This window comes from Paramormyrops kingsleyae, chromosome 6 (assembly GCF_048594095.1).
Source record: "Paramormyrops kingsleyae isolate MSU_618 chromosome 6, PKINGS_0.4, whole genome shotgun sequence".
Taxonomy (NCBI): domain Eukaryota; kingdom Metazoa; phylum Chordata; class Actinopteri; order Osteoglossiformes; family Mormyridae; genus Paramormyrops; species Paramormyrops kingsleyae.
The window spans coordinates 4,041,798-4,287,847 of NC_132802.1; the positions used below are offsets into that span (position 1 = coordinate 4,041,798).

The 246,050-nt window shown below is 43.5% G+C and overlaps 6 protein-coding genes and 1 long non-coding RNA gene across 36 annotated transcripts in view; 2 read left to right on the top strand and 5 right to left on the bottom strand.

Annotated features, from left to right (window-relative positions):
* Positions 1-24,662, top strand: part of camta1a (calmodulin binding transcription activator 1a) — a 296,208-nt gene extending 271,546 nt beyond the window's left edge. For 4 of the 16 annotated variants that reach the window (XM_072713394.1, XM_072713389.1, XM_072713393.1 and 1 more), the window contains 12 exons: positions 5,817-5,992; positions 6,365-6,552; positions 7,248-7,326; positions 7,644-7,980; positions 8,082-8,581; positions 9,720-9,898; positions 10,879-11,122; positions 11,783-11,854; positions 12,714-12,734; positions 12,848-13,044; positions 13,816-13,890; positions 15,544-17,397. In XM_072713394.1, the coding sequence (XP_072569495.1) occupies positions 5,817-5,992; positions 6,365-6,552; positions 7,248-7,326; positions 7,644-7,980; positions 8,082-8,581; positions 9,720-9,898; positions 10,879-11,122; positions 11,783-11,854; positions 12,714-12,734; positions 12,848-13,044; positions 13,816-13,890; positions 15,544-15,790 (2,315 nt within the window). In that variant the 3' untranslated portion in view covers positions 15,791-17,397. Of the gene's footprint in view, positions 1-5,816; positions 5,993-6,364; positions 6,553-7,247; positions 7,327-7,643; positions 7,981-8,081; positions 8,582-9,719; positions 9,899-10,878; positions 11,123-11,782; positions 11,855-12,713; positions 12,735-12,847; positions 13,045-13,815; positions 13,891-15,543; positions 17,398-17,506 lie in introns of those variants that run through there. The other 12 variants (XM_072713403.1, XM_072713399.1, XM_072713404.1 and 9 more) reach the window with 10 other exon arrangements.
* Positions 24,663-37,157: 12,495 nt separating this feature from the next.
* Positions 37,158-53,439, top strand: LOC111859147 (uncharacterized). Its single transcript, XR_011992143.1, has 7 exons — positions 37,158-37,406; positions 37,888-38,012; positions 41,447-41,543; positions 41,716-41,842; positions 45,102-46,426; positions 46,627-47,688; positions 49,724-53,439. It is a non-coding gene; the product is annotated as an uncharacterized lncRNA (long non-coding RNA).
* A 5,138-nt stretch (positions 53,440-58,577) lies between these two features.
* tnfrsf9a (tumor necrosis factor receptor superfamily, member 9a) lies at positions 58,578-72,545 on the bottom strand. 4 transcript variants are annotated; one of them, XM_023841490.2, is made up of 8 exons: positions 72,464-72,545; positions 65,954-66,193; positions 65,177-65,293; positions 64,914-65,051; positions 64,325-64,397; positions 63,532-63,626; positions 63,287-63,409; positions 58,578-63,174 (listed from the first exon to the last, which is right to left on the bottom strand). In XM_023841490.2, the coding sequence occupies exons 1-8, from the start codon at positions 72,468-72,470 to the stop codon at positions 63,056-63,058; spliced, it is 912 nt and encodes a 303-aa protein (XP_023697258.1). In that variant the 5' UTR covers positions 72,471-72,545; the 3' UTR covers positions 58,578-63,055. The 4 variants fall into 4 exon arrangements, with proteins under 4 accessions (XP_023697258.1, XP_023697259.1, XP_023697261.1 ...); XM_023841491.2 differs by having other exon boundaries at positions 65,954-66,136; positions 72,464-72,541; XM_023841493.2 differs by lacking the exon at positions 72,464-72,545 and adding an exon at positions 67,095-67,301 and having other exon boundaries at positions 65,954-66,136.
* Positions 71,344-109,391, bottom strand: dvl1a (dishevelled segment polarity protein 1a). 2 transcript variants are annotated; one of them, XM_072713418.1, is made up of 16 exons: positions 108,947-109,391; positions 98,261-98,330; positions 96,869-96,990; positions 94,703-94,821; positions 89,389-89,527; positions 88,529-88,622; positions 88,252-88,321; positions 88,021-88,160; positions 86,767-86,843; positions 86,177-86,244; positions 85,987-86,064; positions 84,459-84,515; positions 82,904-83,038; positions 82,320-82,487; positions 82,011-82,229; positions 71,344-73,925 (listed from the first exon to the last, which is right to left on the bottom strand). In XM_072713418.1, exons 1-16 carry the CDS (start codon positions 109,114-109,116, stop codon positions 73,429-73,431), a joined length of 2,223 nt encoding a protein of 740 aa, XP_072569519.1. In that variant the 5' UTR covers positions 109,117-109,391; the 3' UTR covers positions 71,344-73,428. The 2 variants fall into 2 exon arrangements, with proteins under 2 accessions (XP_072569519.1, XP_023697255.1); XM_023841487.2 differs by lacking the exon at positions 84,459-84,515 and having other exon boundaries at positions 108,947-109,390.
* A 1,964-nt stretch (positions 109,392-111,355) lies between these two features.
* Positions 111,356-121,003, bottom strand: LOC111859144 (matrix remodeling-associated protein 8-like). The gene is made up of 10 exons (XM_023841603.2): positions 120,216-121,003; positions 117,541-117,567; positions 116,978-117,283; positions 116,793-116,894; positions 115,641-116,081; positions 112,888-113,031; positions 112,777-112,807; positions 112,501-112,577; positions 112,191-112,268; positions 111,356-112,091 (listed from the first exon to the last, which is right to left on the bottom strand). The coding sequence occupies exons 1-10, from the start codon at positions 120,250-120,252 to the stop codon at positions 112,066-112,068; spliced, it is 1,269 nt and encodes a 422-aa protein (XP_023697371.2). The 5' UTR covers positions 120,253-121,003; the 3' UTR covers positions 111,356-112,065.
* A 1,298-nt stretch (positions 121,004-122,301) lies between these two features.
* On the bottom strand, positions 122,302-124,470 carry aurkaip1 (aurora kinase A interacting protein 1). The gene is made up of 3 exons (XM_023841604.2): positions 124,336-124,470; positions 123,092-123,663; positions 122,302-122,668 (listed from the first exon to the last, which is right to left on the bottom strand). The coding sequence occupies exons 2-3, from the start codon at positions 123,620-123,622 to the stop codon at positions 122,534-122,536; spliced, it is 666 nt and encodes a 221-aa protein (XP_023697372.1). The 5' UTR covers positions 123,623-123,663; positions 124,336-124,470; the 3' UTR covers positions 122,302-122,533.
* Positions 124,471-126,989: 2,519 nt separating this feature from the next.
* Positions 126,990-234,035, bottom strand: LOC111859112 (rap1 GTPase-activating protein 1-like). 11 transcript variants are annotated; one of them, XM_023841512.2, is made up of 25 exons: positions 233,835-234,035; positions 179,048-179,083; positions 161,025-161,115; positions 154,772-154,807; positions 152,891-152,938; positions 152,139-152,177; positions 151,085-151,270; positions 150,076-150,179; positions 147,962-148,040; positions 147,665-147,718; positions 146,422-146,505; positions 143,701-143,801; positions 142,911-143,040; positions 141,856-142,011; positions 141,155-141,226; positions 140,682-140,768; positions 139,676-139,816; positions 138,707-138,850; positions 133,845-133,954; positions 133,091-133,207; positions 132,115-132,232; positions 131,909-132,020; positions 130,984-131,063; positions 130,651-130,697; positions 126,990-130,432 (listed from the first exon to the last, which is right to left on the bottom strand). In XM_023841512.2, the coding sequence occupies exons 4-24, from the start codon at positions 154,787-154,789 to the stop codon at positions 130,689-130,691; spliced, it is 1,989 nt and encodes a 662-aa protein (XP_023697280.1). In that variant the 5' UTR covers positions 154,790-154,807; positions 161,025-161,115; positions 179,048-179,083; positions 233,835-234,035; the 3' UTR covers positions 126,990-130,432; positions 130,651-130,688. The 11 variants fall into 11 exon arrangements, with proteins under 11 accessions (XP_023697280.1, XP_023697272.1, XP_023697273.1 ...); XM_023841504.2 differs by lacking the exon at positions 233,835-234,035 and adding an exon at positions 201,400-201,583; XM_023841505.2 differs by lacking the exon at positions 233,835-234,035 and adding an exon at positions 201,400-201,583 and having other exon boundaries at positions 126,990-130,541.
* Positions 234,036-246,050: the final 12,015 nt, after the last annotated feature.

Sequence of the window (246,050 nt, forward strand, 5' to 3'; positions counted from 1 at the left end):
TAGCGCAGCGCGTCGCGTTTGAACATACGCCTGTTGCGTCGTGGTCTTCCCAGGAGGGGAAACAGATGGAAGTGACAAGGACTCGGCTGTCTCTCTGGACGGCGCAGTATCTCTGTTTAGGCAGACAGATGCAGGCTCTCACAAAGGCAGTGCTTCTCATAAAGTGATTCTTATACGTAATTGTCTTGTGGTTTATATACTGTTTGTTTTACACTCAGTCGTACAGCAACTGGTGAGTCGTAAGCCACAAACGGGTTTCGATACCATTTTCTGTACGTGATGTGATGTGTAAAAAAATACACCGGTTAACAACTGGCTGACTACTATAACTGTCCCCAACCCCCCCTTCTTCACACGCTTAATTACCTCTTAATGACCAAGGTTCCTGAGGCTAAATCCGCACTAATGCCTTAAAACTTACGGGAGTTTCCAAAGGAAAAGATCACAAACATTATCACAAATGTCAAATAAAACGTCAAAAAAAACATCTGCATTCACAAAAAAACTTTTTATAATAGATTTTTAGAAGTGGCGCAATTTCTGTTTTATTTGTTGTAGCTCAAGCACATGTCATTTGCACATTTTTGTCCAACCAAAATCTTTTATAATTCTAAAAGTGGCGAAGTATATATTTTGAATAATTTTCTTTTGACTTTGATTAGTAATAAAGTTCAGTTTTTATAAACACTTGACTGTTGATTAATCTCGCACACAACCATGAGTTTAAAGTAAAGGCACGTACATTATTTAACAAACGCGAAATATCACAGTACTGTAGCGTCGTGAGCACAAAGATGCACATAAAAGGAACTATCACTGTGCACTTTTTCCTAACAACTTTTTTTATACAACGTTCTTAGCAGTAATCTGATCTTGATGACAGCTGTTGATCTTAGATCTAGCTTATAAATTGAAGAACAGTCATAGACTACTAAGCACTGGTTGTAAGTCGCTCTGGAAAAGAACGTCTGCTAAATGTAAATCACAGCAACAACACAGGGAACCAAAAATGTAGTCACTACACGTCTCTCTCTTCTCCTCAGTTTCAGTGAACTCTAATGTTTGATGGCTGAATGTCTTTATCGTAAGATAGAGTTGCACTTATATTTGGCTCAGGTACAGCCTCGTTTTGAGCTTTACAATACTTATAAACAGCGTACAATGTACACAAAACACGATTTAGCTGCATACAAGTAAGCAAAACAGCAGCCAGGTAGTGAAAGTCCTGTACGTTCTCTACGTTCACACGTGGCTCTTTACGTGAAAACAAAGGAAAAGCATTCTTCGTTGAAGAGTAACCAATCAGGAAAAGAGACATCAAAAGAAAGAGAGCGAATCAGGAAAGGGTCACGAGCTAAGTACGAACCAATAGGCACTCAGTGATGAAGTTTTACAAAACTTTTACGTTTACGAGCATCTGCACTAATGCGTTTACAGACCACTGGGGGCCCGCCATTGTACTGTCGTAGAGGACATTGTTGTATTTCAGTTGCACTCCAGTCATTTCTTTTATGACTAGTCAAGTGGTGTCTTGATTAATTTAATTTCAGTGTCAGTCTATTTCGATTTAAACGGTGTTATTATTTGTTTGTCTTTTGACTCATCATGCCAGGGAGCGCACATGAATTGTTACACTTCTTTCTACGGTAAATTGCTTTGGATATAAGTGTCAGATAAATGAGTAAATGAAAACGGTTGAAGCAGGACAGGGTCACGATGAGCGTGGAGACTGACCCAGGCCATGCAGGTGTGCCAATCCATCACAGGGCACATACACAGCAGCTCTCTTAATACCATGATTGTGGGACAGCAGGAAGTAACTGGGGTACCCGCAGGATCACAGGTTGAGTGCAAGTATTCAGCCTGCAACCCTGATAGCGTGTAGCCACCAAGTTCACTTCATTTTTAGTCTAGTATCTGAGTTATTTACAATAGAAATGTGGCTGAAACTTTTTGTTTAGAGGGATTAATGTGTTGAGTAAATTAAATTATCCCTGCAGATCATCATTGATTATAAGGGGACAAAGTGATATTTTCTGAGATACATTTACTTTCATTTTGTTTCACTGGTCCAGATTTTTATGTATTAACAGAAAATCAGTTTAACGTAATAATCACACCCTTCATTCAGCAGGCTAAGTTAACTAATGAAGTGAAATTGCCAATTAATTAAGGGCTTAATGGTAATAAAACCTAGCACACCAGGTTAATAAAAAATTACAAATCCCTCACTTTTTTATTATGTGTGTTTCACTGTTCATGATTCGAATGATGTCGAAAAACTTACGCCTGACTCTGAAAACTGACTCCAAGGGAGAAACTGAGATCAGCACTTACAATGGGACTGAATAGGACCCTAAATAAGGCTTATTAGGACTCGCAAAGGGACAGCTGAGGTATGACTGGAATTAAACAGGACTCTGAATGAGACTTTAAGTGGTACGTGACAGTATTGAATGGACCTGAATAGGGCTGGATGGAGCTCAGAACGAGGCTGAACAGGAGTGCAAATTGGGCTCGGGTTGGAAATTGGGATTTTGAATGGGACAGACAAGGGTGCTGCTAGAGATTTTGGGCCCCCAACCCAGACCAATCCAGTTATGTTCAAAATATTTTAGGGCCCTTGGAATTATCCTAACCCCCCCTCCCCCCCTTTATGGCGCCCTTGGGGACAAAACAGATCTCTGAACAGTCAGAATTGGGCCCAGAATGAGGCTCTAAACGGGACAGAACAGCGACCTTACTGGCATCGGACCAGGCTAGACAGAGCTCTGAATATGACATAACTGTAGAGTGAATAGATGTGTGAATGGTAGCAGCCGGAACTCTGAAAGCGGCTGCTGTAATTGGCTGTTGGGGTGAAGCATGTGAAAGGGGCGGGTGCTGGCTTGCAGGTACACCGGGGCATGACAGCAGGGCCGGTCACTTGAGGCTTCCCTCTCCACTTCGCTCGCCCGCCCTCCTCCCTTCCCTCAGTCGCACTCTCTCTCCGCAGCGCTCGTAGGAGCGAGCTGAGTGAGAGGCAGCAGGTGGCGATGACATCACCAGCACCGCAGCGCACTGCAGTGCTGTGGCTTACAGTGACACCGCTGCCCTGCAGCCCGGGTCTGCCTCCACCATGGATGCTCTTATAAATTTATCCAGAACTCACAGGCATCACCTTCGCCGTCAGCTGGCTGCATGTAGCATAGGCGCATTAAAGCAATGTCCGCCTCAGCACTTGAACCGGTTTAACTTTTAACCAGGAGTCAGGTTCCTTGGACACTACAGCACATGCCTCCCGGTCCTGCATGGAGCGGTTGCCCGGAGAGGCGGGGCCACTCTCCAGCCAATCACCAGCCGCCTGGCACGCCCCACTGAGCTCAGACAGATAAGGGCCATTAAAAATCCACCATCCCAGCCAATTTTGTATTCTCCCTGTTGGTAATTAAAAATACAAGCGTCGCCAGAGGCCACCTGGACGTGAGATATTTCCTGGCAGGCAGACAAACTCGCGGGCTGATCGTGCCCCTGTGGCCTCCGAGCGGGTCAGCACCAGAGCTCCGTTTTAAAGGGTAGTTAATCTGAGCAGACAGGAAGCCGCAGTCTCTCACAACCCCAGTGTTGTTGTTTTTTTTCTTTTGCTTCAGATCCCTTCAAAAATATGAGGCCCTGTCTAATAAATGCCATACAGGATTAAAGTAGAATTTAGGGCCTTGACCTTCTCCCCGTTTCCTTTCTGGCTTTATGTTCGTCCTTCCGCCTGCCATTTTACATTCACCAAGGTGGTGCTCAGAGACGCACACGACTGAGTGCGTGCGCGCATGCATGCATGTGTACGCCTGTTGCTTGGTTACCGCCACGGAGAGCACGTCAGCAGTCACGGCAGTGTGACGACTCGCTCTTGCGTGTCACTGCGGCGGCCCCGGTATACAGTGAGGCAGTAGGGGGAGGAATATCTGAGCCGGTTCACCCTCCACATAGCTGCTGAGGCACTGCGTGCATGTGGGACATGGGGTCAGAGATACGCCCTCCCCGATCCTGCCCCCCTCTCCTGGCCACCAATCCCGCTGCCCGTCACAGCAGTTTGCTTAACCCACTCCTCAGGAGATGAGCCAAGAGAGGAAGTGGGTCTGCACTTGGCACGCCTGTGTCTAGTTATAGATACCATCAGGTCAAAGTAGGTCAGGTGGGAAGTTCTTCTGTGCCTGGACGGCAGCGCTGGGAGACCTCCGGGGCTCAGGATCGCGTGAGCGGCACTGAGTGACAGATAATGAGCTGATGAACTGTTACATGGGGGACCGTGTGTCACACACAGCTGCTAAGCTGTAATGACACATCGTATGTGCAGTGACAGCTACCAGCTTTATGCACTTTGATTTGAGGAAGTCATCAATCCCGAAGCCTGCAGCAAAGTTCCATAACCCTTCACATTGTGCCAGTGTCTTACAAAAGCCGTAATATCATAGGTAGCCAGAGCAGGTAATGGCAGATTTGGTAACTGTGCGCACGCATATGGATACATTGTGTACACTTTATATTCTCAATCACTGAAAAAAAATGATGTACTTTATTAATTCATTAAGGATAGGAATTAAACCATTTAAATTACTGAACTACTAAACTATTAAGACTGATTTAGGCTGATTAGTTAAAAATTAATAAGAGGATTATATAATAATAACCAAATATTCTTTCAGTTTGACGCTTCAAATTCCATCTATAACACACCTACCAACACATTCCTGTACTGTAGGAAAATGCTGTAGTAATTTCTGTGTCAGAATTCATATGAGTTTGTATTGGTTCTGCCTAAGCATGTGTTCATGTGTAGATGTGTGTGTGCTTTTGTAATTATTACATTATGGGGACCAGATGTCCCCACAATGTCATTAAAAACCTGTATCTTACTACCTTGTGGGCACATTTTTTCAGTCTCCACATGAATAACCTTAACTTCATAAACATTTGTGAATGCGGTCAAAAAAGTACATTTTTGTTTTGTTACTTATCATAATGAATGGACTGTCCCCACAAAGATATGAATATGTCAACTGTCTCTATGTGTCTCTGTCTATCTGTGTGTGTCTCTGTGTGTCTGTGTATGTCTGTCTGTCTGTGTCTGAGTGTGTATGTGTGTGTGTGTGTGTGTCTGTGTGTGTGTGTGTGTCTGTGTGTCTGTGTGTATCCGCATGGCTGGTAGATGTTTCTCTCGCATTTAGTAACCCCCTAATAATTTAAAAGCATAAGTAATTCATAGACACCTATTTGTCTCTGATACCCCTGGACACCGATAAGTAAACACAAATGGTGTCATATTCACCCCTGCTCCCAGTAGGAGTCCATTCACAGTTATTAACAAACATTAATGTGTCGTCGCCATGACAATACTGCTGTTGCTATGTCACATCCTGTTCCTGCTTACACAAATTATCATGTGTCTCATAACATTTATTGTAGTGTTACTAAAATGTGATGATCAGTGGGTCAAGTTTCAAGTTTTATTGTCTGGGGACCGGTGCATGGGGAGGACAATAGGACCAACAACAGACAATACAATGCAAGACAAAAGACATGTATGTGTGACATGCAATATAAGGAGAGACAATAAATAAGCAATAAATCGGTGGTGCATCAGGGAAGAATATGCAAAGAGCCACAGAGGGAGCATAGTACTGTTAAAAAGTGCAGAAAAAGTGGAATATTAACAACAGTGTGTAATAGAATGCAGGGGGTGGCCAGGTATGGGGTACTAGTCCTGAGTTTTAGGGTAGGTCACTTGCTCCAAGATGGGTGAAGGGTTCAGTGACACAGGCCATCGTCTCCCTGCCTTTTAGACAACCAATTCAGGATGTCCATTCTGGAGCGGCTGGAGCAGATGGAGCGGAGGATGGCTGAGATGGCCGGCCACCACCAGCAGGGCGGCGGTGGAGCCTCCGGGCCTGGTGGAGGGGCAGGTGACGGCGGAGGCGGTAACGGAAGCAGCGGAGGCGGCAGCAGCAGCCAGTCGCAGGTAATGCGCGGGTGCCAGACATGGTGCAAAGCCTGTGCCTGGTGTAGTTTCCCTCTGCTTGGCACTGTCGCTTATGCTTTAGGGGGCCATTGACATTTGGGCCAGTTGTGATGTCATCACAAGAAATGTTATGACATCACATGGGTCACAAGGCAAGAAGTGAGGTTCTCCCACTTTGGCGGAAATGTCCTCTGCTGCTCAGTATGGGATTGTTTTGACTTTGCGCTTCTGTGTATCTCTCTCTTTACGCGCGTGTACATGCGCGTGACTCTGTGTACATGCGCGTGACTCTGTGTACATGCGCATGACTCTGTGTACATGCGCGTGACTCTGTGTGCATGCGTTTCTCTGCACGTGTGTGCATGCGTACAGGCTCAGGGCCCCGCCGGCAGCTCCTTTGAGAGCCGGGTGGTAGTGGTGTGCGAGAAGATGATGAACCGGACCTGCTGGGCGAAGTCCAAGCACCTGATCCACTCCAAGACGTTCCGCGGCATGACGCTGCTGCACCTGGCAGCCGGGCAGGGCTACGCCACCCTCATTCAGACTCTTATCAAGTGGAGGTGAGCCAAGAGCCCACGGGCCCTGCAGCAAGCAGCTCGCATTCATTCAGCATTATGCCGTAACGTGCAGAGGCACCTGAGAATCAGCCCCACAAACTGATCCCACCTGGGATCTGCTGTTATCCCCTGAGTAAGGTATTTTACTGGGTTGCTCCAGGAAAATACCAGGATATATTCATTTGTAACTGTCAATCAAGCAGCTAAATGTAAATATTAGGGAGCAGCTACAGATTTACTTGGCATATGGTGCCGGATATGCGTGGATGGCACCTCGAAAATATTCTTCATTCATCCGTCAATCTTACAGCTGCTTTTTTCTTGACACGATTGCAGGGTGATTTTATTTCATATTAATGCAATCATTCCTTGCTCCTGTACCATGATTAATTATTCCAGCATCCAACCCTAAGTAAGGAGAGATGTTTAGAAACACATTGCCCGTCTGGTGAATGTAACGCAGAAATTAATGTGTGCATTACACTTAGCAACTTAGCAAATAAGTTAGAAAGGAAATAAATTACAAAAAAAAAACTCCCTCACTGTTCTTCCAGTCCTTGGGAAGTTGAGTATTTCAGTTAGATATCTGAGGACTTTATTCGGTGTACAGCATTTGATGCCTTTGGATTCTCAGGATGGTAGGTCTAGGCTCTCTCTTACTAAAAGCCAGTCTGAGAGTGTCATCCCTGCTCTGTCAGGACCAAGCATGCAGACAGCATTGATCTGGAGCTGGAGGTGGACCCTCTCAATGTGGATCACTTCTCCTGCACCCCCCTGGTAAGAAAAACTGGCTAAGGGGACAAGTACTTCTTGGGTCCTTCAAGATTTTATACAGCAAAGGAACTGAGATGATGAGATTACATCTGTCATGGCCTACTGTAAGAATTCTTGTATCAACAAAGTGTAATTTTAAAGAATTGTGCAATGAAGGTAGCTCTGCTTCCTGTCTTTAATTTATCAATTAAATTAATGAAAAATTGTTATGAGAAGTATAGAAAATATTTGTAATTTGTAAGTTTTTGGATAGCTGTGATGTCATATGGTGATTTTGTCCATCTGCCCATTTTCCATTTCATTCCCTGGACCCCACGCAGATGTGGGCCTGTGCTCTGGGCCACCTGGAAGCAGCAGTGGTGCTGTACAAGTGGGACCGACGGGCACTTGCCATCCCGGACTCGCTGGGCCGCCTGCCCCTGGCTATCGCTCGATCCCGCGGCCACACCAAGCTGGCTGACCGGCTGGAGCAGCTGCAGAGGGAAGAGCAGCCTCCACCCACGTCCCCACCCTCCACCCCTCGCGTCTCCTTCTCTCCCACCCCGGACCCTTCTGCCCATGATGGGTGGATGGTTGCCTGGAACAGTGAACCAGGGGTGGCGCCGACGGGGCATAAAGGCGGAGTCTCCACAGCTCAGGCCACGCCCCTCAACCCAGGTGAGGGCACCTATTCGGTAGCCATTGACTTGTTTGAATGTGTCACCTTCTGGCCAAAGTAACCAAAGCTGTTATGTATTGACTTTCGACTCCTCTGCCAGACTTGAGAAGACCCAGGTCAGAGTCATCCAGCTACCACGGCGGCGAGTGTCCGCGAGACGTTCCCCTCGCCAAGAAACACAAGCCCAACCCCGAGCCCTCCCAGGCACGCTCCGACAAGGGCCAGCCCACGGCTCTGGGCCTGGAGCAGCAGCGGCTCCATAAGCTGCCCAGCAGCTTGAAGAGCGCGATCCCTCAGAGCCTGGGCCCAGATGGCGGTCTGGAGGGCAGCGGAGGGGCATCCCAGGCCAAGCAAGGGGTCTTCCAGGGCCTGGGCAACAGGTGGAGCTCCAGGGAGGTGTACCTTGGTGTGGCACCGGGGAGGAAGGGTGGAGGAGGTGGAGGAGGTCCGGGAAAGGACAAGCTGGCCAGCAGGCTGCGTCAGCGGGAGGCCGCCAGCGCCCTGGTGATGTCAGAGCGGGAGATGGCTGAACCAGAACTGCTCTCCTACCGAGATGACTTGGAGAACCAGAGCTGCATGACGCACATGGATGACCTACAGGTGGGCGAGAGGGCGGGGCAGTGGAATGGCAACCAATCAGATCTTGTGGTTCTTTAGTTTGTCTTTGACTTTGGTCATCCTGCGGCAAGAGGCGTGTCACTGCTTAACAGGAAAGGACAGCTGGGATATGACCAAAATACCCTTTCTTTACACGATGTGTAGGGAGAATATTCACAAGCCTCTTTTTAGTAAAACTTAGTTGTAGTTCATATACTCAGTCAGGTTAGCACTGTATAACATTATACCACATTAAAGAATAAATATCCAACGCACGGATGTGTGCTAATTGACTTTCTCTCTTCCGTTGATTGCAGTTTTGTTTATAAACACCCCAAAAAGAACCATCAAATTTCCAAAACCCACACAGTGCTTTTTTCTTGTTTCTGAGATGAGACCGCAGATGACCTAACGTCGGGCTTCCTCGTCGTATGTTATAGCATTGGGAACAAAAAATGTCTCAGTTCTCATGTAATGCGATAAAGAACTTTGGTTATATTTTCAAAACTAATTCAAGTCCACAGAAATTTTCTCAGAAACCCACCTCCTGAGCAAGTTTCTGAAATTTGCTCTCCGATTGTCTTGTTCAGTCAGACCTCGGTTTGGGTGTAAATTACGCTCCTTCATGTAAAAATTACAAGCATTTGAAACATGGTCCGACCTTCAGAAGCCTTCAGAGTGGGTGGTAGTACACCCCCAGTCATCAGGATTCCCATCACTGGGGGCATTGCTAAAGATTTTGGGCCCATGAAAGCATATTATATTGCCCCCCCCCAGTCCAGACCAGTCCAGTTATTTTCCAAATTTTTTAGGGCCTCTGTCACTCTGGGGCCCTTGGAATCGTCCTGACTCCCCCCCCCCCCTGCCCATCACTGCAGACTCTGACCATGGAGATAAACAGACCACAGGGCGAAATGCACCAGGATGTGGGGGTGGTATAATGATTAAGGGCACAGACCTGTAATCTGAAGGTCACTGCTGTTGCACTGTTGAGTCAGGTATTTATCTGCTTGGCTGCAGTGAAAAGGGGGGAAGTGACTTTGGATAAAAATGTCAGCTAAATAATTCAATGAAGAATATACAGGGAGAGTGCGAGCTTTGTCTACATAACCACGTTCCTTTGTGTGTGCCGACCCCTCAGGTGAACATGATGACCCTGGCGGAACACATCATCGAGGCCACACCTGAACGCATCAAGCGGGAGAATTTTGTCGCCATGGAGACTGTGCCCATGGATAGTACGGGCATCAGCACCACCATGAGCTGGCTGGCCAGTTACCTGGGCGACATGGAGCACCTGTCCAGCATCATACACCTGCGGTAAGTGGCCCCCAAGCGACCAGAACCCTGACAACTACAGATGACCTTATTGCACATATTATTAACGAAGCTTTTTGCAGTAATTAGTGTACATAGACAGCGGCATCAGTATTTCCTCTGAGTGCTTAATCAGCCGTTGAGTTTTACCAAAAACAGAGTCAGACTCATTGACTGCAGTTTGTGAATTTCTTAACGTCATCAATAAGCTGGACTTCAGCGACTGCTCTGAGATGTGCACAGTCAATTGCAAAGGCAGTCTATACTTGTCTATTTCTATTTAGTTCAATTACGTACTATTGGTCACTGTACTCTGTACCGTATGAGTGGGTGTGAAGCTCTCCTGGTTGAGATTTGAAGGGTAAAGGAGAACTCAAGATGAGATTACCAGGGCTACTGGCGGGTTTCACAACTTGTTTCATGCTTCTGGGATCAAAGTCGGGGGCACTTAGTACCATGTTGGAACAGATAGTCGTACTTAGTATCAGGTCATAATAGTTGGGGACACTTAGAACCCCGTCAGAACAGACTGTGGCACTTAGAACCCCGTCATATCAGTCGGTGGCACTTAGAACCCTGTCGGAACAGTCGGTGGTACTTAGAACCCTGTCGGAACAGTCGGTGGTACTTAGAACCCTGTCGGAACAGTCGGTGGCACTTAGAACCCTGTCGGAACAGTCGGTGGTACTTAGAACCCCGTTGTAACAGTTGGGGGCACATAGTTCCAGGTCAGAACAGAGATTTATACTCAGAATGTCATATATATTCCTGAGCAGCTTCATTCTCCTTGTGCTTGCTGGGGACTACATACACAGCTTCAGCACATCCCAGGAGGGTCCTGCTCTAGTACCTTAGAGTATTTACCCTGGATCACTATAGCAATATATCCAGTTGTTTGAATATTAGAAGTTGCTTTAGATGAAGTGTCAGCTGTGAGGTGGAGATTATTAAAACTGACAGCGCCCCCGCCTTCCCCGTATCAGGTCCTTGTACAGTGAGCCCCTGACTCCCTCTTCCAACCCCAGCCTCAGCCCAGGCAGCTCCCCCCTCGGGGAGGGGCCCTTCGACAGCCCCAGTCTGCTCTCCCCGGCTGACTGGGGTGACTTCTTGGGCGCCTCCAATAGCAAGGCAGAACGGGACCTGGCGCAGCTGACCCTGTCCGACCCCGAGCAGCGGGAGCTGTACGAAGCCGCCCGTCTGGTGCAGACCGCCTTCCGCAAGTACAAGGTATGTGCGGACCGGCTAGCAGGCTGTGAGGTCACACCTGAGGTGGGAAGTTCAGGTCCAGAAAGTAAAAATCCAGACCATGATTTTGTTTCAACCAACCAGCTGAGTCCTCTGTGAATGTGACTCTTTCTACTCAACTGGTTGGTTGAAACAAAATCTTGGTCTGGATTTTTACTTTCTGGACCTGAACTTTCCACCTATGGATTGCACAGTGTGTTGGGAAAAGCTGCTTTCAGTATTGGGGTGAAGTCAGATTTAACCTTGGATCAGTCTCACTAGTTTAATTATGCAATTGACGAAGTTCCACTGCGGGCTCATTCTTAGAAAACACTAACTGGAGAAGAAGTCAAATAACAGTAAATGCCCCGTGGTGTCATGTGACCTTTACATGTAGTCAGCATTCTACATATTCTCCCTGAATACAGGCACAAACGCAATCCCTTCAGCTTCGCTGAGCATTAGCTGCGCAGCTCCCTCTGCTGCCAGATCTCTGCTATTGCATTATATCAACAAAATATCTTTCTATTCTTACAATTGAGTTTTTGGAGGGAAAGAACACTCCCTCTTCAGTGTGGAATAATACACTGGCCCCAGCTCTTGCCCACTCACTGTTCCTTCTTCATTTGACTGACAAACTGACCTCAGGTGTCCCCATGGCAGGGACGCCCACTACGGGAACAGCAGGAAGTAGCCGCTGCAGTGATTCAGCGCTGCTACAAGAAGTACAAGCAGGTAAGGCCACCTGGGCAGCCCTGACCTGCTGCTGTAGCTCAAAGTGGTCAAAGTGCGAGTCCGTGACTCGAGTCCCCACCCCTGCTTTTTATCTTAACCAAATTGATTAATAAGGTGCATCGTCGACTTGCAGTCCAGACCTTGAGAAGCCCTAGATGGTCATTCTGCATAGAGATGAATAGGCTACATGCGTTGGTGGGCTGTCCCCAATCCAAGTTCTAGTCGCTGTACTGGAGAAACATGCGTAGGGTATGCTAGAGGCCCCCGCCCTGGTCATGGAGGGGTGCTGTGTGTTCAGCAGGTTAGGCTTCTGTGCTTGTGATTGGACGTCTGACAACTCAACCTCTCGCCTTGGCAGAATAGTTATATCTTCTTTGGGGCCGTGAACTAGGCCTTTAACCATCTGGAAGGCCTCTAACCCTAACCCTAACCCTAACCCTAACCCCCAGGATTCCAGGCGTACCGAATAAATGGCCTGAGCCTGTGCTTGGACCCAAAGTCTTTCTGTAAGCTGTACAAAATGTGCAGCGCTGGGCATTTCAGGTCCAGTAGCTACAAATCCAGACCAGGATTTTGTTTCTACGAACCAGCTGAGCATAAAGAGTGACAGTCACAGAATACTCAGCTGGTTGGTTGAAACAAAATCTTGGTCTGGATTTGTAGCTTCTGAACCTGAAATGATACTATATTTGTGTGCGTGTCTCTCTTTGGAGAGCAAGATGGGGTATGTGAGAAGGAGCCTTGAAATGTATTTCTGGAAATGGCAAATGAAGCATTGCTTCATACCCAGTGTACTTCTGTGTTTCTCTCCACCTACTCATTCACCTCCACCTACTCATCGTTATCTTTCCTTTACAAGCTAACATGGATAGCCTTGAAGGTAATGTTACTTATCTCCTTTTCTGTATCACAATCTTACGCCACCTGTGACAGGGCTGACTTTCTGATATCTCTCTCTGCCCCCCCCCACCCCACCCCCCACCACAATTACAGTATGCACTTTATAAGAAGATGACGCAGGCCGCCATCCTTATCCAGAGTAAGTTCCGCAGCTACCACGAGCAGAAGAAGTTCCAGCAGAGTCGGCGAGCTGCCCTGCTGATCCAGCAGTGTTACCGCAGCTACAGGGAGTTTGGTCGGCTGAAGCCTCGTCGCCATGGCACCACCACCATGGTGCAGCACAAGCTCAGGTACCTCAGTCGGAGGGTGCTGGCTGAAGGCCCAGGCGTGGTCTGCACTATCACTGAGTTCCTCTAAAACGTCGAGCTGTAGAAAAGTATATAAAAGGTTTTATTGCTGTTTGGCGAGCCACTGAAAGGGAACACGGAGTATTTAATAATTCAAAATGTTAGGGAACTTGAGTTCATTTCACACTTCCAGCTCCATGAATGAACTCAGCAGAATTCTCTAGACTACAAACCCCAGTTTTGTGGTACTACAGTTAAGTTGCCTCTGCTGCCGAATTAATGGTTGCGATGCTGTTTACACAAGTGCTTAAGGAATAAGCAACAAGATCTGCAACCAAAAAGTTCTCTTGAGTAGTGGGGGGTGGGGTTGTTCTTGCACTGTGCTGTAGTTTGCATTCAATTATAAAAAAAAACAATTTCCTACACAATGTAGGTTTACCAGCAGCTGGTACAATAATCTGTCATTTTCTATGAAATATTTTCTCCACGTTCAAGGCATTCTTTTTCACAGACTGTCTGTCACCAATGAAAGTTTCATGACCACAGAAACGCAAGGATGTAAGCGATACAGGGTCGATACTTATTGAGTTCTTCAGCTGTGATTACCTCAGTAAGGATTAAATTAAGTACACAATTGGCTCAGAATGATTAACTCATCATCTGAATGTGGATACAAACCTCATCCCTTAAGGGTCGTCATGGTGTGATGGTGTAATCACTTGATTTAAGTCACACCTGAGGCTAACCCAAAGCCCAATTGCCTGTGTGTTTCAGAAGCAGTCTGTTAACCAAGAAGCAGGACCAGGCTGCCCGCAAGATCATGAGGTTCCTTCGCCGTTGCCGCCACAGGTGAGCTCACTGGAGCTCCACCCCTCGGTCCCACAGTCCGGTTCTGTCCCCATGGATGGTTCCCGGATGATGTCACATGATGGGAGAGTATTTGATGTCACTGGCTCCCCGTAGGAGAGTGACCTGTGGCACTAATTCAGTCACATAACTAATTGTTTTCATGTACAATTAAATTATATTCAAAAATGAGCATTTGTCATCGTAAATGAGCAGTTGTATTTGTGAATCAATAAATAATTTTACATTTTTACTTTATTATTATTATTATTATTATTATTATTATTATTATTATTATATAGTGCATAACATAAACCGTTATGTAAGTGAGATTTTACGTTCCCATACCATTCAAGACACCTTATAGCAAAAAGCATATAGTATATGCCAAAAATAGACTAGTAATATGTATTAAGGAATGCATATTAAATAAATGATAAGATAAAATGTAGTTTACTTAAAGGTGCTACCGTAATCAATATGTGTGTAGGATATTTTACGTAAGTTGAAAGTTGCCTGTTGTGGGTTTTGCGAGTTGACATAGGTAGGTATAGCAGGCAATGCTAGCTAATGCTATCAGCGATAAGTGACCTTGTGTAACCATTTTTCATAATCACTGAGAATGAGAAGACATTTTCTTTAAGGTTTAGCAGGAAGTCCATATGTTACATTAGTCCAGCATTAATCCACTTGGACACGGGCTTCATGTCACCTGGGGAACAGCTAGCTGACAGTCTGACATGTTTACTTGAGAACAGTTACGTAAATTATGCAACAGCACATTGTTCCAGGTTGTTAAGGTTAAATGTGCACACCTTGCATACGTGCAAATGTCTGTAAAGAAAGAAAAGTATTTCAGCATGGAAGAGGCATGGAAGTTTCTAGCACTGACAGGCTATAATGGAATTGGATATTAATACAGGTGGATACATCCCTTGTTTCAGGCACAAACTCGTGCTCATTTACATAGAGTAGAATTTATGAAACACTTCTCTAAAAAGAACTGCAAACATTACTAACGATTACAGCTACTCAGTTATGTTGATACACTTTTGAGTATGAGTTCATTGTACAGAAAAAGGAATTGTTTGAGACTGAATTAGTATCACGTAGATCCCAGAAGAATCCATAATCATTTTTGTAATATTTACCCTGTGTCATGTTATACATACACCGAGTCGATCAGCATGACTTTGACTGACATGTTTGAGTACTGTGACGGCAGCATGGTGCATTAGGACGGATAAGTCAGCCTGGCAGTATGACATAATCTGCAGCATTTACTAATCAGGTCTTAAACCCAAACAGCAGGCAAGGGTTCTCTAAATTCATTAGTGCCTAGTGCAAGCCTTCAAGATTGGATAATCTGCTGGCTTCTCAGCCCTGTCACAGGCGAGCCTGAGAGCCGTGGTGGCAGGACAGCCATCCACGCAGGCCGAGGACAAGCAGGCTTTGAATAGCACCCAAAATCTCAATCAAGTGGGCGAATCCACCTATTCGGTTTTTGAAGAAATGGGAGGAGGGTGTGTAGAGAAATTTCAAGGACACGGCAGTCTGCTTAGGCGCCCTCCTGCTGACTTCCTCTCCCTCCCAGTGCCTACTCAGTGAGTGCTAACGCTAATAGCTGTCTGCTGTTGTTTTGCTGTTTATTCAAAGCCCCTTGATGGACCATAGGCTGTTCAAGCGGGTGAGTGCAGCCTCAGCACCCCGGTTTTGGCCTTTCTCCCTCTTCCTCTTCCTCTTCCTCTCTCTCTCTCTCTCTCTCTCTCTTTCCGGCCATCCCCTTTTCCTCTCCTCTCCCCTCCTTTGCTGTTGCTTGATGCCTGCTTGCATGACAGCTGCCGGCTGTGATTACAGAAGGGCACAGAGCATCTGGGTGGAATTAGGCGCTGTGGTGAACTAACCAAGGGCCACACATGATGCATCAGCACTAAAACAAACTCCTGTCCTTCCTTCTGTCTCTCTCTCTCTCTTTCGGGTCTTTGTTTCTGTTGTCATGAAAGATGCATTTTTGAAAGCCAAGGGGTTGTTGCATGTGGTAAACACAGTTTGGCCCCTGCTTCCCCGTTTCCAGGCATGCTCAGAATTAATTCACTTCTTGTGTGGATGGAATGATCGTGTAGATACCTTGCTGCCTTGTTTTTTTTCTTATGGTGCCCTGCAAGGTAGAATAAGGGATCCCCACACGCTCTTGCCACCTCCTGTACCCTTGTCTAGTTCAGGGTAAACTATAATTTCAGAGGGTACAGGTCACAACACTGACCGGGACTTGATACGTCCTAATGGAACCAGTGTGCATGCATGGTCCATCAATACTTCGCCATCGTCCAAACAAATGCCAGCCTTGATCCAAACCGCTTTTTGTGTCACTAAACCAATAAGAACCTCACCGGGATCTCAAAGCAGCTATAGCAACATGTTCTGGAAACAAGAAAAAGGCTTTTGGTTACCTTTCTGTAGTATATGTATAAAAAGTTGTACTTCTCTCATTTGAGTTTTTTAATGTTTTTAATTTTTCATATTTATCTCCTCAGCAAAACAACAAAATTGCTCCGCGTGCAAAGCCTCAGCACCAGGCAGAACAGTCATTGTTAAAACTTTAAACAAGTAATGGGATGAAAAGACTTTTGGAAATCGTACTGGGTGAAGCTATGATGTAGAGTCACTTTCACTGGTTTAGTCCGCCTCCTGATGGATTCTATTGGTTCACTGAAAATCCCCATAGCATCCTCTTAAAGGTTATTGGTTGGATGAGTTGACAGTAAAATGTGAGCTCTCTGTTAGCTTTTTCTGTAAGTTTGTATTCTTAAGTTGCTGGCTTTTAATCACTCTGCATCCAAAGACCTTCAACTTTTCAAGTAAAATATTGAGTATGCATTATAAATGATTTCACCTGCTAATCATAACATTTTGTACTGATGTAAATGTCCATACCTAATTGGATTTGCTACTTTATAATCAAACAGCCTACTGGTTTAGTTTATGCATGATCGCAAATTAACAGTGATTTGAGAGCATTTAAATTTACTTAAAAGAATGAATACAGAACATCTGTGAAATGCTTCTGCTGGTTAAACAACCCCCCCTCCCGCACACACATGTGCGCACAATCACATGCGCACACACACGCACACGCACACACACACACGCACGCACACACACACGCACGCACACACACATGCACGCACACACACACAGGTTTGTAATTATATCTTTGTGGGGACTCTCCATTTGTTTCTATGGGGAAAACTGTAATCACAACATGACGACCTTAACCCCTACCCAGCCCAAACCCTAACCATAAGTAACCAAACAAAATATGATACTTCTGGCATTTTTTGTTTTTTGACTGAATTCACAAACATTGATTTTTTTTATTATAAAATTGAGTTACCTATTGCGGGGACCGAAAAAAACGTCCCTTCAAGGTCAGATGTTACAGGTTTTTTTTATCACATTGTGGGGATATCTACTGCCCACAATGTAATAATTACAAACACCACACACACACACACACACACACACACCTGCTGGCCAATCCCCAACCCCCCCCCCCCCCCCCCCCCCACCACCCCTGCTCTAGATCTATGTTTCAGATCTGCTGTCTTCTGTTTTTCAGAGCGAAAGAATTGAGAAAGGCCAGGGAACATGAAAGTGTCCAGAGGAGTCCCTTGAAGATGTGACATCACTCTCCAGACTCTTTTTTTCTGTTTGTACCAAACATTTTACAAGTGGACAAAAAAAAATTCAAAAATACAGTGAAAGCACTGCAGTTATTACTACTACAGCAGGCGTCCTACAGTGGATTCTACTCCTGCTACTACACACGCTACAGCCGTCTCTTTCTTTTTTGTATTCAGTTTTTCCGTTTGTCTTTCTGTAAGGGGGAAGCTGCGAGTCCTGAAGGATTAAAAACTACAGGGGCAAACGGAGGGAGGACATTCGCTTTGTGGCATTTTTTGCACTTTTTCATGGATTGATTTTTCATTTTGGCATGAGGGTGGGGGGAACGGAACAAAAACAACGGGACAAGACTGTCATCTTTGTCCTTCAGCGGATAACGAAACGGAAATTCAAAATGGAAACGCGTCATACACATGTGGGGACCTTCTTTTAAATATCTCATTATTTATTTTTTTAAAAAAGAGACTAACCCATTTGGAGACAAAAAAAACACATGAACCAAAAATTGTTGATAACACGTTGACCCTTTTGCACGCAAACTCCTATTCACAGCCTGATAAATCCATTATGGTCAGAAATGCTTTTTTTCCTCCGTCATTTATTTTGCTCTGTCTGCCTTGTCAACCAATCAAATGTGATGGAACCACACATGAATGTAAGAAAGGTGTGGCCAGAAAATTAGCAGAGTTAAAGCATATCCTTTATTTTGTTATCTTAGTTGAGGGCTAATGTATGTTAGTGGTGGAATCAAATCCAAGGAACAAGTTTGTCTGTTTTTGCTTTCGATTTTGTGTTGTTTTTTTTCAGTTTGCTTGTCTCCTGCAAGTCCCGTGGCTGTTTTATTTAAAAAATGAAACGAAATGCATGCATCCTGGCAAAAGAAATGCCTACTTAGATAATTCCCTGGCTTCATGCTTGAATTCTGAACAAAAAAAAATGTACCATTTTATTTATATATGTTATTTATTTATGTATTTATTTTTCCTCCACCCAATGTAGTGATGATGTCAGCACTTCCCCCAACCCCAACTCATTTCCTCTGTTTAATGTAACATGTCACCCACTGCTTCATTCACTTTTAGTTGTTTTTTAATTATTTATTATGCCTTTCGTCCTCATTACATTTTGACTCCGTTACAGTTGTGAAGGTTATTGTGTTGTTCTGTTTTAAACGAACTTCAGAAGCTGTAAAAGGCTTTTGAGGTGAAGATCACATACATTGCCTTGACTTCTTAGGGATCCTTTGAAGTCCCTTTACTGGGGGTAGAAAAATCCGTATTTTTGACTATTGAGCAGTTTCTGTATATAATGAAGGTTGAAGGTACATGGAGAAAAAAAAAAATGTTTATCTGAAGGGGATTGTATTTAAAAAAAATATATATTATTTTATTCATAAAAGGTGACAATAACACGGTAAAGGGACAAAAACATAATATTTGTATAGTTTTGTTTGAATGCTCAAGAAGTATGGTTGTATGGTTGTATTGTTTGTATATAGTGTACATATGGGATAAAACGAGCTATGTGCATGAAAATTTAAGACATGAACAGACAAACAAAAAAAAAGATAAAAAGCATTAGTGGCTATGGTCTGTAAAATGATTCAAACTATTTCACTATAAGAGTATTTTATTTTATTTTAAATGTTCTTAAAAAGAACATTTTGCTAAAGCATGACCTTACTGCAAAAGTTTAAAAAAGTATTTAGAGTTAGGGAAAAGGCAAAATTAACTTAAGACAAAAAAAAAGAGGTTATGTTTTTTTTTTTCCTTTTTTCCTTTTTTGTTCTGGGCTACCAAGAATTTTATCTTTTTTGCCAATGGTGCCAAGTAATGTGAATGCTATATTGCTTAACAAGAGAATTAAGTTATAATCTTTGCAGAGCAGATAATCATATGACAAAATAGCTTAGCATTAAATACCATAAAATTCACTTGACCAGTGAGTACAGCAGGATCTACACACAGTGGAAAAGGAGAGAAAAAATCTCATCAATAACAGTTTTTTCTATGTTGTGTTGCTCATTTCGTGTCACTGGTGTCCAGAAACTGGTTAGATTTTTCATCATACAGCACGTGGAACCGTTTTCAGAGTACACAACAAGGCATACATTTAAAAAGATGAATCAAAACAAGAGTGTATGTCTTGAAAACAGCGTTGTCTGTTGTCATACGGGCAAAAAAAAAAATGGAAATGAGGAGGAGTTGTATCTGCTTGTGTTTCTGGGCGGCAGGAATTGTAAATAGCGGGTGAGGTCCGTGAAACCTCCAGCACTTCTCACTAGTAGCGTTTAATTCAGGCACAGGCTGGCAAGAGCGTTACGCTTTACCGTGCAGCCAGAATGAGAGAAGACGCACATCGTGCCAAGCATTAGCAGTATTATAGGAGGCGATTGGCTGTTCTTGCAGGATTTTCCTTGGGGAAGACTAGTGATCTTTGCTGGCTGGAGCTTTCATCTGACTGAGGCTGCTACCGATCTGTGGGTCCCAAACCTCGTGGAAAACAAAAGCAACCCGAGCGACATGCGTGCTCTCTAACAGGTGCCCCAGTGAGCGGACTCCTGTACTGTACTGTACGAAAGAGGGACGTCTCAATACTCCGCGGTGCTACACAAGGACGTCCAGGACAGAGATCGGTGTGCTTCAAGTTTGCAGAAAGGTGATTCAAATTGGCTTCTGGTTGGGCAGTCCATTTGAGAAACTGTGATTAAATAACTACGTAAATCGAGAAGCACTGTCGCGAAGCGTTGCCCACGTTTTTGGGGAGGAATGTTAATCTGCTGAATTTGTGAAAAAGGGCAAACAGTGAGCAGACTTCAGGCAGCGTCGGTATACCATTTAAACCAGTTTTATCAGTTGACAATGCATGGCAAAAAACTCTCCAGTTTGTTGCTGTTGTTTTCGACTCTGCTTCCAGATATGTCTGTGCACTGTTGTTCTTATGTTGTGATTATGTGCATAACTATGATGTTTTCTTTTTTTTTGTTTGTTTTTTTTTGTTTGTTTGTCTGTTTCAGTGGCACAGACTTGTAAACCAGATGTAAACCGGAGTTTTCTCTAGAGTGTTAACATAGAAAGTGCCTATCCACATCCTGTCAGCGGCAGACAAAATTTCAGAAAGCATGCAAAGTGGTAAAATAAGGACAACCTGGCCTATTTTTTAAAAAGTGTTGTTGTAGTTTGAAAATTAAGACGTTTGACAATTGTCATATTATTATAGCAAGACGGGGAAAATGACAATTCAAAATTCTTTTCCACGGGCCTTTTTAAAGGTTTTGGTTGTGTGTCTCAGCTTTCCAGCGTTGATTTCATTTTCCCCTTTTGTAAGCCCACATTATGAACTTTTCCAGGGTGCCGTCAGATTGTCACATTCTGGAGACCTAATTTTCCTGTTGAAATTGCCTGCTAATTCAACTGATATTTGCCTTGCATTCATCAATCCGGTAGGGGTATAGGATGTGAACTATTGCACCGCTGTGGTAAATTGAGAACGTCTTATTACACTTGCATGGGTTACATAGATAACTTGGTGAATGTACATCACCTGAAGCATGCTATTTTTTCTAATACTGGTAGTCAGGTAGACTTGTATAAAGACTTACTGTTCTGTTTAACAGTGAATGTTGGTTTAACGTGTCGCAGAACTTGAGAAAGACACAGGGCTTTTCAATGCAAGGCAAAAAAAAAAAAAAAAAAACGTTATCAAAAAGAACAAATAAGATGTTATAGCCAGTATTCTTTGACCAAGTTTCCTGGAGCAACGTAAATTTTGTACGAACGCGGTTTATTTAAAAGTTATTTGATATATAGGCTATTTATCTTTTTTTATTATTAATTTGGTCAGGATAGTGTTCTTCCAACTTCCATAACATATACAGATGTTACCTCGGGATCATGACTAAGTACTTTTGCCACCTACCAAACACACACTCTCACGCGTACTGTACACATATTTGGATGTGAGGATGTTTCAGCTTCACTATATGCATATATGACATAGAGCAACTTCATGTACGGTTCTAATAGCTTAGAGATGCGTTTGCCTCCCTTTTGTATTTTTGACTCAGGGTGCCAAAGCGGGGAGGGGGAAATGAAGCAGGACACCTGGGGCTCAGACCAGGGAAGTGTAGGGGGCATCTAGGAACTCATGCAGAAGAGAGGGCTGCACCTCTCTCGCACAGGGTTTCCCCAGCGGCAAAGTAAACACGGGTGTCCATCGCAGATTACGGTTATACTGAACCCATCGTATGTCGTTTATTTTGTTTCAGAGAGCGAAGTCGACTGGGCTGTTTTTTTCCCACCTGTTTACGGTTGTCCCTAGAGAGATCGCAGGGAAAAGGGGAAAGGTCTTAACGTCAGCTTTATCATGTACTGTTACGCTCTTCTTAACGGATTGTTCAGTCAGTCGTTTTCTAAGTCTCGGTCTCTGCTATTCGTTGGTATATGTTGATGTTTAGGTATTTCAATTTCGAATGAAGCTGTCTTACGTTAACAGTACTGAGGTCCAATTAGCACTGGTAAGGTGGTAGTGGCCTTAAACTTTTTGGGGGCAGCAAATTCCCGATACCCATTCAATTTATGAAGAAAAACAAAAGGTTTAAAAAGAAAACATCCAAACTTCCCAAATAAGCAGTGTCAGCTAAAATTGTGGCAAAACCGTGCTCAATTTCCCCAGTCTATGGAACATTAGCTGCAATATCGATATATGTTAAAACTTTCACATGTACCCTCCGTGTACCAACTAAAATATAAAAGGCAGGTTGAAAAAGGTTAAAACTGCACTGTGTAGTATTAGCTATGCATGTGCAGTTAACAGATTTGTTTCTTGTTTTTTTTTGTTTTTTTTTGGTGGCCGTTAAATTCACCCTGAGGCGTGGAAAATCGTACTGCTGTTAGCTCAAGGAGAAAACTGACCACTGGAAAAAAAAACAATGACTATTCATGTGTTGTGCTGTTTTGTTTTTAGACATAACCTAACTCAGGGTCTAGTGATGCTTAATAGGTAAGAGTCTCACTGAAATGTTACTCTGACAATGCTTGTCTGGTGTCATCTCCTTGCCCGACCCTTTTTCTAAGGTGATCCACACAGATTGCTGTTATCCACCGTTATAATGTCAAAAGAGGGTCCAGAGTCCAATGTAAATATTTAGTTCTAATTCCAATAACCACCGTCCTTTATGAAAGAACATTCTTAATGGTTTCAGGCATCTTTGGCAACAGTTCAGGGTGAGTTGTCACTGAACACCAATATTTTTATCAATGACGCAAACATTGCATTTTTTTAAATGTAGTGTTTATTGGAAATAAGTACCTGTTGTAGCCTATAGGTTCATAGAGTTTAATTGAAGTATACATTTCAAATATACATATAATTTAAGACATAAAAATACGGTACAATATATTGATGATTTTCTGGTTAAATAATCTTTATCATTATGTTCCCTTTATAGAGTTTCATTACAAATATATATTACGGAACCCTTTTAGTGTTTAAATTTGCAGCCTGCAGACTAGGCTGCACCTTATAAGCACCATGAGCTTAAACCACGAAAAGCTTGAGAGATTCCTTGTTGACAATATCCTTGTGAGGCATCTTGCTGTTCAGAATGGCAGCTTGTGAAAATATCCACTGTAAGCTAAACTGAATATAGAATATATTTTAATATGTCAAAATATACTTTAGTGTAATAAAAGTATGTATAACAAATATTGTATAGCAAAATATCAAATGTAATATCTAGATATTCCAAAATAATATTTTACAATATATTGTATGATATATACATTGAGCTGTATGCGAGAGGCAATAATGTATATATTCTCAAACAGGGGCGCCATAAAGGGGGGGAACTTAGGATGATTCCAAGGGCCCCTGACTGACAGGGGCCCTAAAACTTTTTAAACGTAATTAGATTGGTCTGGATTGGGGGCCCAAATTGATATGCCTTCATGGGGCCCAAAATCTCTGTCAGCACCCCTGTTCTCAAATATGACCAATATATATTTTGACATATTGGAAATATATTTTGAATAATGATTTTTTTTTTTTTTTTGCTAAAATTTATTCATTTTAGTTGACAAATCCGCTGCATAATTGTATTGAGTTATCAGTATTGATTTAAAAAAATATGTATACAAGCCTTGTTATTTAGCACAAGCTGTTAAATAGTATGCCTAAATTAGTTGAAGTTCCTTATGTTTGTAAAGTAGGCAGCACGGATGGATATTGAGATTCAGCCCTAATTGATTTAGTGGAATCAGTAGGGCCAGGCGTGTTCAGCCTCCGTGTGTCGTTTTGGAGCCTGTCCATCGGCGCCTCACCTCCGCCTTTACGATCATTCTCTCTGCCCGTCGAGCAGTGACATTTCCTCCTCTTCCTCTCACGCACCTGAACACGAGAAAATAGGCAGGCGTAGCGGGACAACCGGGTAGAAATGCACCGTGTTTCGGCTTTCCACTTGTGAACACAGAGCAATAAACACTTCTTTCTCTTTTTCTTTTTATGCGAGGATTTATAGATCTAACGATGACAAAAACAATTGGACACACATCGTCGACCTACGATTATGCAATTGCTAGTATTGCGAGACAGGCGTTCCGTAGCTAATGTGCCGCGATAATATGACACCCTTGACCTAACTGCACGTTTTCATCATTAAAATAAAAAAAGGAAAACAAAAAAAGCTGGCCCTGCTTTTTTATCAAGGTAGTGGGCTCCAACACTTTGCATGTAAATCTAGTGTTAGTTCTCTCTTCTTCAGCGCTCTCTCTCCCTCTGTCTCTCTCTGTCTCTTTCCCTCTCTGTCTTCCCCTCCCTCCTTTTCTCACCCCTTATAGGTTCTATAGTTCTCGTTTTCTGTTCTCCTAATCTCTTTTGCTCTCTCTTTTTCTACCCCTTTTAATTTTTATTTTTGTAATAGTGCATGTAAAAGCGTCACTGAATCGATGGATATGTTAAAAAAAAAAATACAATTCAGCTGCTGAAGCCATGCAAAATATTTTGAATTGCCCTTAAAAATATGGAAGATGTTTTCTGAATGCTTTATATTCTTTCTGCTGTAAAATAATAAAAAGGAAAAAAATTATGAAAAATCTAAAGAAATATCATGTTGTTTTATTCTCTCCATCAGCCACATTGATTTCTTTATCATTTACAGATATGCATAAATATGTACAAGCCACATAATTTGCTTAATTAATAAGGAAATGATCTGTTCAGTAGAACACCCCTGCATTAGTTTGACGTAGTAGTGAACATAAAATATACATTTATTCTGCACTTACCTGAACCAGGTAAGAAGCCCATTGTTTCGTCTTCCTTACCGCTTTTCTATTACAGTGGCATAGTGAGTCTGGAACCTATCCCAGCATACGTTGGCCCAAGGCAGAATGCCTGCCCATCCCAGAGCACACACTATGGGCAATTTACAGGCAAAAAAAAACTCACTCACTCAGAGCCAGGCACAACTCATCAACTAGCCGAAAAGAAACTGATCCAAGACAAAATTGCAGCCACTCTTCACGTACCAGTGAATGCACACACATATGCGGGGAAAGTAATCAGGAATAGCTCAGCATGTGACGTAATCAAACTCTTGACAACTAGCAATTACAACTATATGACAACTAGCAATTACAGCCGAATGAGTTACGTCTGGGCAGGTGTGAACACAGTAATCCCACTCAGGTGTGGACCCAGAGGACCGTACCTAAACAGTTGAGAGGAGGTGATCTCTGTCCAGTCAAAAAAAAAAACTATAGCAGCTTGTTTGATGAATGAGATCCAACCTCAGTCTGACCCAGCTTCCCGGTGTACTCTGCGACTTTTAGCTAAACAGGTCCCATTGCAAGGTGCAATTTGCTTTCTGGGATGCGGCGGAGTAGCAGCAGCCAGGGGGAGAAGGAGAAACAAACTAAGGTCTTACTTAGTTAGCAGCAAGGTGCTGTGTGAGCTCATAAAAACTCTTAAGTTTTCAAAATGTTCAGTCAATGGCTGAAGGAGAGGGGATTTGCCAGTGGACAGAACAGTGCCGTGGGGGGGGGGGGGAACTGAGGCGACAAACTGAGGACCTTCTTCTTGTATTTACTTTCTTGCTCCCCCCACAGACACATCTGACCAATAAGCAGAAAGAACGTTCCCATGTGGTTTGTAGTGGTGTGTTGCTGCTTTGCTCAGATTGTTTTGTGCTTGTGAGCAGGAGGTCCCTGGTTTGAGCCCCTGCCCCAGTGGAATGGTCACATATCTGTGGGCCCTTGAGCAAGGCCTTTAACTCACAGCTCTGGGGCTGCTACCTGTTGGCTACTCCTGTGCTCTGACCTCCAAACTATGGGGTAGATGTGTTCCAGAGTAGCTGTCCTTATGTAAGTAAAAGTGTTTATTAAGGTGTGCTCCAAAAGCCCAAGGTAGGACTCTGGGGCAGAATTTAAGCTGCATATTTGCACAGCTCCACTGTCTTTCTGTCTTGGAGGTCAGACAACATGCAGCACTACCAGAGCTGGGGGTTAAAGGCCTTGCTCAAGAGCCCACAACATGTGACCATTCTGCTAGGGCTGGGGTTCAAACCAGTGACCTTCTGCTCACAAGCATGGAGACTTAGCCTACAGAGCCGCTCACCACTGACATACATCAAGGTAGGATCTTGGGGCAGAACTGGGCAGCAGTCAGTCTGGAAAAAAAAAAGAGTCTGAACCACACTTAACAAACAAATATGTTTTTTTTTTTATATATATATATACAGGAAGAGGAACATGGGAACATTTGCCTTCACTGACTCCATCTTATCCTTCATAGCTTGAGTCACACTGCAGGGGCAGCTAATGTGCAGTGCAGTGCCCTCTGCCAAAGCCAGGGCTTGAACCAGCATCCTCCTGATCTCAGGCACAGACACTTAGCTCACTGTGCCACTCACGGCTCCTTTGGACTTAGGTCTGAATTTAACTTTTGACTCTGGTGCAAATATGGGCCAAATTTGGCAACATTCAACATAAATCTGTCCTATATAGGGTCCTTATCTGTTTCAGATCCAGAAAGCGGATTTGGACCAGTATTGGTCTGTTGTGCAAAAAGACACCAGGTCACATTCGGGTTTATGGATCTGCAGCAATTTCTGAACAACATTTGGCCCAGATTCAGTTCAGACTCATTTTTACTTTGTCGGCAGTTATAATTTAACAGTTGTACCATTTTTATGCACTTTATTTGCACTGTGTTGCAAATCCCTGGTCTTTTTCCAGTATAGTTTACTGTTCCTTCTTTATTACATATTTATTATCTGGTTACTTTTAACATCTTAATTGCATCACTGTTTTTATTAAGGCAGATTCATCACCTTTCATTTCCCTGAATGATATAGCCTCACAGTAAAAAAAAAAAAATTCTTGATTCCTTCAAAAAAAGCTTACTAGGACTTTGCACTTTGCACACAAGTAAATTGTATAACACAAGAGGCTCTTTAACTCACACCAGTCCTTGCCTATGGAATGGATACTTTGTAAAAGACATACATTCCTGTGGCAGAAGCTTCAGCAAATTCCTTTCTTTAAAGCAAATATGAATCATGGTTACATGCTTTTCAAAGCTCCTCTCTGTGGGCTTTAGACAAAGCAGCCAGCCACGAGTCGGGGGGTTATGACAGCCAGCCACGAGTCGGGGGGGTTATGACAGCCAGCCACGAGTCGGGGGGGTATGACAGCCAGCCACGAGTCGGGGGGGTATGACAGCCAGCCACGAGTCGGGGGGGTTATGACATCCAGCCACGAGTCGGGGGGGGGGGGGGGTGGGGAGAGGGGTTATGACAGCCAGACAAATCGTTAAACTACCAGGGGAAGCTGTGTGAATGCTGAAGGGGAGAAATGGGAACACTTTACAATAAGGCTGCCCATATAAAGCGTTTATGAATGGTTTATAATCTGGTTATTAATTAGTTTGTAACACTTTGTAAATTATTAATAGACAATTTTAAACAAGTTTTTATTAATGAGTTACTGCTAATTACAAGTGGCAAAAGGGAACCTTATAGTAAAGTTTACCGGGAACACAAATACTTAAGAGCAACTCACTTACTGTTCATTCATTTTCTGTAATTACTTGTCCTCTTCAGGGTTGTGGGGGTCCGGAGCCTATGAGGGCAAGGCAGGGAACAAGGCAGGATGGGGCACCAACCCATTGCAGGGCACACTCACATGCCATTCTCACATATGTGCACACCTGTGGGCAATTCGGTGATGCCAATTAACCTCAGAATGTTTCTGGACTGTGGGGGGGAAACAAAGCACCCATAGGAATCCCCTAACAACACAGTGAGCCATGGCAGAGATGCGAACCCTGATCCCAGGGGTGTGAGGCAACAGTACTAACCACATTAGCACCATGCTGCCCCCTAACTCAGTTACTACTGAAGTACAAATCATGAACAAATATAGTTGTTACTTGCGATAAAAGATTTATCATGATTAACTAATGATGAAATCAGTATTTCACTTGTGTTATTCATGACTTGTTCCTTCAGTAGTTCCTTAGTAGTTCACAATGATTTATTGAATTCCCAGATATAGCAACAAATACAGTAACTGTTGGGGGATAACAGATGTGTCACAACTCATTAATGATCAATTAACATGACATCAGTATTTCACTTGTTATTCAGGACTTGTTCCTTCAGTAGTTCACAGAACAGAAATAGTAAGAAATATAGTAGCGATATCGCAACTCATTAATGATGAACGAACACAAGTTCACCAAGTAACCAAGCTGGTGATTAATTCATGCATAAGTAATAGCATAAAACTACATTATTTGTGCCCCGTCAGATAAAGTGTTACCCCAAAGGAACAACAGAACCCTTTTTTACATGGAAGAGGAACATCTTAATGAATGTGGCTGAAATTCTTCTAACAAGTGCTAAAGTCTCAGATAAATATTTGAGGAGTAATCTATAGTCGTGAATAAGTTGGATAAAATCACATGATAAATTTATTTGAAAATACATACATTATGTATTTTAACACCTGTGTGCAGGCATGCCATTGATCACTGGTAGTGTAGCGCCATCTGCTGTAGTAATTTGTAATAATTCAAGATCGCAAAACACACACCCCATCATACAGGCACAGGAAAAGGGCCTTTGTCACCATTCATTAATGAAGCCATGAAGGAGAATTAGTTTGATGTATTTTATGCAAATACCTTCTACCTCCGACTGCTCCCTGAGGGATACTCTCACACGCTTCTCCCCACATTCTGCATGCTCATATTGACAGTAAATATCACCACTAGAGAGAGAGGTTTCAACTGTTTAACCTGTTAACCTCAGGCAGGTTGGTTACTCAGTTCAGTTCTTCCACAACCAGTCATTTCACCTTGAAGGTAATGCAAAGGCTTGTGGGACATTCTGCATTTTTACTCACACGTTCCTACTAAAACGTTGTTACACTCCTTTCCCAGATTATGCACTTTGCCTTTCTCCCTTACTCATGTTCAATGTCCTTCACACTTTGTGACCTTCGACATGGACTGACTGCTTGCTTTCCGTATGACGCCATCAGGTTGCTTAGACCCAACAAAAGTCTTATGGAAAACCACCGAGAGATGTCCTTGGCTTTAGAAGCCACATTAGCAAATATCTTTCCTTATCTTTCGGGAAGGGCATACAGGGGTTGAAACACTGAAACAAACCTAAACACTTTTCATGGATCCACGAGTGCTCATCTTTTCATTATGTTGTTTCATACTTCCATTGATTTATCAACTGCACATTAAAATTAATCACCATGGGACTCAACCATCTGCAGAGTCGGTCATTTCCAGCAATATCCAACTGGTTTAAAGACAAACATGTTAATTACAGTTACATTTTATTCTCCAGAGATTTTTACAGTTCATCACAGACAATCTGAAATGTCACATACAGCTAATGACTACAAAATAAAAAAAAAAAACCCCAGCAAGTTCATGGGTTAAAAAAGGAGAAAAATAGCACCAACACTTCTACCTTTGAGGGAGGTTAGGGTGGCTAATCTGCACTCAGGTGATAAATTATCGAGTTGACAGAAATATCTGACTTTGACATGTTAAAAAAATCTGGAGAGGGCTACGCACAGCACATACAAATATAACCTGCTCTTCTTTAAAATTTAAATCTCATAAAAAGTCGTACATCTGCTACACTTGACTGAAATGACCTAATATCAACTGCACTAACAACAACAGCAAGAATAATAACGAAAACTAGCATCGCTTTCCCTTGTGAGGTCTTAAAGCTAACGGCACATTTATAAAGCATGAACACTGTTCAGAAAGACAACAGCCAGACAGGGCTGTGGCCAAGTTCCTTTTTTAAAGAACTGTAACATCACGCCCAGATAACTATGTTATCTGGAGTGACCAGAATGTACCCCAAAGCCCCTAGTTCAGCTGCAATGCCTGTACTCATTTGTTGAGAATGCTTATCCAGAGGATCCAGAAAAAGGTTGGAATCCTTGATTTAAAATAATAATAAAACACAACGTTAAATAACCAAAAATGACACACACAAATGCAATCAGAAAGATATTAATTGGTAAAAAGTAGCAATTTCAACCACAACTGCTCTCGGAAAAGAAAAACCTACCTTCAGTCATACTCCATTATCAGCTACTAAATATTAGTCTACTTGCAAAAAAAACAGGTCACTGTCACAAGAAGAGTTTGCACTTAAACACATGGGCAGGGTAGCTAAAAACATTTTGGTCCCCTTTTTACAGTTTTGCTACCGTAGTTCCTTTTCAAGTCTGTCATCTGCAAGTTTCAGCAATAATGGCAGATGTGCATCCTGGTTCCAAGATTGTTCTTCCCAGGGCTGAAGAACGGACAGACAGGGTCATCAAAGTATGCATCAAAGGTGTAAACGCGCTTCATGGTGACGGCGTCATAGAAGGACACGCGACCTCCGTCGTAATCCAGGTACACGCCCACTCAGGAAGTGTTCCAGTATTCGGCGATGGGTAAGCGGGCATCTTCCTCGTTGGCATACAACCTGTCCTGAAAGGCACAGGCTCCAGTCGCCAGCTGAGGGGGACAGCTTCACGAAACCCTTGCGGTTGCTGTACTTGGTGGTGACCCCCAGGTACCACACACCATTGTCACGGACGTCCACCTCCCAGTAGTGGTGACCGAAAGAGAACTTGGCCGTGGACAGAACGCCGAAGAAGCGGGTGAACGTCTGTGGCAGGTCTGGCTCCTGGCACCGGCTCCGTGCCTCTCCCACTACGGTACCTTGGCCGCTGATCACAAGGTTGGGCAGTGTCCAGGGTGAGGTTGGAAGGACCTGTGGAGAGCAGAGAAACAAGGTGGCACACTCCAGAAGGCCGCGTCGTGCTCTTTCTGTAATTATTTGCATGGTTTTCATTATCGCATCTTGGCAACACCATCGTGCCCTCAGAGATTCTACAAGATTGTGTCTGCAGAATTGGTTCAAACATACACCCACGACTCTTAAGAGACCCTTATGTGAAAAACCTCCTCATATTTTTCTTGTATCCACATTACAGGCCTAATACCAGAGGCTGCCGTTACAATCCTAAACAAAAATAAAAATGGAAGCTGCACTTACCTGTTTTTAGCATGTGAATCATCTTCTTCCGCAGGATGAGCTGAAGGGGACCTTTGAACTCCTCCCAGTTCGGCAAGAAGTCGGTAGATTGTACCGCAATCGCCTGATGAGGCCTTAAGGCAATCACTACAGGTATATTTACCACAAACATACACCGTTAATTCCTATTATTAAGAAATGACACCAATGAAAGGATAAATCCAATGAGAAAAAAAAAATATCTTGACGTAGTCTGGGAAATGCCCTATAGAAAGGGAGTTAAGATAATTAGCATTCTGAAATTTCCAAGATATAAGCAAAACTGAAAGACGACCTGGAGAAATTAGAGATGCATCCAAATGTAATCTTGAAAAGCAAACCTCAAAGCTGCTGATGTCTGAGAGGCTGCGCTGGACGTCTGAGATGACCACATCCACAGCCGCCATCTCGTGCTCCACCTCCTTCAGGTTCTCGTCGATCACGGAGACATATGTGTACTCCTCCGTATCCAGGCTGGCCAGAAGCTCATCCTTCTCATCCAACAGGAACTGAACCAGCTCCCCCACCTCGTTCTCAATCTTCTCCTTCAGCTCCTGTTTCTCAAGCTGCTTTCCACACACAAAAATCTGTTAGATTGGATGGATTTCCAAAACCATACTGGCCAGTATATTACCAAATGAATATTAAATTTATTAAAAGCTGGTTCATATTTAGAAAACAGGAAAACAAAGATTTTTTAAGCAGATCTGGGAGGTGTTTCATAAAGCAGGATTTTTCAGTAAACTGGGTTAATTTAAGCTAGAAGTCATGACTGTCCAATAGGAATGCTCCTTACCTACTCTTATTAGACAATCATGACTTCTAGCTTAAGTTCACCCAAGTAAATGGAGAAGTCGCACTTTGCGGAACACGCCCTGCCTTATATTACCACAGTACTTAGGTTCAAATGCGCAACCACAGTTTAAGCTTCACAATACTGTCTCAATGTCAGGTAGCTTTTGGTCACTGACCAACCTGGCCAGCAGGGGGCGAACAAGCCCAGCAATTCACCACCAACCTTGATATTGGTCTTCGATCGCTCATCTGCCTGGGCGCACAGCGTCCTGTGAAAATTCAGCTTGATGAGCCTCATCCTCAGGCCTGTCTAGGAAATGCAATTAAGATATAAAAATAATGTATTAAAATACTGAGGCAGGGGGGACATGTTTTTACATGTTCTGTACTGTCTGATAACAAAAACCTCAACTCCAACAGGCAAGGCAAAGAACTGCTTCATTCAAAGTTATGGCCTTCAGATCCTGACTCTTCTTACCTTCATGTCCTCGATCACCTCAGAGATGGGAGACACGTCGTGGTGCCTACAGAAGGCACAAACAAAAACGGCTGTCAAAACGTCAGTATAGCATTTACATATTGCATGGGGAAGGATATCTTTAGCACAATGAAGAAGCACAATGGGGGGCGATTATACATGAATTGCACACGTGAAACAGAGATAATAGTTTTACTAATAGGAATAAATGTATTTTAATATTGAGCAATCAAAACAGCACTATCTGACTTTCAAACCTGTTACGCGAAAGTAATTAACTTTTTTTTTTTACAGTGAAACAAGTGAGTTTGTCAGTCATCTCTTTTACTGTTTGGTGCCTTGGCTGAACATAATGGTGGCGTGACCATTCGGTTTTTTAAAATACCCCGCCGTAAACCTTTGGTGAACTCAGGCGAATCCCTTCCTTCAGTAGCAAACCTTGGCAGCTTCTGCTTGTTGCAAATTGTCTGGCTAGAGGGTTAATAATATATTTGTCCTTCAACATAGTGATAAGCTGCAGCACTAATAAAGTATACATATTCATACATCTAACAAAATAGCTAACAGATACAGAAACTTCTAAGCCAACACAAGGTGCTAATTCATACTTGTTTTTCGTCACATTATGCACAGCAGTAACTGGTCTGAATTCTTTAAAGATTACAGTCACTCTCTAGACGGTTCACATCAGCTTCTTAAAAGAGTCCTAATGATTACATTCTCTATGCGTTATGAAGTGCATGCTAAATAATACTCCATAGTAGAAATAGAAGCAGTTTGCGTGTAGATAATATTAAGGTTGCGGCTTTCCATCTTCGGACAAAACGATAAGTATATGTAGATATATGGCCCACGATTATGGCAAGCCGAATTGTCTATTATTAGCATAAGTCTTACTCGTCATAATTCAATTGATTTTAATAAAAATAAAAAAATTTACTAGTAAAAATATGAATTCCATATATCTACAATGCAATTCTTACTAGTAAGAATGATCATTTTTACTAGTAAGAACTGCATTTCTTTAATATGAAATGCAGAATTCATATTAAAGAGCTCTGTAATTCAAGTTTTACTAATCATATATTTCCATTGACTTCCTTGTATTTTTGCCTTACATATCCTAAATTCAATTTTCACTAGTAAAAATTCGTATCGTAGAGCTCTATAATTCAATTCTTACTAATAAGAATTCCTATCGTAGATATCTATAGCTGCAAATACATTTTTACTAGTAAAAACTCAATTACAGACCTCTACAGTGTAATTTTAGTAATCTGTAATTGCACATATCCAAAATGTGAATTGTCAAATTGGCTTATCGTTATGACCCTATAGTTTGATACTTCTGACTGAGGAGCTCTGCAGTTATGAACAGTGTGCATGATATTACAGCATATGCTTTATAAAACTGCATCATCAACATGACAATGGAAACTAACACCATGATCTCTAATAATGTTACTAAGCAGTGGCATATATAAAGTGAACAGTAGCGAACCCAGCACTGGTCCCTGTGGAACACCATATTTAACTTTTGTGGGCTCAGAAGATATGCTATTCACATTAACAAACTAATAAAGATCCATTAAATAGGAGCAAAACCAAAACAGGGCTATGCCCTTAATGCCAAACATAGATTCTGGCTGGTATTGACATTAGGATGCATTATTACAGTTATTGCACATTGCACAATACATCGCTCTAAGATGTGTCATGTATTGTTTGGAGACGCTCTGTGTCATGCGCACTCCCCAAACCACCGAATTTGCATAAATCCGACGACTGAAGCATGTTTAATCCCTGACTAAGCGTAACGTAATATTTCCAACGTTGTAGCTTTGCTGAAAGTGCTCACATCCTCGACTTTTAGCTGCTCACACCTTGCGCTCTTTTAGCTTCGTTATTTTTTTTTTGCGTGTAGTTTGTGCACTTTATTTGGTTATTGAAGCGATATTAAAAGATGCTTCATTTTAACAGGAATTCAGATATGTTCCTTTGTTTTCATATTTGGCATGTGTTGTGCAAAACTTTTAATGCAAAACTACTGCACAATACTGTATATGTATCCAGTGACGGACTGGGGTCCTGCCTATAGAATATCAGCCTTATCAGTGGTCAAAGAAAATAATCTGTGCTTTGTAACAGCCAGAGTATAGCAGAGCATTACCAGTTGACGCCACACGGTGGCGCCCCCTTTTTATTTTGTCACTGCGTATCACTTTTAACCCCAAGTCGACTTCCTTGACTCCAGTAATGTGGACGCTGGTGAACGCTACAGACCACGAACGTTTTGTATTATTCTGCATTCTTCTTATTTCGCTGAAAGTAATAGTTTATATGCTGTGAGACCTGGCTTATATGGTCTGTATCTGAGAATAAACGTGCGATGTGGAAATCCCTCCACTTTGTCTCCTGCCTCGCTGTTTTATTCCATTACCGAAGTTGTACTACTAGCTTCGTGGCTTGGCTTCCCTTCATCAAAATGTTACAGCTTGTATAAAAATATGATAATATTGTAAAAATGTAACAGCTTACCCTATGCCAACGGCACCCCTGTATTTTAAGTAACCATCCAATATATCCATGTATTGTTTGACTGGACCACCAGCACACCATCTTTGGCTAATCAATATAGTGAATTCAGGTAAAGTGGGACATTTTTTTGCCATTTTGACTTGTAGTGCCCATTGAAACATTAACCTAATTTACTTAACCTACATATGCAATCCTTAAGATGTCTACTTATCACATCAAAAGAAAAAAATGAAATTTCTTGCTTATAGGGGCCATGATACAGGTCTATACAATCTCTGCACCCGTAAGGTAATGTGGGACAGGCGGTTTGATAATGTGGGACGCATTGCAGGTAATGTGGGACAGGCGGTTTGGTAATGTGGGACGCATTTCAGGTAATGTGGGACAGGCGGTTTGATAATGTGGGACGCATTTCAGGTAATGTGGGACAGGCGGTTTGGTAATGTGGGACGCATTTCAGGTAATGTGGGACAGGCGGTTTGATAATGTGGGACGCATTTCAGGTAATGTGGGACAGGCGGTTTGGTAATGTGGGACGCATTTCAGGTAATGTGGGACAGGCGGTTTGGTAATGTGGGACGCATTTCAGGTAATGTGGGACAGGCGGTTTGGTAATGTGGGACGCATTTCAGGTAATGTGGGACAGGCGGTTTGATAATGTGGGACGCATTTCAGGTAATGTGGGACAGGCGGTTTGGTAATGTGGGACGCATTTCAGGTAATGTGGGACAGGCGGTTTGGTAATGTGGGACGCATTTCAGGTAATGTGGGACAGGCGGTTTGGTAATGTGGGACGCATTTCAGGTAATGTGGGACAGGCGGTTTGGTAATGTGGGACGCATTTCAGGTAATGTGGGACAGGCGGTTTGATAATGTGGGACGCATTTCAGGTAATGTGGGACAGGCGGTTTGGTAATGTGGGACGCATTTCAGGTAATGTGGGACAGGCGGTTTGGTAATGTGGGACGCATTTCAGGTAATGTGGGACAGGCGGTTTGGTAATGTGGGACGCATTTCAGGTAATGTGGGACAGGCGGTTTGGTAATGTGGGACGCATTTCAGGTAATGTGGGACAGGCGGTTTGGTAATGTGGGACAGGCGGTTTGGTAATGTGGGACAGGCGGTTTGGTAATGTGGGACAGAGGGTTTGGTAATGTGGGACAGATGGTTTGGTAATGTGGGACAGAGGGTTTAATTAATACAACCATCCATCCATTCATTGTCTGAAACCGCTTAATCCCAACTGGGGTCGCCGGGGGGACTGGAGCCTATCCTGGTAACAACAGGTGCAGGCAGGAACCAACCCTGGGCAGTCGCCAACACACCAGAAGGGTGCACACACTCACACTATTTATTACATCAATATTGAATATAGGTGCAATACATCAATACTGAATAATTTGTAAAGGGTTTTGCAAGTTTAATAGACAAAACAGCTCAAGGAACAGTTTAACATTAATTGTTGATTAATTTTTTTATCAAAAATAGTCATTGAAAAAAGTCAAAATCCATTAGATTTAATTTCATTTTGGATTTTGTTTTGTAGAAAATACCTAAACCAATACATGTAAAGCTTATACTAACAATAAACACAACAGTTGCTTGTAACCATTTAGTCCTCCTGCCCCTTCACCTCTCTAACCTTCTTTTCAGCCTCTCTGCCTTGGTGCCATCATACAATAAAACAATTTAACAAATTCAAGTTGGCAATTTTTTTCCCATTTCATAAATAAATAAATATTATTATTTATATATTATGTATAGTTACTGAATATATTTAGGAGTTGTTACTCCATCCTGTCAAATATGTACTTACTCTCTTCTTGGGAGAGCCTATACAATTGTCCCACATTACTTGAAACATACTGTCCCACTTTCCCTAATTAGTTTGGTAAAGTGGGACAGCTGAAAAATAACTCTATAGAACTTTGTCAATTTAAAGTATTTAATTTACTGCAGTAGTATATCATAGACATAATTACATAAAAATTAGGTGTAATGCATTTTATATAACAGATTTACAACCTTAATATCAATACAATCAAAAGCACATGTCGTTCAGACTGTGATTTCTGAGGGACATTCCCCCAAAATGCTTGCCTCGTCCTCAACTGTGACCTCAGACCAATAAAATCGTGTTTTTCGGATCATGTGCTTTCTATACCAGCTCCCGATAACAACTATTCTGGTTGGATCTACTTTAGCCGGGAAATAAACTTGTCATAGCTTAACTGTTCCACATTACGTGATGTCCCACAATACCTGAATTCACCCCCTACCTCATCGAATAATTTAGCCAATTTAGTTAATTAATTAATTTAGCTGGTGGTGAACTTTAACGAATATATGGAATGGCTGGGATGGCCCTGGAGGAGAGATTTGGGAACCAGAGCGGTGTTCATTTAATCAGCTGACAAGGTAGGCTACCGGGAACTTTTCATGTTCTAATTTTACATTGCTATTTTCTTAACTAATATACTGTATCGCAGGCGGGACTTGAATATGTTTGTAAATATCCCCAGGGGTAAGTAACTGTTGTTAGTGTTAATACTTGTATTATAGTTCCTTAATGTTGCGTGTTCCCTTACCAGCGTTGTACGTGTGATCCTGACGTGTGATCCTGACGTGTCCATATACCCTTTGTACAATTATCCTATACCATATGTGAGCCTTCTTGCATGAGCCTTCTTGCTGTATTATTACTTGAGTACGATCCTTACAATAGCTACACTACAAATTAATTTCGTGGAATTCCGCGCCTCCTCGTTTGTTTACCGTAGTCATGACGACGTCTCGGTCCGCCCGGCGCCGCAGTACATTTACTACCCAGATAAATAGCTTAAAACATTTTCTTTGACTGTCTGAGAATTTTTACTGCATTGAATTGCTGTCAATTTAGAGATGTCAGTGACCGTAACTGCATGGCTGGAGTGCAGGAATCAACACAGGGAGAAATTCCAGACACACAGAGAACAGCCAAGATTTACACTATCAGCCCTGGAGATTTGAGGCAGTATGTCACCAGTAAGTATCGACATTTACAATACCAGTATCTCCCTATAGGGGTTGCCTATCTGTATCCGAGTATTATCTGAGCACAGGTATTGAGTGAGCCAGGGCAGAACTGGAGATGCACCTGTCACACCTACCACAAGTACAGGAAGGTGTGATTTCACAAGGTCCCCTACCCTGCAGGCAGGAGCCTTTGTGGAATGTACAGCTCTGGGGGAAAAAAAGAAACCGCTATATATTATTTTAATCTGGGGCCGGTTGCACAAAGCACCTGAGGATTTTCTTTAAAGTCGGAGATAAGGCTTCCTTAAAATAAAGTCGGTTGCATAAAACACCCTTAAGTATTTTCTCCCTATCTTGGTCTCATGCTTAAGGAATTTCTTAAAGTTCCCTTAACGGTTGCACAAAAGACCTTAACTGCCAAAGAAAGGGGAAAAAAGCCTAAGGAACCTACGACTATAGCTTAACCGCAATTAGGCTTAATTTATGGTGATCAATGAAGAAAATGGACGCATCCCGAGAAGAGTGCCCAGTGACTGGGCGTACCCAATAAATACAATTAATAATGATGATCAATTGATTTTACCTGACCGACAATCAATTTATGATTTTATTTATATATTTATATATTTATATTTATATTTATTTATATAATTCATTATTAAATTTGGCTACCGGATCGATCTTTCGGTTTCGCAGAATAAAAAACGACGTAATGTTATCACAATAAGTATTCTTTTAGTTTAGTTTTAGTAACGTGTTTTACAAACACTGTCTTTCAGATTGAAGCAGGGGAAACGGATTTTCCCGGTCACTGCATGAGGAAATCCGTTCCCCCCAGCTTACTGATTATGAAAGAATGAAGGGCGACCGAAGGTTATTCTTAGCTACGATTACATGTATTTTGCCTATTGTTATCAATACTGGGGTCCAGAGTTGGTGCATGTCTGTTTTAGCGGGGGAACTAAATATCCTGGATTTCAGGAAATAATGTTTCCACTTATATTTGGGCACGTGAGATGGCTGAAAGTCATTCAGGTACATAACATGTGCCTAAACTATTATTAACAGTATTGAGGTCCAGACTTGTTGTGTGTCTGTTTTAGCGGGGGAACCATATTTTCTAGCTTAAAGGTAACGTTCCCCCTTCGTACCTAGTATACACAAACGTATTGTGGCGTCATGGCATAATTTGTGGCGTCGGTGAGCCAAGCGCCGTCTGGTCGATTTACACACGTCCCAGCATGCCCCGCGTGCAAGTTTTAAATAGCCTTTGTATTGTTGTTGTTGTTGTTGTTGTTAATATATGTTGTTATATTCCTTATTGTTACGCGTGTGTTTGCCTGTGTCTTGCGTGTACCCTGTCCGATCCTCATCTGTAATTAACGTCCGTAAATCTCCCACCGTGTGTGTATCTTAGAGTTCAGCGTCTGACAACCCTGCGTTTCTTCCGCGTAATCACTTCAGTGCTCGTTGGGTGCATGATGTAGTTGTTTTCAGGATTGTTAATAAAAGCGCTTTTACTTAAACTGCATTTTCGCATTGGCATCATAGCTGGAGTTAACAGATACTACAGTATGATTGCTGGTTGAGAAAATGATTCAGATACTTGTTTGCATGCGAAGAGATTTGTATCACAAATTTGGTGTTCTGCAGGTTCAGTATCTGTGGTAGCACAGGAAGCCATGCATCAGTGTTTTAATAGAACTAGATTATCTTTCAAAGGGGACAAAATTCGTCGTTTTAAATTTTATTTATTTTCGTCAAACGAATAATACTTTGCATTTAATCATTATCATTAAACGCATATTTAAGTCACGTTTTAGTTTAGTTGTCACGCAAAAAACCTTCGTCAGACTGCATTCAAGTTAATTTCGTTGACAAAAATGTTAACACTGGAGGCGATAACGGGTATCAGAAGGACAGGAGTCCGGGGAGCCGGATGAACGTAGGGTTTATTCAAGGTAAGACACACTCAAGCACGGAACAACAGGAAGGAATCACTCACAGAAACTTACTGAAATGCACAACGGCAATGAACATAACTAGAAACAGCTGATAAGACGGGGGTTCCACACGAGGTAGAGGAGGGGGCGTGGCACACAGTAGGATCGGAACAGCCGGTGTTCTGTCGAGGTAGGCTACCTTAGTGCTAATCGATAGCATCAGGGGCGCTGTAAAGGGGGGGTATACGATAACGATTCTCGGGGCCCATGACTGAGAGGGGGCCCAGAGAAAAAATTCTCAGCTGTGTTGGGGGCCCTGTCAAGATTCTTTTCATGGGGCCCAAAATCCTTAGCAGCGCCCCTGGATAGCATTAACCCTAACACCCAAAAAGCCCCTAAAACCCTTACCCCAGGGGTACCCAATTTTATCCGCAAAGGGCCGGTGTGTATGCAGGTTTTTGGGATAACTTGTAGGTCAGCTGTTCAAACCCAGGTGTGAGGACTCTTTCAGCCAATCAGTCCTCTAATTAGTAATCCAATTAGGGAGTTGCAGTGAAAACCCGCATACACACCGGCCCTTTGCGGATAAGATTGGGTACCCCTGCCTTACCCTAACCCAAACCCTTAAAACCTAACCCTAACCCCAAAACGGTGGAGCTGCACATGCGCAGAAAGGCTCGATAGTACATCTCCATAGGTAGCTCAACTCGTCAGAATTCCGGGACATTACTTGTTATCTTGTTTGATAGTTACATTTTATGTAGCACCACTTTTTATGAGAATTAAATTGTATGTTTCATTGTACAGGTGTAGAAATGCAGCTGGCACGGTGCACAGTCTTCTTTCTCTCCTCTCAGATTCCCTCTATCATGCCTTTTCTCTACTCTCTCTGTCTGCTCTGGTTTCCTTTTCCCGTTGGCTGTGATCCCAGGCCCTCTCACACTCTGCTTCTCTCTCTATCTGTGTTGTGATGTGGGAGACTGTTTATCCTAAACTAGCAGACTACAGTACTTTTTTTCTGTTTTTGACAGTTGCATTTTATCTTCTAAAATGTGTAGCAACACAACAGTGCTTGCAAGTCTTGCATCGTTCTTTGTAGTGTGTGTTCTCTTTGCAGTGACCTTTATAGTCAGAGATGTCCATTAAATAAATATGCAATATATTGTGTATCTGTTTTGTCTCACAGTCATTATTCTTTTTCAGTGTCAGCCTTTTTCAGCTCTTGAGGACAGAGCATTGTCTGACAGCCTCAAACTGAAGGATCTTGGTCCTGTATTGCATAGAATATGTTTCCTAGCATCACAGTAATAATTAAATGCCTAGAATATCACCAGTCCTTTGACAAGTTAATGAATTTAAACCTAATGAATGCATTAATTTGTAGAACATTGTCACAGCGGTAAAACTATTTATCTCTGCAACTTAGTCACCTTGAAAACTGCATGGTGTTTTTCGATTCATTTGTTTGCCTTCTGGTGCATCACCTGGTTCGTCTGGTAGGTCGGGCACCTCCAGTGTGGAGAGGAACCTGCCAGTCCTGGGCGACATGCAGTTTGCCGTGCGGCTGCAGATCGAGGAGGAGCAGTGGATCCACTAGGTGTGCCAGTAGGCTGAAACTGGGCTTACTGTCATAAAATAATGCTGAGTTCCCAAAAATCAGCGACTGGGGTTAATAAAGGCAGAATGTAACAACTAGATCTTGCATGTGAAAGCTCTACTGCAAACACCAAAGGCTTAGTTATGTTTTGTTACTCCATCGTTACTCATAGGAAAATCTTGCCTGGGTGTCTAGGAAGTTTGGAATATGCACAGCAGAATTTCCAGACATTGGAAAAAGATGCACAGAAAATGGAGGAGAATGAAGTAAGCTGACCTCGTTTTCCGCCAGCAGCTCTGGTGAGAATGATCCCACGCTATACCTCCTGGAAACACCTTATCATTGCCGAATCTGAATCCTTTTATTCACCATGTACAAAAAATAGAGTGAATTCATTTTGGTGGTGGCGTGAGTTTAAAAATGATACCATCCAAGACAAAAGTACATAAAACAACACATGAAATAAGGATAAATAAGATGTAGAATAAGAAAATGTGCTATTAATTAATGAACAAATAGACATAGGCATATAAATAAGGGCTCGGTTCTTGGTGGTGGTGGAAAAGTGACTAAATTTGCCCCAGTGGTGAGCAGGAGGATGTATATTGTGACATCATAATGAGTACACATACAATAGTCACATTGTGTGTTTTTGATATCCATCCACCCATTATTGTAACACTTATGTTCTTGGCCACACAGAGGGGACGTTTCTCTTCTTAATGGGAGATCTGTCTATGATTTAATGTGTGTGGAATTTCGGGAGATGTGAGGGATGCAGGGATTCTGCAGGAAGGAAGCTCCTCGCATGAAGGTTTGACATAAAATCTAATCATAATTAGAATTTTTTGACAACAACAAGAAATTAATTTTTTATAGTGCATTATCACAACATTACATTGTCCCAAAGCGCTTTACAGCATCCCCACCCAAAGCCCCCAGTGAGTAAGCCATAGGCGACAGTGGCAAGGAAAAACTCCCCAGAAGGAAGAAACCTTGGGAGGGACCAGACTCAAAGGGGGAGCCCATCCTCCAGGGGCCGGCAGGGAGAGTCAAATTATGCCATGATGACAAATGGCTAAGTGCCGAGTCATACTGTCCAAATCATAAAATTTGAGACACAGCCGGGGAGCAGGGGGGAGATGACAAGAAGACAAAGCGTCATAGTTGCAGGATTTTATTACTTGCATAAATCAAGAAAAATGTGTAATAAGATATACTTAATTTTGTTTGTTCATTTGAAAGGAAGGGGGCATCTACTGGTATGGGGGGGCGTCTCCCCTGTCCCCCCTATCTCCAATGCTTCTGAGCTTATCTGGTGCAGGACCATAATGAACTTGGACCCTTTTGTGTGAAGCACAGGATACATGATAGAAGGACTCTGGCAGTCTGTGGCAAGGCGCATAAACACACTCTGTAGGTCATGGAGCCAGTGGGCTAGTTTGACCAAAATGATGCATGTGAACTAAGGCAAAAAGCTGGTGCATCTGGCATATATATATATATATATATATATATATACACACACACAGCCTGCTTGCACACAGAGCCAGGGTCAGAAACGGTGACGGTGTGGACCATACTGCAGACCACTGAGGCAGTTTATTTGACGTAAGTGCATCCTAAGCTTTGTGCAGCCAAGTCCATCTTGGACACAGTCTGTTTTCTTCCTCGTTAGACCCCAGTATCAGTTGGATGGCTTGCTGCACACAGACGTGTAGAAAGATGTCTCACATTCTGAAGGCACAACCACAGCCTTCTGTGACAGCCGCCCAGGCCAGGGGCCGGGGTCAGTCAGCGGCTAATGCTGCTTTAGGCGGAGTGTGAAACCCAGCCCCCCCAGGCAAGCTAACATTATAGAAAAAAGAAAGAGTGGGCTTGCTTGCTAAAAGCAAGGTGTAAACTGTGGCCAAGATCAAAGCCAAAGTCCATCAGTGAGTCAGTTCTCCATGCCGGCCTGTGCAAGGTGGCAGATTGAAGGCTGTACCTACGGTGTTACAGTAAAATGTAAATGTTTGAATGCATCTGGGGATCTCTGAACTTTGACTTCTGGTTTGTGATGATCCCTGAATGCTTCCTGGATTCCTTCTACAGTCGAAATGCAGGCATGTTGGGTGACATCCTCTTTCAGATGCCTTCAGTCTGAGGCTCCATCATTCCTGGGATTAACCAATTTGCTGTGAACCCCTCCCCCCGCCACCCACACATACACACACACACACACACACACACACACATCTCTTGGCACATCGAATCAATGGGAATTTCAGTGTCACGATGAGTCACTTGAATTTCCTGTTTGTGAGAAATATATTTATCTGGGAAGTCTTTCAGAGTGGGCAGAAGAGCCTTCTAAATTAACTTCATGCACTTAAGATTAATCGAATATATGAACACTTGCTTTAAGTCCCTAGTTGCAGGCTGTTTTGGCCTATCCTGTGCTTAATTTGTCTCTAACTTGGTGAGAACTTCATGGTTGATATGGAAATTTGAGAATCCAGCAGTCAACGCAGGCTGCCACAAATAGAGGTTTTTTCTTTGGATAAGGTGGGACACCCCCAACTAAAATGCCTTTGTATAGAAAATGGTAAGAACACCACAACAAATGCCTAGACTGGCATGTCTCTTCCCTTCTCCTCCTTGGCCACAATCCTTTAATTTCTTTCCCACTATCCTGTCTCCCCTCTAGTCATGTTGTCCTCTACTCAGTCAGACTCTAATTATTAACTACTACCTTCTGGATATTCTCCATCTCTGAGCCTCGTTGACCTCTCAGTCCATTGACTGTTTTGACTGTTTCTATGGTAATGACTTGTTAGAGTGTGGGGGTGTCAGATTAATCTGTTATTGGTCCCATCCCATGGGATGGAGAAATGAGCACTGCATGTTCCAGGGATAGCCTGTTCAGAGGTTCCAGAATAATCCGTGGGAAAGATTTTAATTTTGTGTGCAGTCCTCGCTGAAATGAACAGACGTGCTAGCTTTCTCCTCATTCAACCTCTGGATATTGAGTATTATGTGGGCTTCCAGCCAAAACCACACGTGGGCAGGAAGGAGCGCACTGCAGTCCGCAGTGTTTTTGTTGTGACAAAGGAGGCTTTCTGGTAATATTACACATTGTGTGCGTAAGATCTTAATTTAATGTGTGGTTTACTAGATGACTGTTGTTATGGGAGTGGCATCCTCAAAGTCTAATCCTTTTAGTTGTGCAGTGGAAATGCTTTGATCTTTTCAGGCGCTTAACATAAACTTTAAGACAGGAGGCATATACTGTACTCTATTAACCCCTAATAAAATATGTTTGGAAAAAAAATAACCATACTACAGTTGAATGCAAAAGTTTGCATCCCCTTGTTTTAAAATGACAAAAGGAGTAAAACAAAAAAGAATTTTCATCGACACATTATTTGATGCACGGTCAGTTTTTACAAATGTTCCTTCAACATCAACAGTCACAAAAATGGTGAAAGAGTATACAGTGCTGCTTGAAAGTTTGTGAACCCTCCAAGCATGGTCATTGTTTTCTAAAAATAAATTAACATTTATTTATTTATGGAGTTGTACAGGTCCGAAGGCAGAACAGCAAGCCCAGACCTTCACATTTCCACCACCATGCTTCACTGTTGGAAGGAGGTTCTTTTCTTGATATGCAGTGTTGACTTTTCTCCAAACATGGCGCCTGTGATTGTGGCCAAATCATGGCATGGTTTAAATGGGCAACTTTAGCTCTTTCTTGAGAGCAGTGGCTTCATCCTAGCAACTCTCCCATGAATGACAAGTCTATTTATTTTTCGCCTGATTATAGACGCATGTACATTTATCCCAGATGCTGCCAGAGAGGTCTGCAACTTTCTGGAGATGATGTTTGGGTTGACCTTTAGCTGAATTATTATTTTTTTGGTGCTTCTTGGTGAAGGTTTTGATGGCAGTCCACTTCTGGGCAGAGTTGTGGTGACGCTGAGTGTGACGCTGAGTGTGACACTGGATGCCCTCCATTTGTAAATGATTTGTCTTACAGTGGATGGATGGAGCTGGAACCTGAAGTCTTGTAGCTTTCCCCGGACTGATTGGCTGTCACCACCTTCTTCCTGATGTCCTCAGATATCTCCTTTCCTCTCGGCGTTGTTGATCTGTGTGCTTTATGCCTTTTGGCACGACAGTGGTTTGGTTTCCTCTCTCTTTTAATCAGTGCTGCTCCAAATCTTTCCTAACAATGTCTCATTTGATTGGTCTGCTTAATTGATTACTTGAGCACCCACATGTGTTTCACCTGAGTCTATTACTGCAATTACTGACCTTTATGATATCTGATTAACTTTACTTAACTTCACTTACTTTTGCACATACTCTGATTCCATGTTGCACTTAGTCTGCTGGCTACTTACACAGTTCCCTCAAAACAGGTACATGGATTTGATGAGCATAAGCCCTCCCTTTGCCTTTATAACCTCCTCCAACCTATTTTGGTAACCTCTGATGTGCTCTTGTATCTCCTCAGGTGTAATTTTAACCCTTTCTTCCTGGCATATTTGTTCCAAGTGCACCAGATTGCTTGGCTGTCTTCCACGTACGGCCTTCTTCAAATCTATCCACGTTTTCTATTATATTCTAGTCTGGAGACTGGGAAGGCCATGGTCAAAGTTTCACCTTCCTCTTTTTAAACCATTCCTGAGTTGCTTTTGCTTTGTGGTTTGGGTCATTGTATTGTTGTAGGATCCACTGCCTCTTTATTTTTAGCTTTTTGACTGATGGTTGGAGGCTTTGCCTTAAAATCCTGTTGATTTTGGCCTGCATTAATTTTTGCTTCCGCTTTATGCATAGCTGCAGTGCCTGATGCAGAGACACACCCCCAAAACATCAGCGAGCCTCCACCACGTTTGACCGTGAGAATGGTGTTCCTCTCCTCATAGAGATTTTTCTCTACCACTCGTACCTGTGTGCATTATGACCAAATAATTCTTTGGTCACATCAGACCACATAACCTTGTTCCAGACTTCATCTGGTTTGTTCACGCTCTCTTTAGCATACTCCAAGCTTTGTATCTAGAAGTGAGCAAAAACCTTCTGCGTATTTTTCTTCCAGATATTTATGGGGCAGCAGGTGGCTGTAATCAGAAGATCGCCGGTTCAAACCCAGCCTCAGCACATCTGTGGGTCCTTGAGCAAGGCCCTTAACCACCAGCTCCCTGGGCGCTGCTAAGGGCGCATTCAAGACACATCGAGCGTCAGAGAAACACAAATGCTATGAATCCTCAAAGAAGACTTCATTACCCATCCAGAAGTACGTTCTGTGGTGTGCATTTATTGGATTACAAATGGTCATCTATACTCTTGTTTTTAGGAGAGTACGAAAGAACTCAACTTGAGAAATATGTTGTTCTTGTCAATGGATGGCCCAAATGTAAATTGGAAATTTGGTGCACTCCTCCATCTAGAGCATGGAGAACAGTTTGATGGAGCAATAGTTGGAAGCTGTGATTTGCAGCCTGGGAGGTGGACAAGGTGCTGGGAGCCTTGCATTTTCTTTTTCATTATGCACCCACCAGAAGGGAGGACTTCAGCAAGGTGACGAAGTGTACAAAATTTCCATTGCTGTTTTGTGGACATATGTGGCTTGAAAATTTGCCTGCAATTGAAAGAGCAATTGAACTTTGGTGAGCTGTCATGATGTATGTGGATGAGGTGAAAAAGAAGAGACTCCCAAACCCAAGATCATCCTTATTTGACACAATGGCAGAAGCCCAACGTGATCCACTCATTCTGGCAAAGTTCAGGGTTTTTTTCGGCTATTGCAACAAATTTCCAGCCATTTTTGGTGAAGTACCAGACGGATGTCCACATGATCCCTTTCCTCTGCAAGGATCTGGAGAATCTGATCAGGGTATGTACATCATCACCCGCCTTCACACTCGGACGTGCCATCATCACCCGCCTTCACACTCGGACGTGCCATCATCACCCGCCTTCACACTCGGACGTGCCATCATCACCCGCCTTCACACTCGGACGTGTCATCATCACCCGCCTTCACACTCGGACGTGCCATCATCACCCGCCTTCACACTCGGACGTGTCATCATCACCCAACACGTGAGTTCCGAGAAAGTGCCGGGCAATGCACACTCTATCCCACGGCTGAGCTCCGGTAAGTGCTGAGATTTCCCTCCCCCCCCCCTCCTTCTTTTATACCAAATTGGGAGTGGTACACATGACCAGGCTCACCCCCCCCCCCCCCCCCCTCAGACAATGCGCTCTTTGTTCTTTGTTCGTGTCCTAACTCTTTTTGCGAGAAACAAGCTATATAAGTAATCAGTGAAAAACATGTTTCTGCAGTTCGACCTTGGCACAATAATATTATGGGTGAATCATGGATGACATGTTTGAATCTCTGGTTATTTTACCACACAATCAGAAATCCATACCTCAATCCCCTCATATGTATGTCTGCTAGGTCGGGTTGGGGGTGCTCCACCACACCGTGAGGAATGGAACCAAACAATAACAGCTTCCCCAATCATTACAGTAACAGGAGGACAATGAACATTTTTTTCTAATTCTATGCTACGTGGGCGACGTGGCCAATTACGTGGTCACCTGCGAGTTCGTCTTAATACACACATATAAAGTGTAATTGCTACTAGGCCATCATGCTGACAGTAAATCTTTCAGTTTTGACATATTTTGTTTTTCCAGGATCTTCTGAGACGTTTCATTAAGCGGAATGCAATGGATGTTTCTTTGGTTAAACTTGTGAGGCTTGATGTCAAAGACCAAAAGCTGTGGGTCGATTTCCACCAGGTGGGAGTTGGCCTTGGGGCTACTATAGTCCTAAAGGTAGGGGCAGTAACTGTCAATAACACCAGTTCTTAAAAACAAAACAAAAAAAGGTACTTGGACTGTTAATTGATAATTTATGGAGTTAAAACTATGAACACCAAGTCCAGAGTTGATATGTTTCTTCATGAGCACATGTCCACCTCCTACATGGAGCTCTAGCACTTTGTTCGGAATGGTTAGGGTTAGGGTTAGGGTTAGGGTTAGGGTTGAATGTGGCTCTTCCATCAATAAACAAGTTGAGACATGCAACATGGAGGAAAACCCTGTAATTGATTATGTATGAGTTTGTGGGTCAGTGACCAAAATGCTTCTCACCAAAGATGTGAAATGTGCTTATGTTTGTGTTTCGCCTCATACCAGCGCACAAAATTTTAGCCTACATATATAAATGTAAATAATAATAATAATAATAATACACTCATTTCAGATCCAAGTACCATACATATTTAGGGGGGCTGAGGGGCGGGCATGCATGTTGTCATGGGGGGCCCCCTCCAGAACCACCCCTCAAAACACTCTTAAATGCTGGGGGATCTTGAAAAATGTGTGGTGTCAGGCCTTAAAGTGGCCTTCAATCAGACTTTCCTTGAAGGTGCATAAAAATATAGTTCCATAGTACTTTAGATTCATACTGTAGCTTTCTTTGCAGTAAGCAACGGTCGGTAGTTTTTCATTTTCTTTGCTTATAAGCAGCATAATGTAAGCGAAAGAACATAAGCCAGTTGGCAAAAGTCCTGTACATCCTCCATGTTCACAACTGGCTTGCTTCCATGAAAACAGGAGAAACATTCTTTAGTCCCATGAAGAATAGCTAATTGGAGCTCACCGATGTAGGCGTAACAAAATTTTTACATTTACGCGTGTCTGCGGTAGTGCGTTCACAGAAAGATTAGTTGTCACAGAGTGGTGAAATTTTTGTCTGTTTCTGGGGAAAAAAAAGATCTTTAGGAGAATTTTTGCATTATTAAACAAAAAAGTATTAGTGCAGGCAGGTGCTCAGTCTCAGTGTATGTAGTACGTGTGTTTTGCCGAGTTCTGTTTGTGCTGCCAGGTGTAGATGCCATCCCACTGTTTGCGGCATGAACATCCATCTGCAAAGTTCGGTTTGGCTGTGTGTCAAGCTTTTTTTGAGCATGGGACAATACGGTCAGATGCTGTTTGAGTAGCTTAAATTAACCTAGTGAAATATCCTCATTTCATAGGATGACAGCTGATCAATTGGAATGTGTGCATGTATTAAAATAAACTGTGCAAATTGTATTAAATACTAATAAGACCAGCCTCAGTGGTGCATTTCTGTTGATCGCAAGAGCAGAAGGTAACTGGCTGTGACCTTCTCACAGGAAGCTGCAGAACGGCTGCCTGATGGAGAGATGGATCATGCAGAAGATAGGCGAGAAAAGCCCGTCTAAGAATATCGACACTTCTTCTTTCTGTGGAGAGAGTGAAGCTTGCATGACTCAGACTCGAAAAGGTTACTGTGGCCTTTGTTTTACTTAACTCAAATTTCATGGATTACAACCATGGGCTGTGTGGCCAAGTAAGCTGACACAGTTGACCAGTAAAGAAGCCACTGTGTGTCATCAGATGCACCCGGAAATTGACTTATCAGGGTGGCACCACACCACAGTATTTCCACGCATTTTTCTGTTAGAAACTCAGATATGATCTTTTCTCTGAATGCTGACGCCGTGTTGGTGCCCAGTACCATGTTATTTGTAAGTGTCTGAATTCCTCGAAAGTGAAATAAATTCTGCTGACAGACTTCAAGCTTGTGAAACATGATTCAAAAGGCAGGACTTTGTTTTCGGAAACCAGCTTGTTCTATGGAAGAGAACCCCCCCCCCCAGCCATCCAATCACCCAGGCTTCAAAGGATATGGAGTGAAGCTATTCAGCAAAACTCCCAGAGGTGCGATGGAACAGGGAGAATCAATTGAGCCCAGACATAAACACAGGATGTTTTCCTCTACGCATATTTTAAAAATTCTAATGTTATTCTTGCCATATTTTTACATTTCAATTCTGTCAAGTTTGGTTCCTGGCCATGGTGACCACACAATAGCACATTTTCATCCGGGGTAGATCTTCCCTGCCTGTTTTCTGTGGCTAAACGACCGGTTTAATCTCCACAGTCAAGTTAGTTTTTGTTCTCACTTTTCCAGCTTCATATTGAATCTCGTAAAGGACAGTGAGCGATTTTATACTTTTCAAACTTTTTTGCAAACCTTTTTAAAGACACATTCATCAAAATACATTTTGCACCGTGGTGAACTTTGATGCAAAATAGAAAACACAGGTCACAAAAATTCAGTCATAGTCAGCACACAGTAGTCTTCATTTAAACACGATCACTCAAAACTCACTCAAAACTCTTCACACATGTTTCTAGACATGAAAAGAAACCAAAGAGTGGCTAGAACATAAAATATGTGCCGGATGAGTGTGCAAGTGCCACTGGTGATTTTCACATCAGTGTACAAATGGATCACACAGGATTCTTGCCGCAACATATTTATGGGGTCTTTAACATATTTATGCGCTTTAAGCATAATTGTATACACACATTTTTGCTAAGCAACAATTTTTTTTACTCTAGTCATTTGGTTTCCAATTTTTCAACTCGAGGTGCAAAAGATCATATTCACAGTTAACATGTTTCTCCTTAGTTTTGGTTGGTATTGTTTTAAAATTTTTGCTGTGATGTATAATGACTTAGTAGTTTTTATGTACTGACTGGCTTGATGTGTAATCTTGTTATGAGCGTGCGGGCGAGCGGGGAAGCAGGCGAGATGAGCCGTGAATATGGGTAGCAAAGGGGTGTATTCGTCGGGACACGAACGGCACGGCAGACAACATCAATGACTAATCTGGGAAGACTAACTCAGACACGGACTAAATACACAGGACAAGCCAAGAGGAACAGGAAACAAGTGATGACAAATGGGAATAAACACGAGGTAACGAGGTGGGCGTGGCACACACGAGGATCGGACGGAGCTGGGCATGACAAATCTGAAATCAATGTTTAGTTTTGAGCAAAAATAAAATAGTTTTGAGTAGATTGATTTTGCAAGACGGGTCAAAGAATTTGTGAATGTAGCTTGAAAACTGGGTTTTGTGTTTCCTGTTTTGAGAAAAGAATGAGTGGTTTCAGGAAATGTATTTTAGCAATTTAGGAAAACTGTAAAAGGACCTGGATTTAACTTAGTTTTCCTCAGGCGCTTAACTACGTTAACCAAATCATTAGTGCATGTTGTTAATTCCAAATACATATAAGCAAAACAACAATCATTCTTGCCCAACAGCAAACACCTTAAATTTCTTACACATCTTTTTTCATTTTTGAAGGACTTCTCGCAAAACTCTAGTCACAGTGATCATCTGGTAACAACAAAATCATATTGGAGTGTCTCATCAAGTCCCTGAATTGGGCCAAACCTGCGATGGTTTAACCACATCCAGCAAATCAAACTCTAAAACTGTAAAAAGGTGAAAACAGTACAAAAGGTCACGGAGTTAAATTGTAAACACAAAATGGAACTAGATCGTATGGAACAATGCCAAAGAGGATGTGGGAGAGGAAGAGGCAGACGAGGACAGTCATGAAATGAGAGCCACGTGCTTAATCGTGGACTCTATGCGTGAGACTGGCCTAAGGGTGCAGCCACACATTTCAAGATCATGTGTGGCATCGAATATCCGAATATTCTGGCAGGAAAATCGATATGTACAAAAATATTCACTTGCTGTATTTGCATATGAAGGCTACAGTGCACACAGCAGTCATGTTGATATCTTCAGTAGCAGAGTAAAAATACTGTAAATCCTACATTATGTATTTGCCTTCATGGAACTGAAAGAAGATCTGTACCTGGTGGGCGAGGTAAAATCTTCACAGCAGAGCAGGAAGCAGAGATTGTTCAGATTGTGCAGAGGAACAATACAATTGGATTACGGGAAATACAGTCTGCTGTAATTACAGACCACACAAAATTCAACGGCATCCATTCAGTCAGTTTATCAGCTGTTGATAGGATCTTGAAATGTAACCGCTTAAGCATGAAACAAATGTATAGAATGCCATTGGAGAGGAACAGAGACCACATAAAGGAGCTGAGATATCAAGATGTACAAGTAATGAGCCAGAATTGTGCATTCACTATATGATTACTGTAAGTCTATGCAGGACCTGTACCATTTCACATGCTTTCATGTGTTACCCTTTTGGATGGCTGTTGTGATCTTAGAGGATCATGTAACTGGAGTCCAGTGCTGAACCACCTACATTTTTTTTTGTGGATGAAGTTGGCTTCAGTCTGGCCAAGACCAGGAGGCGTGGAAGGAATATCATTGGGCACAGACCAGGACAGGGAGGTGCACATATAACTATGTGTGCTGCTATATCAGAAAATGGTCCTGTATCATACATCCCATACAGTTAGGCCATATAATGCTGCAAGACTGTATTTCTGGATGAGCTTCACAGATTACTGCTGATGTCTGAAGGGAGAGAGCTTGCTAGGGTCCCTGTCCAACATTATGTAGTGATATGGAACAATGTTCCATGCCGTCACACAGCCATAGTGAGGGACTGGATTAGGGCTCATCCAAATACGCCAATAGAATTTCTACCTCCATATTCCCCATTCCACAATCCAATTGGGGAATTCCTTTGGCCTGGCGACAGAAGGTGTATGATCACCATCTGTATGAGGAAATGTCACTTTTACATGCCATGATGGAGGCACGTAGGGCAATCTGAGCATCAGACTGCCAGGGCTGGATCAGACATGCTCAGAGATTTTTCCCCTACTGCATTGCCGGGGAGATATACTTTGTGATGTCAATGAACAGTAAAGTGAACCCAACAGTGAACAGTGAACATGGCCCAGAGAGCTCAGGAATCAGGCAGATTAACGCAAATTACATGCTTTTTTTTGTTTTGTTTGTTTTTTACATTACAGTATTTTTGGTTTTTCAATATTTGTATTTGCATGCACACAGTAGTATTTCACTGTACTGTATAAGGCCAATAAAACTACTGGACCTATAGTGAAGATGTGTTTTCTCATTCTTGTGTCACTTTACTGGTTCCTCTGTGTGTACAGATTTTACTGCAGTTATTGAGTCTTTTGCCTGAGAATGTTCCCCCGATTGCTTGTACAGTATGTGTTTACTGTTGACTGAGGTGTGTTACTCTTTTGAGTGAGTTATAGAATTTCATAGTATGTATTTATTGTTTTGATTCAGCTAGGGAGTTTTGCAGAGAGGATTGGGTTTTGCCAGATTTTTTAGTGTTACGAAGGCTGTATTGGCTGGTTAAAGAAAATGTCGTTATTGTTTTGATGAATGTAGCTAAGTGCCGGGTGCTGGTTGGTCAGTCTCCTAAAATCATGCTAATAATCACCAATGTTAATGTGAAACAGCTGGATGAGTCTTTCAATCAAGGAAACAAACCAGTCAATGCACAAGAAGAACTGAACTAATTAGCTAAGCACAGGAGCCTTTCAGTTTTAAAGTAGTTTGTAAAACCCAAAGTAGCTCAAAGATTCCTCCCTGACATGGATTATCTGGTCACCCCAATAATAACATGTATTATGGTATATACGTAGTATATTTTCTGTATACTTGTGTCGAGTGTCTGTTAAAGGTAGGCTCTGTGTTGGAGCCCCTGTGATCATATCGCTGCTGTGACATCAAAACGATGTCACGGAGGACTGAAGGCGGCCCTGTCCTGCAGGGGGAGCCGTCGTCTTCCTGCCCCAAGCCGGGGCTGCCATGCTGCGGCTCCTCCGGCCTCCTCGTAGACCCTGATTTCCTGTCAGGTGGTAGCAGACGTGACCTTTAGCATTCGGTGTTCCCCTCCGCCCTCCGCCCCCTGCCGAGCCAGCAGTACTGACCTTAAAGACTTAAAGGAAGGTGTGTGGTTTTTCTTTGTATTAATCGCACTATATGTTTTTCAAAAACTCAACTATTTTTTCCAGCTTAAAATTAGACAAGAGTAAAAGTTCCCTCTGTGAGTGTATGTGTGTGTGTGGGGGGATCATGTATAAATTACAAATGTCCCCACAATGTAATAAAAACCTGTTATTTTGACATTATGGGGACCATTTTTTTCAGTCCCCACAAGGGGAAACTCAATTTTGTAAAAATCTGTGACTGTAATTGAAAAACTAAAATTGTTTGGTTACTTATGGTTAAGGTTAGTGCTGGGTAGGGGTTACGGCTGTCATTGTTGGGATTAGGGTTTTGCCCATACAAATGAATGGACAGTCCCCACAAAGATATGGATACAAACGTGTGTGTGTGTGTCTACTACCCAGCAGGAAAATGCGAGCCTACAGGAACGTCACGGAGGAGCTAGACCCCACGTTCATGTCAGGGAGAGCCTATCGCCTGGTGCTGACCACTTCAGGTGGACCCCGTCCACCCTTTGACACCGAGTCAGTCATAGAGTTGGTTGGAGATGCTGCACTCTTTCAGTGAGAGGCATTCAAAGCCAAATCCCATCTCCCTAGGTGACGGCAGCACTCTGTGTTTCCTTCCGCAGAAGAAGGAGGCCTGTAAACAGCTGGAGCACAGCTGCTGAGTCTCCCTGTGGGCCTCCGTACTGGGCTGAAGCCACTGCTCCCCTCTCCTTGCTCTCACTTCTCAGACTGGGCTGCTATCATCTATAGATGCTGATCTAGGAAGGTTTGAATTTTTGTTTTTGTCCTGCAAGATTAATCTCTCCGATTTTCATTAGACTTTCGTTAGATTCATACGTCATACGTCCACAATATTATTCGGGAAATTAAATAGTACTCTATGTAGAATGTGGAACATTTAATTATTACATTTTAATAACCAGAATTTGGGTTGAAGGTAATTTGAACTTTTTTTTCTAGCATTAAGAATAAAATACTGATGGACTCGTATACAGAGAGATTCTGGGTTGTTCTTGCCCATGCAGCCCCTGTTTGCTGTGGTCTGATGATCCCTCCCAGGTCTGGAGGGCTGCAGTACGTTCTTGTTGGGTTTGGGATTTGAGTTTGAGTCACCATCACCTGGGCACTATGTGTCATTCACATCTGGATCTGAATGGTGACTCAGTTGGCCGTCATTCCTGTCTACGCGACACCACTTTGTCTGCAGGGCTTAGAGACACTGCAAATCACAAAGGACTCCTGTGCCTCCTTAATCCTATGGTACTGTTGTTCATGGATATGGAATGTCGATGACTGGAGTAAATCTGAATGGAATGCAGATGAAGTATTTTGCTTTGCATTTAAGTTCCCAAAATGCAAGAACAACAATGACTCAGGCATTAGTATGAAGATGGCGAAGTGTGACGTTTGCACAAACGTCAGTTGAAAACAATACGGTTGCATAACTTGGCTGGAATATGTATTTTTTTTCACTGACAGTTTTTACAGTTGACTGTTTTACTTTCACAGTGGCCAGGCTTATGTCATACATCAAACATCCAGGTCAAGTAATATGTAAGATGGTGAGTGTTATATGTCCACATGCATGCATACATACATTAAGTAAAACATTAATGGTTGACTAGTAGATTAACAAAATTCAGTATATACTGTGTAATTATGGAATTTCGTGTGCACCCACTGTTTTTTGGTTGTAGACGTGCAGATTTATCCCTTATGCCTATTACAGTATGTTTCAGTCTTATGCCTAAAATTTCACATGTAAACGGAGTATCCTGTTTATAAATATAGGGCTGTATCTTAGCAACCACTTGATCTGTAATGAAAATGAATTGACGTAAAGATACTTTATTGATTCCCAAGGGGAATTCTATTTTTTTCATCTTGCTCCCCCTAATGCACTAACATTACTCGATGGCCTGGGGTATTTCTCAGTGCTTAGCAATGTACTGTTTATGTTATGCACTGTTGAGTTCTGTGGGATAGTAATCGGGCTTATGTTTTCTTTTTTATATACAGAGCATGTTTTCAAGCCACATTATTTTGGTTGTAATTTGCGGTTCCTTTCTGAAGCATGCCAAATCTGCTTTTGAGGGTTAAAATGCATTCCTTGCTGACAGTGTGGTTTCTGAAACTATTTAATGAAGGGTACCACACCGCCGCCAGGCATCCTGGTAACTTGGTGGGAACAGCAGTTTAAACGCATACTTAGTTTGGTATGTGAACTGTTTCCTTAATTATGCTCTGAGCCTTATTTATAACTTTAAGCCACTTAATTCAATGGTGTTAGTCTCAAAAGTCGCGCACATAAAAACCACCGGCACGTACGCATTCGCGAGCAGAAAAGCCTCTGCATGCTCGCGCCTGCACAGCTCTCGCTCCCTCGACGGGTTGAATCTTGTGACTTGGGTTCAGGTCAGTTTGATTGGTCACTTTGAATCCTATGATTGGCTGTTTGCTTTGGAAGAAGATTAAGAAGATGATAACTGATCAGTCGATATGGAAACAACTAGCATCTCTGTCATGATGTCGGAGCAAGAATGTCTTACACTGAGTTAACATCTGTCAGAGATCCTGATGTAATATTGCACGCTAGTTGTAGTAATCAGAAACATTGTGCGTGTGTACTGTAGGTAATTAAAGGAGCGCTCGAAATTCAGCGCAGGATTGCTGGAATTCCCCGCTTCATCTTAATATATATAAAACTGCAGAATGGACCACTGTAGAGTAAATTGTTGTAACATGCAAAGTATTCATAGATGTGTGATAGTTTTCCAGCGTTTTTATCGCCCCTTGTACAGTTCTCTATTGCAGGCCTGATGACGTCTATTACTCTAACAACTGAAATTAAGTTCTTGATTGTGTATGCAGGGAAAACAATGACATCCTTAGCTTGTTTACATCTGAATGCTGCAGACATACTTAAAAAGACAGTATAGATTATTAATTATTGATTATTAAAGCATATGATTATTATATATTATAAATGAATATTTTGGCAATTATTTGTCCCCTTGAGTCAATACATTTATGCTGTAAACATCAGCAATATCTCCTAATGTTTTTGTTTTGTGAGGTGCCTGTTTTGAAAGGCTATTTAGTGATTAAAATATGTATGTATATATACAATGTTTGAAGTGAGAAAAATAGTGCGATACTCCCCTTATTCGCGTTGGATTGCGTTTATCGGCCGGTATCAATAAATCAGTAACTATTACATTCTGAATCATACTTGTATGATTCCTATTACTACCTCGAATGTGCAATATTGAAATAGATAAGACTTCCCTGCTCCTACATCACAACAGAGCGTGAAAGTGATTGTTCCCCAATCGACTGGTCAGTGACCATCCTTTTTTTTTATCTTCTTGCAAAGCAAACAGCCAATCACAGGTTTCAAAGTGACCAATCAACGAGGTGGAGAAATCAGCCACTGTTCACGCCCCTAAAGTCTGAACATTCAACCCGTCGAATGAGCAAGAAGTGTGCAGGCGCGAGCGCATAGAGAGGCTTTTCTGTTTTGTATGCGCACGCGGTTTTTATGTGCGCGAGTTTTGAGACTAATTAAACACCATAAATTCCCAATGGGGAATTTACGTATTTACAGTGCTGGATTTTTTGACATTGCTAGGTTGGTTGATTGGGGATTTTGGTCGTCTCTGTGATGTTTACGTCTGAGTCAGTCATTTTGATGTCAGTTTGCCCCACACTAGCATTTCCCTGTCAGTCTTTCCTGTAAGTTTTCACGCTCTTGATCGTGCCCGTCTCTGGGCTATGTCAGTAGTAATAAGCAGCTTTTTTTTTCTGCCAAGTGAGCAAGTAAAAAAAAATGCAAAAATGTCATTCAAGTGATACACATACAGGAAACACTTAGTCAGCGGTCACAATGCACCCAGCCCACTTCCCTGGGGGAGGGTCGATTGTGATCAGTCATTTTGAAAATGCATTTATTCCTCAGTGAGTTGAAAAGGTGACCCAAGTTTGACTCCAGATAAACTACCACCTTCACCAGAAGAACAGACCAGACAAAACTATTAGGTCAAAATACAATGTGATTAACGGTCTCTCTTTAAATTGCCGTCTTCATTTGATACCCAAACCCTCCAGCAGCCATCAGTCAGTCTCCAACCCTCATGGAATCCCAACCCCAACGATAAGCCATTAATTGAAACCATCTTTACTGGCGTCAGATTTTATCAACCAATCGCAACACGTCTTCCAAGTGCAGGTTTTGGCTCATGTGATGACTACATACACGTATACAGAACTTTCAGCCATGACAGTTGTTTAATTTTTCTCTAACATCACACATACAGATTTCATGGAAAAGAAAATCATAATCAAATAATTTTAAGTTACAAAACTATACAATGGCTAGAGAACATTCAGCATAAAAAATCAACTAAAATATACACATATATATATATCTACATATATATATATACATACACATACATATATATATATATATATCTACATATATATACATATATATACACATACATACATATATATATATACAATATACATATATATATATACATACACACACTGTATATACACTCACACACAGACAGACATATATATTTATATATATATAAAACTCTAAAAAGCAATTACTTTTTTTCATGTGACTAAAGAAAATATAAAGAATTTCAAAGGAATTAACATTTGCCTATACAAGTAAAAAAAGTAGACAAAAGTGCTTGCCAAAGTGAGCTCTGTGCGGCGTGGAAGTGGCCTAACTTCTGAAGTCAGACATCAGTCATTTTAGTAGTTAACTTGGTTTGCTGATAATAATGCTACTTCCTGTCTCAGTGTATGTTGTTACATTTGAGTATAAGACTCAAATGGCAGAAAAAAAGAGCACAAGAAGATTATCTACAACAATAAGGTTTTAAAGATACACAATTAACCAGTCTGCATGCAAACAAAAATTGATACGATGTTTTTGAGAATTGATACAGTATCAGGAAATATATTGAGCAAGATAAGTGTGATGTGTTGAATTATTTAATAATAATGACACTTTATTTATCCCTAAGGGGAAATGATCTGTTTGCCTACCCCATGACCCATAGACACATATAAAGGTGGGAATAAGCTTGGGAGTGAAGGGCAGCCACCTGCAGCGGCATCACGGAGCTGGGGGGTTAAGGACCTTGCTTAATGGCCCACAGATGTGACTATTCTGCGGAAGCTGGGCTTGAGCTGCCAATCTGCTGATGACAGGCACAGAGGCTCAGCCCACTGAACCGCATGCTGCCCCCCGTTTAGTATGGCAAAGATGTTATAACAATTGAAATGACCCTTGATAGGAAAAAGGTTCCCCACCTTTGCTGTACAAAGCTCAGCTCCAACAATGGAATTTCCCGCAAAGTACACTTACCCCCTCCTCCCCCGACTATAAACTCATATGGATGCTTTATTACTGTTTGCTGATCCATAAAATATAGCTTCTACTCCTTCGTGGAGAGAGCGCTCTTATCTCCACGCAGCCTCCAGCATGTTACCAACCTGCACGTGTGTTTTTAGGTTTTTTTTTTAGCAGAAGAGGCTTATTTTTAAGTCCTTTGTAAATGATAGTGCTGCCAACTGCAATAAAGCTTATTATTATATGATTAGTTCATGGTCTGTGATCAGCGATGGATGGTAAGGCTGCCACAGAGAACAGAAACACTCTCGGAGTGAACGCCATCTTCCCACTTCTCCTTACACCATGTGTTCCTCAATTGCGCTTCCTGTATTTCACCTGTACTGATGTGCCTTTATCTTTTATCACTGGAGTCAGATACTAGTGACTAACGATCAACCATTTTCACTAAAATCAATAAGGCCAAGAAACTAAACATGTTCACATGCAAATCGATAGAGGTCCAGAAAGTACAAATCCAGACCATGATTTTGTTTCAACCAACCGGTCGAGCATCGTTTCAGCAGGTAATAAAAGACGTACATCTAAACTTGAGGTAGGATAGACTGGACTCCATGAACGCATTACAAATAAAAAAAAAACAACCCTCCCATTTGTGGCTAATTACATTCATTCATGCAGGCAGCCTGCCCTACTGACATTGCAGCGGCAAACGGTTTGTTCTTGCTACCTTTCTACAGTAGTTTGAGGAAGGAAATCCCTTAACCCCACACACGGCTCCGCCCACGGGTGTCAGTCAACCACAGCGCAGTTACATATGTATAACTGCCATTACAGGAATGCCTGGGCGTATGCTTAATTGACGCGGCCTTTAGTGGGTGTGTTTAGTCTGGGGGCAGACATACGTAAGTTGCAGTGTGGTTTTTTTCACGCTCGTTAGCCCACTGCTGTCGTTTTCAACTTGGCTGGTGTACGCTCACATGCAGACGAATGTGGCACTCGGCTATTTTCCCCCCACCCCCAGTAAAACCAGCAGTACTTGCCCAAGACCACTGCTCACCACCCACCTTCTTGACTTTGACGGTAAATTCTTACAAAATAAACTATATGTCTAAATTTCTAAGACAAATATGTCATTGTAAATTCATTTTTAAAAATTCCCAGAAATGTTACATAAGAACATAAAAAATTTACCAACGAGAGGCAGCCATTCGGCCCATCAATCTCATTTGGGGAGAACTTAACTAATAGCTCAGAGTTGTTAAAATCTTACCAAGCTCTGATTTAAAGGAACCCAGGGTTTTAGCTTGCGCTACACTAACTGGAAGACTATTCCATACTCTAACTACACGCTGTGTAAAGAAGTGCTTTCTGATATCGATTTTAAAATGCTCTCCTGCTAATTTCCACCTATGACCACAAGTTCTAGTATTTAAACTAATATTAAAGTAGTCATTTGGCTGAACAGCATCCAGACCTGTTAAAATCTTATATACCTGGATCATGTCCCCCCTTAGTCTCCTTTGCTCGAGGCTAAACAGATTCAGTTCAGCTAACCTCATAACACAAGACATTCCTCTAAGACCAGGAATCATTCTTGTAGCCCTACGTTGAACCTTTTCCAAGGCAGCAATGTCCTCTTTAAGGTATGGTGACCAAACCTGCACACAATATTCTAGGTGGGGTCTTACCAAGGAATCGTATAATCGTAGCATCACCTCCCTTGACTAAACTCCACACACCCAGACATGTAACCCAACATCCTATTGGCCTTTTTTATTGCTTCCCCACACTGGTGAGAGTGGGACATGGAAACATCAACATACACAACGAGGTCTTTCTCATAATCAGCTACCTTTATTTCAGTGGAACCCATAAAATATCTGTACTTTATATTTCTGCTCCCTGCATGAATTACCTTACATTTATCTACGTTAAATTTCATCTGCCAGGTATCAGTCCAGTCGCTAATTAAATAAAGATCCCGTTGTAGCCTCTGTGCTGCTAGATCAGTATCTGCTACACCACCCACCTTGGTGTCATCTGCAAATTTAACCAGTTTACTGTATGTATTGCTGTCAATATCATTAATGTAAATTAGGAACAATAGTGGTCCTAAAATTGAACCCTGCGGTGCCCCACTATGAACGCAGGCCACTGTGACATTGTGCCTCTAATAACTATTCGCTTCTTCCTGTCTGTTAACCAGCTTTCCATCCAAGGTACTACAGATTCTAAAATCCCTGCAGCTTTGAGCTTAAACAAGAGCTGTTTGTGGGGAAAAAGGCCTTCTAGAAATCTAAGTAGATCACATTGTAGGTCTTTTTCTGATCAATTTCTCTTGTAGCTTCCTCAAAGAACTCAAGTAGATTAGTCAAACAGGATCTACCTCTCCTAAATCCATGTTGGCTATCCCTCAGAATGTTATTTGAATCCAGGTAATCTACCATTTTCACTTGGATTATAGCTTCCATTACTTTTCCCAGTTATGCAAGTTAAACTGATTGGCCTATAGTTTGCTGGATTACTTCTATCCCCTTTTTTGAATATGGGCATTATATTAGCATGCTTCCAATCAATTGATGGGCCGAATGGCCTCCTCTCGTTTGTAAATTTCTTATGTTTTTATGTTCAGAAGGTACCACACCAGCAGAAAACAATTTCTGAAATAGTAAAGGTTGGCTAATAATATCCCTCATCTCTTTTAAAACTATAGGTAAGATGCCATCAGGACCCTGCGATTTATTTATTTTGAGCTTAGCTAGGCTTTGTACCACATCAGTCTCAGTTATACATATATTGGTCATAGATGACACTGTATTTGTACTAAATGGTGGCAGGTTACTTGTGTTCTCTACTGTGAACACCCATATAAAATAATCATTAAACTCATTTATTATATCAATTTCATTTTCAATTATAAGGCCCTTTCTATCCTGCAAATTAATGAATTCAGCTTTTAGAGCTCTTTTGCAGTTAAAGTATTGAAAGAAACTTTTAATGTCATCCTTAGCCTCCAATGCAATCTTCCTTTCTACATTCCTCTTAGCGAGTCTAATATTATTTTTTAACTCAACCTGTAGACTTAAATACTCCTGCTTTATTTTGAAATCATTAGTTATTTTCCATTTGTGAAACAGAGCCCTTTTCCTCCTGACTTTATTCTTAATTTCCATAGTAAACCACCTTGTTTGCAGTTCCACAGATTTAGTTTTGGTGGAAACAGGTATGAAGTCCTCTTGCACTTGCAACAATGTGTTTTTAAAATATTCCCATGCCTCTTCAATAGTTTTCTTATTTAACTCCATCCAGTTTACAGTTTCTAATTTCAGTCTCATACCAGTCTCATATGTTGAAGACAGAAGCTTCTTCTCACACAGACAGAAGACTCTTCTCTGAGTCGTCAGAGCTGACGGAGCCCATGCTTCCTCCTTGCTCCTGTTCTGGCTGGCCAAGCCGAAATATGAGGGTCTGTGGTTCGTTCTCTGAGCCTTTGGGGAAGGGGGGTAGTTCAATTCAGTATGTTTGTATGATGCCCTTCAATTAGAGAAGTCTAGCCTAAACATGTAGTGACACAGACTGCATAGCTCAAATGAAGATTACCTGGTGGTTTCTCTTCCTGCTTGTACATGTGTAACTTCCCAATGAGAAAGCAGGAAGGCAGTAGGCCCAGACCGAAAAAAACAACCGCCACTATAATGATGATCATCATACTCTTTGGTGGTACTGAAAAAGAGAGACAAACCAGAGGGCTCAGCAGCGGTCCACACTCAAACACATGTACACGTAACACACATGTACACGTGCAAATGCACAAACACGTGTAAACGTAAAAGTAAACATCTCACCAGGGTGACACTGTATCCCTTTGGGGCAGGCGAGACAAATGCTGTCACTGACTGCAGTGCCATTGACCATGATCCAGCATCCCTGCTGAGGACAGCTGAGGAAATAAAGGGATTGGCTGGTGTCAAGAAAGGCAGCCTTAAAAGGTGAAGTTCAGTTGTGCAGTGGCTGTGCAGTGGCAGAGGGCAGACAGTGTAAGGTAGCTGGCAACGGAGCTCTGGGAGACTCCCAGTACAGTTGCTATGGTATTTAAATGATTAGTTTCTAGGAAACAATGAACCTCTGTCACTAGTTGTTTTACTTCAGAGGGTAAAGGCAATGGCAGTGTAATGACATCACCTGGGTTAGCAGCCTCTATCTATAGCAATGTTTCAAAATAAGGAGCAGATGGAAAGCACACACACACACACACACACACACACACGTGTAGGGTAAACATATCCTTATGGGGACTGCTCATTCATTTCAATGGGAAAAATGCTAATGCTAACTATGACAACCTTAACCCCTACCCTGCCCTAACCATAACCATAATTAACCTAACAAAATACATTTTGCATTTTTAGTTTTTTCATAGCAGTCACCGATTTTTATAGAATAGAGTTTTCCCTTATGGGGACCAGGAAACCGGTCCCCATAAGGGAAAAAAAAACGGATATTTATCACGTTATGGGGACATTGTGTCCCCATAAGGATAGGTAAACCCGCTGACACACACATACACACACACACACAACTGTAGAAGATCGAATTGGAGAGAAGTGCTTTGGGGTTGGTGTCTAGAGGCAACCTCACCTATTACTCCAAGGACGACAGCTTGAAAGTGACTCATTTTTGAATTTCCCATACGGGCATTTGTGACAACTTCCTGTAGAGAAGACAGACATCTAGTCAGCATGATCTGTTATCAGCTTTGGAAAGTGAATGGAGGGAACTTTAAACTATTGCTAATGAATACTCCATTGTATGATGCTGTCTCCCCTTAATCAAAAACTACAAACCTTAAACAGTCCCCCAATGTAATATTTTTACTGTGAATGACATAACACCCAAATAATGTAAAGAACACCTTCACCTTCCATTCACAGTCTCACAAGATGTTAATAACAGTTTAATTAAGTTGCAACTGCTATGTTTCCAATTACAGGATTTATTCTAATAGGATTTATGCAACGCATTAAACATTTCACTGCCCTTCATCAGCAGAATGCTGCTAAGAGGGTTACCCACAAGGGTGGGACAGCAAGACAAGAAAGATGCAGAATATGTGACAAAAATTTTGGGTCATTCTAGTGCAGAGTGTACCAAAAGTGTACCAAATACTTATTATGTAGCTATCTATGATAGCTCTTAAGATGAAAATGAAGCAATCAGAACTGCATACCATCCTGGAGGAGTTCCTCCCCCTCCCCGCAGGGGGCGCACTTGGAGCACTCAGAATTGGCACAGTGGTGTCCTTTCTCGCAGCCGCACACTGTGTCGCTGCTGGTTGTGCACCGATGCATTACCACCTGCTGCGGATCTGAACACATGCAGAGGAGGGCAGGCGGGCAGAGAATTAGTGAGGGGGCAGTGCCAGAGGGCCCGTGGTGGGGGGGGCACAGCAAGCAAGGCAGCATGTGAGACGGCATGAGAGATGGGGCACACCTGAGCATGTTCTGCATGGGACACAGGAGGAGTTGGTTTTGTTGAGATATTTTCTAGTTGGACAAGGATCGCAAAGCTTTTGTGGATCCGGACCACACTGTTTCACCAGGTAATGTCCTGCAAAAAAACACGTACATGGGTGTTCCCCAGTGCCAAGGACCCAGTAGAGAGTTGCACTATAGTCATAGCAGTACCCAGCTGTAGAACAGCAGGGCAAATATATCACCTGCCCAAATATCTATGAAATAACCTAATAACGCCCCTTTAATGATGTATTAAAAAAAATGAGTATCACATGTTTAGTGACTAGAGGTATGTTTTACAATGACAACTTTCGATAACACTTCACTTGAGGGGACACTGATAAGGTATTAGTACACTCTTCATGTATTAATTAACCAGAAATTAACTGTTAGTTAGGTACTGATCCCATGTTCGTTCATCATTAATCAAACATAACAGTTCATGCATTTCATACGGTTGTTATATTCCTTCATGATTTGCACCGAAGTAGTAACTGAATTATTAATGTACTTGTGTCCTCACAAGTAAAGTATCCAACTTTATCCCAACACATTAGCATCTTCTGATTATATTAAGGGAAATTCTGAAACATCTAAAAGTCACTCACTAGTGTGTGAGATCAGCATGTGTGAATCATTAGAATCTGCTGACTTGAGAATGGTGAAGCCAACAGGGTGCATAAAAGTCACTGGACACGTTCAGCTTACATTTTTCATGGATCATAAGAATAGGATGTCTCATATAGATGCCTACCTTCTGAGCATATCTCACAGCAAACATCACTGCTGTTTTCAGCAAATGTCCAGCGATCACAACTGCTGTTGCTTAAAGTGCACACAGCGGCAAGGACGAGGGTGATGGTGACCGTGTGCAGCATGACTGCTCCAACAGCCTTGGCCACAAAGCGAATGACGTCTTCAATGGCAACACCTCCACCTAAGAAAAGATGCTCTGTGGTCTGTGTTGCTATTACACTCTGTTCAGTACCACAGGCTGCAGAGAAACAGGATGGTTTGAGCATGACCCTGAAATAACACTCCCCAACTAAATATATCGTTTCAGTTTCCTGTATTGTCACCCATGTTTTATAGAGACATCAGGGTGGATCAATGCTTTACCATAAATAGTTAAGTTACCAAGTTAATTTACATTTCTAATACTTTCTTAGATATTTCTAATACACATGCTATAAAACAAACATTAATTTAGATATTTAGACATACATAACTTTGCATTAACTCCAAGGTTTGAAACATTGAATCCCAATTTAATTTGTTGTTGTGTATAAAAACTATTACACTACTACATACACATTATATAATTTCGTTGATACATATTAGTCTGTTCAAATATCAGTAATTTATGGACCAATGTACACCTACAGGCCTATTTAAAAACCTAATACCCTTGAATGTAAAATGTCATTTTACAAGGCTTTGAAGCTGCATTCTTATAGCAAACCAAAGTGCATATGTACAGCCATGGAAAAAAAATGAGAGATCACTTTATACTTTTACTTTTTATTCGATAGTACCTCATGAATCGTAGGATGACACCAAGAGACCTCCAAAAGAAATGGGAAACATTAAGTACAGGTGTGAGGTGCACTGCTAGGACAGTTCGTATCAGACTCCTAGAAGCAGGACTTAAGACTCATAAAGCAAGGATAGAATCAGATAGAATCAATGAGAAACAGGGAAGAACTAGGTTCACACACGCATACTCATAAATTGAGAAATGAGTAAATTGAAAAACTGTAAATTGTGCTGTCTCAACTTTTTCCACGGCTGTATTAAAACATAAACACATAATTTCGGAGACAAATGAACGATATCTGCAATACACAACAATCGCATACTAAGCGTTTGAGCCGGCAACCGTAGAGATTAAATACCAGTCAGTGGGTCTTCTCCTCTTTTAGTAATCCGCTAACGTACTTCATATTCCAGCAGATCAATTCAGTGCCAAACTACGTCGCGCGTTCCATTTTCGCTTCATTATAAACTATTACGTACGTAATAGGGGGCGGTACCATGACCATATGCTTTGGTTTAACAACCACGCTCTCGATTTTTTTTTTTTTAACCCTTTGGGCTCCGGATTCCCTAAGATTCTGGCCATACCCCATAACAGAGCACAAACCCTACAAATGAGTCCGATAATACCAATACGGTTAGACAGTTTCCCATTGAAACTATAGAGCATGTATTCGGTGTTTGATGGACGAACCGCGTCACCAGCAGAACGCTGACTGCGCACTCGCTCTCAAGACTTGATGACAAATCGTTGAGGGTAGATGGAAATTTAAAATTGCTCTGATGTATTTTAAAAGACTGATGACCTTTGATTTAAGCAGCGATGGTTAAGATATCTAGTTTCCTTTAAATTATAAAACAATAACAACTACACTCTGAGTATAATGGATTTAAACAGTAAACAACCCAATCTGCAGGTCAGTTTGGCCATACCATGGTGTCATATAGTTACGGTTTAAACCCGAAGCCAATTTCGGGTTTAGCTCCCTGGTATTCTCTCTTGATGATGTATGTGGTAAATTTAGTACGGTAAAGTTAGTTTTATATTCAGTTTTCCGCCTGTAATATCTAACAGCAAAAGCAAGAAACACCCATTGGTTTTTCAGATTTCTTTAAGGGTGAATTTTAATTTCAATGTCTGTGTGCGCACTTGCCAGCTGTCTTGCTTACAGTCACTGGTGGTGAATGGACACAGCGCTATTATCGATAAATATGCATAATAGTCCCACACTTTATTGGATATGTCTATATCGTTTAGGTTTATACTTATTAGTTCATTAATTTTATCTTTTGTACTTTAAGCAGTACAGTTATTAATACTAATGGAAAAACATTGTGAGATCTCGCGAAAGTCCATCTTTTTTTCCAATCCATTGATTTTTTTCCCTTCTTGTCCTTTCCAGGGCTCCGTAGGATGCAGGTGCGTTTCCCAAAACGCAAAGTCACTAATAACGTTAGCAACCGTGCCGATCGAGTTGGAACCACGTGATCGAACAGTTCCAACTACGTGAGTTGCTAACGGGAGGTCTTGGGATCCGTAACCCTGGGTTAGCATTTAGGTACGTTGGGTGGGCACCAGTGTTCCCTGGTAGGCAGCTTTCGACCGTGGGTGGCATAAAGGTGGGGGGAGGGTCTATGACGACATTTGGGCTCCTACCCCTTGCGATGCCACAGCCAGATATTTATCGTAACTTTTGTAATATCTTCTTGCTCATTTTGAAAGCCCCTGATAAACCCTCGAAGAAAGTTTCTGTTAATGGACATTGCGCAAACTGCGTAATTCTGTCCCTTAACTTACTTTCATTCATTTTACTGGACGCCTACAGCAGGGGGAAGAGTTACAGTTTACGTGCTCATTGTCCAGTTACCCCGTCTTAGAAAGATTACGGAATAATGACACACTCGACGATAACTGAATGCTGAGTGCATATAAAATGTTAATTAGGCTTGCTAGCGTTGGTTTAAGGGACTTTCCTACAAGCTTCCTGACATTTAATGAGTGTGTATCGTCGGCTGTTGTTTCTAATGAGAGAGAGGATTTTTTGTTTAAGTAGTGTGAAGAGAAAGTGTTAAAATAACAACGTACGTGCAGGCTTGTTAGTGCAGTCAGACTTGTAGTGGGTGGTCTAGATGCAGTTCCAGTTAACTTTTGTTATTGTTTAAGTCGGGGTCCCTTACTGGAATCTACTTTATGTAATGAAATAACTGTTTCATAAATAGTAGTATAATTAATTTAAATATATTTATATATTAACCTACTGTATCACACAACTGTTTTCATTATTATTATTATTATTATTAATTTTGCGTCTATAAATATCCTGTCTTTTAAAGGTACCGTGACTGTGTGTCAGAAGAGACAATAAGGTCATTGTGATCTCACGTGCTCTCGATGACAATGCGTTTATAATGTCTGGCTTTCAGTCTTAAAGCTAAATTTACCTTTTCTCAGCTGGAACGGAAACTTATGTTATTTCTTTTTTTTTGTCCTGTTTGACCTTAATGCTCAGCTGTTAATCACACTGCAACGTGACTCAAGACCATATGGTTTAAAAAATGGGGCACAGAGCACAAGAATGCATCACACGGTGGACGGGATGCCAGTCAAATGAAATAAGCAATATGGAAACGAAAACAAATGATACAACATTTGTCTTCACGTAGGGCCCATTAATTCCCCAAGTTCACATAGCCTACTGTTATTCAACGAGGATGTAAGGCCTTTTTGAAAACACTGATACCGATTTTGAAATGCTGCTACTCGTCATAATTAAAGTCATAATTAAAGTTAGAGTTTTGCCGGATAAAATTAAAATCGCCAATACTACAATGTTACAAATCATAAATATTACAATGCAATGTACGTAGTGCAGAGTCATCGCGGGAAATTTTGTGTTCTCCTTTTTAACTTTTATATATTGTCATTCATTGTGCTGTTCTCCGGTAGTTACGTTTCTGCATACGTTCAGGTGAATGTCATGCGCTGAGGCTGAGGCATTTCGATATTACTGACTATAAAAAGCCACAAGTAGGGAAATATATCAACCGCAAATACACACATAGCTAAACGAAAAAAGGATGTGTAAGATGTCGATGCCACCTTCAGGCTGCGCGAGTGAGTACCTTCATCCTCTCACCTAAGATACGCATATGATACGTATTCTGAACCTCTTGTCGGAAGTTGAAAAGACGTCTCCTGAGGAGTCAGAATGAAGGTTTTTATGACGTCTTTTTATGACGTCATTGTTCGACGTCTTCACTACGTTCAGTATCGGGTCCTGTACCTGTCTCGCATGTCTATAGACGTCCGATAAATCTGTTATCCAGACGTTCAGATATGTAACTGCACACTTTCGTCCAAGAGGGGTCGTAGTCAGACGTGCAAATACCGAATCAGATTTGCACGTCATGCAGACATACCAGATATGGTTCTGGACCAATCGACGCGGTATCGACATACGCCCCTTTACTCGTCTAGCGGCCGTCTCATGTTTGCTGGGTTTATCCGGATTAAGCCCACAGTCATGCTGAAACCTGGTTTTTACCTGAACACAATTTCTTGTAAAGTTTGTAAAGCCACCTTCCTCGGTGTACATTCCTGCGTATGTTCGCTCTATGATGAGTCAGATGAGTGGGGCATGTTTCAGCTAAATGCAAATCTTTCTATGCCGCAAAAAATACATCTGGCTGAGTTTTTTCCTTGTCTGAGATGTTTTTTTTTATTTTATTCTCACTCTTAATCATTGATTTAATTAATTTCTCTAATACAAAATCTCCGAAAAGGTAAAAAAAAAAAAAAAAAAAAAAAAAAGATAAAATAAGATACTAATATATTCGATAGCGATATTTAGATTACACTCTATATAAATAAAGTTATTGTTTAAACAGCGTGTATGGTATGCAAACGCTTTGGGGAAGCAGTAATCAATTTCATTCTCTTAAAGCAGTGCAGTGCATTCTGGTGGACAGTCTTTTTATGTACGATGGACGCTTAACTGGCTGCCGCAATGGCTTCGACGAGCCCGGAACCCCCTAGATCCATCGCTGTTTCACCGACGCCGCCGCAATCGGTGGATATTGGACCCCAACAAGTGTTGCCAAAACGAGCTATCTATAGATGCACTATTAAAGACTATTAAAAATGTTTACTTATCAGTGTTATTTGTTTTATGATTAGCACACATTCGGACCTTCTCGCCCTGTAAGTAATTTTATTATTTCACTGGATTTGTGAACTGACACTGTGGATAAGCTTTTCGAAAAATATGAAAAGTATTTTTATAAATCCACTTTAAACATTGCCTTTGTTTTTGAAATATATGAACATATATAGACTACTACAAAAATTCTATTTTATGTAAATAGTGGTCAAGTTAGTGGAAACTGAATGTCGTTTTTAAGTCATACAGTTAAATATCAAAGACAAGGTAGGCCTATTGCGTGTCATTTCACACCGTTTCTATAATAACTTTTTCCATTGTGGCTTCTGATGGAAAGACCAAGAAATAAATGACTAATTTATGAAGAGTGCCGTGTACGTGAATGTTTATCACTAGGCGGCGACATTTCTCACAATATTTAAATAGTACTTCAAGAGCCTTCACCATATATATTTCATGTCCTTTATTCTTTGAATAAAGAATAATTAGAAATGAGAGAATGCAGAACAAATTAGTTTTTTTAAACAAAATTTTAAGTGACAAAATTATTTCAAAACCACAATCATAATTCACCTATATTCAAACACCATTTCCATTGCATTAATTTACAATGCATCAGTTTAAAAAACTGCAAGACCATATCTTTAAACATATATATATATCAATTTGTCATATATATAATATATATTCATATATACATTTTGTTATTTATTTTCAGTTTTTAAGAAACAAAAGCAAGTGAAATTTCAGACTGCAAACAGTGTTTCATACTAAAGGGCCAGAAAATCACATTTAAAAAGTGCTCATATAATTTATATATAATTTAGAGTGCCACGTTGCTTTTCCATAGGGTCTGGGAAGGAGAAATGATCAATTTACTTTAAGAATATTTAAGTTTGTGCTGCATGCAGTGTTGCTTAATATCACCGTTTCAGCTGAATGTGTTTATTGTGGGTCTCGTGGCTGAAGGCTCAAATGGCCACAATTTAGATTCACACAGCTTTCAGACGTGCCACTCAGGGGTTGTGGAAGGGTGTCCATCAGCAGAGACATCCAACCTGGCCTGCTACAGCCTACAGCTGCTGACATGTAGCACACGTGCATCACATCAGCTCCGCATGCAGGATTGTGACCTGCCTGAGTCGCCTGACATCTGGCCGAGAACAAAATTAATGTCGGCAAGGATGCATCGGAGTAACAGACAAATTTGAGGCAGCGCTTTTTGTGCTACAAAGTGATCCAAAATGGCGTGTTTTATTTGAATTTCTTCGATACATTCTATTAAGGGAGGTAGGGGTTGAGGGGGGTGGTAGCCTGGCATCGGTGTGCGCCTTTGATGGGTGCGGCTGTGCTCCGATCACTGCTGACCCCCCCCCACCCCCGGAAATTGATTGTCTGTCTGAGTTATAATGCTGGACACGTAAATTATAACTCTCAAACGCAACAGGACAAGAACAGAAAGTGTGAAGTTCAGTTAGTGTTGTTAGGAGGAAGCTTGGCTGCTGTCTACAGACTGGCAGGCGCACGGTTAGTCCTCTATGAATGCAAAGTAGAAGCTTTAGACTTACTGCCCATTCATCAAAAGGCCCCCGGCTCATCCTGCAGGCCGAGCACTTTGAGGTCACCATCACGCTCCAAAGAGAGTCCACATGGCACTAACCCAGGGCGGGGGGGGGGGGGGGCTCACACAGAGTCCGCGTTCCAGCCCTCCGGCTCGGGGCAATGAGCTCCAGACCGAGAGAATGCAGGGGTCATCAGAGCGAGGATTTACATTTAATGTGAGTTAGCCACATCAGCTAAGTCGGTGGATGGCCACTGTGAACTTTTCATATAGAAAAACCTTCATTGTTGCGCTATCATGCAATAGTTGTCCTTCGTTAAAGCATACACTTAAAGTAAAATCAGGATGACCGAGGGGTAACAGTGTCTGTCTAACGTCTCATCGCTCATACATGTAGTGGGGTACTGTCACTAGGGCTCGACCGATATATCAGGTGGCCAATAAAATCAGCCGATATTTAGGTTCTGAAAATGCATCAGGATTCCTAATGTCTCTTTAAACATTTGTTATGAGAAAATGGGCTGTCACTCTGTACTTTCTGCATTTTAACTAAACCTGTATTATTAGTTAGTTTGGCCAAAGTGTTGTTGGCGATCAAATGACACGGGAAAAATTGCTGTGACATATCACACAAAGACTCTAGGGCAAGAAGTCATTTTTGTGTGTGAACATATATATATATCGTGTTAGGTGCTAATATAAAATGTTTCTTATAAAGGGCTTATTTTATATTTATATTGACTGTGACTATATGCTGTTTATTTGAGTTTGAGAATTTAACATCCATATCAGTGAGAAAAATAACTGTTCAGGACTATTGGTGTCTGTTTAAATTTTTTAATTACAAAATTATATCGGCCAATTAATTTGTATCAGTATTTTCATATCAGTCGGGCCCTAGCGACCAAAGGGATGGCAACCCTACCAAATTGTGCTGTAGTGGGGTGGGGGGTTTGAAAAGGCACTGTCCTGTCACATGATGTCAACAAAGAACTCGCAAGGGTTGCCCATGGCATGCTGGAAGGACTGACGACTGGCGGTGAGTTCAGGGGGAACAGCCCCAAGCTCGCGCACGGGTGGGGCCCCTGGGGGACTACTGCCTGCTGAGGAGCCAGGGGCCAGCCGGGCCAAGCTGTAAGGGGGTGGCAGCCCAGGAGGGCCATAGGAGGAGGCGTGGCTCCGCTCGCTATGGGTGCAGGAGAGCTGGCTATATTGGACGAATGGAGCGTGGGTATATGAGAACGGGGTGTGGGTGTTTGATGGGTGGGCGTGGCTCCGGTGTGAGTGGGCGTGGCTGTACCCAGAGTGGGCGTGGCTAAGCTGGCTGGCTGAGCGTTCACCCTGCCAGCCCCCCCGGGTGACTCGCTCCGACTCGCTGCCCCCGCTGCCCGTCGACTTGCGGTCCTTCTCCCGGGGTGAGGCACGCCGGCCTTTGCCCGTGGTGGGGTTGGAGCCGCTGCTTCTGCTGCCTGCAAGGCGAGAGAGAAACAGGGGCTTGAAGAACAGTGTGCAGGGCCTGGGCTTTGGTGCCGACATACCAAACACACCTATGGGTACAGAAGCATGAAAACGTTACATTTCAGGTGCCTCTATCCCCAAGACCCATTCAGCCATAACAAAATACATCAGCACCTCTGCTGAAGTTTCCCCTATTTCTGACATGCCACGAGAACGGGAACAAAACTGACTTATAACATTATATAATTCCTATTCGTACAATATGAGGATGAACTGAACAGGAATCATCACAATCGAGTCTTAGCCGCCCAGTTCACACAGAATAAATAGCCACTAGCACACATGCTGCTCACAGCTGGAGCTGCCCATCACACAAAGCCACTGCTTCACATCCATATAACGCAGCACCCAGTGAGAGCCCTCCCTCATGTATGCCGCTCAGCTCGGAGGTGAGCCGGTATGTAGAAGGTTACTGTCAGCACAGGAGCACGCCACCGAATGCTTGGAGACACACAGAGAGGGGACAGATGCACAGCCAGTAGTTAGGGGGCCTGGGGGATGGGGAGGGGTGACAAGAGAGAGTGTTGGTTAAAGTAGAAAGCAATGGAGATTAAGGGATGAAGTGTGGGGGGAGGACAGAAAAAGAGAGAAAAAAATGAGAGAATGTAAGGTGGTGGGTGGGGTGTTGACTGGCTTACCGAATCCCGAGTCCTGGGATTACCATCTCCTTCAGTCTATCGATGCCCAGCAAAAACAGAGGGAACAACAGGGTTACAAACGAAGTGGGCCCCCTCTGTACCTCCCCGCCAGCCTCGTGGCAAAGGAGAGGAAGTGTGGGGGTGTCAGCCGGGGGCGGATGTGTGTGGGGAGGCAGTCTTGTGGTTGCTGTGGGGAGGAGAAACCGTAGCGAGGGCGGAGGAACGACGTCTTTGGTGCGCTTTGTCACCCACTCCGGCGTTCCCCCGTCACACACAGACACGCATGCAACGCGACACCGCCGGTGACACATGACATTCACGGTGGCCAGCACTGATGGCGGTTGCTCATCGGCGGATTCCACAGTGCTGATGATGCGGTGTTTCCCCCACGTGCAGAGGAGTGTGCATGAGGGGGTGAGAGAGAGAGACAGAGAGTGAGAGGACACGGGTGAAAATGTGCTGCTGCGCGGAAGCGAATCAGATGAAAGCATGGAGGTGCAGGCATTGCAAGCAGAAGCTTCGGGGCGCTAGATCAGTTAAGTACGGCAGCCCTGAAAGTCCAGATCACGTCAACATCAACACAACGGAAAAACATTACGAAGGCACAAAACATAAGGATAAAAAATTAAGCAAATAAAATTTTTAAATGTGCTTTCTTAATGCATTGCAGTTTTCAAAACAGAAGTGCGCCATGCCACAGCGGGCAGTATTCAGCTCTCTCTGACACCGATATCTATGGTAGCTGATTAGTGTCCACAGGTAACAAATTCAGAAAACACTTACTCATGTTAAATGGGATTTAGAATTAGATTGAGAGCAGTGTCATAAACAGACAAAAATGAGTCTGTTGGTGGACATAGTTGACTGAATCACTTTTCTGTCATGGCTACTTTTTTTAAACCCATTAAACAGATATTAGCATACACTGATTCTTGAATTTATTTTGAGAGTTGTGTTCGGAGTAAAGAAAATGTCTATAGTGAATAGCTGTATATTTGCAAACAAGGACGGAAGCCCACACATTACTTTAATAAGGCTGGTACCTCACATGTGTTCTCCTAATGTGTCGCGCTAACATGAAGGAACATGCTAACTACGTTAGCGACATGCTAATTACGTTAGCAACTTACATAGTTGGAACCATGCAACTGAATTAGTCCAGCTATGTAAGTTGCTAATGGGAACTCTTGTGAAACGCATCCTGGTTTGATTGTAGCTGTGATTCTGAAATTCAGTGGAACATCATGACCAAAGCTTTCGCGTTGCTTTGAACCAGGAAGGGGTAATTTAGGTCTCTATTTAAAAACTTTAATAGAACCCTAATTTTAATGCCTGACAAGTTGATATAAACAGTATTGTTTCGTCCTATATCTCATTCTGAAAATATATCAACATGCCACCCAGGTACCACCCAGCCCTAATAGTCCGTCTCGTATTCTCTAGCTGAATACTGCACAACCTTGATCAGTGCGTTGAATACTGCCCCCTGTGGCATGGAGTGCTTCCATTTCGAAAACCACAACACATTAAGAAAACAACACATTAGGAGAACAAAACACATTAAGAGAACATTAAAATTAGATTTGTTTAATGTTTTGTCTTGATGTTTTTGCGTCGTCTTAATGTCTTTGCGTTGCGTTAATGTTTTTGCATTGTGTTAATGTTGAGGTACTCTGGCCCTTCAGGGACACTGTAGATAAGAGGCATCAGATCAGATGATCGTCAGTTACCGGTCAGGCACCCAGAATCACCCAAAGGCACGCTGTGCTAACGATCGCCAGCAAGGCACATCCGTGTGGCAGCACGACTGAATCCAACAAGCCACAAGGAAGCCCCCATATGGATGAGACAGACGAAGAAGAGAGCCTTGGGCAATCAGTGCATGTGCAATGGGCTCTGTGCACGTGGGACATAGCTGACAGGAAAGTCCAGAAAAAAAATGCCGTTCACACACGATACCTTGTACTTTCCCAGTTATCTCAAAAATTTACGTTCTCCATTTAACAAAGATAGTGTTTGTTATTTGCATATGTTTGTCATTATTTCTTCAGATTTCCAGCTAATGAATCATAACCCCCCCCCCCCACAATATACAGTCAAGGTTGTCTTGCTCCTGGGGAATGCCAGACTTCCCCCCGCCCCAAGTTGATCAGCTAAATGAAAAGAAGCAGCTAGGCTTCCAGGAAAGACAATACATCAGAGATGAGGCCACCTTCCAACAGTGGGGTCTATTGTAACTTGCAGTCTGACACATTTGCGATTCCCCACAGGTTTGCACTTTAGACCTGCGCTCTTCAGGCACATACAGGTGTGCCCAGCCATAGCGTACAATTGCCTGGGACTGATGCTTCAATCTGCACACGCAAGACCCATTTCAGAAATACAACTAAAATTGTTTATAACTTTAGTTGCATACGGTATGATTAAAATAATTATTTAATAGTTAAGACTATGACATAATTAATTACAAAATTGGACACTTGTTTTATTTCTCCCATTTATAAATGTTCTTTAATGGATAACACATTTTTCATTTAATTTTATTTCATATTATGCTGAATTTAAATACTACTGTTTGACTAACAGCTGTGACAAGAAATGGCTGACAAATGACATAGCTAACATGTATTTTAAAATGGACATTTGAAGACCCTGTCCTGCAGGTCAGAAAGGTTAACCAGCTTTACCGGAGGGACTGGAAGATTCTAACCCTAACCCTAACCCTAACCCTAATCACAGTGATGCTTGATGCTGCTCAGATCAGGTCCCCTGTTACTGAAATGCCACTGCAGGGACAACTCTGACTGGAAAACAGGTTTAAAAGCAGCCACATGACCCCAGCTACATTAATCCTAAGTGACATTCAGGCTTGAACTCATTTATAGAGCAGAATATAGGAGCAGCACTGGTTAAACTCCCTATGGTGAAATCCGTCACAGGATCTGAATCCTGCCAACTAAATGTAACTGGTTTAAAAACTGTGCTTGTAAAGTTAACTGATAATAATTAGGTAGTTAAGAACTGTTTCAACATAACATATCATTATAAATTATTATGTAAATTATTACGTATACCATTAAATATTATTCAGCTTTTTATACAATTTACACTTTTTAACATAGACTTTTGCAGTAATATGTATATTAGTGTTAAAATGCACAGTGATATCTTAATACTGTGCAAAGGGTGGCATCCAATGACCAGCTGTGAATCACGGTAGGGTTGCGTGATATCGCATTAAGATTGTATGGTGCATGCTCAATAATCATCGGGGCTTTAGATCACGGCTGTAAATATTTGATCGGAAGTCGGCTTTTCAGTACTATACGGACATTTACTTACATCCACAATTTGGTAAGAAGATTTGTAGTACGGCTGAAATATTAATGAGAGGTGTATTGTGACGCCCTAAAGTATTCTGTATAAATTTGGTGTATACTTATGTTCAATAAATGTGTCGGACTTCAAACTGCAAAATGTACCACCACAACGCTGTTGTCCTTTACCTTGTTTACCCCCTTGTTTACTTGTCTCCTCTTTTAAAAAAATGTTGTGATTGTGGAGCTGTCCCTTTCTTCAACACGACTACAGTGCTTATCGCTTCCAAAACAGTAGTATTTGGCGTGCTCCGCTAACCAAATTTAATAAACATAATGATATAACAAATCAGTTTTACAGAATACTAACTTTTGGGTGTCACAGTACATCTCTCATTAATATTTCAGGTGTACAGCACTGAAAAGACAAATGTTCACACCCGCCATCGAAAACCCTGAGGGTTATTGCGCACGTGCCATATAATTGCAGTTATACCATGATGTGACATCACGCAGCTCTAAATCATGGTCTGCCCTGCTTGCTTCATTTCCCGGCACCACCTCTGGACATGATGTGGGCCGTAACAAAGGTGATATCAGGCTGAATGTACACAAGTTTGCTGTTGTGTACTTGATGAAAGGAAATGACATCAGTATATTATAACATAACTCACTGGTTGTACTCATATTCTTTTGGAAGGTACTCCTTGTGGAATCCAGTAACTGACATGGTGGTCTGAAGAGGCCCCTAGCTTCTCTGTGCTCCCGTGACTTAGCTACTTGGCTCACTTTTCCATTTAAACAAATCTGTGAGCCGTCACCTTCGTGCACAACACTTGCATGCCGCCACTGCATAAACTCGGAAACACTGAAATCACAGTTATGGAATGTCATGATCCAACAGGAGTGCTGGACAGGGATGGGATAGCTTTCCCAAAACATGCAGGTCAAGTCAGCATACATCACTGAACAGACTGGACTGGAGTAAGCATTACGGCCAAAGGCTGGATTTAGATTGGTGGAGACGAAAAAAAACAAAAACAATTATTAAACAGGAAGAAAGATCTGGGTGTTGCATGGTAGGGACGAATGTTAACACAGAGCGGGATACCAATATCCCAAGCTTTCTGAAATGTATGGAGTGTAATGTAGACACACAGGCACTTTTTTACCATGAAGAACTGTGGCATTGTGACCACACCAACCCCACACCAGCACAGCCGCCTTTTGTTGCCAAACCACCACAGAGTGAGAACTCAGGGACTGCACACCTGCCAATCCATTCACAAAAGCATCGGGGATATACTACGACCTGGCAGCTTTAAAAGACCCTTTAAATGGGCAAAAATCCTGTAACGCTACGTTTAATAATTAATATAACAGAAGTGCAGCATTCAAACGTTTGACCTTTGCTGCTGTGATTTTTCTGATGCCCATATTATATTGTTGCATGTCAGTAGTAATTTAGGCCAGTTTTCAAAAAAAAAAACAAAAAAAAACAACCCTGTGTGTTTCAGTACATTTTATACTGCAAACTACACAACGCCGCCATGTTTGAACTGCTGAAGACATCGCTAGTAAATTCACAGCTAAAGGGGAGCAACAGAGGAAAAAGCAGCTGGTGTTAGCAATAAGTTTCTAATGGTGATCGTTACAAAGAAATAAACTATACTTAAAAACGGCAAGTTAAAGGATGAATAACTAAATAATCTAGTTACAAAAATGACAACTCAGTTTAAGGACAAATGTATTACGAACTAAGAAACTAACCGGGCAACATTTTAACTTACTTTCAGTTTTCGTTTTGTTTAAACAAATATTAGAGGTGGCATCAATCCGATACCCACTACCTATATCGGACCGATACCTGCAAAAAATATGCTGAATCGGATATGGGGGGGGGGGGGGGGGGAGTAAGAAACAGATACAATTTTTCATCAGAAATACAACGACCCTCAAAACACGTGCAAATGCTTGTAAACAGAAGTGAGGGTCACATGATGGCTAGTTGTTCAGCAACACATGCGTGTCAGGGCTGTCATGGCAACTGTGTGGAAATACCCTAACTCCTTCACCTTGATGCATCTGCTTTTCACCTTCACGGTTTTGGTTATTCGCGAATTGACCGTGAACAATAAAACGGGAATATTTTTGGAGCTTGTCGAAAGACTGCAATGCATAAGCTAAAATCAAACCGAAAATGATCTGGATCAGATAAAACTGAATAAAATGCTAGTATCAAGTGATGGCTTGGGTCCACCGTGCATCTTCGTCTCTGCAGCCAGCCTCACTTGCCTCTTAGCTGTCATTGTGACATTGGAATCTTGGAATCATAGTAACTTTTTAAATTTTCAGTTTTGCCGTTAATTTTGCATTTTTAAAAGAATCCAAAAAAATAGTGCTCCCATTGTGTGCATTAGTTGCTTTGTATATATAGGGGCAAAATTGTTTTGTATATAATATAAAATGGTCTTGATAGGAGTAGATCATTTGACATGCAGTGTCAGTGTACAGTACAGTTCTGTTTATTTATAAATTGCTAATACATAGAGTTTATGTAATTGTTCAGTCTAGCAGACCGTTACAGGTTGATGTTGGTGGGGGGGGGGGGGGGGGGTCGGGGCAAATCAACTACCATTTTCACATTTGTGGGGGTCTTCCTTCCCTAACCTTCTCAAATGTCAAGAGGGTCTGTACGCTGAAGGAAGAAAAAAGTAAAACTGCAGAACACGGTAACATTTATACAAACTAGACATCATCAGACTTGTATTCTTTCTATAGTTTGGTCAATTACTACTTAAAAGTTTTATCTGTGCTCCATCGTATAGTTTGTACTGGAAAGTAATGTGTACCTTTGGAATAGAATTATTTTTTTGGGTTATACAGCCCCAGGTTACAATGGTGTTATGTTCTGGTAAACTTATCGTGAGCCAAAAATATCGTAAGGTAAAAATGCATTTTAAGACAGTACACCTAACCTAACAAACATCATAGCCTGGCCTAGCCTACATTTAGCAAAATCATTAACACGAAGCCTATTTTATAAAAAAAAGTGTTGAATATCTCATGTTATTTACTGAAAAATGTACTGAATGTGAAAAACATTTACCCATCGTGAAGCCAAAATATCGTAACATTAATTAATATCGTAACCCAGGGAGTGATATTTTTATGATTGGTTTCTTTATTATATTTAATTTGCACAAGTCCACTTTAAGAAATATTTCTGTTCATTTATGTGAAAGGTGTTACTGAATAAAACAAAGAACCAGATTTGTGTAAATCATGTTGGTCATGGAATTCTTCCTGTAGTGTAGCGGCGAAGGTCTTGTTAGAGTGACCTCAACCTTTGAGACCTTAATCCTTAGCTTAGGCAAACATTAAATGCAGATCATTTGCCATGTTAACTGAAATGTACTGAGACAAATATCTCATGTAATGCTTAGTAGTTGATGGGGGGATATCAGATTTGTATTGGTACCAGCAGATACTCAAACTTTTTATATTGGGATCAGACCAGAAAAATTGTATCTTGTCATCTGTAATAGATATGTATGTCACTGTGCATCCATCTTGCCTTGGCTATTTAGTTACATACAGAGGAATTTTACATTTCGAAGTGCATATTTAAAATATCCTTTTCAAGACCTAAGAAGCAACATGATAATCTCAATGGGTAACAATGAAATTTCAATGTACTACACACACCCCAAGATCCTGATCATGATACGTAACTAGAAGATAGATGTACTATACACACAGTTTCATTTCTGTGCTGTCCAAAACTGGAAAAAAGCCCAACTTGTCTCTATTTGCCCACCAAATCTACTGCCATTTTTTTTTAGCAAATCTGCCAGGTGGTGACGAAGACATTTTGCAGCCCCAAGACCCTCTCAACATTGAGACTTGGCAGGAATGCAGTTCTGAGTCAGAAACACCTAAAAAGGTGCCAGCGACAAACCATTTTTAAAATTAAAGCTGAGATAGAAACTTGTTTTTCCATTTCATACAATCCACACATCTCAGAACTGACTACTGAAATCTTACTCGGCCAGTTCCACTCAACATACCCATTACTCACCCTCACTGTGTTGACTTCCGGCGCTGCCACTGTGGAAACTGTGGCAGGGGTCAGAGTACCCCGGGGGAAAGGTAGGGGGCGCTGCGGGGAACGGTGGGTATGGGAACGGCTGCCCTCCCATTGGCCACGGATTGGCGGCTGGCGGGGGAAGCGGCGCTAGGGTGTCCTGCTCAGAGCCCCCTCCACTGGAGCTCTCGTTCAGATTGAGGGCCGCCATGTCTGAGGGAAGCACAGAGAGTCAGTCATTCTTCTGCCACGTCTGATCATTGCCCAGGATTAGGCCTCGTACAGACGTAACAGCGGCAGTACTTTGGCAAAGGTCCCCGAAGGTATAGTAGCACTGCTCGGAGAAGGTGATCTTGTTGACGGTGTGCCTCAGGTAGCCGTGTTTCAGCAGGCTGCTAGCGTACTTCCTGGCGTCTCTGCGGTCTTTGAAGCCCTCCACTCTTGAGTATAGCCAGTCCACAACATCAGCACCTGACAGAGATACTGGAGCTCAGGCCTCGTCATTTTTCATTGTGCTACGGATGCTACCATTGTAATAACCTACCAAGAACTATACAATTAATACAGAAATACTGTAATGATGCAGTACTACAATTGCCCTATTAATACTACAGTAGTACACCCTACTACCATACTATTCAATTCAATTCATTTTTACATAGCAAAAGAAGGAGCTTTACGTGAGTGTGCCTTTCCATCAAGATTTATACAGAATAATTGAAGAACAGGGAAAAAGATTGACAAATAAAAGAAAATTTAAACAAATAATACTAATATTCAAATAGTTACTACATCCCTATGAACACCACTGATATTCTTAAGGTAACCCCTGCTTTACTTTCTGATCTTAAATCTGTGTCAGTTTCTGGACTTTTCCGCATCCTTACCAATGACAGCATTGGCTATGGTGATTTTCAGCCACATTCTGTCTCGGATCTCCAGCCCCGAGTCGGGAAGCTGCATCACCTTCACAATCGTGGCCATGTCGGTTTTGCTCACTGACAGTGGCAGGTCATCGCACTCTGCAGGGACAAGGCGACAACCCGTGCAAGTTAGGCTCATTGCAATGCCCTCAAGAAGCAGTTTAGACCCGTGTTTCTAGACCACTGGTCTGCAGTCCAGTAGCGGGATGGGGGCGGCCTGTAGAGGGCCGTGGAACCCTGACAAGAAAACACGGTTCAGTCCATAATGGGTCACTACATGGATGCAAACTGATCTCTTGTCTGGGAAAATTCCCCAGTTGGTGAAATTTACTGAGGGTATAGGGCTGTAAACGATATTCCGACTTATAGTCATCTAAAATTTAAACGGTAAGAAAATGAGAAACTTCTATAAATTGTCCATAAAGGGCACTGCTTGATAGCATGCATCAGCCTATCACATTACAGAAATGAATGCAACCAATCATAAAGTAATCTTTTATGAACAGACAACCTATGCCAAAGAAATGGACAGCAAGGTTTACTGAGTTAGCGGCGCACGGCACATGCACTTGCTTTGGTAATATCGTGGAAGAGATAAGCGTAGAGATAAGAGCACAGTGCTCTCAGAGGAAGTTCCAAGTGTTTGTGACGAAAGTGACGGCTTGGGTGATAACTCTACCAGTGATGTCAAACCCATGCCCTGGAGTCAGAGAAAAACAACCCGCGACAAACCGTGCTGTCAGCGTTTTATAGTGTCATGCGACTCAATAAACAAGTTTATTTTTATATTATTTATTTATTATTATTTATTATTTATTTCAGTTTGCAGTCTGTTCAATTTGTTGCCTTCATTCGTGTTCTGAACCAGTTTAAGGGGCATTCTAAGAGAAGTGCAAGCAAAAGTGAAGTCTTGGAAAAAAAGAAATAATGACCTGTAATATATATATAATTATACACTCACCTAAAGGATTATTAGGAACACCTGTTCAATTTCTCATTAATGCAATTATCTAATCAACCAATCACATGGCAGTTGCTTCAATGCATTTAGGGGTGTGGTCCTGGTCAAGACAATCTCCTGAACTCCAAACTGAATGTCAGAATGGGAAAGAAAGGTGATTTAAGCAATTTTGAGCGTGGCATGGTTGTTGGTGCCAGATGGGCCGGTCTGAGTATTTCACAATCTGCTCAGTTACTGGGATTTTCACGCACAACCATTTCTAGGGTTTACAAAGAATGGTGTGCAAAGGGAAAAACATCCAGTATGCGGCAGTCCTGTGGGCGAAAATGCCTTGTTGATGCTAGAGGTCAGAGGAGAATGGGCTGACTGATTCAAGCTGATAGAAGAGCAACTTTGACTGAAATAACCACTTGTTACAACCGAGGTATGCAGCAAAGCATTTGTGAAGCCACAACACGCACAACCTTGCGGATGGGCTACAACAGCAGAAGACCCCACCGGGTACCTCTCATCTCCATTACAAATAGGAAAAAGAGGCTACAATTTGCACAAGCTCACCAAAATTGGACAGTTGAAGACTGGAAAAATGTTGCCTGGTCTGATGAGTCTCGATTTCTGTTGAGACATTCAAATGGTAGAGTCAGAATTTGGCATAAACAGAATGAGAACATGGATCCATCATGCCTTGTTACCACTGTGCAGGCTGGTGGTGGTGGTGTTATGGTGTGGGGGATGTTTTCTTGGCACACTTTAGGAACCTTAGTGCCAATTGGGCATCGTTTAAATGCCACGGCCTACCTGAGCATTGTTTCTGACCATGTCCATCCCTTTATGACCACCATGTACCCATCCTCTGATGGCTACTTCCAGCAGGATAATGCACCATGTCACAAAGCTCGAATCATTTCAAATTGGTTTCTTGAACATGACAATGAGTTCACTGTACTACAATGGCCCCCACAGTCACCAGATCTCAACCCAATAGAGCATCTTTGGGATGTGGTGGAACGGGAGCTTCGTGCCATGGATGTGCATCCCACAAATCTCCATCAACTGCAAGATGCTATCCTATCAATATGGGCCAACATTTCTAAAGAATGCTTTCAGCACCTTGTTGAATCAATGCCACGTAGAATTAAGGCAGTTCTGAAGGCGAAAGGGGGTCAAACACCGTATTAGTATGGTGTTCCTAATAATCCTTTAGGTGAGTGTATATAAAGAAAATTTACAATACCGACTGATTTGAAGAAAAAAATGTAATAAAACATTTTGCCATATTACCCGGTAATACGAGGCCAACCCTGTTTAGTGCAATTTATCCAGGGGGCAGAGTCGGCACACGGCCTGGGCAGACCTGGCATTTTCCTGCTTTCCCCAGCTTTACTTTAATTTCTGCATGTTTTTAGCAAGCACCAACATCAAACGAAACACCAAACACTGGAAATAACAAATACGGCTCTGTTGAAGCTTAAAGCACATTGTGGCCTCTTGTCACATGCAATCGGCACGCTGCCAGTGTCAGACCGGTAATTCTGTGGAGACACAAGCACGGCACCAGGTAATCGGCACTGGCAAAGCATAGTCCCAAATTAAGTACCGGTTTGGCACCAGCACCGCTAGGGCAGACACGGTGAAGGATTTTCCCCTGCTTTTTTAAACGAGGTAAAAGAGGATCTTGCACCAGATGGTACTCTATCCACCTACATGGCAGATGACGGTCTTTGCTTAGTATGAATTCTACCGTATGATGTCACCCGCAACCCTCTTATTCTTGGTCGGGAAGAGGCGTTTTTTGCTAGTTTTACCAGGGGCACTTGACTGACACCCCCAGGTCAATGAAATTTGGCAAGGGGGAAGCCCCGACCCGTGGTCAGTAAAATTTACCAAGGGAGAACCCCGGGGCTGCTGACAGGTTGAGAAACCCTGGTTTAGGCAACAACAGCACCACCTAGTGGGCAAATCTTTATGCAAAAACCTCCTAACCCTGAGATAATAATTAATAATGAAACCACTGATAAAGTCAGTAGTTTTTAGGATCAAAGTCTCCAGCACAAGAAGCGCCTCTGGCATGCGGAGTTGACCGTACCGTAGTGTGGGTATGGCCCCGTCAAGGCGGTGGTGTGGGAGATCCAGGCTGCTGGGTCTATGGGCCTCACCGGCTCAGCTGCAGGGGCAAACGGATACAAGGAGGAAGGGGAACCCATGAGAACCGCGACTGGGGGCCATTTGGTACATGGGCGGCAGGGGTGACGGCACCAGCGGCCAAACTCCCTCACCCCTGGGGATGGTGAAGTAGCTGCGGGGTGACGGATCCCAGCACTTGGCCACCGTCAGGCTGATGGGCCTGCAAGACAGGAGGGACCGGTCAGGGGGCGGAGGCGGTGACGTGGCCCAGTTTACCCCAGGGAGCGCCAGGGACTCTCCATCCCCGGTCAGCCTGATTTCACTTTCGGTTCCTGGTTTCTGTTCTCAGAACAGTTACTCATATTGTGGGATGTTAGATAAGATTGTGGCTTAATATTAGAAAGCCCAAACACAGATTACAAACCATAAAGTCATACAGACACATGAACTTTGGTTGCGGGGGTCCAACAGGAATGAATAAACAAAGGTATCCTGCTGTCTACTGAAAGCAACAGCATTAGTGCAGTGACCACAGATATGAGGTGGTAATCCCAGTTATAGTCCCTTTAATCCCATCCATCTGAACAACTGGATTAAAATGATATGCCCGTTTTACTAAAAAATTAGAAGTCACTGTCAAATAAACAGCTAAATTTCATTTCTGTTAGGAGAGCTATATTTAAAGAGCAACAGTCCATAGCAGAACTAAGCTGTCCAGTCACCACCTCTGCACTGGTCATACCCGGTCTTGGAGACGATCTCTCGTAGGATCCTCACCGCGTCATCATTACTCATGTTCTCGAAGTTCACGTCGTTGACCTATGAGGATGCAGTACCAGAGTCAGCCACTAGTGGCAGGATACAGGCGTATGCAATAAACAACATGAAAGGCTCGAGTGACTTCGGTGTCAATGGTGTAAAAACGGATGTGTGATGAGAAATTTCATATCAAACATTTAAATTATAATGAATAAAAACATGACATAAATAACAGTAACTTTGACCTTTTTCTTTTCACAGTTTTCATCTGTGAAAAAATAAAGGCAACTGCAAGATTTTTTTTCTTTGTCACAGCTCGGTGACACTGCGGCAGTGAGAAACATGGCTGTTTAACAGCAGTAAAAGTGCACCTCAGAAAAAAAGAATAACCCTCACGTCAATGAATTCCAATACTAGCCAGCAGGTGGCGATCACAGAAAACATTGGTTTTGGGTAGCTGGCCTGCATGGGAATAATGAGGTGTCTGGATATTCATAAGTGATTCTTTACTGTCTTCTGATTACTGCGGGGCCCATGAGACGCCATGCTGGCACGGTCTCATACATGATCTGGCTACTGGAGGTTTCACAGTTACCATAGCCTTGCTGGTTGTGGTGTGTAGCCAAATTTTGAGCTATTCTGCTGTTGAAATAGAAGGACAGAACGCGGTAGAAAGTTCCGAATTTTTTTCTGACTGTCAGGAAGTAGTGGGCATGAATCATGGATAGCGGACAGATGTTCTTCTCGCTCACTCCCAGCCGAAGGAAATGATATTCAAGAATCCAAATTTGGCAAGTATTTTTATCCGAGTGGAACAGGATCACTTAGAACAGGCTCTGCCAGTATCCCCTTCCTGCATCCATCAGTAACTTCAGCCACTGTCAGACTGCGTCAGGTATGTGTATCTGTTCAGCTGCCTGACCGCCACATACTTTGACAAAGGCCCCCTAATCCGTCATAGACCAACTAACTGGCTTTATGAGTGGCTGACCGCAGGGGATAGATATTGGGAAAAAGAGAAAAAGGCACCAAACGTCATCATTGTTTGGCTGCCAGGAAAGATGCCACCGGGGAGACCCTTTTAAAAGACGTTTATTTCAAGCACAGGATGCAACCTTATAGCAGAGCCCACCGGGATGGGATGCTGTCGTCCAGGCGACTGGGAGTCTCTCAGCAGGGAGAGCGTCATCCTGCCAAATGGCCCCGGCTGAAAGTGGCACCAACATGATCCGCTTACCTGTAACAGCATGTCTCCTGGCTCGATCCTGCCATCTGCTGCCACGGCACCCCCCTTCATGATGGAGCCAATGTAGATGCCCCCATCCCCGCGGTCGTTGCTCTGTCCGACTATACTGATACCCAGGAAGTTGTACTTTTCTGTCAGGGGACAGGGGGGGATATACTCAAACCACACAGCACCCCTCTAAACAGGCCAGCAACAGCAGGAAGGACAAAAAGGATTCCTTACCCATATTTAGGGTGACAGTGATGATATTAAGGCTCATTGTAGAGTCGGTGATACTGCTGAACGAGGATGACTGTGGTAAGAGGAATGAGACGCGGACAGTGAACATCACACGCAGTCACACACCTATCAAACCTTCAGCTCCACACCCATCCAAGTGTGGGACGCAGCCATTAGCATGTTGCTAAATGTAAAATGCTCTATGCGCATGTGCTAAGTGTCCCAGAAGTACATCTCAGAAGAACTGGATCCTCGTGGAGCACGTCAGTGCCATGCTCACCCGATCCATCTTGGCTACTTTGTGTCTCCTTCGCCGGCGCTTGTGTCTCCGCATCAGACGGGAGGAGGAGCTCTGTTCTGTAGAGCTGCTGAGTCTGTGGGGGGGGGGGGGGGGGGCGGGGGGTGCGAGATGAAGGAGACGCAAATGAAGAGGGGAATGGAGGCGGAGGCGCCGGTGAATGAGGAGAGCGAGAAGGAGAGTGACGAAGGGGGAGAGAGGGGGAATGAAGAGAATGAGGGGCAGGCAGAATGAAAGAGAGGAAGATGGCGATGAATATGGGGTGAGAGGGTATCCGAAAAAAGACAATGACAGGTGAAGAGAAAGAGAGGAAGTGTTATTGTGCAGAGGGAAGGCTGCAACAGCAAAGGTAAGCAGCAATTTTCAACATGAAAACTGCTCTCTTTTCAATATTCAGTCATCAAGGGTTGCAGGGTTAATAGTTTTTTGTAGTGACAGATGTGACATCACTGGGAATGACTTCACTTGGGAGCATTGCTAGGGCTGTGTTAGGGGGGCTTTAGCCCCGCCCCCAAATAAACAAACAAATAAATGTACACTAATTAGTTTAAATTATGCGATCTCATTCATTATCATTAAAATCAGACCCCCCAAATAAAGGCTTAGTCTCAACCTTTTATAAATCGCCTGGTTTAACTCATGCATTAGACTAGATTAATATGCTAAGCAACTGTAATAATAATAAAAATATAAGAAATAACAATAATTTGTGCATGGTCTAGTTTGGACTGATACTCAGTGGATGTCCTCTGTGGTCCTGCCTGAGTGTCATGGAATCAATGAGCCCAATAATCTACCAAACTTCATGCTGCTGCAAGCGTGTGGATATAGGTTCTGGGCACCTGCTGGCATCCTCATCCTCCTCGCTATCGATGAAGGAGCTGGACTCCAGCTCGCTGCTCATCATGGACGTGCTGTCGTAGCCCATGGCCGAGTCGCGTGCCGCTCGCTCGACTTTGGAGTGGCCGTTCACACGGGAGACTAGGGGAGACAGCACAGAGACAGAGCACCTTAGGGCCACGCAGAGGTCTTCACTCCATTAAAACAGAAACAAAACACTCAAGGAAAACTATGGTTACATCCCAAAACTGTTTTCGATGGCTCCCTCGCTCCCTCCCTCGATGACTCGCTATCGAAAGTTCACAAATTTGACGAGGGAAGGAACGGGTGAGTGAGTGAGGCAGGGAGGGAGGGAGGGAGGGAGGGAGGATGGTAGCATGGACAAAAAGTGGTATTGGGACACACTTGCAGCCTCGATGACTTACCATGGTCCGCCTATATGTATGAAGTCATCACTGAAGTAGAAGGTTTAACGCCATGTTAAATACGAGTGTCCCACATTTACAGAGTTATGCACCTTCCTGAACACCATCTCTGAATCACCTCCCACTTGGATAGATACAGCAATGTCGGGGGCGGAGCCAAGTGTCAGGACAATTGGCTGGAAGGACCTCACATGCTGATAAAGTGTCGGGGTACCTTTCTACAGCCCTCTTCAGCTGCAGGTAAGCATTGCTAATGTCACTCAAATACACGTCTCATCCCACAAATTTCTCTACACTGCTGGGTTTGGGCAGCACAGGATGACGCGTTAACACAAACACCCGAGGAGCTCTGTGGCTGTCAGCACACACACTTAACTGACTGCTGACAGGGAGGAACAGCAACAGTTGTTTTAGCATCACCACTACTAATGCAGAAGAATCCTAGTGTTGATGGAATTTGGTCCTTGGGGAAAAATTGTTTGAGACCCCTGCCTTGAGAGCATCCCCAACCAGCCATACTGAAATGACACTGCAAGACAGGGATTTTAATACTATGCATTAATGTAAATTATATCAAAGGTTATTCATTATGAAGCCCACTGCACACCAGCTAATCTAATGAGCATCAGAAGCTCTACTTTCAGTCAGAACTTTTTCAATCTTGAATCTTTACTTTTAAGGCAACACACATTCATACAAACATAATGTATGAATTTACTGCATGGCCTTGTTGCACTATGCATATTGTCACACACTTTATCACATCTTAGTCTGTCAATAATGTAAAATATGCAAAGAATGCCCAACAACAGCAGCTCACAGACCCTCTATCAGAAGTGACTACACCTTGATGCAGCACTGACAGTTTCTGTCGTGACCGGGGACAGCTGCAGTCCTGGTTTCTACTGCAGAACCTTCAGGCTAAATGTGCAGCTTTAGCCGACTAGGTGCACATGTGGCTAGAGAGCCAAATGCGAAGATGCACGCTAAGCTAAATGTTAGAGGATGACACCACCTGCTCCGGAACATGCTTACAGTGGGGGCTACTAAAATAAGACAAGGGTCCTACATACAGGATGTGCAATCAGGCTACTTCAAAAAATGACATGGAGGCATTTCCCCTTCAGCATGGGAAATGCACTCCATCACCACACACATTCAGCATGTGAGCTGTGGACTTCAAGATGGCCGCCATAATGAAGATGCATGGCAGTGTTTGCAGTGGAAGTCACAGCCGTGGACAAGGACCGCTGGTGTGAAGTCCTGTGTGAGGCGAGTGTTTTAACACAGTGGGGTGTCAGGTGGAGGTGGAGGTGAAGAATGGGGGTCCTTTCAAAACCTTCTCTGCCATCTACAGTGCTCACAGAAAGTCTTGGGACGCTTGCTTCATTTAGTAAAGAATATTGCAGATTTGTTGGTTTTATAACAAAAACCAACTTCATTCGTTTTACTGAAAATATACATCACATCCAAGTACTAATAAACTAGGACGCAAATTATAACTCTAAAAGTTAATTGATAAGCATCATTGGGTGCTTTTAATCAGTAGCACCTTCACAATAACATAAAACACCAAACATTTATGTTTAGTGTCCCTGTGAGACAGGGGTGTCAGAAGCATTTTGAATGTGGGGGGGGGGCACACTGGCATAAAACTAATATTTTATGTTAAATGTGGGGGGGTCCAAACAAATAATTATGAAATGTGAGGGGGACACGTCCCCCTAAGATTTAAAGGTGGCGACGCCCATGCTTGAGAGCCAGTCACTACAACTGCAATTTAACAACAAAATTGCAAGAACAAAACTAATGGGAAAAAAATGATAACACTTAATAACAAGAAAATGTCTGTGAAGAAGATATGCTAAACATTGCTGGTCAATGTACTTTTATTGTAACATTCTGAGTCCCCACCCATTCATTTATGTCCATTGTAGTGGACATGTTGTTTCTGCATCTATCTTTTCACTGATGTAAGGAAACATATTTATTTCTGTTGTACACTAAAGAGGACATGCTGTGAAATTAAAAATAAAAATACATTTGAAAAAATCTAAATTGTAAGATGTCTTGTTTCCTCCAAAGACAAATAACCTATAATTGAAGGACACTTTTTTCCTTGGGTCTCAGGAGGATATAACCAGTAAATCCGCAACACTGTTACAGAATTTAGCAAGCATCCCAAGACTTTCTGTGAGCCCTGTACATCTCACCAGCTGCACCCTACATCCACCTCCTCATCTTCGGCTGTAATTAATCCACATTAATTAATGTCATTTCTGCTAATGAGGCGGCCGTAGAGGCGAGGAGGTTTGGGGCTGGTGGGTGAGAGCTGCTGTTTCTGTGATAATCAGTGCGGCTTCGACTGGAGTGAGTGTGCCAGGGATGGCTCTCCTCCCCTCTCCTCTCCTCTCCTCTATTCCCTTCCCCTGTGTTCCCCTCTGCTCCGCTACCCTCCCCTCTGCTCCTCTCCCCTCTGCTCCCCTCTCCTCCGCTCCCTTCCCCTCTACTCCGCTCCCCTCTGCTCCCTTCCCCTCTCCTCTCCTCCCTTCCCCTCTGCTCCCCTCTGCTCCCTTCCCCTCTCCTCCCCTCTCCTCCCCTCCCTAGCGGAGGGACAGCATCACATACACGTCCAAGTGCAAAACACCACATGCTCTTATGAAAGCAGCCCATCTGCTGTCAGCATTACGACAGAGGGGGCCTGTGTTAAGGCAGGAAGCTGTGCATGTTAAAGCAGGAAGCTGTGCATGTTAAAGCAGGAAGCTGTGCAAGTTAAAGCAGGAAGCTGTGCATGTTAAAGCAGGCAGCTGTGCAGCTGTGCATGTTAAAGCAGGAAGTTGTGCATGTTAAAGCAGGCAGCTGTGCATGTTACAGCAGGCAGCTGTGCAGCTGTGCATGTTAAAGCAGAAAGTTGTGCATGTTAAAGCAGGCAGCTGTGCATGTTAAAGCAGGAAGCTGTGCATGTTAAAGCAGGAAGCTGTGCATGTTAAAGCAGGAAGCTGTGCATGTTAAAGCAGGCAGCTGTGCATGTTAAAGCAGGAAGCTGTGCATGTTAAAGCAGAAAGCTGTGCATGTTAAAGCAGGAAGCTGTGCAAGTTAAAGCAGGAAGCTGTGCATGTTAAAGCAGGCAGCTGTGCAGCTGTGCATGTTAAAGCAGGAAGCTGTGCATGTTAAAGCAGGAAGCTGTGCATGTTAAAGCAGGCAGCTGTGCATGTTAAAGCAGGCAGCTGTGCATGTTAAAGCAGGAAGTTGTGCATGTTAAAGCAGGAAGCTGTGCATGTTAAAGCAGGCAGCTGTGCATGTTAAAGCAGGAAGTTGTGCATGTTAAAGCAGGAAGCTGTGCATGTTAAAGCAGGCAGCTGTGCATGTTAAAGCAGGAAGTTGTGCATGTTAAAGCAGGCAGCTGTGCATGTTAAAGCAGGAAGCTGTGCATGTTAAAGCAGGAAGCTGTGCATGTTAAAGCAGGCAGCTGTGCATGTTAAAGCAGGAAGTTGTGCATGTTAAAGCAGGAAGCTGTGCATGTTAAAGCAGGAAGCTGTGCACGTTAAAGCAGAAAGCTGTGCATGTTAAAGCAGGCAGCTGTGCATGTTAAAGCAGAGAGCTGTGCATGTTAAAGCAGGAAGCTGTGCATGTTAGAGCAGAAAGCTGTGCATGTTAAAGCAGGCAGCTGTGCATGTTGAAGCAGGAAGCTGTGCATGTTAAAGCAGGCAGCTGTGCATGATAATCCTTGATTTAGCTGAAGTTATATACTAAACCCCAACAATTTTTCCCAGAAGGTCAAATTGCATCAACACTCCATCTGATGGGGGGATTTTATTTTAGATTTGTATGGATACAGACCAGAGTCCACCAGTTGGTGAACATGGCACTAATAGGAGAGTTGATGTCCCTGTCCAGCCTGTTCCTCCACACCGAGGACACACCAGCAACGTGAACAGAGACATCACGTTTTCATAAGAAATGAAGAGAGACACCACATTTTCATTAGACCAGTATTCCCTGCAAAGCACTGTAGTATTCAACAGGGACTGACCACGACCCAACTGGACAACTGCACACACACACACACACACACACACACACATTCTACAGCTGAAATGAATCCCAAACTGAAACCAGAATCTGTCTGGATATAGAATAACCCAAATGACCTTTGAAAAAACAGAAATGCACAATTTGTCTGTATTTCCAGCAGGACACCTTCAGATGAATCTTTAGATCTCTGCCTTATATTAGTGATCATATTCGACGTTGAATCAAACAAAGTCATATTAGATAATTTATCCATCCATCCATACATCCATCAACCACTTATCCAGCCTGGAGCCGGTTCCAGAGCCCAGAGTTATACCAAAGAAAAGCATAAGCCATCTGGGTCATTTAAAAAAATATGTTTTCCCTGGCATTACAGCCCCTGCTTTCTTGGAAATGCATCACGGCTCCGGGGCTGACCGCCCCTCAGAAAAGACAGCCCTTCCCCGCATCCACCAGAGAGGGCGCTCTCACGGCAACAGTAATGCAGGGCAAGTCTAAAGTAAAATGTAACCTGAAATTATTGGTAGCCGTTCGTAATAATCCCAGGAACACGTTCTTAACATTTTTGATGGTTTTCCGGCAAACAAAGTGCTGTTAAAAGGTGAGTACTCTACATCCCTGTCACTCACCAACTCAAAGCATATCATTGGCTAATAATAAGGTGGCCCCCTCTCTATGAATTATGACCCCTCTTAAGCCCCCCACCACAAAAATCCTAGAATTGCCTCTGAATACAGGACGTCCCGCTCGTCCTGTAGAGTTATTAACATGGCATAATTTGGAAGTACGGGATGAGTGACACTCGTGGAGCGGCGGCTGTTCAGGCTGCAGTCGCCGCGGCGGTGGCAGTACTCACATTCGCCTTCCCTGGCCTTCCGCCGGGCGCGTTCCCGCTCTCTCTCTCTACGGTGGCTGAGGAGGGACTCGCTGCCCGTCTCCGTGTCCAGGCCGTCACGGCTGCTCACGGCATTAGCGCTGTAAGTCACACACACACGGCAGCGTCACACCACAGCTGCACGACAGCTATACCCATATTACAATGATAAAGCTCTCCACTCAATGAAAGCTGGATTAAAACTGAAGGCAGTTTTTAACATGCCAAAAGCCTCATTATGTCATTCGTTTTGATTTACAAGCAGTCTGACCAAATATTGTATCTATGGTTTACAAAAATGGTACTATCAGAATATACAATAAAATTTACTTTAAAACACATTCAAATTTGCAATGGTACGATGAAATAGTATACAGGTTCTCTGAGAAAGTGATTATATTCATTTTATTATGCAATTCATATTACATTTTACTTTACTGAATATTAAAAACTAAAGACTATTTAATTTACATTAAAAACTGCAATGTAGCTATCAGTGAAACAAAGGAACTGCAAGTCTGTACTGAGAGCTTGAACACACTACATTTCAGCTGAGAGACTCCCTGTATAGGTCTCCCCCAGGTGGCAAACTGCTGTAATTACACCGTATCTTTAAACTGAGTGCGTGTGAAAAATACCAATTTAACGCAATTCATGTGACAACTGTCAGTTTTTTTTCTTCAACTAACCAAACTGAATTGTTCTATTTCCGTGTTTTAACAACTGTCCACAGCGCCCATCAAGAATAACTAAAATGCAACCCAGTATATCTTGCGCCTGTCCATATGTGACACAGCGCTGTTCAAACAGCGATCCTGTCATGACACAGCGGATGTCACAGTGCTTTGGCATGTGACGACCGAGACCCAGGTAGACAGCAAACAGTCGCACTGGGTCAGACAAATCGAGAGACTGTCGCTGAGTAACCCCACCGGGTCCCCTGGGAAATGCGAACTGGTGTTTTATCGGTATTCTTTATCCTTTAAAGTAATTTTTGCCCATTCAGTATGATGTCAGCATTTGTAATAAAAAAGAAGAGATTTTTAGAGAAAAAAAATCGGTGAAATCGACGGAACGCCCATTATGGGGTGTTCCCCATTCTCGCCACAAGATGGAGCTAGAAACACGCCGACACGCCTACAAGTCATGAGATGGAGGTAAGAGACCAAAGTAGTCAGCAGAGGGCAGAAGGGAGTCAGAATGTGAAACGCTCAATAAAAACAGATACCGTGACTTGACAGATTGCTTGTTCTCAATATAGACCCAGCAATGGTGGCCGCGACGGCAACAAGCTAGCAGCAGTTTCTTTTCTAAATTTAGCCTGCTCCTAAGTTGCTCGGAAAGCATCTTTAATATTGTGCTAGAGTTCAAATCTAGTTTTTAGAGCCAATCCAGTGTACATTAAAAGTAAAAACACCAGCCGTTTTCGTTTCATTCCATTTTTAAAACAAGTAATTTTGCTGGGATAAGCAAATTTTGTGGCTGAGCACATTATGCGGCTTCCCTGGGGAGAAGCTCCCTCAAGATGTTTAGATTATTGCTGCTGTGTTTGGAGCGCGTCCATTATTAAGGGCATCGTAACGGCCAGACGACCAGCAGGCTACAGCCTTGCAGAGATGGCTGAGTCTGTGCCAGGCACATTTAGCCAGAGGTCTGGCACACGCAAGGTCCTTCTCAAAACGTTGTGGTGGGGTGGGGTGGGGGGGTGGTGTTGGTGTAGGCCGTCTCTGTTACTGGTGCTGGTCTCCTGAAAGACATGCATGGTTGCCTTCTGTCCACCAGATGGCATACTCCATATCTCGAACTATGACTAAGGTCAAGAGGGCTAGGTTTGCACATGCGGTAGTGAGCATTCAGCACTGACAGGCAGCCCCGCCCCCTAGTGTGAAACCCACGCCATGCTGAACATACTATTAAGCTTGAATGATTGCTGCTAACCTTGCACTTAAGATACTACAAATCCTTTTAGTTAGACTGAAAAATCTGCAAATATGTTGGTGGTCCAGAGATACTGCTGGTTAAAATCAAAGGTTTGGAAGTGCATATGTATGGTCGTGTGTAAGTTGGCATTTTAGTATAAATGTACATGCATGTACATGCGTGTTGTGAGTGTGTATTATGAAAGTGTGGCGAAGTGCAGGTGCTCACTGGAAGGAAGGTGGTCTGGAGTCCCCGATGCCCCCAGTCCTCTCTAGGGGAGGCGGGAGCTCAGGATGGGTTTCGGTACACTGGGATCCCCCGTCGGAGTGGGCGCTCTCAGCCAGCACGAGCTGACAGCAGACAGAATGCCACAGACAGTCCATCAGATACACTGCAGTTTGCCCCAAGGCAGCCCCCTATCCTAATGGTAGTGATGGACAAAATTACACTTCATGAACCATTTGCTGTATTTTTTCAGCCCACTAGATGGTGCTCTTAGTTAAAAAAAAAAGGGCACAAAGCATGCCCGAAAGCAAACCAAGAGCACCATCTATGGGGTAAAAAAAATACAGCAGACGGTTCATGAAGCATCATTTTGTCGATCACTACCTAACAGCCTCACACCTGGTACCAGGACAGCATCTGGACATTAGCAGATTATATTAATATCCCTCTGACAGTGGTGTAAAACAGCTTATGGAAAGCAGTGCAGGCTGGGTACCAAGCCTATTCTTAAAGGAACAAATAAGAACCTTACAGCGGTCTGCCATGCGGGATCCGTACAGAAGTGGGCAGAGATTAAGGTCCCGGAGCACCCCAGCACCAGCTACAAAGGACTCAGTAATCCATATTTTAATTTCCGTTTATGAATACAAATGGCATCATACAGCTAGAAGTTTCCAGGTTGAAAAACTGTTAGGAGGTGAATTGTTCCACATGGAAATGCTGCATACGTTTCATGATGAAAAAAAATAATAGTTTATCTTGACATTGCACAAAATGTGTAAACAGGATTACGATCTTTGAACTGCTCACACATTACAGTGTTTCTCTGCAGTGCTTTAGAGTCCTTTTTCTAGTCGTTTTTCTAGAAGCTCCCCCAACATTGACTTGAGACAACGTTACTGTCAAAACGTATAGCACCGAGTTCCTCCGAGCTTCCGATTTAGAGCATTAATCTGTATTCAAGTCAGCTTGTACCTCTGCTTTAAAGTGATACCTTCTGCTCTGTGAAACTTTGCTGCTACGGTTTCTGATGTATCATTACGTGATACCGATAATAGTTATAATCTCTGGATTCTCTAAAAGATTCCCATTTAGTGCTGTGCACTGTATTATTAACGACCACAGCAAACAAGATCTTTGAGTTCTGGTATCATGTTATACACATGCTTTAAAATATTAATGTTATTCTCTGTAAAAAATTACCATCCGAAGATCTGAACCTTTAAAGTAAAATACATCACATCAAGGTGCAGCTTATTAGGCGGTGACCGCGTTCTGGTGACTTCATGAAGGGGGGGTGGGGGCACTGCAGAGGCAGTGATGTAACCCGCTCCGTGGCGAGCCTCACAGCCGCATGCGAAGCCACGCCTGCAGGACACCGTCCATCAGCCTTACCCAGGACACCACCCTCCCATTGAAGCAGGGCAGCTTGGCATTGTCGTCAGAAATCTCCTCCTTCACGACCCTGTGGGGTAGAGAGAGAGAGAGAGAGAGAGAGAGGCACATGAGATCAGGTCAGAGCAGCAAGCGATAGGCCCGTAATCCTCTCTCTGCCTTCAGACTCATCCACAAATTCAAGAGGGGCTAGATATCAGCAACTCACATAATTCTGCAAATGAAAGTGAAACTGCATGCACCATAACCTGGAAATCCCGAGGACCCGTCACAACGGACCGCTAAAAAACCACAAATCTCATGTACGCCATCAGTCAAGCTCATCTCAACAGGTTCCGTAATGACTCACACAAAGGAACCCCTACTTTTATACCAAGCAAACAGAATTGATCCACCTGTCACTTTAAATAAACAGACCAGTGAAGTTGACAAATTCACATGGGAACTCTACAAGCGATCAACTCATTAACACGGATTTATTGAGCTGCGGCAGCCTTGGCCACAGTGGTGAAAATCACGTGTATGGAAGCAAACACCAAAAGGGGCGGCAGACCAGAGGAAGAGTCATCCGCCGTGAGAAGTGTCTGTCCGGGGCTGTAAATTCCTGCAGGGGAAACGTCACGCTTGCCCCCTGACCTCACCCAGGGCACACCTGCTGCCCTGGTGTCACATTCTACAGGACTGGCCTGAAGCGGGATGGGGCAGCTACCCACAAGGGACTGGAAGGGGTGACATGTCGGGGGTTGGGACGAGTGACGCAAAGCAGACAGACTGGTTGAGAGTCAAAGCTGAAAGATACGTCCTGTCACCTATGAGGGCCCCGCGTTCACCAGATTTCACATTTCATTCCGAGGCACCGGAGCCTCGGAATGAAACTACTTTAAATGAGAATTCTGCTGAAGTCCCATCAATCTGCACAACACTGCTCAATTTTTTTACTCTGTAAGGGATGAAAGTATTTATATGATAAAAGAGGGTGAAATCTAAACGCTGGGCTCCGTCTCAGCTCACGGTTAGTGCGACATGGCTCGTTCTGGCCACGCAGGTGGTTGTACGGGTGCTGGCGAAGACAACCAGCTTTCGGGGAAAATAAAAAAGAGGTTGATGACTTTTCAAGATTTCTCGCCGCGTTTCTCCAACGGCAAACTTGGAGGAACAGTGACAGAACAGACGGGCTGATGGAATACGAGTGGATTACATGGCAATTCCTTCATATTCCGGAATGAAAAGTAAATATAAGAAAAACATTACATTAACTTCTTTAGCAGATACTTTCAGCCAGTGCAACATACAGTTGACATAGCAGGATCAGCCATTCACTGGAGCAATTGCAGTTTAGGGAATAGCTCAAGGGACCAACAGTGACATCACTATGCTGACCATGGAACTCGAACCAGCAACCTTCCATTGACAGGCACAGCATCCTAGTCCACTTTGTCACACAAGACCAACCAGCGGATAAATGCAATTACAAAAACAATGAACACCCACAAAGCACTTCTATCTTTGTGTTTGCCTTTAACTTGTAGCACAGTGACAATTATCTGTGTTTATTATTAATATGGTCACTAAGTTATTCCTTCTCAGCTTAAAGGATTCCTCCCTGTCTGCTGGTAGATCTGAAGGGTCTCTGTGCTCTGCTTCTCTCTCAAGACTCTCACTAGATGTTTCTCACATGTGGACATGGAGAAAATCGAGTGTATGGGTTACTTTCACATAGTGAAAAAAAAGATTCATGGTCAGAAAGGTTGGATTTACAATTTTTGCTGCCAAACTACAGATTGAAAAAAAAATCAGTTCTAACAACACATGTACAAAGTGGAAAAAAATCAGAGGACTTTTCCAGCAATGCATATTAGTAAATTAATAGACTGGAAAATCATGAATTCACCATGTTGTATATTCAGCAAGAGAAAATGCTAATTTATGCTTGAGAGCAGCTTGAAATGAACTGCTGAAGATATTTAGCTGTAACTTTGGATAAAGTGCCGCATCATGAGATTAGAAGGCACCATTTACAAGGCAATAAACATGGACAGACTGTCACTGTTCCCATGTTTTGTCCATACTGCAATAAATCTTGCAAGTTTATGCACAACTTCAATTAAAATAAAGTCACTTGGGCATTCTGGAAAATTAAAGGTTTCTCTAGCCAAGCACTTCTGCAAAAAGAAATAAAATGAAAAAATGAAATGATGCTTTATTTACTAACTGCACACGTACAGGCAGACTGTAAGGCTCCTTTTCACATATCCCATCTTGCACTTGAGCTTTCCTGTCATTGTGGGAACTCTCCACTGAATTCTGTGGGCAGGACCCTAATCCTAGCTATAATAACATAACCTAACCCTTACCTAGCCCTGACATTCACCATAAGTAACCAAACAAATACAAGATTCGGCCCAACTGTAGTTCCTTGGAGGCAGTTCCGCAACCTTTTCTTATTCTCCACAAAGGACCAGGTACTTTTCGTTCGAACACAAACTATCGGGGTGGGTCTTATACCAATGAACTTGCTGATTGGTTGACCACAAGCACCACTGCTAACTTGGAAGTTACGCAGAAACGCAGGGGAAAGAGACAGAAGTAGCGGAACAAAAATTGAGCAGATGGAATTATTTTTTATCTGTTACATTTAATGCATTAATGAACACCTTTTTCCTTGTACTTCCATACTTCTGCATCAGAAAATTTGATCGATAACCAATATACTTCTGTCTAATTTTGCTGGTGCAGCCAGTGACCCTTGTCAGAGCTTATTAGCAGGGTAACTTTACACCTTTTTTATTATGTGGAAAAATAAGGTGGTGTCCTGCTTTCATCACAAGTGACCCCCCCCCCCCCCCCCGGGGGTTAAGAGTCTTACTCAAGGGCCCAAAAGAAAGGTAACTTCTGCCAAGGCCCAGGCTTGAAGTTAGGACCTTCTGATCATAGCCACAGAGGTGCATCCCATTGAGCCACAGGCCGCCAATCTGCCCACGATTTTAACACTGACATAACCATTTATGCATGAACCAAAAAAAAAAACAAAAAAAAAAGCGTGTGCTTTAGAGTGAGTGTAAGTACTCACTGACCTTCTGTCGATGTCATCAGCTTCCCTCCCCCACCCCATGGTCTGCCACCCAACTACTGCAGAAGACTGTTTAACATTAAAAAGAAAGTCTGAAATGCTAAAATATGTCTTCACAGTAGTATCATCAACAGATCTAACAAGGCTTAAAAACCAAGCTATGTGACTTAACCTGTTGATATGGCTTGGATTTCAGCACCTCCTGATGTCTACGTTCCCTTCCGAATAATACCTGCCCCCTCTGTTATGCCAGCTATCCGAGTAGCCTGGCAGCAAGAAACCTCATCCCCGCCTGCAATGCAGAAGTCTTCCGCGATCTGATTACGAAATGCACGGAGGCAACAATCAATTCCATCTCGCTGCTACTCCTCTCATGAGTCTGTGTGTGAGATTCTTGGAGCCCATCGGGAAGATAAACAGAATGAGGGCGTCCTGTATACGGCAAAAACAGAGAGCCGGAGAAGAGCTGAATAATCACTAGAGTAAGAAATCCATCCATCTTTAACCGCTTATCCTGATCAAGGTTGTGGGGACAATAAGAAATCAAAATATTCCAAAACGGAATAAAGGAACGACTGTTTGCAAGGGCTGTTTGGAAATTCGGCTAAAAACAGAAGTAAAATCTAGTATACCTTTCGATTCACAAATCTATATATATATATATATATATATATATACACACAATCACCTAAAGGATTATTAGGAACACCATACTAATACGGTGTTTGACCCCCTTTCGCCTTCAGAACTGCTTTAATTCTACGTGGCATTGATTCAACAAGGTGCTGAAAGCATTCTTTAGAAATGTTGGCCCATATTGATAGGATAGCGTCTTGCAGTTGATGGAGATTTGGGGGATGCACATCCAGGGCACGAAGCTCCCGTTCCACCACATCCCAAAGATGCTCTATTGGGTTGAGATCTGGTGACTGTGGGGGCCATTGTAGTACAGTGAACTCATTGTCATGTTCAAGAAACCAATTTGAAATGATTCGAGCTTTGTGACATGGTGCATTATCCTGCTGGAAGTAGCCATCAGAGGATGGGTACATGGTGGTCATAAAGGGATGGGTACATGGTCAGAAACAATGCTCAGGTAGGCCGTGGCATTTAAACGATGCCCAATTGGCACTAAGGGGCCTAAAGTGTGCCAAGAAAACATCCCCCACACCATTACACCACCACCACCAGCCTGCACAGTGGTAACAAGGCATGATGGATCCATGTTCTCATTCTGTTTACGCCAAATTCTGACTCTACCATTTGAATGTCTCAACAGAAATCGAGACTCATCAGACCAGGCAACATTTTTCCAGTCTTCAACTGTCCAATTTTGGTGAGCTCGTGCAAATTGTAGCCTCTTTTTTTGAGTGGTACCCGGTGGGGTCTTCTGCTGTTGTAGCCCATCCGCAAGGTTGTGCGTGTTGTGGCTTCACAAATGCTTTGCTGCATACCTCGGTTGTAACAAGTGGTTATTTCAGTCAAAGTTGCTCTTCTATCAGCTTGAATCAGTCAGCCCATTCTCCTCTGACCTCTAGCATCAACAAGGCATTTTCGCCCACAGGACTGCCGCATACTGGATGTTTTTCCCTTTGCACACCATTCTTTGTAAACCCTAGAAATGGTTGTGCGTGAAAATCCCAGTAACTGAGCAGATTGTGAAATACTCAGACCGGCCCGTCTGGCACCAACAACCATGCCACGCTCAAAATTGCTTAAATCACCTTTCTTTCCCATTCTGACATTCAGTTTGGAGTTCAGGAGATTGTCTTGACCAGGCCACACCCCTAAATGCATTGAAGCAACTGCCATGTTATTGGTTGATTAGATAATTGCATTAATGAGAAATTGAACAGGTGTTCCTAATAATTTAGGTGAGTGTATATATATTATTAAATTAAAATTAGATCTATATATAATACATTGACAAAGTGCTAAATTCCCAGCTATTACAGGTTGTTTTAAGGGCCTGCAGAGTGAATAGCCTAAGGCAGTGTTTCCCAGTCCGGCCCTCAGGGACCCATGTTTTGCTCCCTCCCAGCTACCTACTGGGGAGCTGGAAGGGAGCAAAAATGTGGACTGTCTGGCAGAGAGCTGGGACAGAGCAAAAATGTGGGCTGTCTGGCAGGGAGCAAAAATGTGGGCTGTCTGGCAGGGAGCTGGGAGGGAGCAAAAATGTGGGCTGTCTGGCACTGTCCGACTTTGGGTCCCCGAGGACTAGATTGGGAGACACCGGTCTAAGGGTGGCGAAACTCTTCCTCAAGCTGATGAAGACAATGAAGAAGAACACAATGGAAAAGCCATACATCTGTCACACAGCATTTTTGTTTTATATTTTAAACAAAAGTATGTGTGCTGAATTTCTGTTTGGGATGTGACTGATTCAGGGTACAGGAACACCCAAGCGTGCATGTTTAACTAGGGTTGCGTGTGGATTTTCCCCAGGTGCGGCAAAACTCTCGTTTCCTTTGACTGACGCCGTCATAGGTGTCATGCAAATACTGGTGCAGCAAGAATCCACTTTAAAATCCTCTCATTATTAATGTGAAAATAACCTCTGCTGGCTTCAGTGGTAATCAAACGGATGATCGATGGCCACTTGGGCTATATTTAAGAGGCTCAACACGGAACAAAAACCAATAGATATTCATTATACCAACCTGAAATTAAACAGTAAAAAGTCTATGTCTTTATGTGGAGGCTGGCGCAACAGGAATTCATACTTCTTCCCCAGAATGTGAAATAACAGCTTAAAGAAGCAATAAACCTTCAGAGTTAGAAGAAAAATCAAGCAAAAAAAAAAAAGTAAAATGTAAAGTATTCTTTTCACGTTGTCCACAAGACATCCGGTAATTACAGTTATTGTTGGTTGCCATGACATGATGATCGAGTCTGTCGATATGATCTGCAGGAGGAACGCCACAGTGTTGAAAAGCCACTAAAACTTTCTGGTGAATTGAGCATGGCTTTTATTGGGCGTCTCCATAGAGCCCCTACGGCAACATGGCCTCCCGCTTGAGTACGTCCTTAGGCAGTGCAATTAGCAAGCGTCTCTGCTAAGTGCTGGTTTGTACCCAGCTATAGGACAGGGCGAGGAAACAGCCTCCCCTCCCAGCTGAACTGGGTGCACATATTAAAGGCAAGCTGAGACGGAGGGGTGGAGCCGAGACCTGTCACCTTCCACCTCTCCCATCACAGTGAAACACAAATGAAAAGCTGCGATTCCAGCCTTCTAACATCACACAGCTACTGCAGGGTTCAGCTGCACCAACAGCACTGCCATCATCTGTGTTTGCAAGGGATGTTTTTAATCTGAAGTCAGCTGAAAAGTATAAAACACACCTGTATCACACCTCAGTTTCCCCATTCCACGCCCTAAATTGGAGATCAGTAATCTCACCCTAACAGTCAGGTGAAAATCTCTTCAGGAGACCCCAAATGAAGGAATCCTACAGTTACATGTCAGACAAGCATGTCTGTACTGCAGCAAGCAAAATCTCTGAAAACTAGACACTGCCAAATTATTGTTCACACGTTAATTTCACTATTCTTTTATTGTATTTCACATTAAACTGTGTTCTGGCCAAAACTAGAGCTCACATTTTGTCCACCTTGGAATGGCCTATCAGTATTTCCCCCCAAAACTCCCACTAAACACCATACTATGGCGACATGCTAAATTATGTTAATTTTCGGGATGCCATCAGCTGTGTTTTGCTGTAGAAGGGGAAAAACAAACACTGTTGTTGCAAACATGTTTACATCGACTTTCAGTGGTTAAATTCAGTGCAAGATACAAGAGAGGCTGCAGCTTGTTTAATATTTTTCCATCCATCCATTTTCAGCAACTGGTTACCCAGTTATATAGTTCTGGTACTCTGGAGTCTATCTCAGGACGGGCACTGGGCAAGGTACATCCTGGGCACATCAGGCTGCAGGGCACCTTACAATTTTACACTAAATATTTAATTGAAGCAACTTTGGAAGGACCAACAACGTAACAGTTACAATTCCAAACACTTAACTATGTTGTGTTTTAGTACATGTCAACAGCCATCTTTAACCATTGTTGGGTTGATGCACCTGGCCACTTGGGAAATACCACTCAAATGACACTGGGGCGGCATGCAGGGCCTCATCCGCCAAATTTCCATCTGGGCCGTCAAAGTCACAACACAGCTTATGCAGGGAACGTTATAGGTTCTCGGAACAAATGGGCCCAGGCGAATTCTCAGCCTAGCTGCCCACAGCTGTGACACAAGTTATCCGGCTCCCAAAATTTCAGACACCCAGAAATGTCCCCTCATAAGGCCTAACTACCAGTTTACAGGTATTCCTTATGTTACATGCAGAGATGTGGTGGAAAACAATGTCATGCAAGTGAAAAATGCAGCAAAATCAAATGCCAAATGCACCAGTTTTCCCCTTTCTAACATGGAAAAACTCAAGCCAATAAATAAAAATAGATGTGGAAGCCTAGCCATGGTTGGCCGGGGGCTCCACCGTCCAGAGCTGTAGTCCCAGTTCAACATGGTGCTGCCAAAGATTCATGGACCCATTAAGTACAGTGGTTTGTGTCTTAACCTGCATGCTAACAGTGTAGATTCAGCCAGTGCAAAAAAATAAAACAATTCTTTGTATTTCAAAACACGTTTTGAGTCAGCTTTGACTTCCTCTGCTGCATATGGAGGTAAAGACCATATTTCTGTCTTTCTTGAGGAAATTTATGCTCCTTTAGTAACAGCGAAGAGACGATACATCTTCTTCTCCCACCTGCAGCCTTAAGCACTAAAAAGCCCCAGTCTGCAGCGGTAGAATATTTCTTATCACCATCATGCTCGTAAACAGCCTGTGAGGGTCACAGAGTCGAGCTGAAGCTTCTTTTGTGAGGGTGGAAGCAAGTCCCCTGGGAATCAGCCTGATCTTGGGGCAGCTGAAACAGCGGCACCTGACTCCCACCCCGCCGGTCTGAGTGCGGCGCGTCACGTGATCGCCCTGCCACAGACGGCTTTAAGCGGATCTCACGAGACCAGGCGATCAGAGTCACCTACACCGCGGCACAAACAGATTGGCCAATTATCACCCCCTAACCCTTTCAATCCGCAAGACTGGAAATGCAAATCAGGCTCCGAATGGCTCATTGCTTCAAGCCAGCTGGATTTGACTGCCGAAGGTGAAATGTGAAACGTCTTCATTGACCGCCAACGGTTCACACGTGTGCACAATACTGCTGAACCAAGGCCGAGCCGATACGAGCCAGAGGTGAACGACAAGACAGACATGCAGTTTGGGTCACTTCCAGTGAACAATAAATTAAGAGAGCTTTGCCGAATGCAGCCAGCCTCATAAACTCATGTAATAGGAAACCAGTTAGATAACCAGTCTGACCTCTAAACTCCAGTCAAAGCCAGCACCCCCTCACTGGAAGGCGAGAAAGAGGAAGTCGAACATTTTTACCTTCACAGCACAGGTGCCCAAAAGCCCCCATCTAAGGACAGTTCTCATAATTTGAAAAACAGAGACAAATTACATATTACATTTCTCTATGAATAACACTACTTTTACCACTGGTTATTTAACATTCCTAACCTTTTTTGTGGCTAAATTCATATTTCACAGTATAACCTCTCTCCATGTGCAACATGTCACCTTTGTCACCCCTTGGGTCACTCAAAGAGGGAATTAATTATATCATTCTTTGGGAGGATTCTGATGAGACTTATCAAAGTCTAAGAAAAAAAATAACTATTTGTTAAAGTCCACATGGCCAAACAAAGACACGATTAAATTACATTACTGAGTAATTTTCACGCCTATATATGCCTTCCTGTACCACTAGATTTGTGAGATGCCCAATACGGTTCTCGAACAAGTTCAACCATGTAACACTTTCCGACTATATCGATGACCATTATTAAAACTGGTCACGTCTAACATTTCACACTGACGCCTGCCGACAGATTATATAAAATATAAAAACTTTAGCACATCACAATTAAATATTATAAAATGAATCAGTAACCCACGAGACAGCGCGACCGAAGCACCTACTCTCGCTTACATCATATACATATATTTATACAATTAATAGTTTCCTTTATCTGTAAATCGCACCAGATTAACAAATAAATATATACAACTGAAATCATAGTAACATTGTTCATAATAAAACACAGAGCCATTTATTATTATAATTAACAAATTAAAAATAGCTCGCGTTCATGGAAATAAATCTCGGGATGCCGCCATTGGAAATAAGGTATAGATTAATGATGACAGGTGACTTAATGTTATTATTTTTTTCTCATTTTCGTTTATGGGCTACAGAGGTGCTCGGTGATCCGCACAGGCCCCGTCGCTCCTCAGCCCTGCGCTCCGGGGCAGCCATGTTTGCACTCCGGGCATTCCAGCAGTTCTGCGGCCTAGTCCGCGCCGACAGCAGCGCTCCGCTCCCGGGTGGGTGGATGAGGGATTAAGGCCCGGGGTGGAGGCGGGAGCGCGGCGTGCGACTCGCGATGTAGCGTAACGTTACGAGGGTGAAGGCGACACGGGCGGCGCGCGGTTCACGCGGGTGGGGAGCGCGCGGGGCGAAGCTGCACCCGCCGCCCGACGCCGCAACGCCGGGCTTTAAAATCAGAAAGGATTAGTCGCGTTCACCTAGTCACCACTCCCACAGCCGGGCAACAAGCGAACAAAACACGCGAACAAGACGAAAGATTTTGGCTAACAGGCGTGTAGTCAAAAATAAAGCCTCCACACACGCCTGCTCATCAACCACCATGCAAATAAAGCAGTGATACAGGCGCATATTTCTTAATGGGGCTATAAAATGCATTTCTGACATGGCATACATGTGTACCGACGTTTCCGGGGAAAGAGTGTTAGTATCCAAGCAATTGTGTCATTTGCAAAATGTTTTATTCGGCCGAGAATATGTATGCCTTTCCACTCGCCTTTTCACGTTAACTTTATTTACATTTGCAATTGCTTTAAAATACTTGGTTACAAATCACGGGTAATAACCCTGTATTCTAATAGCTATATGCTCTCTTCTGCAAGCCAGCATTTCCGCTGGCGTGTTAATTTGTCAATTTATCAGTCAAGGATTATAACGAAAATACTATTACATAAATATGTATTTGTCGTGATTCGCTTTTCAAACTTGAGTGCCCAAGCGAACAAGTGGCAAAGCTGCTACCAGGATACACAACATACACACATCAATACAAGAACATGGAAATACGTAAAAATCATTACGTATAGCTAAACAATTCGTATCATATTTTGCATTAATACTCAAAAACAGCAATCAGTTGCTTTTGTGCATACTGATTCGCCGAATCGCAACGACAATCATTTCATCTGTCACAGGCTTATAGTGAAATTGTGAATGCACAGACAGGTGCCAATCAGGCTTTTTACACAATTAGTTTCGGCTAATTAAAGCAGGACGATGTGACCTCAACGCAGTCCTTGTTTAAAATGCCACGGGGCTTATTTAGTAATCATCGTAAATGAAAGGAAAATATTGTTAGCGCAGACGATCGAGAGGCTGCCAGCAGTACAAGCGCTGAACAACAAAAAAACAGGAGAAAGAATCCAGTTCAGGGACTTACCCGAAATCCTGATCCATAGATTTAAAGAAAAATTTATAGCTGTTGACCGGGCGATTGTTGAGGACATTTTTGAAATCCGCTAAAGTCACTTTCTCCGGAGGAACTGTCAGTTTCACTAAATAAGGAGTCTCCTCCTCGTCGATATGATAAATTATTTTAGTCTCCGCCATGAGATTGTGGCTAGGACAATCATTGAAATAGGAAAAGGAAAAAGGGCTGTGGCGATTCAATACAAATTTAAGCTAGTTTACCAACTAGTCAAATATAAATTACAACGGCAGCGATATATAGCGTTAATAAATAAACATTACGATGTATTTCACGCCAAAAATGTCCTTGTCTTTGACGGCATAGGCAGAAAAGCAGACATAATCGAGACCTGGGTGTCTTATGCGGCTCCAATGTGTCTCAGTACGGTAGCACAGTGTAGTAAAACAGGAAGGGACGATTCACATCCTTACAAGACCGATCTTGGAATATTATTCGTTTTCCAGTTATTTTCCTACCCAACACTGCCATCTAGTGGTCAGAATAGACTTATGCCCGTTGCCTTACATTTCAACAATGTGATATTAGATATTTTTGCAGTCCCAATAACTAGAAAAAAACAGGTCGTTCATTTTTTTTCTAAACCTTTTAACATCTATAATCAGTTTGGATGCATTTTCGTATGTTTCTGTATAATTTAAAAAAATGTAAAATTCAATTGCGTCATCCCGACAGCAGAGGGCAGTCTGTTAATGCAAATAATTTTTTATTAAACTATTTTCTCAGAATGAAGCAGTATCATTGTCGACGGCATTTCACAGATTTTGCTGTTAATTTCTGGAAATGTTTGTAAAATTGAGTATATAAGCATCAAGTCCCTTATCCCTATATGTGTAAATACCAGTCATTAATTTTATTTGATTTATGTAGCCTGTTTTGTAATATATATATATATATATATATATATATATATATATATATATATATATAATTTATTTGTGTTGTTGTTCTTGAAAGGGGACAAAGTGATTTCTGCAACTTAGCCCTCTCCCTGGTGCCATTAAGTGGATGCTGGACCGTCTCGCCGGTGACGCACTCCTTCACTTCCTGTCAGCTCAGCTCTGGTTGCGACTGAAATATTTTTTCCTTTCTTTCGGCATATTATATTGGCACGGTCACATATTGGACGGTTCAGTTCAAACGATGCATTTTTAGCCTGTCTGTTTAAAACACAGCACACAGAACCGAAAATCCGTGTTCTTTGTTTTCTCTCTTCCTCTCCTCGTCCGCTTCCAGCCGACATTTCGCTCGCACATTCTGCCACCGCTCCGCCAGACTTGGCAGCTTTAGACGCTACTTATAACATTAAAGAAATATGCGTCTGGTATTGTGATTTGAAATACAACACCAAGACAGGCGCTCTGGAATCTCTAAGAAATGGGGTGTATTTATGTGAGATTACAAATGCTTTTATAGACCATTTTAGATGAACATGACATTTTCATTACTTTAAAAACATTACATCCCGCTTCAGGCTAATAACGTATGTTAAATTAATTCCAGGGTAAATAAGGCGCAGAGCTTAGATTTTTAAAAATAATTTTGCCAGTATTCGTCCAGTCTTCCAATTTCAGACTACATCTACTTTACATTATACAGCTCATATTCACATCCGAACCTACAAAAAACAGACAAACCCAGCGGACTAATCCTCAAGCCGTGCAGCTGTCTGTATTTTGCAGTTCGCACCCTGAAAAATGTCCACGCACAATAACATTCAGTGCTCTACAGTCACTGGTCTTATCGGTTGCGAAGTCGTTACTTTGTGTTAAAGTGAGACTATGAGGCTGATCTCGATTTGCAGAACCAGATAACATTTCTTCTGGAATTTACGTTGGGGCATAGATGTTATAAATACCCTCAATAACCGAGTATTAAAGTACAAATAAATAATTATCAGCAATACGTGAGGATACTAAGATTGGATTCGCAGCGTAATCTGCATGTTGTGAAGTTGTGGCGGCACCATCCTGATTTAATAACCTTTGTCTTATCTGTCTCTGAACATTTATTGACTAACCGTTTTCTAATTTGCTAATTTGAGTTTATGTATGTTGTTCGCCTGTTGAAAAAAAAAATCCAGCCTGATCACCTTAAGCTGTTTAAACTGATTGACCAATTTATGGTAGTTGACCAGCTTAAGGTATGTTTTTGCGTGATGGTTTGATAGTTTAGCTGGTCATACCAGCTTACTGTGGTCATTCTTGCTGGTTTAGCTGGCCACACCAGCATGGCCAATTGGTGCCCGACCCAGCTAAACCATCAAACCACCATAACATGGATTATTATATCTGTTTTTTCAGAAGGGTCCGGTCTCTGCTTTTGTTTATTACAGCAATTTTAAATGTACTGACTGCAAGATAAAGGTGTGGCAGTTTCTCTATTTATTTAATTATAATGATTATTCCACAGAGTGATTACAAGCAAGTGCAGTACAATTCAATTGTCTTAAGTCCAAGAAGTTAAGTTGTATGCCTAAACTATGCTGTTTCTGCTGTTGGTTCAGCTTCTTAGGTAAACAAGAAGTTCAAAAAAAGTCATGCACATTTTTATAACAGCAATAAAATACTTCAAAGGCAATGTGGGATTTAATACTGTACTACAGTGTTAAGTCTCAGACACAAATATTAAGCAAATATATTTATTTAATTTACATACATTTGGCCAGTAAAAAAAAAATCAGTGAAAAGCTCCAAGCCAGCATGTTATATGCATAAACTGGCCTTCTATTACTCTAAAATTGTGCATAGATTCTTCAAGAGTATCCTACAAAGACCTAAAGCGTACATTACCAAACAATCAACTTATTTAACTACGTAGCGATGGTCGAACTATTGAGTCAAAAGAAAAGCAGTTCGGAATAGACCTGTTAAGTCTGTGAAATAGTAGCGGGAAACAGCTGGTCCAATGGGCTTAAACACTGGAAGCAGCAGATTGACACGAGGCCCGTGTTCTCTGTGCCTCACTCCAGCTCTGTCTTCTCACTGGTGTCAATTTATTTACTTTTTTTTTTTTGAAAAACAGCTCAGTCTGCATCTATCCTGGGCCCGCCAGCAATAGAGTGATGCATGTTAATTCCACATCCTTCGTTCCATCTCTGTGGAGCAGAAGGACACAGAAAGAGGGACACACGTTTATTTCTCTAACACTGATATATCCTCCCCATAGCCTCCTACACGACACTGGCTTTTGTTACCTGTGTCCAAGTCGATAACTTTTGGAGAAGGGAGTTTCGAGACGTCCACCCTTTCCTTCCAGATGTTGTTTTTGTAGTCTAGGACACGGAGGAAATACATAGTTGTGTTCTCCCCTGAATGACCACGGCCACAGTGAATATACAAACAATGTTCTTTCTCCTGGTGAGATTTCATCCAAGGTAAATCACACTTCACCTAAGTGACTTACAGTTCCCCTGCTACATTTTTTTCATCAATGGAACAATTTCAAGTAAGAACCTTAAGAACGTTACCTGGCAACATTAGCCCCCCCCCCCCGCAACTTCTTACCTGGCCTGTCGAGTGCCTGGTTGCACATCTTCAACTCCACGCTGCCCATCCCTGCATCACCAGTGGGTGTGTTGCCCCTGCGTGACCGAGCAGAAGATAACGTCTGAAACACATTGATTTCATAACACCACACAAACAATCTGACTATGAATCATGCCCATTAATAATGTTATGTTTCGGCTGTCATGTGATGATGCAGAGGACTCTAAAAACAGGAAAAAATGTTTGTAGGCACTTTTATATGGTCTTGTGCTGCATAAAGGGACACATCCTCACCGTTCAGTCCTGCGTAGGTGATAATCCAACCCTGGAACAACAAAGACACTTAACATTATAGGTAAAAACAGAGGTCACATGACACTGGAATGGCAGGAGGACTTTCTGTACCTCGCTTTCTGAACTGACAAGTCAGCAACACAATGAAGATCACGACGATGACGATGACGATGAGGAGGATGGTCAGGATGTAGAGGTAACTTCCGTGCTTGGATATGATGACATTCACCACGGGCGCGTCCACAGCACTGGTGCCTGTTTGAAACAAAGATAACTTTGGGAAACGCTCCTAATTATTCAGAAGGAAAGCCTTCAAGATGAGCTCTTCACCCTAAGTCAACCTGTTAGAACTTTTCGGTGCTAGACAATAACGTGATAGATCTCGCAAATGATTGAGCGATTCATAAAATTAAGTGGAACGTCAAAACAACTAAGGGAAGTTTATAAGCACCACAATGCTGCTCAAGATGGATCAACGTGTCACGTCTCTGGACCATAACGCTGGACCTTCACAGAAAGCAGCGAGGGAGCCAGCTGCATGGAAAAACAGCAGCCGCTGTGTTCTGCTGACTCCGAGAAGATCTGCTCTTTACGGTTTCCTGTATTTTGGTTTAAAGTCCAAACCCAAGCAAGAGTTGGGGGGGGGGGGGGGAGTAGTGGTGAGGGGGTGTTTTTCAGCTGAATCGACTTTGTCATGTATAATTCTTTCTTCATTGCCAAATGAGCACAGAGGGAAAAAAGAAGAGCGAGAGCCGAGACCAGTGCTGAGATGAAAATGGGACGGACAGATGCAGTATGATTTGCACTGACTCCATGCAGGACTGACTGGTGCAGTGGGTGGGTTCACTGCATGAAACACTGCATCGGGCTGCATTCGCTTTACCATGCCAGCCCTTGAAAAGGTCAAGTCCCCTGGCTACACTCATTATGAATGATTGAATTAAACAGTTCAATGATAGCAGGAATCCGAAATTGTTCCTTTGGATTGTTTTTCATTATGAGAAAGTAAGGCAGGCTTAAAAAAAATCTTATTACATTTATTACAAACTGATAGATTATTATTACATTAATTATTTTGCATTAGTCATTGATTATTTTATTAAAAATTACCGTCCATGTAGCTAATTCTTTCCCTTCATTCACCCAAGACATGCTGCATAATCACAGAAAATGGATGGAGGGCAAATTGTTTGCTTTTCAATTTTTAAATTACTTTTTAAAGACTTTCAATCGACATTCAGTGTTGAACATTCTGTGGTATTCAGGGGAAAATGTGTTCTTGCTGCATGCAGGCAGTCATGCTTCTAAATGAAGCTGTTTATTGTATTGTTGAACCCAAGTGTCATGACACCGTGAGACTGTGTAGTTTGGCATTAAATCAAAAAACAAAAATCCCAACCATTCTCAGAGATAAAGAGGCAGTTGACTCATATAAAGTAGTTAGGAAACTGGCAGTAAAAGACATAAAGACTTTAAGAAATCAGCCTTTGAATCACATATTTGCTTCAGTGTGACAAAAACACTGGGCAAAGTAATTCCTCAAACTGTTTACCACAATACCACATTGTACTAAATGAGACTTCACTACTGGTGAAAAAGTGAGTCTTCAAGTTTGCACTTGGAGAGTACAGCCCCCCGTGAGCAATCTGTTTTTATGCCCCCCCCCCCAAGCTGGCCAGTCCTTTACAGGGAAAGGGGGGCTGTCCAGATGCTCTACAGATGTAGATGTGACTTCCTTATTTTGCTAGCAAACACCACAAAGTTTTACAGAGGTGAAGTGGGGGGGGGGGGGGGGGCACGGCCAGCAAAGAGGCCTGGCCTGAACAGAAAGTTTATTCAAATTTCCCCGAAATGGCCAACGTGGAAGGTGTTTATTACAGCCCCGTTCCCCTTCCAGCAGGATTTTGTCTTCGCCGATCGAAGGAGAAGACGACGAGCAGACTGAATGTGAATGTGAAAATGAGGAGGGATCGGGCTGCCGTGCTGTTTATCACTGATTCGCTGGCGTCTCTGCGCCCCCCCACCCCGCCCTCACAGCTTTTGTGGGCTGTGTGCATAAACTCAGCCATTGCTCAACTGAAGAAAAATGAAAAACTTCTCCAGGAATAAGGCCACTTCCTGACTTCACCGAAAAGTGTTTCTCCAGTAAAAACACTCACCCACCCCATCTCTGGCCTCCATATTTCTTCTTCCTCAAACAACATTCTCCCCTTTTTAAAAAGAGCCTGTTCCTTTTTCCTGTGTGAACTCAGACACCAGCTGGCAATATCTGGTCAGGAGACCTTCTCCGGAGGGGAAAGCATGAACGGCGAGCTGGACAGAGCAGAGCCCCCAAATCAGGGGTGTGGTTTAAGATCCCCGGTAAAGCCATTTGAAACTAGGTCAGATGACGAAAACAGATCAAACTCCGAATGTCAGTCTTCCCGCTATACATGTGGATTCACTGTCAGCACTGAAAACAGGGGACTGAGCTTGGCAGGGAGATAAGTCAGCGTTAGACAGAGAGCCACAAGGAAAAAACTAGACTATGTTCAGCCACTGTCTCCCTACAGATGTGTCTCAGACGACTGGGGGAAATATAATGGCCGCCCTAATAAGGAATCTGCAGAGGTTGTACCAAAAAAAAAAACCACCACAGGAAAAATGCATCAGGAAAAAAGTACCACAGAAAGTACCAAGACAAGAGGGAGCACAAAGAGACGCAGAGAGCTCAGTTAATGCATCACTGTGCAAAGCTGTTTTTTGTGCCAGAAATATAGCGATAGCAACACTATCAGGACTTACCAAGTAAACACTAATATGTGCATCGTGTTTAATAGCACCTAGGCTGCGCCCCTGAGCAGAGGAGATGAGAGATGTCTTACTTGGGCTTTTGTCTGGGACGTCTACAGGCTGGAGGGGCGGTCCCACTGTGACGTAGTAGGTGATGCTCTTGCGCAGGCCGCAGTACTGGTGGTTCATGTGGCAGATATATACGGCCTCGTCAGGAGGCTGCACCTCTGAGATGGTGAGGGAGAAGTCACCCAGGGTGAAGGCCTCAGTGGGGACCGACATCCTGTGAGGCTGGAAGAGCGAGCCGTGCTGCCACAGCGGCTCGCCGGCGGAGTAGAGGTCGACGAGCCGCTCGGCGCTGCTCGGAAGGGCCCACGGGGCCCGCACGTCCCAGTGGACCACCTGCCGCTCGGATTCCCGCTGCCTCCTCGTCCACAGGGGGCGCTGGACTATGCAGGGCAGGGTCATCGTGCTGTTCAGTAGCACCACGAACACGAACTTCTCCCCATCCCAGAAGTGGCGCTCCTTACGTGCTGGGAGGAGAAGAAGAGAGTGGAGGGCATGGAGAAGAAGGGTGTTAAAATGGTTACAGAATAAACTCATGGATGAACAATCAGCAGTGCAAAGCAGTCAAGACACATTCACAGGTTTATGACTGATTACTTTTTATTATGAGAAATAATAAACTGAATAGAGAGTATGCAATACCTAGAAAGGAGACATTATTATACTTAGAGAAGTTAGAAATATATAGTACTGTGTGAAAGTTTCAATCTTCATTTTGCTATAAAACTATGATATTATGTCTGTCAAAGTGTGTCAGCTTATCCATTCCAAAACCTCTCCTAAAGTCACCCCAGCGTTTGCAGCAACCATCCAATGCAGCCATGTATGTATTTTCAGGCATTAGCCCACCGGGTTTCGACAATCAATACTTCATTGAGTTATTTGCCTAATTAAGTGAATTAATTAATTGAGCTGGTGGTGCAATTTAAGAAGTGCATGGAATGTCTGACACGCCTATGAGGAGAGGTTTGGGAACCAAAGCGATGTCCTTCTAGCCGTCTAAGAATGTGTCGGTAAGTATTTCTGTGATTGTCTAAGACTTTTGAACAGTACTGTATACAAAAGGAATAAAACAGGTATCTAAGGAAGAAGTAAGAATATTTAGAAGCAAGGTGACAAAAGAGATGTTTCTATGTGTAAAGCATTTAAAGCATTGAGCACGAGGGCCAGAGACTCACCTGACTTAGTAACATTGAGCTGCATTTTGACGGTCTGGTTGAGGTTGCAGTAGTGATGATGCAGGTGACATGTGTAAATGCCCCTGTCATTCATACTGACCCCTAAGCCGAGATAAACACAGCTGTGAGGCCACATTTCACCAACATCCAGCGGCGGAAGCACAACAACAGGGGCATCGCCTCACCTTTGATGACGAGGGAGAAGTTTCCATGAACAAATGCAGTTTTGGAGATATTGACGCGGCCCTTGTTGAGTATGTTGTAGAGTCGCCGGTCACCGCTGGGGAACATGTCCAGGATGCGCTCTACCTGGGGGTGGTCTGGGCCGCCACGGAACAGGTCCCAGTGCACCACGCGCTGCTGGTCTCCCAGACGATCACGCCCGGCCACCAGCCGCTTGCTTTGGCACCGAAGCTTGAGGCGTGACCCGATGGGGGCGGTCACATCATGCTTCTCCGTGGCCACACTCTCCTGGCCCATCTGCCCCAGCACTGGCACGAGACAGACGGCCCCACATTACCAGACGCTTAGCATGCACCGTGACAAAAATGCTCTTTCAGCTCCCAGAATCACTATGTTGAATTAGCGGACATCAATGCTTGTTAAATACGAGCACGCAGCTGAGAACTTAGTAAGGATTAGTAAAAATAGCAAAGAAGATACAGCAAGTGATACAGTAAGTGTCTGCAGGTGACTATAATCACAGAAGCGGTATTTTGTGAGCTCGATATGATTCATAATGACTTACCACACGTGAGGAAGCCAGCAACAAACACTGATGGAAAGAAAAGGAAAGTCCAGGATGACAGACTGGCATGACACATACACAAATTTGCTGACAGGTCACAAAATGAAAATACCAAGGCATTCAGTCATTCTCTGACAAATTTTGTGCTAAATTCTGGGCAGAAATCCCACCATTCCACGTGGCAGCTAACTGAAGCACTCACAGTTTTATTGAACCTAACTTGATGGTTTTGGCTAATGAGTTCCCCCCTCCCCCCCAGTGAATGAGCGGGTGTTTCTGTAGGTGCAAAATGATATAGAGGAAAATTTATTCTGGAAGCCCAAAGAGTAATGAAAGAAAATTCTCGCTACCCATGAACCCATCATTTGCAAACGTCCTGGACGTCTAAGCAGACGTGAAATGAAAGGAAAAGATTAAAATGAAACCGCCACGTTTCAACTGCACCTTCTTATGCATCAGAGCCGCGACTAATAAGTGAAAACACATCTGAAGCATATACAAAACACACAGAAACATCTCAATGTCAGTGAGTGCTGCAGGAGTCCAACCACACATGAAAGGAGAGAGTAAAATCTTAATGGCATTAACACTGATACCTGTGTGATACAAGTAGTACTGTGTTCTGTGGAAAGACACACTGTGAAGGACTGAACACTTGGTAAATATGCACTAATGCATGAGCTAATATATTTATTGAGGTAACAGAGCCCTAATTCATTGTTTTATTTCACCCTGTGCTCTAGAATGCTAACACTACAATACTAACATCCAGTTCAGTCTTTTATATATACATCCAAAGTGTGTCTGGTTGCAAATAATCGTTGTTTAAGAGACTAAAGATTATTTGTTGGGTGAGACATTAAAGATAGCAGAGCAGTTGCTGTTAGTACATTGTGAAGTTTGTCTTTTTGATGCAAAATAATATTTTCCCCCAATATGCAAACTAAGGACTTTTGACTTAAAACCTCTGTCCCTTTTTGCTTGAGTAGGAAATGGCTGGTGCTGCCAATACTGAATGGAGTCACATGGGGATGATTATTTTTCTGTAACTGCTAAGTCATGCTAACAGCACATGCTTAGAACAGACATACGCTGTCAGAAAATGAGGTACAAGCCTGGTACAGTTTTGTTCCCCAAGGTAGGAACAACATTAATGTTCCCCCAATGGTACAAAAAAATCCTCAGAGTCAAGTTTTCTACCTTAAAAGGTACATTTACCTACAACTAAGGGTACAATTGGCAGACCCTTGAGGGTACAGCCACAGTGACACATAATTGTACCCTCAAAGGTACAAATAGGTAAATGTTTTTGCTGACGTTGTAAGTGCAGTGAGTGAACCATCTCTAAACTGACCTGTCAGCACACAGGAGCTGAAGAACGTAAGTGAGCTCATCTCTCCATGAAAACTTATACTTTAAAATTCAGTCTTATCCCCAAACTCGTATTTGACTCCCCTTATTCCACGGGGTCTTTGTGTTTTTCTCATTCTCATTGTAAAATGGTCATTTCAGGCTCTGCCCTGTGATTCTTCCAGACCCCAGTGACCTCCCACCTCTATGGCTCTGGGTTTGAGTGCCGTCTGCCTGTCCCTCCTATGTTTGTGTGGGTTTCCTCTGGTTTCCCACACAGTCTACAAACATGAGGCTTACATGTGGTAGCGTCTTGCCTCAGGTCTACTTGCCTAGTGCCTTTTACTTCAGAGGATGTGCTTCAGTCTTGCCTTAGATAATTAATTCTTAAAGACAGAGAGACTTCCCCCCCCCCCCCATTTTAATGAGTTCTGCCACTAAAACCCCCATTTTGTGCTTCGCCACAGTCTAACTAAACATCAGCACAGATCTAGTGGTTCAGCACCCTCTCAGAAGGTGGCCTGTGAAACTTGCCTACTATGCACAACTTTAATCCTAAACACATTGTCGTAAAAGAATCCAGGAGAAAACACAATAATTCTAACATCCCTATAATGAGGGAGAAAGAAAGGGAACAAGACCAGGCCAGAGGCTTTGAGTCACGTTATGACATCCTCATTACTCAGAGGACGCAATCGCCACTATTCGAGGCTACTTATTTTCAATTAGAAAACAAACTTGTCATGTAGGGCTTCGTAATTGGCGAGAGAGAGAGAGAGAGAGAGAGATCGGCACAAAGTGGAAACAACTGGTCATCATGCTGTTGTGACCAAACTTATATATTATCTGTTTCAATTACTGTACATAAATCAAGGCATTAATACCGTACATAAATACTGCATTTCAATTTCCTAGGTTTTGATAGCATTTGTTGTTTCTATTTTGTTTTGGAAAACACAGATTTATGTGGTACAAGTGTAGCCTTTAGGAATACTACTCGTGTGGCTTCACAAACTTCCAAGCTCTACGTGACAACTCCTCGGAGATTATATTTTCATTGTGATATCTGAGGACGATAATGACTGAATGCTTATACAAAAGCAGATTACCATTCATACAGACTCAAACCGTTTACATTTCTTTAACCAGTTCCCATTAAAAGAGACACAGCTATCAGAAACAGTAAACATCTTTTCTCCATCATAATTTTTGGGAAGTCTTGGGAAAATCTGCAGCATTTGTAGTTTCAATTTTCAGCACAATTTACTGCAGAAGTGCTCTGAAATTCTACCATAATTGCAAAAGTAAAATGATTAGGAACTTACCGTGACAAATCACTATTTTCAGTTTGGTTGTCTTCATACTGAGTATTTTTGTTGATTAAGAAAATCTTGGAAATCTTGAAGTTTAGTTCGGTATTTTGACGATGTTTCAAGCCGCGTATTCTCTAGAGTTTCATTAAAGGATGTTTGCAGCTGTCGATCCTCCAAAAAGAACAGTGAAACTTTCAGTATAACTGGGAGCAAGATTCGATTTATGGTAACTTTTTAGAAAGTTAATTTTTGTTTTCCTTCATCTTGTTGCAACTCGGTTACAATTATCTGAGAACATCTCAAAGCTGTACGTATTTCGGAATCCCAAAAATCTCAAAACATATAAACTATAAAACCAACGTAAACCAGTAGGAGAAAAGGTAAAAGACAAAACTGTCTCAGATGCAACGCTATAAAGACCCCGCTTAAAACTGGACTGATGAAGGTATAAAATCAGCGCGCACACGAATGCCCCAACAAAGTGGACAATGTTGACGGGCTGAGGTAGCTCTTATGATCCTCCCTCCGTTCCTCTGCTCGTTTCTGGTAATAATTTTCTGAAGAATGCATGACACTGCCTTATTCCACAAAGTCTTAACCCACAAGCGCATGCAGCTCACAGAAACCCCTCCTCTCGCCGACCTGGCCCGCTGTTTTTTTTATCAGGTTTTCTTTTACTTCTTGCTTTATTGCATCTTTATTTTAACAGGATGATCCTTTACGGTTTTCCAATAAACGTCCGGATTAGGAGCAATAACTCTGATCACAGAATACAGTACTTTTATTTTCCACATCCTGAGGCAAAGATGCGCATCCCATGCGTGAAATCATGATCACACCCACTAAAAAAAGTCACGATTATATCCTAACAATCGACAGTCCGTGGAAAACCGGGATTTCTCCTTAACATAAAATAGCGAATAAAACTTGAAAGGGTCTTCATTTTTTAACACGCGTAGAAAAGGGTTGCTATATATGAGTCTATTGTGTGCTATCTGTGGATAATTTTATCTTCGAATGCCGTTTATAGGTGCCATTATGAATACAGAACTAATTAATTTAAACGGATGTTAATTACTTATGCATGAAGTCTGATTTTATGAAAGCGCTCTCCAGTGCTGAACATATGCCAGATGACAAAGATGGGTATGTGTGGTGTGGACACAATAGCACAAAACAAGAGGCTGTTGGAGTTGTCTGGAAACCCCCAAGAAAAAAAAACTTTGCGATTGCACTGAATTAAAAAATGGGCCAGGAATCATAAATTATAGGGTAGCCACATCTTAAAAGTGCAATTCGTAAGCAATAATCCTTGAAAATGTTTTTAAACGCTTAATAAATGCAGAAATTATTCTAGCATGAACAAATACCTGCTAACAGAAGATGAGACTGGCGAAACAACGCTTTTTGCAACAAAATACACAACAAAAACAAACAGGAAAAGCGAAGACAGAAACGTGGAGCTCGATTCAGTCTATTTGCCTAATGCTTAATGCAGACGTATTATCTTCAGAGCAGACGTAATGAAAAGGTACTGAAAAGTCACGTTTTAAAACACAAAGCTGAAATAGCTAAACTTTGCTGCCACCTGCCGATTCCCAAAGGACATTAATGACCTTTGCGAATACAAAGCAGTAACTGGATGGCTTGTAGGAAGGTAGTGACTCATTATAAACTTCCCTAGTTACCCCCGCGAGACGGCAGCCCCGTTCATCATGGTTTGTTAACGATCAAATTAATGCCAAACCATCATTACTGTGTGGCTCAGCAACCTAAGCCTCTGTACCTGTGATCAGAAGGTTGCTGGTTTGGCAGTATAGTCACGTGCCTGTGGACCTCAGAGCGAGGCCCTTAACCCCCCCAGCTCCATGATGCTGCTGCAGGTGGCTGCCCTTCGCTAGCAAGCTTGATCTCACCTACATGTGCCATGGAGAGTAAGATAGGGCAGGTGAGAAGAGAATCTCCCCACAGGCATCAATAAAGTGTCATTATTATAAATCAGAACTGTGCTAAGTGTGCAGTGGATCTAGGAAATTCCCTTTATAAAGACAATACCAGTTACAAGACAGCAATGCCGATTTAGAGTCAAGAAGACACATACAGACAAGCCATTTAATGGAAGATTGGATTTTGAAACAATGAACAAATAAGTCAATGAACATCCATTACAGCCTGAATGTAGAATCGCCTAGTGTCTCTTTGCCCAATATTTCATTCATCTGCACATTTCAGTCCAAATCACGATCACAATCCAGATGCAGACCGAGTAACTGTGTGGTAGTATGAAGAATGCTTATTATGGAACTGTGTGAACATCAGGCACACAGAAGCTAAGCCTTGCCGCCACGCTGGTGTTGGTTCGTCCCATATTGTTTGAGGAAGATCTTGGGCGTGTTCCACCCCTTGGGGGGTCTTCTCATTCCGGCCCCCTTCAAGATTCTCCTCAGGTCCCTCTCAAAGCGCTTCTACGATATAAGACAGTCAAAAATCTTTGTTAAGATTCAAAGGAAAAAACGAAAAAATAATAATCAATTATTAATATCTGTGTAGATTATCATGCTCTTTCCATGTTGCGTGGGCTAGAAAACATGTAGCTAAGCTAACTGGTGTTTCTAACCTGCCAGAAGAGCATGACTGTGGTGTGTGTACATGCCCTGACCATGTTCTGTAGTGTTTCAGATCTTTAGCATAAAAAGATTAAAGACATGTTAAGAAGTCACTCAGCTGTGATTAATATAATGTAAACTAGTACACGTAGGTCTTCACTCAGTAAAAGATCATTCTGACTTAGACGCATGTGCATTTCCTCCTCTTATTCCCATTCTTCTCTACTCCTGCACAGCACCGGTTACGCCCCTCCCCCCTCATCAGCGCCACCAATGGCTGACCTGTTTCCTCCGCCGCCTTCCCAGCCGCACTTTCCGAATGCGAAACCTCGTGCGCTTCAGCAGCTTCTTGTACTTGTGCCTGTTTATCTTCCTGCGCCGAATCTCCAGCACGTTCTTGCAATTCAGAACACCTGAACCCTCGTCTTCAGGCAGTACTGGGTTCAAGACCGGGGGCAGCACCGTTTGCAGGATCTCCTCTTCCCCGGAGGGCAAGGGGTTGGCCTCCAGTAGGGGTGGGAGGGAGTAGCGAAGGGAGAGCCAGCTCTCCAGAGGGGACAAAGACAGCATTCGGGGAACGAGGGCCTCCTCCAGCTCTGGCTCAAGGGATGTCCAGCGCTGGGGGGGCAGCATGTTGCCTGTGGGCCCAGTGCCATAACGTCTTAGCCTGCCACATGTGATGGCCAAGCCAGGAGAAGAGACTAGCCTTACTGCAAGGCATGCAGACTGTCCTGCAGAGGGCACCACACCTGTGCCAATGCCCTTATTTGACAACCTGCATAAAACATATAATGGAGAGATTCTTCTAAACATATTTACCCTACTGTAATCCTTGCAATGTCATTCCTGGATTCCTAAAAGAAAAATAAAAACAATATTAATAATTAAAAATCAGACAAACACATTGTCCTGACCTTTAATAATGAGGAGCACCTCTGTAGTAAAACCGATCATCTTAATAATTAAATATTAAGGTCTGGAGTGAGTCTGAAGCTTATTCTAGAAAGCACACAGTACAACATATTCCAGCAAAATGCTGAATGGGAAGGGATCGGACGGCATGGGACCACAATTTTTCACGATACATTCACAGAGTACATGTTCAACTTCAGTCTTCCACGGGAGAAAACCGGAGGAGACACTCATGAACATGGCAGAAAACACAACATTAGAGGTAGGAGGTCGCTAAACGTAATCATTGAAGCATGAGTCACTTATCACACACTACACATTTAAAAATACCGAAATATTGATTTCGATATAAACGGACGAAAAGGACTGTTAAATGTTCCTCATGCATCATGCGATATACAAATAAAAACATTTAAGAATCTTCGTTATCTGACTTTTCAACAGCCAAATTAGCAACTAATACGAAAAGTAACAGTAACTTAACAGCAGTGATTCAGTATCATACAAAAAAATAGCAATAGTTTTAAGCAATAAAAACATCAGTTACTGTGTTTCTAAAAATAATCTAATATATAAATGCTTTAAAATATCGCATAATATAAAATATAACTTACCTAACTAGCTATCTATTGCGATGTCAATGTGACACTGGTGCGCCGCTGATTCCTGTCCCGGACGGAAACTTGTCGGCTTCCTGTTCTGCACATCATAATAATTCCGGGTAGAAACACAGCCTGTTTACCTGCAGTACCATGGCAACCCCATTAACGATTAGTATATCTTACAACAATTTTAATGATAAAATGAATGCACTAAAATTAATCGTTTTACACGCCAGGTTGAATATTTTGTTTTGTAGCTATGCAGTTGTTTATGCAGGTTCTGATATCGGTGTTACTTCATTCTCTCAAAATGAGGGTTATTGTCATGCCACCGCGTAGGGGAGAGTTTGATTATGGGGCGGGGGGGGGCACTTAATTTATATACAGTGGATAGATTTATGATTTTATTTGTTAGCTGATGCAGTTATCCAAAGCGCAAAACTCGCCCATTAGTACTGTTTAAATTTTATTGAAAGAACTCCAGCCTTCTACTCAGTTATTTTCCCCAAGGTATAACAGCGACGCAAATTGGGCGGCGGTGCGTCGGGGCGGAACGATCGCGCTTTTGAGTAGAACAGCTAATATGTGTTACATGAACACAACAACGAGCACAAAGCCACCTGCTGTAATTATAAAGCAGGGAGACGGATAACGAAGATAAGATCAAGAACAATTTATAAAATCCAAATCTATAACGTCTGTGATTTTGTAACCAGCGCAATCCAATGTTTTGGCAGTTTAAGCGAACACTAAGTAAACTACTTTTAAAAATACAGCTTCATTACATAACCTTTTAAAAAATAATATCTGCATTTTTAAATGATAGTATTTTGCACGGTGTCTTAAAATTTTACAGGACCAGAATTGGGGAACCCTGATGTAAGGGGTGTGTGTGGAACAGACATATGCCAACACTCCTGTTTTACCCATGTTGCCAGATCGTCTATAAAACAAAATCTAGACACGCAATCCACACGCTACATACATTTTCAACCCATGTGTTACCGTTTCTGTGATGAATTGATGTTGTTTTTCTTACAGTAAGCTTGCTGTAAGCTCATATTGGTATGCTAATTATATATCTAGCTAGCTAGTTTTTGTTCTGCAAGGGGTGGAGAAACAAACAGCTAGCAAGATAGCAAGCTATTTGCTTATCCACCCGCCCTTAGGAAAAGAAAAACTCCAGTATTTAAATTGGCAGGTATGGCGTGGAAGTCTCAAAACGGGCAATCATGTGACTCATATTGGTATGATGATTATTTCCAACTGTCCTCCATTCCTCGTCATGTGTAAACAAAAGATGTGTGCTGTTTCTTTAGCACTTGGAAAGCTCTCATCCCTGCAAGCCAAAATTTTCTTGTCCCCACCCTTTTGGTCCTCCGACCAGTCCCAACCAGAGGGAAAGTTTCTTTTCTTATTTTCTTAGTGTGTGCTGTTCATTCTGTCCTTACCTTGGTTCTCCTGGAAAAGGCAGTTTCAGTGAATAATAATCCCACTACCTGCCCAGCGTTGTATCACCTGGCTGTGTTTATATTCACAACCACGGACTACTTCACACAGCAATTCTATTCATTTTTAATTAATCAGTCTTTATATGGTTGCTGTTATTGTCTAGAAGTGCAGCTTTGATGCAGTTTGATGCTCCCACAGTCTCCTAGATCATGGACTTTCTAATAGAAAACAGGTTTAAGGCTCCTGTGCCATGTGTAGGAGATGGTGGTGAGCATCACTGAGGCACTTCAGGGAACCGTCCCACCTTCCTCCACATTCACCCTTCACGTGACGGACTTCTAGTACAACACCAGCTCATGGCACCTACAAAAGTTCTCCACAACTCATCTATTGTATGGGGCATCAACAATGGAGATGAGTCGAAGTGTAGGAGGGTAGTGAAGGCCTTCATCTATAAAGCAAGATCAGGTCAGGTGATACCAAATGCCTAAACAGATTGGTCAGGAAAGCCAGCTCTATCACAAATCTGACACTGGGCCCTCGGGAGAGTGTCAGAGGAGAGTATTGTAGCAAAACTGAAGGACATTGTGAATAGTTTTGTCCATCTCCTCTTGGGACACCTTTAGCCATCAGCTCATTGCTCACACTCTCTGCTACTGGGAATATTTCCTGCCTGCACCTGTCAGGCTCTCCAGTGGCTCTCCTAGACAAGCCAGCTCTCATCCCTAAACAGAAAACACTCCTGGGCATCATTTCTACCCCTCAACTTACATTTGAATTTGAATTAAACAATCCTTTATTTGCCATTTACACCAGTACATTGGAGTGTTTCCATTTGCCTGGCCATATAGGTGAGTGGAAGCTTTGGGGGGGTCATAGCACAAGGATTAGGCTTGAACTGAAAATCTTCCGACCCCATGCACAGAGGCTTAGCTTACAGAGCCATTTACTGCCCTCTTCCCTTGCTTTTCACTTCACTTTATATTTTCTTTATTTATTCCTTGTTGCACTGTGGTGTTACATGTCATCTTTTGTTCTCACTGTGTTTCAGTATGTGCACTTCATGTCCCTTCGCTGCTGTATGTGACCAAAATTGCCTCAGTTACTCTAGTATGACTGTAGTAATATCAAGAACATATTTTATAGCTCTCATAAAAAAAATATGATTCTCGCCAAATAACTTATAACAATAATATCAAGAAAAAAACAAATACTAAAATAATCAGTCATATTTATTATTGTCTTGGCTGTATTTACAAAAAAGAAAGCCATTTACAATGAGACTGTCATTCAAGGGTTCATTAAATTAAATTAACAGAACAAAAATACCATCACCTTATGTTAGCACATTGCAGTGTGAACAGAGTTTTGATTGTTTATATTCTAAAGTTCTCTGTAGGTCATCCGCATGGATTTGTGCACAAAGAAGCGGGAGCAGATTCCTTACAGTAGGGGGCGCCATTGGCCCTTTGAATAATACAACACAGACAAATGCTCTACTTAAATGCCTATTTTACTGAATAAAATTAACTGAAATAAAACAGGAGCAATTGTAGTTTTACTTAAAATACATAAATATAATATAATTCATAATGATTAAAGTGTCATTTAACTTTGATTAGGTTCTTAAGACGGTCCCCTTCCCAAAACAGCTGCCCAAAAGCAATTCATTTGTAGTGTTACAATATGGAACATGATGTTTTTCATTAAATAAGGTATATGATTTTACTGAGGATACTTTTATATAGCTGTCTAAACAGAATAGCCCACTGAACAGCCATGTGTATTTTTGAAATGCGCAAGGACATAGCCAGGGGAAAAATATAGAGAGAGCCAGCATTCATGACAACAACAACAATATTATTATTATTATTATTAGTAGTAGTAGTAGTAGTAGTAGTAGTATAGGAAGAATAACAGCCTGGATCATTTACTTTGTATTATTAATGTTACCAGGGGCGGATTAAGGTGTACAGAGGCCCCTAGGCTACAGTAGTCTGTGGGCCCCCCAACCCCGCCCCCCTCCGCGCCAATGGGGGCCCCCTTGCAGGCTGGCACACGTGGGGCCCCTAGGCTTAAGCCATATCTAGCCTGTGCGTTAATCCGCCCCTGCATGTTACTATGAGTTAGCTTGTATGAAAAACGTGCATTAAACATTTGCGTTTCGTTCTTAGATGAATGCTGCTCTCTGAGATAACCCCGAAATAAAAAAAAACATGAGCATTGACCAACGCTGGTCTTCGGGCTAGATAATGCATAGAAGTTCTGCTTCTCCTAGCAGAGATGCCTGAAGCACTACTTCACTTCCACATTCTCACTGATCTCGGGGCTCCGTTCCTGGCCGTCGCGTACAAGGCATCGTACATGACCACATGCTTTAAAGGTAAGACAGTCATTTTCATATTTATATATAACTGCACAGTGTTTAACTTGTATTATTAAGTTGCGATCATTTAAAAAGGAATGAAACGTTGAAAGAGGGCTACCCATTAACAGCACACAAGAGACATCTGTTGTTGTACAGTATTAAACCAACAACCCAAGAATCAAGGCTGAGCAGACATATACAACCACGAAAGACCTGTAATGAATGTAATTAACTGGGGCAATTAACGGTTTAGTACGAGTTATACAAGGAACAGTGAGGGGTTTAGCCTGAGTGCACCATAACTACAGCAGGACTATAAAGGCAGCAGCTTATGGAGAGTAACAAATCGGTCACAAACACAGACTATATACGTACATCTTTAAATACACAAATAAAACAAGTGCACAGTATTTTTCTTAAATATAGTTATACAGATACACCACAATATACAGATCATAATTCCTTCATTTGAATGCCATATTATTTACTGGTTTCAATTAATGAACGCTCAAGGCAACGCTCAAGGCCGGCTCAGTACACACAAATCAAGTCATTTGTGTGTATAAAACGCAAGGCTACGTCTGACTGAAAAAAATGTTGGGAAGAGTTTTATCAGGTGTCATGGGAGGACTCAGTGTGCAAAGCGGAGCCGAGATCAACAAACGGAGACTGCGGTGATGTTTGCGGGCTCCTTTAGGACAGAGAGACAGAAGGTCGCTCTAGACAGCAGCCGTCATAAATACATCCCGGTCATTAAAGGGAAAGTGTAATCCCGGGGCAGTCAAAAAAGACTTTAAGAGTTGTTTAACTTTGGCAAATTACTGCTGCACTAAACATTTAACTACAATTCCATCGCAAGGATGTATAATTTCAGCACTGAGCAGCAGTCTGCTGACTGACTTGTTTTTTCTTATGTTTTATGTGTTACGTTGGTCTCTTCCACAGCATTTCTCCCACGTAATTGATTTGAGGAGAAAAGCGATGGTTTTTGGTCCATTGGGTCAGCAAATATCCCACCGTAACGTAAATTAATGCCTCAGATGGAAACTGCTGATCATTATTTACAATCAACAGCTGGGTTAAAATAAATACACGAACAAACAAACATGGGGGGTCTCCCTAAAAACAGCTAGCCGCAACCGGTGAAGGGTTATATCACTAACAAAATATGGTATCGTTTTTTTGGGGTTTACTGAGAATTTACTGCTGACTGGGGAAAAGCAGGGGTGCAGGATAATTTATGATCAAACGCTTCCATCTTTCCCAAAACGATACATGCGGCTACAACGTACCATGCTGAGCTGATTCAGCAACGAGGTTGTTCCCATTTCTACAACGATTATGATGATGTTGAAAATTAAAGTGAAACAACATGCTAAAATAAAAACACTTTTAAAATTAATTTACGTTTAAGGGGAAATAAAACACTGCTCTGTTCTATGTATAATTTTAGACTAACAGTCTAAAACTGCTGTCTGTGATGCCCCGTAATTATTATGCTCCCTGTTCACGGAACAGATTACAAATAAATGATACTCCGTCCTCGAATGTCTTTGTCATTAAAGTCAGTGCATGTCTCACCTCTAGACAAAGTTCTGCTTAATTACTTTTGTCTTGTACACTTTCACACAATGCATATGGCGTTTTAGATCTGTTGGCCTGTCCCTTTGAAGGCAAATTCACAGTGGAACCATATAAATAAATACATTTTAAAAAACTGTCCACTCTATTTGCTAGTGAATTTTGTTGATGTTGCCTAACGGGGTGGGGGGGGGGGACTAAAATGTATGAGGAACATTTGTTGCTGTAAAACTTGGACAAAGGTTATAGTGCGAGGTTCCTCAGTTCCAGTCCTGGGGGGCCAGTCTGCAACACACTTTGCAGATTTCCCTGCTCAAATACACCTTATTCAGCTCAAGAGCCAATTGTCAGGTTTAGTAGGTGGGTTTGAGGAGGGGAATCTGCTGTTTCCAAAACCAGAATTGGGGAACCCCGTTATAGTGAAAGTCAAGAATGAACAAACAAATGAACATGCAAGTGACTGTGACATAAAAGCGTGACATTCCTGTGGTCCCTGATTTCTGTCTCCCGCTGATCCATTTTCCATGGTTCCCCAGCTGGCCGCTGTCACGTGTGTGTGTGTGATTAGAGCGGTAGTTAAAAGGACCACGCCCGGTGCATCAGGCACTCCTCCTTCTCCTCCTCTTTCTCCTCTTCCACCTCCTTGCCTGAGGTGCTGAAAAATGGTGAGCACCTCATCTCCTGGACACGGCGCCTTCTATGATAGTTCTGCAGAGAGACACACGGAACCTCTCTGAGCACGGTGATGGAGCGTGAGGGAAGGGATGACGGGCCGGCATACGGGAACATGCCAGTGCTGAAAATAGGCTGCTCTTTCCTGCCAACAGGGAGGGGGCACCAGTGGTCGCTGAAGTATTATAGATACCATTAAATATATCCTTAACCCCACATGGGGAATGCTCCGGCAAAAAACAGCAGAGACTGACCTTTTATGGGCATCCATGATGCATCTGGGCAGACAGGGTTAGCAGTTCTACAGAGGGGATACAATGACACACAGCAACTGGGTTACCATAGGAACCAGTTAAAACTGGTAGAGAGAGAGAGAGGAAATAGAAAGCAGGAGGAAACATCTATCAAGGAAAGCAGAGGGTAAACCCATGGCATACTCATCCTCACAGTATCATCCTCATCCTCATCCTCATCCTCACAGTATCATCCTCATCCTCATCTTCATCTCCATCCCACCCCCCCACTCTCTCTCCATTATAAGCTCTCCAGTCGGCGCTGGCTTGGGTGGCCAGTGGCATTCTGCCTACCTGTGCTGGCTTCTGTTCCTGCGGACGCTCCAGTTTAATGCGGATCTCCGTTTTGGGCGGCTCAGGAACCCTGGCAGATGCTGCAGGAACACACAACACATTGACATGGTGGCCCTAAGCTAACGGTCTGCTTCTGTGTGATTGTTGGTTACGACAGCAATGTCTGTATTCATCCTGAATTTTACAGACTACTACGGTGGATTCTAGTCTGAACCAAAACTGCATGATCACCCCTCAGCTGGCAAAATCTGCCAACCCCCCCCCCCCTCCACAGTTGACAAAATTCACCCATCTGTCTTCTGTAACCCCCTGTCAAATTCAGGGTCGCAGTCGGTCTGGAGCCTATGGGCACAAGACAGGGAACAACCCAGGATGGGGCACCAACCCATCACAGGGCACAGTCACTCACTCACTCACACACACACACAGACAATTTTATAACCCCAATTACCCACAGCATGTTTTTGGACTGTGAGGGGAAAATTGGAGCACCTGGAGGAACCCCACAATGACTTGGGGAGAACATGCAAACTCCACATCCATCGAACCATGGAGACACTCAAACCCGGGTCCCAGAGGTGTGAGGCGGCAGTGCTGACCACTGCACCACGGCGCCACTGCACCACTGCACCACGGCGCCACCTGAGTTACTGACATCTACCCCTTTTTAGATCCATTATTTTTTTTTCCTGTTTCACGTCATCAAGCAGTTGCTGATTAGTAAAGCAGTTTACAGTTTAAGGCACTGTATAGACTGACGGGTATGAACAGCAGATTCCCCTTAACCTGTGAGCAAGGTGTGAAGCCTCTGGCCAATCAGAATCAGTAATTATCTAACTAACTTGAAGAGCCCTGCCCTAGAACCATCACGTCCCTAGTGGGGGCCGTCAGAACCCAGATAAAGGCCCTGGGAAAGACACCTCACCTGGAGAGTCACCCCTGCTGGTGTTAAAGGGGCTGTTCACACTGTCCTCTAGCCAAGTGCTGTAGGTGAAGGAGTCCCGCTTGTGAGGTGTCCCTGCTGACGAGAGGCTCTCCTGCCGGAGACACACAGGGTCAGAAATGGTGACGAGATGCCGCACCTGAGGCATTGACAGAAAGCTGCCCCGGGGCGGCACGCGGTCCACCCACCAGGCCGGTGTCGTACTCCTCCGTGGCCTCGGCCTCGTTCTCCTCCACCACGCTGGCAAAGCTGCTGGCATTGGACGAGGAGCGCGACAGGTCGTTACCCTCGGGGATGGAGGGGGCCCTGCAACCCACGGCGACGCATAAACACTCCGGCGACCTCGCAAAGCTTACCAAAATGAGGAGTGCACATGATTGGGTCAGACAGAAAAGATTAAAATACGGGGGCGGGGCCACAAGGGCACTCGCCCAATCTGAAAGCTGATTGGTCCCCAGAAGGTTCCGTCTTCTGTCACTCAGAGACTCAAAACATATTACTGGCTAATGATAAGGCTGGCTTCTCTGTAGGAGTTATGGCTTCCTTGATGCCCCTCATCTTAAAAAAAATCAAGAATAACTGCCAAAATACAGTACGTATAAGCTGATCTGTTCCAAATGACTATCCAAATTGCATTACCACTAGGGTCAATGGTGGTTCTAGCTTGTATGGTCAGGACAATAAGATCCCAAATGAAAAGACTATGGAAGAGCTTCTTTCCCAAAGCTGTGGCCTTCATCATCCCGCCCAACATCCGCTGTAAATATGTAAATCTATATAATCAATATTATACGAAAGCTGCTGGTGTCTATCATCTACTTTTCTTCTACTTATGTTGCTGCTCATACATATTTTGTTCTCTCTTCCTTCCATCTCATTCTTTCTTTCCCCTCTGTTCCCCTTTAAGAGAGATGCCATGCAAAATTTCGTTGTGCTTAGTATGATGGATAAAGGATTCTCTTGTCTGGTATCAATGACATAACGGCAAACGAGTGACAGAAACACGACTGTGCAAACGCCACATCCTGAGCAGCTGCTCATCCCGCCCACACCTAATTCGGCCAGTAGGTGGGGTAAAAGTTAAGGAAACAAATGTTGGCATCATAAAAGTCCCCATTGGTTACATCACTAACATCACACAGCCACCAGTTTGACTCCCCTCACCTGTTCTTAGTTGTAGGCACCTCAGGCGAGCTCTGATCTGACGAGTTCTCCGATTTGGGGTCCTGTGAAGCGTGGCCACTGTCGGGCGTCTTCTGCGTGCCAGGGGAGCATTCTCTCCTGGGGGGGGGGGGGGGAGGCAGTGAGGTCAGCAGAGGTGGATGAGGTGGGACTTTCAGGGGTTAGGACTGCTGAACAGGTTTTGCACACTACACCAGTGCTTCTGTCCCATCCTCAAGCTTTGCATGAGAGCAAAACATCTTTTAACTCTTTGTATAAGGCCTCAGGTGGACCCCAGGATCAGAAGCACTCATCTACGCTACTCCTCTAACTAGTTATCTGCACTAATCCACCCTGAACCCCTCGGGGTAAAATGGAGAACTCAGGAACAGGAAATGAGGTCACAATGATGCAGTGTTAGCTGAGAAGGAAGTGGTGACAGAGTGGTGACCTGGTGCATTTGAAATTGTAGGTACTAGACCGGTGGCTCCTTGGGCTGGTGCTGGGTGGGGGGGCACTGAGCATTGTCCTGTTGTCGGGGGGGGGGGGGGGCAGGGACACATGCAGAGGGCTCAGAACATCTCGCTTATCCTCTTGCCCTAATGCAGGCTCTGGTTGGAAGGAGATTTCTTAAACAGTCCCCAGTCTGATTAGCTGGGCCAGCATTAGCTGCTCACCCCCCAGCATCGCCCAGAACCCACTGCAGCAGCTGGGGCCATTCTCAGCTTCTGCTGGGATCACACACTTCCATTCTCACCTTCCCTCCTGCACCTCCTGGATGTTCTCGATCCCAATAGCGCTGCTTCGGCGAGTGTTGAAGGAGGCAGATTTCTTCCTGGTGGGGCTCTTTCCAGGGATTATCAACGACTGCAGAGCAAAACCCAGAGAGATGCAGAGGCGTGACTCAGTCTGCCATGGTGTCTGTCACTGTTACATTACTCTATAGTATGGTCAGATCAAATGGCAATATAGTGCACTTAATAACATTCTGTACTACACATACTATGCATGCTAGGTGACTGCTGTCTGGAAAAAAAGTCGGGAAACTCATGATCGATAGCCATGAGGCAATACTGATCAACACTACAGAAATATCACTGAAAGCCAGTGTGGCAAAACAACTATTGGAATTAACAATTATTGGAATATGACAGTTAGTACTGATTGGTGGCTTTAGATTTAAGTCGTAGTGCCCATGAAGAAAAAATAATGCATGAAAGACAAAGGACTAATCTGGAGCTTTGGGACTTCAGTTAAAAGGTATTGCTCATTGCACTAAGACAAGCTAAGGTGAAAACAGCTTATCTTTTAATCCCTGTGTAACATACTTAAAAAGCCTTAAACATTAAGCCTAAACAACATAAAAACAAAAGGACCAGTTCTATGCTACACTTATAGAAACAGGTCTGTGTTGTTAGTTTGTAAATCAGGATAGGAGCAGGTCAGAACATACTGGTACGGATGGTTAAGGGTTATTACATACAGACAAATTACGCAAAACAGCCGACAGGAGATCAGAAATAAATTACAGGCCACAAGGACCAGAGACATAACAATTTTACACTCAAGAGGAACTATTTCTTTGCTAAATCTGTTAAAAAAGTGATTCTTCATTAAGTATGATGAGTCTACTTCAGGCACCCTACAGTGCCTCTGAAAAGGGGCTATTTATGAGCCGCCTTTGTCTTTCTCCGGTCTGCAGATGACTGGGCTATTTTCATAACATAAGGCTAAAGAAAGCATGGCCATTAGTCATTCACCGCTGCAGCACTCTGTTGTAGGCCACAGACTAATTTGGCTCATTAATATGCTGCATTGTAACTCTAATGAGATGCAAAGGGCCGTCTTCCCGACCGGAGACTGAGAGTAAGGTGATCATCCTGGCATTCCTGGTCGGCATGAGCGTGAACGTGAATGAGAGGAACATGGGGCACTCAAGGAGTTGGGCGACAATTTTGGGGGATGTTCAGATTACTGTGGCACTTAATTACTGACAACCGACCCCCCCACTGCCATAACTGTACAATGATAGTGCCTTAATGTCACCTCAGATAAACAGAAGGATTCCTTGGTGCTGAGTGCTGGAGATTCCCACAATGCTACTGGGAACCGAGCCGCTCAATCCATTAGGCGACTGACGCCCAGCTGTCCCAATGCTCTTGGCTGATCATTTGAGTGCAGACACTGTTACCCACCTATGATCATGGGGGAAGTCAGGGAGAGAATGGGAGCTCCAGTGTGCACCACTATGGTGATGAGGAAGTAGCTGAATTTACAGTGGCCAGAGAAGTGACTGAGTCACAGTACCATTTGTTTTCCTGGAAGGTCTCTGTCCTGTCCTGCCTCATCCCTGTCTCATTCATACTTCACTTTTGCACTTTCAGGCTGGGGACAGTCGTCCGCGAGGCAGCTCGTATTCATACTACGCACTACATGGGCAACAACTGGCACTGCCTGGAAAGATTCTTCAGCTCTTTGGGCTGTCCAGCCACACACAGAGACACAGGAAAAACGACGCACAGCAAACAATCAGCGAGAGCCACACAGGAACCTCCTCTCTGGTTCCTATTCCTACGGCACTACCACACCGCACTGGGACTGTTTCCCGGGACGAGCAACGACTGAATCACGAGAGAGGGAGAGAAAAACAGGTGGGAGTGAAGAGTGTGAGCAAGAGTGAGAGATAAAGCGAAAAGATAAAACTACACTGAGATTTCATGGTAGCAGGTCGTGATAAAACACACAAAGCAAGAATGAGTAAACAAAGCAGGAATGGAGATGAGAGACTGGGGGAGGGTCAGTATGCGCATGGCCAGTGAAATGGGGGGCAGGGGGAGGGGGAGGCCCGAGAAGAAAAGGAGGTGTTAGGACCACAACCCAGAAAGCTGGCCCTGTGTAGAGGGCAAGATAACAGCAACACAGAACACGTGACACAGGGTTAAAGGTCACAGCAGTGAACAGGTAAATTTTATCAACAGTGCCCTCTACAAGAACCATCCGCAAAACACTTAACATAATGTGTAAGCTTTCCGTTTTCTTAAATGCATACTGTAGATGTGGGAATGCAGATGAGTTACACTCCAGTCCAGTTAAAAAGCTTATTCATGGTTTTCTATGTTAGGACCCTGATTTGGGGCATGAACAGACCCCCTGATCCAATCCCACCCATCCTGCGTATGTCAATATAGTCCTGGGCGGTATAGCGGTTCATCGGATATATCAGTTTTAACTTCCCATGTGGGATGATTTTTTCATATGCTGCTGTACCGTAGCACAGCTGAAACTGCTGTAACACTTCAATAGGCAGCAAATTATATAATATTGTTTGCTTCTAGAAGTGCAATGAATCACTGCGCAGAGCATATTGGGAGGGGACCCCTGTCAGTTTTGCGAACTCTTCTTACTAACGGTCATAACTTTATACAACACAATTCTCCATATATGACTGTTCAGCATTATAATATTTATAGCTACTGTTTCAGTCAGTGCCTGAAAATTTGGATCATATGTAATGTAATTAGGTCTGCAATTAAAATCATATCAGTGAAGCGAAATCCCCAATATCAATTTATAACGGTAATTATTAAAATTATGCCGGTCAAGCAAACATTTTCTTACCAAGTGAAATATGCAGTAAGAATCAATAAAACATGTCTCTACAGAGTTAAATATATGGTTATAATGAATAAAACATGTCGCTATCAAGCTGCATATACATTAATAATCTAATAAAACATGTCAGTTATACTGTCAAGCTAAATGGAAATTATTTTTTATAGTAATAAAACACAGCTTTTTAAAAACATTCGCAAACATTTTATTGATGTAAATGCTTGCTGGCCCAGAAAAAAATTGCTATATACCCTGAAACCGACAGAATAGTAAAAAATGAACAAATTTTTGGTCATAGCAGCCATCACTGTGTCAGTGTGTGCAGGCTTTTCCATGCCCTCCATCACCGCCAGCTAAACCAGTATCAATAAGTAAACCTCCAGTACAGTTTTCAAGCCGTTTTGCCTAAGAATTTTGTTACACCCAGCTCACAGATCATACCATAGTCACATACAGTAAACATACATAATCACTTATATGCAGCATCATGTAACTTTGTGTAAAACAAAAAATCACAACTTAAAACATATAATACAAAAAAACCTGTTTGTTGGTGCATAATGCAAAACGCTTCTTCTCTCTAACCCTAAATCAGGTTTGCCACCCTTGGTGACCTGGTGGCTGTTCCCAGTCTGTCCCAGTACTGGCTCTGGGTCATGCTGGCCATAAACAGAGGCCTGTCTGAAAGTGAACTAACCAAGAGCTCCTGCTTCCAGTCCCTCCGGCCTCGGCGAGACTTACCTGGGCCACGCACCCTTACGGTGGGTCCAGGCCTGTGGCCTTGGCCTGCAGACGGGGGCGGGTATGAGCGAAAGCAGAGCGTTGCCATGCAGACATGCAGGAAAGGGGTGGCAGGGGTGATCTCATGAGGTGGGGGCACGCAAGCTCTACGGGGAACATGAAAGCAGTCCCCTCGGCATGGCAGTGCAATTCAATTCTTAATGACTTTTTTTTAAAACCAGATTTAATGATGCAATGTGAATTCTGCACATTGCATGCTAAAGCGCAGCCTTTTCCAAAATACTCCGTATCTGTGACAAATGCAACAAGGAGGCGGCAGTAAGAAAAGGCATAGCCTTTAACTGCATGTAAGATGGCCCACTACAGGGTGCCCAGCTGCTCTTAGAAACTTCCGGAACTTTTCATGATGTCTCTCCGATACTTGAACCCTAAGGCTCATTATTCTGACATGACAGTGTTCTTTTTGTGTCCAGCTGAACTAGTTTCAAACGGGCTTTGGAAGCTTTTCTGGTCTGCTGATCTGGGTTAGGAATAACATCTGTTACTGTCCCAGTAGCTGACTTCTAAACATACTGGTGATACATTGCAAGCCAGTTAAAGCCATCTGAGCTCTGCTGTTTTTGACTGGAGTTTTGACCAGGTGTGTGTGTATATGTCTAAAATAGATTTCCCGTAGATAGATTCCCTTTCTGCTGGAAAAATTTATAACGCCAAAAAGTGAAAAAGTGTGTTTACAGCTGTACTCTGCGTTCAGGAAACCAGGAAATAAGTTTGCCTCTGTATGACTCATATCTCTCAGCTAAATTGTTAAAGCCACATAAGAAATTGGCTGAAATACAGTGCCGGCCTTTGGGACAGACGGCTAAAACACATTTTGATGACTTTATTGCAGGAAATCGTTCCTATCAAAAAAGGTAGCCTTGTGACTCTTGAGTGCCGTTGCTGCTGCTGCCTGTTATCCTCAAGCAAGCATCCTGTAATCCAGTGTTTCTCAGACCGGTCCTTGAGGACCACAGATGGCAAGAACCTAGACCGTTTGGGGCTCCCTGAGGACTGGCTTGAGAAACACTGCCATTATGTTCAGTATGGAGATGTGATTAATGCAAAGTGAGGTCAGTGAGGTCAGTCCCATAAATTCTGGTAAGGCATTTTACGTCACTGGGAATTTGCACTAGCTTAGGATCAGATGGGGATCTGGTCATGGTCGAGATAAGGTTGAGGCATAGTGCACCACCGCTTCTTACAGTGCCGAAACGGTTTACTTACGATCCCGGGGGTTTTGGGGGTCTCTGGAGGATTGTGGGTAAAGTTGCCGCTGTGACTAGTTGAGACCGTGTGTGGTTTCCTGTGAGCCCCATGGCTACTGAGCCCCATGGCGTCCATGGACTGGCTCCTGCTGCGGATCACCCGCTAGGGAGAGAGACGCAGAGACACACAGTGTGGGGCGGGGGGCGGGGGCGATGGTAGCTGGGTGGGTGGGTGGCGCCAACCTGCACCTATGTGACCCGTGCACAGAGCTGGAAATGTCAGGTCCAGAAAGTACAAATGCAGACCGAGACTTTGTTTCGACCAACCAGTTCAGTACTCTGTGACCGTGGTTCTTTATGCTCAACTGGTTGGTTGTAACAAAATCTTGGTCTGGATTTGTAATTTCTGAACCTGAACTTTCCACCTCTGCCTGTGCAGAATGGCAGTAAAGAGAATGAGAGAGAGAGAGAGAGAGAGACTGGAGCGCAGCACGAGCAGGGAGGCGCGTAGGTCGCAGTCGCGAGGTGGAGCAGCGGTGCGTAGGGCAGCTAGGAGGCGCAAGGCGGCATGCAGGCCTCCACACAAAGAAGCTCAGAAACAAGATGCCATTCAGAGATGTGCAGCCCTGGACTGAACAAACGAAGCTGCTTTCCAGCACCCTAATGGATACTCATGAAATACTCATTAAGTACTCCTAAGGTTCAACATTACACATTGACTAATAGGGACAAAATCTGAACTTTATCATTCAAGTGGCTGATGATGTCGTTTGAAGATCTGATTGCTTTGATTAATTACACCGTGGAGTTGAGTGTCCTTGGCAGAGTAAGAGTCTTCAGGAACTTGGAATATCGAATCCAGGTATCCAGCACATAAGTACTCCGCTCATGAAACAAACCCTTTAAGGTTTCAGCTGGTTTCCAGCTCTAAATCCCTTCCCATCCCCCCACCCCCCCACACACCACCATTCCTCGCCTACTGGGTTACCTTGAAGGACCCGAAGAAGCCCCCTCCCCCTCCAGCCCCATTCTCCAGCTTGTCCTCCTCAGCTCCGAGGCCCATCATGGCCTGACTGTTGATGTGTACCTCCTCATAGAGTGTCTCCAGGAGGGCGGTCCGTGTACGCTCCTGCCAACACACACACACACACACACACACACATTATTAAGGGGAGGACACATTTAAACATGAAAAACACCAAAAAAGCTGAAAAAAGATATGAGACGTAAACTACAGCAACAGAGGTGGGAAAACTTAGGTTCAGAATGTAAAAATACAGACCATAATTTTGTTTCAACCAACCAGCTGCGTACTCTGTGACTGTCAGTCTTTATGCTCATCTGGTTGGTGGAAACAAAACCTTGGACTGGATTTTTACTTTCTGAATCTGAACTTTCCAAACGTAGAATGTTTTATCCCATATTTCAGTCTTCATTGATACTTCATCTTCTTTCATCCTGATAACTATCCCATCATTCACTGATACTTCATCTTGTCACTCGTCCTGATGCTTCATTGTTACACAGACAGGTGATTGTATGTCTCCATGCAGTCTCAGCTTTGTTGGGGTCACTGCCTGGACGTCAAACCACAGCTTGGGTCACACTTCAGGTCCGACCTGCTTACACCTTCCCTGCCAAAAGGTCGCTGAAGCGGAAGCTCCTTCATATCCAAACTAAACCAAACTCTAGACCTTGCTGTTGTCACGGCAGTGTTGTAGACAGTTTCTCATTCGCTGACTTCCCTGATATCCTTCCTTTCAATATTACTGGGAACAATAATGACCTTCCTTACTATGATTGCATGATTCCTCCCTTCAATACCTCAGGTTCCGTCTTAGTTACCGCCTATCGCCGTAATGGATACCCAAAACCATTTCCTGCACTCTGCTTTACTGAATCCGGCCTATTAATTTCACTTGTACTTGGTACATGTATGAACATATACCTGTCAAGCTATTTTTTAATATGCAATTTTGTTACTCATTTCTCACCTCCAGTTTGGCAAACTTCTCAGCTTTGTAACAGGCGTATTCTGCATTGATGAGCTTTGTCAAGAGAAACTCGTGAAATTCTGGACCCTGAGGCAATGAAAAAATGCAAGAGGTGAGACAAGCCAAGTGACAGGATTAAGTCTAATTTATACACCAGTGGAAGGGGTGGTTTTTGGGGTGATAATTGAGTGAAATGCATTCATGCATGTTTGGATGTTTTTTGACAGCTTTAATTTGCCAAATAGGGCCCCGCAACAAATGTTGCAACAGCAATAAGATAAAATTAGTAATTTGAGACATAAGACTCTGAAATCTGAGGTGCGTGGGATTATTGTACGCTGTGATTTATTACATTGGCTTAACCTCCGTCCCATTGGTTCCTGTTAGTTTAAACTAGAAAGAGAATGACAGCACAGAGTTGTCCAACTCAAAACCTAATTTTCCCCATCACTATAAAATAGCTCATTCCTTACCTTCCTAAACACAGCAGGGTCAGGGAGTGCTGGCCCAAAGAAAGGGACATCGTCACGCGCAGTCACGGACACCTGGAGGGAGGTGGATCCAGTGATTTATCACAGTGAACACCAGCCCCCATATCAAGCTCTTTCACACCAAATACTTGTCTTCTGAAACATGCTTTGGAAAGGCCAGTGAAGCTATGCTCCATACCATACAATGTGGAAATATGCTATACAATTCACTTGTAGGGTAAACTCCGTAGTGTATACTCCAAAGTGTGGACTACGTAAAGTACACTATGTAGTGCACACTCTATAGTGTGTACTATGTAGTATGTAGTATCTGTAGGGTACATCCAAATGGGTATGGTCTGTAGGGTGTACTCTGTATTGCACACTCAGTAGTTCGCACTACCTTGTAGTACTTTATTGCTACCTTGTAATAAGCACTATGTAGTGTGCAATATGTAATGTGTAATCTGTAGGGTAGATCAGAAGGGTTGTAGTGTGCACACTATGATGTGTACACTGTATAGCGTGCACTTTGTAGTTTGTGCTCTGTAGTACACAACCAGCAGGGAGTGCTCTGTGGGGTACATAGTAAGGTACAATCAGAAAGGTACACCTACAATATGTACTTCATTGGGTTATACTCTAGTCTAGAGGGTACACTGTGTAGGGTACATTCTGTAGGGTAATCTCTGAAGGTCAAATACCTTGTACAGGACATTGTCTGAACATGGATTTTCCACCTGCACCACCACGTAGGCGTGTAGGAAATTGGATGCAATCATGTCCGGTACAAAGGGGGTGTTCTCCTCTTGAAACACAATGGCCACAATGTCGTTTCCTATGTGTCTCTTTCTCTGCAGCTGCAACACAATATGGCATCCTTACGTCACGTCAATATGGAGGACAGAACGTCAGACTGTGCTGGCATTTCTGCTTTCAGAAATAAAGGGGAATGCTGACACCAGCAGAAGGGCTCTCCAGTGCTGACATGAACCATTTCCATTAATGCTAAAAAAATAAACTGTATCAATTCTGAGTGGAATGATAATTAAGTACCACAATGACACATTTACTTATCATATATGGTAACGCTTTACATTAAGTGCACCTTCATAATGCATTCATGGAACATTCAGTGCACCTTCATAATGCATTCATAGAACATACATAAGCAGCATGCAAGTACACTTAACATCCTAACATCCCTTAACAGCTTTAATATACATGAATAACAAGACATTACATAACAAACATTATAATTGTATAATTATATAATGATTGTATTTAATGTATAGTATATTACAGCTGTTAAGGGATGTTAGGATGTTGTGGTATACATACATGATGTTTATGAATGTTTTATGAATACTTAATGAATACATTATGATGGTGTACTGAACGTTTTATGAATGCAATATAAAAGCATTATAAAGGTGCAGTTAATGTAAAGCATTACCTCATATACTGTATCATATACTGAGTGTACAATTACTGAGAGGAGATATACTCAGAGCATTTACATTGCCAGTACATAAACTGATGCATACTGCAAGTATAGACCTTAAAAGCAGATATATAGTGAGATTCACGTAATAAGAGCAGCCATGCTGAGCTTCAGGCTTTAATGCCTGACTGCATATTCTGAATGCAGTGCCTCTGCCTGACGAAGCTGGAGCAGACTATGGAAGCCACGCCTGTGTGAGTTTACTGTGAGACTCTCCTCTGGACTGGGTAAAGGGCAGCTCACAGGGGCATGTACCTGCTGAGTGTCTCCCTCTGTGTAGGGCAGCTTAGTCGACACGTGGAACATGATCTCGTTGTTGTGGAAGTTGTGGTAGATGGATTCTGTGCCAGTCTGCCCATGGGTCACATCCAGTCCACCTCGGAACCTAAAACATACCAGAGAGAGAATCATGGGTTAATCCTATAATCTGATGCTGGGGTACAGGTCAATAAAGAAATGACTAGGCAACGGTGTCAGGTGAGACTCTTTTCTCAGAGATGATCTTGCGGTACATAAAAATAGCTTAATTTAAGGCCATCTGTACAACTTGGGATCCTTATAGGTTAGACATATAGAAAGGCGTTACCCAATAAACCTGGGTCGATAGAGTGTAAACAGATATGCATGCATGCATTTCTATATATTTCTATTTTCACGGGTATATAATGTGTATAATGTTTGTATGTATTCTAAATATATAATGTTGCATTCTGGGGTCAATAAGAGTCAGATGGAAACAGAAGAATCTGAATACAGGAGCCCTTCTTTCGGATTGCAGCTCCTCCTTTTGTGCTAAACTTATCAAAGCTGTAGGGAATTAGGGCAAAGGCTTCTCCAGCCTGGATCAGATCAGAATAATTCTCATCAGCATTAAGGCAACCGTAAGGCAGAGAGTAGGGTTCACCCAGCTCTGTGCACTCCTGGCTTCATGATATGACTTGTTCAGGACTTTAGCCCATCCATCCATCCATTATCATAACTGCTTAATCCCCAATGGGGTAGCGGGGGGCCCAGAGCCTGTCCCAGGAACGACTTTAGCCCATACCCTTTAAAATCATGCAGCTCAATCTTCTGGCCAAGGAAGTCGAGAAACTCCGCGAAGGCTGCGCTCTCAACATTGTTCCCGAAGAGCTCCTCCTCCGAGGTCTGAGTGGAGATATGGAGAAATTTTAATCACGATATGGATCGCCAGTTTTCTGCAGCCCACTGTGTTAATATTTTATGGAGAAAATCTCATGTAGCTACTGGAGTGAATTAGATACCTACATATTTACACATTGTTTGGAGCAAAGCTAATATCTGTTTAGCCTACATGCAGGAATTTAGTACATTATTAAGACATTCTGATAATTACAGTAACACTGGAATAACTGCTGTCCACGATATTCAAATAAGTAGCCAAAAGGCAAACAGATTCATTCTAAGATGACATCAGCAATCTCAGCCTGCGAAAACCCGCTGAATGTTATCTAATCTAAAGAGCTTTTTACAGCAGGCCAGGGGGCAATTAGCAGAACAGACATGCTAATATCCTAAAAGAAATTAAAGGAAGAATGTGATTCACAACGAGCCATAAACAATGGCAGGGCAGAGCACTAATGGCACAGAGGAACCTTGTGGTGCGGGGGGGGGGGGGATGCTTTACTTTCCAAGTGGGGGGCTGAGGGTCTCCGCTTACATCACACTCTCAGGGTCGCCCTCCCCCCCCAGCATTCCTCTCTTACGCTAATGAGCCCAGAGATATGCTTGCAGGCTTCTTCTTGCAATATAATGAGGACACTTGGCTGGCTGATTGTCCCCCCCCCCCCCCCCCGCCTCTCCATTCTCCAGGTCTAAAGGACCTCTAGGCCAAGCCCACGCCATAAAACACATAAAAGGACTCTCCCCTTGAGTAATGCTAATGGAATATTTCATTTTTATAATGCAAAACTCATGTTGATTTACAATATTTCATTCTGGGTATTATTATTCTGACTTAAAATCTTCTGTGGAAAGAGATGCGATTTTGTCGAAGGTTGGAATACTTTTACAAGGCACTGTATATGAACAAGACTATTGTAAAACTATGCAAAACAGGGTCTAATTAACTGGAAATTCCTGGAAAAATAAGGCTCTCCTTAGGAGGAGCCCCCCCCCCCCTTACTCCCCACATAAGCTGTCCGCCCCCCTCTCCAGCACCAGAATTTTCTCGGAATTTCCCAGTTCCAAGAGAAAAATGAATGCACCATTCTGTCTGAGATCAACGTCATAAAAGAGGCGTGTTTCCGACGGGAAGTTTCGTTTTTCGTGACGTTTCGTGATGTCATCCGAGTTCTGACTCGGAGAGAAATAATTGAACGCGCCATTAATACCTTTTGTTTTGCAAATGAATCACAGTCACTCAGTCAAAGTCACCCCCCAGCCTGAAGTCACTTCTTCGACTCAGGTCTGCACTAAGGAGTTTATCTAGCGGTGTGTTGTAAGGAATCGTATACATGCTTTGATACAGCATAATTTGAAATAGGGTGGAATCCCCCAATCTACTACGGTAACCGTGGTGTCAATTACACAAATATATTTGATATAACAAATACATATATTTGATGTATACTCTGAGTCTACAGCTATATGTGTAAATTTATGATGAAATAAATGTTAGGTTTTGCAGACAATCTTATGCACATGCATGCATGTGCATTTTTGATGTAAACACTTCATATGGTACATGGGAAAAAGGTGCATCATTGATTCATGAGTACAAGCTGCCAGAAATTTAGACACAGAATGTGTAAATTTCAAGTATCAGATGGTATAAAGAGCATATGTGTGTGTATGAAAGAGAGAGAGAGTCAGTGTCATTCAAGTGGAAGATACACTTTTATTAAATAAAATAAGCACATACGCAAAAAGTACAAAACCATTTCTAGCCACTAACAGTCGTCACACACCCAAGGACCCTCCTTCCTACACTTGCGACAGGTGTCCCTGTCACACTGCACACATCTCTCTGTGCTGTGGGTACCTGTCACACTGCACACATCTCTCTGTGCTGTGGGTACCTGTCACACTGCACACATCTCTCTGCGCTGTGGGTACCTGTCACACTGCACACATCTCTCTGCGCTGTGGGTACCTGTCACACTGTGGTTCCTGTGGTTCCTATTACAGTGACGGAGCACCTGACACAGTCTTCTTTCCAGCGGCAAGCTGAGGAACAGAAGCTTGTCCAACTTGTATTTTAATTTCTTTTTCAATCTCTTTTTCTTGCATAAAACGATGCTGAAGCTCCTCCACAAGGTGGGCCATGAACACTCGTCTTTTCTCTGTGGATCCTGTACACGCCTTGTAGAGAATGTGGGCGTTCATCGCTGCCAGGTCAAGGATGTTGTAGAACACGGCAACTGGCCACTGGCGTGTTCCTGCATGGACCTTCTGGTCCATGATGTCGACCCCACACTAAAAATAAAAAAGAAATTGAGACTTGTGTTACATTTTGAATTAATTGACATGTATAATGCACATTATACTTATAAAAAAATGAAGTACATTCACATACCTTCATACTAGTCTGTGACCGTGTTTGGTTTTTTCTTGCGATCCTTGCCAATCTCCACGTTTCGAGCTTGATGGGCTGAATGGCCTCCTCTCGTTTGTAAATTTCTTATGTTCTTATGATGAAAATGACTGAATTGCTCGTAAGGACACCTCGATCTACACCTGTGACCCCCTAATGGAAAGCATCTTCCAAGCCAGCCACTGCAATGAAACAGAACGTATGAATCCTCACCTGTCCAAATTTTTGGTAGATGACGCCAAATTTGAAGTTGTTGCTGATCACATGTTCGTCAAATGTAACGATGAGCCTTGAAGCCTGGGCAGGGAAGGGAGCAGTTAGAGATCGGAATGTGACGAGGCGGTCGCAGAGCCGAGCCAACAGAACTCCCCCTATCTAGCCTATATATCAGGCTGTAGAAGCATCTACATCAAGTATGATCCTGAGGAGATGGAAACTGAGGTGAAAATATCAGTTAGATCCCATTAATTCCAAATCCCTCTTAGGGCACTTTTCCACCGCACCAGGTACCCTACTTTTGGTACTTCAAGAAGGTACCAAAAGTACGGTACTTCAAGAAGGTACCAAAAGTACGGTACTTCAAGGTGTTGGTTTTCCACTGGTGTAAAAACTGGTACAGGTGCCAAATGACATCACAACACGAAGCAGGGTATTTTGTACTGAATTCGAAAAATCGCTGTAGTATATTATATGGCTTGCCGATGTACAATATTAATACCAACATCGCATGTTATGCACATACAATTTTTACCTCACTAGTCAGCTATATTAAAATAAGGCTTTTTTCTTACTTTCAATTCTGTATGGACATTATTGTGCAGGGGGTTAAAGTTTTGTTAAAATATTTTTACTCTGTTACCCTGTCATAGGAAAAAAACCTTAGCTAGCTTTGCAATTTTAATTATTATTCCTTTTATAGATTCTTATATGTTTATAAATCAGTGAAGTGACCTCACACCGCTTTTACATGAGCGCTGCCTAAATATTTGTTACAACATCACATCATTCTATGTATAACAAAATCACATCGCAAGGACAGCACATGATATGAATGCTGTATTAGTATATTCAACAAAAAACTTTTGAATTTCGTGTCATAACACCTGGATCTTTTTGTTGTATATGTTCTTATGACCAAATCTTTTTTTTTTTTTTTACTTCACTATTATTATTTATAGTTGCATGAGTTTGCAACTGTTTTCAAGGCAATGTTTGTATTGTGTATCAGAGGCAGGCTATTTGCGTAACCTAACGACAAAGAAAGCGTTTCAAGTCCCACCCCAAAGTACCAAAGTAGTACCCCAGCTGGTTTTGTACTTTTGGTACTGGTACTCGTCTCGACCAGAAGTCAATGGAAAAGCGAAAGTACCAAAAATACAGTATTTGGTGCAGTGGAAAAACACACTTAGACTTTTCAAACCACGACTTTTATAAATATGCAAGCAAACAAACAAACCTTTGGGTAGAGCACAGGGAAAAAGCGGTCCACATTCACCTCCTCACAGGCGAGCTGGCAATAGCAAACATAAGAATACAGAAGCCTTTTATTGTCATTGTAAAATGAAATTATGAGTGTTACTCCAGCAGGGTACATTTCTTCAACAAAAAAGGGAACAAAAATTAGAATTCATTTACTTCCATTAAACCAATCCGGCTCTTTCCACTCATCTGCAAATTCGCAATCTGCCCGAAGCCCATTAGCACTAAGGTGTTAGTGTGTTTTCCCAGATATCAGGGCCTCAGGACATCTTACCTTGGCCATCTGGATAACATTGGGGAACTCAGTCAGGCAGGATATTGGTATCACATCATGATAGGTTTTCATCTTAGTGCTAAAAAAAAAAAGCCATTGATTCACAGAGTGAGTAAACATGCCATCAGTCTGGGTGTGAGTAAAACCATGGACTGTCTGTGGATCCCCGAGGGTCGGACTGGGAAAAACTGGGCTAACATATAAAATAGTCCCATGTGCTGGTAACCACAGTAACCACAGTAATGCAGCAACTGACTGATACCAAGCAGTTGGCTGAGCTCACAGCAGGCATTTAAAGGGTAGACAGTAAAGATCATACTGTGTCCGGACTCCGCTATAACAGGGACATCAACCCCCAAAGCTAGGAGATTGATTGGCTCCTTTAGATGAGGACCTTTATCTGCTGCCAACCTGGTTCTCAGGAACCCAGCGTCGGTCCACGTTTTTGCTCCCTCCCAGCTCCCTGCCAGACAATCCACATTTCTGCCCAGTAGGGAACTGGGAGTGAGCAAATATGTGGGCGCCTGCCAATCCCCAAGGACCGTATGGGAAACAATGTCTTAGTGGAATAATCCTCTTGCTTTGTATTTAGCCAGTTGTTATATTATGAATTCAATTCTTAGTCAGTGTCAGACCCATAGCATGTGCCACATTTAATGATTTACAGATTGAAGAACAATTATGCAAGAACATTCTAGAACAGAAAATGCTTTAGAAAATGACTACAGTTCCATGTCTGGGACAAATTTTGATAAAGGTGATTTATAAAGTCTGGCAGCATTTAGTGCAGTTTGAGGGATTTGAGCCAGTCGTGTTTATTGAGCCAATGCAGTAACGTTGCGTTACCAAAAAGAAATCGTGAGGAGCACCTGTTGGGCTTACAGGGGCAGCCTGCCATCACGAGTAGGGCTACTTTTGTTTTGCATCATCCAGCACCCCGAAATCCGTAGGAAGCAGCTGGAAACAAGTCTTTCAGAGAGTGCTAAACAGCTGGAGTCTTTCAGAGAGTGCTAAACAGCTGGAGTCTTTCAGAGAGTGCTAAACAGCTGGAGTCTTTTAGAGAGTGCTAAACAGCTGGAGTCTTTCGGAGAGTGCTAAACAGCTGGAGTCTTTCTGAGAGTGCTAAACAGCTGGAGTCTTTCAGAGAGTGCTAAACAGCTGGAGTCTTTCAGAGAGTGCTAAACAGCTGGAGTCTTTTAGAGAGTGCTAAACAGCTGGAGTCTTTCGGAGAGTGCTAAACAGCTGGAGTCTTTCGGAGAGTGCTAAACAGCTGGAGTCTTTTAGAGAGTGCTAAACAGCTGGAGTCTTTCGGAGAGTGCTAAAAAGCTGGAGTCTTTCAGAGAGTGCTAAACAGCTGGAGTCTTTCAGAGAGTGCTAAACAGCTGGAGTCTTTCAGAGAGTGCTAAACAGCTGGAGTCTTTCAGAGAGTGCTAAACAGCTGGAGTCTTTCAGAGAGTACTAAACAGCTGGAGTCTTTTAGAGAGTGCTAAACAGCTGGAGTCTTTTAGAGAGTGCTAAACAGCTGGAGTCTTTTAGAGAGTGCTAAACAGTTGTACTCAGACACGACTTTCTGCATTTATGTTTTAGTTTTCGCATCTGCTAATAAAATGAAGGCGGGAGACTTTGACAGGCCAGATTAATCGCCTTCAGTACATCTTTAAATATTTAGGCATGTGGGCACTATTGGACATGGGCACGCTCACGCTTTGCCTTACTTATGCCAGCTAAGGGGGTGGCGCATGGCACCGTCATTCATTTTCTGTGTCAGCTGGCAGAATGCCAAGTCACTACCACAGCGCAGCAAATTCAGGATTATAGCAAGCCAGCGATAATGAGATCCTTTTCAGCATTCTAATGTCAACACAGAGTTTGTTTTCCCAGTACATTATCATTAAAAAAAATGTTAAATGACCATAACCCTATCAATGGCAGAGAAAAGGAAAAATGTAATCAAAATATATCAAGGAAGTCTATTGTGTGTGTGTGTGTGTCTGTGTGTGTGTGTGTGTGTGTCTGTGTGTGTCTGTGATATACATCAATATATGCACAAAAACTACTTCATATGTATAAATGATGAACGATGGATGGAGTCATGTGGTAAAGAGGCAAGATACCGTAGTAAGAGGCGGAGGTGCTCCTGGTCTCCGATCACGTCGTACTTCACCGAGAAGACCAGGTGTCCGAGAACACTGTCCACTGAGTAGTAATTGAAGTGCTCCTTCAGACCAAGAAGGGTTAGGGTTAGTGGAGGCATATCTTCTCCCCACTCTCAGCTACAAATGTGTAAGGAAAAGTAGTGAAGACGCCCCAATGTTCTTAGTTGATCATTTGAATACAGACAGTGTTAGCAATTTATGATCATGGGGGAAGGCAGGGAGAGAATGGCAGTTCCATTTGGCACCACTAGGGTGCTAAGGAAGTACAGTGTCCAGAGAAGTGGGGGGGGGGGGGCTTTTAGGGTATAAGGGGGGTAAAGAACTGTCCTTAATTTGAATTTGAGCTGCCTTTCAATACCTGGTGTATTTCTACACTGTATTACATTATATGATTTTTACTGTTCAATAAACCACTGCAAATGAATTCCTGGATGCAACTGTTAATTAACTGGGATGAAATTCAGCTCTGTACGTATGCTCACAGAGTAAATGACTGCCGCAGATCTTTTTTAAATAGCCTAATTAACCTGGAAAAACCTTGTATTTGGAAGAAACAAACTATTACAATTGCTATCTTTGAATAATTGTCATCTTTTTCCGTCTGTGACATACACTGGGTTCAGTAAGGACTTACTTTTTAATAGTGCCTTGAGAGACAGTGAGGGTATTTGTGCATATTTAACCCTGAGTTTTCAGCATCTTCTCGAGTCGGACATAATGATCCCATTATCTGACACCAGTAACAAAGAGTTGCTGTGACTGTAATTCGATGGCCTAATGGGACACAATGCAATGACCTTGTCGTTCATGTTACCAGAAAGGGACTGTTATAGAGTCATCATTAAAAAACCCATGGAACAAAGTGTTGTGTTTCTGCTTGACAGAAGCTGACTGGAAGTGCTCCCGACACGATAACGTGCAGAATGAGGGCGTGTCTCCCAGCCCTGTGCTGGGCGAGATCTCTCACCTTTCCCAGGAAGTGTTTCCTGTAGATGACGGCCATGGTGTTGCACTCCAGCTTAATGCGAGACGTGGGCGACACCACCTGTTCGGGGTCAGCGGCACAGCTCAGCTCATGATTGGTGCCCTCGATCCAGTAGCCGCCAAACTGCGGCAGCAGGATCAGTGGGAATGGACTTTTGCGGCCCAGCACCTGGAAACCACAACAACAGCAAGGCAGCCAATCAGGTCTATCGAGCAGTAAATCTGAACACTCTAACACACTGAGTCGCTTAATACTTTTCAAATACAACTGAAAGCACATCTTTCGATTGGCATTTTAACCAGTCCATTTGTTTTCCTAATCACTTATATCATTATGGTATTTTTTGCTTGTGATTTTCTACTATCTATTTCATTTATTTCTTATCTCACCATTTTGTTGCTACATCCATAAAATGCAATATTATTTCCAATTTTTGCTAGTTTATAGTTGAATAACTTTAACCTTTTCATTCCTTTATATTTTATCATATTTTATTCATTTACGAACATTTACAAATGAAAGGAGGCCATTCGGCCCATCAAGCTCATCTGGGGAGAACTCAACTAATAGCTCAGAGTTGTTAGAATCTTATCTAGCTCTGATTTAAAGGACCCCAAGGTTTTAGCTTGCACTACAGTAACAAGAAGACTATTCCATACTCTAACTAAACGCTGTATCCAATCCAGTTAGTGTATGTTTACATAATAATAATAATAATAATAATAATAATAATAAAAACAATAATAATAAAAACAATAATAATAATAATTTGACAGGTAGTGTATGTTTATATAATAATAATAATTTAACTGGGAGTGGTTTTATTTGAGTGATTTCTTCCATCCTTCTAGAATTTCATTGGTCTGTAAGTTAGTTCCTTCTCAGTCTTTGGTTTTATTTTAATCGTATATGTGAAGCACTTCATGCATGAAAAATGCTATTTAAATAAAGATCATTATTATTATACTCTATACCAGAGTGCGAGGACATGCAATGGGGTAATTGGACTGTTTGCTGTTTATTTACAGCGAATTACCTCATGAACACTGGGATAAGGGATGTAGTCTTCTTCCGTCTGTGGGAAAAAAAGGATTTGTCATTTCTCCTTGCAAGCTATAAATTTTTGTTTATAAGGACTCATATCCAAATAATGACTTGCCCAGTGTGTTAACAAAGTACAGATTTTTTAGCATTTTTGCTGGTTGTCGCAGCTCATGTCTGCAGAGCGGATAAGCTGGAGTTGCCGCTGTCTGGGTGCTAATTTTTCCTGCATTTTCTGCCCTTAAATGCATCTCCACATTCCCCACAGAGACAGACACACAAATGGCTCACAAACAAGCCAGTGACCATAACAACTGGACTGCTACTGTTTTCTTGTGTATAAACACAGTCCAGAATAGAATTTCTTCCCCATACAAGTAAATCATGATGTCAGTGTACCTCACAAAAAGAAAAAGAAGGCACAACGTCCATCTGGGGGTCTTTTCTCTGAATGCACAAATGCAGAGCAGAGGCTGACTGGCAAAGGGAACACAATGCAGATCTATTTCCTTTTGCTATACTGTCAAAGAAACAACTATTTTCCACCCTTCTTACCCAAGCTAGCATGGCCCATGGGTGTCATAAGGGCAGGAATAGCCTGGCACATTCAGGGGATCCAGCACTTTATGGGGGTCCTCAGAATATCATTTTGGGGGCCTGGTCAGTGCAATCTAACGAAGGGCCCAGTGTGGCATTTTCTCAGGGGGTGCAGTGTGTCTAGCTCGGAACCTGGGAGACGGGTTGTACCTTAAGGGGCGGAGGGAAGGCGCACCTCTGCTCATCCATCCTGTTGCTCTGCAAGATGAACAGGAATCACGTTCAGGCAGCATGAGTCGTGGCATCACAGGCCCCATCAAAACCATAGCAACACAATCTCGGCGAATCAGGGCAGCTCCTAAAACATGACAGCAATCCACTCCTTCCCGGGAACGTGCTTCGAATGGCAAAGGATCACTTTGATTCTACCTTCTAAATCACACCTGCAGCTAAATAATTTACATGTGAGCTCACAGACTCTGTGAGACTCTGTGAGGCTCTGTGAGAACAAAGGGGCCAAACGAAAATGGGGCAGAGAATGAAGCATGAGAAAAAGAACAGGGTTCAAATGTGGGAAAGAGAAGCTTCATCTGTGTCCAGAGTGTGAAAATGAGCATGAACAGACAGCCACAGGAGGGCGAGGTCCAACCAGGACACAAGGCACTGGGACAGTGAGAGCCTTTGAAATCACCACGGCCAGCAAGAAAATTGATAAGAATTTGATATAAAAGGAGGAGGTAAAAGGAACTAGTGGTGCCAACAGGAATGTTTTGATGTGCCTCAATTGTTGCTTAGAAAGTGCCGGAGTTATCAGAGATCCCTGCAACTCATTCTGACCTTGAGCCGGAACAGTTTGAAATCTGTAAAGTGTGTGACCAGCTCAGCCAGACTCATCCTGATGAGACGCTCTCTTAAAGGCATTGCTGTTTGCCAGACTCATCCTGATTAGACGCTCTCTTAAAGGCATTGCTGTTTGCCAGACTCATCCTGATGAGATGCTCTCTTAAAGGCATTGCTGTTTGCCACAACATGCCGAGACTACACCAACCCTTTAAGAAAGTTCAGCGCATGTGTTATGTCTTAAATCCATCTGGTTATGTCCTACATGTGCAGCTGCATCTTCAGGTTTTTTAAATATTTACCTGCTGTACCTAAAAAAAATTACGCAACAACTCCATGCTCTGTGTCATAATGCCACCTTTTTGACAGGCAAGGTGACAAGACAGAGGCTTGCAGACCAAAACTACATTTCCATGCTGCCATCAAGGCTGATCTATACTTCTGTGTTGGATCAACGTCGTCAGTGCGGCGTAGCTGTGGACCTTACACCATAGTCCTTGCTGTAGCCTGACGTGCACCTCCCCAGAAATGTACCTACACGTCGCGGTAAATTGTTTTTAATAGGAGTGAAGAAAGCGTACATCCCAGTATATCTGTACTTATATCGCTGATTGAAACTGAAGCGCTAAATAACCCACCCTGGGGATCAGAGCAACAGGGCTTCAGAACTCTCCGGATGATGCCGCCAATTTCACTTACCTCCATTACGTTTATTCGTACTTTATAAGACTAAGAAATAGTAAAAAATAGTATAGGTACTAACTTTAGAAGGGGAAATGTATGTCATTTTTCCAAATTTCTCTACTGGAAGTTTGGAGCTGCACAAATATAACCTGGACTCAAAAAAATGGATACTTTGTTTATGTTTCATTTCTGTTTCGATTGCAGCGTTTTGGCGGGGTATTGACTAAGCGACACAGACACATCAGCACACTTAAATGCTCACTGCAGAGTAGGTCAGGGCGTAAGCTCGATGCAGAAGCATCCAACAGCCTTACCAGTAGCAAGGCCGAGAATGAAAGGGTTCTGATTCAGTTAGTGAGGAGAGCATTAGCAAAAAGAAAGTCACATGGCACATTTGTGCCAAGAAAAGAGCATTAAATCCAAAAAGTTCATAACCTGAAACATTTTTTTCAGTGAAGAGAAATCTTTATTTCAGAATGGTCAGAGGTTGTTAGAATAGTTCAGCTTTCAAAGAAATGTTAATCCAAAAGAGGTCCAAAAAGGCAAAAGGGAAAAAAAAACCCTTACCTGCACCTTCTCAATCATTTCAAATAATTCTGTGGTCTGGAAAAAGAAAAACTGGATGAAAAGAAGAAGAAATGTTTGAAGGCTATGATATGTGCTCAAGGCTATTCTGACTAATGCTAATTTTTAAATGCTGTACTAGCTTCTATGGTACAGCTACATAATTACCCTGGTCTACTCCATGTTTAGCATCATCCAGAAGTGGATATTTCAGGTCCAGAAAGTAAAAATCCAGACCAAGACTTTATTCAACCAACCAGTTGAGTATAAAGAGTCACAGTCGCAGAGTACACTCAACTGGTTGGTTGAAACAAAATCTTGGTCTGGATTTTTACTTGCTGGACCTGAAATGTCCACCTCTGACACATAGGACACTGCTGTCCACATTAATATTTGTAACGTTCATTATCATGAAGATACTAGTCCCCCACAACACTGGCAAAGGCATCAATGAAGCAGATTTCACTGTCCACTCCAAGTGCCTGTGCCTCTGACGGAGACCCAGTTTACCTGGCTTTACCCGCTTTTACCCTCCGCCATGTAAGAGTAAATCAGCGGGAAAATCACCTAGATAAAAGCAAAGTGGCAATGCAGAGAGCAACAGTGCTTGGTACGGTTCAATCCGCAAGATCAGATGACAGGCACAAAGGTTCAGGGCCGGGCATTTTGACAAACATAGCATGAAGGTCGAATCCCAACAAACACCAGTTAGCGGAGCACCGTTGCTAATCTGCTACGGTAGGTTGTACAATGAGGAGCAGTGCCACCAAACACCTGACAGGGAGCACAGAGAGTCTGGGCCACTGTCCACAATGCAAAACCACACAAAAGCGCACCGACCTCCCAGCTGTACACAAACAGAACTACACTCAAACCACACTAAACCCTACACTGGTGGATTTTTTCACTTCTGGAAACCATATATGCAACAATGGATTTGTACTATATATCACAATATATTACGTAAAATGCATAAAATATATTAATATAATCATTAATTACCAAAATCATAGACAGTCTGTCGCAAAACAAAATATTAATATCATTCAAAACTCCAGTCAATCAACAGTATTCAAATAAAAAAATACAAAGCACTAATTAAGTTTTAGGATTTGTTGTCAGGTTGTGGTGTTTAAGCAATGACTTCATACCACGAGTGACTCGTGGTGCAGATTGCGGGCAGCCCTGCGGTCGATGGGACACTTACTTTGTCTCCCAGTCTCGCCATGACCCTGGGGGGGCCTCACGTTGCCACGGTGACTTTTAGCCGATCTCACAGCACCTTTACAGCTCTTCCATAGAGCGAGTCACTAAGAGGAGGCCCATCGGCACTGCGAGGCGCAGTGTCACTCTGCGCACGTGTGTGGGGGGGTTGCTGCTCCGTGTCTCCCCGGCCTATGCCAACGCTCCCCTAGCAGACACAGTGTGGGTGTCCCATCCCTACCCCCGCCTCAGCCGTGACTATTGTGCTCGCTCCCTGGCACAGGATCCCCAGAGGCGGAGCCTCTTCAGCTCCCCCTCCCCCCCCCCGGACAGGCCCCCTGCACCCCCAGCCCCCGATGGCAGTGAAGATGGAGCCCTGAAGTATTACCACCAGCACGCACCACAGCAGATACATGCTTCTCTGCAAGCAAAACCCTCAACTCCACACCCTTATTCCCGGACCTTTCAGACAAGTACACATCAAACTTCAAACAGCAGTAACATCCATGATGCTTCTGAAGTAGGCAAAGGCCTGGATGTGCCATATTACATCCAGATGGGAAACAGCAGCCATTGATTAAATAAAAATTACTGGTAGCACCTTAATATGGAACCACTTTTACAAGACTACCCTAATAAAGAGGTTTACGATTTTTTTATAATCAGCTAATTAATCATAAATCATCAGTAGACAATTATAAACAATAAAAAAACAAAATATAAAAAGTTATTACAGATCTCTCTTTTAATTAATGAATTGCTAGCATTTGGAAGTGGCACAAAGGAGCCGTATTGTAAAATGGTCTTTTAGTTTTGGGTTTTGCTCTTTAACATTTAGCAAACCGCTTCTAATCATTTGATAATATATTTAAAGATTCACTCACAAACAAATTTAGAAATGTTGCAGTCATATTTTATCCATATTTTGCATAGTGTTACTTTGTACACCAGTTTCATCCATGCAGAAACTTAGAGGAAATCATGTCACTGTGGCTTTAAATGTGGTTTTCCATATGGGATTAAACTGGCACTCGAATTTCATTACTCTGCACTGCATTTTACTCTGGCTTAGTGCCCTTGTCAGATGCTCGGTCCCATTTCATATTAATAATGCGACATTAGTACAATGCAAAAATATAAAATGGACCTACATTAACGAAAAGGTCATAATGCACTTAACAGACCTCTTAAAATGTTGAGAGGAACACCCTGAAGTTCACTTTATCATGGTGAGTTAGTGCCAAACTCAAAAAAAAAACAGTAAATAGATCAAATATCGACCACAGACTGGCTCAAGAATCATTCACAAACTAGATTGAATCTCAGTCATATATAAGATTATAGCATCAATTACAATGCACATTACAGATCAACCAATCAGATTGAGCAATTAGGAGTACAAACACAATGTTGTGAAAAAGGTACGAGAAACAGGGGGATGATCATGTTCATTAGCTACTCATTCCTGGTGATCACTGAACCCGAATTTCCAAGCAATCAGGTACCATATGCGTACTATATGGACATCACCGGACATATCTTCCTCACCGATAGTCTTTCTGTTATTGGTGTCTAATCAGAAGCCTTCTGTTGCATTCTCTCCTCCCCCCTGTTGCCCAGCCTAATAAAGGGGAATCCCTCAAAAATAAAGTTCTAATTTCTAAATTCCCTGTTCCGCTGCCTTTCCCAGAAGCCGGGAATCAAATTCTAGTTTCAGATCAAAATTTTGCCATGACTACTCTGTAACATGCTGGTAAATTCGGCAAGGGATAGATAAATATTGCAAATGTAGATATGAAATAGATAAAATGATTTTTCCTTTCCCTGCATTTGAGCTGTAACTGAAATTCCACTTAATTTCTTTGAGTCTTTGAATGAACTTCAGTAATTGGTACAAATCTGTACAGGGTTCTCTGGTCATTCTTTCCTAGGATTCACACAAGACTATACACCGTTTTCTGTTCAGATACTTTTACACATCTACCCACAAAAATGTTTATGTGTACTGTTCTTTACATTTCCTTATCAAGGCAATGGGGAACCACATCAACTCCCACTGTATGGCCACCACCTTGATGATGCAACGGCAGCCATTCTGCACCAGTATGCTCACCACACAGCAGCTAAGGTGGTGAAGGGACAGGAGAGAATTAGGTATAGGGGAAGATTAGGAGGCCAGATTTGATAGGGCCACAGTGGGCAATTGCAGCCAGGGGTACCACCAGAACCTTTCAAGAGATGCCCAGGGGTCTTTTGTGACCCCAGAGAGGCAGGACCTCAGTTTTAAGTTTTAGTCCCAAGGATGCTGCCATTTTTATAGCACAGTGTCCCCATCACTGCATTGGGATCCACACAGACCCCAGGATGGGCTTAACCAGTCAGCCACACCAAACCACTTCCAGGAGCAGTCCAGCTTTCCTAGTTGGTCTCCCATCCAAGCCCAGGCCAAGCCCAAACCTGCTTAGCTTCAGAGTAGATAGTCTGAACTAAACTGCAGGTGGTATGGCCTCTGAGGAATAAATAAAATAACATATATGGAATTATGCACTGATCAAAAAAGTATTAAACAAAAAATAACAGTTTGTTGGGGGGGGGGGCAGCTCTGTGATGTGGGACTCAGTAGATTGCCGGTTCAAATCCTGTGGTTGTCAGAGTGATCCTACCATTAGGCCCTTGAGCAAGGCCCTTAAATCACAGTAAACCAGCTTTGGTATAAATGACTGTGTACCAGCTTCGGTATAAATGACTATGTATCAGCTTCGGTATAAATGACTGTGTACCAGCTTCGGTATTAATGACTGTGAATCAGCTTCGGTATTAATGACTGTGTACCAGCTTCGGTATTAATGACTGTGAATCAGCTTCGGTATTAATGACTGTGTACCAGCTTCGGTATAAATGTCTGTGTACCAGCTTCGGTATAAATGACTGTGAATCAGCTTCGGTATTAATGACTGTGTACCAGCTTCGGTATAAATGACTGTGTACCAGCTTCGGTATTAATGACTATGTGCCAGCTTCGGTATAAATGACTGTGTACCAGCTTCGATATTCCTTTATGACCAAGTAAAACAAAGCTGGGCACCGGCCAGGATGCTGAGGTCACCGGAGACTTTGAAGGAACATGCTGGACGCTAGAGTCCCTGAAAGACTGTCTAAGGTCACCACATCACACACCTCCCTTCAGTGAGCTTCTGATACCACTCCCCTCTCTCTCTCCTTCCCATCAGGAGGTTTCACTCGACTGAGGGCCCTGTTTTCCCTGCTCCTTTCCATACCATTCTTTGGGTGACTACGGTTATTTTAGTGACCTCTTTTAACTTATCTTACCTCCGTCTGAAGGAAGCCTCATTTTACTGTCAATCACTCACTGGTGGGTCAAACACCATGTGCTTCCAGCTTGGTTCTCTATAAAAATGAACCCATCTCTGCATTTAATCATAAACTAACATTTTCATTTTTGAGGTTTAACACCCTAAGGTAAAACAAAAGCAGTTCATGACTTTGCTCCCTCCCAAGTTCCTGCCAGACAGCCCACATTTTTGCTCCCTCGAGCAAAATCAAGGATTGTCTGGGGGGTCCCTGAGGACCGGGTTGGGAGACACTGAACTAAAGAATTTATCAAGCACAGCAGCTGTTCGCTGTTCTGAACTGTCTTTGCTCACTATAGTAAATGGAGACGTGCTTTTAGCTTATTGGCTAAAGTGTGACACGCTCGGGAGACTGGAGTCACGTCACGACTGCCCTCTGCTCTGGGCCTTCTAGCTGAAAATGCATAAAAACATTGTTCTTTTGAAAATGTAGCCATTATTTACAGCGAATACAGAGACAGAACCAACAATGAATAGCAGAAAACGAAACAATTCATCTCTGTCATAACACTCACTCAAAGAAAAACAACAATTTAACATTTAAAGAGACAGTTCTCCAGTTTTATAGCCACAGGAAGCAAACAGAAGGTAGAATCGGTTTCTTTGTGGAGCAGATTATTGATGGATGTGCAGGAAGCGGGCCGATACTGGCAGAGAACAGCATCAAGAACGCTGAAAGGCGTTAGGGCTCACAGCCCCTTTGTGCCTTCAAACAGAGCTCCCCTGTCCTGGATGGGTAGCATTCACAACCAGGCAATCTTCTGTCACACGTTTCAACCCCTTAAAACCCATCCTGCATCATTCAGACAGTGACTCCAGTGCTAACGTTACTTCCACGAAAGAACTTTGGTTCTTGGTTCAAATGAAGAACCTAAGCCCGGGATGCACACCACTGGTACGCCAGCGGGCATATTCACCGTTAAAGGCAATACGTGCGGCATATTGTTTTATGTGCATTTGTGCTGCTATAACATGAACTTACCATACATTTGAACCTTTATACCGCAAAGTACGAAATAGCATATAAACGTTAAAATGCACAACCATTTCTTGTCATATCAGCGCAAATGCGCATTAATTGCGTATGCATTTGCGCTGTTACAACAATCAATTACCGCACGTTTATCGCTTTTTGAGGTGAATGCGTACATGCATACCATTTATGTGCATCCCTGATCATAAACCATGCTTTGCACACTGCAATGCTAATGCAGAATAATGCGTGCAAAATGTGCAGCCACTCCTGCTAGTCTAGCATGAATTAGGAAAAATTGAATTTATGTGCATTGTTTAAGCCACACATTATGGATTACGAGAAGGAACTTCAGCAGGAGTGGTGCTGGATGTCATCCAACTGCTGTCTAAGCACCTCTTGGCAGACAAAGCGCTCAGCAAGCTGCACCCTGTCCCTGAGTTTTCACCCGCAATTTCCAGCAGAGGGAAGCAGTTCACTTCAGGAGAGTGCGTGACCTTAGTGAGCAACATGTACGGGAGCATAAGTATATATCTACAGATACGGGTCGGTGAAGATGGGAGGGGAGAAATGGAAGTTCAGAAAAGAGAGACGAGGATAGAAGCAGATGGACTGAGAACAGAGAGGGGAGGTGATCGGGAGATCAGCGGAATTTCTGCTAATAGTGCAGAAACCAAGGAGGTCCAGGAAATTATTACACCCACGCTACCTTCACAAACGGCAGAGCGGTCAGCGGAGGCGGGGCTTGGAAGGACGCTGGCGCTAGTGTGCTTGAGACACGATCTCCTCCATCCTGTTTCCTGAAAGCCAGAGAGACACAAACGATGCTGGTAACATGAACAGAGACGTGAGAGAGACGTGGGGCTGGGAGGGGCTGGGAGGGGCTGGGAGGGGCTGGGAGGGGCTGGGTGGGGCCGGGAGAGGCCGGGTGGGGCTGGGAGGGGCCGGCCACACTTAATGCCATGTGGTGTTTGGGTGCCAAACTGCAGGCAGCATTCTGAAAATCCCCATTATTGAAATACCAGGGAATCCAATATATAACATTTTCAGTCAAACCTATTTGCATCCCAGGCTAAACCGACTGCACAAGTACGAGGAAATTAGAGTGGGTTTTAATTCTGGACTACAGATATAGTGAGCATCTGCAAAATCATCACTGCGTTGTATCGTTTTGACAAAAACAAATTACATTCCTTATACAACAAAGCATTAGTTGTCAACTGCAGTCTGCGTAACATCAAGCTGCCAGCTTTCCCAAAGCTGTACAGAGATGACATGCCTGCACAACACTGATTTTTATCTTTTCTCCTCAGTTCTCGAAATGTCTCCCAGGAAAATAAAATGCTGAGAATGTAAGACCAGAAAACGACGACAAAACAGCAACAGAATACAAAAAATATTCCTGATATACTCTTCCGGTGCTTCTTTGGCAATAATGTGCCATACAATGCTCAGTTAGTCATTTTTAAACATGCCCCCAAACTGCAGTTGTTTGAAAGGTTATCCTTACAGACACTGCATTAAAAATGCAGTCGTTAAAAACATTATAGGTTAGAATTACACATATTGTACATCAGTGCCTCACTAGAGTGTTCCAGCAGTCTTTGGCCTTGGCAGGTGCTCTGTGTGTTGAGACCTCTAGTCTAAACGTGGTACTGAACTGCGCGGTTTGTCTCCTGTGCATCAAGGCATCGGCCTGACCTGCTCCGCGTATCCTGGCTTTGCCGATATGCACTAGCAGACCTGCCAAGTCGCTTCTCCCACACTCCCACAAGGCCTTTGCTTTTGGCACACATTCATGTTTAAGTATTTTTTAAATGTATTTAAGTTTTGTCATTTTAGCACATTTCTCCATCAGGGCTCATTGGCACGGGCAGAGTCACCTGCTGATTAAACTTTAAAACATTTCTTCCACCTATTTCTGACATGTAATTAAAAGATTATATCCGTTTATGCATAAGAAGTACGTACTGTATATTTTGTCTTCCATAATTCATTTGGCTGGGAAAAAAGTGGCTTCAAATCAACCAGTTTGAAAGAAAAATCTTTAGGAATAGGAAATATATGGAATATTCCAGCCTGGTGACCCTCAAAAAAGCAAATTCTCGCCAGTCCTCCTGCAAATTGGCACAGCACCCTTGGCAAGCCTGAAGTAGGTAAGTATGTCACATGTCACATGAAGCAGCCGGAGCCTCGACCGCCTGTCACTGGGGGTCTCATCTGATATGGCATCATTAAGGTAGTTATGTGAGCAGCTCTGAGCAGGTATGAGAGATGAGAGACTAACCTCTCAAATGCCAGGTGACAAGCAAAGCAAGGATCAGACTCTTTATGTTTTAATGGGATTCTGTCTCTGTATGTTTCAATGAATCGTATCAGTTTCGTGGGCCATTCGCACCCAAGGTCTTAGGTAACACCTGTTCCCAGCGCCACACCTATTGTTCAAAGAATTGCTCTCACAAGAGGAGGAGATGCCCAACACTTACTTTTCTAAAATATCACATGGAGTATAAAATCTTAGAATTGCTGAGATTCATTTCATTTGACTTCTACACTGCTTGTCCTATATACGGCCGCGGGAGTCCGGACCCTATCCTGATGGGTGCAAGGCAGGGAATAACCCCGGATGTGGCACCAACCCATTGTAGGGAGATTACAGGAACGGGAAAAAAATGGAAATAAGCTCACCCTGTGTGTATGTATGCATGTTCTCCCAGGGCTGAGAGAGTGAGTTTTTGCAGGTAGACTGGCTACCAAATGTAGTAGTATGACATGCATTTAGCCTCTAAATTGCCCATAGTGTGTGATTTTGAGAAAGTGCCCAGTGATGGACTGGCATCCAGTGATGGACTGGCATCCAGTGTAGGGTCTTCCCCTGTGCTGCCCTGTACTGCATAAACATTAGGAAGATGGATTGCATGGCTTACAGTTGATGTTCTGCAAATAGCTGCTTTTTAAATGTAGGAAATATACAGGGAACTTCAACATATCACTGTTGTTTCAGTATAACACTGGTGAACACAATGACAATACTCGTAACAATGACAATACTCGTAACAATGACAATACTCGTAACAATGACAATACTCGTAACAATGACAATACTCAATGGGATGAGGCGCAGCTTCCTTCCCAGCAGACCCTACCAACGGTTCCTCAGTGAGCGACTCTGTTGTTTCCATACTCTGCATCCTGAGTAATCCGACTGGACCACACTGCTGGTACCACTTTCCGTCTCAGCCTCTCCGACCACAGAGCCTCTCGGACCCGGCACTGAAGATGTTCACGCTAACGCCCGGTGGACCGGGTTGACTTTCATGCCCCTTAACCCCTCCAGTCTCACCTTGTGCCAACTTCAACACCCAATCCCTAAACTAAAGCTCTTCTGAGGGAATGGCACCATGCTCTCCAAGCCTCAGCAGACCCATCAAGGTCACCGCTGTCAGCATCTTCCCAAGCTCCCGTTTACAAGAAGTTAAGGAATAAGTCAAATCAAACTTCCTTTAGGCAGTGGTGGAGATCCTCTGTGGAGTCCCCTGTGACTGTGACTTGTTATACTCAACCCTGAAATGACTTGAGCCCAATGGGCCCCAACAAGGTATCAGGTTTCGGGCTGGGTTTTAGATTTCCTGGTACTAGTTGGGCTGAGTCCGATCTGATCTGAAGGTCTCAGGTAAGGGCCAGACTCAGGCTTTCAGGCCCAAACGGGACCCTAGTCTTATGGGATGTACAGGCCCTTATTTGCCAGGGCATGGAGACAACCTACATTAAACCTGGTCTCCATGGCCTCCACACTCACTGATTCTCTGTATTTTTTCTGCCAATCACTTTCTATTTTGTACATGCACTCTGCTTCTAGGCACTAGCATGCTAATTCCCACGAGACTGTCCTCTACATCAGTTCATCTTAAAAAGACAGGAGCCTATGAAATTACACCACAGCAGTGCAGCCCGGCAGACATCCAGTTCCCTCCTGGCATCAAGACGAGAAGATTGCTTTTAGCAATTTATCACTTGCAATATGCCATTAGCTCCCTGCTAACAAGTACCTTCTATAAGCTATAACTGTGTGCATGTAGAGCCCATTTCCCTTTCTGAGAAATGACAAAACCACAATATTAAGAAATGGGACGGCAGAGAGTCGGCCAAGAAGCAATCTGTAGCTCAACCATGTCTTCAGGTGGGTGGAGCCAGACATTTCAAGCAGAATTGAGGATCTACAAAGTACCCTCACAGCCCACTCTTGTTTCCAGGTCTTTATAGAATACAGGTATCCCCCGCTTTATGGAAGTGGAGTGTTCCTGTGAAGCCTTTTGTAAGCTGAAATGGATCTGGGAACGCTGGAAAAATTTTGCATATAAATGGAGTAAAGCAATGAAGCAATTGCCATTAATTTATATGCGCAAAAGATTTTCAGCCTTCCCAGACCCCAAAAATAAACTACCAAATCATATCAAATAACACATAAAACCTAAAATACTAACATATAGCAAAAGCAAGAAAGATATGATACATACACAGCCTACAGTACATAGAAGTCATAGAAATAATGTATCAGTGTAGTTTCACTTAGCAGAATCAATACAGTCATGCATCCCTTAATGACAGGGGTACATTGTAAGAAATGTGTTGTTAGGTAATTTCGCTGTTGTGAGAACATAGGGTGAACTTACACAAACCAAGACAGTACAGCTTACTATACACCTAGGCTAAATGGTATAGCTTAATTAACAATAAAAAACTACTGTATAGTAAATACATAAACCAGTAACATAGCTGTTTATCATCATTATTAAGTATTATGTACTGTACATAATTATATGTGCTATGCTTTTATATGACTGGCAGCGTAGTAGGTTTGTTTACACCAACATCACCACAAACACGTGAGTAATGCATTGGGCTACGACGTTACGACGGCTATGACATCACTAGGCCATAGGAATTTTTCAGGTCAATTAAAATCTTATTGGACCACCGTCATATATGCGGTCTGTCAGATTAGTGAATCTGGAGAATTCCTGGTGTTCCGCTCTGCTTGTGGGTTTAATGGTAACACTATGTCTTACTCAGTGATTCTGAAACTATGTGTCACACATTACACTCAGTCCCACTCCGGCCCTGAATATCTTTACAGAGATACAAAAGTTGAAAAGCATGAGGACTTTGTTTCTGTCTGTGACACGGGCGGCAGTATGTTGCAATACCACCAAAAAAAAAAAACAAAAAACAAAAAAAGGCTTCTAGTACAGAGATTAATTTCTATTAAAACGTTTTGCTCACACTGCTGTCCTAAAGTCAGTGTGAAATGTAGCAGAGCCATCAGCTTGTTAGGAAGGGCTCAAGCTCCTTTAAATAGGTGTAAACGCACAGAGATGTGTTCGAAATTTTATAATAAAAATAATAAAATATGCTTGACATAAAACATAATATTGCATGTACTAACGAAACTCATATAAAAACACAAAATAAAGAGCAGGAAGACTGCATAATTGACATAAACGGCTATTTTGCTGTGCCATAGCAGGGGAGCCTGGTCCCAGTAGTGGTAAACTGTCTGTCCATGCAACAGCCAGTGATCCCTGGGGGGCGGCAGCCCTGTCCACTGCACACCTCCAGCCAGTGGGATGATGCCCCAGGGTGGCCTAGGTTCCCATAAGCCCCCCATGGGCACCACTGGAGATCAGTGGCCCCGATCTCATCAGCGTGCAGCCTGGGAGTCCCCCACCCCTCCCCCCCCCAGCTCCACACGTGTGGCGCCTCGCACATGCCGCCACGATCGGCGGTAAGCCCAGGTTAAGCCCTTGCATCACCCCCCTGCTCGGTCCAGCGTGAGCAGACGCATCGTCACAGAAACTCACTCACTGGTGGGCTGGCCTCTGGTCTGCCGGAGGGTGTGGAACTGAAACGCGTCCTCGGGATCCCGTCGCGATGGTGGAGCAGGAATCTCTCCCCCACGCTGCCTCGATCTCTCTCTCTGTCACACACGCTCTCCCTCTCGTCTACCTGAGGCTGGACCCTGTCACATGGAGTTCTCGTTTCATCTGCTTCCCTCTCATCTACCTACTGCCAGAGCCGCTCTCCTCCGCCCTGTCATATGTAGCTGTTGTATCATCTTCTGCTCTCTCGCTTTTTCTCTCTCTCCCTCTCTCTCTACCTCTTACTCTCCCTCTCTGTTTCTCTCCCTCCCTCTGTTTCTCTCTCTCCCTCTTGATCTCTCCTTCTCTCTCTCCTACCCTCTTTCTCTCTTTCTCATCTTCTTTCTCCTTCTCTCCCTCTCTCTCACTCCTTCTTTCTCTCTCTCCCTCCCCCTAAAAGCTGGCGCAGTAAAGAGAGTGAAGCCTGCCTATCAGATGAGGCCTTGCCTCGATTTCCAAATGCCGAAAAGTAATTAAACGACGTACCTCCCTGGCTGGGGCTGTTGCCAGGGAAACCAAAATTGGAAATATATATATAAAAAAAAAAGGTGCAATCAAGTAATTGCACCCATCACATTGTAACAAAGCTCAGCTTTGTCAGCATCCCATAATAGTGAATCTCACTTAATTGTAAGAGATTCATAATCAACAGGCTGAAAAACAAATTACTAGTAATATCTATCCATCCTTCCATCCATCCAACCATACATCTTGTAAATACTTATTATGACCAGGTCGTAGGATTAAATTAATCATAGAAATATCAGGGAGCAAATATAGAGTAGCTCAGTGGGAAAGCTGGTATTATTGACAGATGTGTGAGGATAATGTAGGATAATGGTGCATAATAAATGCACAAGCAACATGACACTGACACATTATCTGAAGGTACATACAGCTCCAAAAGTCATATGAAGAATAGTGGCCAATAAGGGTCATTAGTGTTGTATTAAATTCTATAATCAATGTGAAACTGAACTGCAAAAGAAAATAGGTCACAAAAATAACCTGGAAAAAAAATGTCAGAAAATTAATCCCAGAATTTTTTTCTTTTTGATGTGGACAACAGGAAGCGACTGATGAGTCCCTAGAGGTGCTCACTGTGTTCCCTGGGGGGCTCTGAGCACTTACTCTCTCCTTAAAGGTGCTTTTTCACCCAACGGGCTAGATTTCAAGGATGCGCTTACAGTGTACATCAAGCACGCGCATCTGCAACCAATGCAACACTTTTTGGATTCGCATTTCACCTCACCACCAGTTTTATCTTTCTTCCTTAGGGTAATCAGAGTGCTGCTAGTAAAATATCATTAGCATTTAGCACATTAGCGAGAGGAATCCACCTGCAGAGTCTCGTTCCTGCAAAATGACGGTTTATTGAACAGCAAAAATCATAGGTAATACAGTGTACACCGGGTATTGAAAGGCGGCTCAAATTCAAATTAAGGACAGTTCTTTACCCCCCAAAAAAACCCTCCCCAACAAGGTACTGTGTGAGTGAATTTGCATATAAAGGGGAACCTCCGGGAGTGTAAGGATCCTGAAGGCCAATTCACGCTTCACGTTTCCATGTGCGCTTTCGGTTGCAGATGAGGGGGGCATGACAGAATCATCAGGGGTTGGCTGTGCATGGCTGCGGTCAGCGTGCGCACTGCGGGGCATCCACTGCGCACGTGCAAGATTATTAAGTATTTCCAGTAGGTGGCAGCACTGACTTTCGCAGATCAGTGGTCAACGACAAAAGAGTAGAGAAAGGATAGCTGTTCTTGTTGTTGAAGTAGCTGTGGTGAGCAGCTGTATGAGGAAGGTCGGAGGTACCTCCCCATCGAACTTATCATAGTGTCTAGACATTATACCAAGGTATACGGTATTTTAAAAAGCAACACGATTCCAGCGTTTGGAAATTTCGGTGATGAATTCCACCAGTTGTAAGGATTTCACTGTATGCCTTATTACTATAATACCAGCCAAGCCTAGACTGATAAACATTCATCTACAGTTTTATAGTTATGTGTTTCACTACACTGCATTTGTGTGTGTTGCAATACACCTACCCTCTGCTGGTCTGGTGGAATATCACTTCCCCCATGATCATAAGTAACTAACAGTGTCTGTGTTCAAACGATCATCTGGGGCATCTTTAGCACTTTTCCTTACTAAGTCAGACTCCTATCCCTCAATGGCTCTATTGATATTCTATTGATATTGATATTCACAGGCCTCCTGGTGTGTCGACTGAGCCATTGAGGGGGCCCAAGTGGAAGCAAAAAGCCACCCAGTTTAATGCATCACAGCCCCATCTACTCTCACCCAGGCTCCCCTGGGGCTGGGAGTCAGATTCGAGCAGGTGATTCTCCCCCATCAGGCCGCCATCCACTGGACTGAGGACATGGCAGGTAACAGTGTGGCCAGTGAAGGAGGCGTGGCCTAGGCTGCTCCCCTCGGTGTGTGGGGTGCTGTGTGTCATCAGGAGGAGAGCGGGATAATACCAGACTGGGAGGAAATGCAGATGGAGAAGTAATATTTACACGGGCCCTTCACCCAGATGCGCAGTGAGGGGCTGGATGCAGTGATGGTGAAGAGCACGAATGTAAGGCGGCAGAGTAAGACAGGATTTCATGGTGTGCAGCACTGCGGGGCCTTTTGCAGTGTTTAAGAGGAGTTCTCTCAGAAAACAGGGCAGTACTAAGACTGTTTTGCTCAGTCACAAATGCACTAGTGCCTGGCAGATATCGCTAAAAGGACTTAATCCACCACGCAGGTAATTAATCTGACCGTACTGCAGCACAGATTTCAGCACCTAATTTTGGTGCCACTGAAATGCCTGAGCTGTCAAATGAAATATGTGCTCAGGCAACTGAGGCATCGCTGCACCTCACGTGCCATCGCTAGTTAACGTCGCACTTGCTCTGATGTCAGCAGACGCCTACTGCTAGCTAGTAGCTACATTAAACACGGTAAAAATGTCAAAATGGTGTAAATTTTGGCTGTATATCGTTTTAAATGATTCCGTCATCAACACATTGTTACGTTGAATTAAGTCTTCTACATTGATTTATATTTATATAATTAACCCTAGTGTATGTTCCTTGGGGGGGAAGTGCTTTCAAACAACGTAACATTGTGAAAATGCAGTATACAAATAAAAATGAACTGAATTGAATATTACACAGATCTATGTAAATGTATATCGGGTCCCCCAATTCTAGTCCTGCAGGGCCAGGTGCGCTCAGTAATCTTGGGTCATTTAATCCACTTTGGCTAATCCAATTCTCCTGCGGCATTGAAGGACCAAAATTTTTTATCCACATACACAGAATACCCCTGGGGCCTGCATCACAAAATCACATTCCTTGCTTAGCTAGATAACTTTGAGGATAAGTAGTGGCAACTCTATTCTGGCTTTTCGAACCCACAACACTGGTTTTCGAACACTACGGCAACTCATGCTACACATTAAAACCGCTCTGGAGCAGGTTAGCTTTCAGGATCACAGGAACAGTGCTTGTACCAATCAAAGAGAAGAATTACCTAACGTAACAGATGGGCTGTCCAAAACTCTCGAAATGACTTGTCCACAAGAATCCTGTGACTGTGGTAAATTTAGCTCTTTGATATTCAGTCTCCCAACTGTAATATCTTTCGCTCACATAAACCAGGCAGTTTTTAATCACAGACCTTTGCAGAGATGCAATCATTTTTGCATTTCCAGGGTTCCCCAGTTCCAGTCCTGGAGGGCCAGAATCCAACACAGTTTCCAGATTTTCCAGTTCAAACACACCTCAGTTGCCAGGTTTAGTTGGTGTGTTTGAGCAGGAAAATCTGCCAAATGTGTTGCAAACTGACCCTGCAGGACTAGAATTGGGGGACCCTATATACATTTACATAGATCTGTGTAATATTCAATTCAATTCATTTTTATTTGTATACTGCATTTTTCACAATATTACGTTGTTTTAAAGCACTTTACATTATCCCTGCCGAAAGCCCCGAGTGAGCAAGCCAGAGGCAACGGCGGCAAGGAAAATCTCCCTAGAAGGAAGAAATCTTGGGAGGAACCAGACTCAAAGGAGGAGCCCATCCTCCAGGGCTTGGCAGAGGAAGTCAAATGAACAAGATGGCAAAGTCCTAATTTACACATTTATGAACATGTTAAACAAATGCCAAGATTGTTTGAAATATTTAGTACTCTACACAAAGCTACCCATTTGCACCGTTCATGTAAGCTCTGGGGAGCCCACAACACCCCTCTCCAGTGTGCAGTGCCAGGTAAGCTCTGGGGAGCCCACAACGCCCCTCTCCAGTGTGCAGTGCCAGGTAAGCTCTGGGGAGCCCACAACGCCCCTCTCCAGTGTGCAGTGCCAGGTAAGCTCTGGGGAGCCCACAACGCCCCTCTCCAGTGTGCAGTGCCAGGTAAGCTCTGAGAAGCCCACAACGCCCCTCTCCAGGGTGCAGTGCCAGGTAAGCTCTGGGGAGCCCACAACGCCCCTCTCCAGTGTGCAGTGCCAGGTAAGCTCTGGGGAGCTCACAACGCCCATCTCCAGTGTGCAGTGCCAGGTAAGCTCTGAGAAGCCCACAACGCCCCTCTCCAGGGTGCAGTGCCAGGTAAGCTCTGAGAAGCCCACAACGCCCCTCTCCAGTGTGCAGTGCCAGGTAAGCTCTGGGGAGCCCACAATGCCCTTCTCCAGTGTGCAGTGCATGGCTCTTCATGGGGTACTACTGGTCCCTTGGTCTGCTAGTGCTCTGAAAACCAAGGACTTCACTTCAAAACACACATCTAGAGGCAGAGCATGAGCAAGGCCACCCACTAGAGACCTATCAAGTGTCTTTGCCCAGTGTGTTATGTTACATTTAGCGGACATGGAACCTAAATGATTGTTCCTTCTTATTATCTAGTATATGTCTTTAAAAGTCAGTTTAAAGTGCACCACTGTTGCTTTTGCGTGAGCTCTGCATCCGTACTCCGAGGCAATCATTTTCATCCTTCACTCCCAGACAGGTTTGTCAGAAACTTATTTTGAACTTTGAATATTCCAGTATGTATTGCAACAAAATCTCATTGCGATACTTGAAAACTTTCCAATACCGTGCAGCCCTGGCACATTACACAAAATGCTTTTTAAAATTCCTTGTCACGGCACCCTGATCATCATCTTGTTCTTCCAGCCAGACTGCAGTTAAAGCTTGGGTCTCTTCATTTGTCTACGCATCCATTATTTATTATTTTTTTTAAACTTAGTTTACTTTTCTCAATGCACCGGTTGTATTGCGTTTCAGAGGCAGGCTATATAGCCAATCCACAATGAATACGTTTGCAAGTATCACCCCAAAGTACCAAAAAAGTACCCCAGCTGCTGTGGTACTTTGGGTGCTGGAGCTTGTGGTACTGGTAATTATCCAGAAGTCAATGCGAAGGGGAAAGTACCCAACGTATCATACCAAATTGCATCTATGTGCCCTGTGATGAGTTGCCACCCCATCCTAGGTAGGTTGTTCCCTGTCTTTCACACACAGGTTGATGTCTGCTTATTCACAGCCTTCAGGTGACGCTACAGCACCAGCCCTATAGGCATTTATAGCATTAGTATCCTGTGTAGTTTAGTTTTTAGTGATTTTGTTTTAGTTGTTTTGCTGCAGCTTGAGACGTTTTAAGGATTGTCTGGCATGTGCAGGATCTGCAGGAAGCTGCAGTAGCTTTAAGCCTTGCTGTTATCTACGTTTCTGCAATCTTTAATCACTGAGGCAGTATTAAATGTCAGATTGGTTCAGTTTTTTGTATTTGATCACCACTCAATAGGGAACAAAATATACAAATAGCACCTTAAGTTCCTCCAACTGTTTTTTTTTTTTTTGAACGTCCCTAACCTCCAGTGCTGATCATAGAAGAATCCTCAGTGTGGTAAAGAAAAATCCCCAAATGTCTGTCCAACAGATCAGAAACGCTCTTCAGGAGGCAGCTGTGTCTTTGTCTGAGACTAATATCTGCAGAAGACTCTGTGAACATAAATACACTGCAAGACGCCACAAAAACAGGATGGCCAGATTACAGTTTGCAAAAAAAACCCTGCAGAATTCTGTAAAAAGGTCTTATGGACAGTCGAGAACAAGATTAACCTGAATGATGGCGAGAGGAAAGTTTGGAGATGAAAAGCAACTGCCCAAGATCCAAAGCGCACCAGGTCGCCTGGGTGTTTGGCTGCACTCATCTTCACTGACGATGTGAATGCTGACGGCTGTCACACAAAGAATTCTCAGGTGTGTAAAGACATCTTATCTGCTCAAGTTCCACTAAATGCCTCCAAACTCATTGGACGGCGATTCATCCTGCGACAAGATGAAGTTCCAAGACATACTGTTAAGGCAACACGGAAGTTATTCAAAGACAAAAAAAATGTAACATTCTTGAATGGCCAAGCCAGTCACTCTATTTATATCCAGATGAGCCTGCCTTCCATATGCCGAAGAGGAATCTTATGGGGACAGCCCCCCCGAGACAGGCAGCCGCTGCATTCGAGGCTTGACAGAGCAGCACCGGTACTCAGCGCCTGCCGATGTCTATGAATCGTAGACTCATTACATGCGAGGGATATGCGACAAAGTACTAAACATGACTGCTTTAATAAACACACCATGGCTATATGCCCCAAACATTATGGTGCCCTGAAATGGGGGGGGGGACTGTCTTTAAAAAGTGCTGTAATTTCTACATGGATAAACCGAAAAGTATGCAAATAGCTTTACATTAAAGTCTGGAATGTGCACTTTAATCACATCTGAGCTGTTTGATGTTTGAGTTTTAAACTGCGAAGCAGAGGGGTAGACCATGGGAAAACATTTCTTTGTCCCAAAAATTATGGAGGGCCCCTTTATTCTGTGCTCTTATGTTGTATGTATTGTCTGATCCTGTCCATATCTGCTGCTGTAACACCGAAATTGCCTTTTATGGGATTAATAAAGTTCATCTCATCTTACTATCTAATGTAATTTAAGTGCAGAAAATCAATTCAATTGTAGGAAACCTGTAGGAAAAGTACAAAATTTATTTGAGTTTTACAAAAATATGTCATTTGAAATTGTGTGTGCCATTTATACATTTCGATCTCCTTAGGACAAGTCATCACATTTTAGGCATTAAATAGATATTTCCCAGATATTTCCATCTGCCTTCATCGTGTGTGTGGAGAGTAAGGAGCGAAAACTGGAGCTCTGGTGCCATCAAATGGTCAAAAAATTATGGGATGGCCTTTAGCAGAAGAAAAATCTGAAGTGAATTAACGTAAAAATAAATCACAAAACGTATAAAATTGGAGTCAGTTTGACCCCAAACATGAGTACAGAGTGCAGGACTCAAACACTTGTTTTACCTGGTCCATAATCTAATAATCCATAATCAACATAAGACAATGAAATGGAGGTGCTTTCAACCCATCATTGTTATGAATATTAGAATGATTTAGTAAAGAGCAGGGGTTAATCTGATATGGAAAACGTACTCAATAAAACCCCCCAAAAAAAGTTCCATCATCCTTGCATAAATGCCATACCTACCTAAGGGCAGGAAATTAGCAGAGACTGAGAGGATGACTTCATCTCTGGCATCTTGCATTTCCATTGATTCTCTCCCCAAAGCAACACCTCACCTGTCCTACAGCCACCAAGTGCAACACGTATTAAACAACATGAGCCACAATTTGAACAGCTAGCAAGACACTTTACAGGTAAAACACATTTACAGCAGAAGGTAAAGCTCATGTGACCTGAAATGTTTAAGGGAAACCCAGTTTCCCGATGTTCTGTTCAGCAAAAATGTGGACTGCCTGGTAAGGGGCTTGGAGGGAGCAAAAACATGGACCGACTGTGGGGAACACAGGTTTAAAGTGTGGATGCAGATCCCCATCCCCCGTGGCTGAGAGGGATACATTTTCAGAACACTAATCTGGATGAGGTTTGCAGTGTGGGTTGAATGCCAGCTGTATCATTTACAGTGTCAAGTACAAGGGGCACTATTACGTGCATTTAGAGGCAGCAGAATGTATTTTCAGCAGTGCTCCCCATCTGACTCTTAAGCTTGGACCCCACATGGAGATTATTCTCTTTTATGGGCTGCCATTCTTAACCACAAACCCTGGTTTCCCAGCTGCTAGTGGTTTCAGCATTTCATTGTGCAGGTGTAACTGCACAGTGACCCATCTGCTCCGCTTTCTGCCACAAATCCATTACCAACAAATCAGCAGCAGGGGTTTTTCCAGATGGACAAAGGCTCAGCCCTCAGGTGTTTATCCAGTTGGCACCACCTGTGTGCCAAACCTGTAAGCCTACTACGCTCTATAGCAGTGTTTTCCAATCTGGTCCTTGGGGACCCATAGACAGTCCACCAGGAGCTGGGAGGGAGCAAAAATGTGGACCGTCTGTGGGTCCCTGAGAACTGGGAATCAAGTCTCTATAGGTTGACCTATCATTTTGTAGGAGCCTGTGGCTTTGAGCTTTAGAAACAGTTATTAGTCACCCAAAGCAACAGGGGGCATCCTGTTTCTGGGTATAATCAGTGGTGGAGGTAGAAAGAGGGTCGAATTAAGGTGGGACAATTAAAATACCATTTAAGCATATTAGTCAAAAAAGTTGAGCATCACTGTGTCTATATTAGTATTAGGGATTGGAGACAATGTTAACATTTCACACCTGGAAAAGGACACGTGTAACCCCCAAAACTCTGATCACTGCATTGCATGGCACTGTACTGCACTGTAAGAGATCCTATCTACATTGAAATGTTTGATACGAGTGATATATATTCTATTGCCCAGTAAATTACAAGATATATCATTATCCGCTACACAGGGCATACATAAACGTTTCCCAGAAACTTTTATACTACAGCAAATCTGATTGGTCAGAAGGGTATTGATTTCTGTAACAGCACATAGTGCCAGCCACATCTATTATGATCTTCAATTACTAACGTAATGTGAAATTCCAGAAGTAGAACACAATTTCAAATTGACGGAAGCTACACAGAAATATTATATACTTTACTAGGTTCATGGTTAATAATCAATGCGCTCCTCCCTTTCGAAGAGACCACCCTACAGATCTCTTGGAGCCATGCAGAGCTTCTCTAAGTGCTGATTGGAGGAGTCACAAAGCAGTGCTGGCGGCTGCACACTAGAGGGCGCTTGGCACATCAATGGCGATAACAGGATATTGTATATATTGTCACATTTAATTGCATGAGTGAAATGTACTGTGCTTACATTGTTCTTGTTGGGTATAAACAGGGCTGGATGGGGATTAAATTTTGGGGTCCCCATGGCCCCCATACCCATCCAGCCACTGGCAAACTGCCCGGGGGCCAGATGGTCAATCCAGCCCAAAATCAGCAAAGTGACAGTTTTAAACCAAAATATTAAGAACAAATCACATGAGGTGAAGGAAAGCAAAAATCTAGGGTTCATCTGACAATTTTTACATTCAATCCTGCAAATATGAAAGAGAGCTTTTGAACAACAAGTAAAATAAGTCTAAACAGGCTGCAGGATCAAATAATACCCCAAGATATTATGTAAAATGGAAATCTAAGCTGATGTTAATGAAAACAGAAGACTTGAATAATCAAAGTGCTTCTCGTCTGTGTTTCGGCTGGTCGACCAGAATACGAAGCGTGAGCAGAGCTCCTGGACACTCGCAGACCCTTGTTCTGGGCACCAGCCCACACCAGCAGGTTGAGGCCAGTTGCCAGAGTCCTGGAAGCCGTCTCTCACAGGGCAGCAGAGAGCCAGGGCCCCCACATACAGAAATGAAATCCCCCTGTATTCCAGTGTTATCCTTTCGAATTCATTTTGAAAATGAATTTCAGGAATTAAAAAAAGAATCAGCAAACTGCATTTATTCAGGTCAGGGAACGCAATCTATGACAGATGACAAGGGGTTGCACAAAGGAGTCTGGCAGCGTAATGATAAGCTTGGAGCTTCCAGGAGACAGAGGGTCCACGCTTCATCCCTCCAACACACCGCCATATTGTACCAATAGCAAAAAGCAATTTTCTGTCTTTGCAGTTCAGACACATAAGGAAAGGTTTAAAAACCACAGGAGGAGCCAGAAGAGCTGCTGAGGGAAATGACCTTTCAGCCAACAAGTGAGATCTGCATCAAAGTACATCCCCAGAGCTGTGTCTCACCTGAGGAAGGCAAACACATCTGACTCATCAGAAACCTTTGCGTCATTTACAGAAAGAAAAACATCAAGTTACAAGAGCTAAAAATGCTTGATTGTCATGGTTACACTTACGTATATATGACGATTCTGCGTGGATTTGTTGCTTTACAATCATGGTTTGAACTGTTGTGGTCTGTGCACAGGTTTTGTGTAGGGGTGGGGGGCATTGAGGAGGGGGTTTTGAATGCCACCACTGCTCTCTGTCTGCAGTTTGCATGCACCTCTCTCTGATTTCCTCTTATAGTCCAAACACTGGCTGATTTATGTCTTTAAATTGCTTTTCCACTGGCATACAGGAACCGTGCCGTACCCGAGCCGTACCTCAAAGAGAAACTATAGTTACAGCGCGGTTCCAGCTCGCTTCAGTTTTCCAGTGCAGACGGGTCGGCTCGGTAAAGGCCGGGTTTGGAGAGCGACAGTGAGGTAAAACCGAAGAGACGCTTATTTAATGTTCACTCGGTGTACATCATGATTTACTGTGTGCTAATTTCCACCAGCACGTTTGTGAGAATCACATCAAATTTTCAACCTGTCAGTTATCGGGAATGCACTGATACATCTCGATGAATAATGAATAACATATAGAATATACCCCTTTTACCTTCAGATCAGATAATCCATGAGCAGCACATTGGTATCTCTCTGCATTTCGATGGCGGTGACGCAGACAGCTCAGTTTGGTCATGCTTTCGGCCCTGTAATTGGGGCTGTGTCAGCGTGATTAAGGCTAAGGTACGGCTTGCATACTTGAAACTGGAAAATCGGCAGTTCCCAGAATGGATTGGTTGTTGGTGGCAGTGAGAAAGTGCCATAAGACTAATTAGGCAACTGCATGTGTTTGCATTATTTTCCTGTCACCTGCTGTCACCTGCTGTCACCTGCTGCTTCTTTCCCCCACAAGAATGAATGTGTGCCCCCCCCCCCTCCCCGTTTCTGGTTTGTTTTCATAATAGCCCTATTTTACCCTTTTTGTCCCAAATTGTATAAATGCTTAAAATAACAGACAACTAAGCATACCTTACAATTAAGAATCAAGGATCTTAGCCAATGAAAATGAAATAACAGCTACAGCTATGAAGCAGTAAGCATTTATAGACTAAAAAGTACATGGTAAGTAGAGATAACACAATAAGTCCATATATGCAAATGACGTACGAAGAAAAAACATAACCGTTTGATACTAATTCCTTCCCTGAAATTGCATTCCTTTAAACTCACCAGAACTTCCTGGGTTTTCCGATTCGGAAAGGTGGGCAGGGCATGTCTGAGGCCTACCCCACAGTGTTGGGGGAGTGCTCAGTGCGATGAGGCACGGAGTGCTTCTCCGTCAGGCCCAAAATGCCTAGGCTGATCGGCGTTCCTGCCGCTATGACCGGCGCGTGGCGACGCCAGCTGAGAAAACACGCCCACTTCCCGCGCGGGAAAGCACTCGTCTTCACGGCGGCTTGCTACTTGGTCCCGGGCAGGTCACCTGTGCTTCCGTGCGAGGGCGGTCAAGAACGGAGGCTCACGCTTAACGCTCCCAGTTGCCCAGGTGCGACCCGGTATCACAGACGGCCATTTTTAGCGGCTGATCTCACCGAAGTGAAACATGAGGCGGTTCCACATTCCTCGGGAGACGCTGGAACGAGTGCGAAGCCTTTACCTAAAACCGATTCCACTGCATGAACCGCCAGTGGCAGGCTGGGAGATCCCTGCTCGGCCACTGGGCAGTAGAGCGGGGATGTGGTCTAGCTCATGGCTGCACACGCTCTGTTGTCCTTGGGCTTCATGAAGCCACTGCCCCAGTGCAGAGCGCTGCTCAGCATGCCCCCCCCCCTCCCCCAAATGCTGCAGTGCCTGTTCTCGCGGAACAGGCGAAGCTGCAGATGCACTGAGCGGCTCGTTTGGGTTGGCCATCCCCACCAGTTTGCTCCCCGAACCCACATGCAGTGCCCAGTGGGTTGTGCAGTGCCCTCATGATGCCTTGACCACGGTTATGCTCACTCTTCGGCGGCCTCTGCGGTGCAGCACCGTCGCCCGTTGCTGTGGCAACGAGGCATCCTGCAGAGCCTGTACCGGAGAGGGTCCCTTCGTGGACTGCAGGGGTGTGGAAAGTGTTGTCCCGGTTTTCACAGACATCCCACTCGGAAGGAAACCTGCTCGCTACTGATTAGCCGGCCCCGATCCAGCTCATTACAGGTGAGTCACACAGAAACCTCTTAAAGAAATGAACGTCAAGGTGCCGAGGCTTAATCAGTGAACATGACGGGAGAATCAAGTCTGATGGGAGAGTGAAGAAGCACCTGTGGGACACAACAGGCTGGGAGAGCAGAGTAAACCCCCCAGGACGGCTGTTTTTGGCTCTTAGAGTGCAGATGGGAACATGATGAGGGAGGGCAGCCCAGCTTCTGCTGCCACGGGCGCCTCCTCCGCAAGAAAAAACCCGACTTTACACCTCGAATAGTGACCAAGTTGGCTACCTGCGTACCTGATACACTACACAACGTCTTTTTTTCACTATTTGATCAAGCTTTTCCTCCATAATCCATTACTTAAATATTGTTTTTTTGTATTTTCATGGCCTTAATTTGTATGAGAGGTGATAAAATGAAAAGCACTCACCACAAACTCCTGGCCCTGGAGAAGGTCTTGTCAACCCTGTAAAGACAGAATGGATGTGAGTAATTAAATCCGGAGGCCGCAGTGGCGCCCCCTGTCTGCCGTCCCCTCTCTCTGCGACACGAAGAGTGGTGTGCCACGTAAACAAGCATAGCGCCTACCCCACAGCCCGGAGCGCGATTGGCCGTGCGGACCTGGAAAACCTCCCGGCACCTTGGCCCGGAGGCGCCGCTCACAGCCCTGCTCCCATTGGGCGCTGCCTCCACGTTAAGTAACCGCGCAGCCATCTGCTGCCCCTGGGGTTGGTGAGAAGGGCGGGTGCAGTGCCGCTTCCTGTATGCCCGGCTGTGTAGCTTGGTGCCCCCCCCCCCCTTGCCCTTCTTCCCTCATCCCTATGCTCACAGACGCACTACCCCCGCTCCAGTCCACACACTGCCCCACCTGCCCTCTTCAGGTCCTCATGAACAGCTGCGCAAAGCAGAAGCCCCACCCACTGTGATTACTGTCATTTAAAGCAGTGCTGCTTGTTCTATTCTATTACGAAAGTCGGTGCCATCACAGAGGGGCACTGGGCAGATTCCAGCACACCTGAGGACTTCCTGTAACCATCCCTTAAGTTATTATCATTCTTATTAAAGGCTGAAACCTGTGCAATCACTGGGTTACTGAAAACCTCCGGTTACAATGCTGCTGCGTGGCTATACAGTCACACTTCCAGTGCTATAGCTATTTAATAAGGACCAGGTGAACTCTGACAGAACATTGTAGACTGGTATGTATGTCATTTTCTGCCTGCTACTTGTGTGAATGAGTTTCAAAGCCAGAAACCATCCTTTCAAATCCAGCATAAATTATCTTTAGCATTTGCGCAAGCACATTGGAATGCTTCACCTGTCCTATCTTGCTCTCCACAGCAAGGGGGGGGGGACACAGCACAGGGTCAGCCAACATGTGGCACCCCTGGAGCTGGGGGTTAAGGGCCTTGCTCAAGAGCCCACAGACATGTGACTGTTCTGCAGAGGGTGGGGTTCAAACTAGTGATCTTCCAATCACAGGCAAAACCTGAACAGCGCTTTCACCTGTTGGGGGTGGTGGGGTTTAAGGACGTTGATAATAATTCGGGGGTCACAAGAAATAAAACCATACAGCAGATTCTACCAGCTTCCCAAAATACACAACCACCCATAGAACAGATGCTCAGCTCAGCTTGGAAACAAAACGATCTCCCTGCCCATTTTTTTCTTACTGTCTCATGTTTGCCTCCCCCCGGTCTGTCTAACCCAAATAAAGCCCCTGTTCAGTCCTCCCGCCCCCCTCCCCCGTCACAGGGATCTACTCTCTGCCCAGAATGCCGCAATTTTCACACCAGGATGAAAGAACAGCGATGGGAAACGGATAATATCCCAAAACCTGCGAGCACATTTGGATCAAGCCAGACAGTCTACGTGCAGAAGTCTTGCGGCCATCAATTACAGCTATGTGCAGAAAAACTGCAGCGATGAATGCGAAAAGATTCATGGGAAGAGGTTTTTTAGTATCCCAGCAACTAATGGATATAACCATTTAATATGAATGCCCCCAGCACTTCACCTATAACAAAACATAAGACAGTGCCGCGCCATGTTTCTGGTGTAATAACACAGATAAATTCGCAATCTAAAGTACTTTAACGAAAACTGCCTGATGCAACAGCAAAGCCATTAAAACTGCGTATTTTAGTTATTCTTAATCAGAAATCAATTACGTAAAATAAAAAAAAGATGAGCACAATCGTTTAATAAATGTGTGTACCGTAGCGAGGTCAAGTTTTTCTGCAAGTCGAATAACCATGAGCCATTACGGGGCACACCTGGGAGGGGCCAACCCTTTTGACCTCCGTATTTTAAAAATACTGGCTGCGCCCGTGGTCTGCCCCATTTAATAAATCTTGACATGCTTCTTGAACTTAGAACAATCATTCATTTAACGATGGTAAATCACAGTCAATCGCTGTTTGTCAGTAGATGGCGCTGTGGAGCCAATTATTTTTCCTGGCGTCAGAGACTCAAAAAAACAAAACAAAAAAAAACAAAGACATTACACCTCATGCATGAATACACGTTACATGTTAGCATTTCATATAATATAAAACAAGAACCTCTGTCAGCATAATGTTAGGGTTTGGAGATCTTTACAACTATTTAATAATACACTTCTCACAGCCTCATTGTCTGTAGATTAGAATCAAAATGAAAGTATCCTAAGTGATCAGTTGGTGTAAGCATAGTGAATTTGTATATATTCAAATTGGAAAGGATTATTTAAAAAAAGTCTTCTAAAGAATAGGTGGCATGGTGGTGCAGTGGTTAGCACTGTTGCCTCACAACTCTACAACCAGTGTTTGAGTCTCTGCCAGGGTTCCATGTGTGTGCAGTTTGCATGTTCTCCCTGTATCATCAAGGGATTTCTTCCAGGTACTTCAATTCCAAAAAGGCTTCATTAAGATCAGTCCTCTGCAACTGAGAAGGTACCAGAACACAGCAGAATCAAGTTCATTATGACATCACGCAATGAAAAAAGAGCATGTCATTAACTACAGGAGAAACAAGGACGGAGAATTAAATGCTGTTAAGATCCACCTGCAGACCAGAACAGTCCAAACAAACCAAGACCGAGTGGTTATTGTAGATAAGCTGCTGAACTGAGTGAGTCTGGTTTCCTAGCAATGCTTGGAAAACACCCCAGTCACCTTTAGCAAATTTACACCCCCGCCACATCCCACCGGTGAGATCCTTCCAATGATCAGGATGTTATGTTGGGCTGCTCACAAATAGGTGAGGGTCTTATAGAAATTCCTAAAAATGTTCCCTCAACCAGGGCTCAGGCTATGATGGGCATGAGGATACACTCCCTCCTGTTTAACTTCACTCATGTAAAGGTAAATCTACCAAGTAATTATAGACATTCATATTTATAACTAGTTCACTCATAATTAATTAACAAATAAGGCTCAAGTTAAACAAAAACTGCCTTTTAACGTGATGCATAACATTCAAGGTCCATAATGCACACAATTTAATAAATCTACCTAGGAATTAATTTAAAATACATGAAATCTGTTGACAAATTATGAATGAATCAGGTTTGGATAGCGATTGAAAAGTATTTCTGTTGCACATAAAAAAGCAGAACAGTAGAGTGGCAAAGCTTTCGCATCAGAGTGAAACGCAGGCCGTCTAACTGAAAGTATGTTTTGGCTGCTGACCCAGAACTTTTAAATGATGATGCCAGATCCTCATGTCATTATGTTATGCGGTCAGACTGGGCTCATTTGGGGGGGGGGGGGAGAAGCTCATAGCATAGCCTTGTACACAAATCAGAGCTTTAAAGATGGCACATAAAGTGCGTCTTGGCTGTGCTGTCGATGAGGCAGGCGGATGGAGGCCCAGTCTACAGGTAAGCAGCACTAATGCACCGATGATTAGTGGCACCAGTGACCAATCACCCATTGTCTTGTTCTGCCTCAGTAATACCCCTCCCCTGTTCAGAAGACTCGTGGGACAGCCACACAACATCCTCTTTCCCAGAAAAAGGGTGTTTTCAAAGAAGGGGAACTGGGTCCGCAGAGAGAATGAGCCTCGGTGAGCCGAAGGGTGGGGGGGCGGTTCCGGCTGCCCATGGAGGATGTGGGAAAGCGACTCACACAGATAAAGGTGTCGCTTTACATAGAGGAGAAAAGAGGACAGGGACCCTCACCAGCGATACCTCTTAGGCAAGCCAGACACTTGTCAGCTTGTCAAATCTCTCACTTCTCACACTGCTGAGATGAAAGTGCTGTTTTTTCAGAGATCAGAAAACGTCCAGGGGCTATCGATGGTTTTTTTTTTGTTTTTTTAACACATAAAGCACAACATCTGGGGAGTTTCAAAATTTTTTATCAGATACCCATAAGAATTTTTGGGAAATGGGGGGAGCATCTTATCAGGGATGAGTTAAAACAAACAAACAAAGATCTTAAAGACAAGCATGATAAGTAGCTGTGGGGCTCATAGTAAAATGAGAATAAAATGCAGAACAAGTGCCATTGCTAGGAAAGTGAAGTACGAGCTCGCCGTTACTAACAGATGAGGGTTTATTTAAAGAGTGGGGGGTATTTCACATACTGCAGCAGTCATTCAAAACAGAAACACTCCTCACAGCTGGCAAATTTGTTTACCAAAAAGTGAAAAGCCTCAGACCATGTATCCAGTGAAATCTAGCTGTAAATTACCTAGAAACTCCTATGCCTATAAAATTTGAATTTTTAGTTCTGATTTTGCCAGGAAATAAGGATACACTGACAACGATGCAAACTTACAGTTAGACAAAGAGCAAACATCATTTTTACATATATTCTAGTCACATATTTATTTGAATATTGATTCAGCCTATTCAGTTCATTTCAGCAAGACATCCAGTAATCTCAGACCTGAAAACTAGACAGCAGTGGAAAGCAGATGTAATTAAATAGAAAACAGGGTGAATGAATAATGAATAGTCCATGAGTTTTCTTTGACCAGAAAGTACTGTCTGTACACCATGAACATCCAAAGACTGCAATTATATCCAAGAGGTCATTATTTCATTATTTTTGTTCCTAGTTGCTCCAAAGTGATAGAATGTTGGATTTTCTGACTTGTCTGACACATCCTTTAAGGCTGGATTTCAGTATTCCAGAATTTTTCAGTCCAAATATGCACATTAGGTCAGACTAGAACATGAGCTACAGAAGACCTGAGATGAGAGACCACTGCATGTATTACAGCTAATGGGGACTCGGGGAGCTGTGGATCTCTCACCACAAAGTCAGGGCTGCCAGCTCTCACGCATCTCATGCTCATGCAAGAAATCTTATAGACCATTTACAAGATAATAAAATCATTAACACACGTTAATGCGTGTGCATGTGTGAGCAGACTTGCCTCGATTGACAATCTCACTCCAGTCAGCTGACCAAAGCTGGCAACCCTGGGAAGGGGAAAAATGTAGGACACTGTCAAGCAGCCAAGGTCTCTCTCACTGGATCTTCACTGCCATAACAAAAGGCACATGAAAAAAATGTAGGACACTGTCAAGCAGCTAAGGTCTCTCTCACTGGATCTTCACTGCCATAACAAAAGGCACATGCACAACTTGCCTTGCCTTCCCCCTGTAGAGCTGCCACATGTTGACTCTTATCCTGGTTCACACCAACACAGCATATTGCGTCCCATAACAGGTCCACTGGGTGGCTGTCTGTGTCTGGGTGTGGGTACTGGTTCCCACTTCAAGGGCAACTCCAACTGCATCACCAACAGGCTAAGACCACTTGGCAAATCAACACATCTTACAATTTTATTACATATTTTGAAAGGCACTTATTAAAGGCTACAGTTATTGGCCTGTAATATTCTGACCAAATCCCATTATCAGACACAGCTTACTGTACTAAAATATGTATCCATAATTGAGGATGTGAGGTCCACCCAGTGGATCACTCAGCCCAGCATATCCCAAGTTTCATTGGGCAGAGGTAAAGTGGGTGTGTCCTGGCTAGGCGAATCATGAAGCGCTCCTCCTATCAAGGGTGAGAGGGGGAAGAGTTGGAGATGCAAATAAATTATCCATAGGCCAGACCGTCACATTTGACAAGACTTTCTTTTCGACCTACAAGGGCTGTACTTTCTTATACCATGAATTAGGACACAGCCGCTGGATCCTTCATAGCCCAACATATCCCAAGATTCACTGCGCAAACCTTTGTGGGAAGCAGCCTACAAAGGTTACATTGATTGTGTTTGAATTCAGGGGCTGCAACTCGACAGACCACATTTGAAGGAGCCGTCGAAATGGTTCAGCCTTGTCATGTATATGTGGCTTATTCGGTATTTGGCTGTGTCTGAATTCAGGGGCTGCATCCTTTGAAGGACATGGTCCATGGTTCGAATTATGGTTGGCTCCCCTGAAAATGACACAAGCTTCCTTAAAAGGCTCCCCTGGGACATTTAGGAGGAGCTCTAAAAAATCGCCCACTTTTATGTTATAGGTTATATTTTATTTTCCATAGATTAAGGTTCCTGAAATTTAAAAATGTATATGATATATGTCAGCGTTGCGTGTTTATTTGCTCAGTACATTCCATTTTCTGAACATCTGTTTCCACTAATTAACACAATTCGTATCCCTTCTTGCTGTGGCCATCCATGCATGGCGGCACTGCACTCAAACTGCTAGATTTACGTAACTACCTGAAAATCGGTTCAGAATTAATCGCGTTACATTTTGTAGAGAAGTCTGCATCTCCACTCCAACATTGCGGACGCGACAGCCAGCAGCAGCCAATGAGGAGTCTACGTGTTTATATCTATAGACCAATGAGGGATCCACGTTTTCTATAGCAAATGAGCGATCTATGTTTCATATCTATGGGCCAATGAGGGATCTACTTTCAAATCCATGGTCGTTGGGTGAATACGTCATCTAACATGGTAGCGTCCACAAAACCGCGCGTGTGAAGGTTTTATCAAATCTGGCTACGATACTTCGATCAGGGCGAAAAAACCTAAAATTAAGAGGTGTGCTTTCAGAATTAATCATAAATCTGGTAATAACTGTTCTTCATTATTTAAAGGCCGTCGACTGAGTAATTAAGACTGAGAACCGACCGTTTTAAATCGGCCGCCGAACTTTCGGAGCATCTCTACTGACTACCTCCTCAGTCGAAGCTTAATGGGAGACAGGATGGCAGAATTTGCAGGAGAAGATGTATCTGATTATCCTGACACGGATTGTGAAGAAGTAGAAGCACAGGCAGACGCAGACGTATTTTTGTCGAAAAATGGAACAATCTGTTGGTCCAACCGGCTAGATGAAGATGGAGTATGTCCAGGCAAGAAGCCAGCAGAGCGCAAGCTCATTTCAGGGCTAACAAGGATGGCTAGTTCTCAAGCAGGGGATATAGTATCTACTTTTAAGCTGTTCATTCCACACTCGATTGAAAAGATGATCATGGAAAATACAAACCTGGAGGGGAGGCGGAGGTTTGGCGATCAGTGGGTTGAGATGGATAGCACCGAGTTCAATGCCTACCTTGGTCTGCTGATTCTTATCGGACTGTACAAGTCAAAGGGAGAAGCTGTTGCCAATCTTTGGAATTTTGATACTGGAAGGCACATAATATCTGGCACAATGGACCTTGAAAGGTTTCGTGCTATCTCTGTGTCAATTCGCTTTGCCAAACACGAAACAGAAGTTGCAGCGAGCGCCGAAGACAAATTAGCACCTATCAGAGACGTATGGGAATTGTGGGTGGACAAGCTAAATTTGCTGTACAACCCTGATCAGGATGTCGCTGTTATCGAGAGGCTGATTCCGTTCAAAGGTAACTCACTCTGTTTATACATTATTATAACAGTTTATAGTATTTTATTTTTGGTAAGGCTTTACACCAGGGTACCTTCCGGTCATGGAGGGCCAGTTTGCCACACAAATTTTCCTGCTCAAACATACCTACTAAACCTGGCAGTTAGTGAGTTGGATAAGGTGTGTTCAGTGTTTTGTACTGAATTCGAAAAATTCTTATAGTATATTATAGGGCTGGGCGATGTTTGATATTAATGCAAACACCGCGTGTTATGCACTTCTGACATCGCAAGGACAGCGATCGTCAGCTGGGTTGAATTCGGGCTTTTTCAAACCTTCATATTGTCCGGACATTATAGCGCGGCGGGTTTAACTTTCACCAAATCATTTTTACTTTGTTATAGGACGCAAAACTCAGCAAGCGCTGTAAACTTAATGATTGTTCCTTCTTATTATCTAGTATATGTCTTTAAAAGTCTGTTTAAAGTGCATCACCGTTGCTTTTGCGTGAGCTCTGCATCCGTACTCCGAGGCAATCATTTTCATCCTTCACTTCCAGACAGGTTTGTCAGAAACTTATTTTGAACTCCTTTCGTTATAAATACAGTGGTACATCAGAACTCGAATTTAATCCGTTCAGAACTCCGGATCGAATCCTAAAAAGTTAGAGTTGTGATCGAATTCTCCCCATAAGAAATAATGGAAACCAATTAATTGGTTCCCGGCCCCCAAAAAATTACATTACATCTAAATATGTTTTTTTTTTTTTTTTTAGCATTTAAACACAAAATGAACCGGATAAAACAAGAAGAGCATATACTGTACTAAATACATCTAAGCACATTTATCAAAACGATAATTTGTAAAGTAAGAAAATAAATGTATCCAAACAATGTGTCCTGCCCCGATCGTCCTCTCCTTCCGTGTGCCACGCCCCCTCGTTAACCCCGTGTGGAATCCCCGTGTGATCAGCAGTTTCTGGTTGTTGTCATTAGCCCTCTGTATTTCGTCCGCGTTTCAGTTAGTTTCCCCAGCCTAGTCATTGTATCGTCCGTCTGCGTTTTGCCTGCCTTAGCTGTAATTAAACCCTGTATTCCCCGATACCCTGACGTCTCCGTTCCGTCCCTGCTCCGCACGACAATATTATTATAATTAAATGTATTAATGGGTTATTATTAATATTAAAATAAGAAATCTTTATTTTAAAATGTATTATATAATAATTACTGTTACTGTCTACCATTGTCTAAATATGTATTCAGCTAGTGTAAACATGCAAGATGCTATCACAGTGAATGTGAGGCTTAGACTAAAGCGTTACCCTATGTTTCCGCTGAGAGACGTGCCGCGTGACTAATTTCCCCGCGTGTACAAGTTCTTAGGTCTGCATTCACGGTTTGACTTCTGAGATTCAGATCGAGTTCTAGGTAAAAAAAATTTCAAACTGGTTGGTTCGACTTAAGAAATTCGAGTTCTAATGGGTTCGAGAACTGAGGTACCACTGTATTCCAGTATGTATTGCAACATAATCTCATTGCGATACTTGAAAACTTTCCAATACCATGCTGCCCTGGCACATTACACAAAATGCTTTTTAAAATTTCTTTTCACGGCACCCTGATCATCATCTTGTTCTTCCAGCCAGACTGCAGTTAAATTTTGGGTCTCTTCATTTGTCCACGCGTCCATTATTATAACTTTTTTTATGTTGTTTTTATTGTTTTCTGAGTTTGTAACTTTTTTCAGTAAGCCTTTTGTACTGTGTTTCAGAGGCAGTTTGCAAGTCTCACCCCAAAGTACGGAATTACCAAAAAGCATCCCAATTGCTTTGCAAATTTTACTACTCAGACTTTTTGTACAGGTACAATACGAGAAGTCAATGCAGAAGGGGAAAGTACCTAATGTTCCATTGCAAAAGTGTACTGAGGCCAACTGGAGTTGCCAATCTGCATGTGTGACTTGGCACCCCATCTTAGGTTGTTCCCTGCTTTTCACCCATAGCCCACCCCCACCCCCAACAGGTCAAGCGGTTACATTAGACTGACATATCGCTGGATGGATATGACTGTTATATTTTATTAATGTGTATTACAGCTGTCATGTCTTGCTAACTAAATATATAATGAATGCAATGTTTAAGACATGTTAAGGTATTCTTACATGCTGCTTATGAATGTTCTATGATTGTGTAATTAATGTATTTCAGGAGCACTGATTGAAGGCTGAGGTTAAAGCATTACTACTTATTACACAAGTCATTTTTTTCCAGAATTTTTGTCTAAAACATTTAAGAAACTGATTTATTTGCTAGCAAATAAGTGTTCTCTTTATTTGTTCTTGCAGGTCGCTGTCATTTCCAGCAAAATGTGCCAAACAAGCCAGGGAAATATGCCATAAAATTATGGCTGGCCTGTGATTCCGTTTCCAGCTATGTCTGGACTGTAAAGCTGTACACAGGAAAGACTGCAGGAGAATCCGAGAAGAAGATTCGGAGTACGAGAGTGGTGCTGGATCTGACAAAGGGGCTGAAAGGTCACACTATCTTTTGTGACAGTTTTTTTGCCTCTTATGAACTTGCCCAAGAGCTGCTGAGAAGAAAATTATCAATGGTGGGGGCTGTGCGGCGTAACAGGCCGGAACTGCCGCGCGCTCTGCGCTCAGCCGAAGGCAGGCCAGTGCGCTCCTCCAGATCTGTGTACACCCCCAGCACCGTACTTGTCTCCTACATACCAAGGAAAGATGTGAATGTCATCTTCATGAGCACCACCCACAAGTATCGTGGGTGGACCCACACTAAAAAGAAACCTCAGATCATATTGGACTACAAAAAGTCAATGAGAGTGGTCAACAGCCTGAAAAAATCCACTGACACCTACAGTTGCAGACGAGAGACGTCACGCTGGCCCCTTGCGCTGTTTTTTGACATGCTGGATATCTCACTCCACAATTCATTTATCATTTCGGGCAAGGTCAGGCCTACATCAGACACTCAAAATTTCAATATAAGACTGTTTTTGCAGGCGCTAGGAGAAGCTCTAGTTACTCCTGCGGCACAGCAGAGGTCACCTCTGTCCAGTAATCCCTTTGCTGGATCATTTGTGAGGGGTGTTAAACAGGCAGCCTCTGTATTCAATAACATAGAGGCGAGGGAAGTGACAGGGGGAAAGACAAGATGCCGGTTTTGCAAAGGTGGCGACGCCAAGACAATGGTGGTTTGCGACAAGTGTGGAGTATACATTTGCCAAAGGCATATGACTGTTTACTGCCTAACCTGCACAAATTAATGTATGCTCACAGCCATCAGATAATGCTACAGCACCAGCCCTATAGGCATTTATAACATTAGTAGCCTGTGTAGTTTAGTTATTTAGTGATTTTGATTATTTTTTTTTTGTTCTTGGTGGTTTGCTGCTTTGTTTTCTTGCAATAGTTGCAATTTTCCTTGCATAATTCTGTCTTGTTAAAGTTTTTATTTTTTAGACTTGCATTGTGAACAATGTAACTTTTCTAAATGCAGAGTAAAATCCATTGAAATGAATGTGGGGTCTCATCTCTAATGCCGCTTTTCCACTGTCGTACAGGAACCGACCCTCTGTACTCTACTGAATTTTATTGACTCAAAAAAATGCAGTACAGCTGTTTCAAGCGCTTCTCAAATTACAGCATTGTACAAATTAAATTGCTGAACTGTGTATAATTCAAAGATGCTATAATACAGTATAGTATTGTACATAAAACACAGCTTATTGTAGTTTTGCTGCTGAACCTCAGCAGTGTATTGATGAGTATAAATTCACTCATCATTAAAGCCATAAATTTGTCTGCCTGTTACCACAGAATTTCCACTGAATAAGTGCATGAGAAAATGTTTAGGCTAGAATCTGGGCTTATTATACGTTGATTAGCGGTGCCAATGTGTGTTCGTGCGCTTTGGGACCAGTGTTATCGTAAACGGAAACAAATGGTTACTAAAAAAATATAAACTAAAATGCGAATGAAAAACTATATTTACAAGAAAACGTGTCGGACTTTTAACTGCAAAAAGTATCACCACGCCACAAACGTCTTTTTACCTCTTTAAGAGCTGTCCCTTTCTTCGCCGTAACTTAAGTGCTTATATCGCTTCCATGGTATAACAAAACAGTAGCATGTGGTAAACAATACGCCTCTCATTGATATTTTAAGCTTAAACTATTCTGCTTATCGAAATGTGGGCGTAAATAACTTGCAGTATATTGCCGAAACGCCGGCGTCCATTCTAAAGTCCTGCAGTGACAGTTTGTTGTTGTTAAAATAAAATTAACTTAAATGGGGGGAAATAATTTACATTAATCGACCAATTGGTAAAATAAGCCCGTGTTGTTAACGTGTATTCTACACGTTAAAATTCACGTGTTTTTGACCTGTGGCGTTCCTTAAATTTCAGCCATGTTAACCCACCATAGCTGGTCCCGTTAACACGTTTGTTTGTCACGTCGTCAATATGCTTTCGAATTTCGGGCTCCGTCAACTTTAAATTCACACGGGGTACTGCAAACTCATTTTGGCGGGAAACACAGGTAGTGGTGCCTCAGGTTTTGTTTTGCTGACGTAAGCTCTCAACTAATTTTTTATTATTTCTCGAATTGTTGCAAAAGAAATACTAAATCTAACTCTCAAATTTGAATTCTGGGTCATCGACCTGGAAATCAAAGGTGGAAGTGACAGACAGCATCAACTGTGTTAGCTTTCAGTTATCATGCCTAGAAATTGTATTAATCATCCATGTTATGTGTGCGGTTCATTCACAATGAAAGCACAACGTCGCCCAATCACTGCAGATCTTAAGAAGATATACAAATTATACTTTGGCTGTCCACCTGGAGACCAGGATAAATCTTGGGCTCCACATGTCATCTGTACCAGTTGTTCAAATGGTCTGCATGACTGGCTAAATCGGCGAAAGGCAGCAATGCCATTTGGAATTTCGATGGTGTGGAGGGAACTGCGAGACCATCTCTGCTACTTTTGCCGCACGAATACAAATGGATTCTCAGCTAAAATTAAGCTCAAAATTGTATATCCCGGCCTAGATTCTGCAATCAGGCCTGTTCCTCATGACGATTCATTGCCTGTTCTTGTACAGCCACATGATGGTCTTGATTCTGTAGAAGGTGATGAGTACGGTGAAGGTGCAGCTGGTTACAATAAAAGCATGTTGGCTGACTACTGCTGGATGCTGTACTGTGACAATCCAGACATGGTGTACACAACTCAAAGTGTTTTTGAAGAAACAATGGTGGTTAAACACTTTTCAATTTCTATATGCCCACTGTCTGTTTTATTTGATTTTGCTCTAAAGATATTTTACCCTATACTACAGTGATGCTTTTGTTTTAGTACACAATACTTGCAATTATAGTATTAACTAGCATTACTCATAAATCAAAAAGTTAACTTGACAGAAAAAAACTGAAAACAAATATGGAATCAGCATGAAAAACTGATTTGGAAAAATGGTCTCTGATGATTAAAAAAAAAGAAGCTTTTTTTGTTGTCCTGTGTAATTAAAAGGCAAGAAAACCACCGAAACAATACAAGGAGACAAATTAAAAAATAAAAAATGAGCATAATCAAAAACAACAGCTTAGCCTCAGGCTGAATGAAATCACAAATAAATGCCCAATTTCAGACTGAAATAAGAGCATCAATAGAATGCACCATGAAGTTAAAACCCAAGGAAAGTGACTGTATAAAAATCAGTTTTCAATCTAGGTTTTAAAGTTTCCAAGCGGTCTGCAGATCTAACACATACATGAAAAACCTGTAATAATATTATTATTATTAATTGATACTATATTGATCCCCGTGGGTAAATTGTCTTTACACCTCCCCTAACTTGGGGCGCCGCAACACGTGGCTGCCCTTCGTGACCAGCTTACTCTACAAAGAGCAAGTTGGGGGAACCGTAAAGACAACTTCTCCGTTCTGTCGATGTGGCCAATGTGAAATAGGACGTTCCTGCCTAACTTATATGGAAAGCCATCTAGGCCAAGACGTTTTAGCTCAAATGGTCGCTGCTCATGTAACTCCGATTTTTTTTGTCTAGCAGAAACCTTGCACATCTGCAGGGCCGTGCAGAGACATTTAAAGGGGCGGGTGCTCAAAGTTAAAAAAGATAGAACAGGCTGAATAACAACAACTCACATTCATGACGAATCTAATATGGAATTATGTGGATATCCATATTAGATTGTTTTTAGTGAAATAAAAGCCCTCCAGAAAAGAAGGGAAAAGTCCTGTAACTTACTTTAAAACAAAACATGTTCCCTAAAACGGTGGACAGAGCTACAGACCCCCTTGTAACACCCTTACCCAGTTAGCTAGCAGTTAATGACCACCACTACTCGTGCAGTTCATAAAAGGACAGGTAATGTTTGTCGCGCTGTTGCACAAACAGCACGCTCATTTATTTCAATTCATTTCTTGTTATAGACTATAGTGTGCGCTGTACACCCTATTTACTGTTTTGTTGCAGTCTGCACCTTCCAATTAATTTGCCTGCTTCTCCTCCAGCTCCGCACCACCCAGCCTGCAGAAAATGCGCGTGCACTTTGTGAGCTCGTACCCGGCTCGTAACGAGCGCGCTCTGCCCTCAAGGGCGAGCATTGGTTAATGGCAGTCATGTGACTGATGCAAGCCAGATCCCTTTATTTAGCAAAATTGAGATTAATAATTACATTTTATTGTTGAGGGGCAAAGACAGGGCTCCATACGCACATACACATTAAGAAACAAAACAAAACAAAAAAAAACCCAAGAAAAGGGCACTTGAGGCATCCTGGAGGAAAGGGGCGGGTGCTCAAGCACCCTCCGCCCCCCCCCCCCCCTCCCTCTGCACGTGCCTGCACATCTGTGCGCATTGACCGCCTATGTGCGAGATAGTTTTTTGGGTATTTCCAGTAGGTGGCAGCGCTAACTTCCACAGATCAGCTACCAACAACTAAAGAGTAGAGGAAGAATAACTTGTGGTAGTAGTTAAGGTGAGTAGCTGTATGAGGAGGGTCGGAGGTACCCACACGTCTAATTTTTCATACTGTCCAGACATCATACCGAGGTATATGGCATTTCAAAAAGCAGCACTATTCCGAAATTTGAAATCTTGGCAATAAAATTCGCCAAGTGGGGGGAGGCGGTTGGGATCCTGTTTAATTTTGTTGTAAGGATTTTAAATCACTGTTGTTTGCCTTATTACCCTAATTCTGCCAAAGCAATGACTAATAACTTCCTGAAAGTCTACCTGTTTGTATTTGTGTTTGTTGCGACACATCTGCCCTATGCCCAGTGTTTGCCTTAAAAGGGTGTTGTATCCGTTCTTTTCCCCCCACAGTAACTATATAAAGTACATAAAGTAATCATGTGAATGTAAATAAGTGAGATAAGGATACTAAATAATGGACTAGTTTATCCCGTTCTTAAAGCTTAGGGGATGTGATGTGTGGCTTTTAGCCCTGAAGCATATAGCATTTACGTGAGGCGGCAGATTTGAATTTGGTTGAGCAAATGTCCGGAGGGCAGAGCGTGGTTTAATGCATTTTCTGGACCACTTTATATTCAAGGTTATCGCTTTGATTGTTTGTTTAGAAATACGTTTCATGGAATTATCCCAACTTTCCCCCATTTTCCACATCCCTGGATACCTACTAAACTTTTATTGATCCCATGGGGAAATTCTCTTCTCACCTACTCCCATCTTGCTCTCTATGACGCACATGTAGGTGAGCGCAAGCTTGGGAGCAAAGGGCAGCCACCTGCAGCAGCCCCCATGAAGCTGGGGGGTTAAGGGCCCCCAGCTCCACCTACAAAATGTCTTGATTACAAGAGCTTCAGGGGGGGGGGGGTGAACTCAGGTTTTAGGTAATGTAGATATGCCCCTTGTAGAAAGAATGCATTGAATTTTCTCTGCTGTTACAGTATAACTGCTAGAGGAGGTTACTTTGACGAATCAAAGATATGTTGTTTTATTAAGAAAGGTACTCAAATGGTGAATGTGCTATATATTTATTTGTTAGCCAAGAATATTGAGTATGTTTTGTAAATGTTAAGTGAGCAACATACAAATTTAGAAAATCTCTGTGTGTGCAAAAACTTGACTGGTAGTGTACTGTATATATATTTATTTGTTATATTTCGCTTTACAAAGTTAGAAAGTAATGTTTAAGTCAAGCCTGATGTTGCCTTTCACACAATGGAATGAACCCAGTTGGGATGGGATGGCCTTTAATAGTGAAAAAGGTCTGAAGTGAATCAATTAAATTTAAAAATTAACTATAAATTTTTAAAAATTGGAGTCAAATCGACCCCAAACATGAATAGAGCGTGCAGGATTTTAACAGTTCACTAGGGTTTTAATAAAAAAATATATGCCTACAAAACATTTGGTCGACATATCCTTAGTATTTACTTAGAATAACAAGCATTTTTTTTCATTCTAGATGACTTATAATTGTCTAAAGAGTAATACAGACTGACATTAATGTTAATTCTGGTTAATTATCAGATTTGAGATTATAAGATTGGGATTTTTAACGTGCCACATAGCACCTAATGCCTGAAATATTTTAATCTACAAATGATGATTGCATCTGAAGCAACCTGTGATTCCAGCCACGTACAGAGCTACAGAGTTTACAGAGAGGCCATTCTGGGCAAGGAGGCCCCTCAAACGGACTTACATTATTTGATATTTATTTATTTTTCTACCAAGTTTATGTACTGTGTGCTAAATGCAGATATTATAAATGTGCCCTGATATCAGATCATGAAAGCAATCGTAACAGCAATGGTCACCGCTTTACCTACATAAAAAAGATTTCAGAAATATATAGGCTTTTAACTTTAGCAAATAACGGCTGGTTACTGGAATGGAATCTGATGTGCATGTTTTATGGTCACATGACTGACCCACTCACTCATCGGGGTTTCACTCCTAAAACCAGCTCTTTTTGTGTAAGGACTTCATATTGACGTAGATGGTTCTCAAAGATTAGTACAGGACACTTGTTTTTTTCCCTTCTTTTATCATCAGTCAATCAAAGACAAACCTATCCCACAACATATTTCTGCCATATCAGCAGAAATATAGTCCCAAAGCAAACATGACCCCAACTGCTGTAAATAATTTTCAAACAATCTATTAACTTTGTCAGTGTTACGGAATAATCCTTTGTTTTCTGTGAGATATCTTTTATGGCAAAGGTGCTCTGCTTATGAATTCATTCTTTGCACATAATTCATTTTTAGTGTGCTTGGTGTAGTGTGAATTCACCGTCTGTGTCTGTGGACTTGCTCGGGACAGACTGAGTTCTCACACGTGATACACAGTGAGACCCTCATATAAACAGACACTTGTGTTGTGAGGGCCTCCGAAGCTATCTGTCACGGGGCTTCAGCGAAGACATGCGGGCATAAGCAAGACGATTCATTAACCAAACATCCCTATGTACTTTCACTCCCGAATCGCCCTTGAGAAAAAGGCGAAGCAGCGATTTTTCAAGGGCCTCAGCGACATATGACACAAATTGCAGGAGACACTGATAATGTTTGTTTTAGTTGATGTGTAAAGGAAATTTCTTAGATTTGAGGTTTTTCTGATGTGGGCTCTAAATCACACTCATGAACAATGGCACAGAAGGAGCACGGATACCCTAGCAGATTCAGGGGGGCAGAGGGGAAAGATACCCTGGCAGATTCAGGGGGGCAGAGGGGAAAGATACCCTGGCAGATTCAGGGGGGGGGGGCAGAAGGGGCACGGATACCCTGGCAGATTCGGGGGGGGGGGGCAGAAGGGGCACGGATACCCTGGCAGATTCAGGGGGGCAGAAGAAATGTAAGAAATTACATCATGTTTGCCACACGACTCTGAGCAGGATAAGTGGTTAGAAGACAGACATAGATGGACAGCTATCATTGCTGGGTATTTCCACTCACAGTAGATATCAGCAGCCCTTTTGCAGAAAATAACCATGCACCCATTTCCCAAACACTTATGTGGCACAGCATTATGGAAAGCCTTCAGCCTATCCCAGGAGTGGGACCGTGATTTGACCCTCCAAGCCTGGAAACAGTGTAATCCATTAAGCCACTGTGCCATCCGAATAAAATAATCAAAATACCACTTTTACAGATAGCATTAGCAATCGAATACTTCTCTAGAATAATATTTAAAGGAAAGGAAAATTTGCAGAACATCAAGTCCACCTACAAAATGTCTTGATTACAAGAGGTTCTGTTCAGTACACAAAAAGGAGGGTCGTATTCAAACACCAATAAAATCTAAAAAAAAGGAAGGTAGCATGTCCCAGCTATATCTGGAAGATTCTGCATGAACCACCCGTAACCCACATTAATGACAATTTCAGCTAATTGCAAATATTATATTTTTGCATTATAAAAGTTTGTAAAGAAAAAAGAAAGTATTTTTAGCATTTAGATAAGCCCTGTTGAGAAAGATCATACTGTACTTCACTGCAGTATCCAAAATGGATCAAAGGTGAAGAAGTTCTTCCATGATGTTCCAGAAAAGACGGATTTAGAAAAGGAGACTGACATTTAGCATAAAAAATGGGGTGGGGTTTTACTTTCTCTCTTTGTTTATGTCTTATAAACTTTTATGTTTATGTTTTTTTTTCCTGGACATGCTTCATACCTGGCCAGCTATTGCATGGTACCTGCAAGCTAGGGAATAGTTCTTACTAACCCTATTTCAGCTGCTTTGTTAACAGTAAAACGTTCGTATAAAACAATCTCAAACACAAGTTCTCAAACCCACTACTAGGGAACCGCAGTGGGGACAGGTTTCAAATATAACTAATGACGGTAAGTATGACAGATTAATTTTCCTTCTTCATCCATATCCATTGCATGGCTGATAACCCTTGAATATACGTGACTCCTTCTGATACTCACTCTTAAGGTTTCTGTGAAAACACGACAGTGAGCAGGGAGGCGGTTATCACTGCCGCTTCATAACAGACAACTGTATGTTTACAAGAGGACACTATGGCGGTATCCAGCGGCAATCACACACAGCCTTATCTGGGGATGACGCCCAGCACCAATCACACAGCCGGCTGTATCCAGGGATGACGCCGAGCACCAATCACACAGCCGGCCGTATCCAGGGATGACGCCCAGCACCAATCACGCAGCCGGCCGTATCCAGGGATGACGCCCAGCACCAATCACGCAGCCGGCCGTATCCAGGGATGACGCCCAGCACCAATCACGCAGCCGGCCGTATCCAGGGATGACGCCCAGCACCAATCACGCAGCCGGCCGTATCCAGGGATGACGCCGAGCACCAATCACGCAGCCGGCCGTATCCAGGGATGACGCCCAGCACCAATCACGCAGCCGGCCGTATCCAGGGATGACGCCCAGCACCAATCACGCAGCCGGCCGTATCCAGGGATGACGCCCAGCACCAATCACGCAGCCGGCCGTATCCAGGGATGACGCCCAGCACCAATCACGCAGCCGGCCGTATCCAGGGATGACGCCCAGCACCAATCACGCAGCCGGCCGTATCCAGGGATGACGGCCAGCACCAATCACGCAGCCGGCCGTATCCAGGGATGACGGCCAGCACCAATCACGCAGCCGGCCGTATCCAGGGATGACGCCCAGCACCAATCACGCAGCCAGCTGTACCCGGGGATGACGCCCAGCACCAATCACGCAGCCAGCTGTACCCGGGGACAATGTGGCAGCTGCCTTGTATCACTTCACATAGCTCCCTCTAACCACAACTGACCCAGTGTGATTAGGAAAGACCTAATTAGCTGTAGCATCACATCTTAATTCTTATGCTAATACAGCAGTAATGATACAATATAATGATATCAAGTGTGTGTGGGGAAAAAAGACAGAGGATCAGCAGCAAACAGCAGCAACCCGTTTGGCAGTTTCAGACTAAGAAACCTCCCTGGGACATGTGGTCTAACCAAGGCCTCATGCCACCGGCAGGCAAATCAGTGCCAGAGGGTGCAAGTACCACAAGAGTGAGGAGTGGAAATACAGGGACCCCCCCCCTTTGCTATAAATGATTAATGGAAACCCCAGAGATTAAATAGATGTGCTGTGTGGTATAGTGGTTGACTGTGAAGACCAACGGCTATTAGGGTGACTGGATGCTTATTGCATTTATTATTTATTATTACCTTTAATCTAAAGCATGACAAAAAGAATTTGGGACCTTTTTTAAAGCTAAAAATGGGGCCCCCCTGATGAGCCATTCTACATTTTGGCCACAAGTACAGTTTCTCTAACCATTATCTTATCATTCTCTTAGACAGGAAATCAACAGAATACCAGGAAGTCCCCGAGAGCACAGCCTTAAGTCGTTCCTTTTTAAATGTCCCACCCTCCAGATGATTAACCACCTGACCATCACCACCAGTGAATATCAGCATTATTTCACTCTAATACATACTTACATTTTACATTGACATTTTATTTATTTAGCCGCCACTTTTATCCAAAGCAACACAGAGGTTACAGAGGGTAGAGTCAGACGAGTGTGAGGGATCAGAGCCCTTTTCAGAAGCCCGGGGTGACCATCCAATCACAGGCCCAGCATCCTAACCTGCTGAGCCCCGTTTTTATAGATTTTAAGTAAAGCAGCTGAATGAGTGACTGAGTGGTTCTGCTGTTGGCTGCACTGTGATGTTCCTCCACAACCTGCTTCGCTTTTTACAAATGTTGGGAAAAGTCACACTGTGACCTTTAAGATGTACTGCATTCCCGGACCATCTACACATATATAGCTCTCAAAAAATCAGCATTTTTACATCTTGGTTTAATCCTGGTTCTGCTAGCAGAAGACTACACTGCGAGGCAGGCTGCTTCCAGGCCCAAAGCTCCTACGACAGCAAGACATAAGAACGAGATGAAGCAGGAGACACTGGGAATGATGAGGTAGAGGGCAGAAGTAACTTTCTAATGCCAGAGATGACCATCAAGTTATCAAACAGTGCGTCCTGAATCTGAGGACAACCTCAAGTGACCTTCAAAAGCAATGGGAAACATTAAGTGGAGGTGTGAATTGCACTGCTAGGACAGTTCGTATGAGGCTCCTATAAGCAGGACTGAAGGCCCATAAAGCAAGGAAGAAGCCCTTCATCAATCAGAAACAGAGACGAACCAGACTGGAGTTTGCAAAAAAACAATGTATGTTTTACACAGATGCATTCCCATAAACTGAGAAAAAAGTGAAATTAAAAATGGTGTCGTGGTCTCTTATTTTTTCCAGAGCTGGGAATCACCCCAATATCTGCATGAATCTTTAAAACAAAGAGCCGCAGGGCGATTGCCTCACAAACAGCACATGGACAGAGAGGCCCACTGAAAGTTCACCTAAAGCATGGCTCTGTTTAGCTGAAGGTCACGCTGCCCTTCCCTTCCAAATCTGTTATTTTCCTTGGGCTCTGTTTTGCATGGACTTCACTGTTATGTGGAAAGTGGCATCGGGGAAAGTGCTGAGCTTCATGAAACACCGCGGCTCCCAGCCGAAAGCCTCAATATGGGCTTTTCCACTCGGAATGTCTCTCATTGACATTACAGTTCTCCCATTGTTAACTTCCTTTAATTAGGATTCTGAAATGCACTGAAAACAAAGGAGATTTTTTTTTTCTTTTTAAAAAAAGGAAGAAAGTTGCCTCCACTGTATTAAAGGGGAGGTCTTTCTATCACAGAACTCTGTAATCATTTTATTTTCCATTAAGTCTGTGAGAGCAAATGTGTGATATGATCGTAGGACCATGATGGGAGACAAGGAAAACACACACACACACACATTTGTATGCATATCTTTGCAGAGACCATTCATTCATTTCTATGGGAAAAACCCTAATCCCAACAATGACAACCTTAATCTCTACCCAGCCTTAACCTTAAGTGACCAAACAAAATACAGACTTTAGGGCACTTTTAGTTTTTTGATTGCAATCACAGATTTTTATGAAACCGAGTTTCCCCCTGCAGGGGATATTTGATATTGTGGGGACCAAAAAATGCTCCCAACAATATCAAAATAAGTTATCAGATTGTGGGGACACTTGGTTCCCAGAATGTAATATATAAATGACCACATACACACACATATTCCCCCGCTATATGAATATCTCCAAACACTGAACATTAAAATATGAAAACACAAATTTCACAAACACATTTACAAACTTCTGCAGATCTGCAGACTCTACCCCCCCCAGTATATTCAAGGGTTATCGGAAGGCAGTACTTTTGTTAGGTTTCAGGTCCTCTTTGGAGTGTCCGGGGGGGGGGGGGCTTAAGGCTGCGTGGAGCCACGGGGACGCCTTGTCCCCCACCCCCAGAGGACCTGTCAGCCGCTGCTAGTATTCCACTCTGACCAGTTAGGCAGAGGTGCTGGGCAGTTCAGGCCGCAGGATGCAGCACAGCTGATGGGCAGCACACAGAGGGCCCCTGGGGGGGGCTTACCCTCCGAGAGAGGTACTCCACGCATTAACAGGCTCGGCCTGTAAACTTCGGCAGCGGAGTGTGTTACAGCCTTTATTGTCCCCCAAAAATAATTAACCCAAACCCACTCGGCTGGAATGGACCACTTTGTTAATCTTTCCTCAGAAGGTGCTCTGAAGCCGGCCATGGCGGCTCGGGGATGGAAATGTCACAGAAAAGCTTGCTTTGTCAGCCCCCCCGGGGCTTCATTAACGAAAAAGGCTTTACTGTATGCATATGACAGACTGTGAGAGCTCCAGTAAACAGTGCCAGGGGCACCTGCAGATACTGCCTGCAGACATGTACCGACCGAGCCACACAGACACACACATAAACACACACGCACAAACTCACACAAACACACAGCTACGGGCAGACTGGGTGCAAACAGCTGTCCGCATCAAGACCCACGCAGAAGTCACACGTGGGCAAATACCGACAAGCAGAGGAAAGTGACCGAAAACCAAGCAGACGCTCACCCTCCATAGGCTCCGAAAGTGAAGCTGCGTTTCCTCTGTGGCATGCTGGCTGAAAGCTGCGCGCTCGGCCTCTGCCACCCCTCAAGTTCAGTCCTGCCGTCTCCAGACGAGTGCCTCTCACTTCTCCCTTAAGCTCTCACCCGGTTTGAGTGAGTGAGCGGATGGACAAACACGTGTGTGTGTGTGTGTGTCTCTCTCTCTCTCTCGCCTGCTTGCTCATCTACTCGTTCACTTTTTCACTCCTCCCTCTCACGCCTATTTGCCACATAAAGGGATGGGGGGGGGGGGGGGGTTCACCACTTCCAGTTGCTCTGGTAACAAGTCAGGCTCTGTGCTGCACTTTTAACTTCAAAGTTTTTTCATGGATTCACAAGCAACCAACGAAGAACAGGAGAAAATGCCTTTCCACACCATTTTAAAATACAATTACGTCCTCTTATCAGGAATAAAAATGTTCATTGTAGTTTACATAATTTACGACAAATATTCATTCTCATTTCAAATTCACTTAGTTATTGCCTGGAGAAAAAACCTAAATACTTAAAATAATGCAGTAGTTTGTTCACAAACTAACACTATGTTTTACATCCTAATTTCCCCAATAATTTTCCGGAGCTTGTTACGGTTTGCAGGTACATACAGAGTCATTCTTGCGTCCTGTAATCTCTAGGTCCACCATGATTTAGACCCAGTTCTTTATGTAATAGTGCCCTCAGGAGCTCTTCAGTATGTTACTGATTCCCGAGTTCTGGTGCTGACACACTGGAACTGGTGACTGAATGGGCCTGAACCATTTCAGTAGTTTTCCACTGCAGGGTTACCATGGTATACGCAGTAATCACCTACAAGCCGAATGTTAATCTGAGAGAGTAACTGCCATCCTTAAGGGTCTCTTAACTCCTACAACGTACATATAAATGACACAAAGAGTTCACAGAATTTTTGCCAAAGAAATTCTATATCTAAAGTCTACATCTTCAAAAACACTTATTAAAATGTTCAGCAGAGAGCAAAGTGTTTCATACATATACAGAAATCCAAATTCACGTCCTAACTTTACATAATTTCATTTATTGTCCAGTACTACTGCCTGAGGTCATGAGCGGGAAATGTGTTCATGACAATGATGTCACCAAGGGAGCAAGATCCGTAAGAATGCTATGACTGAAGAAGCAAGGCTTAACGTTCATAGCTTTTTATTTGTTCCATTTATCCCATCTAAAATGCAGTTTGAACTGCTTATTTTGCAACAGTTAAACAGACATGCATTGATACTTGGCTACACATATATAACACAAATCATGTAATTCATAATTACATTTTTTTTTTAATGTAATTTGAACATAGGACCTTTTGTCCTGCATTCTGCACTCCAAAGTCTGAATGTTGAGTTTAAGACAAAACTTCCAAGCTTCTCTGGAATGCCAGAAATAACACGTTGAACTTTGAAAACAATCTTGAGACTCTGAACGTGCGATGGGCAAGATTGTTCCAGGCTGACAATCAGTTCCAGCTTTCAGCCAATGAGATCCAGTGTTGCAGCCAAACAGAAGAGCACTTAACCAGTTAGTCTTGACTGTGCAGGACAACCACACCCACTGTGGGTTTCCGGGTAGGTGATCCAGGTGGGGGACAGTGCAGAGAGATTTTCAGGAAAGGTATGAACAACGGCGTCAGTTTCAACGGTCCACCTCCACTGGGCTGCATGGCTGAAGGCAGCTTCTGTAATCCCCTCGTCAGCCTTAGCGCACAGCTACCAGAGCGTGAAATGAGTGCCGTCAAGCGGGTCATTAAGAAATAACATGATCCTCGAAAGTGCCAGTGTCCCTCGCCAAGTGATCATTTACTTAACTCCACCTCATCTATATCTGCACTGGCTGTCCCAGCACCATAGCACATTCCTGAAGTTGAGCCAGTTTTATATGGAGATCTTGAAACTAAGGTTAACGAGCTGCAGGTAAACATGACGATGTGTACGGACAGCTGCTCATTATCCACGTCACACAGGTTCAGCCTACAGAGCTCCTTTCCATACACTTCTGTGAATAAGGCTGTTTTTTTTTTGTTTGTTTTTTTTTACTTTTCGCTCCCCCCCCCCCCCACAATATAAAACATTACTATTTTAAATATTTTTTTAAATCACACTCCCCGAGTTCCCCCACTCACAATTCAGACAGGTGAACTGGGAAGTCTGTACCATCTAAGTACTAAAGAAACTATAACCCTAACTGGGAAACAGACTGTGGCATGTGGCTCAGTGCATTAGGATGCTGTAATTGTGATCAGAAGGTCGCTGGGTCAAATCGCAGACTTGGGAGAGAGATTTCACTGTTTGGCCCTCGAGCAAGGCCCCTAAGCCCTGATTGCTCCAAGGACTGTCTGATTCTACTTTTGCAAAAAAAATCTGATAAATAAATAACATGCAAACTGGATGCTGCAAAGCCAACACATTCAAAACATATATTTCATCGCATGAAGAGAGACCCTAAAGACGGCCCTAAAGATGTTTTGGAAAACCATTCAGTTCTGTACTCCTGGACAAACGGTGATGGTAGCTTCCATTTTTAAAAAGGGGGACCAGAGGGTGTGGGTGGCCATGTGACTCAGTGAGTTAGGTCTCTTGCCCAATGGTCACCGATTCAAATTCCATAATCTGCATAACAGTTACATGTTGTTTGGGTCCTTGAGCAAGGCCCCTTAACTCCCCCCCCCCTCCCTGGTGCTGGATAAATGGCTGACTGCACTCAGGCCCATTGCTAGTTCCCAACTGTCTGTATGTATGTGTATAAATAAATAGCACAGTGTGTGTGTGTGTGTGTGTGTGTGTGTGTGTGTGTGTAAAGCATCATTTCAATTTTCCATTTCGACTATAGAGGATCACATCTCTCCTTCCGTGAGAAAGCCTATTCCTTAGTACTGCAGAAGAGAGTCTGCCTAGCGGCTGAACCTAAGATTCAGCAGGAATAAAGCACAGTCCAGCCTGGCAGTGGAACAATGGGTCAACTCTTCTCCTTCACACAGCTGTATGAGAGTTCATGGAAATATTTTTACAAATTCTACCTGCGCTTTGGGAACTTGAAGACAGCATGAGGAGATGCTCCCCAACACATACTGTGGGACGCGTTATGGGAATGTGGGGTTCCAGGGCGTACTGTGTGCTATTCAGCTCCTGATAAATGCAGTAGGAGTTATGGCCCCATCTTTGGAACAAAATACATCAAAGCCATTCAGATTCAGCCATTCAGCGTGTTGGCCTCATCAAGTGTGTATCTTGTCTCCATTCCTGTTTATGGTTTTTAAAGACGTGTTATAATGGCACAGCCCTGGCTAGAAGAGTGTCTGGTATGTTGGAGCAGAAGATTCATCCGTGCATTTTGCCTCATTCAACTGGGATTTAGGCAATATGATGCCAAGTGTGAGGATGTGGAGATGAGAATTAGCAATCCGAATGTGAGGCCATGGTACCCTCTAGGAAAAGAGTGTATCATCCCGTTCAGGTAAGGGGACAGACTCTTCCTCTAGCAAAGGAGTTCAAGTACCTCAGGATCATGTTCGCAAGAGATGGTAAGATTGACAGGTGGATTACTGCGGTGGCTGCGGTTTTGCAGACACTGAGGAGGTCCATGCTGGTGAAGTAGGGGTTAAATTGTGAGATGAGACTTGAGGTTTACTGGTCAATTCACATCCCAATATTCACCCATGGCCATGAGCAGTGGGTAATGACCAAAAGAACAATGGCGTGAGTACAAGCTGTGGAAATGAGGTTTCTCCATAGGATTTCTGGAATCATTGTCCGTAACAAGGCCAGGAGTTTTGAGCTCTGGAGGGAATCTGAAATAGAGCTGCTGTTCCTTTGGATTGAGAGGAGTCTCCTGGGTTGGTTTGGGTGTCTTATCAGAAGGTCACCATGACGGTGCCCTTGGGAGCTGATCGAAGCACCTGATGCAGACCTCAGACACACTGAGGCAATTATACCCCCCACTGATTTGGGAATGTCTAAGGACACCTCAGAATGCGCTAACCTGGACTGACCTGCTACATAATGCCAACAATAACTCCTCTCAAATGCAATCTTCATAGAATATATTTTGCTCATTTTATTCCCTGCATTCAGATTACCAGGATGTTAATGGTTGCACATCAGAGCATTCGTAGGTGCATAGACTGCATAAACAATGCTACATAAAAAAAGAAATGTAAGTCAAGGGGTAGAAGCATCAAGCCCTTCTATCTATAGCCTGTTCTCAGCAGTGAACAGTGGTAGGATGGTTGAGTCTGGTTTAAACCACCCGTTTGGTTTAGACCACCCGTTCTGGTTAGTTTTGTTCTGTGTTTAAAGTGAGTTTCATTTCAGAGGTCAGGACCACCCTTCATTTGCAGAAGCAGTATAAAAAGGCATATCGCTATGGCTCTCTTGCCTCCAGGGGTGGGGGCACATTTTAGCGTCCACCCCCCCGTGATTTTACACGCTGCCCGGCGGGCTGCCCCTGCATGGTCTCATGCATACACTGCACCCTTTCACGGGCACTTATTTTGCAAAGGAAGGCCAGGATGCTGGGAAGAAGAAAAGCCATGTTGTTCAGGTGAACCTCAAGAAGCCCTCACCCCCTCCATGGGTCCCGCCCACTAAGGGGTCTTGACACAAATCAGAAAAGTCTTTGTAGTAGTTCTGTGACACTTTCAAAGACATTAACTTTCAGTCATAAGATCACAGATATAGTCTCATACTCATCTATGTATTTAAGCATACATATTAAATAGAATGCACCTTACAAATGCGGTGTTAATTTTTATAATATGAGGAATAATTTAGTTTTAATTCATATACCAGAGAGTTTCAGGTACCACATAAACTGACTGCTAGATCAGTATGAACCGCAGCAACATCAATCAGTCAGTCAACAATTTACTTAAGTGGTTTATTTTAATGTTCCCCAAGGGTACTGAAACCAGGAAAAGTAAAAAAATGACTCACTGATTGCTTCAGAAAGGTTAGAATAGCATTTCTGGAAGTCAGTGTCTATACAAAGTGCAGACACCGAATGCAATCATAAACAGCATGAGAAAACCGGCTGATTGCGGAAGACAGCAGCTGGTACTGAGAGACCGGTGGACGGCAGGCAGGTCGAGGCAAACAGCCATGTCAGGACGCGAGATGATGGCAACACATCGACTGGAAGGTCTCCAGTTCAAATCCCATGGTTGGCAGGATGATGTCACTGGCACCAGTGAGCAAGGCCCGTAACCCCTGTCTGGTCCCGCTTTCAATTGTATGTCACTTTGGATAAAAGTATTTGCTAAATCAGGGGTCTCCAACTCCGGTCCTGGAGAGCTACTCTCCAGTAGGTTTTCTATCCTACCTGGCTTCTGATGAGCCTCACCTGTTCTCAGGTAAATACCAGGACCAGGTGTGGCTCATCAGAAGCCAAGTAGGATAGAAAACCTACTGGATGGTAGCTCTCCAGCACCGGAGTTGGAGACCCCTGTGCTAAATAAATAAAATGCAAATGATAATGAGCCACGGAACTGCGCACCAGGCGTGGCTAAAACTGGCCGTCCTGAGCCAGGCAATGCCATAGGTGCCAGAAGACGTTTTGAGCCAATGGACTTTATTAAAGAAAAATTATACAATTTTTTTTAACAAAAACTGTAGGCATGGGTATGCTGCCCTACAGTACTCTGACTGCAGTAACGCCAACAACCAGAGAGGGTGCTGAAACAATCACACTTTCAGACTCACGCAAGAAATCTTACAGCAAATCTATATTATTCCATTATATACAGTACCTAAAATGAGCTACATCAAAAATGTTGGGGCAGTTTGCAAATTACAGACTACTTGCAAGGTAATTAAACTGTTACGTACATGTAAATGCGAATGCATGTGTGTGCAGACTAAAAATCTCATGCCAGCCAGCTGACCAACTTGTAAGACGGGGTGGGAGATACCCTGGAGGGGGCCAAGATGCTGCTCACCCAGTCAGTTTATTTATGCCTTACCATCATGTAAGGTTGTGTTCTCTGCTGTACTGACCAGGGTTGGGGCCATTCCGGAATACATTGATCAATTCCAGTCCAAATCAGGAAATGGAACTGGAGTTGGAACTTAAATCTCCCTGAAATTCAAATTCAACTCCAATTCTGTTCACTGTAGTTTTTTTCCCCAAATCCCAGTTCCAGTTCCATTTCCTGATTTGGACTGGAATTGATCAGTGTATTCCGGAATAGCCCCCACCCTGGTACTGACCTTGTAAATACACTCAGTAGTGATGGGGAATATTAAGTTTCATGAACCATGTGCTATATTTTTTGACCCCACTAGATGGTGCTCTTAGTTTGCTTTGGGGCTTTAAGCCCTTTCATTAAGAGATCTAGTGGGGTCAGAGAATACAGCAAATGGTTCACGAAGCCTCACCTCCACGCTAACCCATTCAAATAAAACATTTTGTATAGAGCTATTGGGGTTGAATTTAAATACAAAATATATTGGATGACCTCAAATATACAATTAAGTGTTTAATTAGTCAGGTGAGCCAGTATTTCAAACTGCTAACTCCATAAAAAATGTATTGAATAAACTAACACATTTCCCGTTGTTATTCACTCAAGCTAGCGGTACATAAAAATTTGTTCTGAACAAGCTACACATGGAAGTGTCCACCTCGGCAGGGAGGTAAAGACCTGGTAACCTGTAAGATGCTCCATCTGCACCTCAGCCGCTGAATTAGGCGAGTTTTTGTGTTGTCGTTAAGGTAAGTGATCAGTAAGCTGTCCAGTCCTGAACTGCATACTAGAGAACTGGTTTCCCATATTTTCTATTGTTTTCATTCAGGACTGGTTACACACTACCCCCATTCCTGCCGTTCCACTGCATGTCCCTGAAAAGGGGGACAAATAAAACAACTCGGCCCCCTCCCAGCTCATCATGCTTCACTGCCACAGGCTGCCACACAGCTCAACATTATCAAAGTTTCATAGAATATTACAGAACTTTATCTATCTATACTGTATACACACACACACACACATACAGACACACACGTATATGTATGAAAATATAATCTCATATATTGAAGATTTCCTGTGATGTAACATATGGTTCAGTCACAGATCAAACCCTCATCTTAAAGACCTCCATTCCCTTATACCACTCCACACCCCACGCTCCTTGCCGCATTCCTCTGCACCGTGAACAGTTCCATGATTCAAGGCTGCCAAAATCAGAATCCCATCCTCACCCCCGTGCGATAGAAGCAGCCCGAGACCCGCGGGATCCCTCCCGCTCGGCGAGAAAGCTCAAAGCTCAGAAGCGCCCAACCACACATCATTCACAGATACTCTGCCTGCATTCAACCTCAAATTCAATTTTAGCTTAATTATGACGTAAATTTAATCTCCATGTACAATTTACCCAATTTCTTATACAGTGAAGAGTACCATCATATTACTACTGTAATATTGTTACTACTCTACCATCTCATGTATGCTCAGAATTTACTACAGTGACTGATGACTGGCTTGAGGACCTTTGTTTACTGCACTTTCTACCATATGCTACGTTGTAAGCATGTTTCCAGGTAAATATGTAAATCGTACCGAAAGTGACGGGTACATTGTTTAGAAACCTGTCCCATGCTGCTACCTTTTTGGTTCACATTGGAATCGATCCCATAGTCCATCAGAGAATTTTCATTCTGGGGGTTTGGATGCGCCTTTGGTGTTGGGCTGCACTACTGTGTATCTGACATAGACATGGTCACCTTTTCCGACAGGCAATACCAGGGCCGCTCCTGCTCCGCAACTGCAGTGGAAAGAATGAAACGTCTGCCGTCGTGCATCACCTGCTAAGGAACAGTAGCGGAAGGCGGAACACGGACATCATGTTTATTTTTAATCACATGCTGATGTACTGAACAGAGCAAACACACCAATATGAACACATCACAACACACCAGCCATGAAAGACACAACACAGAGACAGGTATAAACCCAAAACACTCCTTTAAATCGGAGAGGAAGGCTCCCTAACATACACAATAAGGAATTCCCCTGTTCCATCATTATGGTCATAAGACCAGAATTATACACCCCACTAATGTTGTCTCTTCACACATTTATTCCATTCATCTGTTTATCCTGTACATGGCTGCGGTGAACCAGGAGTCTATCCCAGGAAGCAAGAGGTGGGAGACTCCCTGGGCAGGGAGTGGCAACAATGATGAACCTGTATAACCGGGGGATAGAAAGTTATACATCTACACATCTGGGTATTTGCAGAAAAAAAGACAAGATGAGACAATAGGGCGAGTATAATTTGGAAGTGAATGGTTAGGGCACGAACATGTCCAACGAGCAAAAACCAGAGTAAATGACCGCTGTTTAGAAGTAGTGAACTGACTTCTTGGAGCAACAGTGACACCTGCTGTCAGTCAAGGGCAATGACAGGGAGAGGTACATTTGGATCCACATTCTTCCAAAATCTCTGTGCAATCCCCAAGAGTGTAAAATGCTAATTTGAATAAGTCTGACTTTACACTTTCCAGTTTGCAGTTTCACATTACACACTGCCAGTTATGTGACGCACTGAAACAACGCTTAGATATTACACTCTCAGTATTACCTCCAAAATATCACACTGAAGCATTGAATGCGCCTGAGAACCTGACATTAATTCTCAGCTGAAAAAAACAACACGTTTGTCAGCAAGGGAGCGACAGGTGGTTCAAGGGCTGCGCCTCCCCCACTGCACTGGATGGGAATCCCCCCCCCGGGGCGTCGGCGGGCTCTGCAGCATGCAGGCGTTATGCACCAGCTCACGGACCATATCCATGTGTTCACTTCATAAAATCACTGTTCTCTGTTGCGTCTGTATTCAAAAGCTTGTTAACCAGTTTTTGAGTCAAGCATTACATGTTGTTTAGTAACACAAGTTAGGAATTAAAAATTTATATATAGATAGATAGATAGATGTCTTTATTGTCACTATACAAGTACAGCGAGATAGCGTTGAAGCAAAGAAACCAGCAGATGCATATAAGAAAATTAGGGAAGAGAAAAACCATCCATCCATCCATCCATTTTCTCCCGCTTATCCGAGGTCGGGTCGCGGGGGCAGCAGTCTCAGCAGGGAAACCCAGACTTCCCTCTCCCCGGCCACTTCATCCAGCTGCTCTGGGGGGATCCCGAGGCGTTCCCAGGCCAGCTGAGAGACATAGTCCCTCCAGCGTGTCCTGGGTCTTCCCCGGGGCCTCCTCCCAGTGGGACATGCCCGGAACACCTCACCAGGGAGGCGCCCAGGAGGCATCCTAATCAGATGCCCGAGCCACCTCATCTGACTCCTCTCAATGCGGAGGAGCAGCGGCTCTACTCTGAGTCCCTCCCGAATGACCGAGCTCCTCACCCTATCTCTAAGGGAGAGCCCAGCCACCCTGCGGAGGAAACTCATTTCGGCCGCTTGCACTCGCGATCTCGTTCTTTCGGTCACTACCCACAGCTCGTGACCATAGGTGAGGGTAGGAACGTAGATCGACTGGTAAATCGAGAGCTTCGCCTTTTGGCTCAGCTCCTTCTTCACCATGACAGACCGATGCAGCGCCCGCATCACTGCGGACGCCGCACCGATCCGCCTGTCGACCTCCCGCTCCATCGTCCCCCCACTCGTGAACAAGACCCCGAGATACTTAAACTCCTCCACTTGGGGAAGGATCCCATCCCCGACCCGGAGAGAGCATTCTACCCTTTTCCGGCTGAGGACCATGGTCTCGGATTTGGAGGTGCTGATTCTCATCCCAGCCGCTTCACACTCGGCTGCGAACTGTCCCAGCGAGAGCCGAAGGTCACGGTCTGATGAAGCCAACAGGACCACATCATCTGCAAAAAGCAGAGACCTAATCCTGAGGTCACCAAACCGGACACCCTCAACGCCCTGGCTGCGCCTAGAAATTCTGTCCATAAAAGTTATGAACAGAATCGGTGACAAAGGACAGCCCTGACGGAGTCCAACCCTCACCGGAAACAAGTCCGACTTATTGCCGCTCATGCGGACCAGACTCTGGCACCGGTCATACAGGGACCGAACAGCCCTTAAAAGGAAGCCCGGCACCCCATACTCCCGGAGCACCCCCCACAGGACTGCCCGAGGGACACGGTCGAATGCCTTCTCCAAGTCCACAAAACACATGTAGACTGGTTGGGCAAACTCCCATGAACCCTCCAGAACCCTGCGGAGAGTATAGAGCTGGTCCACTGTTCCACGGCCGGGGCGAAAACCACACTGCTCCTCCTGAATCCGAGGTTCGACAATCCGGCGGACCCTCCTCTCCAGAACCCCCGAATAGACCTTACCAGGGAGGCTGAGGAGTGTGATCCCCCTATAGTTGGAGCACACCCTCTGGTCCCCCTTCTTGAAGAGGGGGACCACCACCCCGGTCTGCCAGTCCAGAGGCACTGCCCCCGATGTCCACGCGATGCTGCAGATGCGTGTCAACCAAGACAGCCCTACAGCATCCAGAGCCTTCAGGAACTCTGGGCGGATCTCATCCACCCCCGGGGCTCGGCCACCGAGGAGCTTTTTAACCACCTCAGCGACCTCCGCCCCCGAGATAGGGGAGTCCACACCCAAGTCCCCATACTCTGCTTCCACATCGGAAGGCGTGTCGGTGGGATTGAGGAGGTCTTCGAAGTATTCCTTCCACCGACCCAAAACGTCCCGGGTTGAGGTCAGCAGCACCCCATCCCCACCATAAACAGTGTTGATGTTGCACCGCTTTCCCACCCGGAGCCGCCGGATGGTGGACCAGAATCGCCTCGAAGCCGTCCGGAAGTCATTTTCCATGGCCCCACCAAACTCCTCCCAAACCCGAGTTTTTGCCTCAGCGACCGCCGAAGCCGCATCCCGCTTGGCCTGCTGGTACCCGTCAGCTGCCTCTGGAGTCCCACAGGCTAAATAGGCCCGATAGGACTCCTTCTTCAGCTTGACGCCATCCCTCACCACTGGTGTCCACCAGCGGGTTCGCGGATTGCCGCCGCGACAGGCACCGACTACCTTACGGCCACAGCTCCGGTCAGCCGCCTCCACAATGGAGGCACGGAACATGGCCCATTCGGACTCAATGTCCCCCGCCTCCCCCGGGACATGGGAAAAGTTCTGCCGGAGGTAGGAGTTGAAACTCCTCCTGACAGGGGATTCAGCCAGACGTTCCCAGCAGACCCTCACTATACGCTTGGGCCTGCCAGGCCTGGCCGGCTTCCTCCCCCACCAGCGGAGCCAACCCACCACCAGGTTGTGATCAGTTGACAGCTCCGCCCCTCTCTTCACCCGAGTGTCCAAGACATGCGGCCGCAAGTCCGACGACACGACTACAAAGTCGATCATCGAACTGCGGCCTAGGGTGTCCTGGTGCCAAGTGCACATATGAACACCCTTATGCCTGAACATGGTGTTCATTATGGACAATCCGTGGCGAGCACAGAAGTCCAACAATAGAACACCACTCGGGTTCAGATCGGGGGGGCCGTTCCTCCCAATCACGCCACTCCAGGTCTCACTGTCATTGCCCACGTGAGCATTGAAGTCCCCTAGCAGAACAAGAGAGTCCCCAGAAGGAATGCTCTCCAACACCCCTTCCAGAGACTCTAAAAAGGGTGGGTACTCTGAACTGCCGCTCGGCGCATAAGCGCAAACAACAGTCAGAACCCGTCCCCCCACCCGAAGGCGAAGGGAGGCTACCCTCTTGTCCACCGTGGTAAACCCCAATGTACAGGCGCCCAGCCAGGGGGCAATAAGTATGCCCACCCCCGCTCGGCGCCTCTCCCCGCAGGCAACTCCAGAGTGGAAAAGGGTCCAACCCCCTTCAAGGAGACTGGTTCCAGAGCCCAAGCCGTGCGTCGAGGTGAGCCCAACTATATCTAGCCGGAATTTCACAACCTCGCGCACCAGCTCAGGCTCCTTCCCCATCAGAGAGGTGACATTCCATGTCCCAAGAGCTAGCTTCTGCAGCCGAGGATCGGACCGCCAAGGTCCCCGCCTTTGGCCACTGCTCAGCTCGCAATGCACCCGACCCCTATGGCCCCTCCTACGGGTGGTGAGCCCATTGGAAGGGGGACCCACGTGCCTTGTTCGGGCTGTGCCCGACCAGGCCCCATGGGTATAGGCCTGGCCACCAGGCGCTCGCCATCGGGCCCCAACCCCAGGCCTGGCTCCAGGGGGGGGCCCCGGTGACCCGCGTCCGGGCAAGGGAAAACGTGTTTCCATAATTTTAAAAGACCCCATATGATGGAAGAGAAAAACTAAGTCTAGTAATTAACTAAAATAAAGTAGGTAATTTAAAAGAATAGAATAGTATATAAATGGTAGAATCAAATAAAAATGATGGTTAAGGTGCAACACTTGCCTTTCATAAGTAGTTAGCTGAAAAAACAGCAACATACAAATCAATCTGAAGCTTAGCTTAGGACAACATGAGGAAAAGCAAAGGAATATTGGAGAATCGGCAGATAAAAGCACTTACTACATGACTACAGTATAATAACTTGATGAGCCCCCCCCCCCCCCTGTAATTCCCCTCACCAGAGCCTGTCACATTTGCTTAATAATATGCCAATATTTTGTGCGCCATGTCGCCAGTGGGACCAGCCTTCAGCCACTTTCAGTCCAACTCACTTCTGAGATCTGCATTAAAATGTCCCTTATTATGTACTTTCACTTAAAAAGACTTGAATGTTCATGGGAAAAGCCATCAACACGCAACACCATTCAAATAGTTCAAATTTTAAACACGGCTAAGACATATTACATATCAATTCGTGATACAAGGTGTCTCTCCAGAATTAAAACAGACACAGAGGAAGGACAGGCAGAGGATAACCTTTGTATCAGAAGGATTGCCACGCGTGTTACAGCCCTGCTATAGGAATAGCAAGTCTTCCTGAGCATTTTCACAGCCATGCCTAAAAACCTCGGAGCCTCCCAAAAACAGCCAGCTGCATAATAAGTACCTCCCCAGAGCTGTGCCCCCCCAGTCAGGGTGGCCAGCTGCACTGATGGCCACACGGGGGCGGGGGCCGTCCTGATGTCACCCCAAGGGCCGTGTCATCCACTCGAACTGTTGATGCAGCACTGTTTCCATTTTTTGCTGCAAGACAAAATAGCTCCTTAGCTTTCGGACACAGGAACCTGCTCATGTCCCCAACAACTTTTGAAAGTGACACAAGTCTGAACAATGTCAGCTGTCTGCAGGATTAGCAGCACAGCAATATAAACTTGCACAGAGGCTAAAAAAAAAACAGAGGACGAAGTTAAAAGACAAGTGCAAGGTGAAAAGCTGCACCACGGCTCAGACGAGGCTGTTCGGATTGCTGGCTATTTCTTATTGACAAAACTTTATGCATTTCCTGCTGAACTGATCTTAAAGTACATCTTAGCATATCACAGATCAAAGCGCAACTAGTGCAGCATGAACCCACATAGGATTTTAATTCACAGAAAACATTCAATTTCAAAAACAAAAAAAACACGGTGTGTGGATCGCCGCATGGGTTAGCATGCTGCGGCTGAGATCGGAAGGTTGTCAGTTCAAATCCAAGAGCATAGCTGTCAAGTCTCCCGTTTTGGCCGGGAAACTACCGTATTTTACCCCTCTTTCCCGCCGTCCTCCCGTATTAATATTTTCCCGTAAATTTCCCGTATTATAATATCATTTAAAAAAAAATTCCTCTGCCTCTCCAAACTGAACTGTCAGTAGCCTCGCGAGAACTGCCACCTGCTGTAGTCTGCAGGTCACTTACAACATTAACCAGGTCATAAATGCGGAGGTTAAAATGGCAATGCTGTGCGCCAAAAACAACGTCACTTTCACCTTCTGTGACGACTTCAACAAGGATACAAAGTCTGCAACAAATCTGTATAATAAGTCATTAGTGAATGCCAGAGAGCCACATGAGTGAACATGAACATGAAAATTTGTAATGAAAATAAAATGTAAATGACAAGTGGTTATTTTAGATTTCTTGTACACCTGTCTTAAAATGTAAGGGATACTGGAGCTTGGTTGGGGTGGTGAGGGGGGGGGGGGGGGGGGGGCTCTCGGCAGGTGCCGGAAAATTTCCCTTATTTTCAAATCCAAAACTTGACAGGTATGTCCAAGAGTAGCTTCACTGCTGAGCCCCTGAGCAAAGCCCCTAACCGTCCAGCATCCACCTGCCACTGCTTTACATAATCACTTCCATGTAGATGCTTTTACCAGATTTAGATATTTTTTTACGAAGCAGCCAAACAAGATCAGTTTAAAATGAGAAGATTAAGGTTTGATTCAAGAATGTTATTGTCATATGCACAGTAAACAGTCAGTTACTCTGCATGTCCACCAGTAAACAGAGAACACAGATCACAAATGCAGCAAGCTAACAGACACAAAGCTTTTACACTTGAAAGAGGTACTTAACCTGAACTCTGCCAGTGTAGCAGCATTCTGTATAATGGACAAAGTGCACATTAGTCAGCTTTATGGAGCCCATTTGAGGAAGAGCAACTTTGAAACAGCACATAGTTATGGCGAATAGTACGGACATCATCATCTGAAAAAACTGCCTATACTTCTGACCACAATTAAAATGTTAAGAATAAGTAAGTAACTGCTGTTCAGAAGTAGGGCAGCCTTAGAGCTACGGACCGGAGAGGGGAAATGGGACTTCTGGCTTCTCAGCTGGCTCAGGTTTGACTGCTATACCATAGATCAAAGATCAATGCCGGCCAGCTTTCTGCACAGCAGCGCATGAGACTGAATGATTTATCAGAAAGTACCTGCTAATTTAGCCAAACTGCACGTTAAACTAATAAAAACTTCAGAGAAGGAAGTGCATCGTCCAGACGAGAACACATTCAATATTACAGGTGGATCCAGTTTGCAGTCCAGAACAGGCCCTCTCTCCCAGACAGGGAATTCTAAAAGGGGGCATGATTATTATTAAGATGCTTCAGATTACCGTGTCAGCATAGAGAACTAATAACAGCCCAACCTGGCAGCAGAACAGAAGTTCAACCTTGGAACAGAAGCTTCCCAGGTTAAAAAAAAAAGTGGTATGCAATCTGCACGAAAGAAAAAAACTGAGGAAACCAACCGAGAGGAAAGCGGAGAGCAGGACACCTGCTAAATAATTTCCTTATCTAACAGAGAACTATGGTGCTTTCCAGCAGGACCAATCCAACTGCCCATTACCAGCTCAGCAGCACGTGTCTGCCCTTCCTGCTCACCTCTCCACTCCTCAGATGTCCAAGGGCAGGTGGGCACTCTGCTCGAAAAGCAATCAATGCTGCCTGTCTGCACTGTTTGAAGTAAATGTTACTCAAACTATTTTTAAACTCGCCTTTTTTGTCGTCCACGTGGCTTTTAATCTTTTGCGCTTGAACTGAGCCTCAGATGTTGTCTGTTCATGCCACGTGCTCATGCCACTCTGCATGTCACCTCAGCCTGTCACCAAGTAATACTAATAATCACTGCTTCTTCGGCTGCAGCACTGTCCGGCACACAGATTTAGGTAATGCACCAAGCTGGTAGCTGAAGTCCCAACAATTATGGCAGAAGGTGAAAGTTCACCAAGTTCATTCATTGGAAGAGAAAAAAAATTAAAAACTTGATGCTGTCAGAACAATGATGTATTCCCTGGACGGCACGGTTTCCGTCCCCCCCCCCCCCCCCCAACTCATTCCTACTCCTCCCACACCCCCCAATCTCTACAATCTCAAGCCCCCCTACACACTCTCCCCACCTCTCCAAGGAATCTTTACCAAAAGCTCAAATTGGTGTTTCAGTGTAATCAGATTCACCAGATCTGCATCCGTGGCTCTCCTTCCATGTGCTGCTTCAATTTCCAAGCAATTTGCTCAAAATGAAAACACAAATAGATCATCCATGTAATGTTTTTGTGGAATTGTAAAAAGTTCTCAGATAATGTCTGAATTGACAAAATCAAGCACGATCTGCAGCTGCTCTTCCCTTTGCTATCACTCAGCAGAATCACTTCAATTGTGGTGCGATTTACCTTAAAATGAAAGAGGTCCCATATCATTAATTATCGAGCTTTTGCGCTAAACTGGTGCAATCTACTGCTGAACTTCCTACCTCCACACAAGATCAAGTGTCTTCTGTAGCTGCCCCATATTTTCTTTGCTATCACCAAGCGCTGCTACTTCAATTTTGGTGAATTTTGTCTCAAAATGTGCAGATCTTCATTCATATAATGATAAGTGATAATAAGATCCATCAAATACTGTTTGAGTTCTCTCACTTACAAGTTCAAGTGTCTTTAGTGGTCACTGTACCTGTTGCTGGCACTAGGTGGCATTACTTCAATTTTAGTGAGATTGTGCTGCTTCAAAAAGGAAGGGGGGGCAGAAAAGCTGAGATCCTAACATGTGGAGTTTTGTTTCTGATCAGTCTTGGACTTTCTCAGTGGCTTTTTGGTGCTTTTGTCATTCTGACACTGCATCGCGGTGGTGGGTGAAAGTGAGATATCACCATGTGTTGTCTGGTGTGACCCACTTACTTCCCATTGGTTGCTTTATGAGTTTAGAAACCCTCAGCTCACTGTCTCCACTGCACACACTGCAGGCCTCTTCTTCTTCTTGGTCTTTCACTGTCACTTCCCTCCCTACCAGACTGCATGCATCTCGGTGAAGATTCCCTTGCTATTCATGTCTGTGGATGAGACACTCAAAAAAAAAAATAATTAAAGGAACCATTTCAGGAGGAAACAGCTCTTAACTATGGGTTGGGCTTAGAAATCTATCCCGCCATACAGCTCTTGAGGATTTAATTACAGTGCGACCTGAACACCTCAAATTGATGCATTGTTAAACAACATAGTGTGAGCATAGCAGTGTTCAAATTCATTACACATATATAGAGCTTAGAATCCTATTTTGCAGTGTGCAGTAGATAAATGAGGGATACAGGGCCAATTTAGACTCGCCAATCAACCTGTCCTACACGCTTTTGGACCGTGGGAGGAAACTGGAGCCCCCGGCAAAAACCCACGCGAACATGGGGAGAGCATGTGTACTCCACACAGAAAGGAGCCGGGACTGAACCCAGGACCTTCTTGCCGTGAGGCAGCAGCGCTAACCACTATCAAGTATTAAGTACTGTACATAATTATATGTGCTATAATTTTATACGACACAGTAGGTTTGTTTACACAAACACATAGGTGATGCAATGTGCTACGATGTTATGATGGCTACGACATAGGAAGCAATAGGAATTATTCGGCTCCTTTATAATCTTATGGGACCACCTATGTATGTGCGGTTCGTCATCGACCGAAACAGCATTACTTGGCTTGTGACTGTTCAGATTATCTGCCAAGCATCAAGTCACTGATGGAGACAAAATCGTCAGGATCGTAATGTAATACATAGGGGTGCACCGATCGATCGGCGCACCGATCGATCGGCCTCGATCACGTTAATTTGAGGGGATCAGAAATCGACCATATTCCCATGAGATCAACCGATCTTAGTTATATGCTTTTAACTCTTTGGGGTCGAGTATGTCGTCGACGACATCGCGTACTTTTCGCGTCTATTTCAGTTTATAAATATCTCGCTGAAATCTTAATGTATAATCATGAAAAAAACGCTGGCTAAATCCGTAATCTGTCTTCTTTTCAAAACGTCCATTGTCGGAAGTATTAAAGTTTTAAAAATTAGGTTAAATCGGCAAAAAAGTAAACCATGTCATCTTACTTTGTTTTACCTACATCGGGGCGTGTAGTACCGCTCTCACCCGAAGATCGCTATTCACATTCTAAATAGCCGCATTAGCGCGTATTCAAATCGCATTCGCATGGTAATTTGATTAACAGCGCAACGGTGAAACGCGATCCAGATACATCCCCTTCAGCGCCATAAAAGGGGGTTGGGGACGTGGCCAGGTGACAATGGCTCATTCATACACATGAAAGTTGCTACATATTCAATGAAAGGAGCCAGAAATAGTTACATGAGTTAGGTTTTTCTTATTTATTTATCCAAATTAATGTTGCATCTACACCATTTAGTCATCTTCATGTAGCCAAGACTTTGGTGATCAGATATCTGGGATCAAAACAAACTGCCAGCATTGCTTACTATGTACTTTTATAATGTTTCTGCAAGTGTTCCAAACTGCATTTTGCAATGTCTATACTTTGATGTCAAATTTCAAACTTAACAAAAATCTGACATATTTACAATATATATTAAAATAAAGATGAGTGTAATGGCAAAACAAATATATAAGAAATAATTTATTTGCCATGAATTAAGTGTGATGAAATGTGTGATCATGCCCCAGTCAGTGAAAGTGTGTTTCCTACCCCTAGGCCCCAGAGGGTTAAATCAGCCTTTTCTCCCATTCCCGAGAGAGGTGCAGTGCAGGCTGCCTCCCTCCCTATTTTTTGGACAAGTGTGTCATAACAGCTATATATATATATATTTTTTACAAAATTAGAGAAATTAAAGTCTGGAAGAAAAAATATGATTTTGTAGTTCAAACAGCAATGCTCATTTATATGTTCGTTTATATTTGAGGACACTACCTCATGTTTTGTGAGTATTCATATCAATTTACTCAATAAAAATGGAAACATTGAAGTAACTGTCTTTTAGTTATGAAAGAAACAAGATCGGCAAAAAAAAATCGAGATCGGCAGGTAAGGTTGCCTAAGGATCGGTGATCGTTGATCGGCCAGAAAACTGCAATCGGTGCACCCCTAGTAATACAGTATTTATATCACGATAAACAACAGACACTGATTATGTATATTTGGAAATTAGACTCTTCATTATAACGTGTTGATTAGAACTGAATGAAAAAGTACAATATCAAAGTCCCGTTTCCCTCGCCCGGACTAGGGTCACCGGGGCCCCACCCTGGAGCCAGGCCTGGGGGAGGGGCCCGTTGGCGAGCGCCTGGTGGCCGGGCCTTGGCCCGTGGGGCCCGGCCGGGCACAGCCCGAAAGAGGCACGCGGGACTGTCCCCAGGTGGGCCCACCACCCGCAAGGGGAATGTCAGGGGTTCGGTGCATTGTGGATTGGGTGGCGGCCAAGGGAGGCCCTGGCGGTCCGATCCCCGGCTGACAAAACTGGCTTTCGGGACACCTCTCACCTCTCTGGTGGGGAAGGAGCCTGAGCTTGTGCGTGAGGTTGAGAGGTATCGACTAGATATAGTCGGGCTCACCTCAACACATAGCTTGGGTTCTGGAACCAATCTCCTGGAGAGGGGCTGGACGCTCTTTTACTCTGGAGTTGCGGCGGGTGAGCGACGCCGGGCTGGGGTAGGGCTATTGGTGGCCCCACAGCTCGGTGCATTAACATCGGAGTTTACCCCGGTGAACGAGAGGGCTGTTTCCCTGCGCCTTCGGGTCGGGGATAGGTCTCTGACTGTCATCTGCGCTTATGCGCCGAATGTCAGTTCGGAGTACCCGGCCTTCTTGGATTCCCTTAGCGGTATGCTATTTGGTGTGCCGCGGGGGGATTCCATCGTTTTGCTGGGGGACTTCAACGCTCACGTGGGCAATGACAGTGTGACCTGGAAGGGGGTGATTGGGAGGAACGGCCTCCCTGATCTGAATCCGAGTGGTGTTCAGTTATTGGACTTCTGTGCAATGCATGGTTTGTCCATAACGAACACCATGTTCGAGCATAAGGGTGTCCATAAGTGGACATGGTACGAACATGCCCGGGGCTACAGGTCGATGATCGATTTTATAATCGTATCAACTGATCTGCGGCCCTCTGTCTTGGACACTCGGGTAAAGAGAGGGGCAGAGCTGTCAACTGATCACCACCTGGTGATGAGTTGGCTCAGGTGGCGGGGGAGGAAGCCGGTCAGACCTGGTAGGCCCAAGCGTATAGTGAGGGTCTGCTGGGAACGTCTGGCAGAGGCTCCTGTTCGCTGGAGCTTTAACTCGTGCCTCCGGCAGAATTCCAACTGCATGCCGGGGGAGGTAGGGGACATTGAGTCCGAATGGACACTGTTCCGGACCTCCATTGTGGAAGCGGCCGTACGGAGCTGTGGCTGCAGGGTGGTCGGTGCCTGTCGTGGCGGTAACCCCCGTACCCGATGGTGGACACCAGAGGTGAGGGGGGCCGTGAAGCTGAAGAAGGAGGCTTACCGGGAATTATTAGCCCGGGGGTCTCTGGAGGCAGCTGACGGGTACCGGCGGGCCAGGCGGAACGCGGCTCGGGCGGTCACAGAAGCAAAAACCCGGGCGTGGGAGGAGTTCGGTGAGGCCATGGAAAGTGACTTTCGGTCGGCCTCAAAAAGGTTCTGGCAAACCATACGGAGTATCAGGAGGGGGAAGCAGCTCCTGGTTCCTACTATTTATAGTGGGGGGGGGGGGCTGTTGACCTCATCTGGGGACATCATCCGGAGGTGGAAGGAATACTTTGAGGACCTCCTCAACCCTGCCTCCGATACATCTACGCATACTGCCTTTGAGACATCTGAGGGCGTAGAGCCCGAGGGTGCTGGGGGGGGCTTGCCCATCACTGAGGGTGAGGTGGCCGCGGCGGTTAAACAACTCCGTGGTGGCCGGGCCCCGGGGGTGGACGAGATCCGCCCGGAGTACCTGAAGGCTCTAGATGTTGTGGGGCTGTCGTGGCTGACACGCCTTCTCAACAGTGCGTGGAGGTCAGGGACAGTGCCGCTGGATTGGCAGACCGGGGTGGTGGTCCCCTTATTTAAGAAAGGGGACCGGAGGGTGTGTTCCAACTATAGGGGGATCACACTTCTCAGCCTCCCTGGGAAGGTCTATTCCAGGGTACTGGAGAGGAGGGTGAGATCGATAGTCGAATCTCGGATTCAGGAGGAACAATGCGGTTTTTGTCCTGGTCGTGGAACACTGGACCAGCTTTATACCCTTGCAGGGGTACTGGAGGGGGCCTGGGAGTTTGTCTATCCAGTCTACATGTGTTTTGTGGATTTGGAAAAGGCTTACGACCGGGTTCCCCGAGGTGCTCTGTGGGGGGTGCTTCGCAAGTATGGGGTCCGGGGTCCACTGTTGTGGGCGATCCGGTCCCTGTACGAACGGAGCAGAAGCTTGGTCCGCATTGCCGGCAATAAGTCGGACGTGTTCCAGGTGCGTGTTGGGCTCCGCCAGGGCTGCCCTTTGTCATCGGTCCTGTTTATCATATTTATGGACAGGATTTCTAGGCGCAGCCAAGGCGTTGAGGGTGTCCAGTTTGGTGACCTCAGGATTGCCTCGCTGCTTTTTGCAGACGATGTCGTCCTGTTGGCTTCATCTGCTGGGGATCTCCAGCAGGCACTGGGGCGGTTCGCAGCCGAGTGCGAAGCGGCAGGGATGAGGATTAGCACCTCCAAGTCCGAGACCATGGTTCTCAGCCGGAAACGGGTGGTTTGCCCTCTTCGGGTTGGGGAAGACGTACTGCCTCAAGTGGAGGAGTTTAAGTATCTCGGGGTCTTGTTCACGAGTGAGGGTAGGCGGGATCGGGAGTTGGATAGACGGATCGGAGCGGCGTCTGCAGTTCTGCAGGCGCTTAACCGGTCCGTCGTGGCTAAGAAAGAACTGAGCCAAAAAGCCAAACTCTCGATCTATTGGTCCATCTTTGTCCCTACCCTCACCTATGGTCATGAGCTATGGGTAATGACCGAAAGAACGAGATCGCGAATACAAGCGGCCGAAATGAGGTTTCTCCGCAGGGTGTCTGGGCTCTCCCTTAGGGATAGGGTGAGAAGTTCGGATATCCGGGAGGGCCTCGGAGTAGAACCGCTGCTTCTTCACGTCGAAAGGAGCCAGTTGAGGTGGTTTGGACATCTGGTGCGGATGCCTCCTGGGCGGCTACCCGGAGAGGTTTTCCGTGCCTGTCCTACAGGGAGGAGGCCCCGAGGCAGGCCCAGGACTCGCTGGAGGGATTATATCTCTCGGCTGGCCTGGGAACGCCTCGGTGTCCCCCCCGAGGAGCTGGTGGGGTTAGCTGGGGAGAGGGAGGCCTGGGTGCCTCTACTGAAGCTGCTACCCCCGCGACCCGAACCCCGGACAAGCGGAAGATGATGGATGGATGGATGGATGGATGGATGGATTAGAACTGAGAGAAGGCAACCTGAACGACATTAAGTGAAGGACGACGGCCCAGTGAGTAGGGGCCATGACCTCATACCTCCGGGGCAGCGAGTTCTGCTCCAGCCCCTGGATCTCTGAGCGTGTACAGTTAGAACCTTCTTGTCGCACTGGGGCATTACGTTCTATGTGCCTGCTCGAAACCCCAGCCATAGCACATACTACGACAACATTTAAAAACAGATAAATCACACCCTACATAACTCTCTAGGACTATGTATCTGTATACACCCCTTGTTTCCCATTTCTTATCCATTAATTTTTGCACAACCTTGTTTGTATTACCTCTATGGTCTTTGCACTTTGTCTTAAGTTTGCCAGTCTTGTATTCCTCTCACCACACTTGATGTGTTTTGCGGTTATATTCAAATCAATGTCCCCTTGGAATCACTAAAGTATATCTATCTACATTAGTGTTACCGTGACGATGCATCAAGGTTCAGCGGAGGGGCTGATTGTGGACTAGTCTCAGGCAGTTTGTGCTCTGCTGATCTTTCTTTGACTTCTACCATCTCTCACTAGAAGGCCCAACAAAACAGGTCGATAAAGCCATCAGAGCTTTCAGCAAGATTAAGCGAAGCTCTTCTCAGTGACACGGGCAAATGTGACAAAGCTCAATAGACAACTGAGTTTTCAGTAACTAGGAAAAAAAGGTTACAAAATTGAAAGATTAAAAGTAACTTCACAACAAGAAAAACACGAACTTAGTGGAATGAGCTTCAAAGCTTTAAAGCTTCAAATCATATCTAATTTGACATTAAAAATAAAGGTAAATAAATATTAACTGACATTGAGTTTAGCTGTATTCATGCCACTTTATATCCCATACAGCAGTGTTCCCAATCCGATCCTTGGGTACCCCCCCCCCAGATAGTCCACATTGCCGACTGACTGGGAGGGAGCAGAAATGTGGACTGTTTGAAGGTCCCAGACGACCGGATTGGGAACACTGCCATACAGAGTACTCCCTGGATCTAGGATAGGCTCCGGCATAACTGTGACGGTTATAAAAGATTAAAACATCCTTCTGTGCTCCACACACTGAATTTAACCAGAATGACGATTCTCGCTAGGCTGATTCTAAACTTTACATTTATTGTCTCCAGAATTTCCCCCTGGGATCCATACAGTCCAATCTTTAGATGCACATAAAAAAAAATCACATTTTACATGTTACATACTTTTCTCAACTGGGTTTTACTAATGCTTCAGATCTGACTGAAGCCCAGTGATTATACTGTGACTTTGAACATTAATTAGGAACAAAAATTGTCTCTGAAGCCACTGTAGAATGGAAAAATAAACAGCTAATAGCTCAGACAAAGCAGCGTCTGTGTAATCACGCTCATCCACGCCTCGCTGCTTCACCAAATGGATATCATTAAATGCAGATGGTTCACCAAATTATTGTCATAAGGGATCATTACAGTGAGATCTTGCTATATTTCCGAGATACATTGTATGCGGTGTTTCATATATAATCATTCAAATTACATTTAACATCACACTATACCGATTGGTAAAGATTGACGTTGTGTGAAACAAAATGCCTGCAGCCATTCCTCTGAATACGCAACAAATGACACACACACACACACACACACACACACACACACACACACATACACACACACCTGTGAATAACCAGACCAATACTGGTTCTCTGATCTGTACATGAAGTCAGTAAACAGCACAATCAATGTCCCCCTAGAACAGCATATGATAGACCTCAGAACCACGGCTCACCGGTAAGTGCCATAGAGTAGAACCTCCAAGGGTGCAACTTCAGCTTCAGCTCCTTTTCCCAGCTCTTTGTTTCTCGAGTTTGAAGGTTCCCTTAATACTCACATGGGTTACCTCCCTCAATCCTCCATTAAACTTTAAAAAAATATAAAACACACAATAAGCATCAGATTCATTCGAGATCCACAAGGTAGATCTCTAGAAGTTCTTAGATTTGACATCTTCATTCTGTAACTCTCATGTGACCTTGTTCTCCCATCAAAGGCAAGAGCAGCTTGATGATGAGGACACAACATCAGAAGAGGATGCGGCTCGGGCTCAGCTGTGATGTCCGTTATGAGAAGCACACAATATCCCAGGAATAACCCACAAGTTGATCTTCAAAGAGCTGATTTAACACCCATGGACAGGTTAAGGAGTGACCTACAACCATACCCTCTCTTACAGCGTTTGGATACGGGGGCAATTTTACACATGCAGTGAACTACAATCTGATCATCCTGTTTCAACAACCAAGCCAGCACCCAACATTTGTCATTTGCTAAAAACAACATTATTAATATAATCTTCAGCTGAAACTATTATCATTGATTAATTGTTGCAGAAAGGCCAGGCCTGCAGAAAGCATGTTAATGGATCTTGTATACATCCATTACAGAGTAAAGTACATTGTGGTTTTTGCAGACCATGATTTGTTCATATTCCAAAAGCATCACTAAAACTTTTTCCATGAGAACTAACTATGACTCATAGCATAGCAGAGAACATCTAAGGGCAGATACTTATAATCCACAACAAAGCCCGAATGAACCTTTTAAAAGAAAAAAAAAAAGTCATAAAAGGCTGGTGATAAAACCAGATCCATAGTAGAGCAATAGTCTGTCTAAAATTTAATTTTGGAAAGAAGGTTTTCTTGATTATTGCTGTAAACTGTCATTTGCTAAAAACAACATTATTAATATAATCTTCAGCTGAAACTATTATCATTGATTAATTGTTGCAGAAAGGCCAGGCCTGCAGAAAGCATGTTAATGGATCTTGTATACATCCATTACAGAGTAAAGTACATTGTGGTTTTTGCAGACCATGATTTGTTCATATTCCAAAAGCATCACTAAAACTTTTTCCATGAGAACTAACTATGACTCATAGCATAGCAGAGAACATCTAAGGGCAGATACTTATAATCCACAACAAAGCCCGAATGAACCTTTTAAAAGAAAAAAAAAAAAGTCATAAAAGGCTGGTGATAAAACCAGATCCATAGTAGAGCAATAGTCTGTCTAAAATTTAATTTTGGAAAGAAGGTTTTCTTGATTATTGCTGTAAACTGTATTCATCAAGCAAGACCTTTGATACTGACCACTTCCTGTCTGTAAATATTGTATCCTAAGTTCCTTTCTGTGCTTTAGTGCCACTATACCTGCAATGACAAGCAGAACTGCAATAGATATGGATTTCTCTTCTCTGTGGAACACAAAACCATATGGGTTCCACTGACCAAGTTAAATAAAAAAAAAAAAGAAGAAAAATGAAATGCTTGATGGGGAGTGTAGCCAGATAAGTCTACTATAGCCTTCAGGTCGGCCGTAACACCTTCACAACGTCCCACAGAGCAACACAGTCAGGTTTTGATTATACAACTAACCATAAACCATTACAAAGGCCAAGTTTAACCGGATGACAGCAGAGCAGCACATGTCCGTCAGAGAAGAAAAATACCTCAGCTGACTATGTACAACACGTGTGAGCAACAAAAGGCAGCTGATGAAGGAACCAGCCCTTCGATCATGCTCAACATCCAAAGAATGGGTTAGATATTCTACCTACGTGTAAAAGACACTGGCCACAAAGTCCACAAAATGACACGGCAAAAAATGAGATCAGAACGTCTGTTTTTTTCCCCCCCGATTTTAAGGCATATACTGAAGGAGATACAGCAACGAAGAGCAGCTGCTGCGTTCCAGGCTGACGCGCCTCATGGCTCAGCAGACACCATCACCATGGTGATGCTCACATCACTAACTGCTACACAGCTTTCCATTCACTGTCAGCTTTTTCATCTAAAAGAATCAAGCACTTACATTTTTATCTGCACATAAGTAAATGTTTAAACGTCTTCTATATTGCTTAATATCATTCTGCGCTTTAGTAGATTGAATCAACATTATGAAACATTAAAAGCTGAAATGACAACACTGCCTACCTAAGCACTGTGATTGAGTAGAAAACTGCCATTAGTCTTCATTAAATCTCATACTTTCTTAGGTATTCAGGATCCATGATCTGAGGGGCTAACAGGCCCCTAGCTTACACTGCTGTCTTGGGGTCTTAATAACAATTAGTTGGCCATCCCACTGCCTGTGCACACACTCCACACTCCTCATTACAGCTGCACACTCGCCTCTGACTTCACCCGTGCTCCTCTGCGGTTGCACTGGAAGCCAATTAGTGACCGAGCTGAGGCTCCGTGACCGTGGGGTACATGCGACAGCCCATGGGATGAGGGGGAAGAGGGACGGCGGATGCCTTAAGGTACAGTATCACAAAGCAGAACCTCCAAAATGAGACACTTAAAAAAAGTATAACTGCAGTATAATTTAACAAAAGATTGTGTAGACTGCATCTCCAGGCAGTCTCAGAGGCAGAGTAGTAATGTAATCAAAGGTCCTGGCTGCAGAGACGCTCAGTAAGTGTATGTGAGAGACTCAAGGGTTTCATTTATATATCATGATATCCTGAGTCCACAGAAAAAGTCTTGACTCACTTTTATCGCTGCATCTATCATATCACCTAGGCATATTTAAAACACTAACTCTGTTTCAGGATCCTTTATAAACTGGTTTTCCTTTGCCAGTTTTTTTCCAAACCCCTGAAACGTTGGCGAGTGAGATGCGCATATTTCTACTGGTACAACAATTCAGTGCCTCAACCATTCTGTGTAATAATGCTGTTCACATATCAATAAACGATGCCGCTCTGTAACGATAAAAAAAAAAAAGTTAATTTCATCTAATTTGTGACAGAGTGACAAGTGCAAAAAGACTGCGCTAAAATGATGTAGTTAAAGTGAATATGTAACTACGTATATTATTAGCAAAACCAACATTCAGATCAGGTATACGGCTCCATCCATTTATCGGTTTCATTTCTACTTTTTCCATTAATCCCCTGTAGCCTTGAGACGTGGCTTCAGCACAGGCCATATACAAAAAAAATGCAGATATTCAAACAATGCCAGCATGATGAATCGCTTCCACAGAGCAAATCCTGTAGCTAAAAGTTCAGTATCTTTATCTAATGACCTGTCTTTGATTTATTCAGGACTTACAGAAAGATACACTTAACTATGTCTGACCGTATTGTGAAAGAGCCTTAATACAAAGAGAGGAACCAAAATGGACACCACTTCCAACCCTCGGTTTACTAGCTTACTGGGGGTTCTGCTTCTCCATAAGAGTCCAGAAATGTGAATGTTATACAGCACTTTACAGAAGCAATGGGCAGCCAACTGAACCACCAGCACTCTATAGCCCCCACCTGGATGATACAATGGCAGACATTCTGCACCAGTACACCCACCACACAGTAGCAAAGGTGGTGAAGGGGCAGGAGAGAATTCACCAGTTAGATATAGGGTAGCGTCATGTTCTGGCCAGGAGTGGAGGTCATGTGATTTGCTGGCCTCACAGTGGAGGTCCTCCTAGCTTGAGCACACCCAATGTTCTGCAGCCAGGACCTTTGGTAGTATGTCCACCGAACACCATTCATCCACCTTCTATACCTGGTTATCCTATGCAGGGTCGGGGGGTCCAGAGCCAATCCCGGGGCCACACAGGGAATAACCCTGGACAGGGTGCCAATCCATTACAGGGCACTCACACCTACAGACATTTTGGCAGCTAATTCACCTTAGCATGTTTTAGGACTATGAGGGAAAACCAGAGTACCTAGAGGAAACCCCATGATGACACAGGGAGAACATGTAAACCACACACGTGTGGAGCCATGGCAGAGATTTGAACCCACTGTGCCACCTCTCCCAGCACCACATATACGCCACACACATGCAGATGTGTGCATACAGATCTCTGTCAGCCTAGACAGCACAGCTCCTCCTGTGGACAGTCACCTATCTTGCATTTCCCCAAGTACAATACGGTCCTGGACCCTCAGCTGTACCTGCCTTTATCAACAAGCTGGTCATACAAAACAAAAATAAAAAAAGCCTGACAGAATCGCTTTACACATCACTAGAAATCTTAAAAGCATAATTAGTATCACATTGTTCCAAAGGGGTCTTTTCAGTGTGATTCGTGGTATTGTGCCCAGAAGCTTACGGAAGCACAGCTAATGCAATAGCAGTGTGGGAACACCAGCTGCAGTGTTTCAGTCTCAATTTTTAGCATCTGGCCAACATCAGGTGCTGCAATCATTGAAGGTGATACATTTTCCTCATTATGCCATTCATGGTGTGATTTTCAGCGTAACTCATTATAGAATACACAAAGGGTTTCCTTCATTTTGCCTAAGTTTCATCTCTAAGCTTTTCACTAATCCTGGAAATGGTCACCTTCTGCTCACAAACTACTACATAGACAGCCAACATTCACTTCCGGTGGGAGAAACAACCAGAGATCATGCTGAAGAATGATGGTGCAGGGTGTTTATGGAGTATAAGGGGTGACTATGAAGATCAGAACAGGAAGTAAATAGGGATACGACAGGAAGTGTGTAAGGATACGACAGGAAGTGTGTAAGAACACACCTCCAGTGTGGAACAGTGACGTTCAATACACAGATGGATCTCAGAGACATTTTTGTGGAAGGCAAAGAGAAACAAATTGTCATTATCATTATTTTCTTGAGAGTGTCTTACTGGGAATCACACTGGTCTCACACCTCCAGGGTTCAGGTCCAGTTCCCACACTTGCTGTCTGTGTGGAGTTTTGCCTGCATCTATATTGGTTTCCTCTGCATACTTTTGATTCCTCCTGTAGTCAAAGTCTTCTTTGGGTAACTTAATGTCTCAAAAACATTCATGGTGTATGAGTGTGTGTCCTGCAATAGCCTAGTTCTCTATGCCCTTTGCTACCTGGGACAGATACTAGATAGGTAGTTTAGAAGATGGATCAATGGATTAATGCATTTAATTAGTTGAATCATGTGTGGTGGAGATGGAAGAAATTCTGATGAAATACAATTACTCATGTTAATGTCACTGAGATGATTTGTAATTCAAATATCTAACACATCACAAGACATGACTCAGATATTCCAGCCAATTAATAATGGCTGGATGAGATATTATTAATTAGATTCATAGAAGATGATATTCTTAGAACTCAGTATAATTAATCACATTAATCAGAGAACATGCTACTAAATTAAGGAACCTCTTTGTTCGACCAGGTCACCTGCCAAGAAAAGGCAGAATTATTTTTTGACAATGTGATTTCAGTAGCTACCTATGAAAATCCTAAATTAAAGCTCATTAGGACCAATAAGATCCTCAACAGTAGAAAGTGACTCTACAAGCACGCAGCTTTCCATATCACCCTGACTCAGCGTTTCTCAAACCATTCCTCGGGATCCCCAAACAGTCCATGTTTTTGCTCCCTCCCAATTCCCTGACAGTTGGGAGGGAGCAAAAAACGTTGACTGTCTGGGGGTCCCCAGGTTTGATAAACACTGCCCTGACTGGATGCATGGTACAGTACGTGGAAGCGATTCCAGGGACTCTGGGCAGTCTCCAGCCCACCTTCTGCCGACATGCTAAAAATTACCTTTATTTTAATGTTAAGTCGATATGAATAACATCTGCAATGAAAATATAATAAAAAATACACAAAGTAGATTTGTCGCTGCAAAGTGCCATGTAATCGGCTGCCCTCAGGGGCCTCCTTCACAGCTTGGGGCCCCGGGCAATCGCATGCCTTGGTCGGCGTGTGCTTACACCTCTGTCGTATGAAAACGGCACAGCCCACTGCCACAAAGCTTTGCAGAAAGTAGTGCAGTGAGCACAGAGAATCGGAGGTGAGCTTCCCTCCCTTCAGGACATACATAGCAGGCAGTGCCTGAGGAGAGCCGGGAAAATTATTCCCAATTCATTCCAATCCCCCCATCCGCACGGGTACCATCAAGACCTGCAGTACTGGGTCCTGAACCAGCAGGCACTGTTTCCTCCACCGGACCATCACAATGCTGAACTCTGGTCAACATTGGCGTGCACAGATAGAGACGAGGTGGTGCTGAAGCACTTGCCCTTTTGCCCTCAGTCCAAAAAAGTGCCCTTTTGAAAGACGTGATTTTTTTTTTTTTTTTAAAGCTGCGCGATTTAAAAAGGTGTGAAAATAATGGCTTGATTTGTGCCCCTTCTTCAAAGACACCTGAACCCTGTCGCTTTTTCACTGTCACCGTGTCACGTGAACACGCTTGCAGTTCATTTGTTGTGAGGCGTGTAGCAGCGGCATGACATAGGACTACTTGGAGTAGGCATAGTAGGCTAACTATAGCGACTGGGAGCCACGGCGGACAACACGGCAGCTCTTTCCCTTCCCAACCAGTCAGGTAACCCATGAATCGAGTGAAATTATTCTGTTTGCCCTCTAAGACCAACCTGCAATTGTTTTGTTGTGAAGTAGCCTGTCAGAAACTGCACATGACAAACTTTGCCAGCTTGCCCCCTCCATCCATCCATATGGATAAAAAAAAAAACGACACATTTAAAATGTAACCTAAACCATTTAGGCAACCCCACTCTCCATCAATTCCGACCTTTTTGCATACACTATTGAAAATATCACGTTATGCTATAGGCTACATGCCGTTAGGCAGAGGGCTCTTTTGAGCCCATTTTTCGTTACAAATTTTAGGATGATCTCATGGAAATCTGTGAATAAATACAAAGTTTTCAAACTGAAGTCAGTGACGGGAAGACATCACACTTTTTAGAGATGGAACTGCAGAAAAACCTAAAACCTTGACATGATTATGAATAATAGAATTATGGACGTTTCTCCGTTTTTGTGGATTAGCCTTTCCATAACTAACGTCAACTACTGTCCTACTTTGGTAAGATTGAAATTAATGTCTTTGACTGTCTTTAGTAGGTGTCTCCTGTGAGAAAGTTAGAACACCGTCCAACTGTCTAAAGATGCAGTCTTTAGCCTAACTGGTTGTTACTGACTCAGCGATGCTCGCAGACATTTACGCACTGTGTTGTGACCTGATTGTGACAGAACAGTGACGTTGTTATTGGTAGTTTGAAGGGTACGGTGTTGGGGGTGGAGATCAATTACAACGAGGTCATCAACATCTACAAAGACATGGCACCAAGAAGGATGCTTCTTTAGAGCAGTACACTCCATTTAATGGACACTTGAGAATATGTATGTATATAGTTTAGAGTTGGATACAGATTTTATCTTTTTGTGGTGTGATTTTTGATTTTTAGAGAATGTTTTGAAATAAAAGTCAAATTGCATTTAACCTGTGCGTTTTTTTTATTATAAAAAGAAAAGGTTTTCCACATATGCAAAAAGTGCCCTTTTTTCCCCCTGGAGCACTTGCCCCCCAAAATGTCTGTGCACGCCACTGCTGGTCAATGACCCATTCAAATTGTCATCCATAACCACAATATTTGCACTATTTCGCCGGTACCGTGATTAAACAAAGCGAGCGGCTGGAACGAGGAGCGCCGCGAAACAAGCTGTACGCCATGAAGAAAGAAAATCTGCTAGGACGGCATAACTGGGGGAGAAGCACGTACGTGATAAACTTAAAAAGGAAAATGAAAAAGGGAAAATTAATGGAGAATAATTCAAATATTACAGCAGCATCAAAGTGACAGCGAATAAGCCAGATTATCTGGCGAAGGCTTAGGCTTGTAACAGTTATACTACTTTGTCATAAATATAACGCTTTCTGCGATCTGCTTTAAGAGCATCGTATACATCTCGGATTTAAATCTTCCCTCAATCCAGTTAAACGTGTCACTAAAAATGCAGATTACTCAAATAAGACGCTGTAATGTATAGCAAATAATCAACAATATGTATTATCCCTAAAACTTTCTAATGTAAAATGACAAAGTGTTTCATAAGCTGTTATACTTAAAACAAGTGACTGGAAATGAAGTAGGCTACTTATTGTACGTTACAATAAACTAATTAAGCATTTAAATAAAGCAATATGTGTATTGATAATTAATCCATTAAAACTGAGGGTTTAAAAAATTTTAATGTCTCATCGCCGATTTATTTCATCCGCAGGTCACAAAGACCTGTTAGGGATCATCTCAGTAGCGTTTCAAACACCTTTCAGTGAGCCGGGAAGGGAATCTTAAGTAGTTTAATAAAATGTTAATGAAAAATATTTGGAGCATTACAGAATGCCACCTGAAATTGAATGCCGAATCAACACGTTTTGTTAACAAGGGTAACAATTAATTCTAAGATTATCTCTAAGGTTAAATTATTATGGTCGCTGGCTTCGGCATAGCGTTCAGGGGGTTCGAGTCTCAAACTATTTCCCTACGCGTTACAGGCTCGCGCTTAGATAACCGCACTTACCCTGCCGAAGGGAGTCTATGCAGAAAAGTCGGACGAAGCCGGATGTCTGTGGGATCGCCACGTTAAGTCCACAGCAGGAGAAGCGCTTCAAAACGAAGACGTCGTCTTTCAGCAGCGAAGGCAGCAGAGCCCGAAGCAGGTGCCGCAGCGCTTCGTGCCGCCGCTGTGCAGGAATGCCCCCCTTCTCCAGCCAGCTTACGGGCGCCGGAGGACTGACACGTGACCCTCATCGGAGCGCGCGCCGCCAGTTCGCCCAGCATGTTCACGTCGATCCTAGGACCTGCCTTAAATGGCATATGCTGTATGGCGACATGTTCCGACGAAGTTTTAAGCCGTGTTTTGGTTTTGAATGTATTTTCTACAAATAACTAATATGAATGATAAGAATTGATCACAAAGAATTTATATTACCACAAGTATTATTTTTACTCGTCTTTCATTGATTTTTGCCATTGAATCATCGAGGTATTTTTTTCAACGGGGATCAACAACGATTTACATATTTATTCAACCGTTGCTTAAGGAAATATCTCATTAAACTGCTTTGTCAGATGCTTAACTAATTGTACGTACTGGAGCTTGGAATATCTGCACGTTCAAGCTTACAGTGGTAATTAGAAAAAAAATCTGTTTTCTCGTGTTCAGATTACAGCGTCAATTAATGTGTAGTTTACAGGAATGGAGAACAGCACAAGGCCCCCTGCTTGCTATCCACGTAATAGCGACGACCAAGAGCGACGGCTTCCAGTAACTTTAATAAAAACACGCTGACCTTTTCAGGATTTCTGTTGAGAAGGTCCTTCAGAATGTCTCCTGTTTTTCAATGGATTACTTTACTAGAGAAACATTCTGCTCTACCTTCAGTCCCAGTTTACATTTAGAAATCTCATAGTCTTACAGTTGATCTCTTTGTCTTTGAGATGTGGCAGGGGATGGGCACTGAGTTCATAATAAGGTCGTAGCATATGCTGGGTCAGGGAGTGAGTTAATTTTCTGTGCCACTCGCTCTTCCTAATGTTATGTGATGACAGATTTCAGGATTAATAATACTGAATAAAAACTGTGGAATGGCCTTTGGACCTGTCCATGGCAAACGATCACCAAACGATGCCCTCAGGTCACCCGGATAATCAAACCCAGCTGTCCCCATTCTACCTAATTATTATCCTGGGGGGGACTTTAGATAAGACTGCTATAAAAGAACTGGGAGGTCGCTGGAAGGTTGTTCATGTAGGCGGAGATGCTGGCTTTGTGGTCTTGTTGGTAATTTGAATGTTAAAATGTTTGAATTTGCTTGTCGACTCCATTCTCTACTTGGCTTTCCATGAATTGTCTATTGCCGTGTCTCAATCAGGGGTGTGAGTTTGGTTTCAACATTAGAGGGACCAAATCAGCCCAGGACCTCCTGCCCCCCTAAACCCAAACAGTACTCCTACAGTTTCAGTTTACCCAAATCTATACACTCAATCTAAATCCTGCTTTTGTATATAAATTCTGTCTCACATTCTAATCACATGTATGTGACATAAGTTCTATTATCTCATTGATGACTATGATGATTATTACAATGATGACTGATGTGATGAATTCTACTTTCATTTCTAAAACACAACAAATTAAATTAAGTGTATGATAGGTGAGAAAGCCTGATAGTCCATCCATCTTTCAAATCTTCCAACCAGTATTCCAGTACAGGGCCACAGGTAGAATTGGGCACCTGGTGAGGAAAGACTTTGGATAGTTTGATGGTCTAGCAAACAATGTAGCCCTATGGGCAATTTAAAGACACTAATTCACCAATGTGCATGTCTTTTGACAGTAGAAGGAATCACAACCATCACAACATGGAGAGAACATGCAAAACACACAAACACATGAGCTTCAGCAATCTGAGATTACAGCTTGTAGCCCATGTCACTCCTACACAAGCATTATTTGATCGTGTGGAAGGCTGGGTATATTACAATGAAGAGCGGTGTGATCTCCAGTATCTCCTCATTATGAGGAACAAAAGAACAAAAGCAATTCCTCCAAGTAATTCCTGTGTGTGATGGATTTTTATAAAGTGCATTTTGACAGAAAATAAAATAGGTAGGATAAATTTCTATCTAGAAAAATACCATTGTCCATAATTCCCTAACATTGTCTGTGGGTCACCTTGGCAGTGAAGCTTCAACACTCAACTCATGGATGATTTTTATATTTTCAGAGGCACTTACTCCATTGAAATGTCAATTTAGACACTGAGCGAAATCATTAGAAATCAAGCAGTCTCCTTCCTTCTTCCTTTTGACCAGTTGGTGACAAATGCATATCAAGCATGTGAAATGTCTTCAGTCAACTTTATTTTCAAAGACTGAATAATTATCTTAACCATATTTCCTTCAGCTCTCATGCACATACAGTAATTAGTAATTCATTCAAGTCCTTTTCTGTTTTCACTCACACCACAATAACATCTAGATGTGTGACTTTAGTAGTGGGGCGATTTTATGGTCTAGAACAGTGTTCCCCAACCTGGTCCTTGGGAACCCACAGATGTTCCACGTCTTTGCTCCCTCCCAGCTTCCAGTGGGGAGAAAAAATATGGACGGTCTGGCAGGGAGCTGGGAGGGAGCAAAAACAGGAACATAGGGGATCTGTGTGTTCCTAAGGACTGGGTTGGGAAACATTGGTCTCGAGGAACAACATTCAGAGCAGAATGTCTCTGCTGTTGAGGCTCAAGAACTGATTTGATTTACCGGACATGTTAGTAAGAAAACACAAAAGGGAAGCTGTAAGTCTAGCTAAAGATAGACAATATATGTAATGACCTCTGGTAAGCCCCCCTCGTGACATCTTGTGATTGAGAAATTGGGTAGAAATGCCAAACAAAGAAAAGAGAGTAGTGGGTGGGTCTGGTGAAGGACGGCCTATCTGACTGCTACGTAACACTCAGCCAGGGGGCAGTGTCTCTCGTCACGGCATCGACAGGGAAGCGCCACCATCTTCGACGCCGGCATCTCCCACAGCCATGTTCACATTGTCCTCTGAAAGCATCCCTAAGCTAAAGATGAAGCACCACAGTAGTTAACATCTATATTATTTCCGGAAATATCTGGGATAAGGAAATTAATGCGAAGTATAACTATTTGTAGACTAAAATAAAATTGACATTTTATTTTATGCTGGCATAGGAATACCTAATACCTAACAAAAATTTACTTTCCCATGTTTTAGTGATTCAAAGTCAAGTGGTGATTTAATAAAATTTTCATAAGAAATTTGTTAAAATATATGCAGAAGTTGCTTTTGAACAATGAACATTCTGAAATGCAACAGTAAATAAGAACCCAGAGACAAATTGGATTCTATAGGGAACATCTTTTTGGAACATTAAGCTTATGTTTACTACTTGTCTAATTAAGGTCCACTGTGGTGTATCTAATAGAAGCACGTTTGGAACAGGCAGTGGAATGTCTGCTTGTTTTTCATTTTGGCAGCCCGAATTGTATTTAGATTAATTTGTATTTCTGTGCTTTTATTTTTTCCATTGTCTTCCTTATTTTTCTTATAGAGTCTGCCTGGGTTTGGAAATAGATCCGTACCCACGGTTTAGTCGTCCGCGCGCACGGTTTTGCAGTCCGTTCCCTATTTCTTGTGCTGACTGTTTTTCCTTTGTGCTAGCATTAGTCCTACAGCTTAAAGTAAGCATTAAGGCCGGGAACGTCAGCACTGTGACTCTGGTGGGGCACATACACATGTGCATGTAGTGTCCCGATTTTAGTTCTGAAAGTCTGGTTACCTGCTAGACAGAGTAACTGGAAACTTTTCACCCTATCTGACACTATCTGACACTTCATAACTGGACGTTCAGTCACGCAGTAAATGGAAGTCACACAAAGTGCGTTTAACAAGAAAGCCTGGGAAGCTGAAGTTTACTGGGGTTTTACAAATTTATTTCTCACCTGAACCCAGGTGGACTCCATATTCTTCTGCTTAAGAAGTAGGAGGGTAGTACCTGTAGGTGTAGGAGGGTAGTACCTGTAGGTGTAGGAGGGTATTACCTGTAGGTGTAGGAGGGTAGTACCTGTAGGTGTAGGAGGGTAGTACCTGTAGGTGTAGGAGGGTAGTACCTGTAGGTGTAGGAGGGTAGTACCTGTACCCTCGATAAATTTCCTCCATGTCATCTGTCAGTTGCATGTTAATGTAAAGCACCTTTAGAGAAACATTCCTGACTTTTGAAATATGCTGGAGATGCTACAAAATGGAAATTTGTAAACAAAACAGGTACTGATCATTGACAAATATAAGCTAGTGTGCCGAGATTGAACAGAAGGTTCCTTGTGCAGATTGTGTCAGAATGAAGTAGAAAATGGCCGTGACAGGAAGGGACACGAGTCCTTCTTAAGCACATTTTGAACCCCTGAATCCACTGAGATTTGAAGGCCAACATGGAACAGGATTCAGGTTAATAGAATAATGGAGATGTCTGTCCAAGGGTCAGCTTCACAGTTAAGGTACATGAAAATTAAACGCTTCACACTTGGGAGGCCGAGGAACACTTGCAGAATGAAGCTGATTTGTATTACCCAACATACACGATGCCTGTATCAGGCTGCTGGCCTCGCCTGGCCTGGCCTCGCCTGGCCTGATGAATTATGCATGCGTTCCCCGAAGCAGCTTCTAATTTGTGTCACAGATATTTGAATGGAATAACTGTGCCCACACATTTTCCTAAATAAACTCTTCTTACTCTAAGTTGTCTGTGTCGTGGTCTTATGTAAGATGCAGGTGCCCATATGCGCTGGAAAAGAGATGCGTTATTGTGGCAAAAAAGCAGATAATTCACAAAAATCGACTTTTCTCATGACTATTATTAAAATAAACTGTGTCTTATTCAGCCTTTTAATTAATATTTTAATTAGTCTCTGTCCCTTTGCTTAGTCTCCGGCACAACATTCTCCACAAAGGCTTATCCTGCAACCCTGTATAGGACAAGAAGGTGTAGAAATTATATGGATGGATGGATGGATGGATAATTTTAATTAGAAATACCACACAGCTCATTATGTGAAACTTTTAGCGTAATATTAATTTATCCATATCTCTTTGTCAGTATAACTGGAGTGAAAATGAAATTCATCATAATGCGTTTTTGGCTTTAGTTGTGTGACAGTTAATTGATCTGAAAAAAAAACATTAAATGCATAAGCGCTTTGTCGGAAAGCATTCGTAAGGCAAACGCACTGGCAAAAAACAGGAAGGTCACTGGCGCTAATTACCACTGTGATTGTTGCCACTGGATGTGGCGAAGGCATCCTGTCATTATCAGTAAATAATGGCTGTGCGAGAAAAGCGAGATGCTGTGTTTTTAGCCTGGACCTCAGCACAGGACTCCTCCCAGTTCCTCTTTCATGTTCTTCTGCATTAAAATGCAGGCATTTTATTTGGTTTTTTTTTTGCACCTCACTTTTTCTTTTTGTTCTCGTCGCTCCTCAGCTTAAACCATCCGAAGGCAGCCGACATGCTCTCATGTATATTTAACGCAAGGGTCTTATCTTTATGAATTTTTTATTTATCAAAGAACTGCCATTTTTGAACTGTGCTCATGATACACAAATCTGAATCAGCAAGTAAAATACAATGAAATTCAATTAGTCTTTGTATTACGTATCATGTTCTGTGCTCTTCTGAAGGTTTGGCACCAGGCCACCATTTAACTTCATTTATTTAGAAACATTTAATTATTATTTAGATATGATAACACATAAAATGTACTGAAGACCATTGATACATCTTCTGTACCTGCTTGCAGGGTTGGGGGGGGGGGGGCGGAATCCAGTGCCTGGTGTGGAAGCTACAGGCTCAAGGCAGGGAATTACACAGGATGGGGCACCAACCCATTGTAGGGCACACAGACACACACAGACACACACACAGACACACACACACACACACACACAGACAGACACGGACACACACAGACACACACACAGACACACACACACACAGACACACACAGACACACACACACACACACAGACACGGACACACACAGACACACACACAGACACACACACACACACACAGACACACACACACAGACACACACAGACACACACAGACACGGACACACACAGACACAATTTGGTAAGTCCAGTTCACCTAAGCATGTTTTTAGACTTTGAGGGGACGCTGAAGAACCCAGAAGAATCACCTCCCCCCCCCCCCCCATTGACACTAAGAGAACAGACAAATTCCAGACACATAGATCCAGTGCAGAGACTTGAACCCTACAGGGGCGGGGCTACAGTGCTAAGCACCACACTACCAACAACAGCCAGAAGGGCACAACTGGAACAGGGCAGTTCCATACCAATCAGTGGAATAATGTGACCCCACACTGAAAACTTAAAGGTCAAACAGAAGCTTTGCCGCTGATCTGCTGCAGGTCGCCTCCATGGAGAGAGCAGCGGGACACCAGCAATCTGCTACCGTTTGGGGTCTCGCTGAAGCAATCAATCACCAGGCAGAAGCGCTGAACTCGCAGCGGCCCGTCGCTTCTCACGGCCATCACACTGTGGTTCTGTTTCTTTGTTTAGTTACTTTTGTTTTGTTTTTTTTTACACACACATGGAGTAAATGTGTGTAAAATGTCATTCTGAGTCATATTAAAAAGGAACACTGTGAAACCTCTTCAATGAATGCATGGTAAAATGGACAGAATGCTGGTCCAATGTTCCCAAGAGCACAGTGGCCTCCATAATTGGGAAGGATGGAAGGAGTTCAGAACAACCAAGGAAAAGGACCTTGGTAAGAGAGGTGACCAAAAACCTGATGGTCACTCTGGCTGAGCTCCAGAGGGCCGCAGAGAGAGTAAGGCTTAGGGCCGCAGAGAGAGAGTAAGGCTTAGGGCCGCAGAGAGAGTAAGGCTTAGGGCCGCAGAGAGAGTAAGGCTTAGGGCCGCAGAGAGAGAGTAAGGCTTAGGGCCGCAGAGAGAGAGTAAGGCTTAGGGCCGCAGAGAGAGAGTAAGGCTTAGGGCCGCAGAGAGAGAGTAAGGCTTAGGGCCGCAGAGAGAGTAAGGCTTAGGGCCGCAGAGAGAGAGTAAGGCTTAGGGCCGCAGAGAGAGTAAGGCTTAGGGCCGCAGAGAGAGAGTAAGGCTTAGGGCCGCAGAGAGAGAGTAAGGCTTAGGGCCGCAGAGAGAGTAAGGCTTAGGGCCGCAGAGAGAGTAAGGCTTAGGGCCGCAGAGAGAGAGTAAGGCTTAGGGCCGCAGAGAGAGTAAGGCTTAGGGCCGCAGAGAGAGAGTAAGGCTTAGGGCCGCAGAGAGAGTAAGGCTTAGGGCCGCAGAGAGAGAGTAAGGCTTAGGGCCGCAGAGAGAGAGTAAGGCTTAGGGCCGCAGAGAGAGTAAGGCTTAGGGCCGCAGAGAGAGTAAGGCTTAGGGCCGCAGAGAGAGAGTAAGGCTTAGGGCCGCAGAGAGAGAGTAAGGCTTAGGGCCGCAGAGAGAGAGTAAGGCTTAGGGCCGCAGAGAGAGAGTAAGGCTTAGGGCCGCAGAGAGAGAGTAAGGCTTAGGGCCGCAGAGAGAGAGTAAGGCTTAGGGCCGCAGAGAGAGTAAGGCTTAGGGCCGCAGAGAGAGAGTAAGGCTTAGGGCCGCAGAGAGAGTAAGGCTTAGGGCCGCAGAGAGAGAGTAAGGCTTAGGGCCGCAGAGAGAGTAAGGCTTAGGGCCGCAGAGAGAGAGTAAGGCTTAGGGCCGCAGAGAGAGTAAGGCTTAGGGCCGCAGAGAGAGTAAGGCTTAGGGCCGCAGAGAGAGAGTAAGGCTTAGGGCCGCAGAGGGTTATATTCCATAAATACTGGTCACAGAACAACAGAGCCAAACGTGTATGGCGCCCCATACCCCAATAACTCCTGAAATCACTTTCTGTTTTAATTGGTTTTACTTACCAGTTTGTTACTCAACTCTGATTCCACACACGGACCAGCATTCTGTCCATTTTACCATGCATTCATTGAAGAGGTTTCACAGTGTTCCTTTTTAATACGACTCAGAATGACATTTTACACACATTTACTCCATACCTTTAACTGCATGTCTAAATGGAATATGAGTTTCTGCACTGAAAAGATTGATCCCTTTATTAAAATACCTGCTATGGGTGGTTGTACTGCCTCCACGTTTGTTGTTGGATCATCTCATGTAGAAAGAATACACAGGGCACATAATGGCACTATTCTGTTGTTATTTGAATAAAAAAGTTTTCAAATAACTGCAGTGCTTGACTTTCCACAAACATTGAACAGCTGTGAACATTAAGCAGGCAATTTAAAACAACTAATTAAAATAATGATTGAGAATTTACTCTGTGGCAGTCCTGTGTAGTTTAACCTGCTGCTCTTTCAGTGTGCTGGGCATTTTAAAGCATTCTGTAAAATGTTTAAACACATGCAGTGTGTCTGTCATGCAGACAGGGCTTCCACTAAATTAATGCTAAATAAGTTTTATTTTGTTAAGTTTGTGGGACTAAAGGGTTTTTTTACATCCTGTTCAAAATTCTGGAAATACCACAAATTGCGAATTACTGCTTAATTCAAAATTCCAATTGTAATGTCTATTTCCTTTTATATAAACATTTAATTACAATTAGGCCTTAGATTATCTATTTATGTCACTTTCAGAGTCTTAGTGACAAAGAGACAAAATCAATGTTCCATATTGAATCAGAATACTGTATACCAGGTAGGGGTGGCGCAGTGGCGCAGTGGTGCAGTGGCGCAGTGGTGCAGTGGCCAGTGCTGTTGCCTTACGTCTCTGCCAGGGTTCCATGTGTGTGGAGTTTGCATGTCCTCCCTGCGTCATCGTGGGGTTTCCTTCTGCTACTCTGGTACCCCCCATGCACCCCCGATCTAAAAAACAAAACATGCTGAGAATAATTGAAGTTGCCAAATTGCCCCTAAATGTGAATGATGTGTGACTGTGCCCTGTGATGGGTCGGCGATAGGCTCTGGACCCACTGTGACCCTGAACAGAATAAGCAGTTTCAGAAAATGGATGGATATGTCGGGTACTTGCTGAACGCATGAGAATGTCTAACCTGATAATGAATGAATTGAACTGGACTTACTGGTTCCTCATTTATCATGGTTCCTGCACATATGGAACACGTCTAGGAAAGAATACACTGCTCTCCCCCAGGAATGAAACACCCGGGGATGCTGAAGAGGACTAGAATAAAGAGTATAGCAGGACAAAGGGCCACCCATGAATTGTCAGAATCGTATGATAACAGCACCATTCTGCCGTTCCCTGGTATGGTCACTCGAATAACATGATCCAGGTATATAAGATTCTAACGGGTCTGGATGCTGTTAAAACAAGTAGTTACAATATTAGTACAAATACAGGAACTCATGGCCACAGGAGGAAATTAGCAAAAGAACATTTTAAAATGGATTTTAAAAAGCACTTCTTTACACAGCGTGTAGTTCGAGTATGGAATAGTCTTCCTGTTAGTGTAGCGAAAGCTAAAACCTTGGATTCCTTTACATTACAGCTAGATAAGATTTTAACAACTCTGAGCTATTAGTTGAGTTCTCCCCAAATAAGCCTGATATGCCGAATGGCCTCCTCTCGTTTGTAAATTTCTTGTTTTTTATGTTTCTTATACGTGACAAATCTTTTTTAAACCTTACCTTCAGAACATCAGGTCACATTCAGCTAATTATGGGCTTGAGGATTAGATAATAATAATTAATTAATAATTATTGATACTTTTATTGTCCCCGTGGGGAAATTGTCTTTACGCCTCCCTCAGCTTGCTCTGTAGAGTAAGTTGTCCGCGAAGATGACTGGTTTAATCAGATTCTCTGGTGATGGAGTAGAGTTTTGGGCTGCCAGAATATTGGGTTGATATTTCTGCCTATTTTAAAATATAATAACTTTCAGAAGAATGAACTGAGGTTGCAAATAGAAAGGTGTGTTGAGGTGTGCTTGTTTCACTGTGTTTTGGCAACATAGAAAGCTTTAAGATTTAAATTAGCCTGAAACACATAAAATAGGGACAGTTTCCCTTTAAGAAAAGCAAGCAATCTGGAGATAAAATATATATAAGAACACACATAAATATCCAAACCATTGAGAGGCCTCCCAGCCAGCCTCCTCAGATCCTTTCTCCAAAATTCTTCTCCTGAATCCACCCCACTGACTACGAAAGCCTCCGATAAGTCGTTTAGGCCAAGCAGGGTCAGCTGGTTGGTCTGCAGGCAGTGGGCTGGAGATCAGGCCGTCCTCAGCCATTATGCTGTCACTCCATGTCCCGTTGCGGCATCACTGAAACTCTGCAATCAGTCAACCATTAATCCGTAGTATTATGATTCCATTCAGCCCTGCATGCTCATACAGGATCCATTTGGTTGGAAACACCACCGTTAGGTAAGTTTTTTCCTGGTGCCTGGAGGGCCAATCCTGCCACCAGCACTCAAATTTTCCCTGGAAGCTGAAGGACCTGCTGGCTGGGCTGGACGTAAGTTAACGTCATTCTCAGGATGAAGCAACTGCTGTGTAAGGGCCTTGCTCAAGGGCTCAACAGAATAGAATCACTTCTGACATTGACGAGATTCGAACCGGCAACCTTCTGACTGATACATCCCTAGCTTCAGAGCCACCACTCCGCCCACACAAATCATTTAGAAACCTGTAAAGATGCAAAAAATAAAAAAAGATGATTTCTTGAATAAATGTATGTAACATTATCTCTCTGTCTTATATACAGTTTATCCAGTATAGGGCAGTGATAAGCCTATATTTCAGAACTATGGTGGGTTCTGTCCTATAGGCAGGATAAAAAGTAGAAAGGTGACTACTGCCCCCTTGTGGTAATTCAGAGTCATCACCCCATTAAGAGTTTTACCAATGTATTTTAGTATCTATATACGATTAATAAAAAGTTGTAAATAGAGTAGAATAAATTATGTTCATAATCAGTTATCAACCAATTATTATAAGAGCACAAGAAATAGAGTATGTGTCCCCAACGCATCACTAAGAAACACCTGCCCTACTCTGTAAACAAATATTTTCTTTTTTCCTGGTTTTGTTGATCTAACTTTCCAGTCCTTGCATGATGACCTGTTAGGATCGTATTTAATTCCCAGTGTGTTTTACTGAACCCAAATGCAGCACTATCGTTATAAGGCAGAATGATGCAGCATTCCAGCATTCTCAATAAGGCATCAGCACTGACCTCCAGCTCCTAATGACATTTTTCTTTGGTTGGTTCAGACTCTCTATCACATGGTGTTTTATGCTAAATGAACAACAGCAGTTTGGTTAATAGCATGTTGAGGATTAACGTTGAATAAATCATCCTCCTGGTTTCTAGCATACAGCTTTTTAAACAGCAGAACATAACTGTAACAGCTATGAAAAGTGAATTCGATACAGACAGACGCCCTCCAGCACCTGCAAAAGAAAATGTGAGGTTATGCTGTCTCTGCTACGTATTTCTAATATCCCAAATTTATATGTATTTTTGCCATCCTATCACCCGTCCTGCTCTAATTCATGTTCAAAGCAGCTACTGTATTTCATCAGACTACTTCCTATTTACTACATCCATGTCCACTAATTTTACTCATTCTGCAGTGTAATGGGTTATAACACAACCACACAGTTATGTAGTAGTGTTGAAATAATATAATTAACATTCACAATGTCCATCTTCTAAGCACGTATGCTGCTCAGGGTTGTGGAGGGTGGGAATGGAGCCCCTCCCAGGCAGGACGTCATGGGTGGGACGCCAGTTCACGGCAGAGCACATACAATCATAATGTATGAGCAATTTCTGAGATGCCAGTTCCCAGAGGAAACACACAACACAAGGAAAATATGAACCCCCCCCCCCCCCCCACAAAGCAGGGGCAAGATTCGATGTCACAACCCTGAAGGCAGAACTGGCCAGTTATGCCCTAAAAATGATGTCACTGTATCTTCAGAGTTTCGCGATATTAATATTTATCGCGATACTCTGAATTTCAAATGTAGAAAACAATAAAATATGACAGGTGATTTTGAGCTTTTCTGATTACGACGACCAGACTAATAGGTACAATGATAAATGACGCCAATGACAGACTTATACCTTGATGGAATTTAACAGAGTGCATTGTAACTATTAATTATGCAAGAAAAACAAGTGTTTCAGCAGTACCATGGTGCGATATTCAGGCTGATGATGATATGAG

Coding starts and splice junctions, on each gene's coding strand:
- tnfrsf9a (XM_023841490.2), bottom strand. Junction 63,627..64,324: donor TGTCGTCCTTGGAGTAATAG/GTGAGGTTGCCT, acceptor TTATTTCCTCAG/CTGTCCTCAGCAGGGATGCT. Junction 63,175..63,286: donor GCAGGAAGAGAAACCACCAG/GTAATCTTCATT, acceptor CCTTCCCCAAAG/GCTCAGAGAACGAACCACAG.
- LOC111859144 (XM_023841603.2), bottom strand. CDS start 120,252: ATGAAGACAACCAAACTGAAAATAGTGATTTGTCACG. Junction 116,895..116,977: donor CTTCTCCCTCGTCATCAAAG/GTGAGGCGATGC, acceptor ATCTCGGCTTAG/GGGTCAGTATGAATGACAGG. Junction 113,032..115,640: donor CGTCCCAGACAAAAGCCCAA/GTAAGACATCTC, acceptor TGTTTCAAACAG/GCACCAGTGCTGTGGACGCG.
- dvl1a (XM_072713418.1), bottom strand. CDS start 109,116: ATGGCGGAGACTAAAATAATTTATCATATCGACGAGGAGGAGACTCCT. Junction 96,991..98,260: donor ATGGGAGGGTGGTGTCCTGG/GTAAGGCTGATG, acceptor GTCTGCTGTCAG/CTCGTGCTGGCTGAGAGCGC. Junction 88,322..88,528: donor AAGTAGCCAAGATGGATCGG/GTGAGCATGGCA, acceptor CTCTTACCACAG/TCATCCTCGTTCAGCAGTAT.
- aurkaip1 (XM_023841604.2), bottom strand. CDS start 123,622: ATGTTTAGAAGAATCTCTCCATTATATGTTTTATGCAGGTTGTCAAAT. Junction 122,669..123,091: donor GAAGGCGGCGGAGGAAACAG/GTCAGCCATTGG, acceptor CTTATATCGTAG/AAGCGCTTTGAGAGGGACCT.
- LOC111859112 (XM_023841504.2), bottom strand. CDS start 201,443: ATGCCACAGAGGAAACGCAGCTTCACTTTCGGAGCCTATGGAGG. Junction 147,719..147,961: donor ATGTTATCCAGATGGCCAAG/GTAAGATGTCCT, acceptor TGCTATTGCCAG/CTCGCCTGTGAGGAGGTGAA. Junction 138,851..139,675: donor GCTTCTTCGGGTCCTTCAAG/GTAACCCAGTAG, acceptor CTCTCTCCCTAG/CGGGTGATCCGCAGCAGGAG.